The sequence below is a fragment of the Heterocephalus glaber genome, unplaced genomic scaffold (genome assembly GCF_053883595.1).
Source record: "Heterocephalus glaber isolate CG9 unplaced genomic scaffold, H.glaber_assembly_v1.0 deba00000347, whole genome shotgun sequence".
Taxonomy (NCBI): Eukaryota; Metazoa; Chordata; class Mammalia; order Rodentia; family Bathyergidae; genus Heterocephalus; species Heterocephalus glaber.
The window spans coordinates 35,381,860-35,670,217 of NW_028258143.1; the positions used below are offsets into that span (position 1 = coordinate 35,381,860).

A 288,358-nucleotide genomic window follows, 5' to 3' on the forward strand; every position below is an offset into this window, starting at 1 on the left:
TGTGTAACTTGGCACAATTCACTTAACCTCTCTGTTTCGCTATAACAATTAGATGAATTATCCATACATGCTTGCTAGCACTGAGAGAAAATGAGAATCTGCAAACTAAATTAGGTTTTAAAATATGTCATACACATTAAAATATTATTTTAATATGTATCATATATAGCAATATTTGTTAGCACTTCAATTAAATGATAAGCTTGATTATTTAAAAGTTTTACAAGAAATTCAGATATTAAACCAGGAATTTTCCCCTAATTATTAATGACAGTAAATAGTTAGAAGTGAGAGAAGAACTGGAAAATAAATTTTATTTTGAAATTTGATGCAACATTTCTACTTACAAATATTTTATTTTCTTAGAATAACAATTCTTAATTTCTTGGATTTTTCTTCACCAAAGGGCTGGGGAGACAAATTTTCCTGTCTGTGAACTCCATGGAAGAATAAAGATATTTGATTTGCTAAGATGCTATATATTTAACTATGTTTTGATAAATTCAGCTGCATAGTTTGGAGCACATTTTCTCAGTATTAATAACCAAAGAATTTAGCCTAGATAACTTCTATATGTCATCCCAGAATTAGCACGTCATGAATTATTACCACTCAAACTATTCTAACAACCTTGTCAATTATTTTTAAATATAAAAAATACTCATATATTGGCTTAAAAATAAGAAATACTGAAGAACTACCCACCAGGTTATTTTCTTTTCTGTTTTTTTTTATTAAATTATTTTATTGGTACATTGTAGGTATACAACACAATTACATTTCTCATTGGGAATTATACCTTTACATAATGCATCTTGGTTCTTATTTTTTCCCCATTCCTAGCCCTCCCTTCATGCCCTCCACCCTTCCCTATTTACAAAGACTTTATTTCCATTTCTTCCATTTCTCATCATTTTTCCTTTCCCTTCTTTCCTTTCCCCTGCCCCTCTCACTACCCCTACCCCTTTGGACCTTTTCTTCCTAATTTACATTTTTTATTATTCATTCTAATCATTGGTACATTTTAGGTATACGATATAATGACATTCATCATTGGAAATTTGCACCTTTACATAGTCTCTCTTGGTTCTTATTTTTCACCCTTGCCCAGCCCTCCATTCAACCCCTCCATTACTCCCAATTTAAAAAGATTTTTGTTCCTATTTTTCCATTTTCTCATATTAATCCCAATCCCTTCTATCCTTTCCTCTAGCCCTCCCACTTCCTTCCCCTTTGCCCCTTTTCTTCCTATTTCAAACTACCTATTGTACATTTAGTTCTTATTTACACTTTTAGTTTCTAACACCAGAGAAACTATTCAGAATTTATTCATGTGTGTCCTATTTATTTCACTTAAGAGTATCACTTCAATGTGCATCCACTTAGCTATAAATGTCTCTAATTTCTCATTTTTTATGGCTGAGTAGTACTCCATTTGATGAAAAAACCACATTTTCTTTACCCAGTCTCCAGTTGATGGGCATTTGGGCTGTTTCCAAGTTTTAGCTATTACAAACTATGCTGCTATGAACATGGGTGCACATATATCACTGTGGTATGATTCTTTTAATTCTATGGGGAAGATCCCCAGCAGTGGAATAGCAGGGTCAAATGGGACTTCCAGTCCTAGTTCTTTGAGGTATCTCCATACTGATTTCCACAGTGGTTGCACCAGTCTACACTCCCACCAGCACTGGAGCAGGGTTTCTCTTTCCCCACAGCCCCCTCAACATTTGTTATTGGTTGATTTCGTGATAGCAGCCATTCTTTCTGGAGTGAAGTGGAAGCTTAGCGTTGTTTGTTTTCATTTGCATCTCTTGAATGACCAGTGATGTTGAACATTTTGTCATGTATTTATTTGCTATTTCTACTTCTTTGTCTGAGAAATGTCTATTCATTTCAGATGCCCAATTTTGGACTGGGTCTTTAAATTTGGGAGGTCTGATCTTTTTAAGTTCTTTATAGATTCGAGATAGTAGACCTTTGAGGAAGAGCAGGTGAAGATTTTTTCCCACATTGTGGGTTGTCTCTTCACAGTGCTGGCGGTTTCTCTTGCTGTGCAGAAGCCTTTTAATAAGAAGAGATCCCACTTGTTGATTGTTTGTGCTAGTTCATGGGCAACTGAGGGTTTGTTCATAAAATCTTTTCCTACACTGATGTCTTCAAGGGTTCTACCTAACCTCTGTTCCTACTAGTTTAGAGTGTCTATTTTAATATTTAGATCTTTAATCCATTTTGATTTTAGTTTAGTGCATGGTGAGAGATACAGGTCTAGTTTTAATCTTGGGCAAGTTGAAGCCCAATTTTTCCAGCAGCATTTACTAAAGAGGCTATCTTTCCTCCAGTGAGGGTGTTTGGCTCTTTTATCGAAGATGAGATGGCTGAGTGTGTCTGGCTTGTTTCTGCATCTCATAATCTGTTCCACTGGTCCTCAAGTCTCTTTCTTTGCCTGTACCATGCTGTTTTTATCACAGTAGCTTTGTAGTAGAGTTGCAGGTTGGGGATTGTGATACCCCCTGCCATGTCTCTGTTACCTAGAATTGTTTTTGCTATTCTGGGTCTCTTCTTGTTCCAAATGAATATTTGGATTGTTTTCTCAAGGTCTATGAAGTATGCTGCTGGGATCTCAATTGAAATTGCATTAAACCTATATAGCAGTTTTGGAAGTATGGCCATTTTCACTATATTAATCGTTCCTACCCAGGAACAGGGGATGTCTGTCCATTTTCTGATATCATCTTCAATCTCTCTTTTCAGAGTGCCATAGTTTTCAGAGAAGAGGTCTTTTATTTCTTTCATTAGGTTGATTCCTAGGTATTTAAGTTTTTTGGATGTTATTGTGAAAGGAATTATTTGCCCTATTTCTCTCTGTGAGTCTGTCATTGGTATAGAGGAAAGCTATTAATTTTGGGGTGTTGACCTTGGAACCAGCTACTTGACTGAATTTGGTTATTAAGTCTAGAAGACTTTTGGTGGAGTTCTTAGGGTCTTCTATATAGTGTATCCTGTCATCTGCAAATAATGACAATTTGACTTCTTCATTACCTATCTTCATTCCTTTTATTTCTTTCTCTTGTCTAATTGCTGTGGCTAAGGTTTCCAGAACTATATTGAACAAGAGTGGTGATAGTGGACATCCTTGTCTTGTTCCTGATTTGAGTGTGAAGGATTTCAGTTTTTGACCATTTAGTATGATATTGGCTGTTGGTTTTTCATAGATGGCTTCTATCAGTTTGAGGTAGAGACCATCTATTCTAATTCTTTGTAGAGTTTTTATCATAAATGCATGTTGGATTTTGTCAAATGTTTCTTTCTGCATCTATGGAGAGAATCATATGGTTTTTGTCCTTGGCTGTGTTGATACAGTGTATTACATTCATTGATTTGTGTATATTGAACCATCCCTGCATCCTTGGGATGAATCCCACTTGATCAGGGTGTATGATCTTCTTGATGATCTTCTGCATTCTGTTTGCCATTATCTTATTAAGGATTTTTGCATCTATGTTCATTAGTGAGATTGGCCTATAGTTCTCTTTTTCAGTTGGATCTTTCACTGGTTTGGGTATCAAGGTGATGCTTGCTTCCAGGAATGAATTTGGGAGTATTGTTTCCCTTTCAATTTCATTGAAGTGTTTAAGCAGTAGTGGCAGCAGTTCCTCTCTAAATGTCTTGTAGAATTCAGCAGTGAAGCCATCAGGGCCCAGGCTTTTCTTAGGTGATAAGTTTTTAATTACATTTTCAATTTCATTGGTTGATATTGGGTTGTTCAGAATTTTTAGGTCTTCTTCAACTTTGGTAATTCATATGTATCTAGGAATCTGTCTATTTCTTCTGTGTTGTCCAACTTATTGGTGTATAGGTTCTGGAAGTAGGTATTGATGATCCTCTGGATTTCTGCTGGGTCTGTTGTAATTTCACCATTTCCATTCCTAATTGCATGGATTTGGGCCTTTTTTTTCCTTTTTCTGACAAGGTTGGCTAAAGGTTTGTCAATTTTGTTGATTCTTTCAAAGAACCAACTCTTGGCTTCATTGATTTTTTGTATCATTCTCTTAGTCTCCATTGCATTGATTTCTCCTCTTATCTTTATAATTTCCTCCCTTGTATGAGCTTTGGGGTTGTCCTGCTCTTCTTTTTCTAGAAGCTTGAGGATCAGCATCAGGTTGTTTAACTGGGCTCGTTCTGTTTTTCTAATATGCATATTCACTGCTATGAATTTCCCTCGTAAGACTGCTTTCATTGTGTCCCATAGATTCCGATATGTTGCACTGTCATTGTCATTTGATTGAAGGAACTGTCTGATTTCTTCTTTAATTTCCTCTGTGACACATTGGTTAGTCAGAAGTGTGTTGTTCAATTTCCACGTGTTTATGAAATTTTTCCAGTTTCTTTTGCTATGGATCTCCAATTTCATTGCACTATGGTCTGATAATATACAGGGCATAACTTCCATTCCTTTGCACTTACTTAAACATGTTCTATGTGTGAGTATGTGGTCTATTTTGGAGAATGACCCATGTGCAGCTGAGAAGAATGTGTATTCTGATTTTGTGGGGTGGAAGACTCTGTAAACCTCTGTTAAGTTCATTTGTTCAAGAGTTTGATTGAGTTCTAGCATTTCATTACTTATTTTTAGTCTAGTTGATCTACCTATTTGTGACAGTGGGATGTTGAGGTCCCCCACTACAATTGTATTAGTGCATATATGACTTTTCATGTCCATTAGTATTTGTTTTATATAGTTGCGTGCACTAGTGTTTGGTGCATAGATATTTATGATTGTCATCTCTTCCTCTTGCATTCTTCCCTTCACAAGGATGTAGTGTCCTTCTTCATCTCTCTTAATCAGTGTTGGTTTGAAATCTACTTGATCTGCAAAGAGGATAGCTACTCCTGCTTTTTTTCTGGTTCCTGTCACATGGAGTATTGTTTTCCACCCTGTAACTTTCAGTCTAAGAGTTTCCTTTTGAATTAAGTGTGTTTCTTGTATGCAGTATATTGTTGGATTTTGCTTCTCGACCCATTCTTCCAGTCTACTTCTTTTGATTGGTGAATTGAGACCATTAACATTGACGGTTATAACTGAAATGTATTGACTTGTCATTGCCATGACTTTTTCTTTTTTTGGGGTTCTCCCCCTTTACATTTAATTTCTTGTCATGCCAGATGGGTTCATTCTGCTTTGCTTCCTGGGGTTGTGATCCTCAATGTCTGTTCCTAGGATATTGTGTAAAATTCTTTGGAGTTCTTGTTTGGTATTCATGAAGTTCCCTAGGTGCTCTTTGTCATGAAAGTATCTTATGTCTCCATCAATTTTGAAAGATAGTTTTGCAGGGTCCATCAATCTGGGCTGGAGGCTGTTTTCTTTTAGGGCTTGGAATATGTCACTCCAAGCTCTTCTTGCCTTGATGGTTTGTGTTGAGAAGTCTGCTGTGATTCTATTGGTCTTTCCTTTGTATGTGATTTGTTTCTTTTCTCTGACTGCTTGGAGAACTTTGTTCTTCTGTTGTGTTTCTGGAATCTTAACAATTATATGCCTATGTGTAGATTTTTTTTTATCAAGGCTATTTGGAGTCCTATATACCTCACTTATCTGTATGTCAAGCTCTTTTCCCCTGCTTTGGAACTTTTCTGCCATTATTTTTGTGAAGAGTTTTTTCATGTCATCTCCACTCTCTCCTGTTTCTTCATTGAGCCCAATCAGTCTTTTGTTATTCTTCTTTGCATCATCTAGCAGCTGATGGATTGATTTCTCATGTTCCCTTATAATTTTGAAGCAATTTTTCTTTTCCTGGTCACTAATTGCAATCTTGTCTTCTATATGTGAAATTCTGTCCTCACATTGGCTCATTCTGCTTTGTAGACTTTCAATGGAGTTTTTCATGTCCTGGAAATCTATTTGCATCTGTTTTATGGATTCCATTTGTTTCTTATGTTGGGATTCCATCATGTTCCTCAGCTCCTCTCTAGATTTATTAATCATGTCTTGCACTAGGGACAGAATTTCTCCTGCTATCTGAGAAATTATTTCTGATTTCATTTTTTCCAGATCCCATTTTGTTGCCAGTTCAGTGGGTCCAGGTGGTTGAGTATCAGAGTGTTCCATCTCATTTCCCTTTGGGGTTGCTGTAGGTGATCTGGCAGTCTGGTTTTGAGACTTATTTATGTGTTTTCTCATTTCGACTGGTGTGCGGGGCTATTAGCACCTGCACGGATTACTTCCTCTGAGCTGGGTGAGGTGGGACAGGGGCCAGAAGCAGCGGTAGAGCTGGTGACCCAAAAGCCCTTTCCTGTGGGTTGGGAGCAACGGGAGGGATGGTGACCGGGAAGCCCTATCCTCTGGACCAGGAGCAGTGGGACGACGGCTCAGAAGTCCTTACCTCTGGGCCAGGAACAGTGTTGATCTGGTGGTCTGGTGTCCTCTGCATCTTTGCAGTGTGGAACCAGGTGGCTACCTGTCTACAGCGGGGTGATTCGGTGTCTTCTGCGTGACTCAGGACCTCGGTAGGGCATGCACAGACCTGCTTGTCTGCAGTGGGCTGATTCGGCATCTTCTGTGTGACTCAGGACCTACCAGGTTATTTTCAATATGATACAAGAGTCTACAGTCTCTTCAGGCTCTAGAAGAATAAAGCAACTTGTAAAACATCTCTTAGTTACAAACTTGACCAATTTATTCTGAAATGGAATAGTTTGAGTGAATACCGGCCATAATGAGTTTGATCTCATTACAGATTACAGAAATATTTGCTGGAGAAAGCTTGGATCTAGGATCACAGATCGAGGACTTGGGTAATTGTTTAATTTATCTTATATAACACTTTTCTGTCATTTTTGTCATGAATTTATCAATTTCATTTAGCACTAAAACCTTGTCCTTGGACCAACCAACATTTAGCTATATCACACTGAAATTCAAATATGTGTTTGTTGCCTTCTGAATTAGAAGTAACTGCTTAATTTGTATTTCCTCTACCATTAAGTCTCCTTCAAGTTAATGATTCCTAGGTGTACTCCTTTCCATTTACCTTAGGATTTTTTATGATCAGCTGCATTCATCTGTCCAGACACTACTGCCGTTCTTCACCATAAGTGCATTCTCAATAAGTTGCTTGTGGCCAGTCAGTCATGAACCATTTATAATTTAAGCCATTTATAATTTAAGCTTTACCTACATACCAAAGATTTGACTGTTTTTCATGTGCTCCTTTATCTGCTTTTACTTGCAAACTAACCATCATTTGGTCCACCAGAAGTAATCATCCACCATCTGTCAATCTGAGACTCACTTGTCTTTGAAACTAAAGCCTGGTGTTTATATATTGCAGGTGTTATGAGCACCTCTCAGCTGACACCTTTCTATTCCATCTCCATTCATTTTTTTCTATTGTTAACAAGCATCCTTTATGATGTTTTCTATGCTTTGTGACTTGTCTTCTACGTAGGTATTTTCAGCATGAGTACATTTTTGAAAGAAAAGTGGTATCATCACATTCACCTTGTCATTTTTAGGTACAGTATATCTGAAAGCAATGGGAACTCTGCCAGAATGAAAAGTACAGCCATAATTCATCATAAAATATTTTTCCAGCTTTATTATAGGAAAAAATGGGATATGTTAATTAGATGCAATAATTATGATTACATAGATTAATTAATTGTCAAAGAAAGTTTCTACCTTGACAAGGAATGTTCTTTTTCCTATCAATAATCTTATTATATTGCATTCAAATAATTTCTTAGAAGCAAAACAAAACAAAATAAAACCCTCAACATGAAATAAACTATTTACTCTGTGTGCTAATATGCATGTAGGTAGAAATAAATGTCAAATTAAATGGAATGATGTGAATCGTTTAGTCTGTGTTTGACTAGCTAAAAAGGGATATTATCTGAAAGGATCTTATTCATAAAGGAATGAGGGGCTCAAATATGAAATACACTGGACTTGTTGATAATATACTTGTATCTGAAATGGGGTAGATACTTTGTTTAGTCTTAAAACTTACTCTAAGAATAGAACTTTGTGTTCTCAAATAAGAGCAATTGATAGTGAGATAACTTCACTCCTTTGCCTTAACCACACAAGTGAGTTAATAAAAACTTTCTCTGAAATACTTTCTATACCATTATTTTCATATAAAATACTTCTCTATTTTTCATTTTCAAGACCACTACCAAGTTCCCAGAAAGAACTGTGAAAGACTTAATGAGACATTTATCTGGTCTATGTATTTTATATTTAGCTGGTAATATAATGAGGCCAAGGTACTGGAATGAAACATCCCTAACATTTCACATAATTTTCCACTTCCTCTCCACCATTTTTGGTATTTCGGCAAAGTATTTTAACTTTTTGCTGTTTTGAACTTTACCAGCACTATAAATAATCATTATGTCAGATGCAGCATCCTGTTAAACCTTATCCCAAAGCACATAATTCCATTTATCTTTGAGTGTATTAAGTCTTATAAACAAAGCAATATGTTTTAAATTTAATTTTTCTATAATGCCACATGAGTTACTTTTACTGACTCTGATACTGTTTCTTCACGCACATTTTAAAGCTGCATTACAAAAGGCAGGGTTTTTCTACGTTTCTTTAAGTCTTTTATAATTTTACATGGATATGTTACAAACTTTCTTTTTCTCTCTCAAATATATGACCTGCTGATAAACATATAAGAATGAAAGACATTTCCATTTCATATTTAATATTCTCCAAACATAGGAAAACATTTATTAAATGTGGTAACAACTGAAAAATCAGTGTTAAGAAAGAAGCACACAAAATTCTCAGGTATAATTTTCTTATTAAAATATATTTTAGAATTACTTTGAGAGGCAAATTAAGATATTGTAGAAAAATACATTCTCTCAAAAATATTTCTTACCTAAGATACATACCATATTCCATTTTCCTTCTTATTTCATATGACAAGCCAGTCTATAACCAAAGATTGACATATGAGTCATGGTGTAATTGGAAGAAATTTTTTCTCTCCTCTATACTTTGTCAAAATAATGTAGGGAATAGTTATGAAATTTCTATGTAAAATGTAAAATACAATGAAAATAAAATTTTCATTGGTTTATTTTCAAGAAGCAGCTTAACTTAGTAAATTATTTAAGAATCAAGTACAAAATTGAGTCTTAGTCAATCTGGGACAGATTAACTGTTTTCTGTCTGTCTCTTAATAAAATGAGGGCTGATATTAATACTGTAACTACTTTGCCTTCCTTGAATGATGGCCTGGAGTTTAGATATGATATAGTAAATGTAGTAATATAGTGAAAGCTATAAATCACTGAGTAGAGAAAGGGAATCATTATTTTGCTTTTATTTCTTACAAAGTGATATATATTATCAACTGAATTCTTTGGAATTCAGAATTAAGATAACTTACATATAGGAAGATTGGCATCAAAATAAGTTTCCATGTAATATTTTTTATTTACTTTTAAAAACTTCTATAGATTCACAATAAAATTTCAAAATCGGTATTGATATATTTTCTATGAGCAAGGGAAATACATGAGAGTATTGCATTTATAATGTTCATAGGATACACAAAGGAGATTAAGTAAAGTACGATAGAAGAAATTGCAATCATATCTCCTATCAAAATTTTATGGTTCCTAGATTGAAACACCCTCTTGTTTTCTGATTCAGCATAGAAATCTAATGTTTTCCTTCCCTTGGATGATTCTGAGATACAACTGAGCGCATAGAATACATTAGAATACATTTGCAATTTAATTCAAGGATTCCCTCTTATGTTTGGAGGCAAATGTCCAAAGCACTGGGGAAGAAAACACTAAGAAATTAAAATAGGAAAGCTAAAATTTTCATTAAATAGTACAGACTAAGGCAGTAGTTTGAATACTCATTTATCTGATGATTTTACTTATTTCGTATAAGTTATGCTATAAGAAGACTTAAAAAGTAGAAGCTATTAGAAGTTCGGTCTATAGTTAAGTACAGAGAAAAATCATTATTATGTCAGGAACAAAATTTTACTCTTAGAAGAAAAGAGACTAGTCCCAAGGCAACCAAGAGAGGGAATTTTGCACTGTGTTCATGAAACCCTCAGCAGAAGCCTCCAGGGAAAAGAGAAAACTCCACAGAGGTTGCCAACATTGTGTTCGCCCAAAATGACAGAGGACACAGATTGTGGACAAAAAAAAAAAAAATGTCTAAAATGTGCTCAGGTAAATTCTTCTCTGCCAAAATGAAATTCAAGTATGAAGAATCAATTTCCCAATGGACAATGCTGCAAATTGATTTTTAGGACCCCTTCTAAATGTACATAAATAGAAAAGTCCATGTTGGTAGTTGAAGATGGATTTTTCCAATTGTATGGGGAACTTCTCTATGAATAGAATCACATCAATGGAAACTGTCGGTGAATAAACTGCATAGGAATATTCTAGGTAGACATTAAAAGGTCACATAAAACCGTACTAAATTTTTTCTGACATGCTCATAGGAAATTGTGAATATGTAAGATAGCATGAAGTTATAAAGTATTGAATAACTTCCCAAGTTGATTATAACTATTATTGTTACATCAGTTTATTCCCCAAGGTCAAGCTTTCAAAGTGAAACAATTGGGTTATTAAGATAAACAAATTTGAAAGTTTTTGCAATAAATTAACCACTACTTGGTTCTACTGACCGGTAATTTATTCAAAATATTTAACCAATTAATAATAGTAAAATTTTGTGTAAAGTACAATAACTTAGAGAGCCCTAATTTCAATTTTTCTGTCTTTTTACTTTTTAGTACTTCTTTAATTTCTCCTTCTGGCTCACAATTGTGAAATGGTCAAAAGGCAGAGATGATGAGGACAGCAAAGAAATGGAAGCCACAGGGTGTAGAGAATCCACAAACAGGCTAATTGGTCCCTGGATAATTACTGACTCTTCAGCAGCCATACAATTGAGATTCCCAGGAAAATGAAAATACTGTATTCATATCTGTCCAAATTTCATTTTCAAGAATAGAAATACTAATCAGATGGGTTTAAATATTTGATCAAAGTCTCCAATCCATACCAACTTTCTAAATATTTGAACATTTTCTGCCTAACCATGAAGTTATATTTTCATTCACTTGTAATTGAATGAAATTCTGAAACTGGACTAGAAACCATCTACTTTCAGACTCTCATTTTTTTGCATTCTGTACATTGTGGTTCTGACTCAGTTGTGTCAGTGACAAGCTGTGTGATTCTGTTCAATTATTTCATTATCATTAGGCAAAAGGGTTTTCATTTCCTAAATAATAAGTATAACATGAAAAATCTATGCAATCACAGAAACAAAGCCTACCTGATTCATGAAAGGTATTGTGCTTGGTCATGGAAGAAACACAAGTAATGACTTAATAACAGCCTTTGTCTTAAGAACTAACATTCTATTAAACGAAAAATGTTATGGAAACAAATAAATATAAGGAGCAATCCTAGTCTCTACTTAAAAATGTTAAGACAAAATACTCTGTTAAGAAATAAATATTTCAAATTATCAATTATTCATTTTAATCATTTTCATCCTTATTTACACTTTCAGTTTCTCACACTAGAGAAACTATTCCATATTTACACATGTGTGTCCTATTTATTTCACTTAAGAGTATGACCTCAATATGCATCCATTTAGCTATAAATGTCTCTAGTGTCTCATTCTTTATGGCTGAGTAGTACTCCATTTTATAAAAAAACCACATCTTCTTTATCCAGTTTCCAGTAAATGGGCACTTGGGCTGTTCCCAAGCTTTAGCTGTTACAAATTGTGCTGCTATGAACATGGGTGCACATGTATCACTGTGGTATGATTCTTTTAATTCTTTGGGGAAGATCCCCAGCAGGGGAATAGCTGGGTCAAATGGGACCTGTAGTTCTAGTACTCTGAGGTGTCTCCACACTGATTTCCATAGTGGTTGCACCAGTCTGCATTCCCACCAACAATGGAGAATGGTTCCTTTCTTGCCATACCCCTGCCAGCATTTGTTCTTGGTTAATTTCTTGATAGCAGCCATTCTTTCTAGGGTTAGGTGGAATCTCAGTGTTGTTTTCATCTGCATCTCTCAAATGACCAGTGATGTAGAACATTTTTTCATATATTTATTTGCTGCTTTTACTTCTTTGTCTGAGAAATGTCTGTTCATTTCAGATGCCTATTTTTTCATTGGGTCTTTGAATTTTGGGGGTCTGATTTTTTTCAATTCTTTATATATTTTAGATAGTAGTCCTTTGTCTGAGGTACAGCTGCCAAAATTTTTTTCCCACATTGTAGATTGTCTCTTACCTCTGTTGGTGGTTTCTCTTACAATGAAGCAGCTTTTTAATAAGATGAGATCCCACTTATTGATTCTTTGTGCTAGTTCCTGTGCTGCTGAGGTTTTCTTCATAAAGTCTTTTCCTATGCCAATGTCATTGAGAATTCTACCTAACATCTTCCAGCAAGTTTAGTGTTTCTCTTAATATTTAAATCTTTAATCCACTTTGATCTTAGTTTAGTGCAAAGGTGTAGGGGTGGTGGGAGGGAAAGGGGAAAGGAAAGAAGGAAAAGGTAAAATTATGAGAAAAGAAAAAAAATGGAAATGAAATCTATGTAAATAGGGAAGGGTGGAGGGGGTGAAACGTGCACAGGTAAAGGGGAAAAAAATAAGAATCAAGATACATCATTATAGGTGCAAGCACCCAATGATAAATGTAAACATATTGTATATCTAAAATCTAAAATGTACCAATAAAAGAATTTAAAAAGGAGATAAATTACCTTTGGAAGAATTGTGCAGAGAATGAAAGAATGCTGTATTTAAAAAATTGCATTTGATTTGGACCTTTATACATTGTAAACATTCTGTAACCCTGGAATTTCATGTAATGGGAAATTGCAAAGAATGGACAGGAATGTACAAAAGGAAGCATAGGCAGTTTTTAGGAAGTGTGCATAGTTGAAGTATTTAGTATATGTCAATGAGATCTTGGACACAGGTTAAAAAGGCAAGATGGTGTTCTGAAAATAAGGAGATTTAATACTGAACATTTTAGAGGAGAGTGGTAATAATTTGGAACTATTTAGACTATCGCTACATGTTTTGGGGGTTTTTTACATGTTTTTTTCATAAAGGAAAGAGACTCTAGGTAGGTGGGGTCAGCAAGAAGGCTGCTCAAGTAGTCTTTTCTGAAAAACAAACTAAAACTGAACTAAGATGGTGGTAATGGAAATTGTACAAAAGAAATTAATGTAAAATATACTGCAACTATAAAAGACACACAATTTGAAGTACAACTAGACATGTTTCTGAGATAGAGGGAGAATATAAAGAAAACTAATATTTCAAGTATATTGTGTGAAGAATGATGATTCCAAGGAATTCATCCTATTGATGGCAATGTGGATATTAAAAACTGCTAAATATTAGCATATATCTTTTTTAGTAAAAAAATCTCAACTTTGTATGATGATTAATATTTGCTAGTGTTGGGCTGAGGATATGGTGCAGTGGTAGAGTGCTTGTCTAGCACGCACAAGTCCCTGTGTTTGATCCCTGAAATCAACAAAAAATGCTGCTTCTTGTTTTTTGATCACTGAGAAATACCTCTCAAAGTTACCTGTAGCCATAGTAAAAAATATATTTGTTTTGTAATGACGGAATAAATAACTATATTACTTCACATTCCACTTGAATTTCCAGAATACTAATCCAACATTTAGTGCCTTTTAATTAAAAACAAATTTTGGCAAGCTTAGTCCTTGAAAATACATGTTTAGTGCATCTGTACAACCTGAGGTAGAAGCTGAGGGGTTAAGACATGGCGAGGCTCTGAGTGCAGAGGGTCTAGTAGAGTAACATACACTCAAAGCTGTGGTTTAATATCAACTGGATGACATAGGTTCTCAGGTCTTGATATTTCCAGGAAATAGAAAGGCTAGTACAAGTTTAGAAGTAATTAAGATATCTAAGGATTTGTGTAAAAAGTTACCTTGTCTAAAAAGACCACTTTGAGAAACTATGTTATATTTTCCTAGATAAGCATGCTCAGTATATGCCTTCAGGTTTTATGCACATCAGAAATGGTTTTGTGTTTCAAATCTATTAAACAGAGATAAAGGAAGAACTATGTTTTTACCTTATATATATGTTTTAATAGGAAGAGAGAAAATATAATTTTTATTGTATTTCTTCCTGATTTCATAGGAAAATATTTGCCTCATTATCTTTCATTTACAATTTTTCAACATTGAATTCCCACCTAAAAATTCTGCCTTTGAAAGTGTCTACAACTTCATATTTGAAGGAATAAAATTTGCTTAAGAGATTGTTAACTGTGTGAGCATTAACTTGACTGTAAAGAGGAGTAAGTATATACAATACAATTACTTTCCAAGAAGATTGAGGAATAAAAGAATCCATATGTCCTCCCAGTTCCATTATTTGCCTATCAGCATATATGACTCCAGCATTTTGTGCTCAACATTCATTACTCTCCTCAAACCAAAATTTGAGCTTCTCTGAGCTTATGGCTCTGTCTCCTTTTTCCCTCAGTCGTGTACATGTGAGACACATTCCAATTCAACATCTTTGATAAGTTATACTAGCCAAGATATTTTGAGCAAGTTCTATGAGTCAGACATTGTTGATAATATTAAAATATTCATGTTTTCTTATGCACAACAGAGTGAATTAGATAATAAAAGAAAATATTGTAATGTGTAGTTCAAAAACCAGAACGAGGAATTTGGAAATTTTCACCATGAAAAGATGGTAAATGTTTGAGGAAATAAAAATATTTCACCAGATTTAATCATTATGTAATGTATCCATGTATGAAATATTACATTATACTCTGTTAATATGTACATTTCATATTTTATGAATTATTTAAAAAATAAATAAATGTTAGGGAAAAAGTTCATTTAATTCTCAGAATAACCCATAATAATAAGTCTGACCATTTTTGATGTTTGACTGCTGACAGCTCTCTTCACTTCCCCAATCACCTTCTCTCCTGCCCCACAAGAGGTCAAGCCAATAAGAAAACCAGAGCTCTCTTACCATGATTCACACCTAAGAAAGGGGTGGAGTTCGTGTTTAAACTCTGTCTTCTTTTATAACCTATATCTTCACTGCTACACAAATCTACTTCTCTAAATTCTTTCAGTGGAAAATATTCTCAACTGAACATCAAACCATGGTGTTACATCTAAACAAATTCAAATACATTTTGATAATAAAATAAGTAATGTGACCTTAAAGGTTTTGTAGTGATATTATTTGAGGAAATTATTTTTGTGTTGATACCTGTATTTTATAATTAACATTCTTTTAGGTATGAAATATTTGTGGGTAATTTACCTTTCAGTAATGAAATAGAAATAAAGATACTTGAGAGACATGAGTGACTTTCACATATAATCATTAGCTGTCAATTTAAATTAATGCACTTATTCATTAGTGTCAATTACCTTTAAGGATACAACTGCCAGTGTGTAAATTTATTTTTAAAATCTGATAATTTAAGTCATCTGAGCCAAAAAATTTTAATGACGTAGGCCTCTAGCCTAGAAGATTTTTTCGTGCTTTCTGTTTTAGCTGCTCATCTTCAACTGTCAACACAATCCAATCTTTATGAGCACTGTTAGAATTGACATTGGAATCTGCAGCAGTATTTGTCTTAATCCAATATTTGTCTCATTCCCGGTTCTTACTCTCAGTATTTACCTTATTCCCGAGTGTTTTAATTTTTGTATTTGTTATATGCCTTTTCTTCTCCCAAAGACTCATCTTATCAGGTTTCCTCTCATTGCATCTGTAAATGAAGGTGCAGCGCATGCATGTGTAATGTAGGACATTGCAAAGTTCCAAATAATGACTAGATGAGCTCGCAGGTGAATCTGAATTACCTAGTCATTGCTCTCAGCTTTCATGGTTTAAGTAGCAGTGATGAATAGTCATTTGGTATTGTCTTGGCTAGATCTGAGGCCTGCAAAATAGTGTGAGTATTTATAGTTGGTTCTTGTGGCTTCTACCTCAGTCTCCTTTCTCCCTTCTTTCCTTAGCTGTTCTTTCTTTCCTCCCAAATACAATGAATATAAGCATGATGCCTTTTATATGAGATATTTAAACTATGTTAATATAGACCAAGAGAAGGGAAAATATTTCAACTCACACTTTGCACAGTCAGAATCAAATTATGAATGGCAAGATAAAAGAAAGTCTTTGTATTGTGTTATATAATACAATAAAAGCAACAACATTGAATCTATTCTAAAAATGAAATGGCATAGACATTTGACATGATTTATATTAAAGAACATAGAAATTTCAGTAAATATGATTTAATAAATGCTGAAACAATAAAATTTCATAAATTTGTTCTTACTTTGCAAATTGAATTTAATTTTCTTGTTAAAATAATTGAAAACCATTTTTAATTTGAGAAATAAATGTACCTGGTGTGTGGGTGCATGTGCATATATAGACAACTTTTCAGCATAATGGAATGATATGACTGCATAGCAAAAAGAAATAATGAAGTAAGAGAGAAAGCACTGAATTACTAGAGGCATTTGACTTTCTGATAGCCTAGAAAATGTACACAGGAATAAAGAGAGTGTAATCTTTGAATCTTTACTGAAGAACCAATCTTTCTTCCATTTAAGGTACGAAGGCATGGTTTATAATGTATATGTGTAGTTAAAATTCTCTTGCTGAAAAGATAAAATGATTAAAAATATTTTACATTTAAGTCAATGAAAACCTCAATGAGTACAGAAAACTAAGTTTAAATGGTATTGCTGATATAACTTTCAAAAAAGACAAAAGAGATATATTCACCTTGTACCAATGATAAAATGGTTATTTGAATTAAATCTAGAAGACCACAGTTAAGCTAGAATTGTCCTGTTGAAATCCCATGTTGAATTATTCCGATTTTAAAAAGGTGCTCTACAGGATTTTATGTCCCTTAACATGATCTTTCTACTCAAACTTCCAATGTTTCTTCCCCAATTATCATTTTCATATTGTATATTTCAATGAAAACATTGAATGAAATAAAGATAACACTTATTAGCATATCCCTCTTAGCCTTTTAGTTCAAGAAGTCCTGCTTTTATAGTTTCTTAAGCATCTGCATTTGTTAGGCTGCACCTTCTTGCACTTATCCAAGCACTAAATAAAAGATGAGGGACAAACACTAAATAATCTCTGGAAAATAGTGTAGGTTAATACAAAGAGATTGTACTAATCAGCTTTCCTGTCACGGAGACATAATACCTAACACACAACTGAAAAGAGGAGAGATTTAATTTGGCTCATGGTTTCAGAGAATTTATGAGTAGCTGGCTTCAAGGCAGACACTTCATGGCGGAAAAAGTCATGACAAAACAAAGCTGCTTAGTTCATGGAGGCCAGGAAACAGAGGAGGGGAGCAGCACCAGAAACCATATAGAGAACCCAACGTCTGGCCTCATGACCCATTCTAGACACACTCAGAAATGTGCATTACTAATCCCTTGGGCAGTTTCTAAGCCTATAAAGTTGACACTATTAAACTTAAGTACTACACAGACCTACTAAACATTTCTAGGTTTGGAGAATGAGGAAAAGTGCTGAATGATATACTAAAAGGTCAAATAGTTAGAAGATGAAGGATCTGCAATGTACAAGGCAGATTCAAGACTCTCTGTCACACTTCTGATTTTCTTGGAGATCAAGAGACCAGCAATTGTTAGTACTTATGAAAATTCTGTGTCTCTTTGAGTACACTTCTGAGTCCAACAAGTGGCACTTAAACCAGTAAGTTAAGAAGCATTATTATTGAAGTACTCACCAAATTTTTAGATTGTGTTTTGTATCAGCTGAAAAACATTTTAGAATATACTATATAAATATATTTATCATCCATTGTAATTTTAAGCCCATATTTATATTAACAGATATACAAAAATAAAATGCATAAAGAAGTAGAAAAACTATACATGACCACTTATTATCTAGTGGTTTGTCTTCCTGTCAGTGTCTTTCCACCCCAAGAATATGTACATTGGACTTTCAAGAACATTCATTTGGAATGAGTCTCAGGAAAGAATATACTAAATGACAAATCCATCTCCTTGGTCTGAGGATATAGAGATGCAAGGCAGCCTTGCAGTTCTTTATTTTTTAGATATTTTTGTTTTAAAACCAAAAACCATATATTTTAGTTTTGTAGATTATTTTAATATTGCACCAAAATTAATTATTAAAAATCTATTTTACAAGGATAGACGTTTAGCTCAGTGGTACAACACTTGCCTAGCAGTACCAGACCCTGGTTTCAATGCAGTACTGCAAATCAATCAATCAATCCAGATCATTATTGTTTAAAAAAATCTATTTTGTATTAAATGCTTACTAATTTTCTATTTGTTTGAGACTGGCAACTGTTTCTTAAAGTAAGCCTCTATAAAAGAGAATATGTTAAAAATTAACATAAAATTTTTATTTTCCTGTAAAACTTAAAAAATGTTTAAATTTTTTTATAATCTCCTTCAGGACTACTCCTATTCTTTCATTTTAAAATGCTCTTTTCTCGGTACCAAAAATCAATATAAACAACTGGAATTTTTTTTATATGGATATGAATACATTGTATTTACACATTATTCACGTAACTTATTGTGTTTTACATATTTGGAAGAATAATAAAATGATGGGGAGATATAATGCATTAGAATATCAAATGCTTTCAAAATATACTTTTTGGTCTGTTAGTGCCACATTGCTCATGAAGGTAAGGAACTTTTCCCACCTTTCTTTCCCTTAGAAGAAATATATTTTTGACTGATAAAATACTAGGTGATGAACGGGTCTGCTATAAAGTGCTCTGCATCCTTAACTACTACATGAGAAGGATCTCAGCCTAAAATTGCTACATTACATGTCACTATTTAGAATGGATATTTTCTGCTTGAAATAGAATTTTTCTTGAATTGGCTAAAAAAGTCATACACTTTACGTTGCCTTCTGCAGTACCATCTGGAAAGGGAATTAAAAATCTGGAAATATAGTCTGTGGTGGAATCCATTGCACTGCACTGCTGGTGGACAGCACAGACCAGCTGCATTTTCACAGATGTGCAGAATCTTTTGCTACTCGCCTATCATGCTGCCATGAAATCTAGTGAGATGAGGTACCAAGTTTACTTATAAAACCAAAGATGAAAAAATCTGAATTCTTTAACACAAGTTTTTGTTCCGGTCTTTCATAGGATATTACACATTTACAGTGGATTGCTGAAATATATTAACATTAATGGAGATGTTGACGCGTGGATATGTTAAAAAATGTTTATGGCATTTATAAAAATTCTCTAGCATTCCATCCAACAAGGTGACAGCTAAAATGTGGAATTAAGATTTAAAATTAAAAGTAATGAATGAACCAAAAGTTATATTTTAAAAGGGTAGATATATTAGAAGAAAGTTAATCTATTTAACACAATTATTGCAAGCTCTTTCAACCAGAGAGCCTGATATTAAATAATTTTTGAACCTGTTATCTTTGCTTCTTTTTAATAATATGAAGTTTTAAAACTGATTTTATCTCTTTATAATACTTTATCACTTGTTATAGGATAGTTTCTTTGACATATACTTAAATATAAGCAATTTGGGCTAACAATGTGCAAAAAAAATGCCAAATTAAACTCACAAAATAAGTATCACATGACTCAGTCATCTCCTTTTTAACAGTAATATAACCTACTAATTTTCTTTTATTAGAAAACTTTTCTACAATGAGTAGTATTTAAAATAGAATTTTTGTTTGCATTTCTATTTTATAATTGGGTTATTTGATTCTCATGAAGCAAAGATATCCAAGTTTTATAGTTATACTTAATTCAAAATGTAAGGTCCTAAAAACTTGAAATAAGCTAATTTAACAGAATTTGAAGGTTTTTAAATCATGCTTTTATCACAATGACTATTTTTTATAAATCGATCACATAGTAAAACTAGACATGTAAACATCTGCAAGCAAAAATATAGCATTATTTAAAACTCAAATTTAAAAAATCTTTGTTCAAATAATCATACATTTATTGTAGAATATCAGAATGTTTATAATCAAGTAGAAAATCTTGAAAATTAAAATAATATTACCACTCAAAAGAAATTATATTATTTTTAAATAACGTCTTTTCTTCAGGATCTTTTTCTTCATGTCTTCTAATTAAAAATGCATAATTTTATTATGTTCTTATTTTTCATGTTTCAAAAATTTATTTATAAATGTAATTTTACCTAATTTTTTATGTGACTTGAGATTGAAGACAGGGCCTCATGCATGCTATATCAGTACTCTACCACTGATGTACCCCCCTCCCAGCTACATCTATGAACATGACACATAACATTTCATTACACAAATTTTCAGAATTTAAATATATTTATTTATTGGGCTACAATGAGTTGTGTTTAATATAGAAAGGTTGTCTTCAGCTTGGGAATATATTTATCAAGTTTTTCTCTATTTCAAGTTGGTAATATCACACAGGTAGTGTAACTGATTGTGTAAATAAATATTCTTCACAAGAAAATTATATTATACTAATAGGGTGGATTTACACTATTCTCACATCTAACTCAATTTCAAATACAGCACCTGATTTTAAATATATTTTTTGAATCTGTGATCTCTGTTTCTTTTTTTAATAATGCCATGAGATACTTTTTAAACTGATTTTCTCTTTTTGTAATATTCTATCATTTTTTATAGAATAGATTCTTTGAAATATGCTTAAACATGAGCAGTTCTTGCTAACAAAACATGAAAACAAAATTAGGATTTTGTTAACATATTAATCCAAACGCTAAACTTTTCTAATGCTAAAGTTAATACAAAAGTAACATTTTGACAATGAAATAAATGCTTTTAGATGTTTTGTTTGTGGAGTAGTAAGCATAAAATGATTATACTTCTGCCAGAATTCTTAATTGGGAGTAAAATCAATTAACTAGAAAATTTAAGGAGTAGTATGCAGCAAGAGTTTTTTTTTTCCATAAATTCTTTTATTGGTACCTTTTAGGTATACAATATGGTTACTTTTATCATTGGGTTCTTGTACCTGTACATGATGTACCTTTGTTCTTATTGTTTTCCCCATTACCAGTGCGCCCTTCACCCCCTCCACCCTTTCTTATTTACTTAGTTTTTGTTTCCAATGTTTTTCTTTTCTCATAATTTTTTCTTTCCCTTCTTTCCTTTCCCCTTCCCCTCCCACCACCCCTACAACTTCCTTTTCCTATTTCAAATTATCAATTATTCATTTTAATCCTTATTTACACTTTCAGTTTCTCACATTAGAGAAACTATTCAGTATTTACACATGGGTGTCCTATTTATTTCACTTAAAAGTATGGCCTTGATATGCATCCATTTAGCTACGAATGTCTCTAGTTTCTCATTCTTTATGGCTGAGTGGTACTCCATTTTATAAAAAAACCCACATCTTCTTTATCCAGTTTCCAGTTCATGGGGATTTGGGCTGTTTCCAAGCTTTAGCTATTACAAATTGTGCCGCTATAAGCATGGGTACACATATATCACTGTGATATGATTCCTTTAATTTTGGGGGGAAGATACCTAGCAGGGGAATAGCTGGGTTAAATGGAACCTCTAGCCCTAGTACTTTGAGGCATCTCCATACTGATTTCCACAGTGGTTGCACCAGTCTTCACTCCCATCAACAATGGAGAATGGCTCCTTTCTCCCCACACCCCCGCCAGTATTTGTTATTGGTTGATTTCTTGATAGCAGCCATTCTTTCTGGGGTGAGGTGGAATTGCAGTGTTGTTTTCATTTGCATCTCTCGAATGACCAGTGATGTTGGACATTTTTTGATATGTTTCTTTGCTGCTTTTACTTCTTTGTCTGAGAAATGTCAGTTCATTTCAGATGCCCATTTTTGAATTGGGTCTTTGAATTTGGGTCTGATTTTTTTCAATTCTTTATATTTTCTAGATAGTAGTCCTTTGTCTGAGGTACAGCTGCTAATTTTTTTTTCCCACATTGTAGGTTGTCTCTTAGCTCTGTTGGTGATTTCTGTTAGCAGCAAGAGTTTCTGACTTGAGAAAAAGACCAAATGGAACTACCAAAGAAATCAGGGGTGAGCTTGTATGTATACCACCACACCTCTCCTGACAAACATGCTAATTTTCTTCCAGTCTACACTGACTTCCAAGACTGGAACCCAGTCTCCCTCTAGCATATCTATTACTGCTGAGCCTGGAAACTGAATGTCTACCACTCTCAGGTCAACTGAGGTGGTCTCTGCTTCTTCATATCACTAGGGCACCCTCTGAAATCTGAAAGGGGAAACAAAGAAATGATACTTCAATAATCCAGGATTTCCTGGACTCCTGCTATGAAAGAAATCTTGTTAAAAATAAATCCACACATTAAAAAAATCTATAAGCACTTGAAATGGCAGTACACCATCAAAACATACCATCTGGTCAATTAGTGCATTCAAGAACTCTATTATGGAATATACAAAAGACCATGCAATGACATGTTAGAAATTTAATTGATATAAAATAGTAAAAAGGAAGACCCACATTTTAAAAAGGTACACTTTTTTTTTAAAAGAGAACTAATAGATATTGTATATATTGGAAAGTCTTATAATAGAAATTTAAATCTCAATGGATAAAAAAGTGTTCTTTACTTAATATACATAGAATTAACAAATTTAAAGATAGAATACAGAGAATACTAGTTTAATATCCATATATAAAAGAGATAAAAATAGAGTTCAAAAAGACATAGAATAAACATTTCCAATATAGATACCTAAATGGATTTTCAATAAAACCAAGAATATAAAAAGTAGATCAAGTTAGATAACAACTAGAGAAAGCCAGTAGCATTGATGAAGCAATTAATTTTCAGATTTTGAAAGCATGAGTATTGTTTATTATGAACCTAGATATCCATAACTACATTCATTTTTATAAAACTGCAGAATATTGCATGGAATTAGAAAGATATTTAAAGTTACCAGGAAAAAATGAAAATTACTTCTAAAGATAACAATCATAAGAAAAACTTTCCTTCCATATTTAAGGCTTTTTTTCCCCATTTTTTCCTTTTTGTTGCATGCAGTCTATCACTGAGCTGAAAGTATCATTACACAACTAAAGATATCTTACAAATCTTCATTACTTTCAAAGTACTGAGACAATATAATTATTAGTCACGATACTCATGAAGATATTTCATGCTACTCAAGTAGATATTTCAGACAAAAATTATTGAAAATATATTTCACCAAAAAACATTAAATTCACTTCTAAAGAATATTTTTCAGGAAAAAAATATGGCTCAAGAAGGAAGAAAAGGATCCAGTAGGTGATTCACCTGGAGACCCTAAGCACACTGCTAGAAGCCGCAATGGTTTTGTTGGTCCTGGCCCTTCCAGGCTGCACACTATTCCTCAGGCAGGCACAGCAGCCCTGAATGGAGCCCACAGTGGACTAGGTTCTGAGCTTATTGCACTGCCCAGGGAGGAACATTAAGAGTTGGATGTTAATTCTCGGTCTCCTTGGGGAGGAGATTTGGCCTCAGAAGGAAAGGTTGAGATTTAGGTGTTAACTTTAAAAGAGATACCTACATATCTAGCTGTAATCTGCACTGGGAAGCATAAAAAATCCACCAGAGAAGTGAGATGAAGAAGTTCAAACAGCAACTAAATATATGAAAAAATGTTCAATATAACTGATCATTTGTGAAATGAAAATCAAAACAACACTGAGATTCTACCTCACTCCAGAAAGAATGGCCATCATCAAGAAATTAACCAATAACAAATGCTGGTAACACTGTTGGGGAAAAAGAAACCCTTCTCCATTGTTGGTGGGAGTATAAATTGATACAACATCTATGAAAATCAGTACGGGGATTCCCCAAAGAACTAAAACTAGAGGTTCTGTTTGACCCAGTCCTTCCCCTAAAGAGTTAAAAGCATCATATCACAGTGATATATACACATCTATGCTTATAGTAGCACATTTTGTAGTGCTAAATCTTGGAAACAGTCCATATGCCCATCAACAGATGAATGGATAAAAAAATATCATGTTTACATACAATGGAATACTACTCTGCCATAAAGAAGAATATATTTGAGTTATTTGTAGGTAAATGCATGCACCTCAAGACCATAATATTAAGGGAAATAAGACATACAAATTTAAATATTGTATTGTTTCTCTTGTGTGAGAATTCCTAAGGATAAATAAGGAGCATAGTTGAGGATAGATAGTGGGAAATAGAAAGAACATGTTCAAATAGGAAAGGAAACAAGAAAGGAGGAGGGGGAAAGGAAGGAAAGGAAAAGGGATTTAAAAAGAGAATGGAAGGAAAAAAATGGAATCAAACTTTCTGTAAATGGAAAGGGGAAGAAAGGCTGAAGGGAGAAGAGGGAAATTGGAAAAAAGAAAATTAAAGGTGTATTACATACAGGTACAAATTCCCTATGATGAATATGATCATTATGAATGCCAAATATGTACTGATAAAAAATACATTAATGAAAAAATATTTTAAAAATCCACATGGCTTTCTTCACTGTTCTTCAAGCTCATTGTTGCTAAAATTCTCTTACCAGTGCCAGAATCGAATTGCTTGGTGGAATGAAAGCATTTTTTCAGTTGGTGGAAGCTCAGACTTCCACCTTGGAACAAGAAAGAATATGTACTAGGGAATATTCTTGAAAATAAGCCTCTTTTGGTCACTTTATCACTCTGTAGTAAAAATTTTTGTTTAAAGTGATATCTGAGAAGCATTTTAAAAAGGATGGAAGAAATAAGGGAAGAATTAATGGTGGAAGAGGGGAATTGTCAATTACAAAGGGATGTCTTTTATCATGATTTATTTCAGTGTGGACTGATACCCAGTATTAGTGGTGGCAAACCTATGGCAGACATGATGCAACTGGCTGATAGCTATCATTGAAAGTGCTCGAAGGTTTGCCATCACTGCCCTGTATTTTTTACCTCTTGCTCCTTCTTCATTGTCCTTTCTCTTGTTGAAAGAGTGAGTTACATGTTTGGTGAATTGTGCAAATATTGATAATCATGTTTGATCTATTATCTTCTATTTCCATTGGTACTTACCTGCTCACAAAATAGTTGCAGGTTGCTCTTTTTTTTTCTCATGGTATAAGTAGCACAATTTTTTTTTTAATGTGGAATGTTGCGCTTTTTATGTGGAAGGAAGCACTGATTGTCTTTGACGGATGGGGAAATTCAATTTGGGAGGAGGCTAGAAAGCCTATTTGGTTTTCACAGTAAATTATGTTCCTCACAATAGCATCATTGGTAAAATATTTTTGTATCCTCTGACATTTCTTAATTGGTTTTGAATTGGTTATTTACAAATGGGATATGATCAACACTTGGTATAAAGATTAACAACATTGATAAATTGACCCAATGTGACAACTAGGAAACAAAATACTTGTTCATTAAACTATATAGTACTAAGGTAAGGTTTAGAATTTTTATTTTATTAGTATATATTTGCAGTACATAATGATTACATTCATTGTGAAGAGTTGGTACACAGTACATAACACATCTTATTTTTTCCCCTTCCTCTCTCCTCCTTTCTACTCCCTCCATCTCTAAGTCCCCTTCTCTTATGCAAAAGATTTATCTCCCTATTTTTAATTATCTCTTATTTTGCTCTACAATTTATTTATAGTTTTGATTTTCATATAAGATAGATTAAGAGCGTGGTGTGTAAAATTTTGACCTGGTTGTATTAACTGCAACTTTTGATGGCCCTAAAGCCAATATTTCTTCTAAGTTAAAGCTGTAAGTAAAGACACTAGGACTCAGGAGTGCTTGCTTGAGTTACAGTTGTAAAAAATGGGTGGTGGACCTGCCAACATTAGCAATATGGGACTAGCTTCCCATGTCCTTAACAATTAGAAACAGCTGAAGCAATGGTTCAATGATACAGAAACAAAATTTGACATGTATGCTTTTTAGATGTTAGAGTGTATTTAACTGCTTTTATTGGCTTTTTCAACTATTCAATGAGCAGGGAGATTAAGGATCTAAAATGAAAAGATAGATTAGTACCATGTTCATTAAATACCCTCACTGAATGTGTAGCTTTCGACTGTAATTGTCAGGCAGTGCCAGGTGAATTATCAAAATTTCTCTCTTAAATGTTTTTTTAGGGGCCGGGGATTTCGCTCAGTGGTTTCCGCTGCCTGCTGCGCAAGCGCAAGGGCCTAAGAGTTTCTTTAAAATCACAAGTGGAACCAAGAGGAAAAAAAAAAAACCGAAAGAGATTAACCTTGGATAGTTTAACTTAGTATGTTAGGAGAGATGTTACGAAGTAGAATAAATATGCAGATTTATAAAATTATAAACATGGAAAATAACCATTGTAACTAAAAGCATATTAATAAATACAGAGACAAATACCAAGAAAGATAATGCTATTGACAAAAATTGAATATTGAGATGAATAAGTTACTTCTTTTTTTCTTCTTCCTTTCCTCCTTCCTTTCTTCCTTCCCTCCTCCCTCCTGTCTTCTTTTCTTCCCTCCTTCTTTCTCTTGTTCCTCTCCATTGCCCATATACAACCTTGTTAACCAATATTACAGTTTTTGTTTATTTATGGTTCCCTATTATATTTTATCCATCTTTTCACTCTGATTCATTTTGAATCTCCTTTTTTTTTTTTTCTTTTTTACTACCGGAGATCGAACTCCGGCCCTTGCACTTGCGCAGCAGGCGGTGAAACCACTGAGCGAAATCCCCGGCCCTTGAATCTCCTTTTTGCCAATATATATCTTTGATATTCAGCAAAGATGAATTTATCATTTTTTTAGTGACTCTGAACATCGGGTTTATATATATGCTCTCCAGTTCTATTTATGTTGCTGGAAAAGACAGGAATTCATTCATTTTGTGGCTATTTTTTATTCTTTTGTGTAAATATACATTTTATTCATTTGCTTAAAGATATAAGAATTGATTTCATGTTTTGGCAGTTGTGAATACTGCAATAGACACAGGTGTGCATTCTTTTAATTATGATGATAGATTGCTTTTATTATTGAAGCAGTATAATGGCATTCATTTGATCATATGTACATTTAGAAAATATAAGCTAAAGTTTAAATATATGGCATAGTATACAATTACTATTTTAAAAAATATCTTCACCATATGCTTATTTTTAAAGGAATAGTTTAATATTTCAGAAGATTCACGTTTTTTCTAGAAGTATCTTTATATAATAATCTTAAAGTTCCCACTAGTGAAAGTATATTATCTTCAATTCAGTTCTACCATTCAAGTAGAACCTCAAGGGAATAATAAGTGGTCATTTAAAAAGGGCTCTCATATATAAAATATTACATTATTTTAATCATCTCTGTAAAAATATTTATTTCCTATTGGGAATTAAAATTACAAATAACATTTTCCCTTCCTTTTATCTCGCTTATCTGATTTACGTCCATTGCATGTATATGGATAATATTCTTAAAGATTATCCTACTGTTAAAATACTTTTCTATCTTTACTTTTTAAATATTCTATTATCTTCATCTACATCATTCAGTCATATATTTATTAAATATATCTGAACTAACAAATATATGATTTTGATTTTACTTTTTACTTTTTATTTTATTATATATGTTTGCAGTACATGATTACATTCTTCATGAAGAGTTGATTTATGTACATAAAATATGTTAACTTTTTTCACCTTTTTCTCCTTTCCTTTCCTCCTTCCTCCATCTCTTAGTCCACTTCCCTCTTGCAAAAGAACTATCTTTTGAAGTCCAATTATCAATTTTTATCTTGATTTTTATTTATAATGGATAAAGAAATGTGGTATTTATACACAGTGGAGTACTCTGCCATAAAGAAGGATAAACTTGAGTCACTTGTAGGAAAATGGATGCACCTTGAGATCATAACCTTAAGTGAAATAAATCAGACACACAAGCTTAAATGTAAAGTGGTTTCTTTCATATAACATAGAATTTATAAGCATTTGAGCTCTTGTCTGAAAGTATATTTTTTATCTTTAAAGTCCAACAGATTAATAAAAATAGATTTTTGTGTTGACTACTCAGGGTGTATTTTCTCTAGTATATGTATATTCAGTTTTTAGAAATTTTAGTATTTTTTTTGAAATAATCACCTTTCATATATGATTTATTCCATTGCATTCCATTGTTTTCTTCTTCAAGTACCTTAACTATACACACAGTGAATGTTCTTGGCATATATTCTCTCCTCTGTCATTAAATACATATTTACCTCTTAATTTATTCTTTTGGGTTTTTTTTGGTACCGGGGACTGAACTCAGGACCTTGTGCTTGCGAAGCAGGAAGCAGAACCACTGAGCTAAATCACTGGACCTAGTACTCCATTTTATAAAAAAAATTTCTTGTCAATGAATTGGACCAGTGTCAATATCACCCTTCTATTGACAACCAATATATCATTTTAATTTGGTTTTAGTAGCTACATTCAATAATATATGTATCAAGGCAGAATACAGCAATAAAATAAAAACCTGCAGTTTCCATTATAAACAAAAAAGAATCATCTACTTTTTTATTGGTTTATTTGAGACTTAAATGAGTCTTCAAATTTGTATGGCTTTTATTTTTTAGGAAATACAACTTTGATAGTTGAAGAAATTACCAACTTTTCTGTCTCTATTATTCAAGGAAGAAGAAAGAAAGAAAGAAAAAAAGAAAGAAAGAAAGAAGGAAAGAAGGAAGGAAGGAAAGAAAGAAAGAAAGAAAGAAAGAAAGAAAGAAAGAAAGAAAGAAAGAAAGAAAGAGAAAAGAAAAGAAAGACAGGGCAAAGCAGAAGATAATGTTAAAGTCCTATTTTAGGCCTAATAAAAATATTCCAGTTTAATTTTAAACCATCAGATGCTTTGGTTGTGGGTAAAAATAAAATGAACAATTACATAGTAAATATAAAACTAATTAAAATATTACAGAATTGAAAGTGGTAAAGTATTTTATTTTATCATATACTATGTCAGTATTTCACACTTAGCCATAAGTTTTTCGGTTTCGTTCAAAAGTTGTTAAAGACTAGCATACTAAGCTGTTTGTTATTTGCATTGGAATTTTAAAATAACTCTCAACTAATGTCACCGACATTACTGTGATATCTGGACAAAATACTCACCATACAAAGTCCACATGGCAGTTTTAATATCTCTCCCAGGCAGTGCACACAATTTTGTACAGTCAGACCATCAGTCTCTCCATAAATAACACAATGATAATCCATGCAGAAGAAAATGGAAGTTGAAGTTAAAATAAATACTCCTCATCTACTATTCTTCCAGTGTGGTACCATTTAAGTTCTGCACAGACAGTAATGCCTATCATTGACATTTTAGAAGGGAACTGAAAACATTGTATACCATTTTCTGATGTAAGAAATTACGGTATCCAAACAATGCTTCAATCTGAGAGGGAAAGACTGGAGACTTCAACAGAAAATAAAGCTCACCATAAAACATGCTGTTACACTACTGTTACAGGAAACATGCACAAGTTTGATAACAAAGAATAAAGCTTATGCTCATAGGATCTTCAGAGTTTTGTAGCCTGTTACTGTGGCCACAAAATGGAAAAAATTCACCAACAAAATACAAGCTAGTGATAGTGTAATGGTAAAACTAAATATGTAGTAATTGCTAAGAAAAAGCCAATGGACGTATCCTTCATGTCATATGCAATAACAACTCTTAATACAGTATATTGTTATTTAAATAATAGAAACAACAATCTTCTGTTTATTATTTATATCCTTAGAAAACCTTAAAAATCTGCCTAAAACTCCCCACAAGGTATTTGAGAAATATTTTGAGGGTATGGGGATAATTAAAGACTATGAATAGAAAAGCAGAAATTGTATCTACCATTGATAATGCCATTGCACACGTTATAAACTCTTCAGAAATTGGATTTATACTTAAATTGTAAATATTTGCATGTCTGTGTGTGTGTGTGTGTGTATGAAGCTATCTTTAAAGTCAGTGCATCTATACTTTGAGGCTTATCAGATTTTCTATCCAATAGAGTCATTGAAAAGTACATTTTTGTAATTCAATTTGTTACCCCTGGCCAAAAGAATGTGACACTTAAAGAGTGATGACATAAATTAATTGGGTTCTCCACATCACCAAGCACAAAGACATTTCTTTTATATCTATGGGAGCAATGTGAGATTCCTGGCAATTGATAGTATTTTATTCATCATACCTTTTTTTGCAACAAGTTTCCACAGAAAACAAATAAGCCTGAGTCCTTTGGACATAACATTATACTACACTGTACTTCATTTTTCATAGTGAATTCCTAAAGTGTTTAAATGAAGAAAATTGTTGAATTTATCATGGATCAAAAATGATAGGGCAATTATATCTCACTCAAAAGGCTAATTCAGTAAAGATTAAAATTCTTAACTTTGTTCTTTGAATGGGAATTCTGTCCAGTTCTTTGAATAATTATTTTCAGTGTGTATTTTTTGCTTGACATAAAATGCTGCACTCCATTTTTATCTTCAGAAGAACAATATCTGAGAAACTTCAGTAGAAGTGTCTAAGTTTTTGAATGAATAGTTCAAATTGTTTGCAATTATTAACAAAGAAGTAATATTTTCTATTTATTTATGATAACAATTTTTAAAGAAGTCAAATCCCTCTAAGCTGACAGGCTGCTGAGCTATAACTGGCAGAGTGAGTACAGAGAGACTCAATGTGAAAAGTGGAAGATAATGTGCTCACACACTAATGGGCACTGAACTAGACACAGGCTCATTTTTCACATCATGTCATCTGTAAGGTTTGAATAAAAAGTAATGGCCAGAATGAGCCTGGCTCTATCTCAGACATTATCATTTGCCTCCTCAGTTTTATTTGTGTTGACTTGTACAGTCTAAAAAGATGACAGTCTCTGGGCCTCTGGATCACTCACAGTGATAATACACAGCACATTACACTGTTGGTGACAGGTTCTGTTCTCTTGGATGGCATATGAAAGGAACGCATCTCTTTCCGTCATTTCAAATGCTATAAACTGACAGAATAAAGAATCTTGCAGAGGGGACATCACAAACCCTGTCTGTTATGATTTTATGAGATAAACTGGAGTTTCTAGGGTATCTTGTTCAGGAAATTAGTGTCAGTCAAACTTTAGTGTTTTTTTTTTCAGGAGATAAATAGACTCTGGAAAAGTAGCTTTGCTTTATTTCATACAGTGAAACCACCAAAACCATATGTCCAATCCTGAGAAAAACTATGGCTGTTCTGTCCTTAAAAAGATAGCTCCAGATTACCTGGTTAAAATGCAATATACTGTCCACATCCTCAGTAAGAAATAAGTGTTCACATATCAACTAGATCTTTAAAAATACCACTAATATGATTCTATAAAAGAATAAATCAGTACTTTAAAATATTTTGGAAGGCTCATTTTTTGTTGAATTGCTAACTTAATGTCCTATTGAACTATAAACATGCCAAAACTATAATTTTTTTTCTTGGTACATTTATTCAGGGTTTTATCTTCTTTCTCTGTTTTAGTAGGTATTACAGGATTGATTTATAATTTCACTGAAGACACTACAAAAAATCACTAAGATAGATAATGATATGCAGAATTTTATTAATTTTTCTTAAACTGAGTAACATATGGATTCCCTAATCTTAACGTTTTTTTAAAACATTATAGTGTCATAAAAATTTACAGGTACTTGAATCATAATCTGCCAATTGTCATAGCTTTTTCCCATGTAATTTCAAGTCTTTCTATTATAATAAATGTTCCTCGCATGACTTAAGCTTAAGTGATTAAGTTAGACTTGCTCGTTGTACTTTTTGTCTATTTCCATGTTTGAAACATTTTTACTATCAAGATGAATAGAAATAACATACAAAGAATGACATATAAAGAATGTTTAAGACATACATATATAAATGGTACTTTTTTCAGATCTTTATTACAAACTCTTCAAACATTTATTTGATTCTAGAAGCTGACCACATAGTTGTATTTTAAAATAGATAGGTCTGATAGTTTGCTTTGACTTGATATTAAAGTATAATAAATGCTTTAAAAATCAAAGACTGCAAGTATAATGTAATAATGCATAATGTGATTAAAGAAAATGACAATAAAGAAGAAATAATGAATTTCATGTTTCTTGTACTTTGGTGGATGTTTTATCAGTCATTAATACCTACGGTGCATACTGTTTTAAAATATAAATCTAGACATTTAAAATTATAAAGCATTATGAAGACAATAGTTATAAAAAACAGATATTTCTTTCAAATTATTCACCTAAAACATGCAAAAATTATGGTTCATTATCCCGCAGGTGAAGTTCTAGCATTTTCTGTGACTTGGAAGATTGACTTGAAATTCCCTTACTTGCTAGTCCACTCAATTATCTGGCAGCCCAAGAGAACGTAGATATTTGTACAGATTTGGTCTCACTTTCCATTAGGAATTTTCAGTCACATAATCTCATATTGAGATCTAGGCACCTGCCACACATTTGACACATCCAATACTAGCAGCATACTTGGACTGTTAAATCGCTTCACAGAGGACCTGGAAAAATAAAAGTGGAGGGATTAAAAGGGCCACTTATTACTAATTTGTAGTGGAATCATTTTAAAGAGTTGCTCAATCTTTTCCCCCAGTTGAATATTTTTTATATGGTCCAGCATCAATATGTAAATTACTCTCAAGGGGGAGATCTTCACTTGATCTCTTTTACAAGGTAACTTTAAGTCATGGACATTGTCTATATTCAACTTGGTATGCTGAATTATGTACCTTAATATTTTTATGGACTCTGTCCACCTCTGAGTTCTTACATTATTCACTTCTGGTTATGAATTTGAATAAATACTCTGATTTGATTTGTTCTCTTCTTTTCCTTCTCTCAGAGGAATGCTTCGGAGTGAATATGCCCTGAGAGCCGGCAAATGGAGGATGCTTGAGGAATTATCTTTAGTAGAATTAGTCCTCCTATTGTGAGGTTTGTTGATATTTGGCTCCAGGTGCATCTCAGTCTTGGAAGTATATATTTAATAAATGGTGTTTGGAATCTGATATATTATTTTAATATAATCAGTTCTGTTAATCTAGAAAACAGTATTAGTTTAAATAATAATAGTGGTAATATTAATAAACAGTACACCACTTCATTCCCTGAATACCTACTTGTCTGATAAATCTTACTCATGAATGGAAAATAAAAATGAGTTAAATTTTAAAGAAATAAATCTCAGTAATAACATGTATAGGGCAGAAAGAACTCTTTCAAGTGAATATCATTCTGTTATACATGCAAGAATAATAGAATTAAAGAGCTTCAAAAATACTTCCTCATTTGATCGCAGAAATGTAAATAAAGTAAAATCCTTTTTTAAAAAAACATTTCAAAGTATCTCTCTCTACACAAGAAAAAAAGAATGAGCTGTGCTCCTAAGAGAATTCTGCAAATCCACAGTATTTTGAATGAACTAGTATCATGGCTAACCACATGGTAGCACAGGGACATGGAAGATAGTCGCTTGCTGGGGCTTAGTTTAGAAGTCATTTTCGCTCTTGGAAATGGGAATTGCTGCCCTATCCCATTAGGCTTCCACCTCATGTCCTTAGACTTACTTCTGCCTTTCTTTGTTCAGGTCTTATCCTTAGTGTCAATGTTGAACTAGCCTCCCAGAACAAGTAAGTCTTTTCCTTGTAGTTTGCCCATAAAGTCATCAGGTTACGGGTGCATCAGCTCTGTTCCTGATAAATAGCAGTGTTATCTGGTCCATTTCTTTTGTGTGCCTCTCAGTTAGATAGCAGGGTTAGGACATATGAAATCTTGTATTCTCCATGTCTTTTATTTGGAAAGCTTTGAGAGCTTAACATTTCTCTGTTTCTTGTTGTGCAGACCAAATCATTCCCTTCTGAATCTGTTTACTAGTGGCCTCTTGCCTCTTATAGCAAATCCAAACTTCCTCTTGTCATCTTCAAGGAACCCATCTCTATCTTGCCTTTCTGTCCTTATATTCACATGCATTTACTCCCGTCACTGTCACTTTTCTCTCTGACCAAGTTTAACCATATAAACAGAGCGAAATCATTGTAACAGTTAAATAGGAAGTCAAATGGAGATGGAAAAGAATGGAGCCTAAAACTCTCCATTCTAAAGAATTAATTAATTTTACTAAGGCTTTGTTTTCTTCTTACAATATAAAACCAACCATGCTTATATTGAAACATATATGTAGTAAAGAAATTGACTTTACTTCTAGACACTTTTTATTTAAAATGAGATGTGATCTTAAAAGGACCATTGAAGTGATATGTTCCCCATCCCTTATGTTTCTTCCCATTTACTAATGGATGATTAATTTCTTTTCATGAAACACAGTACTTTAAAATAATCTAATCCTTGCATAAAACTCCTCAAACATTTTTCTCTTGGAAATCTCATTCTTTTTTTAGGAGTCCTAGTTGAAGAAAACTTTCCTTTAATTTGAAGTGAAAATTTATCCTTAGTAATGTTGGGATGCTGGATCTTCTTGCCTCTTGATTCATAGAAATCATGTCTAAACAATTTTTAAGTATAGTTCTTCAAATATCTTAAAATAGACATTGCTTCTTGCTCGAGTTTTCTAGATCAAATAATCCCAGTTATTTAAATGTTAAAGCATTACATGAAATGTTGGGTCTTTTCATGGTCCTACTTTGTGAACTATGTCCCTGTTTAAAGTTCCTCTTAAAATATGGTGCCGGCAAGCGAATACAGTGGTCATAGAATGCTGATTATGAGGTTAAACTAGAACTCCAGTGTGATTTTTGCATGAGCTTTCCATATGCTGGAGATACCTATACTCTGAGACATGCTTTCTGTTGTAGATTGAATAAATGTCTCCCACAAGCCATGTGTTAAAGACTAGACAGCCCAGCCCATGGTGCTATTGGGTGGCAATGGAATCTTTAATAGGTGGAATGTTCGAGGTCATAGAGGCAGAGCCTTGAAGGTTTCTAGGATACTGGTCTCTATCTTTTTCTTCTTTGCTTCCCAGCTGCCATAAAGTGAATAGATATTAGCCCTGCAAGTTTCCGCCACGGTCCTCTGTCACAGTCATAAGGTTATGGGGGGTATTGGGCAGGGAATGAAACTCCCAAAACTTTAAACCAATATAAACCATTTGTCTTTATAAATTTATCTAGTTTGGATGTTGTTACAGTAACAGAAAGCTGATGAATATACTCTTTATGAAAGTAAATTTAGATTTTTCATAACCAATAGTGAGATAACTTTATGTAAATCACAACCACAGTTTAACCTTAGAGGTTCATCTATTTCTTTTTATATGTCCAATTTTTTAAATATATTGGTAATAAGCAAACATTTCTACATCACTTTCAATCTCATACCATTTATAAATATGATTGGCATGCTAAATATTTATAAAAATAAAGCAGTCTAGCAAAAGTTTAAGACATCATTTTATAAGCTGTGGTAATTCATCCATTAGAATATATACCATTAATTTAAAGGACATAAAATACCAAGTCATAATTTTAACTATGTTTATAGAGTAACTTTGCTTTGTGCTTGTGATATTATAATAATAGTATGCTTATGCATGGTAGCAAATAGTTATTTTCTTGTATAGTTTTAAACTTTAAAGATACTGTGAAAGCTGAAGAAATTTAAACATTATCTGATTTCTCTTTCCAAAGAAGTTACAAGGTTTTCTAAAGAACTTCATTGAAATAGACAACATTCCTAAAACTTTTTAAAATAACCCTTGTTTTACAGAGTATTTAATGCAATAAGTCTGAAAAAAATAACCAAAGTTGTCTTGTAAGAGGAGAATGTATTATTAGCTTAATTACTGTTTTAAAAATTAGGACTTACAGATGCATAATATACCAGAGTTTATAACAGTAATTTGTAATGTTGTCATATTTTAAGTGTATCATTCTCATCACTAACAACTCTTTTGGAAAATATCTATATGTGTATCACCATGCTGAGTGCTATCTATACCATTTTGAATTGCATCATTCTTTTGCTATGATACAAGTATTAAAACTCAGATGATAAGATGTAGCTCCAGATAAACAAACCCAGAAGTCCCTTTGAGTGTTCACCTGTGGCTCTTATTAAGTCACTTTATCTCATGTCAAGATTCTTTAACTATAAAGTAAGCTAATGATATGACACCTCTTTCAAGGGAATTTTTTTGAGTTAATGAACATGCAGTGAGCAATTTAAGGATCAAACACACTGGGCAAAAGACTAAATTTTTATTATAGTGGATACTCACAGCCTTATGTAATCTGCCAGTCTAAACCATGTGCTGCTTTGGCACATGCCTTACTGAAAATAGCAGACCAGTTTGTGAGATGGCACAAACTCAACATAACAGATGGGCATGCAACGAAATAACTAGCACAGAGACCTTGTTTCAACATCAAATATGTTTCCTTAGGGCCAGATTCTTGAGCAAAATTGTTTCAGGGATCCTGCTGTAGCTAAGTTAGGGTGGATATTTCTTATACATTCTGACTTTTTATGTTTCTTTTGAGAAATTATTTAGTTATCTACCCATTTCAGATATTCAGTATTCATATTAGAAAGTCACAATAGTTCAGACACTTTACTTTGGAATATTGAACACCACCAAAGAATGAGGTAGGAATTTTGTCTTACGAGGAGTAACAGTTAACTGGCTTCTCAAACAAATAGTTTTACTACACAGTCTATCACAATAAAGTTCACTCAAAGTTTTTTAAAGAACAGATGCTAAATGAGCTTTTTGCTAACTCAATATATTTTAGATACTATTGAGTATATTTTCAGTATATCCTGTGAAAAGTAATGTATTCTGGAAAATTAAGAATACAGACTCTGATATAAATGGGAGTCTCAAATATTTCAGCTTTTGCCAAACATCTTATTATTACAATTATAATGAGAGAAACTTATGCTAAATATATGTCTAAAAGTAGAAATGTATACCTTATAATTAGTATAGACATTAAGAGAATAAATAAATCATTAAAATGATTTATATAATACCTAAACTGATTTTTTGCCATTAGGTTGAATATAGCATGCATTATGCATTTATATTTCACTTCAATTCTTGGATATATCATGAATCCATCACCATTAGGAATTATTTTGAGAATTAAGTTAAGAATGAAAACTATTGTAATACTTGCATATGATAAAAAGGCAATAAACAATGAAAAGTATAGACTTTTTCCCTACTGGAAACACTAGCGTCTTTGAATATGTCACTATTTAATAGTTTCATATATTCTTTCAGAAATATCTGAGACATATGTGTATCTTCAAATTTGTATTTTTACATGTTTATATATTTTAAACAATACAGTACTACAAATTTGTATATGATGCATACATATCTATGTTATTTTAAATAGCTTTTATTAATTATCATATAAAATGAGCAAAATTTATATACAAAGTTCCTTATTAGTGGTCATTTTAATATATGGTACAGTTATTACTGATCTTTTTCTCAAATTTCTTGGGTATTGTCATGGATTTATTTCCAGAGATGAATTCTAATGTTATTTTTAAAGTGTCTCCAGAAGTAAAAATGCTTATAGAATTTAAACTGGTATTGAATAGAACTTATGAATTTAAATTAGGGAGAATTTTGACAATATAGCTTCTTATCAAAGAACATGATTTTCTCATTTTTCAATGAAGATTGCTAATGTCTCTCAACTGCATATTTGTCCAATAACAGAGCATAGATTTATCATGTTTTTCCTAAAGCTATAGTAAATTGCTGTCCAGGCATATTTCTCATTAAGATTATTATTTGTGTTAAAATACATGACAATAGAATTTTTTCTTTCATATATTTTAACTGCCATTTTTTTTATATATGAAAGAGACTTTCTTGAATTAGCTACCTATTCACATTATTAAATTCCTTTATTTTTAATTGCAGGTAATTCTCTTGAATTTTCTTGCTTATGTACTTAATCCACCTGTGAAAAAGTAAATTTTCATTTTTCTTTCAATTTTTTACCACTTATTTTTTTTTCTCTAGTTGTACTGGTTGGATATTGCAAAATATTTCTCAATAATAATGGTAGAGTAAGAATCTGTTTAATTTCTGTTACTTAAATGATAACATGTTCAGTGTGTAACTGCTAAGCTAGATGTTTGTTTTCAATTTGTAATAGATCTCTCCTGCGTTATTATGTCAAAATTATCTATTTCATAAAACATCAGGGGTTTTTACATAAATTTATATTAATTATTAAATGAAAGATAGAGCTTTAAATTATTTTAAACAGAGATTAAATATGAAATATGAGAGAGGTAAATAAAAAGACTAGTCAAAATAAATAGCCTCTGTATGACTATGAACTGTTTCAAAAAGAAAAAAAAGAAGAGTAAAGCAATTAGTAACACTCAAAGAGTTAATGGTTAAAATTTTTGTAGCATTATTAATTCATAAATTCTGAGCCATAAGATGCAAAATAAAAACTGAACAAATCATTAAAATTATTGTTAAGAAGTTCACTAAAAATGGTGGAGAAAGTTTTCAGCACAACTAGAAAGATTCAATAGAATTGCACGTGATAGAATGACACTTAAACTTATGGATATGAAGGAGAATTTGCCAGGGAAAATTATCTTTTAATTGCTGAGAGGAAAAATTTGTCACCCCTAAATTTTCTGTTCAAAAGAGAAATGAGGTGTACAAATCAGATAGGAAAAGTAAATTATCTATATATGCAGATAATATGATCTTATATACAGATAAGCCTAAAAATTGTATTAAAAATCTGTTAAAAGTATAAATCAACTCAGTCATTACATAATACAAAAATCAACATTGGAAAACCACTAGCTCATCTCTTCACTAAAGAATCTATTTAACAAATCAAGAAAAAAATCATATTTACAATGGCACAAAAATATTTAGGAATCAATGTAAATAAATGAGATATCTGTACATGAAAAGTTATAAAATACTGAAGAAAGAAGTGAAAGAATACACAAGTATCTGTTACTATATTAAAGGAATTAATAATGTTAATACATCTATAATATACAAAGTAATGTACAAATTCAGTTCAATCCCTGTAAAAATTCCAGTGACAATTTTTTCAGAACAGAAAGCACAATGGATAAGTCATGAACAACTACAGAAAATGCTGAATAACAAAAGCAATTTTTTTTCCAGTGCCAGCGTAAGACATTTTTATGTTAAACAAGTGCTCAGTTACATACTCAGCTACCTCCCAATCCTATCAGAGCATATGTGGGCAAAACAAAAAACAAACAAAGAAACAAACAAAACAAATTGGCATCATTTTACCTTATCTCAGAATCTTTCTGTGGTATAAGAGGTCACAGCAAAGTGGATACTGCCAGAAAAGCAGACACAAAGACCAATGGAATAAAACAGAGAGACCAGAAACAAATGCAGGCATTTATAGTCAACTGATCTTCAACAAAAGTGCTAATAACAAACAACAGGGAGTACTGTCTCTTTGATAAATGGTAATATGAAAACTATAGGCACATGAGAAAGAATACAATTGGAACTCAACCCATCCTGTATACACAAATCAACTCAAGATCAATGAAACACTAAAGATCCTTTGAAACTGTAAAACTACTGGACTAAAACATGAAGGAAAAGTTTCTCAAGAATGATATTGGCAGACTTTTTAGATATAATCCAAAATCACTGTCAACAAAAGGATAAGCAAGCAAAAAGGATTGCATCAAGCCAAAATGTTTCTGACATACAAATGGCCAACAAGTGAATGAAAAAATATGCAAAATCACTAATTACCAGAGAAATGAAAATTAAAAGCACAATGAGACATAACCTCATACATACCATAATGGCTATTATCAAAAAGACCAAAGATGACAAGTACTGCAAAGTATGAGAAAAGGGAATCCTTGTACAGTGTTGGTAGCAATGTAAATTAGTACAACCCTTATGGAAAAATAGTATGTTGGTTCCTCAATAAATATGAAATACAATTACTATGTAGTCCAGCAATCCCACTACTGGGTGGATATTCAAATAAATGAAATCTGTATGCCACAAAGACATCTTACACACCCATGTTCATTGCAGCACTATTTACAATAGCCAAGAGATGGAAAAATCTCCGATGAATGAATAAAGAAAATATGACAAATATATGTAGAATGCAATACTATTCAATGATTAAAAAGAGTGAAATGCTGTCATTTCTGACATGAATGGAACTAAAGATCATTATAATAAATGAAGTAAACCAGACACAGAAAGGCAGGTACTATGTGACCTCACTCACCTGTGGAATATGAGCAAGTCGAAGGTGAGAATAGAAATGAGACTGTAAGAGCCGGGAAGAGTAAGGAGGAAGGAGTGATGGAACAAAGTTTATTGGTGGGTTTTAGAATATTATATGTAGGATAAAGAAATTCAGGTAGGCTGTTGTAAATAGGGTAACAAAAGATAAAAATGATACTTGATACATTTCAAAAGTAGAAGGAAAGATTTCAAAAGTTTTACCATAAATAAATGCTAAGTGTTTGAGGAAATAAAAATGTCTAACCTGATTTAAACATTATACATCATATAAGTATATTGCAACATCATGTTACCCCATAAGTAGGTATAATTTGGCGTTACAAATATTAAATTTTTATGTTTTTAATATCAGCAAAAATAAAGTTAATTAGGGTTGGGTGTACAGCATATGAGCAGAGTACCTGTTCAGCATGAGTGAGGCCTTGCACTTGGTTTCCAGGACCATAAAAATTAAAAAATACCAAAAATTAATTTTAAAAACTTGGGAAAAATCTTTTTTTTTGACCATAACTTACAATATGATTTTACACTACTTCAAGCCAGACTATTCAAGATTGATTCAGCATTAACACTTACATACTCAAACACTAAAAGATAAAGTAAAAAGAAAATAATTGTACAATTTCAGGAAAAAGAAAAAATATATTAAATAGAATATACTTTCTATGACACTAGAAATAGAGGAATATATTTTCCTTGATAAAGATTATCACATTCTTCAATGTGAATGGAATGATTTTTAACAAATCTGTATATTAGACAATAATATCATCTACCATACTTCTATTAAATATTCCCATAGACATTTTACACTGTTAAGTAAGCAAAATAAAAAATCTGGAAATTAAATAAGAAACGAGACAATGCTTTTAGGCAACAACTGTCTATCTTGAAATTTATAAAAATATAAAATTTATAAATATAAACATAAATTTATAAATACATAAATGTATATATAATAAAAGTAACATAAATAGAACTACATCCTTATGCCCATAAAACATTACTATATATTTTTAAAAATTAAAATTTAACAGTAAAAAATAATTTTAGGAAAGTAACAAAAGTCATAAGATATCCAATTTTAATTTTACCATTGACAGATGGGATAAAATTTAAACACAGACAAAAAGATTTAAGAGTAGAGATATATACACCAATTTGTGAATGAAAAGTCAGTATTACACAATGCAAATTCTTCTATAATTTCAATTTCAAATAAATTCATAAAAGTTCATATGATAAATGTCAAGAAGCTTTGCATATAATATATGGATGTAATAAAGAACATGAGTAGGCATAGTATATTTGAAAAAGAAGGATAAGTTTAAGGGACTGTTCTATAATTTAGAAGAGTCAATATAATATTAATACAAATCTGGTAATTCTCCACTAGTAAAAGTATAGACAAGCCAATAGTTCAGACCCACCTGTATATGGTGATTGATATATGAAAACTGAGGCTTAAAAAAATAGTTGCAAAGATAAATTAGTACAAAATAATTGTTCTGCCAGAACAATTGTTTAGTTCTCCCACAAATAAGGCAAGAAAAACTATTTCATCTAAAATGCTCTCAGAAAGGAAATTCTATAAAAAAGAGCCATCTGAGATTTAAAATATAACTACAAAATCAAAAATGAAAAATGATATACAAAATATGAATTTTGATGTGTCAACTTGTCTTGAGTAAGATAAAAAAAACTGGGTGTATCTGTCCATGATTCATATGTAGGCCATAAAATGAGGTAGGAAGATCCACTCTAGATATGCAGATGACAATTTTGGTTTCATCTGCCTCTGATTCTATAGCCATTGGTACTCTTTCTCCTCTGATCCCTATGTGAAATAAATAATTATCTATCAAAACCATCTTTCAAAGGATCGGTATTTTGAAAGTTGAAAGTTGCATAAGAATATGACAGAAAACACCCAACTACAGCAAGTGGCAAAGGTTTTAATAGAATATTCACGTGAGTTGAAAACCAACTAGGCAGTTGACATAAATTATTTAACTTGACTATTTATCAAGAAAATGCAAATTAAACACATTGTATTTCATTTAATACCAGAAAGATTAACAAAATATGAAAGAATTAGGAAAGAGGAGATATGAGTTCTCTCATACAATTCTTGAGAACAAATAAAAGGGAAGAAATGAAAGAAAGGAGGGCAGAAAGGGAAACAGAAAGATAGAGAAAGGAAGGAAGGAAGGAAGGAAGGAAGGAAGGGAAAAGAAGAGGAAAGACAAAAATAACACAACACTGGAAACAGTGATTGATGGGTATTGCCTATCACTCACTGCAAGATTTGGTGGTCTGTCCTCGCTAAAGAATGCATCGCACATCACAGTGATTGAATTATATCCTGTTCTACATTTTATTTTTATTTGTGTTTGGAAAATGAATAATGATTGTCTTACTAGTTGCTCACACTAGTTGCTCCTTATTCAGCTTGACCAATATTATGAACTTTTACCATACTGAAAACAAGGCATAACAATTACAGTAAGGCTTTAAATTCATAATTATTGAATAATTTTGGTAGTGAATGTCTGTTATTTAGATATAAGATTTGGTTGATCCACCAGGCCTTTAAAAATGAAAATATTCTTTATAAACTATATGACACAAAATGAAGATAAAATGATATCAATGTCTCTAAGCTTTTTCCTCATTTCTTTTTAATGCAAGTCCCATTTTTAAGAATCATTTTTAGTATGTATTTTCAACACATGATGTTTATATTACTTTTGTGGAGTTTGTAACATGTGCACAACACATGCACATGTTAATTCCTCTTTACATCCACTTTTGCTCCCCTAAATTTTCTTACTTCCAATTTTTAAAAATTCTTTAATTGGTGCATTTTAGGTATACAATACTTTTACATTTATCATTGGATGCTTGTACCTGTGCATGATGTATCTTAGTTCTTATTTTTTTTCCCATTACCTGTGTGCCCTTCACCCCCTCCACCCTTCCTTATTTACATAGATTTTGTTTCCATTTTTTTTTCTTTTCTCATAATTTTTCCTTCCCTTCTTTCCTTTCCCCTTCCTCTCCCAACACCCCTACACCTTTGGACCTTTTCCTATTTCAAATTATCAATTATTCATTTTAATCATTTTCATCCTTATTTACACTTTCAGTTTCTCACACTAGAGATACTATTTGGTATTTACACATGTGTGTCCTATTTATTTCACCTAAGAGTATGGCCTCAATATGCATCTATTTAGCTATAAATGTCTCTAGTGTCTCATTCTTTATGGCTGAGTGGTACTCCATTTTATAAAAAAAAAAAAAAACCACATCTTCTATATCCAGTTTCCAGTTGATGGGCACTTGGGCTATTTCCAAGCTTTAGCTATTACAAACTGTGCCGCTATAAACATGGGTGCACATATATCACTGTGGTATGATTCTTTTAATTCTTTGGGGAAGATCCCCAGCAGGGGAATATCTGGGTCAAATGGGACCTCTAGTCCTAGTTCTTTGAGGTATCTCCACACTGATTTCCACAATGGTTGCACCAGTCTGCACTCCCACCAACAATGGAGAAGGGTTCCTTTCTCTACACACCCCTGCCAGCATTTGTTATCGGTTGATTTCTTGATAGAAGCCATTCTTTCTGGGGTGAAGTGGAATCTCAGCATTGTTTTCATCTACATCTCTTGAATAACCAGTGATGTTGAACAGTTTTTCAAATATTTGTTTGCTGTTTCTAATTCTTTGTCTGAGAAATGTCAGTTCATTTCCGATGCCCATTTTTGAACTGGGTCTTTGAATTTGGGGGGTCTGATTTTTTTCAATTCTTTATATATTCCAGATAGTAGACCTTCATCTGAGCTACAGCTGCTAAATATTTTTTCCCACATTGTAGGTTGTCTCTTAGCTCTGTTGGTGGTTTCTCTTGCAGTGAAGAAGCTTTTTAATAAGATGAGATCCCAGTTGTTGATTCTTTGTGCTAGCTCCCGTGCTACTGAGGTTTTCTTCATAAAGTCTTTTCCTATGCCAATGTCTTCAAGAGTTCTACCTAACTTATCTTCCAGAAAGTTTAGTGTTTCTGTTTTAATATTTAGGTCTTTAATCCACTTTGATCTTAGTTTAATGCATTGTGATAAGTATGGGTCTAGTTTTAATCTTTGTCAGGTTGAAATTCAGTTTTTCAAACACCATTTATTAAATAGACTATCTTTACTCCAATGAGGGTGGTTGACTCCTTTGTAAAAGATGAGGTGGGTGAGTATGTCTGGAATTGTTTCTGCATCTTCTAATCTATTCCACTGATCCTTGGGTTTATTTCTTTGCCAGTACCATGCTGATTTTATCACAGTAGATTTTTAGGATAGTTTCAAGTTGGGGATTGTGATACCTCCAACCATGTCTCTGTTGCCTAGAATTGCTTTTGTTATTCTAGGTCTCTTCTGGTTCCAAATGAATTTTTGGATTGTTTTCTCTAGTTCTGTGAAGTATAATGTTGGAATTTCAATTGGCATTGCATTAAATCTATATAGTAGTTTTGGAAGTATGGCCATTTTGACTCTATTGGTTCTTCCTACCCAGGAACAAGGGATGTCTTTCCATTTTCTTATATCCTCCTCAATCCCCTTTCTCAAAGTGCTGTACTTTTCAGTGTAGAGGTCTTTTGATTCCTTTGTTAGGTTGATTCCTAGATATTTCTATTTTTTGGATGTTATTGTAAAAGGAATTGTTTCCCGAATTTCTCTCTCAATAGTTCTGATATTTATGTATAAGAAGACTATTGTTCTCTGAGGGTTGACTTATATCCAGCTACTCTACTGAATTTGTCAATTAGGTCTAGAAGACCTTTGACTACGTTTTTGGGTCTTCTACTTAAAGTATCATATCATCAACAAATAATGACAGTTTAACTTCTTCCTTTCTTTTATTTATTCCTTTTATTTCTTTCTCTTTTCTAATTACTGAGGCTAATGTTTCCATAACAACATTGAAAGGAATGGTGATAGTAGGCATCTTTGTCTTGTTCCTGATTTTAGCATGAAAGTTTTCAGTTTTTGACCATTTAGTATGATGTTGGCTGTTGGATTTTCATAAATAGCCTCAATCAGGTTGAGATAAAGACGTTCTATTCTAATTTTCTGTAGAGTTTTTATTATGAATGAATGGGTGTTGGATTTTGTCAAATGCCTTTTCGGCATCTACTGAGATGATCATATGGTTTTTGTTCTTGACTCTGTTAATATAGTGTATTACATTTATTGATTTACAAATGTTGAACCATCCTTGCATCCATGTCATAAATCTGACTTGGCAGGGTGTACGATCTTCTTGATAACCCTCTGTATTCTGTTTGCCAGTATCTTGTTAAGGATTTTTGCATCTATGTTCAGTAGGGAGATTGGTCAGTAGTTCTGTTTTGGGGTTGGGTCTTTCCCTGGTTTTGGAATCAAAGTAACACTTGCTTTTCAGAATGAATTTGGAAGCCTTGCTTCCCTTTCAATTTCCTTAATGAGTTTAAAGAGTAATGGCAATAGTTCTTGTTTAAATGTCTTGTAGAATTCAGCAGTGAAGCCATCATGACCTGGCTTTTTTTGTTGGCAAAATTTTTATTGTGTTTTCAATTTCACTCATTGTAATTGGGGTGTTTAGAATTTCTATATCTTCTTCATTTAACTTTGACAGTTCATATGTATCTAGGAATCTGTCCATTTCTTCTGTGTTTTCCATTTTATTAGAGTACAGGCTCTGGAGGTAGGTATTGATGATCCTCCAGATTTCTGCTGGGTCTGTTGTGACTTCACTTTTTTTGTGCTTAATTGCATAGATTTGAGCCTTTTCTTTCCTTTTTCTATAAGGTTGGCTAAAGGTGTATCGATTTTATTTATTCTTTTGAAAAACCAACTCTTTGATTCATTGATTTTTTTTGTATCATTCTCTTAGTCTCCATTACATTGATTTCTGCTCAGATCTTTATAATTTCCTCTCTTGTACGAGCTTTGGATTTATTATGCTCTTTTTCTCGGAGCTTGAGGTTCTGCATTAGGGCATTTATTTGAGTTATCTGTTTTCCTAATATGGGCATTCACTGCTGTGAATTTCCCTCTTAGAACTGCTTTCATTGTGTCCCATAGATTCTTGTATGTTGTATTGCCATTATCATTTACTTGTAGAAACTCTCTAATTTCTTCTTTAATTTTCTCTGTGACTCATTGGTTGTTCAGGAGGGTGTTATTCAATTTCCATGTGTTTGTGTGTCTTTTGTGCTTTCTTATGTTATTGGCCTCCAATTTTATTGCACTATGGTCTGATAATATACAGGGGTAACTTCAATTCTTTTACATTTACTTAGACATGTCCTATGAGATAGCATGTGTTCTATTTTGGAGAATGACCCATGTGCAGATGAGGAGAATGTGTATTCTGATTTGTGGAGTGGAACACACTGTAAACATCTATTAAGTCCATGTGTTCAATAGTCTGGTTCAGTTCTAGAATTTCTTTGTTAATTTTTTGTCTAGATGATCTGTCTATTTGTGACAGTGGGGTATTGATATATTGTATATACTACAATTGTATTAGTGCTTATTTGGTTTTTCATGTCCATTAATATTTGTTTTGTACAGTTGGGGACATTCATATTTGGTGCATATATATTTAGGGTTGTCATCTCTTTCTCTTGGATTGTTCCCTTCACAAGGATGTAGTGACCATCTTTTTCTCTCTTAACTAGTTTTGGTTTGAAATCTACATTGTCTGCAAATAAGATTGCTATGCCTGCTTTTTTCTGGGTTCCTGTCACATGGAGAAGAGTTTTCCATCCTTTTACTTTCAGTCTATGAAAATTTCCTTTTGAGTAAGGTGTGTTTCTTGTACACAGCATATTCCTGGATTTAGCTTCTTAATCCATTCTGCCAGTATACTTCTTTTGATCGGTGAATTGAGGCCATTAACATTGATAGTTATAATTGATAGATACTGACTCAACCTTGTCATGATGTTTTACTGTTGTTGGCTCTTTTATTTCTTATTGTTTCCACCTTTCCCTTTAGTGTCTTACCTTGTCTGGTGACTTCCCTCTGTTGGGCCTCATGGAGTTCTGACCTTCATTGTCTTTTTCTAGGACATTGCTTAGAATTGTTTGGAGTCCTGGTTTGGTGTTCATGAAATTTCTCAGGTGTTCTTTTTTGTGGAAGTATCTAATTTCTCCATCAGTTTTGAAAGATAATTTTGTCAGATACAACATTCTAGGTTGGAAGCTATTTTCTTTTGGGACTTGAAATACTTCACTCCAGGCTCTCCTTGATTTGAGGGTTTGTGTTGAGAAGTCTGCCATGATTCTGATGGCCTTTCCTTTGTATGTGATTTGTTTCTTTTCTCTAACTGCCTGTAGGATTTTGTTCTTCTGTTGGGTTTCTGGGATCTTGACTATTATATGTCTAGATGTAGATTTTTTTTTGATCATGGCTAGTTGGAGTTCTATATGCCTCACTTATCTGTATGTCCAATTCTACAGCTTTGTCTGGGACTTTTTCTACTATTACTTCTGTGAACAGTTTTTTTATGTCAATTGTACTTTCTCCTGTTTTTTTGTGAACTCTTATCACTCTTATGTTGTTCTTCTTTGCATCTTCTAGCAGCTGCTGGATTGATTTCTCATGGTCCCTTACTATTTTTAAGAAATCTCTGTTTTCATGGTCCTTCACTGCAATTTCTTCTATATCTCATATTCTATCTTCAGATTTCCTTAGTCTGTTCTTCATGCTTCCAGTGGATTTTTTAATCTCCTGGATATCTGTTTGAATCTGTTTCATGGATTCCATTCTTTCTTATGTTGGGCAATCATGGTTTCCATTTCTTTCTTATGCTGGGCATTCATAGCTTCCAGCATGTTTCTGAGCTCAACTATTTTTTATCTGTTTCTGTTCTAGGGCCTCTAATCATATCTTTCACTCTGCTCCCCATCTCTGTAGTTATCTGGGAGATTAATTCTGCTTTGAATTTTTCTATAGCCTCATTCATCTGTTTTGTTACTTCATGTGCTATCAGTTCAGGGTGTCCAGGTGGTTGATTATCAGACATTTCCACTTCATTCCCCCCAGAATTTGCCTTTTGTGGGGTGGAAGTCTGAGTTTGTGCCTTGCTTAAATGTCTTCTCATTTTTGTTTTTTGGTACTGTCCTTGGTTTAGTTCCTAGGGTGATACTTTGAAGTTGCTTATTGTAAGTATCATTGTTGATGTATTTAGAACCCTTATGGAATAATTGCTTCTCAGAGGTGTCTACCAGATATAGTTGGTCTTTAGGTTTGAATCTCTAATGACTCTGAGGCTGTCTCATTTTCATTATACCAGGAAGGAGAACTGATTAGATCAATCACAACACCTTAGCCCAAATGATACAATGAGCAACACAATAGCATCAAGTGCCCCTTAGAAAATGACAATTTGTAGTAGTTATTAATCTATCACCTTTAACTGTGTGAATTAAATCAAAATCAAGGACCAAACCAACATATGTTTACAATGAATAAACTCTTCAATATAGCAACTTTACCCTTTGGAATAGGGAGTTAGAAGGAGTTGGACAGGGAGGGATAGGTAGGTAGAAGCATAGGGGAAGGTTAGCAGTGAGGCCAGAGGACACAGATGAGAGAAGGAAAGAGATGAAAAGAAAAATAAAGAAGAAATATGAATTAGGGCAAGAACAGGAACACAAAGGGAGATGAAGAACAATGTGGGATAGCAAGGGAGTGAAGGAGAGAGAGAGAAAGAAAAGAAAGAAAAAAAATAAAAATTTTAAGAGTAGAAAAAGAAGGAAAAGAATTAAAAATAAGAGCAAAAAATAGTGGTAATTTTGAAAATAACAAAGATAAAAATGAAAGAACTCCTTCAGGGTATGTCTCTTCTGTCTCAATAGACAACATAGGCAGCAGTGTGCAATTATAAGTCAATGAGTCTCAGTAAGCCAGTCACAGACCCATGAGATTCAGGCACATTTCTGGCTGTAAGTCCCAAGTTAAGCTCCCTGTCCTCTTGCAGGGTTGAACTGTGCAAGGTTCTATTGCAGGTTCCAGCTGCCTTTCCCCTGAAGATAGTCCAGGTTCTGATGGGAGGTGATGATCCCTCTAACTTACCAAGTACGGTGGTCTCGGGTGCCTCTACTGCAGAGAGTCTCTTCACTTTTCCAGTGGGCTTCAGTTGTCATCAGTGAGCCTGAGAGAGGCCCCCTCTCTCTCTTGTTCACATCTGCAGCTCAGGACAATGGCCTTTATGTCCCCCTGTGCCTCTGTAGTGTGGAACCATGTAGCTGCACAGCCAAGAGGCTGGAGGCGGCGGCGGGGGTTGGGGGCGCCTCTGTTGTAGTTGCCAGCAGGGCTCCACGGGAGGCTGATGGGTGTGCCCAGAGGTCCTTACCAGCTCTTGGTCACAAACAGGTATAGCCAGCCTGATAGAGCTATGCTGTCAGTCCTGCCCGCTCTGCCCTTGCTGCTCCATGGGCAGCTAGTGGGTGTCTCTTACTTCCATTTTTAAAAGATTGTCTTGTTAAAAAAGGATATTATTATTTTTTTATGTAAATCTTGATGAATTCAGATAAAACAAAATGCATCTATATTAAATATACAATTTAATAAAACTTTGAAAAATATAATACTTTCACTTGTATAATCACAAAATGGCAAAACGAAGATACAAAACATTTTCCTCACCCCAAAATTTTCTTCATTTCTGTGTAGCAATCTCTTTCTTACCTCCACTATCCCCTCCAATCCAGATATCTAATTTGCCTTATTTAATGGTAATTCGTCTTTTTCAGAGTTTGATATACAAAGTATGATTGGATAATATAGCGAATGTTTAAGTAAAAAGAACTTATTACAGGAAAAGACACGTTGCCATTAATTGTGTTCAAAATAGTCCCCTTAACTTCCTTGCTTTGAACACATATCCCATCATTCGTGCCATTGCTGAAGCTGTTCTGGAAGTGCCCTTTCACGAGAGTCCTTAGTTCCCCTGATCTGGCCACCTCAATGTCCTGAATTAACTTAAAATATGTACTGTTCATAGTCATTTTCTTTTTGAAGAAGAGCCATGCTTTCAGGGTGCCAGATCCAGTAAAGGAAGTGAATGAGGACATACCATAATGTTTTTGCAAGCTCACCTTTATGGTGGATGGTACTCAGCAGTGGCATTTCTGTAGTTTTTATCATACCTCTTAAAGACACTCATAAAAGTAGACTTCCAGAACTGCTTCAGAATGTGAGAGGAGCAATGGGATAAGGGTGTTTGAAATGAGGAGGATTAATTTTAAGGATATTAAAGGAAATGCATCTTTTAAAAAATTTAAACCCTCATCATGTGTTTCAATCATATCATAAACAATCTCATAGTATGTATTTTTTTGTAACAGGGTTCATTTGCATAGCATAATGCATTTGCCAGTCATCCACATTACTTTTTAAGTGAAGTTGTACTTCATATACAGTTACACCATAATTTTTATATCTGGTCATTTTTACATTACTATTTGATTTGTTTTTAGGTTTTTACTATTATAAATAAAACAACTATCACAATTCCTGTAAAAATTTTTAAGGTGAACTTTTCAAAATTTTAAATTTTCTATTTAGTTTTTACATAAAAAATGAACTAAAGTAAATACAACAATACCATCTTTCTTCACTTCATCCCAACATCTAACTATGGGTTAACCATCTAACTATGGTTAATTATGGTTAATTTGAGGAAATAAATGCTATCATATAGCATGCAGTATTCTGAGACTGTTTTCTTATACTCAAAATATTATCTGAGATTCATCCAAGTTGTTATAAATATATCAGTAATTTTCTTCTTGTGTATTAAAATTTCACTCTGCTTTAATTATAATGTTTCCATACATTCAAAAATATCTTAGCAAACTCTTCATTTGATGAATTTGTATGATTTACAGAAAAATATAAAGATAGTACTCAGGATTCTCAAATTTCCCACACCCAGTTTTCTTCACTATTACCATTCATGGCTTCTTAGGCTCTTCTTGGTTGTGCCAATTTCACAGATTGTCTTTGTTTTCGATAATTTTGATGGTTTTGAAGATAACTTGCTGGGCATTGTATAGAGCATTTCCAATTCAAGATTTGTCTGATATTTGTCACAGGCTTACACTAAGATTATGGGTTTTGGAGATAAGGCAGCAGAAATCTACTTGTAGCATTTTTACCGTATCACATTCAGGGTACATAGCATCAATGTGACTTATTACTGTTGATATTTGTCTTGATTGCATGTCTGATTTATTCGATTTTATTGATTACTAGTATTCTATTATGGATACAACAGTTTGTTTATTCATCCACTGAGAGATATTTATTTAGGCATTTACAGTTTTGAAGATTATAAACAGTGGTGGTATAAATCTTTCCGTACAGATTTCAGTGAAAACCTAAGTTTTCTCTACTCTAAGGAAAATACTCAGCGATGGGCATGTTGTCTCACAGGGTAAGAATAGATTTAACTTCGTGATAACATGTCAAACTGTGGCATTTCTACCAGTGATGAGTCAGTTTCTGTTTTCTATTATCACCAAAACTTCTTAGTGTTTTCTTCAAAACTTTGTAGCCATTTTACTCTGTGTGTAGTGTTAACTCATCATGGTTTTAATTTGCATTTTAAATTTTGTAAGTGATATAAAAATTTTGACACCAACTTATCCTCGGTATATTCCCTTTATTGAAGTGACTAAGTGATCTATATATTCTTAAAGTTGATTGTTTATTCTCTTATTGTTGAGTTTTCACAGTTGATTTTCTGAATGAGTTCTTTGTTCTACCTGTGGTTGGCAAATATTTTCTTCCAGTATAGCTTGTTCTAGCTTGTTAGCAGCATGTCCTTCACAGCACAGGAAAACATTAATCTTGGGAGTGACCCATTTGTTGACTTTTATCTTTTATGGATCATTTTTTGGTGTCAGTGTGGAGGAACTTTTTAGCAAGTCTTAGGTTTCTGAGATATTCTCCTTTGACAACTACAAATTTAATTTTGTTCTTTACATTTAAATATATTATACTTAGCAATGAAGAATGAAATTATATAATTTATAGGAAAATGAATGGAACTGGCAAAGATCATGTTAAGCAAAATAAGGAAGACTCAGAAAGACAAATATTCAGCTTCTCTCATACATGGTAACTACAAAGTAAAAAAAAAAAAAAAAAAAAAAAAAATTGCCTGAAAGTAGGAAGGGGAAAGGATCCCAGGGAGAAGAGAGTGGGAAGGGAAGCCAAGAGAGAATAGAAGGGGGCCAGGAATTTAGCTTAGTGCCACCGCACCTGCCTTGGAAATGCAAGGTCCTGGTATCAAAGAAAGAGAGAGAGAGAGAGAGAGAGAGAGAGAGAGAGTAGAAAGAAGGATAGATATGATCAAAACACAATATACACATGTATAGAAATGTCACTGTGGAATGTATTAATTGGTATAGTTAATGTAAATTAATAAAAATGGCAAAGCTGAAAGAAAATACATGAAGCCAAAAATTAAATATGCTGATATATGTTAATTTTTTTCTCAGCCATCAGATACATATGCAGTTCCAAATTAATTTTTTTTAACCTATGAACATCAAATTGTCCCAGCAGTATTTGTTGAAGAGTCTCTTTTCTCCACTGAATTGCTTCAGTATCATTGTCAAATGTGAATTGTCCATATTTGTAAGGGCTCACCGCTGGGCTTTCTATTTTGCTCCACTAATTTACATGTCTTTCTTCTGACAGTCTCACACAGTATTAATTATTGTAGCTATATTATAAAAACCTCTAAAATCAGGTGAAATAATTCCTTCCTCTTTATTATGTTTTCAAAATTCTTTTCTCTGTAGCTATTTTAGTTCCCTTTTGTGTCATGTGAATTTTAGTGTAATTTTTTCTATACCTAAATCATGTCTGATTGTTTTTTTTTTTAATTCATTAAGTTTACTGGTATATTTTAGGTACACCATACAATGAGGTTCATCATTGGGAATTTGTACCTTTATATAATGTATCTTGGTTCTTATTCTTTTCCCCATTCCCCTGCCCTTCCTTCCACCCCACCCAATTTACAAAGACTTTGTTTCTGTTTCTTCCTTTTCTCATATTTATTCCTTCCCTTCCCCTAGCCCTCCCACTTTCTCTTCTCCTTTGGGCCTTATCTTCCTATTTCACATAATCTAGTCTTTATTTTGATCCTTATTTACACTTTCAGTTTCTCACACCAGAGAAATTGTTCGGTATTTACATGTGTTTTATTTATTTCACTTAAGAGTATGGCCTCAGTGTGCATCCATTTAGCTCTAAATGTCTCCAATTTCTCATCCTTTATGGCTGAGAAAAATATACTCCATTTTATTAAAAAAAAAAAAACACATCCAGTCACCATGATGGGCAATTGGGCTATTTCCAAGTTTTAGCTATTACAAACTGTGCCACTATGAACATGGGTGCACATAAATCTCTGTCACATGATTCTTTTGGCTGAGATTTTCATAGGAATTATGTTAAAAAAATTATGTGAAGATGCAGATTATTGACATTTCTACTTAGCTAAGTTGTACAATTCATGAACACTGTATGTCTTTCCATTCATTTAGATTTTTATTTCTTTTCTGAACATTTAGTTTTCAGTGTGTATATCCTGTAAAAGTTTTGTTATACTTATAGCTAAGTATTTCATGAGATTTCAGCTAGGATAAATGTTAATTTTTTCATTACTAATAGAAATGCACTGGGGATTTTTTTGGTGATTGATCTTGTATCATGTGTTCTTGCTAAATATTTTTCTTTTCTCTATAATTTCTTGGCGTATGTCTTATAATTTTCTACGTAATAATGTTTCTTAAATGAGCACATCTTTATTTCTTCCTTTTCAATCTGTATATTTATTCTGTATATATATATTTTTTCTTGTTCAACGAAATTGGCTAGCTCTTCTGAAACAACATCGTGTGGAAGTGATAAGTCACATCTTCCCTTTTTCCCTATTTTAGAGGGAAAGCATTCCGTCTCTCTGAAGTATGTTCTTAGCTGTAGTTTTTCTTTTTCTTTTTCTAGATTCCTTTATCACTTTGAGAATGTTCCCTTTTCAATTTGTTAAGGGATTCATTATGAATTAAAATTCATTTCTGTCGAATGCCTTTTTGCATCAATGAATATGATTATGTGAATTATAATAGACTAAACTTATTAATTTTGACTATTGAATTTCTAGAATAAGCTTCGCTGGGTCATGAAGTATTATTTTATTTTTTAATCAATGGATTTAGTTTGCTAATACTCTGTTGAAGATGTTTGTATCTAATTACAAACATAAAGTTATGCAGTTTTTTAATTGGTAATATCCTTTGATTTTGATTGTTGTTTTATAAAATTAAATTAGAATTATTCTCTTGAATTTTCTACAAGATATTTCAAAAATTTGTATATTCATTTCTAAGTATTATATTTTATTAGAGAAATGCTGAAGCTTGGGAATTTCCTCGTTGGAATATTTTTAGCTACAAATTCATTCTATTCATTAGTACAGGACAATTTGGAGTAAATTTTATCTAGGAAGAATTTAGCTGTTTGTGCTTTTCAATGAGTTGTTTTATGTTTTCTAAGCTTTGATATTATATATATTGAGTTGTTCATAGTATTTCTTATTGTTTTAATATCTCCAGGTGATTTCTTTTCTATAGGAGAAATAGGAATGCAAATTCCTGGACTAGATGTGTATATATCTAAGTTTATAAGAAACTACCAAATAATTTTTTCAAAATACACATGCCATTTACCTTCTCACCATTCTTTTTAAATTTCTAGCTATTTTAGTTCTTTTCAACACTTGATAGTCGCTAGTTTTAACTTTAGCTCCTTTATTTCCAAATTGTCTTTACAAGGGCCAGGATTTTAGCTCAGTGGCACAGTGCCTGCTTTGAAAGCCCAAGGTCGTGAGTTCGATCCCTGGTAACAACAACAACAAAAAAATCTTTATAAGCTTCCATTGCATCAAGCAATCTAAATTTTACATCTTTTATAGCATTTGGGGTTGTCTACTAAAACAAAACCTTTTTACAAGTGATATACATTAGTATATCATGTTTTTGTTTGTTTGTTTGTTTGGTTTTGGTACGGGGGATTGAACTCGGGGCCTTGTGCTTGCGTAGCAGGCGGCGAAACCACTGAGCTAAATCCCTGGCCCAGTATATCATGTTTTCCATCTAAAATTTTGGTGAATATTAATTTTGAGAATCTTTGCACTTGGTTTTTGTTCATTTAAAATTCTTTGTTTTGAAATGTATACTGAAACCCTTTATTCATCTTTGAGTTGTAAGTGTTCTTTATATATTCCAGGTTTTTATTAATGCAGTTATTGCAAATAGTTTCTATTAATAACCTATTAATTTTAAAGACAATGTCTCTAATAGAATTAGTATATTTAATTTTAACAATTTATAATATTTCATTTTTGCTTATATCTTTAGTGCCCTAAGAAGTCACTACCTATGCATTTGTCTGTGAAATTACTCTCTGCCTCTGAACACACTCCACTATAGTCAAGGGTTTTATTACACTTTTATATTGTTAATCTTTTAGTCTCAAATACTCTGGTCAATACTTATGTCACTATAATCTGAAATATTCCAAATTGTTCAAGGAAATTATTTAATATTACCAGTATTTATTAATAGTTAACATTTTGTTAATTGATAAGTGTGCTCATCAGTGTTTCTTGAAATCCAGCTTTTCATGTTGGAAATTTTTGTTTGGCTCAAGTGCCTTGTTTACTAATTTGAATAACAACTTAACTTTTCTTATTTTATGCCTCAAAATCTCTGGTCCTAGTATGGTTATAAAGCAGTAAAAAGGACTGTGTATTTAAGCTAAATTTCTCTTTTGGTAAGAAATTTCAACCCAATTTTATTCTTATTTTATTGAATATAATTAATAAAACTGTTTTGAAACAATTATCTGAATATTTCTTAATGAAATATTTAAAAATAAGGATTTTTTTTTAATTTAAGAGAAAGCCTCAGGAAGTTGTCACTTTTTTCTTATTCCAGTGTTCTTATTTCAGATCTAGTCTTAGATTCATATTAGAAAGTCTTAAAATACCCTCCAACTTTCAGCTTACATTTTATATCTCTTTATATTTTTCAGAGTGATATTTTGAGCTTAGTGTATACATTGATTCTGCTCTTCAGAATGTATACTAAGATAAAATTTTTATTTCAGCAGGAATTTTTCCCTTTATTTTTGGTGGTACTTGTGATTGAACCAGAGAATTTTATTGAGTTACATTTCCAGTCATTATTTATTTGTCTATTTATTTGTTTAAAGGATCATGCTAAATTGTTAAGCTGCTCAGATGGGGATTGATTTGTGATTGTCCTGCCTCAGCCTCCCACAGTGCTGAGATTAGAGGCATGTGCCACCACACTTGGCTTCTAACTTTATTTTTATAACTGCTTGTACTTATTTCATATGCATGTCATTCAACTACTGAATAAACATAATTTTCAGTTTGCTCTATTACTTGTATTTCCTTGGTTGCTAATGTAACTTAATATCAAGGTGTTATACAACATCAGATGTTTGGTGACATGTGCTGGTTTTACATCACATAAAAATTCCTTGCTTCATGTCAGTTGTGCAGACTCAACAGAGGATGTTGCAGTGGAAGACCGGTAGCCTTCTCTTAGCCCCCGAGATGGTGTTCCTGTGTCCTATCATTGGCTATAGACAGTTTCAGCCACGGAGGCCATCAGACCCATACTTTACCATCTTCCTAGTAAGGCTGCAAAGTGTCTCAGATGCTTACCACAGCATTGGCATTAGTTTTGTTTTTACTATTTTCTTTCAAATTATATATCCAAGAATAAGTCTATAGAAATGTCCCTTTTTGGTTTTAATAATTATAATATTTTGTTCTAAATTTTCTACAGTATTACAGCTTCTCCCTTGAAGACAGAAAATTTATATATTTATATATTTATATATTGAATTTATATAAAGTTGTAATCTCCCTCATTTTCTAAAGATTACTCTTTTCATGTCAATACCTTGTTGGCAAATGTATTAAAATAGGATTTAAAATGTGTTATAAATATTTTATGTGGCTATTTCTCATAGTAGACTGTGAATAAGTTGAGGTTTGTAGATTACATAACATTCATTCTGCCCTTCTTATTTACTAATAAAGCTCCACTTTAATTTGGAGTGGATGTGTGCCAACTAAGAATGTTTCCTCTTTCATTTGCTACTAGCAGACATTTGATACAGTCTGACTGAGACTTCAACACCATTTATTTGTACAAGTTTCTAGGAATTTCTCTGATTGGAGGCTGACCCAGCTGGCACGTGTGTTCTTCTGTTTCTTGTCCCTGTCCTTCCTGCATGGAATGCGAGGTGAAGGTCTGAACTCCACCTCCTCGCAGCATTCCCATCCAGTTAAGAGGCGGAATCGTTCATTCTCATTACCATGATATAAGATCTTCCGATCTTCTATTATGATGTGTCATGCCAATTGTTATCCCCCATCGGAAGCAAGATAAGATGTCTATGCATCCTTAGAAGATGATTTACACAACCCTAATCCAGGACCAATAATTCTCTATCTTAATTGACTTAATCTAAGCAACACATATTCCTGAACCTGGAACCAGTATCTTCCTAATAATATTGCTGCCCTCTGAGAGGGAAGCAGTAAAGTAGTTGTTAAGGAGTTCTCTATAATATGGACTCAACAGTCCATATTTTTCACTCGCTCAACATACACACAAGTGGTGAATCAGTTCATGAACTGGATTCGTTCCAAGATTCCGGGGAAGAGGCCCGGCTGTGGTCATCTTCCTCATCCAGCACAGATTTTGCGGACAGAAGCAAAATTTTGCCAAAAACCTCTGTTTGTGTTGAACAGAAGTATTCATGAACCGAGGTATTACTATGTCCCTTTTCTTAGTTATACATTTGAAATTTTTATTAAGCATAAAAATCCCACTCTATAGGAAGGTAATTTAAGCTTCCCTTCATTTAAGATCCCCTCACTCTTTAAGAACACTCTCAGCCATTACTATTCCCACAATAATTTCCTGGCCTACTCTTTCCCCATCTCAGGTTTTCTGCCTTTTTCTCTACTTTGAATGTACCTTTTGCCTATTTTAATAAATGTACTTGTCTCACCCGATGACAACTATCATATGATTTATCTAATTATCTTAACATAAAGACCTATTTTATTGGTGCTAGACCATGTCTTACTTAGTTTTGTATACATAATCATTTAGTCAATATTTGGAAATTCAAGGTGGGTGTGGTGCCACATTCCTGTAATCCCAGAACTGTGGAGGTTGAGGCAAGAGGATTGTCATGAGTTCAAGGCCAGCTTGAACTACATAATGAGACCCTGCCTGTCTCAAACAAACAACAAACAATCAATATTTGGGAATTCAGTAATTGAATTGATTCCATCAGGCCTATTTTAGTTCATGTTTTCTTGGAGGCTTGTATTGGAATACCAGAAAAGGGAGCAGGAACATCATATAGCTATTTAAATAAAAATGTTAAAAAGCTTTAATGATTAAAGTATCTCTGCAAATATGCTAATTGTTCTAACCTTTTAATGGCTCCACAATAACAAAAACTTTAAAATGTAAATATATTTTGAAAAATAATAATGGACTTCTTTTAGGTTGAAATAAAAATTCCATTATGAAAATAACTCATTGCTTGATGGTGCACATGCACTTCTCTCTTCTGTCTCTTTCTCACACACATGCACACACATGGAGAACATGCACACACATTCATTGAAATGTCAGTGTTTATTTCTTCAGCATGATCAGTTAAGTTGTGATAATGTTACACAAATATGATTATAAGATAAAATAGCAACATAGTTTGCCCAATTGTACTTTAAGTATTTTATTTTTTACCATTTCTCTTTTTAAAAAATAGTCCAAATAATTATTTTACTGCAAGAATAAAAATGAACAAAAATAATAACAATGTGGTAATATAGTATTCTTATAATATTTGAATGAAAAATAGACAAACACACCCCAAAATCAAAATCTTATTTTTCTGACAAAGCAAGCATTTTATTTTGTAACTAGAAATCAAACATGTAAATATATGTGCAAACCATAAGTTCAGAAAGATATGAGCATAACCAACTAACTTCTATTTAGCAAAAGTAGCAAATGTAGTCCACACAGACGTGGCACAGAGCCAGGTGATTTTTAAACAGCAACAATAGCTATAAATATATTTTTAAAATTCTGTCTATACATTCTTTCTGTATAGCCATAAATAATGTCCAGGTTAAATGAAAATGTTCCCAATTGAAGTGTACTATTACCCAGTCTATCCTTTATCAGCTTCACATGTGCAGTTCCCAGGTAAACATGCATCATACACTGGGAAATTTTGATTTCAAATCTTGACAGCACATTTCCAAAGGTATAACATCTTAATCAAATTTAAAAATAAAACATCCCAGTGCTGAGCTTAGTTGTAAACCTAAAATTATATAACATACATGTTTTTATGCTTTGTCAATTACATTTGAAATAGGGGACTGTTTGTTTCAGCCCTTCTAAAAATGAGACGAGGATGAGAAAACAACCTATTTCCTTATTAGGATCAGGAGTCAAAGGACTCAGCCAGGAGCCGCAGGCTTCAAGAGCACAGAAGATTAAGACATATATTGGATTCATGATGGAGGGCAGAAAGTTCATTTTCAAAATAAAACAGAATTTTATTCATATTCCTTTTAAAATTCAGATTGCCATTTGCCAGCTGACCTGTGACACGGCAGCAGTGTATTACATTTTCAATGAGCAGTCTGTCTAGAGCTGCTAGGGGGAGAGACTGCTTCTTGGTTTCTAGGTTTGTATTTTTTAAAGTAAGATATTGTTGTCAGAATTTTAGATGGTGCAAACAGGGGCAAGGTAACATATTTATTTTTAATAAGGAGGAGATGTAGAATCGTACAGTCATCAGCATTATGCATGGAATAATCGTGTTTAAAAAATGCACACAACAGCTCAGGTAAAATGTGTACATGGGACAGTCAAAGATGAGAATGCCAGCATCTCAATGAGAAATAAGGGCAGGCCAAAAAATACATCTTTATTTAAAAAAATAAATACACACGAATGCCTTTTAAAACAAGTTTTGGTAGAGTGCAAGTCAAGCCAAGGTTTTCTATAGTCAGGGACTAGATTTATCCAGCTCACCATCTGTCAAAATTATATTATAGAAGACACATATGCATAGATACAAGACCACTGATTTTCATATATATTAAAACCTGAAACTACTGCAGGATATGAAAACCTACAAACTGTTAAGCCAAAAGGCTTACATCTAGAACTTTTTCCCTTCACATTGTTTTAATTCTATTCTCTTTCTGACCTGATTTTTAAAAAGTGGACATATTGTCATTGGAAACACATACAAATTAGAGATGATTTAAGAAAAATCAAAATAGAAACTAAAAAATATAAGCATACAAAAAGGGATGTGTCTTTCCTTTAGTTTTGGACTTGCTTTTTTATGTGAACATATCCAGTTAAAATGTAGAAAGGTAGACTTAAATGAAGACAAGGACAGCTTTTAATATCAAGTAAACAATGATGATGTTTGTAAATCCAGAAAACTAGCAATAATGATGATACAGGTGACCAGCTGAGTTGACTTGAGCCAAGAAAATGCAGAGTGTATTTCACCCTTGGAAATACCTTTGTGATAAAAGTTATTCCGATGCTATTTTTCTTAACCTCTCAAATGAGAAACAAAGGGAGATAAACAGCACTTTTGCCTATGTGATTTGGTACTATACTTTCAAAGTGGAAACAGAGGTGTACAGAACCTTTAACCTCATATTTACTGTGGACAAAGCATATTTATATATTGTTCCCACATAATAGTCAAAATCATATATTTGCTATATAGGAAGCCCCGACTTTAATCCATTTGTTAGATTTAACTAAATGATTGGTTCATAAGTACAGCTCTTATGCTTTCTTTTGTCCAAGTAAATATAACTGTGAAATCATGTCCTGTCATTCTATCACTAATATCACACAATTTACATATTGTACAAATTATTCTTTTTGTAATTATTATTTAAGGTTTTTATTTAATAATTTTATTTTTAAAATGACAGGAGAATAAATCAAATGACAATGGATTTCACTTTAGGAACAGCTGTTCTGCAAGCAGATAATTTCTATTATAATTTAAAATTCATGGCAAGAAAGGAAAAGAAAACTGGATTTTCTTTGTAGACTTTTCCCAAATGTGTTTGTGTATTTATCATTGTAGTTTAATTTCTGTAAGATCTCTGAATTTTGATCCGCAAGGTATCAAAACCCATCCAACTTCTTAATGGATAAGGCACAAGTAAAAGTTCATATCATTCATTTTTGTATTTTTCATATTTAAATTAAATAAGCACATCTAATTGTCATTAAATACTAAATAATCTGTGATTTTTAAGTATCTGGCATTTTTGCTGCATCCAATAGAGAATATGGAAAAATTATTTTGCTATATGCTTTCTTCTGTTTTAATTATTAAAACAGTATAGTGTATACAACTACTATAATATTCAAAACAAAAGAAAAGCTTTTCACCAAAAGAAAGAAAAGGGAGAGAGGCAGAAAAAAAGATAGGAAGAAAGAAATAAAGAATCTTTAAACAAATACGTAAATTTCAAATGCAATACAAGTAATTTGAGATAATTTGATTTACATGTGCCATATGTCAAATCATACACTCCCCTTCCCCCAAACACATGCCCCACACACTATCCAAAGCCTGCAAACCCTGATATTCCGAGTTTATCTGTGACAAAACTTTAGTCCGGTCTGCCTAGAACCTAGTGCTATAGAACAGATTTCATTACATAGCATTGTAAATGACTGCCAAAATTGATGAAATTAGTGTCTTTTGAGTTATAATGTGCTTGGCATATGTCACTGGGAATGTTTTCCAGTAGCTCACACAAGCATTAAATAAAATTTCAAATTTTTTCCTATTGACTCACAATAAATTGATTTATTTACAATTTTTAAAAGTTTCATGCCAAAGGCTTAACCAGTTGTACTCTAAACACAAAATAGGCATGAACTTTAGCAACACAATGAGATTGAGATTGCTTCTTCACTGAGCTAATTCTCCCAGAATCCACTGTTCATCTCATCACTCCTTATGAAATACAGAATCCTTAATTGGTCTGTGCTTCTCCAACATGTTTTTAATGAAAACGCAGCACATAACTCTTAGTTTGTTGGCTGCCAGAGCCCAATTTACAAAAGTGGGAGTGCGAGATAAGAAAAGAGTACATCTGCAGAGCAGGCTGCGCAATGAATCACACGGTGCCAGAGTTGAGTAGAATATAATTGAGTCCAACATCTCTGAGCACTTTCACCATAATTAATGATAATCTGTAACAGAGGAATCTGAGATTCCAGTTCAGAGAACTGTTTAATTAGGCCAAGTAATGAAAGCAGGAGCAGTACAAGAATATGGCCTGTCTCATGATTAATGATTCATGCTACTGAACACAAAAGTGCCGCACCGTTAACTCTAACGGATGCTGCATCTCTCTGGCATTTACAAAATAGTGAAATGCATGCATTTTTGTATTTTAAAGATGTAACTGGCAGTATCCTTTTCTGAGCTATTTACATGATAAATATGGTTCCGAAGGTAACTGTCTTCACAGATTCTTTGCTCTGGGGTAGTTTAAGATAAATATGGTATCTGCCTCCACATCAGTATTAAGGCAACTGCCATTCTAGCACAGGATAATTAACACTTTCACTTTCTCTTCCTAAGTTACTAAAACACTGTTTTCAACCTTACTTTTTTGTTTTAAGAAAGTGTGTATTATACAAATCATATTTCTTAATGTTTAGGTGATATTCATTCATTTGTAAAATGATAAAAATATTTGATTAAGAATCATATGTAAGTTCTAGAAAAAATAAAGCATGATTCACAGCTATTATTTTGGGAGGTCAGGGTACAAAATGTCTTTTCAGGGGACAGCAATTTAACATTCGGATTGCTCTGCAAGAATGGGATAAGACAAAAGAGAAAATGGTTTGCCTGAGGCCTTAACTTACAAGCCAGTGTACATAGATTTTATGCTATTACTTACTCAGCAGTTCAATAAAATAAGGAATAGTACTTATCAGAGAGCTATATGCTAGGTCTATGATAAGACGATCTCCATTACAAAATGTTATTCTTACATCTGATTTACTCTGTGTGCAAGAAAACTGGATCTCATTCTGTACCTACGAAAGAAGCTTCTGTGATTCAGCACCAATCTGATTTCATATTAATTCAAAAGACAAATTTATCCATTACATGGCTTAAAAAAAGGACCAAGAAGTCCATCATCATACTCACCCTGCCTTCCAACGCACTGGGACACATAGTGAAATCACAAAACTGCAGCTCTTGTTTGAAGTTCAGATAACTCCTGCTGGCCAAATAGAATATATGATCTCACTGGCAATATAACTTCTGGTTTGTCAATAGAACTAGATCCAACTCACCCCAGAGCAACTGACAGAGATGTGAAATTTCAATGCTTATCTTCAAGTAGTCCAAAATAAAATTTTTCACATCTTTCACATAACCTAAAAAGTAGTTTAATGTCCAGGGATATTTTGTAGAAAATTATTAATGACAAGATGAGCTAAATGGAACAATTTAATAAAAAATTAATAAATTATAATTTGTTCTAAAATTTTAAATATAAAAAAATGTGTGATTAAATCCTGCTACATATACTAAAATATTTAGTTTTTACAAGATTTTGTAAGAGTAAGCATATTTCTTTACTTACCTCTGTAATTATGGTATATTTATACATAGAATGATATACATTACTGTATAGTCATAGATGACATTTGCATCATATACAAGAGATGACAATATTCTTGAAAACTGAAATCAAAGAACTTCAATGGAACTTCTATTTATTCTTTAGCTACTCTGTTTTTTTATATACTATCATATAATTTAATACAAACTATTACCTAGTGGTTCAACCTATAATTTTTATACTTTATGATGGCATGAAAGTGATTGACACACAGTAGAAACCATACTTTGAATTTTGATCTTTTCCTAGGCTAGCAGCATCCAGTATTACGTCTCTTGCAATGCTGGGCAGTGGCAGCGCTGCAGCTTCTAGTCAGCCATGCGATCATGACAGTAAACCACCAACACTCCTCAGCATACTGTGTTGCCAGAGCTTTCTGGATATTGTGTTTTGTGTTTTCACATCTCATCATGTCTACAAAATGCCCATCTGTGCATGTACATGAGACATTCAACACTTTATTATAGAATAGGCTTTGTGTTAGATGATTTTGTCCAACTGTATGCTAATGCAAGTGTTCTGAACACTTTTAAAAGGCAGCACTGAGTTGTGATGTCTGCCAGATTAGGTATCTATTGATAGAATAGGTATATTAATACACTTTGATTTGTGATATTTTCAATCTGTGATGGATTTTTTAGGATGTAACCTCACAGTAAGTCAAGGAGCACCTGCACATTTAAATAATTACAAATAATATTTGTTTAGCTGTGTGAATTGTGGAAAATAGAAAGAGGGAAAATAAACTTTATAATGTGTGAGATTATGAAAAGAAGAAGCAGCATTCACAATTGTTTTTATAATGCACAAAAATAGTTAACTTTAAAACAATATTCTACATATTAGGCATTGAGCTACACAATATGATACATTAATTTACTTATAATATAATTATATGTTAATGAAATTGAAAAAGAAAATCAACAGAGAATATCTATCAAACAAAAAGCTGGTTCAGGGCCAGGGATTTAGCTCAGTGGTTCTGCCTCCTGCCTTGCAAGAGCAAGGTCCAGAGTTTGATTCCCAATACCAAATAAAAATACCCAAAACCAAAAAGCTGGTTCATTGAAACTATCACTAAAATTGTTAAAGTTAAATCAGCTTGAGGGAGAAGAGACAAAGGAAGAAAAGATGAGAGGAATAGGGAGATAAGTGTTGTCAAACCTGCTACTATCAAGAATATAAAGAGAAAACAAATCTGACAGTTAAAAAAGAATAACATGGAGTTAAACATTAACAAATTTAATCTTATGAATTCAGCAACTTCAATGAAATGGGTAAAATGCTTAAACCTCACTCTAAAAGAAATACATAGGCTGAATTGTCAAATATGCATATGTGGACTTGGATTTGTTGGTAAAACCTTCAAGAAAGGAAACTTCAGGTGACTATAGCTTCATTAGTGATTTCTACCAAACATTTACATAAAACATAATTTCAATTACACTCATTTTCTTGTAGAAAACAGAAGTGAATACTTTCTACTCATTTTATAAGGCCAGCATTATTTCAATGTCAAAATCTAGCAAAAGATAAGAAGAAATAAAATTGAAGAAAAATGTTCTTTAAAATACATGTATGTAGCCAGGCGTGGTGGCTCATGACTATTATCCCAGCACTTGAGAGGCTGAGGCAGGGAGATCACTGCAAATTCAAGGTCAGCCTCAGCTACATAGTGAGTTCAGGGCCAACCTGAACTGCATAGTAGTAAGATTTTGTCTCAAAAGAAAAAAAAACCTCTTCAACAAAATATTAGGAAATGGAATCCAGTATATACAAAAAGATGAAAATATCATAATGAAGAAAGATTCATCCTAGGAATCCAAGATGGTTTCAACATTCAAATACCAGTCAAGTTATATCACATTTCCACAATTATACCAAAAAATAACCAGAGAAACAAATATAGAAGGAAACACTTGACGTGATTTAACGTCGGTTTTTTATTAATAAAAATATCCTTCAACTAAAAATAGAAGGGAAGTTCCTCAAGTAGATAACCTCCATAATAATTGCAACTTACATTATATTTGATAGTTAAAGACTCCTTTTCTTTCCTAAGTGCTGCAAAGGGTGGCAAAGGTGATTTTTCTCACTGTTCCTGATCTATGTCATAGAAAAGAGCCTAACACTGCAATAGCTAAGAAAATTAAAATTAAATTAATACATATGATAAAGGAAGAAATGAATCTGATTCATCATCATGTTTTTATGATTTTCTACCTAAAAATTTTAGAGAAATTATAGAAAACAAATATAATTAATAGATGATTAAACAAAGTCACAGGTTACAATGTAATTAATTGTATTTCTGTATATAAGAAATAAGAAAATTTGAAATTCAAGTGAAATTGAAGAATACTACATTTAAAAACACCAAAATTATGAAATACTTAGCTATAAATTTAAGAAAACATATGCAAATCTGTGTGCTCAAAATTATGAAATGTTTGTTAAGAAAATATGGGACCAAGTGAGGGGAAACACACTGTCTTTATGAGTTAGAAGTGTCAATATTAATGAGAGGTTAATTGTCCCCAAACTGATAGCAGTATGTTTTGTTTTCTCCTATTAGATTAAACACTTTTTGAAGGTAGGAGTAATGTCTAATTTAAGCTAATAGCCTTTTATATTAGGTATTTAGTAAAGCTTTGAATTAATTTAGGAATCTAGAAACATGATCAGTGCTAGGAATTCATTTATGCTATATGATCACTCAATAATGTATCAAAACAGTCTCATAATTACATACCCAATTTTTATGAGTTTCATTTACTTTTTTTACCATTAAGTTTATTGGTACATTTTAGGTATACAATACAGTTACATTCATCATTGGGAACTTGTACCTTTACATGATGTCTCTTGGCTCTTATTTTTTCCCTATTCCCCTACCCTCACTTCTATCCCTGCACTCTTCCCTATTTACAAAGACTATGTTACCATTTTTTCCTTTTCTCATATTTTTTCCTTTCCCTTCCTTCCTTTCCCCTACCCCTCCCACTTTCCCTATCTCTTTTTACCTTTTCTTCCTATTTCACATTATCAATTATACATTTTGATCCTTATTTACACTTTTAGTTTCTCACATCAGAGAAAATATTTGGTATTTACTCGTGTGTGTTCTATTTATTTCACTTAAGAGTATGGCCTCAATATGCATCCATTTAACTCTAAATGTCTTTAGTTTCTCATTCTTTATGGCTGAGTAGTATTCCATTTTATTTTTAAAAATACACATCTTCTTTATGCAGTCTCCAGTTGATAACCAATTGGGCTGTTTCCAAGTTTTAGCTATTACAAACTGTGCTACTATAAACATGGATGTGCATATATCACTCTGGTATAATTCTTTTAATTCTTTTGGGAGGATACCCAGCAGAAGAATAGCTGGGTCAAATGGGACCTCTAGTCCTAGTTTTTTGAGGTATCTACATATTGATTTCCATAGTGGTTACACCAATAGGCACAACCATCAACAATGGAGGAGGGTTCCCTTCTACCTACAACCCCAACAGCATTTGTTATTGGTAGATTTCTTGATAGCAGCCATTCTTCCTGGGGTGAGGTGGAATCTCAGTGTTGTTTTCATCTGGATCTCTCAAATAACCAGTGATGTTGGACATTTTTTCATATGTTTCTTTTTTTTAATTAAATTCTTTTATTGGTATATTGTAGGTATACAACACAATTACATTTCTCATTGGGAATTGTACCTTTACATAATGCATCTTGGTTCTTATTTTTTTTCCCCCCTTCCTAGCCCTCCCTTCACCTCCTCCACCCTTGCCTATTTACAAAGACTTTATTTCCATTTTTTCCATTTCTCATCATTTTTTCTTTCCATTCTTTCCTTTCCCCTGCCCCTCCCACTACCCCTACCCCTATGGAGCTTTTCTTTCTATTTTGCATTATCGATTATTCATGCTAATCATTTTAGGGATACAATATAATGACATTCATCATTGCAAATTTCCACCTTTACATAGTCTCTCTTGGTTCTTATTTTTCACCCTTGCCTAGCCCTCCCTTCAATCCCTCCATTCCTCCATATTTACAAAGATTTTGTTGCTATTTTTCCCTTTTCTCATATTAATCCCATTCCCTTCTATCCTTTCCCCTAGCCCTCCCACTTCCTTCCCCTTTGCCCCTTTTCTTCCTATTTCACATTACCTATTACACATTTTAGTCCTTATTTACACTTTCAGTTTCTCACACCAGAGAAACTATTCAGTATTTATACAAGTGTGTCCTATTTATTTCACTTAAGAGTATCACCTCAATGTGCATCCACTTAGCTATAAATGTCTCTAATTTCTCATTTTTAATGGCTGAGTAGTACTCTATTTTATAAAAAAAACCCTACATTTTCTTTATTCAGGCTCCAGTTGATGGGCATTTGGGCTGTTTCCAAGTTTTAGCTATTACAAACTGTGCTGCTATGATCATGGGTGCACATATATCACTCTGGTATGATTCTTTTAATTCTCTGGGGAGGATCCCCAGCAGTGGAATAGTGGGGTCAAATAGGACTTCCAGTCCTAGTTCTTTGAGGTATCTCCATACTGATTTCCACAGTGGTTGCACCTGTCTACACTCCTACCAGCACTGGAGCAGGGTTCCTCTTTCCCCACAGTCCAACCAGGATTTGTTATTGGTTGATTTTATGATAGCAGCCATTCTTTCTGGAGTGAAGTGGAATCTGAGCGTTGTTTTCATTTGCATCTCTCGAATGACCAGTGATGTTGAACATTTTTTCATGTATTTATTAGCTATTTCTACTTCTTTGCCTGAGAAATGTCTGTTCATTTCGATGTCCATTTTTGGATTGGGTCTTTAAATTTTGGAGGTCTGATCATTTTAAGTTCTTTATAGATTCGAGATAGCAGACCTTTGTCTGAGGAAGAGCAGGTGAAGATTTTTTCCCGCATTGTGGGTTGTCTCTTCACACTGCTGGTGTTTTCTCTTATTGTGCAGAAACCTTTTAATAAGAAGAGATCCCACTTGTTGATTGTTTGTGCTAGTTCACGGGCAACTGAGGTTTTGCTCACAAAATCTTTTCCTACACTGATGTGGTCAAGGGTTCTACCTAACCTCTGTTCCAACTGGTTCAGAGTTTCTATTGTGATATTTAGATCTTTAATCCATTTTGATTTTTCATGGTGAGAGATATAGGTCTAGTTTTAATCTTTGGCAAGTTGAAGCCCAATTTTTCCAGCACCATTTATTAAAGAGGCTATCTATCCTCCAGTGAGGGTGTTTGGCTCCTTTATAGAAGATGAGATGGCTGAGTGTGTCTGGCATTGTTTCTGCATCTTCTAATCTGTTCCACTGGTCCTCAGGTCTGTTTCTTTGCTAGTACCATGCTGTTTTTATCACAGTAGCTTTGTAGTAGAGTTGCAGGTTGGGGATTGTGACACTCTCTGCCATGTCTCTGTTACCTAGAATTGCTTTTGCTATTCTGGATCTCTTCTTGTTCCAAATGAATATTTGGATTGTTTTCTCAAGGTCCATGAAATATGCTGCTGGGATCTCAATTGGAATTGCATTAAATCTATATAGGAGTTTTGGAAGTATGGTCATTTTCACTAAATTGATCATTCCTACCCAGGAGCAGGAGATGTCTGTCCATTTTCTGGTATCATCTTCAATCTTGCTTTTCAAATTGCCATAGTTTTCAGAGAATATGTCTTTGATTTCTTTCGTTAGGTTGATGCCTAGGTATTTCAGGTTTTTGGATGCTATTGTGAAAGGAATTATTTGCCCTATTTCTCTCTCAGTGAGTCTGTCATTTGTGTAGAGGAAAGCTGTTGATTTTTGTGTATTGACCTTGTAACTAGCTACTTGACTGAATTTGGCTATTAAGTCTAGAAGACTTTTGGTGGAGTTCTTGGGGTCTTCTATATAGAGTATCATGTCATCTGCAAATAATGACAATTTGACTTCTTCATTACCTATCTTCATTCCTTTTATTTCTTTCTCTTGTCTAATTGCTGTGGCTAAGGTTTCCAGAACTATATTGAACAAGAGTGGTGATAGTGGACATCCTTGTCTTGTTCCTGATTTTAGTGTGAAGGATTTCAGTTTTTGACCATTTAGTATGATATTGGCTGTTGGTTTTTCATAGATGGCTTCTATCAGTTTGAGGTAGAGACCATCTATTCTAATTCTTTGTAGAGTTTTTATCATAAATGCATGTTGGATTTTGTCAAATGTTTCTTTCTGCATCTATGGAGAGAATCATATGGTTTTTGTCCTTGGCTGTATTGATATAGTGTATTACATTGATTGATTTGCATATATTGAACCATCCCTGCATCCCTGGGATGAATCCCACTTGATCAGGGTGTATGATCTTCTTGATGATCTTCTGCATTCTGTTTGCCAGTATCTTATTAAGGATTTTTACATCTATGTTCATTAGTGAGATTGGCCTATAGTTCTCCTTTTAGGTTGGGTCTTTCTCTGCTTTGGGGATCAAGGTGATGCTTGCTTCCAGGAATGAATTTGGGAGTATTGCTTCCCTTTCAATTTCATTGAAGAGTTTAAACAGTAGTGGCAGCAGTTCCTCTCGAAATGTCTTGTAGAATTCAGCAGTGAAGCCATCAGGGCCCGGGCTTTTCTTCATTGATAAGTTTTAAATTACATTTTCAACTTCATTGGTTGATATTGGGTGTTTCACAATTTTTAGATCTTCTTGAACTTTGGTAATTCATATGTATCTAGGAATCTGTCCATTTCTTCTGTGTTGTCCATCTTATTGGTGTATAGATTCTAGAAGTAGGTATTGATGATCCTCTGGATTTCTGCTGGGTCTGTTGTGATTTCATCCTTTTCATTCCTAATTGCATGGATTTGGGCCTTTTCTTTCATTTTTCTGATATGGTTGGCTAAGGGCTTGTCAATTTTGTTGATTCTTTGGAAGAACCAACTCTTGGCTTCATTGATTTTTAGTATCATTCTCTTAGTCTCCGTTGCATTGATTTCTCCTCTGATCTTTATAATTTCCTCCCTTGTATGAGTTCTGGGTTTGTCCTGTTCTTCTTTTTCTAGAAGCCTGAGGTGCGGCATCAGGTTGTTTAATTGCACTCATTCTGTTTTCCTAATATGCGTATTCACTGCTATGAATTTCCCTCAAAAGGAAATGCTTTCATTGTGTCCCATAGATTCCAATATGTCGTATTGTCATTGTCATTTAATTGAAGGAATTGTCTGATTTCTTCTTTAATTTCCTCTGTGACTCATTGGTTATTCAGAAGTGTGTTGTTCAATTTCCATGTGTTTATGAAATTTTTTGTTTCTTTTGCTATAGATCTCTAATTTTACCACACTATGGTCTGATAATACACAGGAGATAACTTCAATTCCTTTGTGATAACTTAAAAATGTTCTATTGTGAGTAGGTGGTCTATTTTTGAGAATGACCCATGTGCAGCTGAGAAGAATGTGTATTCTGATTTTGTGGGGTGGAAGACTCTGTAAACATCTGTTAAGTTCATTTGTTCAAGAGTTCGATTGAGTTCTAGTATTTCATTACTTATTTTTTGTGTAGTTGATCTATCTATTTGTGACAGTGGGGTATTGAGGTCCCCCACTACAATTGTTTTAGTGCATATATCACTTTTCATGTCCGTTAGTATTTGTTTTACGTAGTTGGGCACACTAGTGTTTGGTGCATAGATATTTATGATTGTCATCTCTTCCTCTTGGATTCTTCCCTTCACAAGGATGTAGTGTCCTTCTTCATCTCAATCAGTGTTGATTTGAAATCTACTTGATCTGCAAAGAGGATAGGTACTCCTGCTTTTTTTCAGGATCCTGTTGCATAGAGCATTGATTTCCACCCTTTAACTTTCAGTCTATGAGTTTCCTTTTGAATTAAGTATGTTTCTTGTATGCAGCATATTGTTCGATTTTGCTTCTTGACCCATTCTGCCAGTCTATTTCTTTTGATTGGTGAATTGAGACCATTAACATTGATGGTTATAACTGAAACATATTGACTTGTCATTGCCATGACTTTTTCTTTTTGTTGGGTTCTCCCCCTTTACATTTAATTTCTTGTCATGTCAGATGGGTTCATTCTGCTTTGCTTCCTGGGGTTGTGACCCTCAATGTCTTTTCCTAGGATATTGTGTAACATTCTTTGGAGTGCTGGTTTGGTATTCACGAAGTTCCTAAGGTGCTCTTTGTCCTGAAATTATCTTATTTCTCCATCAATTTTGAATGATAGTTTTGCAGGGTCCATCAATCTGGGTTGGAGGCTGTTTTCTTTTAGGGCTTGGAATATGTCACTCCAAGCTCTTCTTGCCTTGATGGTTTGTGTTGAGAAGTCTGCTGTGATTCTGATGGGCTTTCCTTTGTCTGTGATTTCTTTCTTTTCTCTAACTACATGTAGAACTTTGTTCTTCTGTTGTGTTTCTGGAATCTTAACAATTATATGCCTATGTGTAGATTTTTTTTTTTGATCAAGGTTATTTGGAGTCCTATATGCCTCACTTATCTGTATGTCAAGGTCTATTCCCCTGCTTGGGAAGTTTTCTGCCATTATTTCTGTGAAGAGATTTTTTATGTCTTCTGCACTCTCTCCTGTTTCTTCATTGAGTCCAATCAGTCTTATGTTATTCTTCTTTGCATCATCTAGCAGCTGCTGGATTGATTTCTCATGTTCCCTTCTAATTTTGAAGCAATTTTTCTTTTCCTGGTCACTAATTGCAATCTTGTCTTCTGTATCTGAAATTCTGTCCTCACATTGGCTCATTCTGCTGTGTAGACTTTCAATGGAGTTTTTCATGTCCTGGAAATCTGTTTGCATCTGTTTTATGGATTCCATTTGTTTCCTATGTTGGGATTCCATCATGTTCCTGAGCTCCTCTCTAGATTTATTAATCATGTCTTGCACTAGGGGCACAATTTCTCCTGTTATCTGAGAAATTATTGCTGATTTCATTTTCTCCAGATCCCTTTTTGTTGCCAGTTCAGTGGGTCCAGGTGGTTGAGTATCAGAATGTTCCATCTCATTTCCCTTTGGGGTTGCTGTAGGTGATCTGGAAATCTGGTTTTGAGACTTATTTATGTGTTTTCTCATTTTGACTGGGCAGGGAGGCTATTGGTGCCTGCACGGATTACCTCCTCTGAGCTGAGAGAGGTGGGACAGAGGCCAGGGGCAGTGGTAGGGATGGTTGCCCCAAAGCCCTTTCCTCTGGGCTGGGAGCATCGGGACGGATGTTGGCCGGGAAACCCCTTCTTCTGGACCAGGAGCAGTGGGACCATGGCTCAGAAGCTCCTACCTCTGGGCCGGGAGCAGTGGGACTCAGTGCAGTGGTCTGGTGGTCTGGTGTCCTCTGCGTCTTTGTAGTGTGGAACCAGGTGGCTGTACAGAGGAGTGCGGTGGGGGTCCAGTAGATTGTTGCCAGGGCGCAGGCTGATTCAACGTGTTCCATGCAACTCGGGACCTCGATATGGTGTCTGTAGACCTGCTTGTCTGCAGCTGGATTATTCGGCTTGTTCTGCTTGACTCAGGACCTCAGTAGGGCATGCTCAGACCTGCCTGTTTGCAGTGGGCTGATTTGGCGTGTTTGGCGCAATTCGAGAGCTCCTTCATATGTTTCCTTGCTGCTTTTACTTCTGTGTCTGAGAAATGTCTGTTCATTTTAGATGCCCATTTTTGAATTGGGTCTTTATATTTGGGGGAGTCTAATTTTTTCAAGTTCTTTATTCATTAATGTTATGGAATTATAAATGTGAAAGAACATATGGCAGTTAAGGTTAGCAATTTTTCTTTACATTTTATGAATAAAAAAAAGCAAAGTAGCATGATGAATTAAAGTATGGGGCATAAATAGTAAATGAATGTAGAATGTAATTAGTATTTCTAAGATTTTAGCTTTTTTTATCAATGTGTAACATAATTCGCATCTGTAGAGCAACAGCAATGTTCAAGTCAAGTTGATATAATGATTTCTACATTTAAAAAATTCTATATATTCTTTATTCTATTTTTAAATAAAAGAGAATGCATAAATAATATGAATAGTAACATGTGGCATAAAGAGAAGAAAACTAAGGCAAGTTAAGACTGAACTTACGTAAGTTTATTGTTTTACTGCTACAAGGAAAGATTTCTTTTCTTTTAGAAAATCTACGAATGTTAGAAATGATCTTATTGGACCCCTAAACACCTGATTTACAATTTATTTCCAAAATCCATGAACACATCAAACATTCTCATCTTGCAGATAAGCTCATGGGTCTTCTGACTGGATTTGATTCACAGTAAGGCAATCACAAAATGTGACAGAAATTAGTTGGGAGAAGTACCCAAGAAATTAATCTTGCAGAATCTTGTAGACTATGTTATAAACCTCAAATATTGTACATTCCACAGTTCCAATCACCTTTATTGCTGATATTTTGGTCTAGACCATCATGGAATCTTGAGTGAATTTTTTCAGTAGCTTCCTAATTAATATCTATAAATGTGCTCTTGGACCTCTCTATTTGATTCACTATCCACATTCAAACACACACACACACACACACACACACACACACACACACAGAGTAATCCTTTAGAAGGGTGGGGATTTAGCCCAGTGGTTCCAATGCTTGCCTCGCAAGTGCAAGGTCCAGAGTTCAATCCCTGGTACCAAAAATAAATAAATTAAAAAAATAAAAACAAGGGTGAAATCTTGTTATTCTCTTGCCCAAAACATCTAACGACTTCCCTGGGTGTCAGGGAAAAAAATCTACAATCTTTCCAATAGTGCACAAAATCTGACAGGACTCATCATTGTTTACTTCTCATTCCATCTCCTGCCACACACTCCCCCACTTTCTGTCTTCAAAATCACAACTGCTTTCATGTCTTGGGGCTTTTGTGCATACATTTCTTTTAGTTTATGATTATTTTCCTTGAACTGCATGGCTCCTGTTCATACATCCTTCATGCTTTTCCTCAAATTATACCAATCCTTCCTTTATTATACTCTAAAAAACAACAACCTCACCCCCTACTACAGCACTCTGGTCACTTTACCCTCCTTTTTTCTTCATAACATAAATTAATCTAACAAATTACTTTTTCTTAAGCATTCCTATCTTAGCTCAGACTTCTACACCAACCTACCATACACTGGGTAGCTAAACTACAGATATTTATTTCTTATAGTGCTGGAGGCTGGGAATTGCAAGGTCCAGGTCCTGAATGATTAGGTTTCAAGAGGGGTCTCACTTTTCAGTTTGAAGACAGAAACTATCCTACTACATTCTCACCTCAAATGATGGAAAAAACCAACTCTGGCATATATTTCTTTACTCATAAAGGAAATAATTCCACCAGGAAGAGCTCTTCCTCATTGTCCCATCTAAATCTAATTATCTTCTGAAAGGTTTGCCTGTTTGAGGCTTCAATGTGTGAATTTGGGAGAGACACAATTCAGTCCATAGCAAATTCATTTACTCAAGAAGTGGTTTTTGAACTGTGACTATCTACAAGTTTATGTGTAAGCACTTTGAATAATTTATAATTAAGAATAGAAATTAAGAATAATCCTCAACTTTTAGTATAATGCCTAAGAATGTACTCTAAATTTAGCACTATTGTATGAATATCTTAAGAGGAAAAATGGAATTAACTGAAATTCTAAGATAAAAAGAAAAACTTACTTCCCTTGGTCAGGTTAATTCCTAGGCATTTCATTTTTCTTAATGCTATTTTTAAAGGTGTTGTTTCCCTAATTTTTCTCTCAGTGGGTTTATTAGTTTACAGGAATGCTATTGATTTTTGAGTGCTGGCTTTGTATACTATTTGTATACTATTGAATCTGGTTATTAATTATAGGTGTCATTTGGTGGAGATTATGGGATCTTCTATGTAGAGTATCATGTTATAAGCTTAAAATAATGATAATTTAACTTCTTCCCTTCTTATTCATATTCCTTTTATTTCTTTTTCTTGTCTCATTGCTCTGGCTAGTTTTTTGAGAACTATATTGAACAGAAGTGATTAGAGTGGGCATTCTTGTTTCATTCCTGGTTTTAGAGGGAAAGCTTTCAGCTTCTCTCCATTTATTATAAAGGTGGCTGTTAGTTTGTCATAATTTTTTTTTTTCGGATTGAGGTAAAGATCTCTTATTCCAATTTTCTTTACGGGTTTTTAAAAATCATGAATAGATGTTGGATTTTGCCAATTTTTTTGTGTGTCTATTGAGATGATCATGTGCATTTTGTCCTTGCTTCTGTTAATGTGGCCATATTACATTTCTTGATTTACTTATGTGAACTATCCCTGTACCTCTGGAATGAATTATTCTTGGTCATATTGTATAATCTTTTTTTGATGACTATACTCTTAAATAAAATAAATTGGACACACAAGTTTAAATATTACATTGTTTCTTCTGTATAAAAGTTTAAAGTAAGGAGAGAAATAGAGGATGGATATTAGGAAGTAGGAAGAACTTTTTCAAATGAGAAGGGGAATAAAGGGGGAGAGAGAAGGAAGGGAGAAAAGGATTTTTAAAAAGAACTGAAGCAAAAATAATGGAAATATAGCTTTTGCAAATGGTGAGGGAAGAATGGTTGGCAAGAGGGGAGGGGAAAGGAACAAAAAATAATTAAGATATGTTATGTATATGAACAAATTTCCCATGATAAATTTGATCATTATATAATGCAAACATCTACTAATAAATAAAAGCAAAACCTAAGTTAAAAGTTCACATTTTCTTCTCATGACAATTATTATTTTTCTAATTATTCAAAGTAACATACCTCAGGACTTCTTTTGGAAAAAAGCAGTGAAGTAGAATATTATGAAGTATATTATGGCTATGTTGTGAGAGGTGGCATCACACAGAAGGAAGAGGACTACTCTAGTTCATAGTTTACTCTGGGAGATTTAACAGCGGAAAATTCTAATTAAAAGATCAGAATAAAATCCACAGTGTTTTACCTCTATTCAAACACAAGAGATGAATACAAGATTTTCCTTTTTTGTCACATAAACATCGGGTAATTTTCAAATGCAATGATATAATTCATATACTCATATATGTTTCAAACTTGGCAAAGAAGAATTCTAAAAATGACCTTCACTCTAGAGGCAGGAATTTATTTCTTTCAATTTTATGTGAAATATGTTGAATCTCTTTTCTATATATAAAACTACATCTTTTATAATCTCCTTTTCCACATATTGATTCACTTTCTGTAGTGATCCACATTAATCATTCACTGACTGATATTTCATTTATAATTTAGTCAAATTGTATTCAAATAATAGTTTTCTTTTTTTAGTAGTACAATAATAATTGCATTTTAGTTTGGAAAGGGCTGCATATTTTGTTGTGTTATCTCCTCACAATAGTGGCAGGCTTAGTCTGTAAACTATTGCAAGAACCTAATCCTATTTTAATTACTTGATATGATATACCTCAAAGGAGTAGACCAAAAACTATAAACATATGGATATACATGCATAAATGGATGATTTTATTAATATATAGTTCCTCATTAAAATGTCTTCTTTCTCTAAGACATGAATGTAATTATTTATTAAATTTTTGGAATTTCTTTTCATTGTGAAAAACATTTATTTTATATTTTATGATTACTTTCATCAATCTCTTGATTTTATTTTATTATCTACACTTAAATCTCTTAATTCTATTAATTGTTTATTTACTGTAGTGTGCCAGGATAAAAATTGTAACACCTGTAAATAATGATAATAAAATTCTCTTTTTCCACATAATAGCTCCTTTTTACTCTTTTCATGTATTGGTGACATATTAGCTAGGAAATGTAGAAATATAAAGGTTATGAAATTCAATAGAAATTTCATTTTCATTTTATCATGAGAAGCAATGTTGTGCCTATTTTAATCTATGGCTAAAAATAAAAGTATGTTTGCCATGAACTTAACTACTTATAACTTTATAGAATAGTAGCATTTTTTATGAATTAAAATAAATTTGAGATATTTCTGATCACTTTCTTAGCACATGTTTGGAATCATTAAGATTTCTTTTCTTATTAAACTATACATGTCAAGAAATATTAGTAGATTTTTCAATATTAGATTATATTTATTCTTAGAAAATATATTTGGTGAGTTCATCATTTTATCAAAAATGATCAAATGTATCTAGACTTATTTTTGGCTATACTTGTGATCAAACTTCAGGATTTTTGCTAGGTAAGCATGTTACCACTGAGGTATATCTCCAGCAGTGACTGAAAGTTTTTTATGTTATATTTATGATTTTTGACTCTGTGGATTATAGAATGCCATAGTTTAAGCCTTAAAGTGAGAAATTTGAATTCATATCTTATTTCACTCTTATGTTAGCCTTGTAACCTTGGTCAACTTGTCCAAGTCTACTAAGCATGAGTATATTTTGTGTAACACAATATTCTTTCCTTTCATCTGGTTGAAAGTTTTCTATGTTATAAGGTATGTGAAGTATTTAATACAGACATTAGGTTCAATGATACATTATCATAAATGTGACTTGTCAGTAGTTCCTTCTACTTTTTTGGTAGTATTTTTTATATCAAGTTTATGAAAGCATCTTTAAATAACTTATTTTAAATAGGCTGTAAAGTATGATTGAACTGATACATAAAGTCCTTAAAATTCTGCCATAAATAATCTGTGATATCATCTAAAGCTGGAATAATTTTGGAATATAATTATTATTTCAGTTCAAATTCTCTCTGTACTCAATCTTGTTTCCCATCTTACCTTTCTCAGGTATTGATCACTAAGAAATATATGTTTACTCTTGTTTGTGTTAGCATTCACTTCCAGAAAATCTAGTGTACAAAAAAAGCGTTATGGCTGGGGATTTAGTTCAGTGGTTCCGCCACCTTCCTCGCAAGCACAAGGTCCCGAGCTCAATCCCTGGCACCAAAAAAAAAAAAAAAAAAAAAAAAATAGGGTTATCCATGATTATGAAAAGATGAGAGCTTTCACTTTTTATTTATGACTTTTTGATGCATTTCATATTGAGCCTAATTTCCCCTTTTCCTTTTCCTTTTAAATATAATCTTACAAGATAACTACATTATCAGGTTCTACTATCATTATGCAAAAGTTTGGAAGTCATAAACAAAATTTAAATAGCAAATAAAAATCCAGCTATGTTATTTAAATGATCAATTCCATTTATTATTTTCAAATTCTAATAATTTCATCTAAGACAATTTATGTATTTGTCTCCAACTTAGTTTGATAATTTGCATTTTTAACTCCATTAGTTCCATAGAGATTGCAATATTTATTAGCAGCATGTGGTTGTAAATTATTAGTTTGAAATCAGTTCATCTATATAGTTTTAATATTTTTACATGTCTAAATCAAATGCTTGTTAACATTTTTAAGATGATATTCATTCATGTACAGTACGGCAGCACTTTTAATATTTTTGTAAGTTTATAATTATTATTGCTTATTTTTTTTGATGTGATGGTTTAGGTTTTCCATGAGTTATTCCTTCTCTGCATATTTTTAGACAAATTTGTGCTCTAGCTTTATGGAGGAGATACTTGATTATTTTTATATATATTCTTTAAATACAATAAAATTTTTGGCTATGAATCTGACATGATGCATAATTTTGGAAGAACAAGAAAAGATTTTCAAAAGCAACATACTCATCATAGTTACTTTGTAAAAAGCCATTAGTTGGGATTTTTGCTTTTTTGTTGGAAGTGTAAAGTGGAATTGATCATTTTAATTACACAGTTGGATTTTTATTTTTGCCTAAAATTTTGTTTATAACTTCCAAAATTTTGCTTAATGATAATAAAATGTTATTATACAATTATAAGATTATATGTAAAAAGAAAAATGGGAAAAGATGTTTGTTGTAAAATGAATCAAAACATTATGATTAAATGTGGAAACAATCTCATCTTTTCATAATCATAGATAATCCCTTTTTATAGGCTAGATTTTCTGGTTGTAGATGCTAACACAAACTTTAGCAAGCACAGAGAGCCAGAATGGAGTAAAGAGCAGTGAAGGACTGACATAACTTCGACATCTGATGGAAACCTCTGGAGCACATGTGATGGATCATACTTGTCCCGTGGTGGGCCAAAGTAGGTGTCCGTGTGGCCTCCAATCCTAGGAAGCTGTAGCCCTTATGAAAGGCCACTCTGTTGCTCAGCTAGATCCTACAGGAGACCACTACTACAGGCTACTTGCCAACAGCTGCTAAAACAAGCCTTCCCTCAAAGGAGATATGGGAGGTATATTTCACTATGCACCAGACCTATTTTTGAAAAATGATCTTAAAATATTTCATTAAAATATGTTACATCCATTTAAAATCTTATCTTATTGCCACTTAAATAATATTTTCAGTACATGTGTATATGTAAGAAATTTCTAATCCTTAATATGTATTTTAAGTGCTTTATTAACATGAAAAATTTTAATTTTACTGTTTTAATATTAATTTATCTATTAGTTGGCATTATTAAATTATCTAAATATTTTTGAAAAGATATAGGATGTACTTTTTGGCCACTAGCCAATTAATTATGTCTATAATATTCCCACATGAGTAGCAATTCTTCACAAAATAAACTTTACATTTTCTGACATTTAATGTTGCAGAAGCATATTTATTTCTGCTTGAAACGCTGAAACATTGCAAGAAGTTACTTATCTTTTTGTTTTAAAAAAGTTTCATGATCTCCCTATGGTCATCAATTATTTTTGCTTTTACTATGATAATAAGAGAAATCAGCAGAGAAGGATCATGATCAAATTTGCAGTTTTATAAATATCATCTCTTTGATATCAAAATTATATAATGAGGAACATGAATAGATGCAAGGGATATGAGTATATAATAACTCAAGAAGACAAATATCATGAAGGAGAAGTTACAATCAGTTTTAATCTTACTGAATTTGAGGAGCTAAAATGATCAAAGTATTGATACATAAACGGCTGCTAGGTTCAGAATTCCTGAAATGCTCTAAATGAGAAGACATGCATTGGTTAATAATAGGGATATGTTCCAAGAAATGCATCAAGTGATTTCATCTTTCTGTGACCATCATAGAGAGTATTTACACAAACCTAGGTATTCGAGCCTACCACACAATTGAGTATATGGCATAGTTTATTTTTCCTGACTACGAACCTGTGCAGCATGTGACTTTACTGAATACTACAGGAGACTTTAACACAATAGCATTTATGTATCAAAACATATCTAAAGGTACAGTAAAGCTTTGCTATGAAAGATAAAGTATGCTACATCTATGTAGGGCACTTACTATGAATGAGATTGCAGGGGAAGCTACTCAGGGGGAACCAATGTGGGAGAGATGAGTGAATGAAAGGTCCTAGGCCATACTGAACAACTTTAGAATTTAAAACTGTACAATTCAACTGCACTACATTTATCAGAGTATATTTTTCTTTCTTCATTAATATATTAATCTGAGCTAGTTGTAACTTTTATAGCTATAAACATTTAAATTTTTGACTGATTTGTAATGAGTCTGTTTAAAATAAAAATACATTCAAATACAAAATCATTCTCTTTCTCTGAATCTTTATTCAATAAGCTGTTTCTAAGTATAAGATACTCCATTTTTTATGTTTAAACTGCTTAGTTGAAAAGTGACACACAAACATACCTAGCCTAAACCTACGTGGTGCCAGGATCATGAGTTTAACTTTGTTCCACCTCCACACCTTGTCCCACTGGAAGGTTTCAGGATAATAGAGTTCACACGGTTGCCTCTCCTACCATAATGCCTTCCTCTGGAATATCTCCTGAGGGATTTGCTGGGACTCTTCTTGTGGGCATGTTACTCTTTCCAGAAATATATTTATGGTTGTTTGCTTGGCTTATACATTTTTCATTATAAATTTGTTTTTAAGCAGATAAAACACCATTAGCATTCCTCTCTATTAATGAAGACTCTTCAGTTTTGGGGTTCATGTTTTCAAACTTTTGAAACAACAAGGCACTAATTAAGGTCAGCAAATGCTTTTACTAAATGATTCATTGAAAATCTTTTGAATATTCTTTTTTCTTCTCTTGTAGCTTTCTCTTTTACAGCTATGCTTTCCTGTCGTACTTCCATCAACTCCTCAGCAGTCAATAGCTCCAGAAATATCTCTAGGAGCTCCTCACTGGAATCTTCATCTACACCCGGGTTATAATTGCTTGACATCCCAACCACGATTTTGTTGATATTTTTCAACTTCTTTATCCTTGGCAAATTCCTTGAAATCATAAATCAAGCTCTAGAGTGATTTCTTCCAAGATGTCATTTATACTCCTTGATGACCTCACTCCAAGGTCAAGTGATGTTCACAGTACAGTCACAACTGTCCTGTCCTAACATCCAGATCCATCAGCATCTTCTTCAGTTGTAAGAGTAGCCTGGGCAAAGGCCCTCACCACCTAATAGGATTTAAAATCTACAACTCCTTGATTCATTGATTAGATCAAAGAGATAGTTTTCACAAGGAAGAACAACCAGATTAATACTGAGATGGAGAATATGCTAGAGCACTATTATCAGGGAGCAAAGGCTTAAAAGATTTCTAACCTTTCATTTAGTATTTTCCCATTTTGATGACACAGCAACTCAGGAAGGCATGCATTAAGGAGAAGATACTTATTCATGATTTATTATTGCTCCTATACTACATTGGCAATGTATACTGACTTGCTTGAAGGCTACACAGCGCTCACTGTGCCAGACCCAAATCATTTCAAGTGTCTTTATGTCTGATATAAATTTCTAAGTAGCTTCTTCCACTTTGGTTTTGTTCTTCAAGATCACAACAATGGTGGAATGGGATATACCTGACTGGTAATCAATAACCATCACTGATTTTCTGTCTTCATTGCCTTTAATCACCTGTAGATTTGTTTCTAGGTCCATCATTCAACATAGGTTTTATATATGTAGGATACATGATAAGCAAAACAACAACAGCTTATTTAAATGCAGAAAAAATGATCCAATCAAGAGATGTAGTAAATATGAGATATAGCTTACTGTTTTATAGTAAACTTTAAAAAAAAAAGAATTAAAATTCTGAAATAAAGATAAAAATATAGTATAGTAAATATGTAAGACAGTAACAAATTAATTTTTGTCACTACTTAGTATTATATACTATACATAATTATATATCCTACACTTCCACAACTGTCAGCAAGGTAGGTTTGGTTTTTACCAGACAGCATGACCTAAATTTCATTATGATGTTGCAATAGCTGTGATGTCACCAAATAATAGAAAATTTTCAGGTCTATTATAATCTTATAGGTCAATCATTATATATGTACTCTGTCACTGACCAAAATTTCATTATGTGTGCATTGCTGTAGTTATATTTGTAATTCAAGATATACGTCATTTCATACAAATTAAGTAGTATAAGAACAAAGAGGGCTAGGAGAGAACCTTAAACATAATAACAAAGAAGAATAATGTAGTGTAGAAAGTTGTGCCAGCAAAGGACAATAAGAAGAAATTGTTAAAGATATTGGAAGACTGTTGTCTCTGTAAATTACAAAGAGAGGCCCCTTTTAAGCCTGTCTTATATAAGAAGACTTACATAAAGGAGTTATATAAGAAGATAACTCATTTGTGAAACTCCTACCCCTCAAGCTGATGGTGTGAGTATAGTGGGACCTTTTTGGAGCCCTGGTGAATGGTATTAATATCCCTATAGAGGAAGCTCCAAAACTTGCTTTGTCTTTTCTGCAATGTGAACACACAGCAAGAATAAGCCATTTATTACCCAGGAGATTGTACCACACTAGAAACTGAATTTGCAAGTGCTTTGATATTGGATTTTTAAACTATCAGAAATGTGAGAAATAAATTTGTCTACTACTAAGTTTATAATACTTTGTTATAATAGCCTAACTTGATCAAGACAAACACATTGAAGGGTTGTGTACTGAGATACTGATAATTGAGGAAAGTGTAATTTAGGGTGTATAAAGAGAAAATAATCTTATTAATTGAGGTAATAAACTAAAAATTTAATGATTGGGATCTAAATTGGCTCATATCTTAAAAACCATTAAAAAACTTGATATTGAGTACAGTCTCTGATTCATATAAGTGTGACTTGAAACTTTCATTCAATGTATAATTCATTTTTTTAAAATACCACTTAACTCTGAAACTTTACCTCTAAGGATTGTTTAAATTGATCCACATGAATTTTGGTAGTCTGTATTTTTATGTTTTTTTGTGATTTTTCATCTTTGACCATCAGGTTATTTAGTAAATAATGCATTATATAATGTTCACATATTTATCATTCATTTAAAAAATTATGGAGTTTATTGGTACATTTAGGTATACCTTATGATCACATTCATCATTGATAATTTGTGCCTGTACCTGATATACCCTGATTGTCATTTTTTCCCATTCCCCTGGCCTCTCTTCAAACCCTCCACCCCACCCACCCCCAATACTTAAGCTTTGCTTCTAAATAGGACACACGTGTAAATACTAAATCATTTCTGTGCTCTGAGAAGTGGAAGGTGTAAATGAGGACCGAATTGTGTAATAGATATTGTGAAATAGGAAGAAATGTTTAAAGCAAAAGGGCAATGGGGAAGGGGGGGAGGAATGAAGGGAAAGAAAAAAATTGAAAGTAAGAAGGATATACCTATTATACATTTATAATTACTGCATTGTGGATTTTGGAAGATATGAATGACTTGCCTATAAGTAACACATTTAAAATGACAAAAATTATTTTTAAAAGAATATAAAAATTCACAATAAAAGCACGAGTTTATTTAAAATCATCATTAGCTCAGTTTGTTTGGACACTTTATTTCTTTAACTCTTAACATTTAGGCTTAGCATTAGAAAATAAGGAAGGCTAAAAGAGTAAAAAAAAAATTTAAAACTACAAATAAACCACATTGAATGTTAAAAGTAACAAATTCGGAAATCAGCTAGAAAAACCCAGTAAATATGTGTATGAAGACACTCAGAGTAATATTAAATAATGACAAGATCTTGACCCAAGTTCCTAGAATTTGGCAGAAAAGAGCTGACTTTTTTTTTTTTTTTGGTGGCTAAAACAACAGAAATTTATTTTATTACAGTTCTGGAAGTCTGAGATCAAGATAGTGGCATGGCTTGTTTTTTTTTGCCACTTCTCTCCTTGGCTTACATACCATCCCTTCTCTGTGTTTTCACATGGCCTTCTTTCAGTATGCACATGTGTGATGTGTCTTTCTCTTTTTATAAGAACACTAGCCCATGGGTTTAGAGCACACCCATATGATCTCAATTAGCCTTAATTGCCTCATAAAAGGCTCTCTCTTAGAATACAATTCACATGCTAATATAAGGAGTTAGGACTTCAAAAGTATGAATTAGGAGGAGAATCTCTTCATAAGGAAGAGATTTTTTTTTTTTTCATTAAGTTTATTGGTACATTTTAGGTATAAAATACAGCTACATTCATCATTGGGATCTTGTACCTTTACAAGATGTGTCTTGGTTGTTATTTTTTCCCTATTTCCCTGCCCTCCCTTCACCCCTTCCACTGTTCCCTATTTACAAAGACTTCATTTCCATTTTTTTCCTTTTCTCATATTTTTTCTTTTCCCTTCTTCTCTTTCCCCTACCCCTCCCACTTCCCCTACCCCTTTAGACCTTTTTTTCCTATTTCACATTATCAATTATACATTTTGATCATTATTTACACTTCTAGTTTTTCACACCAGGAAAACTATTTGGTATTTACACATATATGTCCTATTTATTTCACTTGAGATTATGGCCTCAATGTGCATCCACTTAGCTATAAATGTCTTTAGCGTCTCATTCTTTATGGCTGAGTAGTACTCCATTTTATTAAAAATAACACATTTTCTTTATCCAATCTCCAGTTGATGGGCATTTGTGCTGTTTCCAAGTTTTAGCTATTACTAACTGTGCCTCTATAAACATGGGTGAGCATATATCACTGTGGTATGATTCTTTTAATTCTCTTGGGAAGATACCCAGAAGGGAATAGCTGGGTCAAATGGGACTTCCAATCATAGCTGTTTGAGGTATCTCCATATTGATTTCCACAGTGGTTATACCAGTTTGCACTCCCATCAACAATGAAGAGGGGTTCCTTTCTTCCCACAACCCTGCCAGCACTTGTTATTTGTTGATTTCATGGTAGCAGCCATACTTTCTGGGGTGAGGTGGAATCTCAGTGTTGTTTTCACCTGCATCTCTTGAATGACCAGTGATGTTGAACATTTTTTCATATGTTCTTTGCTGCTTTTACTTCTTTCTCTCAGAAACGTCTGTTCACTTCAGATGCCCATTTTTGAATTGGGTCTTTATATTTGGGGGGTCTGATTTTTTTGAGTTCATGTATTCTAATTAGTAGTCCTTTGTCTGAGGAACAGCTGGTAAAAATTTTTTCCAACATTTCAGGCTGTCTCTTAACTCTGTTGGTGGTTTCTCTTGCAGTGCAGCTTTTTAATAAGATGAGATCCCAGTTGTTGATTTTTTGTGCTAGTTCCTGTGCTACTGAGGATTTGTTCATAAAGTCCTTTCCTATGTCAGTGTCTTCAAAAGTTCTACCTAACTTGTCTTCGAGCAAGTTTAGTGTTTCTGTTTTAATATTTAGAACTTTAATCCACTTAGATTTTAGTTTAGTGCATGGTGAAAGATAGGGGTCTAGTTTTAATCTTTGACATGTTGAAATCCAGTTTTTCCAGCACTATGTTTTAAAGAGGTTATCTTTCCTCCAATGAGAGTGGTTGGCTCTTTTGTCAAAAATGAGGTGGCTGAGTATGTCTGGAGTTATTTCTGTATCTTCTAGTCTATTCCACTCATCCTTGGGTCTGTTTCTTTGCCAGTACCATGCTGTTTTTATGACAGTGGCTTTGTACTGTAATTTCAACTTGGAGAGTGTGATATCCCCTGCCCTGTTTCTGATGCCTAGAGTTGCTTTTGCTATTCTAGGTTTCTTCTGGTTCCAAATAAATTTTTGGATTGTTTTCTCTAGATCTGTGAAATACACTATTGGGATTTCAATCGGGATTGCATTGAATCTGTATAGCAGCTTTGGAAGTATGGCTATTTTCACTATATCGGTTCTTTCTACCAAAGAACAAGGGATGTCTTTCCATTTTCTTATATCCTCTTCAATCTCTTTTTAAAAAGTGCTGTAGTTCTCAATGTAGAGGTCTTTTGCTTCTTTTCTTAAATTGATTCCTAGATATTTCATTTTTTGGATGCTACTGTAAAAGGAATTGTTTCCCGAATTTCTCTCTGTGAGACTGTTATTTGTGTACAAGAAGGCTACTGATTTTTGAGTGTTTACCTTGTATCAGCTACACTACTATATCTGTCAATTAAGTCTAGAAGTCTTTTGGTGGAGTTTTATGGATCTTCAATGTAGACTCTCATATCATTAGCAAATAATGATAGTTTAACTTCTTTCTTTCCTATCTTTATTCCTTTTATTTCTTTCTCTTGTCTAATTTCTGTGGCTAATGTTTCCAAACCTATATTGAACAGGAGTGGTGATAGTGGACATCCTTGTCTTCTTCCTGATTTTAGCATGAAGGTTTTCAGTTTTCAACCATTCAGTATGATGTTGGCTGTTGGTTTTTCATAGATAGCCTTTATCAAGTTGAGATAAAGACCCTCTATTCCAATTTTCTGCAGAGTTTTTATAGTGAATGGGTGTTAAATTTTATTGAATGCTTTTTCTGCATCTATGATGCAGAATATGGTTTCTGATCTTTGACTCTGTTAATATAGTGTATTAGATTTATTGATTTTCGAATGTTGAAGCATCCTTACATCCCTGGGATAAATCTGACTTGGTCAGGGTGTATGATCTTGATGACCCTCTGTATTCTGTTTGCCATTATCTTGTTGAGGATTTTTGCATCTATGTTCATTAGGGAGATTGGTCTGTAGTTCTCTTTTGAGTTGTTTCTTTCCCTGGTTTTGGAATCAAAGTAACAGTTGCTTCCAGGAATAAATTTGGAAGTATTGCCTCTCTTTCAATTTAACTGAAAAGTTTAAAGAGTAGTGGCCATAGTTCTTCTCTAAATGTGTTGTAGAATTCAGCTGTGAAGCCATCAGGACCTGGGCTTTTCTTTGTTGGTAAATTTTTAATTTCATTTTCAATTTCACTGATTATAATTAGGATTTTTAGAATTTTTATATCTTCTTCGTTCAACTTGGGTAATTCATATGTATCTAGAAATCTGTCCATTTCTTCTGTTTTTCCATTTTATTAGAGTACAGGTTCTCTATGTAGGTATTGACGGTCCTCTGGAATTCTGCTGGATCTGTTGTGACTTCACCTTTTTCATTCCTAATTGCATGGATTTGAGCCTTTTCTTTCCTTTTTCACAAGGTTCCTAAGAGTTTATCGATTTTATTTATTCTTTCAAAACACCAACTGTTTGATTTGTTTATTCTTTGTATCATCCTCTTAGTCTCCATTGCATTGAATTCTGCTTTGATCTTTACAATTTCCTCCCATGTATGAGCTTTGGGTTTGTCTTGCTCTTCTTTTTCTAGGAGCTTAAGATTCAGCATCAGGTTGTTTATTTGAATTCACTTTGTTTTCCTAGTGTGGGCATTCACTGCTATGAATTTCCCTTGTAGAACTGCTTTCATTGTGTCCCATAGATTTCTGTATGTTGTACTGGCAGTATCATTTATTTGCAAAAGCTGTCTAATTTCTTCTTTAATTTCCTCTGTGACCCATTGGTTGTTCAGGAGAGTGTTATTCAATTTGCATGTGCTTATGAAATTCTTGCAGTTTCTTATGCTATTCATGTCCAGTTTAATTGAAATATGGTCTGATAATATACACGGGATAACTTCAATTTCTTTGCATGTACTTAAACATGTTCTATGAACTAGTATGTGGTCTATTTTAGAGAATGGGCTGTGTATAGCTGAAAAGAATGTGTATTCTTATTTTGTGGGGTGGAACACTCTGTAGATGTCTAATAAGTCCATTTGTTCAAAAACTTGGCTCACTTCTAGTATTTTGTTGTTGATATTTTGTCTAGATGAGTTTATTTGTGACAGTGGGGTATTGAGGTCCCCTACTACAATTATATTAGTGCTTATTTGGTTTTTCATGTCTCTTAACATTTGTTTTGTATAGTTGGGGGCATTAGTATTTGGTGCATATATATTTATGGTTGTCATCTCTTCCTCGTGGATTATTCCCTTTACAAGGATGTAGTGACCTTCTTTGATTTTCTTAATTAGTTTTGGTTTGAAATTTACTTTGTTTGTAAATAAGATAGCTACCCCTGCTTTCTTCTGGGTTCCTGTTGCATGGAAAACTGTTTTCCATCCTTTTACTTTCAGTATATGAGGGTTTTTTTCAAATAGTTGAGTTTCTTATGTACAGCATATTGTTGGATTTTGCTTCTTAATCCATTCTGGCAGTCTGTTTCTTTTGATTGGTGAGTTGAGGCCATTAATATTGATGGTTATAACTGATAGGTATTGACTTTTCATTGTCATGTTATTTTCCTGTTTTTGGATCTTTATTTTTTCTCCCTCTCCTTTGAATTTCTTGCTTTGCCAGTTGGATTTGCTCTGTTGGGCCTCATGGAGTTGTGACCTTCATTGTCTTTTTCTAGGATATTTTTTAGAATTGTTTGGAGTGCTGGTTTGGTATTCATGAAGTTTCTTAGGTGTTCTTTGTCATGGAAGTATCTTATTTCCCCATCAATTCTGAAAGATAGTTTTGCAGGATACATCAGTCTAGGTTGGAGGTTGCTTTCTTTTAGGGCTTGAAATACTTCACCCCAGGCTCTCCTTGATTTGATGGTTTGTGTTGAAAAGTCTACTGTGATTCTGATGGGCTTTCCTTTGCATGTGATTTGTTTCTTTTCTCTAACTACTTGTAGTATTTTATTTTTCGGTTGGGTTTCTGGGATCTTGATTATTATATGTCTAGGTGTAGATTTTTTTTTTTTTATCATGGCTAGTTGGAGTCCTATATGCCTCACTTATCTGTAAGTCAAATTGTTTTTCTCTGTTTAGGAAGTTTTCTGTCATTAATTCTGTGAACAGTTTTTTTTTAATGTCATTTGTACTTTCTCCTGCTTTTTCATGGACTCCTGTCACTCTTATGTTATTCTTTTTTGAGTCATCTAGGAGCTCTGGGATTGATTTCTCATCGTCCCTTACTATTTTTAAGAGATGTCTCTTATCATGGTCACTGACCGCCATCCTCTCTTCCATATCTGATATTCTGTCTTCAGATTGCCTCAGTCTGCTGTGTATACTTTCAATAGAGGTTTTAATCTCCTGGATATCTGTTTGAATCTGTTTCATGGATTCCATTTCTTTCCTATGTTGGGTGTTCTTGATTTCCATTTCTTTCCTATGCTGGGCATTAATGACTTCCATCATGGTCCTGAACTCATCTATTTTTTTTAATCTGTTTCTATTCTAGAGTCTCTAATCATGTCTTTCATTTTGCTCACCATCTCTGTAGTTAACTGGGAAATTATTTCTGTTTTGACTTTTTCTAGAGCCTCATTCATCTGTTTTTGTACTTCCTGTGTTATCAGTTCAGGGTGTCCAGGTCATTGATTATCAGACTTTTCCACCTCATTTCCCCCAGAGTTTGCCCTTGGTGAGCTGGAAGTCTGCAATTGTGCCTTGCTTAAATGTCTTCTCATTTCTATTTTTGTTGTTGGTACTGTCCTTGGTTTAGTTCCTGGGTTGATATTGCTTATTGTAGGTATCTTTGTTGCTTGTATTTAGAACCATTATGTAATGATTGCTTCTCAGATATGTCTTCCAGATATATCTGGTCTTGAAGTTTTGAGTCTCTAATGACTCTGGGGCAATCTCATTTTCATTATACCTTAAGGATAACTGATCAGATAGAGCACAACACCTTAGCCCAAGTGATACAATCAGTGATAACAATAGTATAAAGTACAGCTTAAAAAGTGACAACTTGTGGTAGTTACTAATCTATCACCTTTAACTGTATGAATTAAATCAAAATTGAGTACCAGCCCAAAATATGTTTATAGTGAATAAACTCTTCAATATAGCAACTTTACCCTTTGGAATGGGGACTTAGAAGAAGCTGGGGAGGGAGGGATAGATATGTAGAAGGATAGGGAAAGGTTAGAAGTGAGGCCAGAGGACACAGAAAGATCATCCAAACTCTAAGGAACTGTTGAAGACAAGAGGAAAAGACAGACTGAAAGAACAAAGACAAGCACAGAACAATCTATCAGCAATAGGGAAGCTAGAAACTGTATTCTCTTTCCTTTGAAACTAATGACAATTGAGAGAAGGAAAAAGAGAAGAAAAGGAAAAGAAAGAAGAAATCCAAATTAGGGCAGGAACAGGAACAAAAACAGGGATGAAGAACAATGTGGCAGAGTGAGAAAGTGATAGAGAAAGAAAAGAAAAAAAAGAAAAAAAATTGAAAAGACTAGAAGAAAAATATCTAAAATTAAAAATTAAAAATAAGAGAAAAAAATTGAAGGGCCTTCTTTGGGGTATGTCTGCTGTCACAATAGAAAATGTGGGCAGCAGTATGCAGATCCAAGTCAATTCATCTTAGCAATCCAGGAGCAGACCCCTGAGATTCAGGCTGATTTCTGGCTGCAAGGCCCAAGTTGAGCTCCCTGACCTCCTGTGTGCTTGAATTCTGCAAGGTTCTACTGCAGGTTCCAGCTGCCCTTCCCCTGAAGATAGTCCAGGTTCTGATGGGAGGTGGTGATCCCTCCAACTTAGCAATTACGGTGGTCTGGTGTGCCTTTATTGTAGAACTTCCCTTCACTTTTCCAGTGGGCTTCAACATTCATCAAGGAGCCTGAGAGAGGCCCTCCTTCTCTTGTTCATTACTGCTCTATCCTCTGGAGCCTAGGACAATGGCCTTTATGACCCTCTGTGCCTCTGTAGTGTGGATCCAGGTACCAGGAGGCCAGGGGTGGGGGGGGGTGAGGGGCGTGCACTGGGGTGGTGCTGCAGGCACCTTACTGGTGTGCCCCTGGCTGGGAGCCCACAAGGGGGTGGTGAAGCCTGAAGACTCTGAGCATTTTTTTTCAAGTGTGGAGGGAAACTATTCAGACCCCAAGGCCACTGCACTTGTCCAGGTGGTGCCCTTCCAGAGGAGTGGCTGGCAGAGAGCTTTACTTGACCTTGTCCTTGGAGCACAGGTTGTTGGTGTGGCCACACTTCTCATGGCAATTGAAGGCACAGGGGTGCACATGGGCATAGCACTTGAGGTAGATCATCTTGTTGCAGTTGTACTTCTGGGAAAGCTGGCACAGGGACAACTCGATGATCCCACCTTGCAGGTGAAGCACCAGGTGCAGGTTGGACTCTTTCTGGATGTTGAAGTCAGAGAAGGTGCTGCAGTCCTCCGTCTTTTTGTTAGCAAATATCAGATGTTGCTGGTCAGAGGGGATGCCGTCCTTGTCTTGGATTTTGGCTTTAACATTCTCAATGGTGTTACTGGGCTTCACCTCAAGGGTGATGGTCTTGCCCGTCAGGGTCTTCACGAAGATCTACATCTCTACATCTGCCACTCAGCTGTCTTACCGAAGAGAAAGAGGGCAATGGAACTGGAAACCATCAGTTCACCACTGAGAGCACCTGTGCCAGGAAAGATCTGACTTTTAAATTAAACATTTATTCCAGAGCTATGACACACAATAAAAACAAATTGACAGTGTTTTGGAAGAAATCATATTACATTTTCCAGATTTTTAAATAATTTTGCTTCTACACAAGGCAATAGACTAAAGATACCAAATAATCATTTTTGTTAAAAAACAAAGTTGTATATTGCATATGTGTTGAGCTAATGCTTTTTTTAAGATGTTGATTTTCTTAAATTTGCTTTTAAAAGTGAAATCTAAGTTTGAATGGCAAATAAATATTCATCACTTCTCAGGTCAAATACAACCCAACTGGACCTACTGGTTAGAGATGATTTGAAATTAATAATTCAGGAAAGGCCTGAAGATATCAATGGGTAGTTGGGGAGATTCACTTTTAAATTATGATACAGTGTAAAAATATGTGCAAATCATAAATGAACAGAGCTGTGGGAATTTTCACAAAATAAAGGTATTTGGGAAGCCAGTTACCCAATTAATAAATAGAACAATATCAGCATCCAGGAGCCTGTTAAAATCAGTGCTGCTTATATAAAATATCTATATTTGTTGATTCCCATTTGCACGGTATTTTTAATTTTATTAGTACATGTTTGCAGTACATGCCATTTACAATCAAAATGGGGGGTGGTTACAAGTACACACTACAACTTCTTTTTTCAATCCTGTTCACATTTTCCCCCTCTTCTCCCTCTTCTATTTCTCCTATCCTGATTTTCATTCTTGTTGATATTATTAATCTTAGATCATGTTGTGGCATATAATGTTTGTGTTCATTGAGGTTATTAGGTTCTTCACTCTACAAATTGATTCTTTTGCTATACAGAAGCTTTGTAGTCTTATATAATCCCATTTATTGATTCTTGCTATCATTTTGGGGAAAATAAACTTTAAAAACTATTGGTGTTGTATTGAGGGCTTGGCTGAAAGAATGATGTTTAAAAGGTAAGATAGGCTTGTAGGGCAAAAGCATATAGGACCTGAAATCTACAGTTAAAAACTAAGAAGGGATCCATGGGGCAAAAGCATGTAGGTGCTGAACTGAAAGTCCCCAAAACAGCAGGAGTTCATATTGGGGAAGAATGCTAGGTTTGGCCTTGTCCTTTCCACTGTCTGACAAACTGCTTAAATTAACCTAAAAAATGTCACATAACAGACTTCCTTTTTACTTGACAGCCAAGCTGTTTTTCTTCTTGTGTGTCCTTGGAATAAAAGCCAGAGAGTTATCAGTTCAAGACCACTCCCTGGAGACACCCTCACACTGAGTGCTCTTGTTAGGAGAGTTACTCTGGGCTTTTTGGTGTTCTGTCCATGTCTCATCTCCAAGTAATTTTTTCATCCTCTTGCCACCACAGTCATACACTGCTATAAGTGGTTTCTCTTTTGAGATTCAACCATGAAACAACCTATACCCTTGACTTAGGAACTCAATTTGTTTCCTTGTTGTTACTCAAGTTGACTGTAAGTCAAGACTATTTTTCCCATAAGAAATAATGGAAATACCCATAATGCTATCTGAATCTCCCAAAACATCCCTTAACTAAACTTTTCATAATAAAAAAGGATTGTATAATGTGCATAATTTACCAGAAACACTAATATTTTTCCTAGTGCATTCACCAAAAATTTAAAAAATATGCGTAGTTTACCATAATCAACAACTTCATACTGTACTCACCATTCAAATTGACACCTTTGTCTTGAAGGAAGGGAGGTTAAAATGGAAGGTGGTTATTGTTTGGAAAGAGAGTCCCCTTCCATAAGAACATCGGAAATTGGGCTCTCTGGTGTCCTTTCTCTCCTTGGGAGAGTCTGTAGCACACTAGTACCCACTTCTGCACAGTAGGTCTCAACCTTTTCAGAACTAAAATCTGGTCTAAGGTTGTCTGTTGTGTCTTCTTTAATACTGTTCTGAAGTATGACATAACATTGTCATTAAGTAGGTGAATTCAATGATTGGCTTTTCCTCTGGGTGGGTCTTTATGAATGTTTATAGGTCTGTCCATTTTTTCGGGATTTCCTTTACTTCAGAAGAACTTTGCTGCATTGATTGTTGATACTCTCTCTCCTCTACAGAAAGTTCCTTATCTGCCATTCTCTGTTGCTCAGCAAGAAGTTGCTGAAGTTCCCCTGTAGACAATTCCTCTGAGTGTTCTTCCAACATTTCCTCAACATCACCCTTGTCTACCTGCAAAAGTCTTTGAACTCTGCTATAGTGACAGTGTGTGTCATCAACCATAAGGTCATTTGAAGGCTCAAGCTCCTCTACACAGCCTTCAAATTCTCTCTTACGTATAATTTTAGGCCACATTTTCTTCCAGGCAGATCTCAATGCCCTTATAAAGACACTGGCCCAGGATTTCTCAATTAATCCCACACAGGAAAGGATGTTTCAGTCTTCCTTCCAGAAGTCTCTAAGAGTTAAATATGTATCTGAGACCATGTGGAAACACTTCAGGGTCAGTTCTTTGGTGTATACCTTCTGGTTTTTGTTTTTGTATTTTTTTGTACTGGGAATTAAACTCATAACTTTGCATTTGTGAGGCAGGTGCAGTGTCACTGAGCTAAATGTCCAGCCCTGGAGTATTGCTTTTTAAAGTTAGCTATAACCTGCTGTTCCACAGGCTGCAGTAGAGGAGATGTATTAGGTGGGAGGAACTCAACTGAGAGCCATGGGAATTTTTCAGCCAATTCTTCCAAATCTTGTGGGTGAGCAGCACTGTGGATGATGAGGAGAACCTTGAGTGGCAAACCTTTGTCCTATAGATATTTTGTAACAGAAGGACAGAAAGCCTCCCTGATCCACTCAAGAAAAAGTATGCTTGTTACTCAGGCTTTTGTTTTAAGTCTCCACATGACCCCTAGCCTATTCTTCATGACTTTATGTTTTCTGAACACTCCAGGGGTCTCAGAGTGATAAACCAAGAGAAGATTTGTCTTGGAGTTACCACTCACATTAGCACATAGCAGCTTCCATTCAGGTTGTAACTCAAAACTTAGGGCATAAGTTAAAACTAAAATTCTGGTCATAACCCAAGTTGTTCACATGTGAGGCTGGTTGTAACTCAAGGTTCCACAGTATCTGCAGATCAGTGTGGAGGACCAACCTTCCAAAGCCTTGAAAAGGAACAAGAATATCCTACTTCTCATCCCAGTCATGGGACATAGGCAGCCATGGAATTGCCTGGCATGTCTACAGCAAGGTTTGGTTTATCAGCCCCGAGAGCTTTTAACTGTCCAATTACTAAGTGAATGGAGCCAGTGTGCTTGCTTTTCTTTTTGCTCTTTTACTTTTACTTCTTCTGCTTTGCATACAGTATGGGTGAAACTTTATCCAAGAAGGAAAAATCAATGTAAACTTTTTACAGTGTCTTTTAAATATATCTCAATGTAAAGTTTCTGAGCCCCAACTCATTAAACTCCTAATAGTTATTCACCAAAAATGCCCTTGGTTTCTGCTGGAGGGTAACTTGGAGATGGAGGACTAGGCATAGGTGGGTCAAAAACTGAGACAGTCATTTGATCCCATGAAAGTTGCACACCTTCCTAATGGCATCTTTGCAGGATTCCCATTGGAGGAGGCTTCATTTAAAAAAACCACTTCCTCTTCTCAGTTTCTTCTGAAATCCCCTTCCTGACTCCTCCACCTCCAGAAAATCCTTAACCCTCAGAACTTGAGTTCTCTATGGAGAAATGCTTAAAAGAAGCTTGGGAGAAAGATGGAGAAATGCATGCTTGTCTTGTTCCTAGAGGAAGTCAGGGGCCTCCACATGATAGCTTCTCTTATGTGGTATTGAAAGAATTTAGAAAAAGCATTTCTGACAGTGGACTGCAGAAACCATTTACAAAAATAATTGTAGAGGCAATAGGACATGTTTATGAGATGACACCGTGGAACTTGAGGGTCCTCATGAAAACAGTGCTTACTACTGCACTCCTCTGAATCATGGCTAATCAAAAAAATTTTACAGGCTTTATTGAATCAAGGGCAGATATAACTACTTTTGCAAATAAAAACTGGCCTCTTTCCTGGCAGACAACTTCTTCCATGAGTATTTCGGGATTTGGTTGTTCTAAAACCCTGCACCAATCAAGTTCCCTTTAACCTGCATCAGCCTGGAGAAGGACCACCATACATCCCTTTGCTCTTGATCTACTGGCCACTCTCTTCGGCAGAGATTTGCTTTTGTAGTGAGATGTTTACATTATCACTTCCAAGCCAAATTTATCATGACAGCTACTGCCATCCTCCAGCCACTCAAGCTTCAGTGGGTCCCAGTACTGCTGGTTTGGGTGGAGAAGTAGCCTCCAAAAGGGTGAGGTACTTAAACAGCCCCACCTATTGGTGGAAGAGCAACTGCGTGCTCACCTTACTGAGCCCTCTTGTAGTACCTGAAACACTCCTATGTTCTGCATACCAAATAAATAAATAAATAAATGGGGGCTACTATATAACCTCCATCAGATAAATGTCCTCATAGTCTCTATAGGTCCCCTACAACCCCAAATTCCTAATCCTGCTTTTATCCCTGAAACTTACCATCTTTTTTTTTTTGTTTTTAATTTTTCTTTTGGTACTGGGGATTGAACTCGGGTCCTTGTGCTTGTGCAGCAGGCAGTGAAACCACTGAGCTAAATCTCCGGCCCCCCATCTTATAATTATAGATTTTAAAGATTGTTTCTTTAATGTCTCACTCGATGAGAAAGAGAAATTTGACTTTTCCCTTCCTGGCATTAGTTATGAGTCCCCCTTACATAGATATCAATGGAAGGATCTTCCCCAGAGTACGGCAAATAGCCCCAAGTGTCAGGCAAGCTTTCATGAATCATTCTTTAAAACTTTCATAATCTGATGCCCTTATTTATCAGTACATGACTGATATTCTGCTTGCTTTCCCTGATTCAATCATTCTCTCTAAACTCTACACTCACTTCATTTCTTATACTGGGCTGTTGGCCTGCAAATTGCTCCCCCAAAATTCCAAAAATCTATACCCTGGGAATATTTAAGGTATATCATTGCACACACAAAACAAACAAACAAACAAATAAACAAAAAACTATCCAACCCTAATGCTTATCTCCTAATAGTCTCTCTAAACTTACTCGAAATATATTACAACTGCTGGGGCACCTTAACTGGCTTCACGCATCAATGGGAATCCTCACTTATAGTTTGAAAACTCTTTTTGACATTCTCAAGGGATTCCTGGCCCCCTTTCTTCTCGAATCCTCTCCCCTCAAGCAAAGATAGAGTTAAAACAAATTGAAGCCTGGTTATGTACTAGACATCTCACTCAGATAGGCTTACAGAAACCTATATATCTCATTATCCTCAATATGCCACATAGCCCAGTGAGTCTCTTAGGTCAATTCCTTCCCTCTTTGCAAGTTGTGGAATGGATTTTTCAAACTCACCATACTAAAAAGAAGCTTTGTACTCAGTTTAAACAGAGAATCATGTTAATAGAACAGTGATGACACCATTGCCAAATGCTCATGGGTAGAGACCCTGACATACTTAATCTAGGCTTTAGAAAGACTGACTTCCAGACCACTGTTATACATTCTGAATCCATGCACATTGCCATGGCTGAGTTCATGAGAACACTTGAATTTTTCCCTTCCTCCCAATAAAGATCTCCCTGGCCTACAACTATTACCTTTCATTGTCCTCAATCCTCTCACCTACTTTCATTCCCCAGGCATTTACTGTGTATCTGGATGGATCTGGAAAATCTGGAAAAGGTGTTTTCACAAGAAGGGAGGAAAATTCTTGGAAACATTTGTTTTACTATCCAACATTCCTTCACTCAGAAAGCCAACTTGCCACTGCCATAGCCACACTACATTTCCCTGGTCAACCCTTCAGTATTGCTGTTGATTTGGTCTTTGTCTTGGGTACTCTTCCAGTGATTAAAACTGCCTTTATTCATAATGGAAATGATAAGGCCTTGTTTCATATCTTGAGATAGCTGCAAAAACTTCAGGATGAAGCTGTCACTGTTTGTCAGTTTTCACAAGGAACTAAAGCTCTTATTTGTTCCTTTCACATTAAACACAAACAAGCTAGAGAAATCATTTGCACATGTCCAGACTGTCAGAAACAATGAAAATCTACTCTTCAGGCAGAAGTCAATTCTCATGGTTTAAAAGAGAATACAATTTGGCTAATTGACATGACTCATTATGAATGTTTTGGCAAACTTTCACATATCTATGTTTCTGTTAGCCATGTTCTGGTTAAATATATGCCTCTTTAGAATCCAGTGAAACTATAAAACATGTTTAAACATCATTACCTATACTTATAATTCTCTTTGAGTTTCTAACTATGGCATGTTAAACATGTTACTGGTATACTTCACAATCCCATGGGACAAGCCATTGTGGAATGGACCAGTGGGCATCTCAAAATTTGATTATTAAAGCAAAAAAAAAAAAAAGGGAGAATACAGTAGAAAACTTCTGCCACAGGAACAATTATATAAAGCACTATTTAAATTTATAAAATTATGATTCAGATGCCTTCGTAGCAGTGGAAAAACACTTTTTTTTCCACAAAGGAAAGACTGAGACCATTGATTCTTTTTCAATAGCCTTTATTAGGTCCACAATTGTTGAGCCCCATTGAATTGCTCATGTGAGGAAGGCAGTATGCATCTGTTTTGTCACACACAGGCCCTCTGAATTCTTCTGAGGGCTGTGTGTCCTTACTATGTGGCACCAGGCAGGAAGGAATTCTCTCCTGAGCTCCTGAAGCTGGCAATAAAACTTCCCCAAGAAATGAACAGCAAGAGGAAAAGGATGGACCTTTGCACTCTTATGACACATTCTTCAGTGCCCACCTGGGAAGACATTAAGAAACTTACTAATAGAGGCAAGTAAACTCTCTAAATCACAGGTTGGATGGCTTGGAGAGCACCAGAAGGCTCTCTGGACACCCAGTCAACTTAGTTGTGATGCAGGATATTACTCAGTGTGCATTACATCTATCCCATGTGACAGCTCAGATTCCTGGGACGAGGTCCAACACATGTTCCATGGTGCTTTTCACATGGATCGCATAGGAGAGATTACTATTCTCCAGGGCTGATTGCAGGCCCTGGTCTCAAACTTCAAATGGAAGTTCCCAGTATCACCTTAGACAACCTTAATAATAATGTCTACTGTCTCAACTGGCTCTTTAGCCTCAATTTTCATGTCTGGGTACTTATTTCTGTAGGAATAATATTTTTGTTGTGTTTTCTTGAAGTCTTAAAATTCCTCTACAGGCTGTTTTAATGAATATTTTCTGCCAAGGCCATGATTATCTTCCTGTACCAAGCCCAATACCTGTCTACAATATACTCTTCTTCTCCTCCCCAATCTCTAGATCTTAAAATGAGAAAGGGGGATATGTGGAGGTCTTGGCCAGAAGAAGGAATAGCTAAGTTATAAAATGACCTATGGGGCAAATGCAGTAGGGTCTGGAATGTATGGTTAAAGATTAAGAAATGATCTATGGGGCAAAAGCATGTAGGCCCTAGAGTGAATAATTAAAGATTAAGGGAGGATCTATGGGCTACAAGCATGTAGTCTCTGAACTGAAAGTCCTGAAAACAGCAGGAGTTCAGCTTAGGAAAACATGTTAGGTTTGGCCATTGTCCTTTCCACTGTCTACTAAATTGCTTAGATTATCCTAAAATATGTCATTAACACACTTTCTTGTTCCTTGACACCCAAGCTGTTTTTCTGCTTGTATTCCCTTGAAATAAAAGCCAGAGTTCTCAGTTTAGGGCTGCTCCCTGGAGACACTCTCACAAGGTGTGCTTTTGTAGGGACAGTTCCTCTGGGTCTCTTGGTGTTTGGACCAAGTGTCATCTCCAAGTAATCTTTTCATTCTCTATACTCTCAGTTGCACACTGTGACAGCGGGGATGTAGTTTGGTACAGCTAATGTGAAAATCAGCAGGGAGGTTCATCAGCAAACTGAAAAATAACTATCACACCTCTCAGCTATATCTGAAATATATATCCAAAGGAGTTAAAGTAAGCATACTATAGGGATACTTGCACACTCATGTTTATTGCAGCAGAATTCACAGTAGCTAAGATATGTAACCAGTTTAGGTTACATACTAGATGAATTGATAATGAAAATCTCAATGGAATATTATTCATCCATTAAGAAGAATAAAACTATGTCATTTGTAGAGAAATATTTATACTAGTAGGGCTCATAATATTAACTGAAATAAATATCTCATGTTCTTCTTTATATGTGGACTTTGAAAAAATTGACATGAAAATTGAAGACTATTATTAAACAAGAGAAAGTGAATAAAGGTAGGGGAAATTGTGTAAAGGAGGGTATTAAGGGGTGATATAATCAAGACATATTCCATGGAAAATACCACTTTGGAATCCTATATGATGTAAAATTAGTAGGCACTAATAAAATATATTTTTTAAAAAAATATTTTTTCAGACCAGGACTTTTAGGAAGTGATAGTTCACCATTTTTTCTCTGTACTTCTAGTCTCTGTTTTGTGCCACGACATGTTCATAGTTTCCTTTATATATTTAAATGTGATTTTTTTTCATTCTTTCAACAAATTTAAAGTAGCTTAATTCATGTCTTTGTCTAGTAAGTCCAACATATGGGCTTCCTCAGGGATATTTTGAATTACTGTTTATTTTTTTCCTAATAACATTTTTATTAAAAGCTATATCTGTCTAGAATTCTAGCTATCAGATACTTCTTCCCCCTCAAGGTTTGTTTGATACTGTTAGTTTAGTTATATTTCTGACAATGGCTTTATTCTTTCTTATGTGTGGCTATGGAAGTCATTACTCAACTAGTCAATTAATGATTGGAACTTTCCTTTAATTTCTGGAAACAGTATGTTTCCAGTCTTTGTTAAAAGACATGTTTGTATTGTGGGGCTTCCCTTCAGACATTAGGCAGGCAGCTGAATTTCTCCTTCAGGCTTCTCTTTCTCCTTACACTGAGCTTCAGGTCAGTTAGAGGTGGGAGCACAGCATATGTGCAAAGGTGTAGGTTCATCGTACATGCGTGTGACACTCTATATTTCCAGGAATGTGTCAGATCTTTTGAAGTCCCATATGGAGTTCCTGCTTACCAGGTTTTCTTTTTAAGCTTTTGGTTAACCTATTGTTTGGCCCAGATATTACTCATTGCCTTCTCCACCATGGGAGTAAATAATTGCCACTGTTTGTTATTCCAAGGGGAAAGACTATTCCTACTATCAAACTCTGAATCAGTACAAATAAAGACAAGAGTGGTGAGGGAAATCTTCCAGAAAACCACCAGATGTATCACATAATGGCAATTGTTTTGGATTAGAGCTTGAAGGGAGCTCCAATCCTATTATTCTCCTTCCATCAGTTGTCAGACTGCTGATTTTGGCTAAAACCATAGACTTTTGGATTCTCTAGGTACTTTGGAGATAGGGTAGGGATGGGTATAAGCAGGGTCAAAACATCACAAAGATTACATTTATTACTGTGATTCTGCCATTTTTCTTGAATAGATGCACTCTTTTAATTGTTGTAAGCCTTTGCTTATTTTACAGAGTTTTACAAAAGCTTGTTATTGCCAATATTCTCATTGCTTTCTATGGAGGAGAGGGTTTTCAGAGCTCCTTATCCTGGAAATCCTTTGTATGCCTGGTTCCTACCACTTCTGACACTAATGCATATATATATATATATATATATATATATATATAATTAATTATAGATGTTTACATATATTAGCTAGTGATAAGTAATTCACCAAGAACAGGAGCTATAGGCCCCTACAGAAAAGGAGAGAAGCAGCAAAGCATAATCTGTAAAAGCATCAGGTTTTATGAGCATTTGTAATAGTGGAGTTGGACAGTTAGAGTTTAGCCAATGTTAAATACAATGTTAACTATAATAGTGGTTGACTTTTCATATGTTATGTGATTTATCACATAACAATAACTTCAGAGTTATTCTTTGTATTATGGCGTAGTGCTACGTTTTTATAGTGTCAAAAATAATGAGAAAATGGAAAAGTCATTTGAAACTAAGGTATTTTCTTTTTTCATAGTTGTTTTTTTTTTTTTTTTGTACTGGGGATTGAACTCAGGACCTTGTGGTTGTGAGGCAGGGATGATGCCACTGAGCTAAATCCATAGCCCAAGATATTTGCCTTTTTAAGTTATCTAGAGAGTGGAAACGGGAGAATCCACATGAGTAAACTTTAGTTTTATTTACAAATTCATGAGAAATATTTTTATTTTGTGAGTAAACTTATTCTCTTACTCCTAAAAACATTGCATTTAGTATATTTTTAATGCAATAACATTTAACCTAGTAACTATATAAAGGAATTGTACTAATAAAAATATGTTGTGTCAAGTTCTGATACTATACTCATCAATATTTGCTCCCAAAGTTACACACTTTTTGTGAAAATTAGTGCATGAAAATGTCTCTTAGCTAGTCATTTTCTGGCTCTTCTAAGGTTTTAGGAAGCAAACAGTCCCATAAGCAACTCCAAATTAGAGATGTCTAACACAAACTTACTGCTTAATAAGGAAGTAGATGACTAATGACTTCTGAGAATCCCCTGGATGAGTGCACTTCACTTTTCCTGTTTTCTAAGATCGAAGTTGTGAAGGAGCTCCGTTATGTAATTGTCAACATATTTTTAAGTCTGAACTATTTGTTTTTCACTCATTTCCCTCCATCCATGTTTATATTATTCAGTGAGATGCCTTCTAATTACTATAGTCAGTACTATCAATCTGGTATATTGTTTCTGCTAAGAAATACAGACTGCATTGAAAAACTCATGTTGGACAAATATAAAATATATCTTTTTTGACTATATTTTGTGATACCTTTCTCCTGTCCTCCAACTCTTTCCCTTCCTTTATTTTTTCTCCATGTTTTCTCCCTATCCTCCATATATCACCATTCTCTATTTTCACTGTTTCCTTAAAGGATCAAACTATCTCTCAGATAGTTTGTTTTTGTTTTTTTCTCTATCTTATTATCACAAGGTGCTAAAACAAGGCACAAGGCAAGAATGCCTGTAAAACTTCAGAAATTGGTCTTTAGAGGATTTCTCCCTTGGTCTCACATTGGAAATGACTGAGGGAAGCATGTCATTTTCTCTTCTCTATCCACTTTAGATCTTGGTCAACCTTAAAGGCCCACAGAGCTTAAGTTTAAAACCTCAAAATCTCCATCCAATTAGTATTTCTGTGAAGCAGCTTTGTCAAGTGCCTCAAAGTCCCTTTATGATGATCTTAGAATTATCTAGAAATCCAAAAGATTCTGATGCTGTGGTTTTTCAGGAAGTGATGAATAGTGTCTATAGGTGTACTGATGTGTGTGTACAGAAGGAAGAGAGGGTTAGCTATTTTGAGGAAGAGCAAAAGCTGAGATTACCGGAACTCTGTTTCTCTCAAGTGGCTAGAGGGACAGTTGTTCTCAACAGGACTCACAAAATAGATTACAGAATAAGAGCACAGCTTTGAAAATTATTGCAAAGGTTCATACAAATCCCATAGTGAACCATGTGCCTGAACCACTCTTACTTCAATATTTAGGATGGAAGATGCTGCTAATTTTTCAGAGAAATGAAACATATCTAACTATATTTAGGTAGCACAAATGCTCAAATAGGTGAGTCACGTGAAACACGCCAAATCAGCCCGATGCAGACAAGCAGCCACCTATTTCCAGACTACAAAGACTCAGAGGACACCAGACCACCAGACCACTGTACTGAGTCCCGCTGCTCCTGGCCCAGAGGTAGGGGCTTCTGAGCAGCCATCCCACTGCTCCTGGTCCAGAGGAAGGGCCCTCCCAGCCAACATCCCTCCTGCTGCTCCCAGCTCAGAGGAAAGGGCTTTTGGGCCACCATTCCTACCACTGCTCCCAGCCCCTGTCCCATCTCTCCCAGCTCAGAGGAGGTAATCCGTGCAGGGGCCAACAGACCCCCTGCCCAGTCAAAATGAGTAAACACATAAATAAGTCTCAAAACCAGATTTCCAGATCACCTACAGCAACCCCAAAGGGAAATGAGATGGAACACTCTGATACTCAACCACCTGGACCCACTGAACTGGCAACAAAAGAGGATCTGGAAAAAATGAACTCAGAAATAATTTCTCAAATAACAGGAGAAATTGTGCTCCTAGTGCAAGACATGATTAATAAATCTAGAGAGGAGCTGAGGAAAATGAGGGAATCCCAACATAGGAAACAAATGGAATCCATAAAACAGATGCAAATAGATTTCCAGGAGATGAAAAACTCCATTGAAAGTCTACACAGCAGAATGAGCCAGTGTGAGGACAGAATTTCAGATATAGAAGGCAAGATTGCAATTAGTGACCAGGAAAAGAAAAATTGCTTCAAAATTGTAAGGGAACATGAGAAATCAATCCAGAAGCTGCTAGATGATGCAAAGAAGAATAACATAAGACTGATTGGAGTCAGTGAAGAAACAGGAGAGAGTGCAGAAGACATAAAAAATCTCTTCACAGAAATAATGGCAGAAAACTTCCCAAGCAGGGAAAAAGAGCTTGACAAACAGATAAGTGAGGCATATAGGACTCCAAATAGCCTTGATAAAAAAATCTACACATAGACATATAATTGTTAAGATTCCAGAAACACAACAGAAGAACAAAGTTCTACAAGCAGTTAGAGAAAAGAAAGAAATCACATACAAAGGAAAGCCCATCAGAATCACAGCAGACTTCTCAACACATCAAGGCAAGAAGAGCTTGGAATGACATATTGCAAGCCCTAAAAGAAAACAGCCTCCAACCCAGATTGATGTACCTTGCAAAACTATTATTCAAAATTGATGGAGAAATAAGATACTTTCAGGACAAAGAGCACCTTAGGAACTTCGTGAATACCAAACCAGCACTCCAAAGAATTTTACACAATATCATAGGAACAGACATTGAGGATTACAACCCCAGGAAGCAAAGGAGATTGAACCCATCTGGAATGACAACAAATTAGATGCAAAGGGGGAGAACCCAACAAAAAGAAAAAGTCCTGGCAATGACAAGTCAATACATTTCAGTTATAAACATCAATGTTAATGGTCTCAATTCACCAATCAAAAGAAATAGACTGGCAGAATGGGTCAAGAAGCAAAATCCAACAATATGCTGCATACAAGAAACACAATTAATTCAAAAGGAAACTCTTAGACTGAAAGTTAAAGGGTGGAAAACAATAGTCAATGCAGCAAGAACCCCCCCCCCGAAAAAGCACGAGTAGCTATCTTCTTTGCAGATCAAGTAGATTTCAAGCCAATACTGATTAAGAGAGATGAAGAAGGACACTACATCCTTGTAAAGGGAAGAATCCAAGAGAAAGAGTTGACAATCATAAATATCTATGCACCAAACACTGGTGCGCCCAACTATGTAAAACAGATACTAACAGACATGAAATGTTATATATGCACTAATACAATTGTAGTGGGGGACCTCAACACCTCACTGTAACAAATAGATAGATCAACTAGACAAAAAATAAGTAATGAAATACTAGAACTCAATCGAACTCTTGAACAAATGAACTTAACATATGTTTACAGAGTCTTCCACCCCACAAAATCAGAATACACATTCTTCTTAGCTGCACAAGGGTCATTCTCATAAAGAGACCACATACTCACACATAGAACATATTTAAGTAAGTGCAAAGGAATTGAAGTTATCCTCTGTATATTATCAGACCATAGTGTGTTGAAATTGGAGATCCATAGCAAAAGAAACTCAAAAAATTTCATAAACATGTGGAAATTGAACAACACACTTCTGAATAACCAATGGGTCACAGAGGAAATTAAAGAAGAAATCAGACAGTTCCTTCAATTAAATGACAATGACAATACAACATATCAGAATCTGTGGGACACAATGAAAGCAGTCTTACGAGGGAAATTCATAGCAGTGAATGCGCATGTTAGGAAAATAGAACGAGCCCAATTAAACAACCTGATGCTGAACCTCAAGCTTTCTAGAAAAAGAAGAGCAGGACAACCCCAGAGCTCACACAAGGGAGGAAATTATAAAGATCAGAGAAGAAATCAATGCAATGGAGACTAAGAGAATGTTACAAAAAAATCAATGAAGCCAAGTGTTGGTTCTTTGAAAGAATAAACAGAATTGACAAACACTTAGGCAACTTTATCAGAAAAAGGAAAGAAAAGGCCCAAATCCATGCAATTAGGAATGGAAATGGTGAAATTACAATAGACCCAGCAGAAATCCAGAGGATCACCAATACCTACCTCCAGAATCCATACACCAATAAGATGGACAACACAGAAGAAATGGACAGCTTCCTAGATACATATGAATTACCAAAGTTGAGCAAAGAAGACCTAAAAATTCTGAACAACCCAATATCAATCAATGTAATTGAAATGGTGAAAAATAACTTATCAATTAAGAAAAGCCTGGGCCCTGATGGTTTCACTGCTGAATTCTACAAGACGTTTAGAGAGGAACTACTACCACTACTGTTTAAACTCTTCAATGAAATTGAAAGGGAAACAATACTCCCAAAGTCATTCCTGGAAGCAAGCATCACCTTGATCCCCAAAGCAGAGAAAGACTCAACCGAAAAGGAGAACTATAGGTCAATCTCACTAATGAACATAGATTCAAAAATCCTTAATAAGATACTGGCAAACAGAATGCAGAAGATCATCAAGAAGATCATACACCCTGATCAAGTGGGATTCATCCCAGGGATGCAGGGATTTAAAACTTTGCTACTTTTCTCAGCATTGAGACACGATACCCACAACTTGAAAGAGCAAATGTTAATGTTGGGTCACAGTTTGTAGAGATTTCATTCCACAGTCATGTGACTCCAAGGCAGTGTGGCATGGCAGAAGGCATAGCAGAGGAGAAGCAGCTCATGGCATGGCACTGGGAAGCAGAGAGAGACCGAGGGCAAGGTGGGGGGAGAAGAGGGGTCAGGAGGGGAGGAGTGAGGAGGAAGGGAAGGGAAGGGAAGGGAAGGGAAGGGAAGGGAAGGGAAGGGAAGGGAAGAGACACAGAGAATAAAAGTGACCACATCTGCAGTGACCTGCCTCATCTGATCAGGCTCCACCTCCCAACATCACATTTAACTATGAACTCATCAGTGGACTAATCCACTGTTTATTATCACACCTCTATGATCCAATCACCTCTCAAAAGCCCTACCCAGGAACACATGAGGCTTTGGGGGGACATCTAGATATAAATTATAGTAATTCTCTTCTCAATTCTATTTTAATTCTTTATGTATTGAATTATAGCATTAGGGTCAATGCTGATTTTTTTCTATGAAATGTAAAATTTGTATAATTTTTCCTCATCATGCATGAAGAAGACAAGGAGGAACATGAGGAAGATGAGAAGAGGAAGAGGAGAAAAAAAGAGAAGAACAATAATTGAAGTTGGAATTACAATATAATTTAGAAGTGTTGATAAGGCTAATGCTGAATTATTTAGAAGATATTATACAAAGCTTAATTTAATGACTAGATAAAATATGTTACTGTTTTATTTATTTCTTGAGTTTGAATAACAGATATTCTCTCATACCATTTTAATATTCTTTCAATTATCTATCTGATCTGTTGCAATACACACTTTAGTCTACATATCATCCAAATAATCATCAAATCTCTTTATTGTTCTTTGAATCAGTGTAGATACAATTGCCCTTAAAAATAAAATATAAAATTATGGGGTAAAAATCTCTACCCAGATAAAAGTCTCATTGAATGTTAATTACTATTGAACATCAGATCTTTATATCCTAATTTTTTACATAGTATGTCTTGTAATAGTTATATAGCCTAAACAGAAGAGTATGGGATGGAGAGTCAGTTTGATTTGGTTAAAATTACTTAAGATGAACTATTGAGTTTATTATACCTTTATTGAGTTTAGTATACCTTTATTCTTATACTTTGATAGAAAAATATTTTTTGTCATATTTTAATCTCTTTGCCTCAATTAAAAAATTTTAAAAGCAGATGAGAAAAGTACACAAATCAGATGTTGGCCAGTGTTCAACAAAGTAGAGTGGTTAGGTGGAAAACTCTGAGTGCAAGCAATAGGTAGGTATATTGTAGTGGAGAAAAAGCATATACTTACCGTCTTTCTACTTTTTATTTTACCATTGTAGTTGTTTTGATATAGTCTCACTGTGTCACTAAAGGCTTCCTGTGTTGAAAGACTGGTCTTCTGTGTAGTGATGCTTCAGAAGTGGTTGGAACCTTTAAAATATGGGGTCTAGTGGGAGGTGACTGGTCATTGATATTGCTGTTTGGAGAATTAAGATTTCAAAGGCTAAAAAAGCCTCTTTTCTTTATATGTTACTCAGTATCAGATATTTCATTAGATTAACATAAAAGGCCTAATTGGACTAATACTATCAGGTAGCGGAAATTCTAAAAATTGGCAATAAGAGTCCTTGAAATACTTATTTCTGCCAAAGTGGAGAACTGTATTCCATATACCTGTATTCCATATACCTTCCCCACTCATCTTTCTTACATCAGCGATCTTGAGGAAGATTCCATTATTATTGTTTATGAAATATTTAGCATACTGTTTTAAAAATGTATTTTTGCTTGGAATTCTGCATATCATAAAAATTTATGTAAAAAGCATTAAAAAATCCAAAGATCTGTTATGAAAATCTCTAGAAAGGCAAAGATTTTCTGATGAGCAATGGTGGAGAGGTTCTTTTTGTACACAGTCTTACCAAGGAATTTCACTCATAAATGTCACCAAGAACTAGAGGATCAGATAAGGACACAGCCCCTTGCCAAGTCAGAACTTTGCAACTATAACTACTTGTGCCTCATAACTACCCTAAAATGCTGTCTCAGATCTGACACATACCCTATATATCATCCCTGGGACGAGTAATTACAGAATCCCGTTCAAGATAAGAGGCTTCAGATTTTTGTGTTTCGACATAATAACTTCTTTTTGTCTTTCTAGAACCATGAGCTAGCAAAGCCTTGGACCAGTACACATAGAAATGGGGCAAATGTGTGATTTTTCCAGATTTCCTTTTTGAACCCACCAAGACAATTAACCATCTTTTGGGCTAATAGTCTGCAAATTAAGGGTGCACTCATTTAATGACTTATGAAGGTAAAGAGGATAAATGAATGTGAAGATTATCTCAGCAATATTCTTTGGCAATAAGATCCTCTCTAGGTTGAATAAATAGTAAGACTGCAAAGGAAGGGGCATCTTTGAGTCTGATCAAAAGAAAACAGTCCCCCAAAACAATTAAACTTGTATATGAGACTCTGAATAAAGACTAGAAATGGTTGCAAGGCAGAGAAAATATAGAACCAACTTTTCATTTCATGTTGCTAATACATAATCTTAATATTAATAGTATGATTCTATGACTTCCTTCACATTCTAGGTCTTTTCTTGGTAGAGTTAAGGACACTGCCAACTATATCTTAAGGTACATAAACTAGGAACACTCTGGAACACAAGTAAAGCAGAGAAAACAAGTTTCAATAGTTTAAGTGAGAATAAGAAAAGTATAAAAACTTAACTTGTGCCCTAGAACTAAAATAAGGCTAAGGAAAAATTTAGCCTTCATCAAGCAGTGATTTCCACATAATCTTTTGACTAGGAAAAACCATGTAGCCCAGAAAATTCAAATAAAAATTTCTTTTTATATATGAGTTCTTTTTATATTCAAGTTTCTAAGTTGTAATCACTCATATTATATAATAATGTGTCAATTGCTCCAGCTCAAACTGTCCAGTAAAACAGGGAAAATGCAGCAAAAAGTTGATGACATAGGAGTATAATGCAAATGATTTTCTTACATAGAAAAAAATTTCAATTTATATTCATGATTCTGTAGACTTCTTTATGGTCTTTACATATAGAGTCTCTTATTTATCTCTCTTATTTTGTTCTCATTGTTATTTTTGAAATATATTCTTATCTTAGGTCAGAGTTTTGGAGCACTGATTTCACAATTATATTTTCCATTCATGGATGGTTGAAAATAAATGCTGATGTAATTTTATATGCTCAATTTTTATTTATGTAAGGTAAAAGGAAATCAATCAATAAACATACTTTTAATATTTCCTCTGGTTTTCCATCTACTCTCTTGGACTATTTCTTTTTTTGTTTTTTTACAAAATAGAACAAGTATTTGAAAAAAAATGCATCATTTATTTTTTAGCCTTTTACCTGTAATTATTATGCTTGCTGAATAGTTTAAAGGTAAAAATCAAAAATAAAATATAACTGAATTATGTTCAATTTTGCCTTGAAAGGTAGATGATATACCAAAAAACAAAATTCAGTGATGAAACATGAAAACAAAATTTTATATTAAGCATGGATTAACAGATAAGAACAGACTATGTATTTTAATATTTTTCTGATTAGAATTATTTTATATGAATGTGAGAAAACTTAATTTATAAGAACTTTATATTATTCATGATTTTTCTCTTAAAACTAACAAATATGCTCTAAAATATTAAAAATAAAAGAAATTGTGTCAATGTTAGATTATAGGCTACTACATCTTCAGTCAAGCTCCAATTTTCATAGTAATAAATATGAGAATATTATCAAGAATTCCTTTTGAGATTACTTGATAACATCAATTATTATCTTCCATTCTTTTCTTTATTTTTCAGAGCTGGGGATTGAACCCCTGAGCTTATACAGGCTAGTCAACTGTGCTATCACTCAACTACACCCCTAGCCCACTCATTTTTAAACTTTAGACAAATTCTGCGGTTTTTAGCTCCATAAAGGTTTGATATTTTTCTATAAACAAGTTCACTTTTGCAATCATAAAACTCTTGCCTGGATTGTCAGTTCATGGTATTGCACCCGTCTTTCCTACCTCCAGTAAATCCTCCTTTTAATTAATTCTACCTATTTATGATATATTTATGTACTAAAATAAGAACTTGTTCAGGTCGGTGTCATATACCTGGAATCCTTGCACTCTGGGAGGCTGAGGCAAGAAAATCACAAGTTTGAGTACAAACTTGGCAATTTATCAACTTAAAGAGTCCCTGCCCCCCAAATTAAACAAAAATGAAGAAGATTCACAATGCAGATCAGTGCAAAGGCCCTGGTTTCAATTCCTAATATTGCTTAAAAAAAAGGAAAGGAGAAAGAGAGAAACAAAGAAAGAAAGAGAAGAGAGAGAGAGAGAAAGAAAGAAAGAAAGACCTGGTATTATCACTGCACATTATTTAATATTATATATTTATTACCCATTTATTTTTTTAAAAAAACTTGGTAATGTGTTTTGTTTTGTTTTTTTCGTACCAGGGATCAAACTCGGGTCCTTGTGCTTGTGCAGCAGGCGGCAAAACCACTGAGCTAAATCACCAGCCCAAAACTTGGTAATGTTACTCTACAAATTATTTAACATGAACACTTAAGTGGAAATGTTTATGTAATTTTATCATTTATGAGAATTACTGCAACTTATGCAAATCTTGAAAATCCATAATTCCTAGAAGTAAAAATACTGATAGCTAATATATCCTTGGATATAAAAATGCCAAATAGTTTACATATAATATATATATACACACACATGTATATATGTATATATATACAAGATATATAGAGAGACCGATAGATAAGCACATACATTAGGTGCTGATAACTATTATTCCTTGCGAATTTGGATTTATTGGCTAAGCAAAATCAATAGCTAATTTTGATTAATAACTCCCACTAATATGAGGTTTTTATTCTATGTTCTGATAACCCAAATGGTCAGCAAATATATGAAAAAAGGTTCAATGTCTCTGACTGTTAGAGAAATGCAAATTAAAACAACACTAAGATTCCATCTCACTCTGGAAAGAATGGCAATCATTAAGAGATCAAACAATAACAAAGGCTGGTGTGGCTGTGGTAAAAGAGAAACCCTCTTTCATTGTTAGTGGGAGTATAAACTAGTGTAACCATTATGGAAATCAGTATGGAGATTTCTGGAAGAACTGAAATTAGAAATTCCATATGAACCATCTATCGCTCTTCTACTTTTCTTTCTCTAAAGAGCTGGAGATATCATACTGCAGCAATATGCATACTAATGTTTATAGTGGCACAGTTTGTAATAACTACATACTGGAAGCAATCTGGAAGCAACAGCAGTCAATTGGATAAAGAAAATGTGGTATCTCTATATAATGGAATATTATCCAGTTATAAAGAAAGACAAATTTGCAACACTTGTAGAAAAATAGATACTCTCGGAAAATATAATCTTGAGTGAAATAGACCAGACACACAAGCTATGGTATCTTTCATTTGAGAGAGGCAAAGTACAAACAAAGAGAATAATAAAAGATGCATAGAAAAAGACAAGTATATGGATCTCTTGCAATAGTAACCAGCAGAAACAAGGGAAAGGGGCAAGGAAGATGGGCAGGGGGCATAATTAGAATAAAGACAGGCCATGAGCAGGAAATAGCCTCAATGAATGTAAACATTATATGCCATAACTTGAGCTAAGATTAATAAGATCAACAAGAATGAAAATTAAGATAGGAAAAACAGAGAAGGAGGTAGGAATGAGGGAGGGAAGGAAAGGGAATTGATAAAAAAGAAACAGGCTGCAGTAAGTACATGTATCCACTCCCCAAGATGACTGTAAACTGGATGTACTGCACACATGTACTAATACACTTTTTTTTTTTTTTTTTTTGGTACCGGGGATCAAACTCAGGTCCTTGCGTTTGCACAGCAGGCAGCGAAACCACTGAGCTAAATCCCCGGCCCCTGCACTAATAAAATTTTTAAAAGTTAAAAATCAAGAAAGTTTCTTTTACCATGTATTCTCGCTGGCATTTATTGTTTTTATATTCCATTTCAACTTGGGGGTGATGAAATATCACTATAGTTTTAATTTACCTTTCTCTAATGGCTAAAGATGTTGGACATTTTTCAGTGCATTTCTTGACCATTTTCATTTGTATTGAGAAGATTCTGTTTAATTTATTTGTCAATTAAAAGATTGAGATATTTGAATTTTTTTATTTTTTTGAGTCCTTTATGCATTCTAGATATTAATCCTGTGTTGGAAGATTAATTGGCAAAGTTTTTCAACCATTTGTAGGCTGTCTCTTTACTCTGGTAATTATTTTCTTTGCAGTGAAGAAGGTTGTTAAGCTGATGTAGCCCAATTTTTTATTCTTGTTATTATTTCAACTGTTACCGGAGTCCTACTCAGAAAGTCTTTGGCTGTGCCTTTGAATTGCAGCATTTTCCCTGTTTTCTTCTAGCAATTTCAAAGTTTCAGGTCTTGTACCTATATCTTTTAATCTATTTTTGAATTGATTTTAGATTGATCCCTAAAGAGATAGGGATCTAGTTTCAGTCTTCTACATATGTATATTGTTTCCCCACCACAGTTAATTAAGGAGTCTCACAATGTTTCCGAATCCTTTGTCCAGAATCAGCTATGGTTGTGCGTGTTTGTTTCTGTGTACTCTTGTCTATTGTTTCAGTCTATGCATCTGGGGTTTTTTTGCTTAAATTCTTTTATTGGTATCTTTTAGGTATACAATACGTTTACATTTATCACTGGGTGCTTGTACCTGTACGTGATGTGTCTTGGTTCTTATTTTTTCCCCATTACCTGTGCGCCCTTCACCCTTCCATCCTTCCCTACTTACATACTTCGTTTCCATTTTTTTTCTTTTCCCATAATTTTTCCTTTACATTCTTTTCTTTCCCCACCTCCTCCCACCACCCCTACCCCTTTGCTAAATGGATGCATATTGAGGCCATATTTTTAAGTGAAATAAATAAGACAAACATGTGTAAATACCAAATAGTTTCTCTAGTGTGAGGAACTGTGTAAATAAAGATTAAAAGGATTAATAACTAATAATTGATACTTTGAAATATGCATCTGTTTTTGTCCCAGTGTCTTATTGCTTTTGTTACTACGGCCTTATAGTATAATTTAAAACTGAATATTGTGATGCTTCCAAGCTTGGTATTTTTCTTCCAGATTATTTTGCCAATTATTTTTTATTTCCATATGAGTTTAAGCATTATTATACTTCTTCTTCTTCTTCTTTTTCGGTACTGGGGATTGAACTCAGGACCTTATGTTTGCAGGGCAGCTGTGACGCCACTGAGCTAAATCCCCAGCCCTATTTTACTTCATTTTAAAAAGAATATTATTGACTGCAGGGTGTAGTGGTGCACTCCTGTAATCTAGAACTCGGGAGGCTGAGGCAGGAAGATCACTGTGAGTTCAAGGCCAGCCTGGGCTATATAGTGAGTTCAGGGCCAGCCTGAATTACAAAGGGAGACACTGCCTCAAAAAACGAAAAAAAAATGGGCTGGGGATGTAGCTCAGTGGTTTCACCGCCTGCCTCGCAAGTGCAAGGTCCCGAGTTTGATCCCCGGTACCAAAAAAAGCAAAAGAAAGAAAGAAAGAAAGAAAGAAAGAAAGAAAGAAAGAAAGAAAGAAAGAAAGAAAGAAAGAAAGAAAGAAAGAAAGAAAGAAAGGAAGGAAGGAAGGAAGGAGGAGGAGGAGGTGATGATCATTGGAACTTTGGTAAGGATTCTATGGAAACTGTAAGTCGCTTTTAATAATAAGACCATTTTAATATTAATTCTCTGATCTAAAAATATGGAAGATATTTCATCAACCTTTGTCTTTTTAAATTTCTTTCTTCAGCGTTCTGTAATTTTTATTGTAAAGATCTTTCATCTCCTCAGTTCATTGTTTCCTCAGAACTTTTATCATGAATGGATGTTAAATTTTCTCACAAGTTTTTTCTGCACCAATTGAGACAATCATGTAATTGTATTCATGTGATGTATTAAATTTATTGATTTGTGGTAAACCAACTTTGCATGCCTACACTGAAACCAACTTGATCATGGTGTATGATCTTTTCAATGTGTTGTTGAATTCTGTTTGCAATAATTCTATTAAGATCTTTGGATCTATGTTGATAGAGGGTCTTTTTCTATAGTTTTTTCAATGCTGTTGTTTTGTCCTGGCCTTGTTTTAGTATTAGAAAGGAACAGTAATTGAAAATAAATTTACCATAGGAGGTGTGACAGAGTTGATCTAGCAATAGTAAGAATCAGTTAATTTGAAGAGAGGCCAGTTGAAATGATCCAGTCTGGGAAAAATTAAATTAAATTAAGAAAAATGAACTGAGCTAGAGACATGTGGGAAACTATCGAGGGTATCAATGTATCCACAGTGGAAATTATAGAATAATAGAGGCACAAATACAGAAATAATATTTAAAGAAATAATGGAGGAATACTTTCAAATTTGAAGACAAATATTAATCTTTATATATAAGAATAGAAACAAAAACTGTGTAAGAAAACCCAAAGACAACTACATCAAGGCCCATAATCCAACTATTTCAAGACTAAGCAATGAATCCCAAGGGCAGCAAAATAGAAGCAATTCATCTTGTGCAAAGTAAACTTAATACGAATAATGCCTCATTTTTCATCAGAAATCATGAAGCTGAGAAGAAAATTATTTAAAGAACTCAAACTAAAAGAAAACCTAAACCAATAATATTATATTTGGCTAAACTGCCCCTCAAAAATGAATGAGGAATTAAAACATTCAGAGATAAATAAATCCTGAAAAAGTGTATTACATGTTGACCTGTCCCACAGAAAATAATAAAGGGAAATCTTCTGGGTAAAATGAAAATAAAACAATTTAAAGCAGCACAAAGTAATAAAGACCACTTATAATTGTAATCTTAGAGGTAAATATTAAATATTAATATAATCTTTGAACATTGTATATACCAAGAATAATCAAGTAGTATCTGTGGGCATACAATCTACAATTTATAATTTGTAGGTGAATAAAAGCACAAATTTGGGGAGAACTAAATAGAAGCAAATATTATATAGACAATTTTAATAAATCTGGTATTTATACAAAAACCAGATTGCTATAACTAAATATGTTAATTTTAACTCCAACAAGACTAATAAAAATATAAATGACAAATAGTATGGTTGAAAAGCAAGAGAAAGAAGATGATACATCAGAAAATATAAATTATCATAACAGAAAAAGTGATTTTCAAATAAAGAAACCAAAGTAACATAAAACATTTGAAAGCAAAGTGGCATATAAATTATTCATCATTAATTACTTTAAATGTAAATTAAAATATCAACTCAAAGCCAGAAAATTTGTAAAATTGGTTGAAGAAAATCTTCCCAAAACTACAACCTGTCTACCAAAAGATACAATTTAGATCAAGGTCAGAAACAATATGAAAGAAGAATAGGAAAAGTTATCATGCAATACTAGACAACAGTCAGCAGAAATAGTGATTCTACTCTCTCAGACAAATAAACAAAATGACAGAGTACCTCAATTTATGTAACATAAAGTGACAGAATCGACGAATTATATGACTCATTAACAGTAGGCGTTTTCAATGTCTCATTTTCAATAATGGGTTAAACAATTAGAAAAAAGAACAACAGGAAGTAGAAAACTTCAATTACACTATAAGCAATTATAGCTGATGTACATGTATCCAACAGCAGAATACATATATTTCTCAGTTGTACAAAAAAGATTTTGCAGTATAGGTCTTATTTAAAATGTCACCAAAGAAGTCAAATGAAGTACAGGTTCTGAAATTGCATGAAGTATGTTTTATGACAGTGTAATTAAATAGAAATAAAACAAAAGAAAATTATAGACATTCACAAGCATGTGGAACTTAACATGCCCCTAAATAATAAATGGGTAAAAAATGAAGAAGATACTTTTTAAAATTCAGAAATGAAAATTAGATATATTTATCAAAATTGTGAAAATGAAAATATTTTAAAAGATTAACGTGAAAAATTACACAATGAAAAATCATATAACCTAAGCAATAAGAGAAATTCTTTGAAAGATGTAATTGCTAGGCTCAATCAAGAAGTATATAATCTGAATAAAATTAATAATTAAAGGTATGATATTAATAGTAAAATCCTCGTATAGATAGAATCAAGGTCTAAACAGCTGAACTTTATGAATTCTTTCTGGAACTTCATATTTGTGTAATTTGGAGGAAGAAAGGAAGGAAGAAGGAAAGGGAGGGGGAAGGGAAGCAAAGTGAAGCAAAGAAAAGAGAAGAGAGAGGGAAGGGTGCAGGGAAAGGAGGGAATATAGGAGAGAGAGAGAGAGAGAGAGAGAGAGAGAGAGAGAGAGAGAGAGAGGAAACAACAGAGACTTTGGAAACAACAGAGACTTTCTATTGGTAACTGATATGGTCTCGGGTATCAATCTTCAGGAATACACCCAAATACATAAACAAAAATAAAACTCTTCCAGTAAAGATACAAGATTCAAGATCACACAAAAATCAATTTTGTCACAAGCAATGAACCACTTTAAAATGAAATTAAGAAATCAATGCTACTTACAATAGAATAAAGAATAAAATTCTTAAAAATGAAAATAATAGAATACAAGACTTTTACACTGAAAACTGCAAAACATTGTTGAGGAAACTTGAATAAACAAATTAAACCAGTATTATTCTCTGTATGTGAATTGGAAAACTTAAAAATGTTAAGATAGCAATACTCTCTAAATCAATATACATATTCAATGCAATCTCTACCAGATGCTGAGCTGGTTTCAATGCAGAAACATAGGAGTTATTCATAAAATATAAATTGGACATATCATAGACTAAGCAAAAAAAATGCTGAAAAGAAGAACAAAATTGGAGAACTCAGTTTTAAAATTTAATAAAAAGATACAGAAACTAAAACAATGTATAAGAACTAACATATAGATAACTGAAACTGAATTGATAATCCAGGATGAAATCTATTATTTTGACCAAGTATTTCAAGAGGAGTAAGAATAATCTTTTCAAATGATTCTGACACAACTTGAAATCTAAATAAGAAAGCTCTATGAGTATCTCATGCCATGTTAAAAAAAATCAAAATTGATAAAAGATCTAAATGTAAAAGATAAAGAAAGAAAATTCTTAGAAAAATACGTACAAATTTTAGTGACCTTCATTAGACAATGGTTTCTTAAGTATGGTTCCAAAAATACAGCACCTGAAGAAAATAAACTGAAGCTTATCACAATTAAAACTCCTGTCCTTCAAAAGATATTATCAAGAATTTGAAGGGGTGGGAATTTAGCTCAGTGGCACCACTCCTGCCTTGCAAGTGCAAGGTTCTGAGTTTGACCCCAGGAACAAAAAGAAAAAAAAACAAAAACCAAAAAAAAGAATTTGATAATAAAGCCCACAAAGAAAAAAATCTTTACAAATAATATTCTCTAACTTTGTATTCCAAGTTTATAAAGAACTCTGACAACTCATCATAAAAGTACAAATAACTCAAATGAAAAATAAGCAAAAAATATGAATAAATACTTCTAGAAAGATATAGAAATGAACAATAATACAGTGAAAAATGGTCAACATAGACTTTAAGTTGATTAAATTCAAAACCAAAATTATATTCAACTTCACATACAATAAGAAATCAAAAATGAAAAAGTTTAACACTAAGGACAGAGGCCAGGATGTAGAGTTATCAAAGTTGTTAGAAATGGAAAATAAAACACACTTTAGAAAATAATTTATCAGCTCCTTAAAAAATTAAACAATCCAATATGACACGGTGATTCAACTTGTAGGTGTGTACCCAGGATATATGAAAATGTATATACACATAAAAACTTGCACTTGCAAGTTCAAAACAGTGTGATTTATAAAAGCTGAAATGTGGAAATAACTCCAAAGTCCATCTATTACTTAATTAATAACAAAATACTGCAATATGTGTATTAGTTTATGAAGCTGATTGGCAACAGAGAAAATACGGACTAAATATTTTAGTAAGTTGTGCTGACAAAAAGAACATTCATTTTGTGTAAGGTGAGACTGTAGTTTGCAGGGATCTTGATCGTCTTTCTCTCCCACAAGATATCGATGAAATGTCCATTACTTTGATGATATTATGCTGATTGGACCAAGTGAGCAGGTGGTAGTAACAACCCTGCATTTGCTAGTAAAATATTTGAGAGCCAGAGGATAGGAAATAAATTCAACTAGAATTCAAGGTTCTCCTACCTCAGTGAAATTTCTAAGTCTCCAGTGGTGTGGGGCATGTAGAGATATCCTATATAACCAGAAAGATAAGTTGTTACATCTATCTTTCCCTACAACAACAAAAAAAAGACACAATGCCTAGTGGTCCTGTTTGGACTTTAGACATCTAGGGTCTGGTTTATGGATGGTTCTTCATGTTATGCAAGCACCACCCACAAATGGACAATTGCAGCATCATAGTCCCTTTCCAGGAGGACATTTTCAAAGGACAATGGTGAAAAGAAGTCTTTATAGTGGGCAGAACTTTAGGCAGTGCACTTGGTAGTACATTTTGCCTGGAAGGAAAAATGGCCAAATGTAAGATTGTATACTGATTCATGGACTCTAGCCAATGTTCTGGATGAATGGTCAGAAATTTGGAAGGAACATGACTAGAAAATTGGTGACAAAGATATTTGGGGAAGACATATCCAGATAAAGCTCTTCATGTGGAGAAAGGATGTAAACATATTTGTATCCCATATATCACCAAAAAGTGACCTCAACAGAAGACTTTAACAATCAAGTGGATAAAATGACTCCAGATAGCAGTCAGGCTGAGGCAAGATAAGGCACTTGCTGAAGGCCAAGTGAATACAGAATGGATAATAGAAGAGGGTAGTCCAAAATACAGCTATGGCCCCATGATCAGTTACAGAAGTGAGGATTAGAATAGTTCTTATGCATTGTTAAAATTATGTTCAAGTTATGAAATGTTAGGAGTAAGCACTGTTCAAAAATAGGTGCCAGGGATTTAGCAAGCACAGGATCCTGAGTTTGAGCTCCAGTACAGGGGAAAAAAAAATTCTTTCTGTTCTGAGGAAGGAATCAGTGCGTTTTTGTTTGTATGCAGTATAGTTATAAAACATTAGGCTTAATTATGACCTTGTCTTTGTATTTGGAGAACTTGTCTTTGTATTTAAAGAAATGTGTCTGTTTGTCAAATTGAGAAGGGGTGGATTGTGATAGTTAACTGCTTGTGTCAATTTGAATAAGAAATGCCCAGTTAAATTGGATCAGCATAGTTCTGGTGTGGCTGAGGGGATTTAGTGAAGATTTGCTGGGAGATACTGGGTGTGAGTGACAGCAACCAATGGGCTTGTCACCTAAATAGTATAAAAAGCTAAAGAAGGCTTGCTTCTGTTCCTTCAGAGGAGTTCTAGTCTTCACCTTCACATTGGACATTGTCTCCTGGCTTCCAACACAGACTCTTCAACCTTCCATCAGAGACTCTTTGGCCTCCTGATATGTACTTGTCTGGGACACTACAGTGAGCTCCAGAACTTCAACTGGATCCTTTGGATCTCCAGCACACAGATGGAACTTTTGCCCTCTTCCACACCTGACTCTGTGGGTGGCCATTTTAAGCCAAACTTGTAAATACTTACATATTTGTATATCTTGCATTAAATGTTTCTCTAGTGAGCACTGACTGATACACCAGGATATATGGAAATGTATATACACTCAAAAACTTGTACATTGATGTCCAAAGCAGAGTTTCATGAAAAGTGGAAATAATTCCAAAGTTTATCTACTAGTTAAAGAGGAGCAAAATACTGCAAAATATGTATTAGTTTATGAAGCTGATTGGGGGCAAGAAAATATTGAGTAAATATTTTAATAGACTTTAATGACAAAAAGAATATTCAATTTGTGCTAAATGAGACTGTGACTTTTAAGATTTGAAAGAAATATGGGCTTACAAATTGGTACAGGTAGAAAACTGGAACAGGGAATAGGGAAATGTAATCACTATAAATAAATTGGGACAGACTTCCGTGTGGACAACTTAGCTATGAATATTAAAATTCCTAAAACCATTATATCCTCTTATATTTTGACATCCGAAGTGGACATGTTGAGAAAAAATGTATGAACAAAGATAAATTATAGCACTAGGTATGTTATATTAGCCTATAATAAAAAGTACTGTTCCATAACCTTATAGAATATTGTTATATAAATATGACATTATAATCAACTAATATTCGGTAATTATAACTATCTCTTTAGAAGTTATATAGCTATAGTTAATTTTATATGTAGCTATTATATATATGTGTGTGTTTATGTAAATAATTGTGTATATGTGTCAAAAATAAATGGAGTAGTCATTTGCACAGTGAGATTGCATCTTGTTAGAAGACGATATATGTGTATATAAATATTCACATATACAAAGAAAAAGTCAGAAAAGAAAATATCAAAATATATATAACTAATATTGGATCATAAAATATTTTCTTTCTTTTTTTTTTTTTTTTGGTACCAGGGATCGAACTCTGGTCCTTGTGCTTGTGAGGCAGGCGGCAGAACCACTGAGCTAAATCCTCGGCCTAATATTTTCATTTTTCTTCCTGTTGCTCACCAGTATATTTTAAATTTTGTAAAGTGGACATAAATTAGTTCTAATTAAAGATTTAATAGAAATAAAAGTGGCAGGAAATATTTTTATAAAGGCAACTGAAATAAAATATTTCATAATTTCTTAAAAGATACACATAAAATTCAGGTATATAAATGTGAGTAATATAGCAACAATCTTATTTTGTCTGAGAATAATTTCTTTTTTGTACTGGGGGTCAAACTTGGGACCTTGCGCTTGTGAGGCAGGTGGTAGAACCACTGAGCTAATGAGCTAAATCCTCGGCTGAAAATCACATTCTTTTTTTTTCTTTTTTTTTTTGTGGTACTGGGGATTGAACTCAGGACCTTGCACTTGCAAGGCAGGCACAATGCCACTGAACTAAATCCTTGGCCTGAGAATAATTTGTTAGGAGCTCCATCCTTGTCAACAATAAGCAATATATTTCTATATATTGAAATTTATATTCTCAAGCAAGACTGCACAGTTTAATTTAGGAAAACAAAGAAATCAAAGTCAGATGAAAAATACATAATTTGCTATAAAAGGTTATTTTTGCTTTAAATGATAATTTTTCTTTCATTTCCATTAATCTTTTTCTTCTGTTCTTTGCAAAAGAGGCCAGAATGGGGCTGGGGATGTAGCTAATGGAACCTTGCCTGTCTCACAAGTGAAGGTCCTGAGTTCAATACCTGCATCAAAAAAAAAAAAAAAAAAAAAAAGAGGCCAGATTAGGAGTTGTGTTGCTCAAAATGATATAAAATATTTTTTATTACATTCAAATCAGTATGTCTTGAAACAAAGTGGCCCTCCTTTCTTCAGGCCTTAAGTGACATGTTAGTGAATTTGGATTAGGGTCAGGGGCTGCAGGGAATTGTGAAAGAACAACCACAAATATAAAAACTAAAGATAGATATAGATAGATATAGATGTATATAAATTCTTTCCTATCTTGCTCATTGTTTTCAAAGACACCATGTTTATTCTTGGTTTCAAACCTTTGTGAACTACTCCACTCTCAAGCAAACCTCCTCTCAGAATTTTCCTGAGAAATAGAACCAAGAGGAGATAGATATGGAAGCACAGAGATTTCTTGTGAGTTATTGACTCATCCAATTATGGAGAATCAGAGGTCCCAAGCTGTGAATTGGCAAGCTGGAGACTCAATGCCAATGTTGTAGCTCTGTTTTAAGCCTGAAGAGCTCGAAACCAAGATAGCTGATAGCAAGACCCAAGATGGACTAGTGTTTCTATTTCAATCAAAATACAGAAAAAGACCTATGTACCACCTTTGGCACATAGGCAGGAATTTTTGCCTCTTGCTTGTAAAAGGGTCAATGATTTTATTTATGTAAGTCTTTGCCTGACTGGATTTTGGCTACTTACATTAGACAAGATGGCCTCCATCATCACAGATATATTCAGAAAAACATTTGACCAATTATGAATGAGACCATACCACAGCCTAGTTAAGTTGACACGTAAAATTAACCATCATATCTGCTGATTCCCATCCTTCTCTTGAAATATTCATATCTTTCAAAGACATGAATTCATTTCTACATACATATATTCCATCAGCACTTCCTCTGTGACATCTCGGTCTGAACTCTAAGGATCCAGTGCTAAGGAAGATGCAGTTGTCCCTTTCTGAAATGCTGATGGAAATGATTTTAACAAGCAATAATTGCAGAAGACATAAACAAAAACAGGGTCAACATGTTCCAAGTGACAGTGACAAATACTAGATATATTTATAAGGAATAGAAGTTTGACCAAATGTGTTAAAATATAGTATACCAATAGAAGTAGAGAGATTAAAACAAGAGATTTGGGTTACATTGTGGAAGATCATAGTAATTAAGTTGCTCTTTATTTTTGCTGTCATTATTATTAGCATTATTATTATTGATGGAGTGCTATTGATAGCTTTCATCAGCATAGACTAAACAATATGTTGTAAATATCAATGAGTTATTATTTGTAGAAGTATTTAACAGAGGGAATATTGGACGAACAAAGACTAACAAGTGGACTACAGAAATAGACTGCTTCAGAAGTGACATGTGCTTTCAAAAGCCTCAGTAATGGGTAAGAATGGATACTACTTGGGTAAAATTAGTAAGTTGTGGCAATCAATATATTCTAAATGATTGGAGTGATAGAGAGGGAACATTCTATTATGATACTTAAATTACCAAAAGATAACTCTTGTTATAGAACAAAGAAAACAACATGTGTTTTGGTGGGATATAATACTTATACTGAACCATATTAAGTTAGTTGTGCTAGTAGCATGTCCAGGTATACATGAAATCTAATATGAAAGTGGTTGAATATTTTATGACTTTGGTAATCTGTTCCTGTGCAGTTATAAGTTGCAGTTTTTTGCACCAATAATATTTCTTATTTCCCTTGTCAAACTGCCTATCTTTACTTCATGTTTCTGCTCTCTGCTTTCAAGAGAAAAACTCAGGAGATACAGACAGACTAGCCCATGTCAAGCATCCTGGTAATTTACCAACCAAAAATAGTTACTTTTCAGTATAGAATGACTATATACACAGCTGCTGTATTTACAGTGCTGATTTGTCAAGCTGGAATTTAGAAAACTAGAAGTTATCAATGAGGAAAAGATTTGATGTTAGAGGCTGTTATAGGTGTTTCTCAATGCCCATTGTACTATATTATGAAGGTGAACATATTTGATTTTCCTAGATGTGATCCTTGTCATTATAAGCTTGACCCTAATTTATACAAAATTATACATATTTTATGATGCTTTGATAAAAGCTCAATTCATATTTTGGTAATAAATTAACATATTCTTTATCTCAGAGGGTTAACAGTGTTTTCTTCTTTCTATCTTTCATATATATCAGTTTCTTAAGTCTCAGTCTTACATGTGGAAATACAAAATTGAAAATGAAAACTTCATATACAGCATTAATTCAATATTGTAAAAATTATATATATGCATATATAAGGAAATATATCCAAAGAAATATTAAAATTGGTTACCTCTGAGTGGTAAGATTAAGTGTAATTTGAAATTTATTCTTTATCCTTTGTTATATTGTTCAAATTATCCATAATGAGCATGTACTACTGTTATAATCTGAGAAACAAATTTAGTGAAAGTAAAAGGTTATTCATTACATAATACATTTGTGGAATAGAATTCACCTGGCCTTGAAGTCATACAAAATTCTCACCCCAAAGATAGCCCTGACAGAAGTGTATCAGTGCCAACACAGCAACCCCAGACTTTCGTGTAGATTGGAGCCATTGTACAGTCACATTACCCTCCCAATGACCTGCTCAGTCTCTCGTGGCAACTATTGAATTCTGACTGCGGTCATTCCTGTTCATTCTCTTGCCTACTAGCGTAAGTCACTTGGTTGGGCACAGCTTAATTCTTGACTATGGATTTCGTGAACTCCTCTTATAAAATGGTACAATTACTGCAGGTCATGAACATCAAATGCCACTAACACTTCCAGCTGTGACCATGGAATAGCCTCCCAACAGAAGTACAGCAACATGGCAATAATAACATCCCAGCTGTAGCCACAATCACCGAAATCACTGACAGTGTCAATAATGTATAAAACCCCATAGAAACTCAACTATACTTGCCAAAAGGCATTCATCAATTTCACTGCCTTTTATCTACCATTTAAAATGGTCTCGTTTTAGTGTTAGGGTTTTAAAATAAATGACGAGGGTAAATAGGCCCTGGCTGAATTGCTCACTATCTGCTTTGAATTGCTTCTCTAAATGTTGGGGACGTGAGGTTCAACCTTAACCACTCAAGTACATTCTGTAACCACTATATGTTAGGTGATGAGATGTGAACAAAAAGAGTAGAGTGTCCACAGAGGTGAAATTCACTAAGCCTCTTTTCCAGTTTAACTTCATTTGAAATGTTGCAAAGGACATGGTGTGAATACATTGCTCAGCTTTTAGGAAGAACTAAGAGAGTAAAAATGTGGAAAGGCTAGAGAAAAAAAAACAACCCATCTATTTAACTGATGACAGGAAGAATGAATTAACTATCACCACACCTCTATTGTAGTGTTTTTTTGTATTTGGTCAAATATATTGTAAAAAAGACAGAACAGTTGGTTGGAATGTTTGAGCAAACCTAAATGACTATTACTGAATATAGGAAAAATTGCAACAGAAATCAGAATGAGGATATTTTGGAGCATGAAAATTATTGAGTATCATATTTTTGTAATACACTAATTACCATTATTATTATAACCTGAACTTATATATTTATTTTATCATTTTTCCAAATGTACTAGCAAAAGTAATTCCTCACCACAATTCTGATGTTTTATTGTATGCATGCATTACATAGACAGATCACAGACAGGTTAGAATTATATGCCCAATATCACATGACTAGTAAAGCAAAATGAGCATGAGAATATTGAAATTGTATCCTATCTCTTTTTGACTATGTGTCTCTTGTTGTAGAGTGATACATGTCTAACTTCAGAAAACTTGCACTTTGCAATCTCAGATTTTAGGATATGAATGCTTTCAAATGATTCTCCTCTGGAGAGAAGAGTGAAACTTTAGCCTAAGTAGGAAAAATCTAAGTAAAGATCCAGGATAAGACCCTTCCAGAGTGGCAGCAAATAAAAAATAAAGAAAATATACAAAGAAAACACAGTGAATCCATGGGAAATGTGGCCAATTTTTAGCCATTCATTCATTAACTTGTTCTTTCAATAAAAATGTGCTGAGCAATTTAATTTCTAATCAGTGGGTCAATGCTGAGAATTTAGTGGGGAATGAGAATGCTGACAGACTTAGCTTTATAATTAAAAGATGAGATAGAAATTTTAATAATGTATACATGAAAAAATTAGACACATTTCAAAATTTGACAAATGCCACAAAGAATACTGGATTCTCTGATAAAGAATATAGAAAGTATTATTTTAACAGAGTAGTCAAACAATGGACTTATGAGAAGATAGCATTTAAGCCAAAATGAAAGATATTTACCTGAATTGTAAATGTAGTCTTTTCAAGACAGAAAATAAATTTCAATGGGGAATTCTTCTACCTCTTTAATTCTGAACAAAAACAAAACAACAATAGGAAAAACTATCCATTGCCAATAAATGGGACTAAAACTGTGCTTCAACTGAGAGCTTAATACTTTAATTTTATACGAGAAATAGTTTTTCATGCATCCCAGCACCATGTTTTAAATGTGGTACTTCCAGTGGACTGTGTCTTGGGACCTGTCAGTTTGAATATACAATAAAAAAAGAGGATTGTGATTCATTCCCTTGTGCAATTTGTCACTGAATTGCTAAAGACAAAAACGTAAAGTTATTTATTACTCTATAGTTCACAACTCTTCTATATACATGAAAAACCTAATATTTGTAGTGATTTAATCATAAAAGTCTTTATTATAATGTTTTAAAGATAGCATATTCTAGAATTGCCTTGCCCCCAATCTAAAGCTAATATGAGGTAGATTAATTTTATTTTTGGCCTTCCATATTTTCATGTGGTTTTCATATAACAAAGTCTATCATACTACCCAACATTGGCCACTGGCTAACACATGTGGCAGATTCTCAATGTTGCAATAAGCTAGAGAATTATATTTTATTGGAATTGTATAACAATGAAAAAGCTGTCTTTCAAATTCGCAATTTTCCACCCTGGATATTTTCACATAAGGAATGAATGGTCACCCATCAGAGAATAAAGATTACATTCTTCATGCTCTAAAATTCTTACTATAAGTTTTCAACCTAAGATGAGTCTATTTGAAATTCTGACACAGGTTAGGAAAAGAAACAATGAGTTTAAGCAAATATTTGGGCCAACTTTTGAAGACCACATTGATGTAATTTTTTATCTATACTGTAAAATAAGCAAAAATAGTATAACAGTTTTACAGTATGTACAAGTTTTAATTAATAAAAATACAGTATGACTATATAAATTTCATTTTTTGGAGTAACCTGGATGTATATTTGTTTCTGAGATAAGATATGCCAGCAGTCAAGAGCAAAGAAACACAGTCTGTTGGAAAGCAAAAAGACTGACAGTGGGAGGCTTTCATCATTAGCTTTACCATTCACCAGCTCTGCAATACTGTGCATTTCCTTAACCTCTCTAGGCCTCACTTTCTGCACTTAGACAGGAACTGACGAACTTCTAAATTTATTACAGCTATATGATTCTTGAAGGAGTATAGAAGCCTTTAATGATAAGTGAAGAAAATAACTACTATAAAAATTCCATTTTATCTTTGATTTTATATTTTTTTGGTTGTCACATGGTATACTAGATACATAAATGGGTTCTGTAAACATGTCATTTGGATTTGAATTCTTGCTCCCTCACAAATGGGTTGGATTAATTTCTTGGTTTCTCTAAACCTCATTTTCCTGATCTGTACTCTAGAGATAGTGATCAGTACTGAATGCATACACTGTCATGGGAATTAAATGAGTCTCCACATATAAAAATGCTTAAGTAACCGATTTTGACACACATAGTAAATATCCAATAAATATTAGCTATTTTGTCATCTTCTTTAGTATTTAATTTACATTACCTTTGACATCACTTTGGAATAAGAACAATATAGAAATGGAGTCATAAGGATATGCCTTATTGGAAGCATTGTCCTACATAAATGACTGGGCATAAGTGATGATAGTTTATGTAAGGGACTTTAAGGATACTTTTCAAAGTAAGCAATTCAACAGAAAGAATTTTAAAAGTTGGTTGTCTGTGCTTTACTTCATAATTACCTTTATGTAAATATAAAATTTTGAGCTTTTTTCTTTGATCTAGATAATAAATTTCCTTAATTTTGAAAATATACCCCAAAATGAGCTTAAATCTATAGAATAAACTATATATGAAATATAGCACAAAATGTATTGCCAGAAATAAAAGTACTGCATATTTATCTAAATTTGAGTCAATTATTACTTCAAGTTTAATAATTGCTAATGTAAAAGAAAATTATTCCAAAACCCACAATGACTTTGAAATGGACTTTAAATTGTTTTCCACAGTCACATGCCATATTCCCCACAAACACCACATGATTAAATCCTCTAAATAATCCAGCACTTTGAGGTACCTAAAATAGATGCTTAAAAGTGGCAACTTTGTCCAAACACCTTAAATATGTCTTCTTTTATTCTTGCTTCCTTTTCTAACCTGAATCTGGCTGCCAGTGCACATGAAAAAAATTACAAAAGCTTCTCAGTCACTGCGACTCGGGTTCCTTTTGCACTACAGCATTTGTCATTGCCAAAACAGCAGAGTTTAATTAAGTGTTGTGAGCAGCCTAGTGAGAAACACACTTTAAATTAAACCTCTGTACATGCAGCTATTGGTTCTTTACCTCCTGAACAATCAGCAGGGTGTTAGGCATAAATTCTGTCTCTCGAGGGAAACGCAGCTCCACGCACCTCTAGAAATTCATAAATGATCTTGGTTTCTCAGAACCATATCTTATTAAAGCACATTTAATTATTTCTAAGTTTTAAACACCGATAGATGAAGGCGATAATTAATGTGCCTACCACTAAACATTTTATTTACTCTTGATATATTAATGGTATTATCAAGAAAATATGCTACAGTTTCAGGTTTAACAAAATTACATGGCAAATTATCTTTTGATGCATCAAGCAATTGTTAATATAATGGAATAAATTATTTTAACACCTCAGTAGTAATGGATGGGTAAAAGAATATAAGCATTTTAATTTTCAGAATGTTTTTGCAATTATGCATTACAAGGAACACTTAAATCAATGATGCAAGTGTTGGGAGTTTAGAAAAAAAAAGAGCAATTTAGAAGGGCGACTGGTAGTTTCCTTACATGCAAGGGAGATGGTACCAGTGTAACTGGCCTTCTCATAACAGCTAAGTTGTGGCACAATACTCATGTGAAAAGTATTGCTTTTTAAAATTAACCTTTGCTATGTTGAGTTTCACTTAAACTTTCAAATTTAAATTTTTGCTTAAAGTAAAGGGTGATTATTGTGCACATTTTAAATCCCCGTGGCCAAATACTGGCTCATGAAACAATCGTGATGATTTTTTCTCAACTGAGCAGCATCTATCAGAGCAAGTGAATAGTCAAGATAGATGACCGCATCCATAAAAATATTTTTGACTGGTTCAACAACACCACGGGGCAATTTCACACTCTGAAGGACATTCTCAGTGTAGGCCTGCTCTACAAAGATGCAGAAAAGATGAAAAGATAATCTATTATTCACTATAATTAGGCCAAAAATATTTATCTGTTCTACTACTATGTCACATATAAATTATTTTTCATACTTGGAACATTTCAATAAAGTTGGTTCTGGTAAAAATTTTCCATTAATTTGGAATTTTTGTCAGCAACTCTTGAAGAAAAGAAAATGGAAAGAAAGGGAAATATTATCTTTCATGAAATTATTCTTAACTACATTTTCACATAGATTTTTTTTCCTGAAATCTATGTCATACTGTTATATTTCTGTTTTCATTCTGTGTTTTAAAAGTGGGTAAAGTAGATTTCAATTATTATATTTAAATATGCTGAAGGAATGAATACACAGAAGTACTTACCTCAAAGTAGGTTGAAATCTAAAACATTGTAGGATCACACTATTAGTTTGTCTTGTAGAATGTCAGTTGATTTAATTTAATGTATCGAGTAATTTGCACTTGCTCATTTAAATGATTGGGTTTGTATATTTTAATTTACCTTTTTGACAAATACTTAAAAGAGAATATATAAAAATGTAATGATTTTCTGAATGTATGCTGGATGTTATGGGACTGGTGCACTGCCAACTACACTAATACAGTATATGTCCTGGGTGTTAACATAACTGATACATGGTTCACAATAGCACCAAAAAAGCTCAATACATTGACAAACTAATCTTTCTATTTATGTACCACTTCTTTGTAGTCCTCCTGACTATAATCCATGTGGCCACTTCAAATGACGATTTATATTTTCTTCTCCTGTCATTCTTTTCTATTCCTTTTCTGCACCTTTCAGATTCTCCTTTTTTTTCCAGGAAGCCCACTTTTTTTCCTCAAATTAATTTTATTGGTACAATTTAAAATATACGTAATGATCACATTCATCATAAGGATTTTGCACCTGTACATGATATATCTTGATTCCTCTTTTTCTCCAAATCCCCTCCCCCCCTCTTCAACCACCCTCCCCTCCTTATTTACAAAGCTTTGCTTTCATTTTGTACTTCTCAGGAACTCTATCTTATATATTTGGGAGCAGCAGTGAAAAGTCATTTGGCCAAAATATACAAAAAACGGAGTTGGAATATGAATTAAACTTGCTAAATAAAAACAGAATTAATTTAGGAAAGCTGTAGTTCAATTATTCTAATGGGTAATAAATTGCACTAAAAATATTTCCCTTTCACATTCCTAAATTATTTCACTTGCTGGATTTATGCTACTGGTTGGCTCACCAATGAAGGTTTAACTTGTTTTAATAAGCATCCTCTTTAAAAATGAAAATACTGCTGGGTGTGGTGGAACATGCCCTTAAGCTTAGCACTTGGGAGGCTGAGGTAGGAGGATCATTGAGAGTTTGAGGCCAGCCTGAACTACATAGTGAGACCCTGTTTCACAAAACCAGAAAAAAATTGAATAAATAAATAAAAATAAATATATCTGGGAGGGTTTATTGACTCTACTTTTAATATGAATTGAGTCAGTCTGCTTTCTATTAACCTGTTATCTTGTTTGTACTGAAATTAGAAGTTTGGGTGAAGAAAAAGACATAGCCATCAACTCTAAAGTCTATAATGAATGATTTGAAGAATAATTTATAAAGGAGGGGAAAGGTTATTCCTAGCATATTTTCCTAGCACTGGGCCTCAGAAGCTAGATTTTCTGGGTTCAAGTTCTATCTCTACCACATGCTCATTATATAAAAGTAGAAAAGTTAATTATCTGAAATTTTTAAGTAAAATTGAACATTAAGTGAATTAATAAGTATAAAATCTTGGGCACATAAAAAGCTTTAAAAATGATAAGTAATTCTATTCTATCTTGTTGGTGAGAAAATTACCAGGTAATCATTCATTTACACACTTAGGTCAGATGAATTGATTATCGAAATTTTTTAAAATAATAATTTGAGTCAACCTCCAGCCTGGCTCTCAACACAAAATGATCAACATTCCAAGGAGAAGTCTCCACCTAAATTCACTCAGCAATCTCTTCTGCATTCAGCCTCATGCCTGAGTTGATCATCTCTCCCTCTCGACTACTGTATTAACTCCATCTCTTGCCTTTTTTTTCCTTTTTATAATAATGTTCCTCTCGGTTCAAGAGTTTAATGCTGACAATAGAGTTAGAGGAAGCAGAAAAAGAAGCATAAAAATTTGATGGGTTTAGAAATGAAAGATTTTATAAGATTAGAGAAATTCAGAGCTTAAAAGGGAAAATGTGGTCCAAGCCCTGAAACTTCAGCATTTCTGCCTTAAAGAAAACACAAGATTCAGGGTACAATGACCACACAAGTTACTGTAGGGCATGCTTGAGATTCAACCTAGATTTTGAAAAATGTTCAATGATTCAAAACAACCACCAAACTAGTTTATGTTAGCATATAACCAATCTGCTTTTCAGAAATGCCCCAGTTGAGAGGACAATGCCTCACATTTTAATACGGAAAATATTTTAAAGTAACAGCATAAAACAAAAAGAACAAAAAACAAATAAAGGAGTATACAAAGAAATCAATTATTAACTACTTATAAGCTGTTCTTTCTAACTAGAAATCAGTCTAATAATCAGAACCTATTCTTTAGTATGCACCATTATTTTTCTATAGTTTTTACTATTATTTTATAAGATTCTATAACAAAGATCATGCTGAGATAGAAATTTTCTTTTTGCTGTACAATTTATTATTTTATTATGTTTTAAGAAAAAAATTCAAGACCAGAAAATCGTTAATCAATATAAAAGTTAAGAAAAGGAGAGTCTAAAATGCTGGTCACTACTTACTATTACTACATGATCTCCATCCCCTGAAAACCAAAGTGATCAATCCACACATATCTTTGTATTTGAAATCCTATGTAATCAATATATACATTCAAAATATTTTAACAAAAATTAAATGTTAACACATTTTTCACTCTACACCCTGTTATATAAACTCAATATCTCACGTCCACCGTGTACATGATTGCATATAACTTGCATTCATTTACACAGCTCTAGAAAATTTATTCAAATATTTCTATATTTAAAAATGATTTGTTTGAAATCACTGAAAAAAACAAAAACAAAAATAGATCTTTTATTTTATTCTGTATAAAAATATCTAAAGGCATATAAAACTATTGGAGTTCCATTTTTTATTAGTGCTTACTAAATGTACTAAATACTGTACTTCATTGTGGTATTTTCCTACATCCATGTGAGGTATTTGGATCATAGCTATTTCTCTATTTCCCTCTCCCTTCCTTGATCCTTCTCCACTTCTCCAATAATTACCCTTCCACTTTCATGTAGTTTTTCTTATTTTTTTCTTCTGGATTCCACATATGAGAGATAGATAACATGCAGTACTTGTCTATCTGAGTCTAGTTTATTTTACTTATCATGATGATTTTAAGGTCATGATCATATTTCACAATGATCTAATAGAGGTAAGATAGAATGATTGCATTGATGGCTCCAATTCTTTACTTTTACTTTAATCCACTTGGCTCAAGAATTTTCCTCTGGAAAGTACATTATACTGTCTTATTTTTTATGGCTTATTTGTTTAATTGGATAAAGTAGATGTGACAGGGTGCCCTTTCTGAAGCTACTCCTAAAGAAGTTGTGGATGCTTTCATTGGTCCTCATTTGTCCATTTGTATATCTACTTTGTCATGAGAATGTGCCTAGGCTGGCCTACCGGATGATGAGGAAGATACTGCTAAGGAGGATTGTACTAGTCTCTGCAGCTGTCAGCCTACCACTTATATCTGAATATAGGAGCAAATCCATCCTACATCAATAGGGTCATCTGGACACTTTCATTTACTATTGTTGCCACCATCTTTTTTGATTGTTTGTTATACACCATTATTATGGCAATGGATAAATGATACAATGCCTAGAGAATAATTTACTGTTCTCAGGCAAGTAGTGAAGGAATGTGAATAGTAACCCACCAGGTAGATCAGAGGAAGAGCCATGCATTTCAAATAGTCTATATAATAAGTTGAGAGTCATGACAGCACCATATTGTTTTAAATAATGTACATCATGTCTTCATGCATTGAGAAGGTGGAAGGCCTAGATTTATACTAGTGTGAAAAATTATAGAAACTGGATTTTTCACTCAGCCATGGGGTGTAATGAAAAATCTTAAGAATGTAAACAATGATCAGATTTTCAATTTAGAAAACTGAAAATTGTTATTAAAATAAATGAAATTTAAAGTAGGCAGGATTAGCACGGGAGCTAGCAAAAAGAATCAACAACTGGGATCTCATCATATTAAAAAGCTTCAGCACTGCAAGAGAAACTACCAACAGAGCTAAGAAACAACCTACAATGTGGGAAGAAATTTTTAACAGCTGTATCTCAGACAAAGGTCTACTATCGAGAATATATAAAGAACTGGAAAAAATCAGACCCCCAAAATTCAAAGACCCAATGAAAAAATGGGCATCCGAAATGAACAGACATTTCTCAGACAAAGAAGTAAAAACAGCAAATAAATACAGGAAAAAATGTTCAACATCACTGGTCATTTGAGAGATGCAGATGAAAATAACACAGAGATTCCACCTCACCACACAAAGAATGGTTGCTATCAAGAAATCAACCAATAATAAATCCTGGCGGGAGTATGGAGAGAAAGGAACCCTTCTCCATTGTTGGTAGGAGTGTAGACTGGTGCAACCACTGTGGAAATCAGTATGGAGATACCTCAAAGAACTAGGACTACAGGTCCCATTTGACCCAACTATTCCCCTATTGGGAATCTTCCCCAAAGAATTAAAAGAATCATACCACAGAGATATATGTTCATCTATGTTTATAGTGGCACAGTTTGTAATAGCTAAAGCTTGGAAACAGCCCAAGTGCCCATCGACTGGAAACTGGATAAAGAAAATGTGGGTTTTTTTTTTTAATAAAATGGAGTACTACTCAGCCATAAAGAATGAGAAACCAGAGACATTTATAGCTAAATGGATGCATATTGAGGCCATACTTTTAAGTGAAATAAATAGGACACACATGTGTAAATACTGAATAGTGTCTCTAGTGTGAGAAACTGAAAGTGTAAACAAAGATGAAAATTATTAAAATGAATAATTGATAATTTGAAATAGGAAAAGGTCCAAGGGTTTGGGGATGGTGGGAGGAGAAGGGGAAAGGGAAGAAGGGAAAGGAAAAATTATAAGAAAGAAAAAAAAATGGAATCAAAGTCTGTGTAAATAGGGAAGGGTGGAGGGGGTGAAGGGTGCACAGGTAATGGGAGAAAAAATAAGAACTAAGGTACATCATTTTCAGGTACAAATACCCAATGATAAATGTAAATGTATTGTATATCTAAAATGTACAAATAAATAAATAAATAAAGAAGGCAGGAAGAAATTTATCAGTATCTACAACACTGTTGCATACATAGGAAGGGGATGAAGTAAAGAAGTAACAATAGACAGAGAGCTCTACATTGGTACAAGATGTATTAAGAACAAAAAAACTGAAATTTTTATCTGTCAGATAAAAAGTGAGAAAAGTATGAAGAAAAACTTCCTGGTATAATGATAGAAAAAATGGAGAAGGTTGAGCTTTAGAGAAGGGATCTTCTGAATTCTTGAAGTCTAAGGGAACAAACTGGTGTGTCTGGTTTCCAAATACAATGAAAAGTGTGGGCACTTTCAAGTTTACATATCCATTAAGTTTGTAAATCTGGAAAAGGCCAAGGGCACCTGTGATTTGGACATAGATGAGACAGTATATAATTTATACATGTAATAATAGAAATCATTAATTTTGTTGAGATTACTGGAGGAATGGGAGCATAATGGAAATGGTAGTTCAATAAACAAAATAATAGAGAGTTTTCTCCCACAACTTTCAAATACCTGCCCAATTTGTTCATAATAAGCTATCAGGAGACAAAAAGGAGTGAATATTAATAAATGTTTTATCCACCAATAGTAAAAATTGTACTCTGATAACTTCATTATCCTTACATGTCTCCATAATCTCTTTAATGTTGAGAGTATAATTCAAACTTACTCAAATCCAGTGCTTAATCATTTGTCTTCAGCAATCACTGTCAGTTCTTGTTAGGATGGGGCCTGTAACTGTGAAGTAAAGTTACTTGAAAACCACACAAAGCTTCCAATGTACCAATTTCCTTCTATGTAAGTTCTTAAATATTTGGTTAAAAGCTCCTCTTCTTTTACTGAATCCCAAACTTCTCCCTTAGAGCATCTCCTTACTTAGATATAATTATCTCATAGTGTCAAAATGTCTATAACATTTAAAATATTTGAAAACACATTTTCATGCTTCATCATATTTTCCTTCCATGACCTGCACACTGAAGTACTAGCTCAGTATTTTCTAAAACACCAAAAACCTGGTGTTCTCAAGACCACTGGAGGGCTCACCAGGGAAAAGGGTACACAGCAAAAATATAAAGTTTCTATCTATGTACATTAGTAGAAAAATCAGAGGAAGCAACCTAACTGTACAAAATTTGCTTATACTTTCCTAAAGATACTTTTATTTTGTGTGTGAATACTGGGTTTCTAGTAGGTCAGTGGATCTCAATAGAAAGAGACTGTTTAGAAAATCTATGTAGTTGTCATATTGATGGGAAGACAATATTGACATTTGTAATTGAGGACCAGGGACACAGAATAGTCTGTAAAGTTTTGTGTTGCTCAGGGATTTTGCAAATATATACAGAAATAATAAAGATAAAAATTACCTATAATTGGGGATAGTTTGAAGGGACTAGGTCAATGCATATGAGATATTTAGAGAGGTATAACCATTCACTATGATAATGTAATAGAAAATGTTGTATATTTGAGAAACCCACAAAGTTTACATAACATTTTATAGCAAAAAGAGTAGATCTTACTAGGTGAAAATTGTATAAAAAACAGTAGGACGCATAGGAATTCCAGAGAAGCATATAGATAATGAATATAACTGGAGTATAACTGTGTGAAAAATTTCAAGGCAAGGGGTTGGAGAAAAGATCATGACCTAAATAACTTTGGGAATGAATAAAGTTGGGATGGCTAAAGGAAAAAGAAATTGCACGTGTGCATTTTAGTGTAGTCAATATAGGTGTTTCCCACAGTGGTGTATGTTATCAATTCTGATGCTGTTTACATGTATACCAAAAATGAATAAGGAAGTAAATGTATACCAGGTGCTGAGAGCCAGATTTCCCACTATTGTGGAATGTGCCGTAAATAAAGCAATGAAGCCAGAATGATCCACATGGTACACGGTAAGGGATTAGCACCAGAGACATCGACATCACTCTGACCTCATCTTTGGATTAATCTGGAAGCACAGTAATATAAGGGGGATAGTGGTTAGTATAAACAATAAATTTCTTGTTTGGTCATTTGGGAGATCCTAGAAGTAATGCCACACCAGTAGCAATGAGCACATCTCATGGTCTCATGTTGGTTTCTCCTGGCATTTATAGCATAAAAAGAACCAAGGATCCTTAGTGAAAATGTTGACTCTCAGACTGAGCATAAAATATTCAGGATGAGGCTAGAGCAGCTTTTAGTCTCAGAAAGTCAGGAAATGTCCCCAAATAATAAACAGAATGAAGCCAAACTTTACATTGGTGATAGCGTAGCAAAGAGACAGGGTCTCAATGGTCAATGTTTGAAGAATTCAACCAAAATAAAGTAGCACTAGATTACAATCCAAACTATACAGTTAACATACAAGAGTCATACTGATACATATAAATGCCTGGAGAGTTATGTAAATGAAAGAGAAAAGATAAATATCACATGAAGAAGGAAATCATGTAATTTATGTAAATACTCTACCATTAAAGAGAGGGAACATTAATCTGTCCTCTTTAAGTATACTGCATTTTCAGTGACTTCCTTTCGAAGAATACAATGTGGAAAGAGTATAGGGTGAGGGGAAAGAGGATGAATATGTTTATGGTGAAGAAATATAACAAATTCTCTCTTGGCCAATTGATTAAGGTCAATATCATCAGTGGTAAATTATGCTGATAGTATGCAACTTTTGATATGATATATTGTCTCTTCTCAAAAATCTGGAACCTTAACCAAATTATGAGGAAATTCCTGCAAAGAAGCACCCTACAAAATTGATAAAACAAAAACTTTCATGTCATCCAAAATAAAGGAGACCTGAGAAATTCACAGCAGGGAAGAACTTCAGAATATCAGAGTAAATGTGATGTGCTATGATGGAAGAGAAAAATACACAATAAAAATAAGAAAATCCAAATAAATTAGTCTTTAATAATAATGTACCAATATTGGTATATTAATTAAAATAAATATATCCACTGGTGTAAGATATTTCTCTTGTGGAAAATGAATAAAACTATTTATGAAAACTTTTTGTACTTTCTTTTCAATTTTTCTGTAATTCTAAAGCTTTTCGGAAAAATAAAGTCAATTGAAAATACCCAATTTTCGTTACCTCAAACTTCACAATTTTAAATTTAAAACTAGTTTTTTGAAGTTTGAATAATTTCTGATTTATTAATAATGATGGGTACTAAGTACATCCACGAAAGGTTTTGCTGATTTTTTGGAACTTTATCTGAGGTGGTACACCATCTTGTTGAATCACCAATAACTGCTTGTGTTTGATTAGCTAGTGCAAATCACTTGTATCTGCCTATGTTTGATCAGTCAAATTCATGATGATTCTTCACTGTGTACAAAGATTTGAGGATTTCATTACATTGCCCAATGCCTAAGAATACACATATCGAAATGACTATATCTGGCCGGGGATTTAGCTCAGTGGTTTCGCCGCCAGCTGCACAAGCGCGAGGACCCGAGTTCGATCCCCAGTACCAAAAAAAAAGAAATGAAATGAATATATTGAAATGAATATATTTAAATATTATTTAAATGAATTAAATTTATTCAAAATAAATTACTTTGTTTCTCAATATAAAAATTAGTGTATGTGTTGAGGCTACATTCAAGTGAAATAAATAGGACAAACGTGCAAATACTGAATTGTTTCTCTGCTGTGAGAAATTGAAAGTGTAAATAAGGATCAAAATGTGTAATAGATAATGTTAATTAGGAAGGAAAGGTCCAGAGGGGAAGGGAAAGTGGGAAAGTAGGGGCAAGGAAAGAAAGGAAAGGAATAAATATGAGAAAGAGAAAAAATAGACACAAAATTTTTGTAAATAGGGAGGGAAAAAGGGGATAAAGGGATAAAGGGAGGGCAGGGGAATGGGGCAAAAATAAGGACCAAGATATACTATATAAAAGTACAAATAATTAATAATAATTAATGTTAGCATATCTTATACCTAAAATGTACCAATAAAATTAATGAATTAAAAAAGAATTAGTGTATGATATTGATATTTTAAGTACTATATGTTTTGTAGAGAAAATAATATGTGAATTTTATTTGAAACATTTAAGTGAAGTTCTACATTTCAGCTTACTGAGGCATATGCTTAGTAAGAGCAGTGTATAGAATTATTTACTTTCTTAAATTATCAAATTATTTATTTTCAAGAACTCCTCAACATATTTGAACCTGCATTGTATACACGCTTTAGATACCACATGCTATATAGTGGTAGACAATTTTAAATTATTTTAACTAACATGAAAGTCAAGCTAAGCAGGAAGTAGGTTAAGTAACGCCAATTTCAGAAAACAAATATATGATGATGACAGTTTGAATGTGCAAAACAGTCAAATTTGATGTGGCAATCACAGTACAGTATTGTGTTGGCTTATACCATGTTGCTCCTCTTTGGAGGAGATTCATTCTCATCTCCAAACCTTGGAGACAATTTTAAAAGAAGTTTATAATTAGGAAGAACTCTGTGAGATCATCTGGCACAGTGCTTCTTAGTAGGACTATGTATATGAATCCTCTAGAGATGATGGAAAAATTCAGAAGTGGATTTATTTATTCAGAATGGCAGTGCTGCTCAAGTTTCTGCATTTTAAAAAAACTTCTAGGAGACTTCACACCTGCTCAGGCTACAGATCTGTTCATCACACTTGGGGGTGCAAGACCTTTATTTTGTGTGAAATGGGTAGAAGTCTGATGTCAGAGGAGGGAGTTTAGCAGGTTATGCTCATCGTGAGGAAAAATGTCCATTTTATTGGGATCCTGCAGAATCAACGTTGTCAACAATTCATAGAACAAAAGCAAAAGGCTAATATGACAACAGTTTGCAGATCAAGAAGCCAGGACATTTAAGCAAAGGGCTAAATTCAAAATGTCATTTTCTGAGAATAATAAATAGGAAGTGAACAAAGAGACCAACAAGAGAATTTGTACAATAATGTTTCCAAAGAGGAAAGAAAATGTACAAATTGAGGTAGAAACATTAAGACTGGTAAAATCAGATTTGAACCCCATAGCAGGTGACTATGTCCTCAGTACATGTGAAAAGCAATGAAGCTGATAGGGCGCCTACTTGTACATCTGAATGAAACAGACTGCGAGTCCTGAAGGGGTGTCATTGGCAGTGCTGTGTGCAGTTTTGATGTTCATACGCAGAACCACACAGAGGATATGGAAGTGACTGAGAAGAGAATACTCATGGATGGCTCTCACTGAGGAGAAGATGAAGCAGAAAATGTGCTTAAAACCAACCAAGTAAATTGCCAAAAAACATCTAATTTTGTTGGTTTTGCTTTTCCCTCTCCTGAAAACTTCTACCAAGTTGTCCCTTTAAGACTTCCATTAGAACACCACTTTCCGTAATACTCAGTTGGCTCATTCTTCATTTGATGGTATATTATACCTTCAGAGAGGTCTTCTTTAGCTGTCATACCTCAAAGTAGTCTTCTCTTACTCTTTTTCTACTATACTTTATCATTCTTGGTCTAGTGCCTTGTATATATGAGAGTGAGTGTGTGTAGACATCCATACTTGGTTACTTACTTTTTGTTGGCTGTTGTTCATACTTGAATATAAGCTTCATGAAAGCAGGGACACTGTCTGTCTGTTTCACATATCTGCCTTTAAGAAGAGGCTGGTATAGAGAAGTTGCTCAAAAAACTTTGTTCTACTAATAAATGAGTGAAAGTATGTGTGTTTTAATATTCAGCAAGCCATATTACAAATTAATGAGCATATACCTTATTGAAATAACATGCCAAATGGTTATCAGTTTACCAAGAACAAGTTAAAATTTCATATGACATTTGTTTACCTATTTCAAAATAATTATCTGATTCATATTATTTCCATCTATTACCCAAAACAAATTCTTTGGCTCCAGAAAAATGGTTGTAGATGACAATGTTCTAAGAGAAGTCAAATTATAGACAACACGTACATATATTTTTGAAAACCCTTTTTTGAACAAGTGTCTCATATTAGCTTCTCCTGAGCTTAAGAGCTGTACCCTAAATGTAATGCTGAGCTCAGACTTCCTGCTGGGAGCACAGCAAGTGCCCTCTTTGAGAGTGAGGAGGCTGAGAATCACACACCAACAGGAATGAGTGCTTTGAAATTAACTGGTGTTTGGAAATTGACCTGGGAGGTAATAATCTTCTATATCTAACTTGTGATTTATTCTAATTTTAAATTTTTAACACATAGTCTCTGAAACATAGATGACTTCTGCAGTTGTGTAATGCTAGGCCTGCCAACCAAAGATTTTCTAGATTTCTTCCTCAGAAGGGAAATAATTTTGCAGGTTATCCATACAAAGTCCTATAGCATATTCTATATTTTAGAATTTACTAATTATGAAAGAGAAATAATTAATTAATTCTCAAATTGTATCATTAAACCCAGAAAGGAGATGTATGATTTGATTATAATCTTAAACAAATGTAGGCTATTGCAAATATGATTAATAATAAAGATTTTTTAAATGAAAGGTGGAATCTAAAAAATCTAAAATAAAATTTTACTATTTAAAAATATTGAAGTCTATTGCTGCTTATACTCAATCTGGATGGCCATAGCTTTTCAAGATAATACCATGTATTCTCTTATTGTTTGGCAACTTGTTTTCTGAATCTGCCTTCATGCTTGCATCTTTTGGATGGAATAATTCCATCAAGCTCTGAGCTCCAAAATATGAATTTGATCTCTCACACAGGAATGAGTGGATCTTGAGCAGTATGTTGTTAGCCTTTTCCACAGAAATGAAATTCTGTCAATGACTCTAGCTTAGGTTCTTAAAAGGAGACATCACATGTTTGGTCTTCAAAAGGAAGTGATGGGTGAAGAAAAGAAACATAATGTCCAATAACTCTGTTTCCAAAAAAGACAGGTACTGTATTTTCAGAAAATAACCTGTTTCTGTTGCTCCAAATTGCAACCAGGCTTGAGTAGATGAAATAGCTCTATAAATATTATTGTCAAAATCTGTATATTTAGAATCAAGTGATATGTTTTATCAAACTTTTTGTTGATTAGTGTCAGGGTTAGCCAAGATATGTTTTTAAGATAGATTTTTTTCAAATGAGAAGAAATATTTAAATGTTATATTTTTTCACTGGATGATTCTAACTAGCTCTAGTATATCCCAGAATATGGCTTCCATAAGGATCACTATCAAGACAATAAATAATTCTATTAAATAAAAAAGATGAGTTTTCTTTTGCCAAGTAATGAAACAAAACCAATCTGTTTTAAAATCTTATTAATTAAGTTGAGGTAAGAGTAAATTTATTTTCATTAAGTCAAAATAAATGTTTGTAACACAGTCAGTGGAATAAAATTTTCGTGATTCAAATGACTTATTTGATAACACAGACAGAGATGTTTAGGATTCTGTTTTCCAACCACAATTTGTATACCCTTTGTTTAAATTTTTGTATTTAGAATGAGCTATTGAAATACAAGTTAATATTTTGAGTTAAAACTGCTATTATTATGATTACTATGATTATGTTGCTATTTTTCGAAATATTTCTCAAATCCTCAGAATAATCACCAGCTGTTTCAGTTATCTATTGTCATGTAACAAACCACATCAAACATTAGTTAGAACAATAACCATCTATTTCTTCATGAGTTGCATGTTGGGCAGGCTCAGCTGGGTAGACCATTGTTCCTGCTTTTGTCTGGTGGTGTTCAAATGGAAGTCATCCCCTGAGGGTTTCATCAGGACTGTGTGTTTCAGCATGGTCTCATTCATGAGTCTTGGTAAACCTGGGTTGTCAGGTAAAATATGTAGAATCTCCTGCCCAAAACACCAATACCAGGATAGCCTAGATTTCATACAAAGTGACAGCAGTGCTCTAAGATCACAAGCACAGAATTTTGGAGGCCGAGGCTCAGAAGTCACATACAGTTGCCTCCTCCTAATTCCATTGGTCATCGCAAGGCCAGCCCAGAGGCAAAGAGTGAAGAAATAGATTTACTTATTCATGAGAAGACAAAAACAAAATTGTGACCATTTAAAATCTTTCTAATTTCCATTTCTTTTAATAAAAATGTTCAAATACTTTGTTTTGGAAATTTTAAACCCAATAAAAATGAGACAGAATACTATTATTTACTTTTTGTGTAGCTTCTCGTGTTTCACATTCCTTCAACATTAAGAAAAGATGGTGCTCGAGGAGAGTACATGTTGAGTGGAGAATATTTGGGAGAAAGTCAAACTTAAAGATAGTACCTGAATTATAATTAATTAGTTGTATTCTAATCATTTTTGGAGAGGATTAATGAAAAAAATTAATTTTGCAAGGTGCCCATCATATCAAAATGGATTTTAAAGTATCTGGCAATATATTTTACTACTTCATGACATGTTTTAATATGATAAAATGGAAATCTGATTTTAAAGTGCATATGGAAGACCTTGATAAATAATGAATTTTATTGCACCCAAATCTTCTATTAGATGACTCATACAGTTGATATCTGATTTATATTTTGAGAAACACTCATTTAAGAAATATGCCCTCCAAAAAACACTCTCCAGAATTAAAAGTAATATAAAAATGAGTTAAAATGATTGATAGATGATTTGTTGTTTAAAAGATTTCTCTGGTAGTTGAATCTATTTCTATTATGGAAAAGAGAGAGATAAATTTAATATGATTTGTGCATTCCATAGATATTGAGATAAAAGATATTCAAAGTTCTTTCTAGCTTTAAGAAGATGCAATTTAAGGAAGTGACTAAATGAACTGTCTTGTTTCTGAAATATACTATTAACATTTGAATATCCTTAATTAAGTGTTTTTTGAAGGTGAATGCTAAATACATATTTGTAGATTGCAGTTGTATATAACAAGAAACTGAAATTGACTCAAGTTGTGAAAACTCAATTTCTCCTATCATATGGGGCACTAAAAACCAGAAATTTGTCATTTTAAAATTTACGTTATTTGCTGATATTAAGTTATTAGGGAATTTAATGAAATGAAATCTTTAGTTTTGAAGATATAAATTACCTGACCCCCAAAATAACCAAGTTCGAGCAGATGTTATATCCATAAATCCTCCCAATGAGCATAAGAATCAAAACAGCCCTAGTTCAGACCATGTTTGTGACATACCATATGGGCTGTGGCAACTAAGTCCAGAAGTACAAGTGAGGGGATTAAAAAAAATAGAAGTTTTGAATTGGAAATCTTGTAACTTTGATGGTTTTTATATCCTTTGGGCTCCCTGAGCATTATTAAAACATGTTAACTATCCCAGCCTCTGTGTCTATAGTTAAAAAACAAATAGTGGTATTTCTTCTCATTTTTTATTACATTATAATTAATAATTACCCCAACTGAATGCATTGCCGTTCTTATTGTTTTTGGAAATTAAAATGAAATACCATCATTACTCAGAAGTTGTCAACAGTCATCTTTTCTAGTACTGATTTATCTATATAGTGTATATGTAAGTTGATTTTCAAAAAGACTTAATTTTCTATGAAACAGAAACATGAGGTCTCCGTAACTAAAACAGCGAGTGCTTTCATGCACACTAATATATTTAAATGCAGACTTAAATAGGTCATCAGCTCCAGATCTTGCATTTTCATGTTACACATTGAGGATGGCAGTCAAGCTCTTGGAAGACTTGGGGTTAAAAAATACACATAGCCATTTTCATGAACCTTAAACAAACTTGCAGTGGCATTTTTCTTTCAGTTGAGTGACATTTTTCTTTATGTTTCGCCAGTTATATCTGAGTGATCAGACAGCCACTGCACGTGGTACCCCCACCAGGATTATTATCTAGACCAAAGGCCCCAAGCTCATTGTAGTAGGCATGTAATTCTTTACAATGTATGCCACGTTAACTGTGTTGGGTTATCTATTCAACAGCTGACTGAGCTGGGCTCTCAAGCTCTTCTCAACAACCATGTAAGAAGCGATGACAATTGTACTACTTCATAACAGCTGCATGGAACTCTGACACACACTTCACAGCAACCAGTCATCTATATAAACCAATTTCAGGAGCAAAATTGCATGGTGCCTCCACTCTGTTAGAAACACAATGATATCCACTCAGAGCTGATAAATGCACAACATTTCTCTGGAGCTTAAAAGAATAAGTTCCTTGCATCTAAGATTTCTTTCCCACAAATTAAGCCCTTTCTTGTCTTAGCCACTAATTTAGAACTTTACAAAGAACAAGACAACTTAGATTTTGAATATCTGTAAAATAAAGAAACTTCAGTATTAACATTTTGGTCTCCAACTTAATGCTCTTTCATTTTTTCTTTTTTTTGAGTATGTGTGCCAGACTTTCTTAACTGATGATCTGAAGCAGAAAGCAAAAGGAAGAAGTAATTAAGGTTTAAAATACTTAACAATGCCATTGCAATTTGCCAATTAATTACAGTATCTTTTCATAGGATTATACACAATCCACTCCTTATTATTGAGTAAAACATCTACAAGCAACCAGAAAACCATTGTTAAAATGTAAATGTTAACTATTCCATTTTTGGTGACTAATGAAGCTTTGGAGGATCTGTTAATAATTTCAACAGTTTCAAGTAAGATAAAGAGATCATTAATATTTTTAAATACATGCTTGCATTACTAACAGATTTCTGAGTGGGAGTTGAAAGGACATGGGAAAAATTATGGATGTTTCTAGGAAAATGACACAACCACATTTTTCATGTTGGAAAGAGTGACATAAGTATTTTAGGTATTGAAAACTATGTATACATATGTATTTTCATTTTCTTTATGCTAACAGTTTTCCCGGAAATTAAAGGAATAGGATAGTTGAACTAAAAGAATAACAAATATATTTCACAGGATACATGTTAATAAATCATAATTTTTCAGTAAGCTAGAACTTCATTATAGACAGTTCAGCTTGTTTCTAGTGTTTCAAAGAATTGGAGGGACCTTGTTATTTCACTATTTAATTATGTGATCATGTGATGTAACACTTTTTTGTTGCCATTGACAGTATGTTAATGTATACTTTAAGCCAATTTATAACCTCAGTATTGCTTAATGATACTTTTAAATTATGACAATATTTAGGTGACATGTATTAATTCTAGAAATAGTGTTCCACATAAAGTTTTATTTAAAGGACTTTACTGTTTTAAAATATGTAAAGAAAATTTTCCAATACATAAGATTTAACAAGACTAAGTACTTTTTACAATATATCTAAGTTTTGATTGTGTATTAAATATTATTTTTCATCTTGAATCTTTCTGACTACTACGGTCATCTTCAATAAGAAAATATGAAGGTATCTGGAGCTTAACTGACTCTCCTAGGATGATACAGATAAATAATAGAACAAAGAGAAACAACCTGGCTACGGACAGTAACTCAGAGTTCTAGCCAATATACCATGCTGTCTGTAAGGGATTGTTAATGATGAAAAACTGAAATGTATAAATTTACTCAATATTCAAGTTGAAAAAATAGAACAAACAGTTATTTAGACTTCCCAGTAGCCAGTTTGTTTTCTACCATGACAAACATCACTTTCCCCAAGAACTAAAAATAATTATTTGGAAGGATTACAATTTCATAAAATCCAAGAACAGACAGATAGCTATATCTTTCAAGGAATTCAACCCAAGAATTATGAAATCAGGAAAGGCAGTTACCTACCCTGCCTTCTATCTTTCTGTGGAGATGGGAAAATTTTGCACTATTGTGTACATTTTCTACCACATTAACATTCAGGATATCTAGGGTGGGAGTGGAGAAGTGCAAATGGGGACAAGGTAAGTGAAGGTTTACATCAATAATCAGTCAGAGAGACACACCAACCAATAAGGATTTGCAAAAAGCAAAAGGTAAAGACCAATGACTTGACATTCAAAAGAGCATTTAATGCTTTACATAGATGAATAAGTTATTTGTAAACCCTCTTATCCCCTAGGAAAATGGGATGAACATTTTTTTCCAGTGGCAACCTGATTTTCCCCATTACACCCTCCTCAAAGTGCAATGTAGTCAAAAAGAGTAGCATCTACAGAAGTAGACTGGTATGGTAGTGTGGTAATTATAAAAGGGTAGGTTTCTCTTTACTCTTAATAAAAGTAGTAGTGTTGTGGGTTTTTTTTTTTTTGTTTTTTTTTTGAGAAGATTGAGAATGAAGGGAGTTTGCCTATAGATAAACTGAGAAAATACTGAGAAATTCCGAGAAAAGATTGAGAGAAATATAGTTGGTGAGTGAAAGATTTGGGGAACAAAGCTATACAAAAAGAATGGAAAATGGCATTATTGGTGGCAAAGGCTAGCATTTAGCCCAGGTGGCAAAGATCTGTAGGATGGTCTAATTTACCATCTTTGACAATTTCTGTGTAAGCTGAATCTCAGAAATAATCAAAGACTTGATGAAATAAGTAAACAATTTAGCATTCAAACAGAACATTGTTTAGATAATACTCTGTTATTGAATAGAGCATCCCACAATCTTCCCTATATACACATACATACAGAGCTAAACTGGATTATGAAATTGTTGGCTTGAGAACCATCTGGGAGATTAGTAAAGCACCCAACAGTGTATTTGCGTGAGCCATGCAGGCATGACTTTGGCCATATATTTGGTCACTGGCTCCCTCCTCTCTGATGCTGTTTTCTTGCTTTGATTCCCAGCCACCATTAAGTGAGCAGTTTTGTACCATCATGCCCTACTGGCAAGATACTTATCCTTTGGAGCCAATCGTGGACCTAAACTTCTGAAACTGTGAGCCAAATTAAACCTCTCCTTCTTCAAGATGTATGTATTGAGGACTTTGGCCTAGGGATGGGAAAACTGATCAATGAAGAAAATTGGTACTAGAGAAGTGGGGTTGTTGCTGTGCCTATAGTTGACCATGTGATTCAGAAATCATTGAAACTGATTTGTGGGAGGAATTTGGAAAGTTTTGGAGATGTAGGCTAGAGAAGTTCTAGAATGCTACAAGCAGAGTTTGATAGGTGATTCTGGTTGGAGCGCAGAACATAATTCTGACAAAAATTCACAAAATAAAGTATATCCCAAAATCTAAGGATTTAGATGGGTACTCTATTGGGAATTGGACTAGAGGCCATTACATTTTGGCAAAGAACCTGTCAATATCTTACTATTTCCTGAGAGTCTGCAGAAGGCTAAATTTAAAGGCTATATAGATTAACGGATCTGACAAAGGAAATTTAAAAGTAGCCCAAAATTCAATCTGTGGTATGGGTAGTTCTGGCTGTTTTTAGCCAAAATCATAGTAAGAATCAAAACCAAATTGCAAAGCAGAAAGATTTCAAAAAATTAAATTTTATCTAGAAAGGAACCATGCATAAAGTTGGGGCTAAGGGAAATGTGATTAGTGCCACTGAAAGAGGTTAGTGCCACTGAAAAAGAAACCAAGTACTTTGAAAAGGAACTGTAAGAATAATACCTTGAGGATATCTCAGGATCAGCAAGACCCCCAGTATTGCAGGCTCAAAGGTGCAAAAGTGCAAACCTTTCCTTTGAGAAGTGAGACCCTGAGCCCTGTACTGGAGACACCCTCTGCTCAGCTAACCAGGCAATCAGAGGCACCAGAACTCATGGCCTGAGGGGACTGGATACTGCTTGAACTGGCACACACTTTGGCATTACACACATGATGCTGGTTTTACTGGCGTGAAGAATGCAAGAGTTGTAGGCCAGGAAGGATTCCACCTATATATCAAAGAAAGGTGTGGGACGTCAAGATGTGTGCCCCTCCCTGAGTGGTGACTGTGTGAATCTGTGAGAATAAAGTCAAACTTGCAGTAAAGACACCAGGAAGTCAAAAATGCAGGAACATGGAATGTCACCGAGGAAATCTGCAGGAGCCTAAGAGCAAAGCTAGCTCAGGAGAGATGTCGTGTAGGCTACAACCAGCAAGAAAATAAAGCCAATGCCACCGAACACTTTGGAACTCATATCTCACCACCATGTTCCTCAGAAGTGATTTTTCTCATTCTCCAATCCTAGAAGTGCTTTAGTAAATCTGTCATAGTTAAGCTTAATTATGTCAACTTGATTGGCTTAAGAGCTACCTACCTGATTAGAAAAGCACACTTCTGGCTGTGTCTGTGTGAGTCATGGAGGTGTGACCTTGGGTAATATACTCTGGCCTCTTCCTCTCTGGTTTTGCTGTCTTCCTCTCCTTTCCAGCCACCATGAAGTGATCTGCTTTGTTCCACCACATCCTTCTGTGATGTTCCAATCATGGAGCTAGCTAACCTTACATTAAAACCTCTGGAACTGTGAGGCAAATTAAACATCTATTTTAAATCATGGATATTGGTCATTTTCCCCCACTAATGGAAAAGCTGACTAATATATATATATAGGTGTATATATATATATATATATATATAGGTGTATATATATATATAGGTGTATATATATATAATACATAAATATACATACATGTATACACATACATCTGTACATATATACATAATTTTCTCTAGACTTTTAAAATCACTATTTTCATTTTTTTAAACTCTTAATTTTTGTCTAAAATATCATTACATTTTATTTTTTTAAGAAATGAAAATTTCTTTTGAAATGCTTTCACTATTTATTCATTTCATCATTTTTTTCTCTACTTTCCAGATTGCTACCAGCTCTAGATTACCTTCAGTTTTAAATCACATCTTTCCTAGCTTTTTCTTAACTTCTGTTTTGTATTTTTATTTTACAAAAATAAGACAAATACTTTATTAAAGTGTTTATTTATTTAACTCATAGCATCATTTTTATTTGCAGTTTGTGTCTCCTTTGCATCTCTGCATCACTGATTTCTAGTGTGTTTTTTTTCACCTACCATTTTCCTTTGTTGCTTTTCTCATAATTTTCCTGGTAACAACTTTAATTTCTATAATTTCCTTCTGATTATTGGCCTAAAGATCTGTGTTGCTTTTTCTGTTACCCGTCTTTTAAGAAGTTTTTCCAGGAGAGGCTGTTTGCAGGAGGTTTGTATAGAGAAGGAGGCAAAGGCATGTTACACAATAGCTGAGGTCTACTTTGGAGCATTGGCTTTCTACTTTTACTTTCCCACAGCTTTACAGAAGCATAGTGCAATCGTAACCTTTTCCCCAATGCAGGTTTTCTTTCTCTTCCCCTGCTTTGTTGCCATTCATAATGCTTCTGAATGTATTGTTCTCTGTAAAATTCATTCCTGACAGCCCTGCTGCCTTTGCATGCCACAGTAGTGCTGGCTACCACTGCCAACACACTCCTCCCTTCTGGGATTTTTAGCTGCAGTTTGTAGAATTTCCCCATTGGTGTGAACCACTCTTTTTGGATAACTCTGCTCAGTCACTTTGTGATTTACAATCATTCTTCTTCCGAAAGCATCCTTTTTATATTTAACCATACTTCTTCATAAATTTTAGTCTGAGGTAATAATAATCTAGTTTTGTTGAGAAAGAATATGTTTCTATGCTTTGATTTTATGGTTATATTGCAATTATTCTTTTTAAAAGAGGCAATTTTATTTCTATTTTAGAAGTCCCCTTCTCTTTAATTTTGTAATGTTCTGCTGTTTTTTCCTTTGTTTACATATTTAGCTTTATAATTAGAATTTATTCTAAGAATTTGTGTATCCTGAGACTAATAGTGAATAGACTATACTGGAGGAGATGGGTTGACATGGGATTAAAATTACTGTAGATAATTTACCTGCTAGAGAAAAAAATAATGATGAAAGAAATGTTTCTTTTAGCCCTATAATTAATAATTAAATACATAATATTTACGCCACCTAAATAATGTAAGAAATCCATTACTATTATCTGATTTAGATTATTTATAAGAAACTATTTTAGCTCAGTAGAAAATAAACTTTTGCATATTATGAAGAATTCAAATTCTAATTTTGCAGATATTCTTTAACTCTTTCTTAATCCTAACATATCTCAAAAGGAATATTTACGTGTCTGGGAGAAAAACAACTTCAATTATTTGTTAGAATGGTGAAGTGAAGAAAATCTGCAAAATATTCCTTGTATCTGTGATAAGAGATGCTCAGTGTTATATATTCTAGATTTATTTGGTGGTTAAAAGAGTTTATCTTTGATGTATAACTTTTGTTATCTCTTAGTTATTGATTTTGTACATGACTTTGGAATTCTGGCATGCATTTATGTTATTTAGAATAAGAACTTTTTTTTGTAATAGACTATGTGATAGTTACATATTTCATTTACTCTTAGACATAAAGCAAAAGACAACTTCATTTCATCAAAGAGTTTGAGATATTTTCTAAGCTCCCTAAAAACTCTAAATAGATACATCTCCATGATTCTGAGTAAATCCAATTATTTCCACTAAAAAAGAATATTCCAATTTGGGTTAGAACCATATGGTTCAGATATTAGAGTTTTGGCCCATATATATCTCATAATCCATTCGTCTCCTACCAATGTGTGCTAATTTACATTTCAAAACAGGGTGATATTTTAAAATCCTAAGATATTGCAAAAATAGGGCACAACTGAACCAAACTCTTTCTAAATTAAAAAAAAAGATGGATAATTAAAATGAGCAACACTATGAAGTTTGGATGCAACCAAAGTAATATGATTTTCCTTTCTTAGACCAATATATTCTTTCACACCAAATCATTACCATGTATTGAAATGTTAGAAACCATAAGTCTGCCCAGAAAAGAGCTGCAGAGGCACACAAGCTTCAGCCAGAGGCCCACCATTCCATCAGTAAGTACATGCAGATCCTGAGGCCCAAACCAGAGTGGCTGCAGGTGGATAACAGCCTGGGCTCCACCCCTACTGAGAGGCTCCTGCACACATGCCAAGCCAAAAGCCTGCCCAGAAAAGAACTGCACAGGTGCACAAGTAATACCCAGAGGCTCATCCTGATACCACTGATAAGTGTATAAAGAAGCTAGCCAAAGCCTGTGCAGATAACAGGAACTGGGGTGCACAGACCCCAGGCAAAGTCCCTCCCAGACAACAGCTGAATAGGGGCCCCAGGGAGAGGCATGCCTAGATACCATACCAAGTGTGCACAGGCCCCAGCCAGAAGCCTGCCCAGATAACAAATCAGCTCAGGGATCCAGAAGGCCTGCACTCTGAACACAGGAATTGGTGTACTGGTGAGCAGCAAATAAAAGGCTGCTTGGTGGCTTGCTGAGAATTCAAGACCATTGGGTGAGAAAAAAGTCACCTCAACAAAGGCATAGCAGGCTGCTTCTGCTGAAATGAGAAGACATGTAAATAAATCTCAAAAACAGACTTCCAGATCACCTAAGGCAACCCCAAAGATCAATGAGATGGAATAATCTGATGCTTAACCACCTGGACTCCCTGAACTGCCAACAAAAGAGGACCTGGAAGAAATGAAATCAGAAGTAATTTCTCAGATAACAGAGATTGTGCCCATTAGTACAAGACATGATTAATAAATCTACACCAGACACATATAAAAAATAAAGGAGCTGAGGAACATGATTGAATCCCAACATAGGAAACAAAGGAAATCCATAAAACAGATGCAAACAGATATCCAGGAGATTAAGAACTTCCATTGAAAGTTTATGCAGCAGATAGAGCCAATACGAGGAAAGAATTTCAGATGTAGAAGATAGGATCGCAATTAGTGCCCAGGAAAAGAAAAATTTCTTAAAAATAGTAAGGGACCACAAGAAATAAATCCAACAGCTGCTAGACGATGCAAAGAAGAACATAAGACTGTTTAGAGTCAATGAAGAAACAGGAGAGAGTGCAGATGACATTAAAAACTATTCACAGAAGTAATGGCAAAAACCTTCCCAAATAGGGGAAAAGAACTTGACATTGAGATAAGTGAGGCATATAGGACTCCAACTAGCCTTGATCAAAAAAAAAAAATCTACACATAGGCATATAATAGTTAAGATTCCAGAAACCCAACAGAAGAACAAAATTCTACAAGCAGTGAGAGAAAAGAAACAAATCACACACAAAGGAAAGCCCATCAGAATCACAGCAGACTTCTCAACACAATCCAACAAGGCAAGAAGAACTTGGAGTAACTTACTTCAAGCCCCAAAGGAAAACAACCTCCAACCCAGATTGATGTATCCGGCAAAACTATCTTTAAAAAATTGATGGAGAAATAAGGTACTTTCATGACAAAGAGCACCTTGGGAGCTTCATGAATATCAAACCAGCACTCCAAAAAATTTTAAACAATATCCTAATAAAAGACAACCAGGATCACAAGCCCAGGAACCCTGAAGAATGAATCCATCAGACATGACAAGAAATTAAAGGGAAAGGGAGAAAATCCAACAAAAAGAAAATGTCATGACAATAAATCAATGCGTATCAGTTATAACCATCAACGTTAATGGTCTCAATTCACCAATCAAAAGAAATAGACTGGCAGAATGGGTCAAGAAGCAAGATCCTACAATATGCTGCATACAAGAAACACACTTAATTCAAAAAGAAACACATAGACTGAAAGTTAAAGGGTGGAAAACAATACTCTATGTGACAGGAACCTCCCAAAAAGCAGGAGTAGCTATTCTCTTTGCAGATCAAGTGGATTTCAAACCAACATTGATTAAGAGAGACAAAGAAGGACACTACATCCTTGTAAACAGAACAATCCTAGAAGAAGAGACGACAATCATAAACATATATGCACCAAACACTAGTGTGCCAAATATATAAAACAAATACATGAAAAATTATATAAGCACTAATACAATAGTAGTGGGGGACCTCAATATACTACTGTCACAAAGAGATAGATCAACTAGACAAAAAATAAACAACAAAATACTAGAACTCAATCAAGCTCTTGAACAAATGAACTTAACAGATGTTTACAGAGTGTTACAACTCTCAAAATCAGAATACACATTATTTTCAACTGCACATGGTTTGTCCTCTGAAATATACCTCATACTCACCATAGAACATGTTTAAGTAAGTGCAAAGGAGTTCAACCTATCCCTTGTATATTATCAGACCATAGTGGAATGAAACTGGAGATCAATAGCAAAAGAAACTGCAAGAATTTCATAAACACATGGAAATTGAACAGCACACTTCTGAACCACCAATGGGTCACAGTTCCTACAATTAAATGACAATGCCAGTACAACATATCAGAATCTATGGAACACAATGAAAGTAGTCTTATGAGAGAAATTCATAGCAGTGAATACTCACATTATGAAAACAGAGTGAGGTTAATTACATAAGCTGATGCTGAACCTCAAGTTTCTAGAAAAAGAATAGCAGGACAAATCCAAAGCTCATACAAAGGAGGAAATTATAAAATCAGGACAGAAATCAATACAATGGAGGCTAAGAGAACAATACAAAAAATCAATGAAGCCAAGAGTTGGTTCTTTGAAAGAATAAACAAAATTGACAAACTCTTAACCAACCTCATCAAAAAAAAAGGAAAGGAAAGGCCCAAATCCATGAAAGTTGGAATGAAACGTGTGAAATCACAATAGACCCAGCAGAAATCCAGAGGATCATCAATACCGGCTTTGAGAACCTATACGCCAATAAGATGGAAAACACAGAAGTAATGAACAGATTCCTAGATACATATGAATACCAAAGTTGAACGAAGAAGACCTAAAAATTCTAAACGAGCCAATATCAACCAATGAAATTGAAAATGTAATTAAAAACTTACCAAATATGGAAAACTCGGGTCTTGATGACATCACTGCTGAATTCTACAAGACATTTAGAGAGGAATTACTGCCCCTACTGTTTAAACTCTTCAATGAAATTGAAAGGGAGGCAATACTCCCAAATTCATTCCTGGAAGCAAGCATCACCTTGATCCCCAAAGCAGAGAAAGACCCAAGTGAAAAGGAGAACTATAGGTCAATCTCACTAATGAACATCAATGTAAAAATACTTAATATGATACTAGCAAATAGAATGTAGATGATCAACAGGAGGATTATACAAGCTGACCAAATAGGATTCATCCCAGGGATGCAGGGATGGTTCAACATACGCAAATCAATCAATGTAATACACTATATCAATAGAACCAAGGACAAAAACTATACGATCATCTCAATAGATGCCGAAAAAGCATTTTAAAAAATCCAACATGCATTTATGATAAAAACTCGACAAAATATTGGAATGGATGGAATCTACCTCAATCTGATAAAAGCCATCTATGAAAAACCAACAGCCAATATCACACTAAATGGTCAAAAACTGAAATCCTTTACACTAAAATCTGGAACAAGACAAGGATGTCCACTATCACCACTCCTGTTCAGTATAGTCTTGGAAACACTAGCCACAGCAATTAGACAAGAGAAAGAAATAAAAGGAATAAAGATAGGAAAGGAAGAAGTGAAACTGTCATTATTTACAGATGACATGATACTCAATACAGAAGACCCTAAGACCTCCACCAAAATATTTCTAGACTTAACCAAATTCAGTAAAGTAGCTAGATACAAGGTCAACACACAAAAGTGAATAGACTTTATGTACACAAAAACACATACTCACTGAGAGAAATGGAACAATAAATTCCTTTCAAAATTACATCCAAAAAATTGAAATACCTAGGAGTCAACCTAAAGAAAGAAAACAAAGACCTCTCTACCCTGAAAACTACAATATGCTGAAAAAAGAGATAGAAGATGATACCAGAAAATTTAATGGCATCCCTTGCTCCTGAGTAAAAAGAATCAACATAGTGAAAATGGCCATATTTCCAAATCTGCTATATAGATTTAATGCAACCCCAAATGAAATCCCAGCAGCATACTTCACATACCTGGAGAAAACAATCCAAAAATTCATGTGGAACAAGATGAGACCTAGAATACCAAAAGCAATTTTAAGCAATAAAAACAAAGTAGAGAATATAACAATCTCCAACTTGAAACTATACTAAAAAGCTATTGTGATAAAAACTGCATGGTATTTGCAAAGAAATAGACTGAGGACCAGTGGAACAGACTAGAAGATGCAGAAACAATGCCAGACACACTCAGCCATCTCCTATAAAGGAGTCAAACACTTTCACTGGAGAAAAGATAGCCTCTTTAATGAATGGTGCTGGACAAATTTGGTTTCAACTTGCCAAAGATTTGTTTTTTTTTTTTTTTTGGTACCGGGATCAAACTTGGGTCCTTGCTCTTGCGAGGCAGCTGGCAGAACCCTGAGCTAAATCCCCAGCCCCAACTTGCCAAAGATTAAAACTAGACCTATATCTCTCACCATACACTAAACTGAAATTGAAATGGATTAAAGATCTAAATATTAAAACAGAAACACTGAACTGGCTGGAATAGAGGTTAGGTAGAACTTTTGAAGACATTGGTGTAGGCAAAAGTTTTATGAACAAAACCTCAGTTGCCCATGAACTAGAACAAACAATCAACAAGTGGGATCTCTTCTTACTAAAAAGCTTCTGCACAGCAAGAGAAACCACCAACAGTGTGAAGAGACGACTGACAAAGCTCTACTATCTAAAATATATAAAGAACTTAAAAAAACTCAGACCTCACAAATTGAAAGGCCCAATCCAAAATTGGGCATCTGAAATGAACAGAAATTTCACATACAAAGAAGTAGAAATAACAAATAAACATATGAAAAAATGTTCAACATTACAGGTTATTCGAGAGATCCAAATGAAAACAACACTGAGATTCCACCTCACTCCAGAAAGAATGGCTGCTATCACTCAATCAACCAATAACAAATGCTGGCAGGGCGGTGGGGAAAGAGGAACCCTGCTCCACTGCTGGTGGGAGTGTAGACTGGTGCAACCACTGTGGAAATCAGTATGAAGTTACCTCAAAGAAGTAGGACTGTAAGTCCCATTTGACTCTGCTATTCCACTGCTGGGGATCTTCCTCAAAGAATTAAAAGAATCATACCACAGTGATATATGTGTACCCATGTTCACAGCAACACAATTAGTGATAGCTAAAACTGGGAAACAACCCTATTGCCCATCAAGCAGAGACTGGATAAAGAAAATGTGTTTTTAAAAAAATAAAATGGAGTACTACTCAGCCATAAAGAATGAGAAACTAGAGACATTTATAGCTAAATGGATGCACATTGAGACAATACTCTTGAGTGAAATAAATAGGACACACGTGTAAATACAGAATAGTTTCTCTAGTGTGAGAAACTGGGGTAAATAAGGACTAAAAGGTATAACAAATAATGTGAAATAGGAAGAAAAGGTGCAAGGGGGAAGGCGAAGTGGGAAGGATAGGGGAAAAGAAAGAAATGGAATATGAGAAAAAGAAAAATGGAAACTAAGTCTTTGTAGATAGGGAGAGGTTGAAGGGAGAGCAAGGGAATGGGGAAAAAATAAGAACTAAGATCATGTAAAGGTGCAAATTTCCAATGATGCATATCATTATATTGTATACCTTAAATGTACCAAAAGTTAATTTAAGAAAAGGAACTTTAATTGTGATGTTCTCTAGTATTCCCATGCTATACAAGCATTTTTTTGGCTACAGTATTAATAGAATTCTTGCTTTAGCATGTTTTAATGAACGCATTGACTCTTTTGATAAAGGATCTTGGATGACAATTTATTTTGATATAGATAGAATACATACCTTCAAAGGAAATTTTTTAACAAAAATATTCTAAGAACTGTAACATTTATTGTAATGTTTGAACATGGACCATGACACTTGGACTGTCCACTCATATTGTATCTAAGTATCAGCCAGAATAAACACTGGTTGTGTTATAGAGCAGGCTAATCTAAAAAGCCACATGTGTTCCAATGACATAGTACAAGGAGACAAAGCCTTCACTATGAATCCTTTCTTTTTATTTAGATTGCTCCCTGAACCTACTTTTATCCCTTCTAGTTAATTTAAATCAGTTCTGCCTGCCAGCCTGTACCTGCCAAATAAAACATCCCAATGAAATGTCTAGTGTACAAGGCAGAAAGGTTTGGTCTGATCTTGGCAGACTTTTGTTCTGTGCCATTTCTTTAACCATACTACCTAATTAAAGTCTATAAAACCTTTACTAAGACAAGGTAGGTCAAATACATGAAAAGAGGAAGAAAAGAGAGTCAGTCCATTATCATAACCAAATTGGTTTTCAGTGACACAGAACCTCATCAACCTGCCCTTTTTGTCACTGTTGTGTGTACCCAGGCCTCTGGTATCTGGTACCATCAGGTCATCTACGGGTTAACTTGAGCTTGAATGCGTTCCTTTCCAAGGTTCAAGTGTACATTGAATTTAGCATGCCTTCCAAAGGCTATTCACTATAACAGATTTAGTTAATGAACACAAACTCTTAGAGAAAGAATCAAGGAAAAAGTAAATAACATGTCTCTGACACATGACTATATTACCCTATAGGAACATTTTGAACATGGGTAATAAAATTATGCTTAATAAAGGATCTAGTACATTATTAAAGGGGCAAAAAAAATTCTGGTTCTACTAGGTTTTCCATATATTTTGCTTATAAAGGAATTACTATGTTCTGTTCACTTTTGAACAACTGGTCATAGGTGAAAAGCTCTTGAGTGAAAATGATCCACCTGTCTTTTATGCTTACATATTACTAAAACTCTTTAATTAGGTTTAGCCTTTTGTAAATATACAGGAAGACTGTGTGTCCAAAATTCTGATGATATTTCTGAAAATACAACCTGAACACAATTTTTTTTTATCATACCACATCAAATTCATTTTTCTCTAAATATTTGAGATGTTGCTTTCTAGTATTGCAGTGAATAAAGAAAAATATAATTTCTTCTTATAAGGTGTAGGAAGAAGTCAAGTTGCTGAAACACTTATGTATAACCAGCATTTTTTCAATGTTAACAAATATTTTTTGAGGGCAGGGGATTTAGCTCAGTGGTTCCAGCGCCTGCCTCGCAAGGACAAATTCGATCCCTGAACAAGTCCCGAGTTCGATCCCCAGTACCCCCAAAATATAAATATATATATATATTTTTTTTTGAAGAGGTGATTAAAAGTAACGGTTGGCACAGCCATTGCTTTATTTTACAGGTTGTGCTTTCTAATTCTAATGATTTCTTGAGCTGCTGTGCTAATTTTAACTCTATGAGCATCACAAATTTATCTAATTTCTACCTGGTATAGCAGTTGTAGATATAGCCTCAACTTTGGGGAATATTTGAACTATGCCCATCTTCAGACAGAACCAAATAAAGGGACATAAATCTAAGCAAGTGTTTCATTTCTGTATCTGGAGATAATGCAATCTCTACCAATTTTTCCCATTTGTTTTAGCAAGTTAATAATGTTGTCAATATCCAGAACACTAGAAAAATGCATAATAACAAATGTAATAACTAATGAATAAATTTTATGATTTTATTGTAAATAAAGATTCATTGAAGACCTGTAAAACATAATAGACTTCTTTGGTACTTAATTGTTTTCCCATCAAAACTGCTAGTACTTTGTACAACACTATTAGACTTAGAATAAGAGCTACTTTTTTATGAAAAGTACTGAAGTTTTCTCATAAGGAAACAGAGAAGATGTTAACAAAAATAGTGTAGAAACTTTAGTAAATGACATTTTATTACAAAAAGATGTAAACTTTTTTCTTCTTGAATATGTCCCAACCTTACTATGTGAACTAAAGATTTAGAAAGATTTTACTGAACAGTTGAGAGAAATGTATTCAAGGAGAAATGGTGCATTTTTGCAAGTACCATCTTTTACCTAAGTGGTTGCAAATGTCTTTTACTATTGAAGACAAATAGATGTCCTTGAATCTCCCCCTCTTAAATTTTCCTTACATAAATGAATATCACTTTGACTACTTCTTCCTATTTCCAAAATCATAGCCCACTTTTGTCTCAGTGTAACAGGAATTCCCATGACTGTACAACTTTATTGATATGTGCACTTTGCTTGCATTCCAGTAGTTCCCTAGGCCAATAGGCAACATCTATCTTTCTGCAAAAAGGACTCAACTCAAATGTCACCACCTATGAGGATGATGTCTCTCAAACAGAATATTTTACTATTGCTTCACTTAGATTCCAATTGTGAGATTTCATCTCACTTTCTCACCTTTTAGTTGTATAGTTGTGTATATTCTATCTCACAACCATTTACATTACAAGCATTCCCAAATCATGTTACATGATTTACTTACCCTATGTCCTGAATCCCTAGACCTATACCTTACATAAATGTCTAACTCATTCAGTTTCTTAAATGCCTCAAAAATCTCCCAGAGAATATAAAAATCACTTATCATGATCATGAAAACACCATAACTCAGACAAGAAGAAACAATGATGTTAAGCCACTAGGCAGAATTTCTGGAGGAAAAGATAAAGACTATGTTACATCTACCCACATCTTTAAATGCCCCATTCTATTGCAAGGTTTTCCAACCAATCAAGCACTCAATGAAAATAGTACTAAACTGTAGCTCAAAGAACCCATACAATGTGCCTGGCTCTGTCATTTCACAGTTATGTCATGTGCTGCAATTACAGGGACTTTCATCTATAAAATAAGGATTTTACCTAGGGTATTATTGATGCAATCTAAAAAGATGATAGTTACAAATATATATGGCAAACCATAAAAGAAAGTGGTCTTCAAAACCAAACCTACACAGTCTTGTATTCAAGTGTTCACTATTAGCAAGTAAAAGAGAATGTTTCTATAATCACAAATACATATATATGTATATATTCTATTATATAGATAAGTATTACATATTATACATACTATTATATATTATATATAGGTGTACTAATACTATTATAGTACTATTAATGTACATACTATGTACATACATACTATTATAGTACTGCTAATGTACATATATACTAAGTATGTACATACATACTATTATAGTATGTACTACATGTATATATTATTATGTATATAATAGTGTCTACCTTGCAAAGAAGTTAGGTGCATATATATAAACTTCATGTTTCATGACATTAGCTCTAACAATGAATATACCAGGAACACTAAAATAAAAATATTAACATTAATGTTTTAAATATTTCTTCTATCTTAGCAGTTGATGTAAGTCTTCTAAATTCTTATCAATGACTCAACTAAAACATTTCACTGTCCTTTTTAAAAAGACAGTGTCTAGGGTATCTTTATTTTAGCACCTAGAAATATACCACCTTGTCCAAAGAATTGGTTCCTTTTAGAAACCACACATAATGGGGCGGGAGGTGTCACTGCATGTAATGCCTTCGAACTGTAATGGAAGTGAGCATTTCATATTTTAATTTGGTCAGGTGAGTTGTACCCCACCAAGTGTACTTTATAACTACTTAATAATTCCTAGTCATTTGAATGTAAATAGGCTTGTCAAGAGAATTTGGATAAATTTTTTATTTTTATTTTTAAGCAAGCATGTTTGGCAGGCAGGTTTGCCCAAGATCATCCAGCTTTAATTTTAAATTTCAAAAGCCTCACATTTAATCCCTTGAGCTGGCCTGTACCTTGCACCATCTGTTCCCATGGTTTTGTTATAACAGCGAGCACCTGCGGAGTTTTGCAACATTTCAAGCTGATTGTGGACAAAAATCAAAATAATTATAATTTTCATAAAGTAAAGACTTTCATTCAGACACTACAATCCCATCTAACATGGATTTTGGAAAACCAATCTTGCTCATAATGTGTTTCATATGGATAATGGTAATTTATTTCTATTTTGTTTTTGTGGAAGATCAATCTTTTAAAACATATGTATAATCACTGTGGAATTCTCACACTCCAGTCACATCCAGAAAACTCAGATAATCATAGTCAATTCTTCTATCTTAGATCAGAGCTTCTTGCTGTGTTTTGACTAAACAAAGCCATTAGCTAACAGCAAAGATGAAGTTAGTCTTCTTTCTAGTTGTTCAGACTTTCTGTTGTTTTTTATCTCCTTGCGCTAATAGAAATAAGATATTCCAAGATTTTTTTCATCAACTATTTGTCTGCAGTACTCATGTGTGTATTACTCACTACAGACAGAAAGAGGAAAGTAAAATGAGTGCTTATGTTTTGCCTATATCTTTGTAATAGAGAAGTAATCCATGTAAACTTTGGATTATGCATTAGAAAGCCTGAAATTTTGGCAGATTGTTTTCTAGTACCTACATATCTCACCAGTAGTTTAACCATCTACCGGTCATTAGAGAATTACTTTCAGTAAGAAGAAAGATCATTTAAGATGGATATCAATGTACTGACATTTTGTTTCTTATCTTGGTATTTTGAAGAAATTTTAATGAGTTGCCAACCATGCCCAACATTTAATTTTCTATTTTAAAAGTATTTTCTTTTATTCACATTGCATGTTCAAGATTCTTTACAATCTTAATTTCAGTTTAGATATATTTCATTGACTATGAGCAAAGTAAGATAAAGTTGATCTACTTTTTCTAGATGTTCAAAAGAAAGTGACAATTCTATAGTATATTATCTTATTAAGATGTGGCATGGTAGAGTATTGTAAGAAAAGTAAGCATTGTACTTCTATAATATTAGAGTATACAACTTTAGGGGCACTCCTAAAAAATGTAAAACACATATGAGCAGATACCTCTTGGCTGTACCACCTTTGGTTTTGTGGTAGAACAGGATAGTCTCTAAAAGTGAGATGCCATTTCACCAAGAACAGCAGGAATGAGTGTGGAGTGAGGCGTATAGCGTCAGAATCCTGTAGAGATTATCATGTTCATTGTATTTTAGGGATAACCTCAATGTCTGAGGGAATGAAAGTATCAGAAGCAAGTTGATGTGTTCAGAGGATGTGCAGAAAAACCACTGCTTAGCAGATTAAGAAAGAATGAGGGGCAGCAGACTTGTAGCTGAGTGTATGAGAGACAAGTATGGCAACACACAGAAATATTTACAGAAGATGTATTTTATACAGGGCTGGATATGCAATGTCAGTCAGAGCTAATGACTTACAAATTTTGAATACTAATTTAATACCCATTCATTTGCTCTCAAGGCTTGTAAGGCTTGAAGAAATTATGTATCACTGTAACATGAGAAATTTTAAACTTTAATTAGAGGTTTGAATTTAATTTGGAAAGCTTTCATTGACCATTTTACTTCAATTACTCTGCTTGTAACCTAATAATCTGAGCAATGTCTTTGATTCATTGTTTTTTAGGACATTAGTAGACCATGAAGTATTCTTTTAAGTTCATGTTTCTTGCACTTTTCATATGAAAAACGGAAAGGTATTGTTAATATTAGGGCTTCATTCTCATTAAGGAATAAAAAATAAATATTATTAGTTTGAACAATACTAATTTTTAGATATATGCTAATAATTATGTCATATGCAAATGTCATTTTTCAAACATTGGCAAATGAATAGAAAGTTGGCACAAGAACACAGGTCTTCTGAATTACATAGCCAGAATATTAGAAATATTAGTAAATTGGGAGTAAATAGACTTGAGTTCTTGTTCTACCTTTCTATTTGGCAGCTGACAGACCTTAAGGGGTAAAGACTAGCAGAGTCACTTAAACTCTTCAGATTTCCTTATCTTTTGAAACTATATTACAGTATCCTATTCTTGATGTGCCATCTACTACCTTCATGGCCTCCAATTTATGCTGGTCAGTGACTGTATAATATTACTTCATATACTTGTTATAAGTTTCTCAATTTAAATGTATTTGACTGGCACATGTCTCATTTATTTCTTTGGATTGTTTGCATGAATATATGGATGACTTTTGCTTCATTTTGGCTTTTTAAAAAATCACTGATTAGTTTTTATCCTATTAGAGCAAAGTGTTTTCCTCATGGATTATAAAGCATTGTTCTTCTTTTTGTTCTGCTAATACTAGTGATATTTCTTCACTATTTGATACTCAAGCAGTTGTCTTGGATATCTGAAGTCTTTATGAGTTTTACTGCAATATCCACTCATGGAAAAAGTAATAGAAAGTTGGAGGTTGTGGATGAATGCACAACCATTCCCAAATTTTCCCTAAAAATAATGACAACTATAATTTTACCCTCATTATGACTCAATTTCATTCAGTGAAATGATTATTGGAACCATCATGAGAACTGACCAGGTTAACAAGGCAAGCCCAGTGCACATTGCTGGGAGTTGGAGTCCAGCTGTCTTATTTACTCCACATCTCCTATTTATCTTGCAGTACCATGAATCTGGGCATTGTTTGCTGTTGATTTTTTTTTTTTTTTTTTTTTTTTTTTGTACCAGGGACTGAACTTGGGACCTTACACTTGTAAGGCAGGCGTAGTGCCACTGAGCTAAATCTCTGGCCCTGATGTTGATTTTTATATACCAATCAGTCTAGTATATCAACCAGTAAAGGGTAATATGAGCACACAGGTAAAATAAGTCATGTTTTTATTTAATGAACAAATGTTTAGTTAGGCAAAACCTAAGGATATGTCATACTGAAGGATGGTTATCCATACAGAAAGCCATGGAAGTTTGAATAGGAGAGCTAGAGATGAGTTAATTCTAATTTAAAGAGCTGTTTTCACAAAATATATTTTATCAGTTATGATAAAATACAGCTGTACAATTATATAAGTTTTTCATCTTAAAAGAAATGAAACCTGATTGTTAAGCTTCCATAGGTCTCAAAGCATATCCTTGTTATTAAATCTTACATGGCCTAGCTTCCTCTTGAATAGTCCCATGTCTTTGGCCTTCCATTAAGTGGCCATCCACATGAAACAGGCACTTACTTCTTTAAAGTTTTATGAAATAAAAATTGTAATTGAACCTTAATTTTAAATACTTTTTGTTAAATCTCTTAGCTAGGAGTTTTTGTAAGGATACACTGAAATGTATTTAAAATTCTGATTTTCATTTTGAAAACATAAAATAAAATTTCTCAGTAAAAGATAAAACATGCTTATTTGAATCAAAGCAGACTTTTCTTTGATAAATATTTTTTAAAAATCTTACACTTATTTTACTTTTCACTTAATCTTTGAGATTATGCTTAGGTACAAGTGAGAAGAGAAATAACAATATGAAAAGAAATAATCTATGAATTATTTAAAGTTCCAAGTCATTCAGTTTATAAGCATATAATATTAATAACAAATTGAGTTTTTATTTTGTACATGTATCAATGTACAAGTTAAGAAATCCATGTTAACTATATGGAACCTTAAATTATCAATTTCTCTAACTCTAAACTTTGAATGTTGTTAATATGTCAGGTCTGGAGAAAAAGATGTATTTAATATCATACTCTGTTACAATGACCTAGAGAAATTCTACAAGCTCTCTGGCTCTCTCTTTCTTCATCTGTATAATGAGTGATAATCCATATATGCTTTATAAGATTAATTAAGCTAACATAAGTAAAATGATTTGAATGTACCTAGGACATTCTGAGATCTTAGTCAATGCAATTATTTTGCATTTAATAACTAAAATCCTTAGCATCTTCTTTCAAACATGTAACTATCACTATTTTTGCTTCTTTGCTTCATTTTATGCATAAAGATAAATTGAGTTGATACAAATGGGAATTAACATCATAGGGATAAGTTCTCTATATCCTTACAGACCTTAATAAATTTAAAATTTTCTCTTCAAAAAAAGGTAAAAAAAAAAAGAATTGTCATGTTCTTTAACCCTTATGTTGTGCCACTGTTCTAGACTCTTTTTTTAATCTTTCTTAGTGACACCTCACCACCACAACAACATACAAGATTTCAAACAACTAAAGTTCCCAAAAAGGAACATTCAACTGGATGACAGGAAATTATGTTACCCTTTATAGCAAGGAATTTTCTTTGCAAACATAAACCAAAGCATGTTACTTCCCCATTCAACATCTTCCAATGGTTTTCCATTGCATTTAGAAAAGCATCCAAAGACCTCACCACCTAAACGCTAAGGTTGTCCTGGTCCTTACCTTTCTCCCTGGCCTCATTTGTTATCAGCCTTCTCCTCACCACTTCTACCATTTGAAATGTCATCTTGGTTTCTGCCAAAGCAGGAACCTAGGAATTGTTCATGAGGAATCAACTGGCCCCAGATCTCAGGAGGAATGGTGTCTGTTCATCATTTTTCTGAGTTTCATTTCCCCCGCACAGGAAGGATTTCCCTCCACCCAGTGTAAACAAGGCCCTTAAATTCTGTGGTTTCCAGTCTTTCTTTAACAGACAGCCTTACCTTTTAAAAAATTTTGTTATTTTTCTTGACAAAATATGTTTCATATGAATACGAGGAAGGTGTCTGTATTTTGTAGTGACCAATAAATATTTATTAAGTGTATAAATGATTAGAAGCCCTGTACATTTAATCATAGCATTACTGATCATGTGAAAGTGTTTATCTATCAGTTTGACTTTGTTTATATATGCTACCATAGAAATTTTTATCAAATACTTGAAATTCAAACAAGTTTTAAATTCTTTCATTCCCCTTAAAATTATTACTTCAAGAGATAGAATTCAGTAATAAAATCAACAAGTAATACAAATACAAAAATTAGGATCCTTAAAGTAAAAAGTTAATTTTCAAACATACAATTCCATTATGCCTACAATTTATCTCCTAAAATATTTATTTTATTATTGGTTGAATATATATAGGATATTTAAATTTTAAGAAAATAGGTGTTCATAATGTTAAATTTGAAGCATTTGTAATCTGTGAGGGAACTTGCACAAAAAACATCTTTTGGATTATTATCGATCACAATTTTAAAGTTAAACTATTTTAAAACTCTGCTTATTTAAGGGATACAAATCTTTTTGATTGATATTTTGAATTTTTATAATTAATCTATAGGCAATTTTTGTTAATAGAATTTGCATTATAAAAAAGGCATAATTATTCATTTTAATGACTGGTGCTACTCAAAATTACTAACTACTATAAATGTATCCTACAAAATAAAGAACTAATAAGGATCATCATTTACATTTAAATAAATAAACTGCAATTTCTAATCAATTTAGAAAACATCAAATACATTATTTCTCATAGACTATATTCCCAATAGTAAGCATTACAATTTTAAAGAAATTATTTTACTTTCATTTTTCATAGGTGCTAGTTTAACAATTTGTGTATAAGAAACTTGGAAATGAATTATATATTTGATTACTATGGAGACATTAAATATGATATTCATTTTCAAAAGAATAAAATTTATATAAATTCAATTTTTCTCAATAGAGTGTGACTGCTTTTTATATTGAAATCTTATGATGACTTAATATCAAGTATGATTTTAGGCTAAAATGTGCTACAAATGCTTCTGCTTTATCAGAATTTCCTTTTAGGATTTATTGAGAGAGAGATAATTGGAATGTGGGAAAAAAATAATAAAACTGATGCTTTGCTGTTTTGGGGCTATAAATACTCTACTTTAGTTGGTTATAATGCTACCAAATCTACAGTACTTAATTTATCTAACCTTCTGATACTGAACGAACAAAGGTAAAAATAACAGGCTAGTTATAAACTAGTACTATGGTGATGACATTGTGAATTATTTAAAAAGGGCATATTCAATGTGACCATAGAGCCATCAATCATAATAGACATTGATGAGAAAAAGAGGTTTCAGTCACTTCCTATCAGCAAGGAGAACAATTCTATCTCACAGGTAGCTATGAAGTGCTGGGTGACCTGATGTCACTTGCATTGTTGCTCTACCCTTTGAACGGAGCGAGTAGATTCTCTCAATATTAGAATCGAATGAGTAAATAAATTCGCAGTTCACTGCCACTCTCTTCCGAGTGCACACTTCAATTTGTCTAACAATAGAGAGGACAGAAAAGCAGAAATCTCTTAAAGCGTGGATGAATTTTTTATGGAATGTTCAAATCCAGCTGCAAAGGATGAGGTTTTAAATGGTATCAGACACTCTTTTACAGGGAGCCCCAAGAGACGAAATCTTTTGGAAATGTTTTGTGTTGAGTCCATTCCTTTCCACGTACACATCCATAGCTTTTCTTCCTCTGAAGCTCTGCTTTTACTAAATTGTTTCACTTTTGAGTTCATGTTGATCTTTGAGATACCAAATAAAACACTTTCTTGATCTTGAATATAGAGAATATAGTAGAATTTTAATTTCAATGCATTGGAATAGTTTTTAAAGCGCATGAATGTGATATTGGTGTATTCAATACAGCTTCATTCAATAGGAAAATTAGAATTGCAGGAGAAAAAAGAGATTAATTTTTAAGGAATTTTAAAACTAACAAGTAACTCCTTATTCTGTTTAAATATTCAGAATAATTTCATTTACTACACTCCTTCACCTCAGTTTTCTATTACTGCATGTATTAATTTGTATTATCTAAAATTTTGAGTATCAATTCCCATACATCATAGAAACTTACAGAATCCTCTAGCATTTACAAACTACAAATATAGACATTTCCATATTTTTTTTAATATGGTAAGATCCACTATCTCAGTGTAGCACATTCACATTTTATGACATAAGCCTAAGAATGGTATATATTTTTTCTTTGCAGAAATTCTATTAAAAATAAGTGGATGAAGATAAATAGGCTTTCTTCTGTACCTCTATCTTTCCTCCTCTTCCTCTATCCACACTATATTCAAATAGATGTGTGAAATGTGTTTTTCTTGTAATCTGCATCTATGGAATGGTTACTTGAAGCATGTATACTACTCATTTTTATTCACATTTGCAATGTAATGTATTCTGGAAGTACATTCATCTTCACATAACCTCTGAAACTGCTTTAAAAATGTGCACCATGCTTAATTGTTAATAACAGGTAAATCAAAGGTAAAAGATAACATTAATTTTCTGGCTCAGTTTTATTTTACTGTTACTGTTTTGAGAAAATATAACAAAACCCCATTAGTGTTTAAGGTAAGCCCATGAAACAACATAATATAATGCAAGAAAGACATTTAATAGTGTAGAGGAATGTTAAATTACTAATTAACTCCAAGTTACTGTATAAGAAAGCATAGTAATTTACAGGATTATTGCAATATGCAGCTTGGATTGCCACGAGGGTCAGCTAGGGAGCATTTCTTTCTATTTCCCCTCCATAGTGCAGTGGTTACTGTAAAAATCTTTTCACATTAAAACCCACTGTCCTACCCACAGTTCATTGTTGCTAATTAGCAGCAGTTGAGATTTCACTAGCAGTCATTTTTTTCTGTGTTAAGCTGCCAAATGTTACCAACTGCTCAAGATTCTCCATGCACAAAGTGTCCAGCTGCCCGGCTTGCACCACTCTGCTATGTCTTTCAGCTGTTTCCTGTCAACTTTAACACCTATGCAAAAAAACACACCACTAATCAAATTATCTCTACTGGCTTTTGTTATCAGAGGGAAGATTATCAAAAGTGTTCTGGATACTTTTTGCTCTCATCTACTGCTGGAAAAATCACCTCTCTCTCTCTCTCTCTCTCTCTCTCTCTCTCTCTCTCTCTCACACACACACACACACACACACACACACACACACACCCCTTTTCATCTAAGTGTCCATTTTAGACCAATGGATCTCTAATACTTAAATCTCTCCAATATCTGTTATGTCAAAGTCAAATGTTTTCACATTCTATTTAAACTTTTATTTAAGCAATAAGGTTCTGGAAAGTCATCTTCTAGATTTACCTAAATATATAAGAAGAATGCCATAACTTTGATTAATAATTGATTAAATAAACCATTCCTACATCAAAGACAGGAAGAAGAGCTGTTCGTTGAAAGGCAGGACTATCAAATAGGACTTTGTTGTCTTCAGCACTGCTTTAGAACTACAGCATTACAAAGTAAGAACATTAATTTTTGAGGCCTAAAATAATCACATAAAATAAAATTGGCTCCTTTTCTCCTTAATTAAACACTCATAGTGTTAAAACACTATAAATTTAGAAATAATCACATGGCTAATCATTTCCTGTCTGTTTCATTGGCTTTATGACTAATTTATATTTAACCTTCTTGGGAACCTAACACCAGAATGTACTTTTTAAAAAAATTCAAAGCAACTGTCACTGCTGTCTAATATCTGGGCAAAGGGGAAAACAACTTTAAGATGTTTTAAAGTTGAAAAATGATGTATAATGAATTTTTAGTTTATAAGTTTTAGTAACAAAATTAACACTATTTTCCTACAATTACAGAACAGTTCATAAGTACATAACTCATTTGTTCTGATTTTCTATGTATTATATTTGATGTGTTGAAATAATTATGTGTATAATTATATCTTTCTATATATCAGTATTAGTATTACAAGGTACTTAATTAGGAAAGACTTGAAAGGGGACAAATTTGGCCTGTATATCTATTTGATGTGATGTTTCAAGCTCTTAATTGAAATATTATACTACTACTGAATTTATTCCTACTTCATTTGTACTTTAAAAAAGCAAAAGGATTGTAAAATTTACCTATGACATGCATATAAAGTTCATTCTCTGACAGGAATGAATTCAATCAGGCTATGATCAAAACTACAGTCCCGGGGTAGCACAGAATGAGTGTCAACTACATTTTGCTCTTAAATTTCACAAAAATTCCCTCTAGGAATTTCAATCATTACCAAAAATAATAGGAAGAAGACATAGAAAAGTACGGAACCTTGAATCTCAGAACTATAATTTTTCTATTTAAGAATAACTATTATTTTAACATTTTCTTTAAAACAATAAAATAAAAATTTAATCAATATTCGAGCCAACTCAATATTCAATATTCAATATACTTACCTGAGAGCTATATAAATATTTTTGCTACTATAGTATAACTCTTCCAAGAACTATTCAAAGTGTATTCAGACAAATTTTTAAAGAAATACTTAAATAGGATGATCACTATGATCACTAATCAGTTGGTTTGTCTTTTCCCTCTTCCCTTTACCTTATATGTAACTGTGCTTGGAGAGAGACAGTTGGTAGAGAGGACAGATAGGTTGCTTTTTAATTCATATCAACATAGATAATTTTATAAGTGCTGATAATAAAGTATACAAAAAGAAATTGCTTAAAGTCATCGAAGGCCACTGAATGATTCTACTTGTCCAATTGTTTCAATCTTCATTAGCAAATAGAGGCCTCCAGACAACGAAGCACAGCCTTGCACAAACTGGTTAACTTTATTGAACTGTGATAATTCAGTCCACAAAAGGGATATGTGCTATTGTAGCTCTATGTGTTCTCTTTATAATTAGAAAGACAGGGATGTCTTGTAAGTTTCTGCCAGGTTGCACACCTTGATAGAGTAAGGCCAGAGTCTAGGAGTCGGTGGTAGCCAGACTTGCTCTGATTTCTTCTGTATCAAATCTTTCATAGGAAAGAGTTACACAGAATGAACTTAAGCTGCAATATAGCTCTTTTAGGATGACAGAATCTTATCTTTCCAAAATGTACCTAAATTTTCATAGGATGTAAGATTATTTGATCCTTTGGAAAATTATCCTTTGAAAGTAGGTTGAGTTAGGAGGGAGATGTGTTTGATATTGATGTCTTATAGAATCAATGAAATTTTAGAGTAGATTCCTGTTAATAACATCATCTTTTTTAACATACATGTCTTGTGAGTTTGATTCTGTTAAACACTCATGTATTAGAAATAATTTTCTCTGGGGCACTATTAAAATGTGACATATCATTATTTTATGGTCTTTGAAGGGGAATAGAAAATAATTAAAAATGGCTACTCAAAACTAAATATGTATGGCATGAGGAGCCTAGAGGCGGCTGATAATCTCTAGTTGGATTATGAGAAATGAGTTGTGAATATATAGTCTCTAGGGGAAAAATGCCACTAAATAAGCTTTTGAATGTAGTTCTAGACTCTTACTTTCTCAAATCAACTTTGTGTAATTTTGTATCTACTGCAATACTTTTTTGTACAGAACCAGTCACCAAGTAGTTACTAACGGCCAAAACAGGAGAAATGGTCCTGATTCAATGTAAAAAGAAATAAATAATAATTCTACATAGCCTTTAAAAAGTGCTGAATGATGATGATGTTGATGATGTCCATAAAGTGTGAAACACTAACTAGGTGCTCAGTATTTATTCATTGTACTAATAGTATAGATTTGGTGTTCTGTGCCATACATTAGCCTTCATGCCTGGAAAAAAAAAGCTATTAACATATCATGCAACATTTCTTCCTTAAGTTTAAATTATTTTGGAAGGAAAGATTAACAAGTGAGATACATAATCCTATTAAGGTAAATATTTTAATGCCCAGTTCATGAACAAGGAAACAGAGGCAGAAAGTTTCAATCATTTGTTTCTACTCCAATAGTTGGTACATGGCACAGTTGGGATCCAACCTATACATAGCTATACCTGGTACAATTGAAAATTTCTGTGAATGTTTAAATTGTTTGAAATATTATTAAAATAAAAGACACCATTCCATTAATTCCCCTTAAAAGACTTGCTTCAAACACACTTATTCCATCATTCTTGCCACTTTCACAAATGTCTTTACTTGTACTGTCATGGTTGCCTCAATACATGGAGTCAAATCAAAACATTTACTTTTCATGGTCATTTTGACTTTGGAGAAGATCCAGAAATTGCACTGTCATTTTCTGGTGAATCAGGTGGACATTACACAGTGTAATGGTTTTATGAACTTGCCTTTCTGTTAGACAGCACTTGGCAGTAACAGTCACATTTTTTAACACAACTCATAAAGACACTCACAAAAGAGGATCTCCAGAATGGCTTCAGAGAGACGTAAGAATGATGAGATAAATGTGTTTGAAGCAAGGAGTATTTTGGGAGGCCTTAACGGTGATGTGTGTTTCACTGTAATAACTTTTTAAAAATTTAAACACACATCATAAGTTTTGATCATGATTCTTTCTACTGCATTATACTTTCTCTCTGAAAATATCTCCCCCAGAAAAAGAGAAAAATATGGCTTTATGTTGGAATTAAATTATGGATTCATGATCAGGGAAATCTCTTAAGGAAACATAGTATTTAGGGAGAATTCACTCTGGGCACAATCAAAAGCATAAGGACAAATAGGTATTGTTTGTACTTAGAAAAAATACCTTGGCAAAAGGGAAAACAGAAATATATAAAGAGAAGTTAAAGTCCTTGTTGGAAGAACGTGATGTGACAGGGTCTCAACTATGACTGTAGTACATAGACACATTGAATTTCTTGAAAACAAGGAGAAGTCTGATAGTTGTACTATGAAAAGATAAATCAGGTCATTGTGAATACTACAAAGAAGAGTGGAGAAGTGTCAGGGTGTCTAATAAAATAACTATACAATAGTATGAGATTGAGTTAATATAATTGTATTGGAATAAAATAATTCAGAAAAACTACAAATAGCATATCTAAAAAAAATCCTAACAGTTGAAAGTGGGAAGAGAAACTGAAAGGGAATAAAAAATGAGTTGATCTCAAAGCTGGAGGAGAGTGAAGCTACTTGTAGAAACTAGGTTGGAAATGAAATCAACTTATGGAAAGAGACACTAGGGTTTAGAAACTGTTATGGTTTAGATCTAGAAGGCTCCAGAAACATCATGCCTTAGAAATGTGCCTTTTGGAATGTAATGGAATGACAGAGTACTACAGCTGACTTGCTTCTTTCTCTCTCTCTCTCTTTTTTTTTTTTTTTTTTTTGGTACCAGGGATCAAACTCAGGACCTTGTGCTTGCGAAGCAAGTGGCAGCACCACTGAGCTAAATCCCTGGCCCTACAGCCAACTTGCTATTAGGAGGTAGGGCCTGGTGGGAGCCTGGCCACTGAGATCATGACTTGGAAATGTGCATTTCCTCCCCTGGCTCCTCCCTTCTCTCTCTCTGCTGTCTGGCTGCCATGACATGAGCCTCTTTCCTCTGCTAGACCCTTCCACCTTGCCCTTCCTGTCTTGAGGCCAGCAAAGTATGGATTGAATCATCTATAAAACGTGAACCAAAATTAACTTTTCCTCTTTTAAGTTGTGAATGTCAGGTATTTTGTAACAATGACAAGAAAATGACTAAGACAGAGCCTAGTGACCTACTGTCTATCTTTATCCAGGACGTCTGTTTTATTTTGTTTTTCCTTGGCCACTTCAAAATTCTTTCCAATAAAGAGGCTCTTTCATGGTTCTAATTCCCTGCACATGGTTCTAATTCCAAGCACAGTGAATTCCTCTGATTATTTATGCTTTATCTATCTTTTTAAATAATTAAGTTTATTGGTACATTTTAGACATACATAATGATAACGTTCATCATAGGGAATTTGTGTCTATCTTTTTATCTTTAGCCAGAAAGTCAATTTTAGTCAAACCTGTCCTTCTTGAATCACTTATTTGAATATTCAAATCTTACCAAGGATGGCAGTAGTCGTGATTTACTATGTGTAGTCTTAGTGCACAATAAGACAAATAGTGCACAAATAAGACAGATAATTTAGAGTAAGAAAATACACATTACAATCTCAAAACCAAAAAACATAAAATGTATTCCCTTTTCAAATTGTGTGCACATGGCAATATTTTTCATAGTTTTACCCACTGTGGATAAAATTTTGCATTTTGCATTTGAGAAGAAGGAGTTCATTTAGGATGGAGTAGAATGGGAAAGATGAAAGCTGAGAATAACTTGCTGTCTCTTCCTATCAGGCCTTTGAAGGAAATCAGGGGGATGGGTATGAGATGCTGCCACACCATAGTGCTTTTATACAGGAGGTAGAGAAGGCCTTAAAGGAAAGACTTCTAGTAAAAACCCTTCTGTTTCCTGTGCAAACCTTATAGTTAGTGTAAGGTGAGAGTGTGGAGTTGAAGTGTGATTAAATCCTATTCCATGAAAAGTTGTAAACGAATTGTGCAGTCTCTCAAATAACTATAAAGATATCTCTCTTTCATAGTGTATTGCAAATAATTTGATATGCTTTTCCAAGCCTGTATAATATGAATTAAAAAAATAATTTAGTACCACTTTAAGTAAATGCTACTAAGTACAATTCAACTTTTAATAGTTTATAGTTTCAAATTATCTGTTACTGTTCTGAACTGTTATTCAGTTCTTTGTTCGACTATTCAGAGGGAATTTCTAATTTCTTTTTGGGACATACTATTTTTATCTTTGATTCCTACTATTAACTCAAAAGCCTGCTAAACTGCTTCAAGTCTTACTGTTACCCCCAAATTAAATTTAAATAGTCTTTGTGGCAGATTTAATACTCTGAGAAATCTTTGATTTTGGATTCAAGATCTTCTAGCTGACTGGATTGGATGAGAGGAATTTTTTATTAAGGTCAACTGATTATAGACATTAATGATAGCTACAAAATAGTTTCACACCAATATCTAAATCATGAGGTACTATATACTAGAAAACTAGATACACAAAATAAATCACTGATAGACTTACCAAACTGCTTTTATGATAAAGAATAATTTCTTTTCTTTTCTTTTTTTTTGGTACCAGGGAATGAACCCAGGACCTTGTGTTTGTGAGGCAGGCAGTGGCACCACTGAGCTAAATCCCCAGCTGTCAAAGAATAATTTCTTTAAAAAATATATATGGAGTGACTTTTATGTGCCAGGTACTAACTAGTATACATAGGAATTTATAAAGAAGGACAAGATAAAAATCTTCATCTTTAAGACACTCGCAGTATTCTTACAAGAAAAGTGGAGCTGCCATTATCCACACTCAGACCTATGGTCAACCCATTTAGTTAACACACACCCTTAATCCATATTTACACACCCTAATCCAACCACCTTTGAAAAGCCCCATGTATGAACACATGAGGTTTTGGAGGAACATTTAGATACAAGCCATAACATTGATGAAGAGTAGAAATGTGACATCAGCAAGCAGAAGAGAACAAAATGTTGTCTACATACATGCTGACCATTAAAACTCATGTCACTCTTTCAGTAGTGCAGGCTGACTCTGGGTACATACATACACCTAAAATACCATTAACATGTTATGTTTTCTGCTTTTGAACTGAATAAGCATTCTATACCAGAATGTTTCTGCTAGAGAAGACTTTGGAGTAGAATAAACTAAATGTTACAAAATATATCATAAAGTAAACTAAGTATATTTCTTATTAATTTTTTGCTAGAGATTTTTGAACAAACAATAAAAGAAAAATATAACAAATTATTATCATCTTTAATGTTAGAAAGGTGTGCCACTTGCACTGACCTTAAATCTAAAACCGATAATGCACTTAAAGATATGAAATCTGTGTTAATCACTCTAATCACTGAAGTAATGAAAGGAGATACCTACAGGAAGGATTGCAACTGCAAATGCTGCAGCCATACCTATGTTTTGCTGAATTTTCAGTACTATTGTAGTTTTGATTGGTTTCTGTGGCTGTTCATCTTCTTTGTTGTCCAATGAAGCCTCATTATTCATAGAGGAACACATACAAGCTGTGTTTATTTCCTTTGAAATTTCTAAACTTTCAATTTGAATCATCTGATCAAACATCGGTATAAAATGGTCTCTGATTTCTTCCGCTGATTCATCACCAAATTTATAATCACACAACATTACAGGAGATCCAGGAATAGGGACAAAAATTCAGGGAGGGAGCATGTGGAACTCTTTTTCAGAATCTTTTTTTTTTCTGGACTTTTCATTCAAAAGTAGATTCTCAAATACTATTTCACAGCGATCAGCAACTGTGTTCAATATATTTCTCTTCGCTGCCTGCACAGCATCTTTAACTTTTGGTTTATTGCTATGAATGTAAGTTCTGCGTTTCACATCACCCCTAAGGTTTACAGAAGCGCTGCAGATCTGGACTGCGGCTGTGGATCTGATGTCTGAATTCAGGAGCAACTGTGTTAGCACTCGAACATCAAAAGAATGGCGAGGTGCTTCAGTATTTACTCTAGATTTTTTCCGTTCCTCTAATAGGTGACAATCTTTATCCTTAACTTGTCCATTAATAAAATAAACACCAATTTCAATTTGCTTGGCCCAGTGTGTAAGTCCTTCCTTTGTATTTTTCTCCAGAGTATAGCTGGTAGAAGCCTCAGAAAGTGGGATGTGAATATTAATATGAACAGTACACACAAGAGAAAGCCATGAAGTAGACAGTTTATTTTGATACTTCCAGTCTGCTGGTCTTGCTGAACTCTTTGGATCATGAACATCATAAGTTTGACAAGGGATTTTTGTGTTTTGTTTTGTTTGTAGAACAATAAATGTGAAGTATCACTCTTTCTGAAACTTTCTCCTCTGTGAAATTCCACAGTCTTTTTCTGTTTTTAGACTTGTCCACAGCATATGTTAGTCCATGCAGGGCATTTTGAAAGTCATTTGCCAGTTCTACAGTTGTGATAATAAATACTCCAAGAACTAAAAGCCCTTCTGGTAGCATTCTGGATACCTGTTGGGCATGTTCTGAAGCCCATTCTTCATGCAAATTATCCAACTTAGGTTTAAGATTTTTGATTTATATTTTAGAATTTTTGATGTTCTCATTTTGTTCCTCTTGCAGATTGATATTTGAAAGATACTGGTCAATGGTCTCATCTACAATGTAGGTTCGTCCCATTATTGAGAGTTAATTCAGTCTTCTATTCTACAGAATGTGAATGCATCAGATAAATCTATCAAACTGTCAGGGAATACGTGTGCATTCCCTTATACATTCTTTCTATAGAAGAGTAAAATAGAACCTCTGAGATGAAAGTGACCTGGGAGAGGAATATTGAAACCTCTTGGACCACCCAAGCATAGAACCCATGCCTCCTGAACCCATGCCTCGCCTACTCTAGAACTCTTCCAAGTTCCAGGACTGATCACTTCCAGTGTAAAAGACTTGCACTAATAAATTCTTAAATTGCTAAGGGGAGGAAGGTAAACTCACAAAACAATGTAAAAAGTGATAGGACCCAGTTGAAGATCAGCCTAAAATAAAGATATACATATTTGATTCTATGAATATTTTTTTCTCTGAATGTGCATGCTTACAAAATTATTTTTAAAATATTCAATTTAATTTCTAAAAATGTAATAATAACAGTACCATACAAACCAGTAGTTTCACTACTGCATATATTTCCAAAACAAATGAAAACATTTGTTAAATGCTAGTACATCTCCTTGCCATATTCAATGCAGCATTAGTCCCATACCTAAGATAAAGAGGCACCCGAAGTGTATATAGACAGACAACTGGTTCTATATACAAAGTAGAATAATACTCAGTCTTAAAAAAGAAAAAGAAAGCAATTCTGTCATTTGAACCACCATGAATGAGTTTGGAAGATATTGCTAATATAAATTGACATGAGCCAGGCTCTAAAATGAAAAATAATATGTAATCTCACTTATATGTAGAACCTGAAAAAGTAGAACTCATAAAAATAGTACAGTGATGAGTACTAGAGGCTGAAGGACAAGAGAAAAAACAAATTCAAAAAAAAAATTAAATATCTTGGTGATTATAGTCTACAGTATATCATATAGCTGAAATTTGCTTAGGGAATAGTTTTTAAGTGTTATTTTAAAAGTCTGTGAAGTAATAGACATGTTAATTAGCTTGATTTAGCCACTCCATACTATATCTGTATCAACACCTTGTTGCATACCATAAATACATAAAATTATTAGTTGTTAATGAAGTGTATGTATATTCAAATTTAAGTGAAAATTCATCCTTAAAAGTAAGTTCATAATTTAAAACATTACTTTTTTAAAATATAAAAATCTGTTTGGATTTCCTAATTCAAAATATCTCTCATCACTGAGGATTATGTATGAAATATTGTTCTAATCCTTCTTTAATTAAATCTAAAATATCTATGACTTTAACTAGTGTTATTTATCTGAATTATCCATAAAGATCAATAATCATATACAAACAATATAAATAAATGATTTATATATGTATATATATAGAGAGAGAGAGAGAGAGAGAGATGGCCTAATTTCGAGTCTTACCTTTGAAAAATCACAAATTGACTTTCTTTTCTTACGTATAAAATGGAATCTCAGAGCATTCAGTTAATACACCTTCAATTGTGGTAAGAATTAATATATAGAAGAACTTTGCAATTTGTCAAGTTTTTCAGGTGTGTGTGTGTGTGAGTGTGTGTATGCTTGCCTGTGTACATGTACATGTGCTTATGATTCTGTATTTGTCATAATTTCTATTTTCATTACTGTCAGAATCCAGTGGCATGAAGAGAAAGACAAGTTCATTAAAAAAGAAAAGAATGCAGAAAAAAAGAAATGAAAAAAGCATGCTTTCTTCAACAAAAATAGATTTAAAGTGATAGATGACTACACTTATCAAAACGACAAACTGCTTCTCACCATCAGGTAAATTGATATCTTTGGAGTTACAAGTGGAATAAATACTTAAACAATTGTGGATAAATAGCTTTGTACTCTAATAGGTGAATAACCTTTAAAATTCAAACCTTTTAAATTAGAAGAAATCTACGTTTCCTTCATTTCTGTGATCTGTGTTTTGCTCTTTACAAAATAAAATAATTAATATCGTGAGGAATAAAATTACAAATCTGCAGGAGAGCAGGACTAGGAGCCAGGGGACCCAGGTTCTATTTCTTGTATGACCTTAAGCAAATCACTTAATTCTCCTGGGCTTCACCCTTCTCACTTTCAACAGGAAGGGGGTCTAAGGTCCTTCCAGCTTTAACATTTAGTGACACTATGATTCAAATTCAGTTTCTCTCTCACAGTGTTTGACACTTTGTGGACACATTGTCAGAACACTTCACACATCTTCTAAAAGCCACAACAGAGAATTATTGGGTCATTAATGAAAATTCTAAGTAAAAATTTAAAATGTCTTTCTCTGTGTATTTGTTACAGCAATTATGTTTATACTACTGGATTCAGCAATGAAGATAGGTAGGTAGGTAGGTAGATAGACAGATAGATAGATAGATAGATAGATGATATATAGGGATGTTATAGACTTACTTCTAAGAGAAAATCCACTGTGTAAGGTTCATATGAACAATAAAGCTTTGTGATACAGGTATGTGTAACAAAAATTCATCCATATTTAGTTTCTGCTTATTTCTATTCAGCTAATGATACAAAGAAAAACATATTTGATTCTATTTCTGCTTATCACATAAAAATTAATAAAAAGTCTATATTTTTGAGTGCTTATATATGTATCACATATGTATATAGAAATAGAAGAATTTTGAATTAGCAAAATATGTACACAATATAATGTTTTACTTTATATACTTCTGTATCATCTTGCTTTTTCATGGTGAGTGTGTAACTACCTAATTAAAAACTACAAAAGCATGAAAGAAGTTAAATACTTCTAGCTGTACGTAAAGTAGTGCACATTTCTTTTGCAGCTGTTTCTTCTTCCTTTCCTGACTGGTGCGTGTGTGTGTGTGCGTGTGTGTGCATGTGTTTGTGTATAAATTGTGTCTAGTGTCTCTTGAGCACTGTGTTATGTTTCATTATGATACGCCATTCTGAGTGGACTGTTTTCACTACCAGATTCTCATGGCACTGTGCTGCTGATGGCCTGGGCAGTGATGGTGAACCTTTTAGAGCTTCCAGTGGTACAAAACCCTGCTGTGGTACATGTGCCATCGGTTCACCACCTCACTGGCCTATTGTTTTTACTTCTTGTTTTGGAAACAGGAGAGTAGCTCATGCTGTTGTTGGCAGTTATAATCACAGTTTACCCACCTCAGGTAACCCTGAAGATATTCTCTAGATCATTCAGCGTCCCTTTCTTTCTCCATTCTGAGCAGAATCAATATATTCCTTTGCCTTTTCCAGCCACAATCTATATTCTATTCATATGCTTTATTCATCTTAACACGTGACAATATTTCTGAGTATGTGTGTATTATGTGTCTATTGTGAATCATGGTGCTTTCCAAGTTGATGCAGAAGACTAGCTTTTATATTCCTTCTACAATCTTTACTCGAAAACCTGACACAGCTTTGGAATTATCATTTTTTGAATACAGCTACTATTATACCAATGTGGAATAAAATCAGAATATTGGCTTCTTAATTGTGTGTATTTCTTGAATGTGGAACACAAGCTGGTGAGGAGGCATTTATAGAATATGGTAGAATCCCTGTGCAAGACATTTAGTTCTTACACTTGATCTGGGCACAACTGAATTTAAACCTTCAGAGTGGTAGCAGTCTGCCATTTTCTTAAAATTATCTCAAGAAAGAGATTGCTTTATCCCCACAGATGAATTACTGTAGTGCACTTTTGTAAAGATAGGAAGATGTATTATTTTTCAGCTCTCCAAATCATAGAAAATGAGTTTAAATTTATTAATTGATTTTATCCATTTACTTTGGAAAAGTAAATAAAGTGAAGTAGAATAAATGAGCCATATAGTTCCAGCCTGCTGAATATTTTAATCCAAACTGGAATTAATGAGGTGATTAAGGAAAAACTGGTGAAAGGAGAAAAACAGATGCCTTAAATACTTAATAGTTAATCTGGATGAATACTGTTTGTTGTAAATACTTTTTATTCTTTTGAAGAAAAGTGAGAGTTTTGTTCCAGTGTACACTCCCCCTGAGCACTGCCACCTAGTAGGAGCTCTTTGAGTGACAGTCTTGGGCCCTGAGAGGACCTTCCCTTGACACCTTTCTCAGCAGGCCTCCCTGCCAGTGGGCCTGTGGGGTTGATCCCATCCCTTGCCTCACTGTTGCCATGCTGTGCTGGCGTGAAGAAAAATAAGCCAGGAAAGCAGAGACACATCTATATGAAGTACCAGGCTAAAGTGAAGTGGCACAGATGTCTTTGTCACACAATGCAATTTTCCTTTCTTCATAGCAAGTCTAATACAGTTAATGCAGACAATTATTCCCACAGTAGCGTGAGTCAATTAGGTCTAGAGATTCAGATCTACACGATGTGTAAATAATTCCAAGGACAGGCAGAAGACTAGAACAGTGACCTGCTCTTTCACAGTCAAAAATATCTTTCACATTCAAAAACTCCCATATTGACGTTAAATGGATTATGGCAGCTGCATAAAAAAAATACTATTGTTATTAATAGCATTAATTGCTAATTCTATCTTAAAAGACAAATAAAACTAAAATAGCACAAACTTTTGCCAAATAGTTGTGTCAATGGTGTGTTTTATTAGTTATTCAGAATCATTTCAAGTCTTTCTTTATGCCTCCAGTATCTCCTTGGAATAAAACATTTGCTGGCTACTGTGGACCTGATGTAGCTGTTCTAGTCAGAAGGTCAAACTTGGCTCTGCTGCCAGAGCCAAGTTCAGAGAAAATGTATGAAAAAACATTAAAAGTAAAATCGTACAGTGAGCTATAAATACTCATAAATACACAGAAATTTATAGTTCATTATGCTCCTGTTTTGTCCTCTGTGCCAAAGTCAAAAAGCACACATAACTTGGTTTTAAAAGAAATTTACTGTACATTAGGAAGCAAATCACCTGGTGGTCGAAAACATCGCCAGGTCTCAGCAGGTCAAATAGGTGCTGATTGCGGATTTCAACTAGGTTCATCCTACGCAGCTTTAAGAGAAACATTGGATTTTGAATGCAGGGTGTGTGTGTGTGTGTGTGTGTGTGTGTGTGTGTGTGTGTGTGTGTGTTTCTGTCTCTACTTTTAAAATACTCTCTAAGGTCATAATTGTCAGAGCTATTTCACCATTCAAAAAATGATACCAAAATTGTCAGAAAATTTCCCAGGTTTTCCGATTTCATAAAGTATGTAAAATATCCATTAAAAAAGGAACTAGCTTATCTATAACAATGGGGCAAAGTGTAAATACTTTATGGGAATCTCAGAATCATCAGCTGAAGTCAATTTCTTAAAAATTTTAACCTAAAACGTACTTCAAATGCTGTTACTCTTCGTACAGACCAGCTTATGAATTTATTTAATCCATTCTATTTAATGAATGCGTTCTCTGTCTTTCAGCAAGCTTGCTATCATGAAATTAAAAGTGTTTAAAACTCTTAATTGGATGATAACTTTGAGGAAATATCATATTGATGTCTCATAGATACGGCATGTCTCAGGAAGAGCTTCACCTCTCAATGTGTGGTTTGAAGGCTAACAATATTACCAAGCTTGGAAACTTGTGAAAAATGAAGAAATTTGAAGCTCCCTTCCAGAACTACCAAATAAGAATCTATCTTTTTACATGATTTTCCAGTAACTCTTTTGCACACTGAAGTTTGAGAAGCATGTTTATAAAACAATAGTTTGACTAGCAAGGATATAGAATACCAAATGTTTTCTTAGCAAAAAAGCAAAATGATGCTTAACATTCAGCTAATTGAATTGGACCAATCTAATTTATGATCACAAAGGAAGAAAGTTCATGCTATTCCAAATTATTTTGCAGGGCACTGACTAAAATGTTTCAAAAATGGCACTCTTTTCAAAAATGATATTTTAAAGGATTTAATCACTGATCTAAATATAATCTAATGTATTTTCAAGAAAGTTGAGCTTTGTTTTAATTATATAAATTAAATTCAGACAGAAATAATCAGTACATGACACATCCCACTAAGTAAATATTTTTCAAATTTCCTCTGTAGTGCTATTTAATCTCACAAATTTATCTAGTAGTTTTGTTCTGTTTCTTAGTGTTTCTTTATCAATGCAATATAGTAATATTACAAAATAAAACATATAAAACATTCTACATCATTTCTTGAAGAACTGTGGCCCATGAATATGAAGAACCTATCTTTCTTCAGTGGAAATTGCACCTTTCTAGATCAGATCAGAAATCCATTGTTCTGGCACTGGGAAAGGTTGCCTAGAAGGCTACCTGAAATGATACTTGATTTAAAGAAAGATTTACTCTGTTCCAGCCATATCAAACAAACTCAAATATGAGCTTAACCTAGACACAGAGTTTGTTTTCCTGCCACTCATGAATATGCCACTTGAAAGCTTAAATATCTCTTTCAGAAACCTTAATTTTAAGAACAAAAGTTTCAACTTAGGAATATCTTATTTTTCTGTCAAAGCCACTTCATCTTTTAAGAAGTATATTTTATCCGCACTTTGAAAATCAATGTTTGAAAATTTTTTTCAGATAAATGTATGCTGAAAATTATGTGTATAATTTCAATGATTTCACTGGCCTTGAAATATCTATTCCAGGAATCCAGTAGTAGTACCCTATCCTAGCCACATGTGTTTCACCAAATTCTGTACAATATTCTCAATCCTTTTTATGCAGTGAAATATTAACTTGTAAAATATCATTAGCAGGAGCATATTGCTTCTCCTTTGATACGTATGTTTATGTTCAAAATTGTTCTTTTTCAGAAAATGCAAATACTCAGAAATAGTTTAGTCTTTAAAGTTAAGCATTCTGGAAAAATATTATGGGTTATTTTATTAAAACTATTTTCCAAATATTAACTAGTAACACATGAGTTACATTTCTTTGATTTCTCAAATTTTGGATTGGATATATTAATGCAAAAGTTTGATCCTTTTCATAAAGAGTAACTGAAACAAATGTAAGTAATGGCAGCAGAGGATGGAAAAAAATCAATGATCAAAAAGTGCAGTAGACTGATATTGGCTAAAGAGTGCAATAAATGTGTTTTATTCATGAATTTATTACTATCAAGGTGGTAGGGAATTTTGTCAACATTTACCATGTGACCAAATGTTGGGACTCCAACTCACACAACTGAAATGTAGATATTGAGGTTAAAAACTGAAACAATTATATAGTAACCAAAATGATGAAGGGATTTAAAACTCTATCAAAAAAAACATAAAAAACTGCCTTCAAGTATTTTAAAAATCACCAGTGTAATAGAGATGAAAATCCTACTTCATAGTTCTAGAGGGTCTAGAAAGATAAATTCATGGAGAAAATTTAATATAATAAATATAAATATAATAAAAACTTCAGAGAAAGTAATTTCTCATCAGTGAATTTATTCAAGACAAAGCTAGGAGAGAGAGCTGAATAAGAGAGCATGAATCACCACCACCTGTCAACTCATACAAGACTTTGTTTGCCAGACCTACAATTTTACTGGTGATCTATGTCAAACAATACTTTAGTAAGCTACTCCCATATTTTTTCCCAATGACATTAATTGGATAATGTCATAGACCTCTGGTTGCTATTCCATCTCATTTGCTTTGGTATTAATTTGTACACTCCTTTTCTCTAATGGTTAAAGTCATAATCTAGCCTTTCTCGCTCAGTGATCCCATTATTTCCATAAAAACACAGAACCCTATTCCACTGTGGTCCACTTCTATGTTATTCTCTGTGTGCAGAGGATAAGCATGACTTACATTTGCAAGGATGCTAGTAATGTTCTCTTGCGGTTATTTAATAAATGCTGAAGGAAAGTTTACCTGGGCCACACATAACAGATCCACCCCAGCCTTCCCTTCTTCCTCACCCCACAACATTTCAAGGATATGCCACAAATTATATGATAGTTGATTTGTGTCCTTGTTAAGCTGAAATTAAATGACAGATAAACATTTTGTGTATTTATAATATACAACAAGATGTTTGGAAATATGTATACTTTGTGGAATTGTTTAATCAAGGTAATGAACATGTGTTTATTTGTTTCTTTTCTGTGCCTGGTGAAAACACCTAAAATCTATTACTAAGTTTTAAATTCACACTATATTGCTTTTATTAACTATAATCATCATATTGTATAATAGTTTTGATGAGATTTTTTTCTGTCTAATGTAAATTTTGTATTCTTTGACCAACAACTTAATCCTCCTACCACCTCAGCCCCTAGTAACTGCCATTCTACTCTCTACTTTTATGAGTTTAACTTTTTTAGGTTCTACATAAAGTAAGGTTGTGGAATATTTATCTTTCTGTTTTGGCTTATTTCACTTATCAAATGTCTTCCAAACTCATAAATGTTGTCACAAATGATAGGATTTTTTCTTCTTCAAGGCCAATTAATATTCCATGGTATATATGCACTACATTATCTTTATCTATTTATCTTTTGATAGATATTTAAGTTGCTTCCATTTCTTAACCATTGTGATTTATACTGCAGTAAACATGGGAGTACAAATTTCTCTTTAACATTTCATTTCCCCTAGAAATACCCCAGTAGTGGAATTGACAGTTCTATTTTTAATTTTTGAAGGAAATTTCATACTATTTTCCATGACTTCTGCACTAATTTACATTACAACCAGCAGTGCACAAGAATTTGTTTTTCTACTCATCCTCACCAAAACTTAACTTTATCTCTTGAAAATAGCTATTCTGTCAAGAGTCTGTAATATCTCATCGTGGTTTCAATTCACATTTCTCTGATCATTAGTGATGTTGAATATTTTTTATATATGTGTTTGCTGTTTGTGCATTTTTTATAGAAATGTCTATTAAAATCTTTCATCCTTTTTTCCCAAATTGAGTTACTTATTTTCTTGATGCAAAGTTGAGCTTGTTAGATATTTTAGATATTGCTATTATTGATATGATGTCTAAATTTATTTTCCTATTCCATAGGTTGTCTTTTCATGCTGTTGATTCTTTCCTTTGTTGTGCAGAGCTTTTTTACTTGATTTAATCATATTGGTCTCTCTTTTTGTTTTTGATGCTCACATTTTATGGATCATATAAAAAGTAACCAGCCAGACCAATTCCATGGTGCTTTTCACTTATGCTTTCTTGTAATAGTTTTAAATTTTCAGGGTTTACAATTAAGTCTTTAATCTAGCTTGAGTTGATATTTGTATATTAATTGACATAAATGTCTAATACTCAGTTTTCCCAATATAATTTTTTGAAAAGAGAGTCCTTTCTCAATTCTGTGTTCTTGGGAACTTTGTCAAAGTAACTGATACATACCAAAGTGCTGCCATTCTGTGCCTCTAAGTTAAACTTTCCCTCAAGCAATTGTCTTATATCAGCATCTATAGTTTTTTATAAGAGTATAACAGTTACAATCAAGTCCTTGTGTTGATTTTACCAACTCACCTTTTACTTTGAGAAATCAAAGATAAAAAGCTTTCCATAGAAGCTTTCTAATTTGGGCTTTCCTTTGTGAACACACCCAAAGATACTTAAAAATACATAGCTAATATATGCAATGAATAAATAAAATAGTTTGAAGTACAACAAATACTACCTAAATTAGTATCCACAAAAGTGGAAATACATATGTATAATTTTTTTAAATGTACAGGAACTATATGATTAAAACTTGTGAAGAAAGAAATTAGTTAATAACTAAATAAATGGATATATTACAACTTCATAGATAGGAATATAAAATATTATGAAAATGTTCTCCTGAATTAAAAGTGAAATTTTAGCAATTATTTTGTGAGTATGTATAAATTAATTCTAAATTTTACTTGGATAGGCATATGATCCAGAAAAATCCATTACATTATTGAAGGAGATAAAGAAAATCAGAGAACTTTTATTACCCGACCTTAAGGCTTACTAAAAAGCTACAGAAATCAAGAAAGTATAGCTTTAGTGCAAAAATAGACAAATAAAACAGAATAAAAAGCTGAGAATTAGATTCACATAAGTATGGTCAATTAATCTGTGACTAAGCAGGAAGTGTAACAAAATGTAGAAAGAGTATCTTCCACAAATGGTGCTAAAATAACTGTACCTCTACATGCAAAAAAAGTACTTACATACAGAGGTGCATACCTTCCACCAAAATCTAAATATAAAATCTTGCGTAACAAGAGAAAATCTTAATACCCCTCTACATGGCAATGACTTTTTAAATACAGTCCCAGAGGCATGATTTATGAAAGAAAAAAAATAAGCCGGACTTCATTAAATTATAAAATGTTTGTTCCAAGAAAAACTCTGCCAAGAGCGTAAAAAGACTAGATAGATTGGGGGAAAATATTTTGAAAAGATATATCTGATCAAATATTTAGCCAAAATGGATGAAGATACCTATAGATAATAAGAAAATTAGCAACTCAATTTAAAACTAGGCAAAAGACCTAAACAGGCATTTCACAAAAGAAGATATACAGAAGGCAAATGAGAATATAAAGGATGGCAACTTCACAAATCATTAGTTAATTATAGATTAAAAGAAAAATATCACTACACACCCTTTAGTATAGATCTAATCCAAACCAATAACAATAGCAAATGCCAGAGATAATATAGAACACGAGAAACTTTTGAACAAGAACCAAATCAAATTCAATAATTATGTTCAAACTTGACCTATACGTGATTCAGTAGGTGTGTCCTTTGGAACTCATATTGCCAAAAAGAGTTGCAAAGCTGTGTGCATTCAGAAACCTACCTATAGAAATTTATAGCAGCTTAATGTATATTTATCAAAATCTGGAAGCTACTGAGATGTTCTTTATTTTCTTTGTAATGGGCATCGAACTTGGGTCCTTGTGCTTGCGAGGCAATTGGCAGAACCACCGAGCTAAATCCCTGGCCCTGAAGTGTTCTTTAGTAGGTGTATATATAGACAAACTTTGGTTCAACTAAATAATGTTATATCCCATTTAGTGTTATAAGGAAATAAAATATCAAGCCATAAAAAGACATAAAAGAACCTTAAATATATATTACTAAGTGAAAGAAATCAATCTGAAAGGGCACTTACTTTATGATTACAAATCTTGTAGCATTTTGTATAAGACAAACTATGCAGAAAGTTAGGAAATCAGTCATTTCTAGGAGTTAGAAGGTGGAAGAAATTAATTAGCAGATAAATTAGTAATTAATTTTTTGTTAGTATATATTTTCAGAACATCTTTACATTCATCTTAGCGAGTAGGTACATGTACTTAAGCCATCTTCATTCTTTTTATTCACCTCCCCCACTTCTTCCTTCCCTTCATCTATAGGTCACCTTCCCCTATTTTTTCCTTTATCTAAGTTAATGTTTGCAATATATAATAATTATATTCATTGTGGGTAGGTGGTACATGTATATAACACATCTTAATTCTTTTTATGTCCTCTTTCCTTCACCCCCCCATCTATCTTGGTCCTCTTCCCATTCGCAAAACATCTATCTTCCTGTTTCTTTTTATCTGTCTTTTATTTTGTTCTTTTTTCTTTTGACTTCTCATTTCAGAAAAACCATATGCTATTTAATCTTCTGTGACTGATTTATTTTACTTAATGTTATGGTTTCAGGATACATCCATTTCCTGCAAATGACTCAAGTTAAAAAATTTTAAGGCACTGAAACTACTCGACATGATACTGTAGTGACAGAAATATGTTAGGATACATTTGTCAATATCTGTAGACAGCCCTTTAATGACATTGAACCCAAGGTAAACTACATACATTGAGTGAATGATGTATCACTACATGTCCATAAATTGTAATAAATGTATCACTTTGGTGCTGTGTAGTATATTAATATTAGGGAAGACTATATGCATGAGGAGGAAAGGAGAAATTGGAACTTTGTAATTTCTGCTCAGTCTTACTGTGAAGTTGTCTACAAAATAATTTTGTTTAAAAAAATCATCCCACTTCATAGTCTTTGCAACTAAATGCCATTGTCTCATATAATTCTGGCAAAGAAAGTATTCTCAAAATATATCGCTTATCAAATATGTCAGCAAATCAAGTCACAGGGTCTAATTTTGAGGGTCTCTATTTTGAGGCTAGATAAGAATTGCTCTATCAGTCAAAATCCCAGCAAGGAACACACAATGTATTCAAAGTAGTGGTGTTGTTTTAAGTATTTGGAATATTTACACTATTACGGTTAGGGTTAAGAGGACCATCAGAAGACAACATATCATATGGACACACAAATACAGTAAGTTACAGTATTAGCACATATAATCTCAAAGGAGCAAGTGGTATCTTCTGCTATAAGAATATTATGAGACCTATAACTATGGAGGAGAGTTGCTTAACTGTTTTTGTGGCCATAGGCAGAGGAATATAACCATTAGTGAACTGCAGCTTTATGTAAGAAGAGCAGGTAATACATCTCCCTGTTTCATTTTATTCATCTTGTTTTCTCCTTCTAACAACTCCCAAATTCAAGAGCAAGGGATTCTGCATAGTTTAGTAGAAAGTTTCTCCTCCAGTGTTTTTTGTCCCCATAAATGAATGAAGCATCTTCGGGTCTTTCCCTCATAAACTTATGCCTAATCCAGTGCTGGTTATCATGGATTTTAACCCCCTAAATATACTTTATTTATTCCATTTCCAATGGCATTTTTATAGCCCAATGTTTTTTCTCATCTGGGTTAATTCATAAACCTCCTAATTTATCCACCCTTCCTAATTTATTCTCTTTAAAGTATGTTCTGAACAATATTCAAAATCTAGTTGATTTCTAAACTTAAAAATTCAAGCATGTGTTACTAGATGATACATCTTTTCAGGATAAAATAAAATGAGTAAAATTGTTTTGTAACCATTTTTAATCTGGTACTTGCTTTCAACTCTGGCTTCATTTTTCACCAGTTTCTCTCATATTGGCTTTAAACATACACACTTTCTTTAAAAAGTGTTAAAGCATCTGCTTCTCCATCTTTGGGTCTTTGTACATGTTGTTCCTTTTGCTTTGAATAATCTCCTTTTTTTTTAACCTAAGCTCATCTATTCAATTTCTACGTATTCTTCAGATTTCAATATCAATAGCATAGTTTTCTCTTACTCTGAAATAAAACAAGTTCGATGGTTATAAACTATCATAGCTCCCTGTAATCTTCCTTCCACATATATTTATTAATTTGAAATTATTAACTATTTGAGTAAATATTTACATTACTACATGTAATGGTTTAGCTCTAAACTGTCTCCCAAACCCTTATGTGTGAAAATTTTGAAAGGTGACTGGATTCTCAGGACAGTATAGCTGACTTGGCGTTGGTAGGTAGGGTCTGGTCCTTAGAGGGAGTCACTGTGAGCTTAGCCCAGAAGGGTCTGTCTCCTTTCCTGGGTCCTCCTTTCACTAGCTTTGCTTCCTGTCATCCATGCACTAAACACCTCTCCTCTGCCTTGACCTTCTGACATACTGTTTCTTCTTTGGAGCCTTGAAGACCCTGAACTGAAACTTGAGCTAAAATAAACCTCGTTTTCCTTAAATGGTGGACTGTGGATTATTTTGTTCCAGTAATGCCAGAACTAACTAAGACATGATGTTATTAAAGCCATATACCATTTAGCAATTTTTATATTTCAAGCTAAAGAAAAATAGAGACAAGGGTGTAATATGCTAATTCATGGAATTTAAATGTCTAAGATTAGTGCTATAGACAATCTTTGACCAAGGGCTCAAGTGATATAAATCACTTTCATAGTTCTGGTCACCTTATCAGAAGAGAGTCACTCCTTTAACAATATAATTTCCCAGCAATGTTTTGGTCTACATCATCTTTTTTTCAGATCCAGTGGTAAAGTAAGAACCCATTTTTGGCAAGTTGGGAAGAGAAAGCAATAATAGTAAATGCAATATAATTTATTGCTCCTGAAGCTCTAGCCAAAATCTTCTTACATTAGCTTAGACTCTGTTGAGTACACATATTCAAACAAATCACCTGTAGTATATACAGATATTTATTCTGCACATTTCTATGGCTCTATAAGAAATTTCCACAAACAGTAACGTAAAATAATAATTAGCTTTATTTATTATTTTACTGATTTGAAGAGGAACATAAATCTGAAATCTATTTTACTGCACCAAAATCAAGGTGATTTCAGACTTATACTTCCTTGAGAAGCTCTATGCAGATTAAGGCTTTTCTAGCTTGCACAGCTGCATTCCTTACCTTCTTTGAGTCTGTACAAAGTATTTTTTATCAGCCTAAATTCTGGTATTTTGTTTCACCAAATGTAAAATAATACAAATTATCTCTCCTGTTTTATAGACATCATGAGCAAAACTGGAAAATATTAAATGTCTGCAGAAAAAGAATAGAAAATTCAGGTAATTGTGTCACTCTAGGGAAGACAAAATAACAATTAAAAGAAAGTTTAAATTATTAGAACTTTTCAAGAAAACATATATTTTGTCATCAACTAAGTATATAACTGACTTAATTTTCTTTCTTTAATAAACAAACTATTGTAAAACCAAGATGTTTCAAATGGTCCAATTAATGAGAACCTAGAATTTTAATGTTCAGAAGCTTAGAGGACTCTTGTAACAATCTAATTATCCTTTAAAATTAACCTGTTAAACAATCTTAATAATCATACATACTATCTCCCAATCATCACTGGGGAAATGTTTTTCCATTTCATATGCAGTAACATTGTGCATGCAACGGGGATTTAGCTCAATGGCACCACGACTGCCTCACAAGTGCAAGGTCCTGAGTTTGATCCCTGGTACCCCCCCAAAAAAAAAACCCACACAAAATATTGTGCATGGCAAATTTCATACAACTCTGTATTATGTCATTTTTATAATCATTTACTCAATTAATGAAAACTTACAATCATTTTCCAAAAATTTCTGTACTTTGGTGTTATATGACCTTTTTTTCAATCTCATTTTAACAACTCAGCATTTAACAGGAGGAAATATTTTGATTTTCTGGGCTTGTAAGTGTACTATTTGAATTTGTAACATTATGACATTTTCAGTTTGTCTTCCATGCTTCTTTTTATCAAGCCTCTACTCAGACATTCAGATTCGGTATAGATCCCTGCCTTGGTGTGATATAGCGTATGTCATGGGGTTATATTCATGGTTTATTACATGTTCAAATTTTTATTTCCTTTGGAAATGTAACCTGTTGTACTGCAGGTCCAGTTTTTAGGCTGATAATACCTATCTTTACTTTCATATTCTTATATAGTTACAATAGCGAAATTACCCACCAACAACTTAAGATATGTGAAAGAAAACCAAAACAACAAAGTAGAACTAGAAAGAAAAATCTTCAAAATTTTAAAGTCAATAGTCTTATTATTAACATATATATTAACTCTGCTAAAATGAATAGACGATATATACAGATTAAACAATAAATAATTATTAAATTATAATTAGAATATAGTAAGATATTCAACATAATGTAGAAGAAATATAAATTTTAAATAGGTAAGTAAAAAGTCTACCATTTTTATTTGATTAAAAATACAAGGAAAAATTCATAATTTTATTTCAAAACCTATGCATAAAAATTGCCTTATCCATTGAAAAGGCATAGAAAAAATGAACCACAACCGCAGTGAACAAGAGAATCCCAACAGGTCACATTACGGCTTCTAAATATTTTTCTTATAAAATGAACCAAAAAATACTGTAAAAATGGATTATTTTCAGAACTGGGTCAGGAAAAGTACATGAACCTGAAACAATTTGGAATGGAAACAAGTGAGCAAGCCTAATGGGGTCATATAAACAGAAATAGGAATCAAAGCATTTTGTTTTGAAATATGATGAGAAGTTGGTAATCAAAATGAGTAATGGCTAAAGTTAGTTTAAAACATAAAGCACATAAATCAAATTCATAGTGATATTTATAAGAATTATTACTTGTAAATAGAGATTGCTAGCTCATCAACTCATCACTTAAAAACATTAAATTAAGGGGAAAAGTTCATTATATTTATCTTTCTATAAAAAAACTCTAAACAGATAGTTATTGAAATGAAGTTCATTTTATCAATGAATCAGAATCAATAAATAGAGACTCAATGATATATAAATAACTGTTGTCAGTCAAAAGAAATAATGGATATTGTCAATGGTAATGAAATTTGAAACTATAAACATAATTTATTGGTGGTGTAAAGATTGGACTCATACTACTACAATCTACAGATCAAAATTCTTCTTAGGATTTGTAAAGAAAGTATTAAAAAGTTACACAAGCAATGAGCATGATGTAACAAAGTCAACTGTCCTGCTTCAACTATTATGAATATATAAATAACGTTTTTTATTTATGCTGTCATTTAATTTTCTCTCAATGCCAGTTTAATTCTAGAGAAATGTCAGACTTATTTCTTTATTGTATATTTAAGTCTTTTTCCTAATTAAAAACCATTCTTTTTGCAATATTCATAATATTATCAGAATTAAAATAATGAGAATACACCTAAAGTCATGAAAATCAAAGTTCACATTTTTTCTGATTAAAAGTGGTTTTTTAAAAATTTGTTTAAATTTTCATTCAAATAAGTTTCACACAGTACAGTTTGCTGATATGTCTCATGTTTCTTTTCAGATGCTATGTTTTTAGGTCGGACTTTCCTTTTTTCCTATGTTATACTTTTCCATAGTCTGAATATTTTGTGCTGAATCACACTCATGGTGTTAACATGTATTTTGATTCCGAGTCTGATTTAGAAGCTTGGTAAGTTTTAGGTTTTAGCTTTTGCTCAGGACTATTTTATTGATATTGCATGTATTCATTAAAAATTAAAATAGTCCCTGGATGTTTGCCTTTTGTGAGGTCATCAGTTAATGATAATCATAAACTAGGTCCATTAACTCCTTCAACATAACAAAAATTCATATTTTATTTCTAACAGTCCTCTTCATTGCTAAAATACTTCCGTAAAGCCAAATTTCCAGTCACTGTACTGAGGTACAAACTATATATGATTTTAGTAGAAATGTTTACTTTATTCCTTAAACAGTTTTCCCTAAATATTTGTCTAATGATGTCTAAAATTGAAGAAGTGCATCGTATATAATTATATACTCATGTATTTAAGCATATCTGATATGTTGTAATTCATTGCACTTAAACTCTTTATTGATATTCATATCATCTCATTTTTGACCCATGTTAATTCATTTACATTGAATTCCTGAATTTCATCAATATGAACCTGAAGTTTTTAAAAATACATGCCTTATTTTCCAGTAACAAGCATTTCCACTTTCATGGTGGATTTTTCCTGCTCTAGGTCTAGAACTTAGACTTTGCCTTTTCTATAAGACCTGCTGTCATTTTAATAAGGAGTATGCTTTAGATATTGCAATCTGGGTGCTGAGAAGATTTGCTGGTACAAGGCTAAACATTTCCCAGCCTTTTGAGTGGAGAGAAAGTGTGTGTGTGTGTGTGTGAGTGTGTGTGTGTTTAACACGTAATACAGTGCTACCTTGGTTCACAAACTTAATTCATTATGGGATTCTGTGAAAGATGGTCACATTTGTGTTTGTGGAGGAAAGATGACCATGGTCATGTTTGTCACCTCACACACAGTTACAAACAAAAACAAAATTTTGCCAAACGCTTTTTTGCGAACAGAGGTGCCAGTGTAAATGGTTTGGATTTACTGAATTTCAATTCAAATGAAAGATTTTAACTTTAATGTCATTTAAAAATATTTTCCTTTAATCACAATAAAAATCCTGGTTGCCAAAGATAAAATATAATTATAATTTTGGTTTATCCCACAATATGGACAAAACTGTCTCAACTGTCTCAGGGTAACTTTATTATGGAACACTGTTCAGAAATTTCGGTAGACATTTTTACTGTACCACACTAAGATTATATAGGCAAATTAGTTTATTTAACTTTATAATACATAAAAGATTTACACTGTTTCAAACTTAAGTAAGCAATTAATCAAATATCTGAAAAGAATATCAACCACTGTTAGAATAAACTGAATAGATATTAATAAATTAATAGAATGTTCCATCTATTCTATTTCTTTCCTTCCACTCTACATAATATATAAGCATTTTATGTCTCATATTTTGTCTTTTTTCATGTAACTAATTCTACTATATAATATGTGTGCATATATACAGTGCACATTTACTTCAAATTTTAGCAAGCTATACATATATAATACATATACTACACTACATGGTATGTATGTGTATATTTGCTGTACACCCACTATACTGTATATTTCTTTAATTTTTTTCATATAACATCATATTCTGGAAATCATACTCTACTTCTTTATTTTGCTGGATAGTGTACCTAGGCTTATTTGACTAATCTCCTACATAAACATAAGCATTATTTTTTTATTTTTTTGCTGTAAAAAGTAAATGTATTTTCAAATTTCTGTCATTTTTTGATAAATTTTAACAAAATAAAAAGAGCAGAAAATAAACATATATCTATAAGGTAAATATCCATGATTTATAATTGTCAAGGAGAAAAAAAAGGAATAATAGTTATATATCTAAAAAGATATGAGTCTTACTTGACCAGGTACAACACATTAAATCCATTTAGATCCTCATTTAAAAACTAGTTGAAAAAAATGGAGGTCATCTAGAAATGGAGAAATTTAAACAAGGATAGATTATGAGATGATATTAAGAAAAATTTTTAATTTTATTTGGTTTTTATAAAGCATTAACTGCTAGAGTTTCACATTGGCATGTGTAATTTGAAATTATATCTTTGGATATTGTTTAAAACTCTGCATATGAAAATAATTTGACATATTAAATTGTGTTGTTAATGAATCCTTGATTACTTGTAGGTAAAATAATAGGTTATTTGGGATGAGCTTTAAAGTATTATCACAAAAATGAGGAAGTACACAAACAACCAGCAAAATATTTATAATGGTTTTAGTTGGGTTTCAAAAATTCATTATAATAGTCTTCAGAGAAAATGTAAACCATGATGATTTGGGGTTATATAAAATGTTTATAATCTCATAGATCCCATGAGTCTCTAGCTCACTAAATATTTGACATTGGGCAATATTTGCTCCAAATTTCATTACTAATTTCAAAGCAGGTCCTTAAAAAATGTTACTCCTTTATCTTTGGTTGGTCACAGTGAAAATACTAACAAAAGTGCATTTGATTTTTTTTTAAAACTAGCAGATTACTTCATAATCCATACATTTCACTGAGTAAGTTATGATTCATTTGTCTTGTCACTTAAACAGCTGCAAACATAGTCACAGAAGAGGGAAAAAGACAAGATCTGGTTCCAAACACCAATGGTGTGTTTTGCAACATAACTTTGAGTGCCATACTATGAAAATTAGGTTCACCATGTACTCACCAATTATTGGTCACATTTCCTTCTGAAATGTTTGTTTCTCATTGTTTGTCTTGCTTTTCCAGGTAATTCAGAGATACTTAAAACTATAGCAGTGTGCAGAGCTACTTTTTTAGGTACTTATCTATTTCAAATGAATTTACATTTCTTCTCTGGTAATTCTTCTAATGAAAAATGAGTAATACATTCAGTTAACTGGTAATGGAAATTAATTAGTCAACATACCAGTGAATAAATCAATTCTTATTACCTCTGCTACAGAATATATGCATTTTTGTTTCCATCTTAACAATAGTAAGGCCTGATAATTTTTTCTTGTTTTGATCACATAGACCTGAATTTATTTTCCTCCACTACATAATATACAGAGGCTGCCAAAATAAATTCCATGCTCTATCATTTCAGCCCAAACATTGTTAAACAAACTTTTCAAAAATTGGACATGTTGCTTCCACCAAATATGTCAATAAATTGAAATATCAGTTTCAACGGACATATGTTTTCTATTTCCACAAATAATTATGGGGGAGTTCACAATTAATATAGTTTTTATTTAAATTTAAATATTAGCAGTTTGTCATAAAATCAAATAAGAAATAGAAGAATTTTCCAATATAGCAAGAGTACTCTCATTTATTATTATAATTATTTATTTTTAAAAATAACACTTTTATACAGTTACATTTTTTTCCATTTCATCCTTTTGCCTTAAAAGTGAGAGAATAGAGATCTATTAAATGTTTTAAAAATTTTAATACTATAACATTTGATTTGTTCTCTGCTATTTAGAGTTCAAGTTGAACTTTAATATTAATAATGTATTTCAGTAATAGTTTTTAGACAGGTTCCTGAATGATACTATTGTCATGTATTTTAACTTCTTGAAATAGTGCATATGTAGTTAGATGTTTATTTGTAATAACAATCATTTACTATAAACAAACAGTACTATATTTGAACATACTACAACTTGTCCATGTATATATTTGGGCACATATTTACTAATAACAATGACCACTTTCTGGAAGTAGGCACTAGTATATTTGAACATACTACAATTTTAGATTTTCTTTCCACATTTTTAAATACAATGGAAATATTTGCATACTCATGTAAAAGAAGTTAACCATATTTGGTAGGATCACTTAAGATAGCTCCATTAGAATACAAATGATTTGAAGACAGTAATGATTCATATTCTTTTTACAACTATGGACTTCGAAATACATAATTATTCTTACTTCACACTTTGTTTAACATTGTAAACAGTAAGCCTGTTATAACTTGGGGTCTCAGCTGCACGTTGCAACTTGGAGTAGACCATTGAGCTGTCCTCTTAAATATTATGACATGGAGAAAATCACGTTGTGCTTTAACCTATCAACAAAGGAGCAAAGCAATTACAGAGCTAAACAGAGTCCAGGAAGACCCAATAAAGAAAAATCCAAGAAAATTTGGTGAAAATTCTTAAGGGGCCTTGCAATGTTTAATTTAGGCCTGAGGCATGATTAATATTCTGATTCTAATTCAAAAGAGTGAACCACAAAGGTACATCTTTTGGGTATTTTTAATAAGCATAGTACAACACTGTGTGAATTAACAGCTGGTCTGACTGGTATTTTACTTCTTCTTTGCTTACTCAAGTGAGGCAGTTAATATCAGTATAATCATCAAACTAACACTAGTCCAGCAGAGGGACAGATTTTTTTTTTTAGTGTTGTGATGTAGAATACAAATTTTAAAATAAAAAAAATTCACAGCTGTATTAATATTACTCAAACCACTGTTTTAAATCCAATGCATAATATAGAAGTGCTTTTTTAAGAAAATAAAATTAAACATTTTAAAATATTTTCCACTAGAAAAATATTGTGGTATATTTATGTCACAATTTATTTGAAAGAATAATCAAAATGTCAAACACAAAAATATTGACATTGGATGTTTATGAGAAATATTGTGAGTTATAATGAAAAAAGTAAAAAGCATTATTTTCATTAATATTGTTGTTACAAACATTAAATAATTTCAAAAGTATTTCTTCATAAAGCTATTTTAATGGCCATGTATATTTTATATAAATCCAAAACAAAGTCCACATTTCTTAGTTAATGAAGAAAATTATTTAGATCATGTAGCATTAATTTTTATAATTTTGCTTGCTTGCAAACAAGATTCCAGTTGGATCTGTTATCTTATCTGTTGGCTTGTGATCAATATTCAGAATAAACATTAGCTGTTAGCATTGGTTTAAAAGTAATTTTTTAAATTTTTGTGACTTTAAATTTGAATGCATTTTCAAATGAAGTGTATGTGAAGAAAAATTTGGAACATAATTTTTTTAGTTTTTACTCAGGAATTTCATAGTAATGACAAGTTTTGGATAGCAATACTCATTTTAAACATCATGTTTAAATCTAGGATTTCTAATCATTGTGGTCAAATATTATCATCTCCAGTTTATTAAATGAAGCAAAAATTCACACATACTTTAAATCTCTCTTAATGACCTTAAATTAGCTTACAAAATTGTTTGCCTTTGCTGTTTGACACTTCATTCATGGAAAAAAGAATATAGCACTCTTATCAAATATTATTAAACTTTAACTGACATACCACTACTGTGTTTCTAAGCAAAATAATAACGGCAAATATTCATTTTATAATAGCCAAATACTGTGCACATATCCTAAATTATAAATCAACTATTTTATGGCTTGTTTTTTCTATAAATTCTACAACCAACCATTTAATAAATTTTAAAAGTAGCAGCTTTAGGTACCACTACCTTTCAAAAATAACCCATTGAGTTTCAATATTAGACATCACATAAATTTGTCTTCAATACATAGAGATACGAAAGGTGTCCCAGTGTTATCTATATTAAGAAACATTGATGATGTTTTCAAAGGTTACAAACTTTTAAATACAAAGACTTTATCTATGAAGTGTCAGTTGCATTATTGTTATAATGACGTATCCATTTTCTTCTGAAGTCATCTCCAATGGGAGAAAACATCCATGCACCATCCTCTCCAAAGAACAAAAATAAACACATGGCAATGTTCAAACTGGTTTCTGTTCCATCATAATGGAAACTGAATACGTATCAGTGATTTTCCCAATTAATAGCAAGTGCAGAAAGGGACACTAGTTATTCTGTCCTGAACAAAATCATTTGAATGGAATTTTTAACAATCCACACAAACAAAGAAAAATATACCTTCAAGAGAATTTAATCCCAAAGTCATTGATTTACAATTCTCATTGGTAAATGTTCAAGTCAAAAGTTACCCAGGTTTATAACCCCTGCTTGTCAAATATAAGCTTCTTAACTTGACTGATTAAGGGAGTGAATTAAATTACCAACTACTGCAAAAGACATTTGTGACTGACTGTTGAGAAAGTCCTGACATCACATATGGTTTTACTGAAAATAGACAATTTGATTATTGAAGACATGTTCAAGTAAGACAGAATGTGAAGTTTAGAAGAGAAAGAAGAAAAAGGCACGAATGGTAAATGCTAAAACCAGTTTTCTTTTCCCTCAAAAATATTCCAATCAAGAGAATCACACAAGTGGTTAAAGTTCTTATAATTATGAGAAGTCTCTATACACTACATATGTAGAATAAATAAGAAAATTAAGATTTTAGTATTGCTTTATTGACTCCCTTAGAAGTTCCTCATAATTTTAGAACTCAGGTTCCCTATCTGTAAAGCATTGAGGTTGGGTTAGAGCTATATAATTTCCCTTACGTTTTCTGGCTCTAAATCCTATAAATGCAATTTTCCTCAAATAATAGTAACCATTGAAATAGAAGCTGAATTCTCTTTGCTGGATACATATTTCAAAAACTTTTTTCAGTATTATAAAAAATGAAAGAGGTTTAGGTGCAAGGGAACAAAAGGTTATATATTTTTATATGTAGAGTCTCTGGGAAAGATTTTTAGACATGGAAAATCATTTATATATTGTGACTTATGAAGCACATTTATATTTTATTAGTTATTTTAATACTAAGTATCTAGACACAGTAGTTTATTGCACAGTTACGTACAAACCTTACTTAAAATTTTGAGTACATTTTTATTCCTAAAGCAATATGTCCTGTTTTACTAGTAAGAACAGATAATCCTGTGAAGGAAAATTTGCAGGGACACTCAGGAAAACACATTTCTTCTATTTCATAGATCATATTTCTGTTGGCAAAAAAATAGCTGGAATATACTCATATAATTTTAGATATAGAAGTTTTCATAGATCATATTTAGAAATGTGTACTGTCTTTATAAAACTGCCTTATTTCAATACAGGACACTCTGTAGTCCATGACTACCTATACTTCCTGAGGCCAAAACCACCAGGATATCTGGAATATACTAAGATGATTAGTAAATAAATAAAATTTAAACATCAGTAAATAAAAATGAACATTAATTGTACAATATTGGCTTCATCTTTATATAAAAATCAGTTTTGCTTCTATTTGGACTAAAAATTTTAGTAATTTGATCTAAATTAATTTATATAGTAAAGTAATTTAAATTCAGCAAATTTTTGTGTGACAGAATAATTGTAAAGTCTTATGTAATATCATAAAAAAGAGAAAAATATTAAAACAAATTTTATTTCCATCCATTATACTCTTAATAAGATATATTTGAAAACTACTTCATTTATTATTATTAATTAATCTATATAACTTTACATAAATCAGATGTTTCCTAGGCTAACAGCAAGACTTTTGTCAACTTTCAGCCTGATGGAAAGGGGTATACCTATGGTTGGAGAGTAACTAAGTGGCAGGTGCCAGACAAAGGACTCTGATGAAGGAAGATGTCATGCAGGGCCATGAAGAGACAATATAGAATTTAGAATTATGGGCTTATTTAGGCTTTCAGTCCTCAGGGAAAAAGAGGTTTGGAAATGCAATAATCTAAATAAATGGCATGAATTTGGGTGTTTGTATTTGTTAAAATCTTACTGAATAAATAAATGATAAATAAGCATTCATAATGCAACCAAGTTAGGTGCTGAGGAGGCAGAAATTCATAAAACACCATCCTTGCCCTCCAAGAATGAAAAAGACATCGTCTTTACCCTTTAGAAACTCACAGTTAATTGGGAAGATAGAAAAGGGAGTGTTATGTTGGAGATAAGCACAAAATGCTCTGGTGGCCAGGCAGGAAAGGAATGAACTATCTAAAGGAGTTGCCATTTCAGTAGAGCCTTACAAAAAGGCATAGGATTTTCCAGGAAAAGGAGATAGAAGAGCCCAGGGGTGGGCATGACAGTGCCTGGTACATGTGGGAACAATGATCAGCCAGTGTAGGATGTTGAGACCTTAACATCTGGAGTAGAGTAGTTACTGCAACTGATGTTGGAATGACAAATATTGGCTGTCACTGACACCTGCAAATGAGGTGGTGTGCAATTTTTATCCTAGAGAGCAGTAATCTCAATCCTGTAACCCCAAAACTGACTTTAATGACAAATATTAATTTTACATACATGGAATATTATTTTTAAAGTTATCTCACTTTGTTATCTAGAAATAAAATATATAACTAAATTTTCAACATACTTTAAGAAAACTAGAAAAGTTTAATAAAAAGAAGAAATAAAAGGAAAATATTTAATATAAATTTAAAGATACAAATGCCCTTGCAAGATTAATTTAGACCAAATAAAGTATTTAGATGTTTGCCCCAATCTACAGAATCATTATAATTACAATGCCCATAAATACAGCCTGGTACAGAGATATTGCACTGACCACTCAAATACCCACTGAAATGGTTGCTACAGATGATGGGGTTTTCCAAATTGGTGAAAAGTTTTCTTTGAATTTTCCTCAATTTGTATAGTATATGCATTACTGGAATTTATTTGTTTGCCGTGGTACTGGGGATTAAACCGAGGGGCTTTATGCTGCATTAAATTCCCAGCCCTTTTCTAGATTATAATTTAATTCAATTTAATTTTTGATACAGGGTCTTCCTAATTCATTAAATTGCCCAGGCTTGGCTCTAACTTCAAATCATAATCTTCCTGCCTCAGCCTATTAGATTACTGGGATTATAGGCATGTGCTTGCACATTTAGCTCTGAAAAGTTTTTTGAAATCTTTGACTTTTTTGAAATTTATTGATGTATGAAATAAAATTCAGTGGTATTTTTTAGTTTAGTTTTTTCACCTAGTTGCTTATACAGAGATCCTTTTTAAAGTGGTACAGCATGGAGGAAAAATAATTTCATTAATTGGGACTGTAATAGGAAGGACCTGCTATGAACATTCCTGTATATCTTTTAAAAAATCATGTCTCTTTTGCAGAAAAAAAATAGTATTTTTATTACCCCTGTATACGTTTTTAGATGGTTCTTCCTTGTGGGATATTCTACCTATCTCTTATCTGTTTCTCTTTGATAAACTTCTAACTGAGCTATTATTTTTCCTGTTGCTCTCATGAAGCTATCAGTCTCTTCTTAACTGCTTTCCATCAAAATCTCCATTATTTTTGACAATATTCTTTGGCTTAGCATTCTTCATATTCTGTTCCGAATAAAGTCAATCTCATTAGTGGGAGTTGTGGGGCTATTTACTTTTGGGTCTCCTGCATTTTATCATCATTGCGAACTAGATGTTGGGAAGAAGAGGGGCTTCCTTTCAGGGCCACTGACATGGAGTACTCATCTTACTGCTCAGGAAGAAACACATAGGAGCTGAGAATAAAGTTTTTTTCTTAATTTTGAAAACTCCTAATTTTTCCATGCCCAAACATAGACTCCTTTCTCTTTTACAGTTCAAGTAGTTTTTTGAGATCCTTCAAGTTTAGAGATAGAGATAAATATTGAAGCAGAAAGAAGTAAAAATGCATCAAGAATAAATTTGGCTCTTAAACAATTTCAGATAATAAAAAAGTGATAAATCAGGTTCATGAATTGTGTATGTGATATTGTTAAAGACATCAATTTGCCCAAGTTGATTTTTAAGTTCAATGCAAGTCTCAGTTTAAAAAAACCCAGATGACGGTTTTGTAGGCTTTTAAGATAGTTTTAAAATTACATAAACCTGCAAATAACCTTGACAAATTTAGAAATAAAGAGAAAAATTTAAAAATAAAACAACTTTGGAAAGACTATAAAGGTACAGTAATCATGACAGTGTATTATTATTAGCATATATGCATGTCATCAATGGAAAAGAATATTTTTCTGTTTGAGGTATAGCTAGCAAAATTTTTTCCCATATTGTAGGTTGTCTCTTCACTCTATTGATGGATTGTTTGTTGTACAGAAGCATTTAAGTCTAATATCATCAGAGTGTTGATTCTTGCTGCTACTCCTTGTGTGATTGAGGTTCTGTTTAGGAAATCCTTTTCTACATCTGTCTTCAAGTGTTTTGCCTATTTTATCTTCCAGAAGGTTCAGTGTTTCTGTTTTAATGTTTAGATCTTTGATCCACTTTGATTTTAATTTAGTATATGGTGAGAGATAAGAGTACAATTTCAACCTTCTGCAAACAGATAACCAGTTTTCCCAGCACCACTTGTTGTCTTACAACATATGCTTTTGGCCCGTTTGTCAAAGATCAAATAGTTGAATACGTGTTGAGAGGTTTCTTTACTTAATTCTGTTCCTCTGATCAAAGTGCCTGTTTTTGTTTCAATACCATGCTATTTTTTTTTTCATCACTATTGCTTTGTAGTATAGCTTGAAGTCAGCCATTGCTATTTCTCCTGCTTTACGGTTATTGACCCAAATTGCTTTTGCTATTCTGGGTCTCTTGTGGTTCCATATAAATTTCAGGATTGTTTTCTCTATATCTATTAAGTATGCTGTTGGTATTTTGATTGGGACTGCATTGAATCTATATAACAGTTTTGGAAGTATGGCCATTTTGATAATATCTGTTCTGCCTATCCAGGAACAGGGAACAACTTTACATTTTCTGGTGCCCTCTTCAATCTCCTTCTAAAGCAGTTTTGGAAGTCCTTTTTCATGAGTGTCTTTACAAGATGTGATGAATTTTCCTAGTGAGTCCCACACAATAGGAAGATAGACTCATAAAAACATTATAGTGTGTCCTCATTCACCTTATGCACTAGATTTAACGCTGTAGAACTTCTGGATATTTTCCAAAGTCAAAATGACCATGAAAGGTTTTAATCAATTTAGTATAATGAGGGAGCCACTAGAGAAAAACTAACGACACCCATGAAAGAGAACTTCTAGAATCACTTCAGAAAGTGGCAGAATGATAGGCTATATTCAGAGTAAGGGGAAGTATTTTGAGAAGAATTAATTGTTATGTATTTTTACTGTAATTTTTTAAATTCAAACATTCATTGAATTTTTATTACATCTCACATAACCAATTGCATGTACACAAAGTTTAAGATAAAAATTTAGAATAGCACTGGTCTTCTGAACTATGTCTGTATATTTCTTTCAAGGCACTGTGAATTTTAAGATAAAACATCATGATTACCATATAATTTAAAAATATTGAAAATATGAAAGATAACTAATGGAGTTTTAAAATAGTCTCTACCATATGCAACATATTTTAAAATCCCAGATTCAACTTGTAAACCAAACATTTTATGCATTAAGTAGCCCAGAGAAACCACAATTTTTAACTGTATTAGAAAAAAATGTGGATGGTGTTTGTATGAACCAGGTAATAGTCAACTGACTGGAATTGAAGTTTGGGGTCCATAAATATGACTGGGGCTGAAATTTTCAACCTATCTAAGCTTAAGCTGGTAAATAAAAATAACAATGATTCCAGATCTCTTCATTAATATAAGGAGTGGTGAGATAGCATATAAAAATTATTTACTACAATGGCACATATAAAGCAGTTGATATACTGTCTCAATGGTAACAGGAACACATAATTTGAAGAATAATAGTCTTGCCGGGGATTTAGCTCAGTGATTTTGCCACCTGCAGTGCAAGAGAAGGACCTGAGTTCGATCCCCGGTATAAAATAATAATAATAATAATAATAATAATAATAATAATAATAATGGTCTTGTTTAAATCTTAAAGATAATATTAAAAGATGCTGTTTCCATAATTTCAGTATTCTTTCTAAGTTGTTGCTTTTCATTATTAGCTTTATATTCAATAGCAACAAAGAATTCTATTTTTATTCTGCATTATAGTGTTTGATATTGCACACATTTTCCCCTTACATTATTGTCAAATAAGAGAATTCTGATTACGCACTGTACATACAAAGCTTCCTTGTGTAATATTAAGATAGATCATTTGCCAAAAGAATAACCTCACTGAGAGGCCAAAGAAATGGGGCAACAAAGAAGTCTTTATATAACAATTGCTTTACAAGCATTCTGCCCCTTGAGGCGTGATTTCGATTTCCTCATTGGTTTATATCTCTACATCTCTCACGCACATCCACGTCCCTCACAGATCAACTTCCATAGCACTCAGAACTCTTTAGGAATCTTATCTTTTCCCAAAAAATAACTATAACTGTAATTTGACTCCTGTTTATTTTCAACATACAGTGAAGAGGAGCTACATATTTAACACCCTAGCAGTTAAACATAATGGTAACAAGTAAATGAAAAATAGAACAGAAAATTTAAGTGTACAACACTCTTTTTGTTAAACTAAAGTTGCATAAAGTGGAAATTTGAGCAAATCTAATTCTAAATAAAAGAATAGTCACTATTTAAAATGCTGATTAGAAAAAAGAAACTTGGAAATTATTCCATCAAAGCTTAACCTGTAAGGTTTTAATTATATTCAGGATTTGAGCTTGGAAGGATAAAAAGTGCCTCTTTTAAATTAGTTTCAAGATTTAAATCTAGTTCAACATTTGATTAGTGCTTTCATAGATCTTAATTCCTTTTTCATCTCCTTTCCCTCTTTTTACCACCCTCTCCTTCCACCTCTTGGTCCCCCTCTCTTTTGCAGACGATCTACCTCCCTTGACGCACGGAAGCTGACAAATGAGGATTAAGGGTCATAATGACAATAGACCAGGAAAAAAGAAGAATATATGAGGTGTTTATTAGACAAAAACCAACAACTTTGCACTGGAAATAGAGGAATGAGTTAGAATCAAGGCAAGTTGTGAGTTTTCAGACTTTCCCAGTAATTGTCAAATAAGAAAAAGAGAAAAGAAATTTTGGTGCTGACATATGTGTGTGGCAGTGAGTGAACTAAGGAGACAATCAGTGCAGTCTGAGGCATCTATGGGCATTCAGTAGCAATAGGTATTTATGGGTATAAATCTGGAAATCCTAGAATGAATAGGCCTACAGATAAATATTTAATGTAATGCCTAAAATATGACTTGAAATCATAAGCATAGATGAAATTTTCAAAGAAGAATGCAGACTTTTTCTCCATTAGGTCCAAACCACAATTTTTCTGTACTATATAGCTAATATAATTGAAAACTGGCTCTAATAAAAGTGAGCATTGATACCATTAATAATATTACCATCAAGCAATTTATTTCATTCCTGGATCTATATAAAGCATCACATTTCTGACTTAACTCTATCACTTCAATTCAATATGCCTTAATGTGGTTCATCATTTTGCTTTGAATGTTATAGAGCACATTTATAGCAGAATCAAAATAATTCTTTTATTTTTGTCTTTAATCCAGAATAACTTTTCATGGTTGGCAATTTATTTTATCCAAATTCCTTTCCTTGGGAAAAGTGTGTAAAAATTGATATTGGTCAAATGATATGTGGGATGAAAGTAGTTTCATGATTCATGGGAACTATTAAACTATGCAAAATTATCATTCTGGTACAATGAATTTCTTATGAAAGCCTTCTTAAAGAAATAGGAAAATGGATCATTCGGTGGAGTTTCCATTTCAAAAAAAGTACTAAGAAGTACATGGAACAATCGAATAATAGTTTCTAAATAATGGGCACATAGCTGTTATTATGCAAACAATTTTTCCACTATTGGCTATATAATAACTAGTTGTCTTTTAATTCTAATAATATAGGACCTAACTCTAGCCTTATTCAAATTTGATTTGTTTTTAAAGTTTATCATCAATTTGAACAATCAGAATGGGAATATCATGTGCATTTTTTTCATGGCTTTTATTCTTAAAAAGGTGTTTTATATAGATTATCTTATTAAAATATAAACTACATAACTATTTCTCATGTACTTTCATGCTTATATCTATACATCATCAAATAAGCAAAGTTGTTTTAAATTATGCTTTCATTCACTTTTCAGTAAATTAACTCTTCTGATCTCACAAATATGTACCCATTTAAAATTGTCTCTCATTTTATCAAATATTTAGAGAGAAGTTTTAAAAATAAACTAAGCTAATATTTTATAAAGTACTAAAACAGCATAACAAACCTTCATCACCCAATGCAGGATATAAAGGATTCATTGATGTGATCTTTCCTGCTAACAAGGGTAGCTGATTAAGGACTGATTGAGACTTGGCAAGTGATATATTCTCATTAAATTTCCCTGAATGCCAAATTAGTTCAGGAGTAGCCAATGCTACACTGGTGCTTTAGTTACGTCTGTTCCTAATTCTAACTAATGCTGTTCTCCCCCATCTTTCTGAGAACCTCAACCCACTGTAACTAGACTTTCTCCTAAGCCCAGAATGATAGTCTGGATAGTCTGTCTCTGTCTCTGTCTCTGTCTCTGTCTCTATCTGTCTCTCTCTCTGTCTCTGTCTGCATTTTTTCCTCTTCTCCTTTTTACTCTTCTCTTTTTCTCTCTTTATGTCACTCCATCTCTGTCTCTATATATCTCTTTCTGCATTTGAATAATGAACTATTTAAAAAGTGCTGCAAAAGTAATCTAAAAAAATAGAGAAAAACTTATTACTGATTTCATAACTCAAAAAGCATAGCGTTAATGAAAAAAGGTGAAAGTGAAATCAAACAAGAAAGATTTTAAATATTAAAATATTGAATTCTCAAAACACTTTATTTTAATCATTAATGCACTGATTGCTTATGTATTTGATAAACAACAAAATAATTAATAAATGACTTTAAATATTTTATTTATAAATCCTGAATTTGTTATCTAACTGATAAGCAAGTGAAAGAATCAAAGAGGTAAGCAAGCAAGATGAAATCCCTAAAAAAATTAATTCTATGTGCATATTATTTGATATTATAGTTATTAAACTTGACTATGCAGGCAGCAAACTGTTATCAAATTAGTATTATTTTCCCTGAGTATATTATCATATTGAGGTAATTATCATGCATCATAATAATTAAATACTGTTGAAATATAGTTTTTAAAAGGTAATACATAGCTAATGAGTTTTAGTGTCCTTTTATCACAAGTTCTCCTAGTAGGTACAACTGCTTCCCATAAGCATTCTTACTTAAAAAATATATACTGCTGTTACTTTAATATTGTGTAATTACATAACTATTATTACCTTATAGCTTTTCCAAAGGGCAAAAAAGAGAGGAAAAGAACAGCAATCAAACAAAGATCGTGAGTAGTTTTTTTTATAGGAAATTTGATTTTTAATCATTCATTAATGTAACACCAGATAACTTAGCAAGAAAAATATTGAGAAATCAATAAGTATATGTCAAGTGAATAAAATGAACAAAAAATTTTAAATGAGCTCCCTGCTTCAAAGCGCCAATATTATACTAATTGTTCAAAAATAAAATTACAATTGTATGAAACTTGTAAAATAACACACCAACTATTTATTCCTTCAGTGACTAATTCTCAGTTGAAAACAATCATTCAGTGCTAAAGTCCCTATGAGGCTATTCTTTAGTTTTATAAAACTAATCTTATACATCATTTTTTCAGATTATATTAATCTGTCACCATAGCCATAAAAAAAATTAAACAAAGATATCAAAGACAGATTACTATTAAACTTTCTCATTCCATGTATTGTGCAACATAAGCATAGTCAGATGTTTAGTTCTTTCTGCACAATTCCAAATATTATATAGTTGAGCTTATTTTTTCTGATCAATTCTCTAATTAAATATGTATTTACTGTATTATAAAAGAATAGAATATAAAATATGATAAAATACAGTGAGAGTTTAAATTAAAAGAAAATATATAACAAGAAAAGATACATTACTATTAATCATCGTCAAAATATTCCCTTTGCTTTGAACACACTTATCCCATTATGTTTTCCATTTTCTGAACCAGTTTTGGAAGTCCTCTTTCATAAGTGTTTTTAGTTGTACTGTTGTGGCTGCCTTGATGTTCTGAATCAGTTCAAAATGTTTACCTTTTCTCATCATCTTGATTTTGAAGAAGAGCCAGAAGCTATACCATGTCAGATCTGGTAAATAAGGTGGATAAAGACATACCATAATGTGTATGAGCCTATCTTTCCTTTAGATGGTAGATCCTTTAGATGGAAGCATTATCCACCATGTTTTCTACCAAACCTGGTAAAGACATTCACAACAAGGACTTCTAGTATTGCTTCGGAAAGTGGCAAGAATGATGGGATGAATGTGTTTGAAATGAAGATGAATATTAATGACAATTTAAATGTAATAATTTTTAACTTAAATATCCATTGTATGTATGGATCACTTCTTGAATTTAAAAAATACACAGAAACTCAAGTGAAGAAATGCAAGACTCCATGAATCTAAATGTTCACCTAAAAAACAAACAAACAAAAAAATCCCTAGTGGTTGGCCGTATTTGATGACTTTAAGATTTTTTGCAGTCAACATAAATAGGCAATACTTGGTACCTACACAGTTTATAATATTCATAAGACTGTTTTTTGTGCTTGCAACCACTATGCTCTTTGGTAGTAAGTTCATACTGGAATCTTTCATCAAAGATCTCATAAAGGGTATACTGTATGATGTAATGAATAATATTCCAAGTAATATGAAATAAACAATAAAGTTTTATAAGGATATTTTGAAAACAACAAAATAAATCAATCACAAGAACCAATATTTTAATATACTTCTTGATCAAGATAACTTCAATGCATACTTTAAAGAAAAGTTTCTTGTGTTGATACTGTCCTAATCAATTGAAGAGCAGTCTAAAATGCCTGGTTATTTGTTCAAAATAAAATACAATCTATTGACTTTACATCTGAGAGTATTTCTTTGAAATGGTGAGATAGGAATCACCTCAATGCTAAACTTCATGGGTATTATTATCCATAATCTCAACTGTCACATTTTTCAGTGAGCTATCTTCATTGGTCTTATTGACACCTGGAACACTGGCTTATACACATTATATGCCAAAGCTCTATCCAAATCTTATTAGCAGAAAATTTACTATTGTCGAGTTTTTTAAAGAGTATGTAAACTGTTCTTGTAACACATTACTGGTTGGAGTCCTTGGAGTGAAATGTTATGATTGTAGGCATTTCTTTTTCTTTGACTGTCCATACGTCAACTTGTCTTTTCTTTCTAGCACCAACCTTTCTCTGTGTTCCTAAGAGGTGTTTATTCAACCACGCTGTATGAGTTAGTATCACATCAGGGCTAACTTGCATCTAATGAGGGAGCCTCAACACTGGGAATCTACTCAAAATTTTGGTCATAGAAGCTTTGAGGAATGTATGAGACTGTGAGTGTGATATCTAGGGAGGATTCAGTTTGATTCAAGCACTATATAAGGATATAATTATAATAAAACCCTTATATTAGAAACTATTTCTGTATGACACTAAAGATAGATGTTGTTCAGAATTCTTTACTCTTATCTAATAAGGTATCTTTTAACATCATTTATAAATAATGAGATACTCATTACTCAGGATTTTATTGCATGAAATCATGTTTCTAGTGATTCTTTTGAACAACATTTTAATAAAGGGCTTTGTAGTTTCATTATGAGCTTTTCCTTGGTTACATTGAACCCAGATATGTTTAAGATACGGCAACACTTTACTAAAGCATAGAGAGCAAATAGTATGATTTCTGTTCTGTAGCTTGTCATTTGTATTCTTCATTACTGAACCTCAGTTAAGAAAAAAAAGCAATTTTTATATTCCATGTTTTCCCATTCAGCAGAGATACATCTACTTCATAAATTTGCTTAAAAGGCCAACTATTGCTATCTATCTTTCCATAATTCAGATGCATGTTATATACTAAATGACAATAACATACTTATTCAGAATTAGGAAAGAGTAAATACAGAACACTTTGGTCAACACTTTTGGTGTCAAAATTAAATAAATTTTAAATTGATCTCAGTAATACACAATAACAAAAAGCAAATTGTAAAAAAACTGAATGGTGCTGAATAATTCATGGTACATTAACAAGAATGAGTTAAACAAAAGAATATACAAAAACCCCTAAATGGCATAAGTATTATTAATAGAAAGATGATTATCTCCACAAAAAATTATTTTTTCAAAACAATCTCCCTATTTTTTTTGGACACAGCATTTAGTGAGTTAACACAAACTCACCTTTTCAACAAGGACAGTTAGATATATTTTGACAGCACTAAGCAATGGGCTAGCACTCCCCAGTAAAAAATATTGCTCGCCTCGCCTTTCTTTCCAATAAATTATGTTTAAAATGATCACACTGTGTCATATTATTTGTAATGCTATTAAAAATAATATCCAAAGTACTTAAACTAATTATACCTATTTTGTAAGATTAATTATCATTAATAATTTAACATATTTTATCATTTAAGTCAGTATCCGTTCTGATCTTTAACTTTAGAGAGCGCACTGTATATGTACCACATAATTAGGGCTTATGTATCACATAATTAAGGCTAAATACTAAGAAATCAGACTAATGAGACCAAATCAAACTGAATTATTTAAGCTTTTTTATTTAATTTTAGAGGTAGAATATTTAGTAATTAAACACTAGCTTCATTTTCTTCAACTTGCATATGTCTTCTTTGTTTTAAGCTCCTTGCTATAAAAGCTTCAAAAATGTTCTCTTGGGAAATGAAAGGAAAGAATCTCTTGTTTTACACAAATAGGGAGAAATTAATGAATAGTGGGTAGTTTTAATTTTTTTTTTCTCTCTCCCTCCATTTTTGTCAAGGCTGGCTTCAAACTTGTGATGATCCTGCCTCAGCCTCCTGAAGTTATTTTTTATTGTGTTTTCCTTAATGCCGAGAGCACTCACTTTTAGATTGCTATGAAAACGTGTTGAAATATCAACTGGTTTTGAATGATCATTTTTATTTTCATATAATTAAATAGATAATAGGGCTCTTCTGATGAGAACCAACTCTCGATAAGCGAGTTGTTTTTGATAGTCAGTTGTGAAATTTTGCTAGGTTGACCTATTAGCTGATGTTTGACATGTGCCACATGGTTGTCATGTGTGTTTTCCTACTGGAAGAGAAGGCGGATTGCAAGCAGAGACTTTATCTCTAGTCTGCTGGGGTTGTTCTCCGTCAGCAATCCAATCTCGCCTGAGATCTCTGTGCCTCATTACTGCTATTCTCCACTTACCCTGTGAGAGCAAGGTATTGAGGAAATTAAAAAGTAACTTCTCTTCCCAGAGGAATTACTAACCTTCTATGGTGTGAGACATGTACGAGCTTTAGCATGTGCTGAGCAGCAAAACTGAAAATATTGGAAAGAGTAAAGAAGTATCGTTTGTCCTTAATGTCAAGAATGACTCAAATCCAAATTGACATACTTTTTTGACCCTCTTTATTACTGAGGAAATTTGTAAGTAATTTCTCCAACCATATTTTTGACATGTACTCACTGTTTCCACTGGTCTCTGAACATTACCTGGAATTGTTTTTCTTTCAAGCTGTGGAATGAAAATAAGGCTTTCACTACCACAATATTCATCTTGAGTAGCACAACATGACATACACAATTTCAACAAATAGACAAATATAATAACACTTTACAAATGAATCTCTTCTTTGTTCCAAAGTAGATTTTGAATAAATTAGGGACAGAAGAGATTTTAAACCCAAGTCAAGGAAATAGAGTTCTTCATTCATCACAGAAACAGAGTAATGACATAATTTCCCACAATGCCCCTTGATTGAGTCAACATATTTCATTCATTTTACTATACAGCCTTTCAGTGTTTTAGATCTGTTGCATCACCTGTCAATCCATGCTTCATTATCTTTCTCTTCAGTGTCATTCAGGGTTGACTTCCTCTCTTTTAGTTATTCCTGTCCAAACAGGAATCATGTATGTCATTTCCATCTCCAAGAGAACCCAAAACATGGTTTCTATAAGTGTATATTTCAGGAATCATAGTGAGCTCAATTTTCCCTAGTTAAGGAAAAAAACCTCAAAACTGTGAAAAGTGAACCTTTTGCCATGTCACATTTCCTGGGAAATTCTGAGTTAATGAATAGCGTTTGTCCCACCTTACAACTTCAGTGTTCCAACAGAGCCCTTTATTCAATCAGCCATCTTCTTTGCAGTACTTTTCAAGAGAAGAAAGAGTAGAACAGTATGAATTTCTGAAAATGTGTCTATTAATCAGTCTCCTGAAGTAATTTAATGAACTTACAAGCCTATCTGGCACATAAGACAAGTTTCCAAATTGAGCATTTAAGTTTCAGAGTTTCCTAGTCGATTCCATCTGCTATCTATGGGACAAAGGCTGCTGTGACAGTCCCACAAGAAGTAGCTGAGCTACTATAAACCCATGTGCATTTTTCTACTAACATCATCAAAGGTTATCAATAAGTTCTATCTCTTCTGCTACATTCATATTCATGTAAAGAAATAGAAAATAAATAAACATTTAAGTATCTACTATGAGCCACCAACTATTATACTTCAACTCTGACTTCAGCTCTGTTTTACTAGTTTCATCATCCTAAACATACTAAAAAGGGAGGCGAGTGCATGGGAAGTTGTTCTTGAACAAAACTTCATGAGTCAGTAATAGAATCTGAATATTGTATTAACTCAGATTCTTGAGGAATTCAAAGGCATATTTTTCCCTCCGCAATACTGTATTCAATGCAGAGATTTTATATTAAGAAGTTATAAAGTTTATCCTCCAGAGATGCAAAATTTTGACACATGTCAATTCAATAAATTGAACATGTGCAAACATATTTTTGAGTTATCCCCAACACCTACACTCATTCTCTCAAATCTCTTCTGCATCATACTCAAATAAAAAGATGATAATAGTACAAAAATCTTCAGTATTATCACCACTGCTAATTCAAACTACACTTCTAGTTACCAATGAAACTTTTGTGGGACTACCACAGTATTCCCTGTGGTCCCATTATCTCACACTTCCCTAAATAGCAGCATATTGAGCATGGAGTATGCACTGGTTCAGTGAGAGAGTGGTATAGGAGTCAGAGCTCTGAAAGCCTTCACTTTCAGTGTTCTAATTCTTAACTTTTTAAGTATAATTATTGTCTATGAATGGCCAAGATGGCTTATTTGGTCTTTCACTGCAGTAGGCTTTGTTATGAGTAGGTTATTTCTAAACAAAAAGAAATAGCATACTCTCACTTAACCCTCAATAAAATACTAATACATTCTTTATGCATTTTTTTATTTATTGAGAGAGACAAAGGGGATCTGTATCATTCATCAGATATTCAAAAGGTTAGACTGCTTATTGCTTGAGCAATGAATTATTTCGAGTTTCATAATACCATCAGTCCCAAATATATAGGACATACAGAAACCATATGAAAATAGGGGCATTCTGCATGTGTTTGCTCACTTGGTACAGTAGGTGCAGTGCTTATTCACCTAACGTCCCTCACATAGTGCTATGCAAACATTTCACTGAATTGATTTTTTTAAAACAGGCACTCTTCCAACATTGAAGCTCCATAGGAAAATGGAAATGCCAGTGCAAAATTCTATTTTTCATTTAATTCTCCTCTAATCCAAGTTTGAACTGGAAACATACCACACATGCACGCATACACAGAAACACACCAGAATAGTATCATGCAAATGAAATTCACACAATGACTGTTGCCTTATAGCATCATTTGCAGATCAGGCACAAAGATTAATTTAGGACTCATAAATGGAAAAATTTTCAGAGAAACTTGAGTTTAAATTATGCCAATCTGTTACTGTTCCAAAATAAACGCATCAGGTGGCATTTAAATGCAGGTGGTTAACAGCTTTATCAGCGTAGGTATTTAAGCTATTAGGAATATAATTAGAAAAATTAAATTAAACACATTTAATATAGATTTTAATTCTAGTGGCACTATCCTTAGTATTATGCTATTTCTATTGTAAATTATAAAATGTACCTAAATTGTACATATTTGTTTCTGAGTGATAGCTGAATGTAGATAATTAAGTTGTTAACCATGAACTTCAGTGGTCAACATGGTTATATATCTTTGTCTTATGCCTGTTCCTCCTTCTTGTTTTCACAAATCTCAGGGGAGGCAGATGAATGGCACTTGACTCTACCAGCTACACAGTCGACTGATTAGACATAGCCCTGTACCACAGGTACACTCAATTACATGCCTTTTGGAGAGTCAAGCATTCCCTGAAGCTAAAAGTGTTGAATCTGTTGATTTCACACATTTTATACCAGGAGAAAACTGTGATCAAATATATTTAAACCTTCAATTTTATTTCATAACATTCTTCATCCTTCTGCTTTACATACCTAGAAGGAGTTTAGTGAAATAAAAAGAACAAATTAATTTGCTTCCAAATAATTAAGTCATTAAGAACTGGACAATGACTTCATTCTTAGTAATCAAGTCATCTGTGCTGGGGAAAATGTGACATTAGATTTAAGGCACAACTTAATGTCCATCATGAAATAAGCCCATATTTAATTTTTAAGATGTCAAATAGAATAAATTCAAGAAAGGAGTAATGTCAAAGCAATTATACTTTTTATTATCCTTATAATTGCAACACATTCAGTAAGCACTGTTCTTAATATTGCTTGTATAAAAATAAATACTCAATACTGAAGGTAAGCCTATAAGCATTAAGTGCTTGCAGGAAATATACATTATACAATAGCGCTTTCTGTGGATCAAAATTCAATACATGCTTATATGTGAAATCTTTCTTAGTATAAAGAGCTAAATATCCCTTTATTCTTTCATTTTGTTGCTAAATGAACAAGACCTAAGGAATATTCAGCTACCTAATTTTATGGGTAACATAGGCAGGTAAACATACTTATTTAAATGCTATGTTACGTAATGTGACAAGAGCAAAATTGCTTCCTTCTTAAACTAAATTTGCTTTCTACAATTAAAAATTCAGTTGAATTTTGATCCAAAAATCTTCATTATGGTTTTAGTCAAATCTTCAAGAAGCTCTTGAATACACTGGAATTTTCAATTTAAAATAACTTTAGAAATGGTAGAAAGTCTTTCAACATAAGAAGCCCAAAGGAATCAGTAAATCCTAGAAAACAAGTTACTTCCTGACCAACACAATTGGCAAGTTTTTGCTTCCTGAAGTTTATCATAAGCTAACCATGAAACATTTTATACCTATTTTGGCTTTAATGAAAGTATTTGTAATTTCTGAACAAGTTCAGGAAAGTACTTCTTTCAAGCAGGGAAACTGCTTAAATTAAGCTAATTAAGTTAATGAATAATTACGATAATTCCTTCATCGCCAATTCAATCTCTTCATGTCTTCAACATAAGTCACAAATGATGGTGTAAGGATTCCTAAATACAATCACAAATTATACTTTTATTTAATATTCTACATCACAATCAAGACTAATCTTTATCTTGTTTTTCTCTTACTGTATAGCTTAAATATGAATGGTTCACCTCTCACATATTGAGTATCTCACTAATTAAGAAATGTCAATATCATAAATTAAAAAGTATTCTAGAATAGAGAAGATATTTAGATATAAATAATAAATACATTTTAAAATCACTCATTTGAAATATAATATAATAGGTTCACTCGACAGCACTTCTCTTTCATCTTATGCTCTGAAAAACAGTATTTAATCTTATTCTTTAGTTAGCCTAGGAGGTACATATAACTATATTTTTGAAGTTAAGTAACTGAAGATCCAGAGTGTTAAGGACTTAGCCAACACCACACAGCTGAACACAGTGTTTAGATTTGTCTGCTTCAAAGGAACTATTAAATCCTTTTGGAACTTGGCTTATTTTTGAAAGGTAATTTTGGTATGTTTTCTCTAAATGTGTAGTGTACATTTCTATAATCTGCATGTTTTCAAGGAGTCAGTCAACTGGTATGGAAAAATTGAGAAAATACTATAGCAAGGAAGATTAAACTGATTCAGTCAAGTGGTAATTTATATCTTTGTCTTTTAGACCTCTGAACACATTGTCAATAGTTTTCCAAGACTATCTTTTAATTTAGATGTAAAATCATAAAAATAGAATTTAGGGTTTGCTACTGACGTCTATGATCATAGACACAATTCCTATCAGTCAGTCGTCTAATTTCAACTAACCTCTGTCTTCCTCACCACTAAGGGGCAATACAGTAGCACACACATCACTATAATTAGTGTGCAGCAGCAATTTTCATTAGACCAATGCTCTCCAATAAGATTTTCCCAAGGGCTGCATTCAGTAATATGTAATATTTAGGAGGGCCACACATATATTAGCATATAATTTCCACAAGATTTGCATATGCATTTAAAGATTGCATCATATTTCTCTGGAGATTTCCAGTAAAAATGCATTTAGTTAAACTTTGAAGGTTATGATTTCTATTTCTCTGCACTGTCCCACCACATCTGACCCAGATGGTTTATGACAGAATAGCTCAGCAGAAAACTAGGAAAAGCCAGTGCGGAAGGTAATAGTCCATAGAGATGGTCAAAGGTCAATAGAAATCTTTTGGGGTGCAATAATGATGAGTGCTTAGAGTATATTGCATTAGACAATTTGTCTCTTTTATAAGGATAAAGGAATAAATGCACACTAGGTGGACCCTCTAAGCAATGCCTTTCCAGTTACTGCTGATATCTTGTTGACTTTTTTTTTTTCCAAACCTCATTACAAGCTAAATGGCAAATTATCTGTTATCACTTTGGAAATCTCAGTTACCTCTTAATTCTAATAGTGTAGTCACATAAAAAGTTTAACTGAGTTTTCTTCTAAGCCTAATTACTCTCTGTTTTGAGCACTAATTTTAAGATGAAAACTCCCTATTTCGTTTTAGCTTTTATGTATGTGAAGCAATCCCTCGCAATTGGAGAGCCAACTCTTTCTCACTTAAAGAGCTTCTTGATGTATTATCATTGGCTAGATAGAGAAGTTTCAAGAAAGTACATAGGACTTGAATGAGAAAAAATGGAAAAAATGGGTATAGACACACATACAAACACATGAAGATATGCATTTACTCACACATCTTTTTCAAACCTATGAGTTCTGATATTTATGGAAGATAATCTCCCTTTCTTCCTATCTCTTTCTGTCATCTATTCAAAATATATTTATCTGGGAAAAGGAGCTTTCTGTTGATTAAATATATATACAGACGGACAGACCTAAAGGGATTATCAAAATTGTAATAGTTATAATTTGAAGGCATATAATTATTAAGAAGTAGTGTAGTTCTTTTCATAAATTTCAACAGTATTTCCTTTATCTTTTTCTACCTCCAATGGTCAGAATTATTGGAAAATAAAAGCAGAATTATTGTTATCTATTCTCAAGTCCTTCAAATATCTAGGGCCAGACCAGGAATCAAGGAATGTTTTCAACCAAGGTCACACAGCTTTTAGCTTATGGTGCTGGGATTTGAAGCCATGTCTACATAGCTCCTTATTATACCTTTACAGTCTTTGTATAATCTCATCTATGCCTACAGTGAATAGACTTCAGCTTCTGTTTTGTGAATCAAAGAAACATAAGTTTTAGTACTTTTTCTTGCAGTTCCACCATAATATCGAACTCACATGTTGGCTAAATACACAGCTGACATCAACAATGACTAAATAGAGAGGAGGTAAAGAAATACATTTTCCCTTATCTTTGCTGTTACAATCAGTTCTTTCCCCAAAAATTCTAGTATGACTCCACACCATCAGAAACATCTATCTTTGATATATACCATTGTATCTCTAGAGAATGATCAGAATTAAATAAACATTCTCTGTATTTTTTGTGAATGTATAAATGAAATGTGCGATTATTAACATAGAAAGTAGTTTATGATTGATTAAATTAAAATGTAGATTACAAGAAGTTATGATTGTTTCTGTTTTTGTGTTTTTTAGCATGATCCCAGGGGAGAGAGAAGAATGGAAGAATAAACAAGAAGTTTATGTTTACTTGCATTTTGGAATTAAATTTTTTCTTCAAGTTTATGTTACATTTGAAAAATGTGTATTTTTAGAATAAATGTATTTTTATATTTGATTGACTTTGTTTTATTTTAAAAATAGTCCCTTTTATGATATCTTTGTAGGATTATCTGGAACGCAGTTTGAAAAAATCACAATACAGATAATGACTTGGGTTCCAATTTGAAATGTGGGCTCATTTACTCAACACCAGTATCTCTTTATTTTATTTATTTTTCATTGCTATCTTTATAAGTCGGTTCCTTCCTATGAACCAAAACTACTTCGTTTTTTGTTTTGTTTTGTTTTGTTGGTACCAGGGATCGAACTCGGGCCCCTGCGCCTGTGAGGCAGGCGGCAGAAACACTGAGCTAAATCCCCAGCCGGAACTGAAACTATTTTAAAGACCCAAAAATGAATTTTACCTGCTCATTTTCTCTCTACACCAAATCTAATAATATGTCTGTGTACCTAAATGATATTTATAATTTGATAAGTTAATTTTTGAAAACCATTGCCACAAAATTATTTAGTAGTGTTAATGGGTATATAATATAAACATCCTCTTTGGAAATAAAACTAAAATGAAAGGGAAATTGGTAGCCTAATTTGAAAACGAACTCTATTGCCATTGGTCATGCTGCTTCATAAACATAAATCATTGATCACAAAGAAAACCAGACGGAAGCGCGGTCAATCATGTCTGTTGGGGAAATGAAACCTCAAGTAACAAGTTTATGTCTCATTCTCCCTCTGATCAAAAATAAATCACCAATTTGGGACTCACGAAAGTAGTAATTTTACTAAATCCAAAAGCTTTCAAAGAGTAGGAAAAAAATTATAACGTGACTAAAATACGTAAGTAAACTTGAAATCAGGAAGAAGTTATAAGACTGAGACAGCCTTGCCAAATCCAAAGAGTGTCTATATTTTCACTTTGAGTTGAGGAAACCATTGATATTTTTATAAAGAATTCATAGTTGCACTCATCAGATAGAAAATTGGATTCAATAATATTTTATATCACAGGTAACCCCTACTTTTTTGCAAATTTTTTTTCTGTTTAATTTTTTTATTCATATATGTTTGCAGTACATAATGATTACATTCATCATGGAGGGTTTGTACATATACATAACATGTCTTAATTCTTTTTGTTTACATCTACATTGTTTTATTTCACTCAAAATTATCCTTTCCAGAATAATCCATAAACTGGGGTTTTCCATTCAGTTTTCTTTCAAAGTATTCCCTAAGCTGCATAATTTGATAAGATCATGTGTTCCTAGGCTGATGCACAGTAGCAATTTAACCTTCCAGGTAAGCAATTGTGATAATGCCTGAACCCAGAGGAATATCTCCAATTATAGACCTTTCAGGCACTAAGGCAGAGAGTATATTCTAAGCCAGTTGGATCTATAAATACTTTGGGTTATACTTATTGAATGGATGTTTTTTGGTAGCAAGAGCTCAATTTGCAGTCTTCATGATTCATTCTATATTTATTTTATTCCTTGGGGTTTAGCATCTTTGGAGTTAAAGAAATACGTAATCATAGTAATAAGTCTAAAATTGTCCTTTAGCTGCAGAACTAGTTTAATATTCTACATTCTTGAAATTATAGAGTAATATAAAAGTGAATATAAGATCACTTAAGTTGGTACCACTGCATAACTCTATAAACAAGGACAAAGCATATCATCATTATTCTTATTCAATCATGATTTATGTAGCATTTGTTACTGTATTTATTGTACAAAGAATATATAAAGTACTACATATTTCAATATAGTAAAAAATAAACATCAGTTGCTTATAGCACAATTTTGAAAAATGGATTTCACAATAAATCCATTTCAAAAAAATGAATATTAAAATAATAACTTCAAAATCCCATTTCTACTTTTGGCAGACTGTTTCAAATACCTACAAGCTTAAGTAATTCATACAAATGTTTTCTCCTTTATTAATATTGAGCACCTGAGAAAAATCATATAAAGCTTTCAGAATTCAGATTTTCACTAGATAAATAGCAAAATGAAATGATTATTGTTCATAATACTAGTTGGTCTCCTTAGGTACCTACCTATGACTCCAGGTATGTAAATCCACCATGTTTAACTGAGTACATCAGCACTGCAGATTGAATTACCCACAACTCAGGGATAGAAATAATTATATTAGAGCTCATTTTAGACAGTGTAGTTCTCTATTAGTAATTGTATTGGGCTATTGAGACACGATCATTAGAGGCATAAAATGGTCATTTTGTATATTAGTAGTAAAAGAAAAAATTGTAAACCTTTAAAGAGAATTCATAAAATATGTACTTTTGACTCACAGTTAAAACATTGATTAAGTCACATATCACAAAAGAGGGCACTAAAAAGTAGGAGGCCTCATCAAGAAGGCTGACTACCAACAACCACCTAAACTTTTTACTAGCATCAAGTCATCAATAAAGTATCATGCACAGAATTTCAAAACACAGATTTCACTAAGTGTACATAGAAAATTGAAACACTCTCCATCAAATGCCTGAATGTTTCATCTGAAGAAAAACCTGCCTGCAAAAGAACAACCCTGAAATGGAAGAGACAGAGAATGATGCCCCACTTCTGTGACTTAATCCTTTTCTGGGAAACATCAGAGATATTTTTCAATCAATCTGTTACTTTATATTACATAATAAATACCCTTATTATAATTATACTAAGAACTACTTATCTAATTGGACAACCACTTTTTTAGAGGAGACTGCTGGAATAGGACCCAGGGCCCTGTGGTTGCTGGACAAGCCCTCTACCACTGAGCCATACCCCTGGCCCACAGTTGAGGAATGACTGTCTTATTTCATTGTGACTGGCTCTAAACCTTGCTTCACATTGCATTTTATTATACATGTATAAACATATATAGATGTTTCATGTTTATTAACTGATTTACTACAACAAAGTGTTAGCAATACTGTGAGCTCATTTAAAGGCGAGAAAATTTAAACACAAAAAGTATAGGTATTTGCCCAATCACATGGGTAGAAAATAATAGTTCTGAGACTCAAATGCAGATATTATGGTTGCATTTTAAGCATTATGTGTGTACATTTATCACTACATTACACTCTGAAGAGTGTAAAAAATTTTATCACCTCTTACATTTATGAAAGTTTAAGAATTTAAATATTTAATATTTTCTCTCATTTTCAAAAGAAAATTGAGACCTGAAAAGAATAGATTTTAAAAATTTTTATTGAGTTTATTGGTACATTTAGGTATATTTTATTATCACATTCATCAATGAGAATTTGTACCTATACATAATACATCTTGATTCTTATTTTTTCCCATTCTCCTGACCTCCTTTCAATCCCTCCACCCCCCATATACATAAGGTTTGTTTCCAATTTTCCTTCTTACTTTCAAATTTTTTCTTTCTCTTCTTTCCTTTCCCCTGCCCTCCTCCCTACTTCCCCTTCCCCCTTAAACATTTTCTTCCTATTTCACAATATCTATTATACATTTTGATCCTTATTTACACTTTCAATTCCTCATACCAAATAAATGATTTAGTAATTACACATTTGTGTCCTATTGACTTCACTTATGAGTATGGCTTCAAGAATGCATCCATTTAGCTATAAATGTCTCAAGTTTATCTTTTTTATGGCAGAGTAGTACTCAATTTTTTTTTTTTTTAAACCCACATCTTCTTTATCCACTCACCACTTAATGGGCTTTTGGGCTATTTTCAAGATTTAGCTATTTCAAACTGTGCTGCTATGAACATGGATGTGCATATGTCACTGTGGTATGATGCTTTTAATTCTTTAGAGAAGATACCCACCAGGGGAATAGCAGGGTCAACTGGGACTACTAATCCTACTTTTTGAGGAATCTTCACACTAATTTCCATAGTGGTTGCACCAGTCTACATTCCCACGAACAGTGAAGAAGGGTTCCTTTCTCCCACCAGCCCCATCAGCATTTGTTATCGGTTGATTATTTGACAACAGTCATTCTTTTTGTAGCGAGATGGAATCTCAGTGTTATTTTCATCTGCATCTCTTGAACATTTTTTCATATGTTTATTTGCTGCTTCTACTTCTTGAAGATATTTTCATATGTCTATCTGCTGCTTCTACTTCTTCATCTGAGAAATGTCTGTTCATTTCAGATGCCCATTTTTGAATTGGGTCTTTAAATTTGAGGGGTCTGATTTTTTAAAGTTTTTTATATATTCTAGATAGTAGTCCTTTGTCCTTTTACCAGGAACAGCTGGTAAAAATATTTTCCACATTGTAGATTGTCTCTTACCAATGTTGGTGGTTTCTCTTGCAGTGCAGAAGCTTTTAAATAAGACTAGATCCCAGTTGTTGATACTTTATGTTAGTTCCTATGCTACTGAGGTTTTTGTTCATAAAGTCTTTTCCTACACCAATGTCTTCAAGAGTTCCACCTAACCTATGTTCCAGAAGGTTTAGTGTTTCTGTTTTAATATTTAGATATTTAATCCACTTTGATTTTTAAACTGTGCATGGTGAAAGATAGGGGTCTAGCTTTAATCTTTGGCAGGTTGAAATCCAGTTTTTCCAGCACTATTTTTTAAAGAGGTTATCTTTCCTCCAGTGAGGGTGTTTGGTTTCTTTGTCAAAGATGAAGTGGCTTAGCATGTCTGGAGTTGTTTCTGTTTCCTCTAATATGTTCCATTGATCCTCAGGTCTGTTTTTTTGCCAGTACTATGCTGTTTTTCATCACAGTGGCTTTGTAGTATAGTTTCAAGTTGGGGATTATGATATCCCCTACCTTGTCTTTGTTGCCTGGAATTGCTTTTGCTATACTATGTCTTTTCTGGTTCCAAATGAATTTTTGGATTGTTTTTCTCTAGTTCTGTGAAATATACTGTTGGGATTTCAATTGGGATTGATTGGATCTATACAGCAGTTTTGGAAGAATGAGAAAAGGCCATATGTTAATGTCTTTAAAGATCAATCCCACAACTCCCCCAACCTTAAACGAGGACCATGCTGAAGTGAATTGATGGAATTACCACTTCCTTTGTTAAGCAAAAAATATTCAATATTTATTATTTTATTTATTTTGTTTAATAAAAATTTTCTCCGTGTACATTGAATGAGTTAAATGTGAGCTCTACAAAACTTCAATGCCATTAAAATTTTTTAAAAGTCCAAGTTACTTATATTACATATGCTTTAAACAAATTGTTTCTTCAGACTGAGGACTTAAGCACAAGTACTACATCCACAAACTGTAGAAACATATATCTTGACCCACAATCAGACTTATACAGAATTTACATCTCATAAATAGTGTCTCTTCAATCACTCAAACAGAAAACCAAAGTAAGAATGAAAATAGCTACCAACTCATGGAAAATTTATTTCAAGAGCTGAGGGCTCTTTGACAAAGATTAAATTCTTAGAGTGAGTTCCAGAGTGCTCTACTATAGAAACATACAGGACATATGTCATGTTATTTCAAAAACTTAAAAAAGAGCTTCATAACCCATAAGTTGATTTTTCTGATTCCTGCTCTCTTCCGGATCAGATATAAAATCAATTAGCTATTATTCAATTTTTATTATTATTACAGTTCTTAATAATAAGCAGTAAGTCAAAGTTTCACCTATACTATTCACTAGTTTTCTTAATGTTACAAGAGAGGAAACTGAGGCTCAGAGAAATTGAGGAAGCTGGTTATGACATAACCGTTCAAATGGTGAATGGTGAAGTCTGTATTCAAACTCTCAATTGTTGTCTTCGTAATAAAAGATTTTTTTAAAAGTATAGTAACCCATCAGTATTTGTGGGAGACCAGTCCCAGAATCCCTAGTATATACTGCAATTTCAAGTCTTTTATATAAAATGAAGTGGTACTTCATATGTCCCATGTATTCTCCCATAAACTTTAAGTCATCTCTAGATTACTTGTTATAACCAAAGAATGTCAACACCTTACATATAGCTCTTATACTGTATGGTTTAGAAACAGTAACAAAATCCTGTCAGCACTTGTTTAGTACAAAGAAAAAATTTTCCCATGTTTTTGACCCTGCAGTTGTTTGAATTCACAGATGTGTAATCCATAGTTATAGAGTGCAACTGTACTAGTTGCTTATTCTGATACTATGCTTATTCTGATACTATGCCCAGCAAAGATGGCTTTCTTTCCACAATATGAATTCTTTTTCAATTTTTCTGCTATGAATTCCTTGCCTTGCTGATCAGCCCACATTTCTAGGGCCCTAAGCCATGTCTATCTTCTACAGCCACCTTCTCAGAAAGGTGGACATTTGTGATGTCCCCTCGAGATACTAGCCAAGACCTGTAAAATTCTGTCCTGAGTTCAAGATTGCTGTTCGCATGGATTAACCCTCTCTAAGTCTATTCTCAAAAGCCAGGGAAGTGAGGAATATTTGGAAGAATAGGTTCAGGGGAACAAATTTTTAACCATGTTACAAATATAGATAAGGAAATAAAAATTCTTGGTATTTGAATAGTGCTTTATATGTACAAAGAATATTCTTTTTAAGAACTTGTCTTTACAACTAGTATCATCATTTGATAGGTAAGGAAACTGTGTCAGGGATAATTCATGGCTTCAGATTGTCTGCTTTATAGAAGCAGGAATTCCAAGTCATTCTTAGTCACTACTACCCACTGTGAAATTTTAAATCATAAATGCATTTTTTCAAAAGCTATTTGATTTTAGTTTATTTCTAGATATTCTTGGTGTTACTTTCTATCAGGCTAAATTCATCATGTTGTCATTTTGAGAAACGATACCTCAAAGACAAGTTGGTTACTTGCCCACTGACTACCACTTATGGAAGAACATTTCAAATGGAAAAATACTTCTATTTGCCTTTTTGTTTTTGAGCATAGGTGAAACTCAGAGTGCATTTGCCATTCCAGAGGAAACATTTAGAGTCAAGTTGTACTGCATTGAACAAAGCTGGTCTTGTGCTCTCTTCTTCATCACTACAGAGGGCAGCAACAGACAGCAGAGCTCACAGCATTACAGAGGAAATAGTAAAAGTTCCTAGTAAACAACAGGATTAAAGACAAAGTCGTGCTTTAATCACTCCAAATTTTCCTTTGTCTTTATGCTGTTTAAAATTAATTGCACCCATAAACTTTCATATAAATTAGAAGACAAATGGATATGAAAATACCAGGAAAGACTGGATTTTTTCAAAAGTTGAGTCTATGACATTTTATAATTATGCCAAAATCAGTCATTAAGCAATAAACATAGATTATGTGTCATGCAATATTTTGACAAGAGAAATTTAGTCTATTTTTTTCTTGCTGTTTTTCATTTAGTGTTTCCTTTAAAAAAATCTTTGACAGGTGAAAGTATTTTATACAAAATGCTTATTATTATAGAACAAACATCTGAAAAATGTATGCAAACTTATTTTCAGTAGGTAAGAACTTTAGAAGTTATGTGTTATGACAGGAAGATTTACCTCCAATGTGGCCTCAGGACAGAAATGATTGTGAATATCAATGTGTAAAGATAAGGCTTGTGCCTGTCTCTTACGTTTGTTTCCTAGGCCTCAGGCTGATTGTACATGCAAAGGAGGGCAGCAGAGGTCTTATGATCAAAAGAGAAGAAATGACTGACAACACAGAGCTGGTTCAAAGGAACTAATGGAATAATTAGTCCCAAAAAGACCAAAAAGACTGAAGAATTCATGATGTCATAAAAAGCAGAGCTACTTAAATTGGATTAGAAAATAAAAATGACATGAACATTGTAAATATTCACAGATCACATCATTGACGTGTAATGTGCCGTTAAATGATGTCAAATTAAAGGGGAAATTACATGTGTTAGAACTAGGGTGAATAAAAAGAAGACATTTAAAGATACACGGTCCTTCAAGTGAAAATTCTTAACATATATTACATAGATGATCATCACAGACAGTGAAACTGGGTGAATGTAAAATGAAATATAGGGAGAAGAACACTGGCTAAAAACAACTCATTCTAAAATATTATAAATGGTAGTTAACTAGATTTCAGAGGAGTCATTTTGGGAATTTGTTTCATATAATGCAAATTCAAATATGATTATAGTAAACAACTACCATTTATTCCTTAAAATATCTCTTAACTTTTACGTTAAGTATTGAATTAGCACTTAAATTTGTCAGAAAACAAACAAAAATACTCTAGATCTATCAAAATTTGCCTTTGGACAGTTTTCTTTATGTAACTGGACTTGTTGTTTGGATCATTTGAGGAAGATTTTGGATTTTTAAGAAAATTTTGTAAGCGATAAAATGAGACAAAAAAGGAAGACCATATGAGGCGGGTACAATGCATGTCCTTTCCTGGGTCACACTTGTTTCACTTCGTGATACTCATGTTATTGGTGCAAAACTAACCTGATTTAACACACACATACTTCCAAAATTCATACTGATATTTCAGTAGCTTTGGGACAATATAAAAATACTTACTCACCTTTTAACTGACTGCTATGCTTTGCATCTGTCTGTATTTACTGGCAATGAATTTAGTTCTGCCTAGGTCTTTGGACATATTAAGTAGACATCAAGTATGGTTCTTGTATTGGAGCTTATTATTAATAACATTAAACATCTTGTACTTAGTGGTAGTACCTCTGATTGAAACAAGGAGAAAACTCCAGACACAATACCCTTCCCAATTGATTAATATGTAAAATGTACTCTAAGGCCAGTGGGGCTTTTCTCCATTCTTGAAGATTCCACAGGATTCATTGAGGTATATCTTAAAAAGGCAAATGTGTTATGAAACAAATGTAATCCAGGATGCAATGAAATACTCAAAGCCGTGCTTTATCCATAGACATACTCTCTAGCTTTACATGAGCTTTTTAAAGCATGTTATGAACCACATTAATTTGGCTCCTTAGACTCCCCACACATAAATACACTCACAAAATGGGGCTTGGCAAGCAATGGTTTGTGAAATGTTGTAGAATATGTCTCCCTCCCTCATTTATGGTTTGAGAAAAGTCTACAAAATATAAAGCTCTTACCTCAAAAGGGAAGGTAGACTATTTGGAGCAGTTGTGGCAGTGTGTTGTTAGCTTGGCACAAGCTAATTAATTCACAGAGAGAACAAAACAAGATTAGCTGCTTAAATATTGCAAATAAGTATATAAATTTCATAGATTTTTTTTTTGGTCTAGACCATAAATCATAGGTTTCTTACTTCTTTAGACTTTACTATATGAAACAGTAAAGAATAAGAAGATTTTCTGGGCTAGAGATGGAGCTCTGTGGTAAGGTGCTTGCCCAACATGATCAAGACCCTGGGGGGGTTGATCTCCAGCAGGGAAAAGACAAAACAAGACAAGACAAAACATATTTTTGGATGATTTTCTTGTAAGAAGGAGAGAGATCTATAAAAGAGGTTATACATTATTCACTTTAAATATTCATGCTTTTATTCTCGTAATAATGAAAAATAGGATTAGTGATTAACAAAAATGTTAAATGTTAGCCATAAAATAAGCAGATTGTAAAAATAAGATATTGAGTTCTTTTGGCTGGCATTAAAGTTGATCTCTATGAGGATTATCAAAATTTATTTGATAACAACTAAATACAACAATGAATTTCACACACAAAAAAACCCAAATTGGCCTAATGGAATAAAGTTTTGGCCCTGCCACTAAAAGGTAGTAGTACTTCATGGAATTCCTGTAGTATTCATGGTATAGAAACTGGGATCTACATAACTAAAAATTTGTATCTTTATCATCAGCTATCTGTCTGATGTTGAGCAAGTCACTTAGCTCTCTGTGCTACAAGTTTCCAGATGTAAACTTAATACAGTAAAGATAATAATATCATAAAGATTTGCCCTGGGAACTAAAGTAATTATATATTCAATACAGTTGAAGCAATTCTAAGAAAATAGCATGTGCTATATTAGTTCAATGTGAGAATGTCAATCCCCAACTAAAAGTATTTGAAATGTTTTCAGTTACAGATCTGAGAAATAAAAATTTTTTTGCTGTGTGGAATTTTAGAATCTTAATTTTGGACTGTATATATATCTAAAAAGTTTATGGATTAGAAAGTGTAGAACATATATAGAGAAAAAGATGAAAATGAGAGATAAGTCAATGATTGAAATAGCTATAACAAATTATTTAGAACTAATCACAGATATTTAAATATGTATTGTTTCCAATACTGTAAAGAAGAAGAACATTCAGAATAGGTTTGCATTTCTGAAACTAATAGCAAGTCATTACCCTAATATTATTTTTTTAGAACCACATTAAAATTTGGGGGCATATTTATTTGATTTTTTTTCAGGTTTAAGATTAAAGAATTAGATTTGCCTTTGACTCCCCATCTGCTGTGGGGAAAGGTAAAAGAGGGAAGAGAAACTCTCTACTAAGGTGAATTTTTGCAAAGTGTTTGGGACATTTAAGATAACCAGTATAAACTCTACCCTTGTAGACTTCTGGAGAATTAATAAATCTGTTCTGAAGATTCTTGCTGCAAGTATGGCAGGTGGGAAGGGTATATATGGCCTAAGGTAAAACCTTTGACAAGACAAAGAATATTTGGAGTCTGAATTGGCTTGAGCTATAACAGGTAATTATAAATTTCCTTTTTCAGTCTATAAACTTGTCAGAACCCAATGCAATTCTTTCTATTGCAATTTTCATTAATGTTTAGACTAATGCATAAAATGGACTGAATATTAGGTATAAACTATTTTTTGACTAACCATTAGACAGCTGGGTAGTTTTACAAATATTTGTAAGCCAGTTCCAATGCATTCATGGCTAACATTATAAAAACTATTTTATACATAATCATATTTACATTTTGAGAAGGCTATTTTCTGAATTACATTAATCTCAATAAAACACAATTCTGTAATCTATTAGAATAGTTCCACCTTTTATCAAATATGTCAGTAGCTGATAGATCTAACAAAGAGAAAGCACATTTGGATAAAAACATTATCATATTATTTAAATAAATTATTTTTTCTAGACATAGTATAAAGAGTGTAACTTAATGAATAATACTTTCTATTTAATTAGTGTAGGTTCTCATGGTGGAAAAAATGATCACAAACAATTTGAACATACTCTACAACATTGGGAAAGTGCAGATAAAACCAGATTATCAATAATGTTTAAAAAACACTTTTCTAATTTTTTTTCGAGTCTCCTGGAAAAATGCAATGAGGACTAAAATAATCACTAATGTTCTACAATATTGCAACCCCATGCCTGGGAAAACTTTACTCATAAGAGATAAATATCCAATCAACTTAATCACAATATCAATAAAAACCTAAATAATATTAAAAATATTTGAATATTTTTCTTGAGGCATTTTATTAATCTTATTGCTAATTATTTTCTCTGTGTTATATTTATAACACCGTATCTACAGAAACCTAGTATTGGATCATCTAAATTGATGAAATAAAGAGTTCTATCAAAACAAAAGGATTTTTGTATAAATATACATGAATGAAAAGTAAGTCAAGCAGTAGATCTTTACAGAAATACAGAAATTCATATTATTTTTTCAGGTAAGAGCCATCTCTAAATATATGTATGTATAGTTTTCTAGAGGAAATAATACATTTTTCATTCACTTATGATGAAAGAATTTAGGGATTCTAGAAATTACTCAGCAGAAGAATGTGTTTAGTTTGGAAGATCGAAAACAGAAAAATATAGCTTTTGACAAGGACTCATAGGGAGGGATTTGGTTTATTTGATTAGCCTCAGGGCTACAGAATAGAAAGTTTCAAGTTTATCACAAAGAAAAAATTGAAGATGGCACAGTATAGCTGTAGAAATGTTGATCTGAACTTCACTACAAGATTTTATTAGTTTCTGGACACCTTTTATGAACATCTAGAAATAAAAGAACAGATACAAAATTGTAACCCCCATTCTAAGAGTGTATTTTGGAAATATAAACATAAAAATATTCTACTAAGCCCCACTAGGCTCTCACTATTTCTCAGGATTCTTTTAAATTTTTTCTGTAACTTCACTAACTTTCCTGATTGGAACTCTATGAAACAATCTATTCTATCAAGAAGAGAAGAGTCCTAGCCTCAGCCCGCTTGTGTGGTGACAATTTCTTCAGCCACTATTCATGAGATAGGGAGTTGTCTGCTCTGTGTACTCCTTCATATTTGGACAATGCAACCATTTTCCTCATCTTTGGTCCCTTTCTTTACTGAGCTTATCCTTTACTTCCTTAGGATTTTCAAATCCCTACTCTAAAAATACTTAGATATTTCCTTCTCAAGATATAACCTTTTCTCAAATTGTCTCTTTTTCGTCAAATATGTACAGTTGTTATCAAGCATCTCTGCTGCTCCTGTCACCATCTGTCCATTTGTACCCCCCTGAAAAGTGGATTTCTTCCTACTCCTGTGCCAAAACTCTTCTTATGAAGGTTTGCAGGCATTCAGCAAAAAGTTTAAATTAAAACGTGTTATCATTTTGTTACTTATCACTTAACTCCAAGGGTACTCTCAGTTTCCTAATTCTGTCAGTAGCACCACTGTTTTTCCCAGTCCCTCAGAGTTGCCTTAGATGCCTAATTCTTTCTGTTCATTCTTCCTTGTCGAGGTCTCATGATCAACCCAAGCTTAAGACCAGTAGATTTCATCTCCTTTCATTTTAGACTGAGGTTGGTGTCCTGAGATAAGCACCTACACTTCAGGAGAAAGCTGTAAGAATTAGGATGGGATAGCCATTGGATTTAAATCCAATACTGTGTGCAGGTTTTGAAACATGACTATAATTAGAAGGAACTAAAGACTAAGGACAAAATCTTTGTTCTAAAGGAAGTTTGTCTTATCAGGGGAAACATAGAAAGGACGAGTAGAAATCAGACCTTACATTTTGCTCTGTTCCATGCAGGATTTCTAGGAGAAATAGAGTGGACTCTAAAGGGATGGCCTTATGTACTTGTTTATGTGGCACCTTCCTGAAGCAACCCCTGTATGTAATGCCCTCACCTCTAGTGTTGGTGTCCAGCCCCAGATTTCTCTCTATAAGAGCATTGTTGACTATGTTGTCTAGCTGTTAATGCAAATGATATGGGATTGGATTTTAAATTCAACTTTAGCTTGAAAAATTTAGTAATGCAAAAAATTATTTCATAATATTAGAAAGGCTAGTGTTTTGAAGATAATGGAGGATTTTTAATTGTATTTTTTTAGAAAAATGTCAATTAAATTTCTAGGATGTATTGAGTCAATTTTTAGATGAAGCAAACTACTAAAATATGTCAAAAGCATCATACATATATGTTTGTATGTATATATACATATATTAAACATTTTACTAAAAATCTGGATATTTTGAGCAGTAGTTTGATTTATGTCATTCCTAGTCAGTTTACCTACTTTATGTTATCACTAATGTAGACAGTTCTACAATTTTAGCAATGATTAAATTCAAAGTTGACTCAGCATTTAGTACTTACAAACATAAAATAAATTAAGATATTTAGTACTGAGTATATTTGGCTCTATTTCCCTTTTTGTATACAAATTTCCGAAGATGCATCTTCTCAATATTATACTATTATTGACTATTCAAAACAGGAATATAATCCATTTTTGTAAACAGAATAATATAAATAAATCAGAACTAGAATATATTATTTTACAATATGGTTGGCTGTAATCTCATTGTTTTATCTAATTCCATGTTTAAGTTATGCCTTAAATATGTTTGAAATAATAAAAAGGCATGTTTGGAACAATAAAAATGCATTGCTTTAAAACAAATATTTATCTAAAGTATAAACATGAAGCATATTTTAAGGTAGTATCACTTTCTAAAATTTTGGTACATCTTTAGACTCTAAATAAAGAAAAGTTTATTTACAGAACAAAGAAGAGCAAAAAATAGACATACTTTGTCCTTAAGAAAATAAACTCATATAAAATTAATTCCATTTGGTATGATTTCTCTTTGTAAATATAGAAAATTGAGAGCATTTGATACTCATCCCCTGGATTGTCTAGTATTACATGTGCACATACAACCAAAGAGTTAAGACAACTCTTTAAAAAGGAATATATTCTTCCAACTTCCAATTACTTCCAATTAAGGTCTGTTTATGGAATAAAACAGAGCAAAGACTGAGCAATAACCTGGAAATCTAATTTACTCCAATACAATTAATTTGCACAATTTGAGAATAGAAGGTTGTTCATTTTTCTAACTACAAGGGTTATTATCTAGATTTCTCATTTAAGGTCTTTACATCATGTTACAGAAACCTAGTGAGAAATAGACTGGGATTCTTTCTGAAGGATTTAATACTGGTTCTGAGTTCAGACTGTCCTCTGCTCTCTCTAATCTTACCTTTCCTTCTAGCAGAAGTAAATTTTCTGTTTCTCCCTCCTTGACTACTCTAATTGATCCTTCACAAAACTTCCAAGCTTTCCTTCCTGGAAGAAAAAGGAAAAAAGAAAAGAAAAATAGGTAAGGAAAAAGAGAAAATAGGACATATGTTGTCCATGTGCTCAGAACTTCCAACAGTGGAAGCTTCCATTGTCCCATGACAGCCTCGCTGGAGAGTATCTTTCCAGAAGGCAAATGCAAACATTTTCACATCTTCACATTTTCACATCAGTATTTTTTTCTTCTTTTATTTCTCATTTACCCAAAAATGCCTCCCGCAACCTCTCTACTTTCTCTTATTTAATTAAGTTTGGTCAAAGGAGACTTCTTTTACAAGTTTTCCTTATACCTCTAATAGAATTTGTTCTCCCTTCAAATATGTCTTTACATAACTAGATTATCAGCTCCTTCAGAGTAGAGATCACATCATGGCTGAAAATAATAAATGCTTCACCAGTTTGCTTGACATCAGCCTTATCTCAAATAGAACTTTCTCCAGAAAGCATATCCTGATCCTCTACTAAATAGTACTTGTTCCCTTAAGTGCTTGGCATTAATTTTTATGCACCAATATTCTCTTATAATAGTAAGTTAATATAAAAAAATTACTTCCAATGTATATCACAGAATACTTGCTAGCTAGATGATCATACTGCCTGCCACGTCCTCGAGACCCAATTGCGTGTCACAAGTGCTCAGATATGTGCTAAACAGATTTTATATTTTTCTAAAATCTTCATATATATGTATCAATACTTACAACCTTTATTCTTTATTTCATATAGTCAAATTCAGCATCAAATTTACATTATATGATTTCTCTTTGGGATTCTAAGGCTCCCAAATACAATAAAAGTTTGAAAGAAGGTATATTTAGATGTGTTTATAAAATGCATTTATTTTCCTGTTTTTATTTTTAAATGTGAAATGTTAAATTATATATTACTCATAATTTTAAAAACAAATATTTTGAAATAGGATATACAGTCTTTACCACATGATTCTTCTCAGTTCATTTGGGGCTCACAAAATGTCTCCCCTAATCTTGGCATATTAATTAAGTAGTTAGATAACAGGAAACATAGCTAATTTCTGACAGAGAAAGACAAGTTTTACCTCCTATAAACAATCAAAATGTTTCTCCACACTCAATATAATGCATTCTCATTATTAAAGAACTAAATCTTTCTTGAATACTTTTGAAGGAAATAATAATGAACTAATTCTGTTTTACTCAGAGAACTAATGTAATATGTTATTGTAACCTGACTTGTATCCTACTTGTAAAATATTGGAAATTATTATTTTAAATTATGATGTTAGATTAGATTTCATGCAGCTTAATATTTGTAATGTAATATAATTGCTAAATGCAAATGAGACACTGTACAGCTTTTCCATAGAGTTGTTCATGAAAGCCAAGAATTTTACATATTACAGTGAAGTGCATGTTATTATAAAACAAATTATAATGAAGGTTAATTTAGTATGAAGAAAAGATGTTATAGCTTTATAATGGGTGACAGTGTAGTATGGTAGGTATATGGCATATTTACCATCCAATGAAAGACTCAACTATCAAGAACAATAATTATGACGGGAGTGATTGCACTGTACTTTTAAAGATGTCCTCTGGTTCCCATTACTTCATTTTAGTTCCACTTGAAAATTCTTTCACCTTCCCAATACTGACCAATGTTCTTTGCCATATACAATCTGGCACTCATCTAATAACATCTCAAGGAGAAGTGGAGAAGGTAATTTCTTTTTAAATTTTTATTTTGTATTAGTACATATTTGTAGTACATAATGATTACATTCATCATGGGGAGTTGGTACATGTACATAACACATCTTAATTCTCTTTTCTTTCCATTCACTTCTCCTCCCCTTCTTCCCCCACCTTCCTTTTCTTGGCCTCCTTCCAATTTGCAAAAGATCTTGCTATTTCTTATAATCTATCTTTTATTGTGCTCTTTCATTTACTTATATTTTGGATTTCTCATATAAGAGAAATCATGCAATATTTAAAATTGTGTCTCTAATTTATTTCACTTATCATTATGTTAAGAAGGTAAATTCTGCCTCTCAATTTTAGAATGAAAGTTTATATTTCATTCATCTGTTAACTAGTATTAATTACTAGTTACTTTTTACATGTGAATGTCTTGTCTTCAACTGTATTCTATGTCTATGAGGACAGTACTCATAACTCACACTTTCATTTTCTAACCCAGAATCTTAGAACAGAGTGGGTGTGGAATAAGCCAAAATCGGTCTCTAACAAGGTATAGGAGGTAGAAAATTAATTTCATATTCTTACAGATAATTTTTCTCCTCTAAAAGAAAATAAGTCACATAAAATGATCTATAGAGACTCCTAAAAATAATATCTGTGGAATATGGTCTCATAATTGTTTAGAAAAGTAATATGAACTTAACGAATTCAGTAAAAATTTGATAGAAACCAAGACATTATGGGGAAAGATATATAAATATACAAATAATGGAATCATGAGCAATGTCACTACTCAGGATTGCAATATTCTGGGAACCCTGAAACCATCCTTCTAGCTGGTGAAGAGAATCATATAATTGTCATCCAATCACATTGGATTATCTACCTAATAACTCTCCTCTTCATACAGATTTATGGGGTGAGGGTGGTTGGGAGAAGAAGAACATGAAACCAAAGCAATTAGTACTACAAGTACCAAAATTGCTTGCAAATTATAAAACAAAATTTCTCAAGGATATATTTCTTACTCTTTGTAATCTCAGTGTTCATTAAATAAGGCACTATTGTGAAAATTGAACCAAAAAAAGAGCAGAGGTACCAATAGGTTTGTTGCAGTGCAGAAGAAACCAGCTCAAAAGCAATTCATTATTAATGCCTGAATATTCTTGCTAAACAGTTCTGATTATTTCACAAGAAAGAGGTCAAGGTAGTGGAGAAAGGGATTTAATCAAATAAACTCTCAATCTCTCTCCAAATAGCATTTTCATCCAGCTGCATGTAAATTCATCAGATGACTAGCCTCCAAAAGCACAGTCAAGGTTAATCTGCTATGACTGTTAAAACTTCTATGATATGCCTATTGAATAAAGATTTAAAATGGGATGAACCTTGCAAGTTGCCCCAAATTAGACGGTTTTTACTCATAAAAATACATGAAACTTCCACTGCTAAAAACAAACAAGCAAGCCAAATTTCTTCTACCTTACAGTTTGTTATTACTCTCTTAAAAAGAAATCTTTGTGATGCTCTGTAGCTTTCATTTATTGAGATTTTTAAGAGTACCTGCCCTCAGGTTCCAGGAATGCAAGTGTGTCTACCCTCTTTGGGACTTGCTTAAAAACCTTCACATCTCAAAAATCAAGTAATAGAAAATGTTATATAAGTTTTACTATATTTTTAAAATCATACAGATTCATTTTTATATATTTGAAAGATGATGAGATTCGCCATATTTTTATCTATAGTTAATATTTCTGGTAAACATTACTAAGTGTACAAATTTGGTGACTTATTGCAAAGGCAAGTGTTATTTGAATTTCCATTTACAAAATGAAAAATGAATGAAGAGATCAGTAGAAAGGTGTATTTGTAGTCATTTTCATAAACAGGAAAATGCACTGCCCAGAAAATATTTTACTAATTTACCTTCACTATAGTTTACATGACACTTTATAATTGTCCAAAAAATATTGTAAAAATTAGAATCATATTTCAAAATATAGCAATTGGTTTCAGAATGTTTTACTTTGAAGATAAAGAATGTGAAATCCATTGTCTTAAAACAATACAGTTATGCTATACAGATCTGTTTCTAGCAACTAAAAAAGATAAAAGCAGAAACAATCTTTGATAAAAAAGTACAATTTCCCTTCAGTAATAATTTCAGTGGATTTTAAAATGATAGAAATGTCACAGTTGTGAGAGCTACACACAGTGTGTATATAAGTTCTTAAAAGCATCTCCAATGTCTTCACTATTTGAATGCTCACTATGTGGACTTTTTTTCAAATTTATAATTTCAAAATCCATATGAGAACACACAACACCCAAATAATGATTAATTCCATCTATTACTACTTCAATAATCCTGAAAATATCTTCCTTTCTTATCAAGAAATCTTTATAAGATTTCTTTTATATTGCATATTTTATTTATATAAGAAATCATACAGCAGTTAATACATTTTCTTCAGAAAATTAACATGTTTTTGAATCTGCTGGCATTCTTTGCCCTCTTAGCTTTCAGCACCTTTCTTGAATCTTAAACATCATTTTACAGGAGGACAATTTCTCAAAAGCAAAATATGACTGTCTAATTAAGGGCTGTGTGATTGGCTAGTTCGCAGTCTGTGACAGCTATGACAAACACACATATTGGCACAGCCCTAACCTCACTTCACAGTTTGCAACACAAAGATGGTCTTTTCAGAAATGTGGAGAACACTCTTATACAAAGCTTCACCTTGTCTAGTGATATTCCATTTAATTTTTTATTAACTGCCTGAACATATGCCATTCTAGAAGAGGGTAATAGTTACAAAATGTCAGCAGAAACATTTAAACTGCTAAAATGTAAATGATTTTATAAATTTGTAATGAAAGGTAATTGTCATGTGCGAAAAGTAACAGAAAAACAGATATGTGTAAATGTAAAACTGGTAAAAAATACATCTTATTTGGCTGTAGGTAGGAAAACTTAAGTATATTTTAATGAGTACTGTAAGTAGTATTTAAATAAAATTAGATTCATAAGCAGAAAATGTGAATTCTATAATATTTTATTTTCTAACATTAGAAAAGTTCATAATAATGACAAGAACTCATAGAACTTTAATGTGCTAAATTCACTAAACAGCAGGACATTAAGATGCTTCACCTCATTTAAAAAAATAAATCAAAGAAGGATACTATAAATGGTCTCTGGTATCAGCACAATAGATTTTAAAGCACAATATTCAAATATGATTAGTTTGTTTCTTTAGTTTCCACTATGATGAAAAACAATTTAGTGATTAATCCCTTTAGCAACGCAGTGCTAGGTCAGTGCTTTCAGATATGTCAAGAAGAAGACTCCAGCAAGGAATCTAGTATTTTCCTCAGCCACCACACAGCGACCACCTTCCAGTTAGGTTTGCGGGCAACCATCTTTAAATGCTTGAGCTGTTCTGCGTGGCCATGACAAGATTTGCAATTCTCTACGTTTATTTACACACCGTCACCCCAACTAGACATCACATGGAAGTGGCATGGTCACAGCTGACCCCAGGGTAGTCTCTGTCTCTGTCGATCCAATTTCATCGTGCTCTGCAATTGAACTGCAGTCATACTGGAGAGGATGCATGCACAGTATTCCGTGCCACAATAAAATTAGCAGAAGCTTGTCAGGGGGCATTTTCCTGTTTTACAGTGACAGACCCCGGACAAATAGGTCTGCTTTCCAGAAATTGGTAGGGGTCTAGCTCTCTTGAAATGTATATGAGCCCAGCATGTTTATGTCACAGTTCTCTGTATGGTTAGCCTGTTATGTCTGTTATGTGATAGTTTGAGAACAATGTTAAGCCTTTGTGATGTATTTTCGGGTTCCTCTTCACCGTTTTTTAGGGGCTTTAATTGCATATGAATGGACTATTTATTTTTGGTTTGTTGAAAGAGCTTCTGTTTAGCAGTAGTGATTGATAGAAATTTATTCTCCAGAGGAAAAAAAAGGCAGCACAAATCTATTGTATTTTGAAAGTGAAAGTTTAGGATCTTTTGCAATTTGATATAAGTAGATAAATTAACCATCACGTCTCTTTCTTGAACCCTCTTTGTCTGTGTAAAAATTAGTTATATCACAAATAAAATCTATATAAGAAACTACATTTAAACAGCAATTGTAGAAGAATTTTAAAACTCCTTTGAGATAAAATATTAAAAGAATAATACAATTAATAGATACATTTTACCAGTTGTGGGTAAAACAGTTTAAAATGTAGTATATTTTCTAATCTACCCTAAAGTGATTTTATTAGATATTCTGTGCAGTTCTTACATCAAACGTTCTCAGAAGCCCCAGGATCATTTTATATTCACTAGAAGACAGAAAGAAATCCAAAACCTAGTTAAATAAATTGTTCATTTATTCCTTCCCTTTTATGCACCAAGATCTACATGTGGTCATTAATTATAAAGAGACTATTATAGCACCATATTTTCATTCAATGCGATGTCCTGGTATATATCAAAGAAGTCCCATAATTAAAACAGAAGGGCCACAATGACAATTAAAATTACAATGTATATGGGGAAAGAAAGTACAGTTCTGCAATTTTTCACCCTGTCACTGTCAGCTATGTGGAATATTCTGATCACGTCTCTTGCAAAGCAGCCTAAATTCTTCTTCACCAATGCAACCTCAAAAGCATTATCAGCACCTAAGCAAAAGCCTATGCAAGTATAATTTAATATGAAGCCACAGTTTGCAAGTAATAGCGTATAAAGTGATATTTAAGTGGTGTTTTAAGCACACTTCTGATGGCTACAGCCGCTTTTCCCTGGTAAATGCGTTTTCCTTTGAGTAGTGATTATGAGTCCTGGGTGAAGAGGTCCTGTGTGCAGGTCTGTCTGTAAGCCTTACTTCCAGCTGCCAATCTTTACTTCACAGTGAAGAAAAAGCCACATAGCACCTTGTTCTTACTCTTGTATGCTGTCATCCCCTGAGCCTGATAACACAAAATCATTTCCACATAACACTTTCCTGCTTCTGCCTCTTAAACCTTGAGACCTGCACATTGTGCATGCACTTGCACCCTTGGCAACAGCTCCCGGGAAGCCCCTTCCTTTAAGCCATCAGTCTGCTAGCTGACTATTTTTAACACTTATCTTGGTAAATATCTGCATTAATGGAGTACAAAGCGTTTTGGTAGCAATATGTATTTGCTACAATTTATTGTCTATAAAAGTCACGAACAGTGAATTATTGCTCTCAAAATTGTGTTTTTCTTTACAATAATTTTAAACTGAGCGCTCATATATGAAGCATGCAATGGAGACTGAGAAGGTTTTGTATAATAAAATTGTGACATGGTCATTTTTTCTAGTTTTGCATTACGGAGACACACTCATGCATGGTGCTTTTTAAATTCTTATTATGTGTGAGGTCAGGGGGTCGAATGTCAGAAAGTACTGTTAATTTCACGGGGTTAGGGGAAAGTAAATTCAGAGGGAATACAGATCACTTAGCACAGAAAACCAGCTCCTTTGAAGTTTGGTTTTACATTTGTTAACCATATCCTTCAGCTGACGAACCATTGAGACCACGGTGACATTCTGGTCCCAGATATAATGGCTTGACATGCTGCAGTGAGAGTGATTCCGTCGCCCTGCTTCCCGCGCAGCCTCAGCCTTCCTCTGAATCAGTGAAGCACTAAAACTCCACACAACTGGAACTGAACAAAGCATGTTGCCATTTTGGCTGTGATGTTTAAATTATAGAGAAAGCAGTCAGGATGTCTTAAAGTTCAATCTGACAAGAAATGTAAAATATATTTCTGTCTTCATTCTGTAGGAAGGTAGTATCTCACACCGCTCAGTATCGCTACCCAGAGTCCTCTTAAAGCGATTCATAATAGAACCTCAAAGACCAAATTCTTGCATTTCAGGATTTTTCCCCAAACAAACAAACAAACAAAATCACCTTGGCATTGCCAAACTTTCTGGTAAAAACAGTATCCTGCAAAACATTGCTTTATGCAGCTAGTGGTATCTGGGATATAGTTCCTTTATTTTACTTTGTGCTGTGACATGCTGGCGCAGGTACAGGAGACGTGGTACAACTCACTATCAACAATGACAAGATAAACAGTGGCCCATTTTATGTTGATGATAGCTGAATAATAATAAAAATGTGTTTTACTGTGAGGATTGAGACCATGTTAAACTCTGCTAAACATGCAATTTTATTTAAATATAGTTCCCTGGGCCAGAATAGACAGATGCTGATAGGTTTGGTTGGATTGTTTCATTTTTATTAAACAACAACAACAAAAAAACAACAACAAGGTTTTTCTGATTCAAAACTCCAACTGGGCTCAGCTGCCCCCTTATAATTAAATTTTAATGACTTAGACTGGGTGTTTGTGTTTTGGCAGCATGCTCAATAGTGTTAGCATTTAAATGGTTACAACTAGACTTTCTGGGGAGCGCATGGAAGGGGAAGTTGTTCCAAGAATGTTCCTGTTTACTGGGATGCTTGTGCGATTTAGTGGGACAGCTAACCCCAGGGCAACTAGTTACAGTAACTTTTTAAAAAATAATTTAAAATGAAATATAATGCATTCCAAATTACAGGGGCCTGAGGGCTAATGTTTTTCATTTTGGAAGTTCCCGCAGCCAAAAGTTCTAGTTCTATGTGTTTTCCTATGCCAAAGTGTCCACAGGTAAATAGAAACAATATGTAGGACTGCTCATAAAATTATGCTTTCTCACAAAATAGCAAGAACAGTCTAGGATACACATTTTAATCAACAATTTTTTTTTTAAAGAATCAGTTTTTAGCTTTTCAGTGATATATTTTGCTGGTGCCTTTTATAATTAAAACTTTTTCTTTCACATCCCCTTTCCAGCAAGCAGCCTGTTGCCTGAAGTTTTAATCCTTCATTACGAGTTAAAACAAAATCACCAATTAGGCACATGAACACGTCTGTATTAATCTCATTAAGGTGATGGGACCAAATAAATTGGAACTATTTTTGTGCTTTAACTGTGTTCCTATGGCTTTATCAGGCCCTGTGGTCATATACAAAGATCTCACAGCTTAGTCATTTAGAGTCATTCGGTTGTGGACTGAATGTGGCATTACCATCTATGGCTGAAAATTGCTTTCAGCTTTTAAACTGCACTGACTAGTCTGTAGTTAATCTTAGATCATTCACTCGCAAAATTAAATGAGCCAGAACGATGGTCTTTTTTTTTTTATAAAATAATACATCACAAAACACTTATTTGCCCTGCCCAAAAGAGAGATCAAATTCATTTAAAATCCCATAAACCAGAGTTGTGAATTTTTAATTTTATTTAGTAGCAAAGAAATAGAGGGTAAGCTATCTTTCTACAGTACCTCATTGCTATAAATTTACATATGGAACATGGTTTGATGCTTAACCAACCTTTAATCTACCTTTGATGTACACTTCTTCCACATAGTCATGTGACACTCTTATTAATGCAAATGTAAAAAAGACTGTTTTGGATCGCTGATGTAATTAGCCATAAACCATTGTTTTAAAAAAGTGCATAGCTGAATCACTGGAGTTGCCTATAAAGTTCATAGTCATCATCACAAAAGAATAATGGTAAGAAACTAAGTTTAAATTTTTTTATTCCATTCATTTCTATATTTTCTGCCCAAGTAACTGTTTCTTTTTATTTTTTTATTTTTCTGGTACCGGGGATTGAACTCGGGTCCTTGCACTTGCTCAGCAGGCAGCAAAACCGCTGAGCTAAATCCCCGGCCTTGCCCAAGTAACTGTTGAAGATCATTTTACACACTAGTGATTGTCAACTAGAATTTGATGTCTACAAAATTAGTCTTGTTGGAGTAAAACATTTTAATTTCCCAAGGATTTTTATCTAATTTTGATAAAACATAGAAAGAAAATGCTAAATGAGGCAAGAGGAAATACAAAATTTCTTATCTTGGTTATATGATTATCCTTTATCATAACTCCTTAGAACATATTGCTTTTGAAATGAAACCACAGGGTGTTTTGATCTTTTGTTGTGTTTTCCCTCCCTCCCCATTGCCTTACCCCTTGATACAACCTAAGTTTCTATTTTGCCTTTGTAGTCACTAATTTTAGGCTTCAAAAAACTTGAGCCACCACAAATGAGGTGAGGTCACCCCATAATACCATATGGAGGCAAAAAAAAGTTTGGATGTTTGAGTGGCTGACCCAGTGAGTCCCATGGTAGATGACAGGACGCTAAGGTCAGATATTGGAAAATAAGGTTCATGCTACTCTGTCAGTGGGACCCAAGCAAGCTACTTGCTTGACAGAGAGGGCCATGTGTGGTCTGGATCTCAAGTAAAAGGAAGTCAGCCACCCAGAGCAAGAATTACCCTGTCGGCCATCCAAAAATGATTCTGACATCAGCATAGGGAGACAGCTGGGAAATAGTAAAAAAAATATAATGATAATAATGATAATCCACAAATTAAGATGGCACTTTCTTCACAATTAGTCAAGGAAAGTGCACAGGTTCATCTCAATATTATGAAAGTTTTTTCATTAAGAATATAATTGCTAAAGCCATGTTGGTGACATCACTTTATTTTTACCATATGTGACAAGTATATGTGACTTGACTCCAGTTATACAATTCTAGAAGCTAACCATTCATCATTTTAAAATATAATGCTATAGGCATAAAGTACAAAGTGTTATATGCATAAGTATAATAGAAAATGTATCCTTATATGAATGTTAGCTTTTAGTTTAGACAAAAGAAAAATTGACCAAAATTAACAAAAGAATTCACTTGTTATATAATTATTTTTCATTTATAGGGATGTCTTTCTATTACATTTGTAAAAATGTAGAAGAAAAAGGAATCTGTGATAAAAGTATTATACCCATTTGTGCTGAATCTGTCATCCTTCTCATAAAATTTTTTTGAAAGTCCTTGACCTGATTCTGACTATAACAGTACTTCATAAATCTCATATTTCTGCCTTAAATCGCACTGTTTATGTTTTCTAATAAATTTTAATAGTTTAAAGGGACCTAAATTCAAGATTTGTGCCTTTTCGAAGGCATGGATGAAGCAAAAGCTACATGTATATTCTTGAATATCATTCAACTATAAGGTTATCATTCTAAACAGTGCACAATATTAAATAGTTTTGCTAACTCAAGAAAAAAATCTGCATATTGTTGTTTATTCTGTAAAATATTCCTTTTTTTAATAGCCTGAACCAAATAATTTCTCATTTTTACAGGCTTCACTTCACTTTTCTCACAGTGAATAAATTGCAACTTATTTCCATGAAATTCACAGATGACACAGATCTTTATTTTGCATAAAGGCATAAAGAAGTGTCTAATATCTTCAATATTCATCTGCTAAGTGGACATTTGCATTGGGTTAGAACGGAAAAAGAGCCCCAACCCTCCCGCAGTGACAGCTGTACAAAGGGATGACATCTGACAGCTGTGACAGTGCTGAAGGGAAACTCAGATGACTTGCAGCATCCATGATCCAATTACAGCACACATCCCTCTGACAGACCCAGCAGCTTGACTCCAGCGTGTGGAAGGACAGTATTGATCTCTTGTCAGAAACCAGTTGCCTGCCTGCAATTGTGCGCGGCTGAACTTTGAAAAGCTATAGTACCCTCTTAAATGATAGGGGCAGTCAGGTTATAGTATTCAGGTACAAAGAGAGGTGCAAAGGGTATCTGCTAAATGCTCTAAACTTGAACAAATCATAACAATATGACAGTCCAATCATACTCAAGGAGCCCAGCTGATCTAGCTGGCTACTGTCTGCGCTAATGGAAAGACAGCTCTTTGTGTTTAGTGGGATGATCTTACTTGATGAAAAGGCCACTGCAATTAGTGCATGCTGGTTGGCTGTGCGGGGTGACAGCAGCGTGGATGGTATAATGGCAGCTGCCAATAACCCTAACTTCAAGAAAGCAGACAATTAGGCCTTTGATCCTAACACTGTTAGTCCTTCTTCTCCAGACCTCTGCTTCGCTTTTACTGTAAACCTCACAAGGGCAATGTGGTACAACTTCCCCAAACAGAACAAGTTGGCCAAGAGGTCAATTACCTGTCTCCTCTTTCCTTCTACTTCTGCCTTCTTTAAGAGAAGAGAGAGAGATTGAAAGAGACACAAATAAATATTTCCTTTCAATTACACTTAAAAGGAAGCAAATATATGAGAATAAATAGTTTAGGGTACAAAACTTTCAGGTGGAATTTTAAAAAATAACGTGCTAAAAAAAATATACTGAAGTTGAAAATAGAGATATCCAAAGCCAAATGACCTAATTTTGCGTGACATGCATAGACCTGAATGTTGAAATGTTGTTAAAAGCCTAGGATAAAGCATATCTCCAGTTTATCAACTCAGAATAAAAGTTAGATGAACTATTCTGAAGACTTACAGCATACACAAAACTTAAAATGCAAGTTATCTCAGCACTTTTAGTGAACAGGTAAAGCAATTAGATGGAGTAACATAAGTTAAATACTGGAGCATACATAAAAACATACACACATGTGTGCACACACACATACACACTCACACACATTATAGCGCTACAGACAAATCAATAATCAGACAAATGAGGCCTATATGAGCCTTAGGTGCTTTATAATGTAATGAGTATAATGGCAAAACTGGAAAGCTGACATTATATAAAACATAAATATGTTTCAAGTAAGCAAAGAGTTAAAGAATAGGCTGACATTAAAAAGTAAAAGGGTATTAAGGCATGGTGGCACATGCCTGTATTTCCAGCATTCTGGGAGGCTGAAGAAGGAGGATTGCACATTTGAGCTCAGACTGGACAATTTGGTGACTTAGTGAGACTCTGTTTCAAAAAAAAAAAAGTAAAATTAAATTAAATTTAAAAAGCCTGAGGATGTAGCTCAGTGCCATGGCCCTGGATTCAATCTTCAGTACAGCAGTAAATAAAATAAAATAAATAAGACAGGGTTATAGAAACCAAGGTTTTGGAAACTAACAGAGAACTAGAGATTAAAAGCATAAAATATAAACTTGGGAGTGCTTTGAGTAGAGAGAGATAGATACAAAAGACAGAAAAAGATGCAGAGCTGGTGAGCTTCAGAAACACAAATCATTAGTATGTACAAAACATGCTACTCTTAACTCATATGCAATAACTGTTAACTAAACATCACAGAGAATCACTCAAATATAAGTTGGATAATAAAAAAATTACTGAGGTTGTGGAGATATGAGTCCTCATTTTGAAGGATGTGAAAATTATAACAGTCTCCCATGAGATTAATTCAGAAATATCTATCCAAAAATCTGTATTTCTTTATACAAAGAAATTCTTCACTTCACAACAATTTACATGCACTAACACTCAGCATACCATTGTGTATACTGAGAGAGAAGGCCAAATATTCAATAAGAGAGAATTTGTTCACTATATCACACCACATATACCACAGAACAATATATAGTCAATAAAAATAATAAAGTGAATTTATATAAACTTGTATAAAATAATCTCTAAAATATAAGCTTATTATTTATGTCATTTATACAGAAAATATATATATATGCTACTGTTAGCCTCTACAATTACAAGAGGTGCTCAAAGTGGCTTTATTAGCTTCCATGTATTTATTAGTACAGCGTACTGCTGAAGGGTGTATACAAATTTTTGGCAGGCTCTGTGTGTGTGTGTGTGTGTGTGTGTGTGTGTATGTGTATATATACATATATATATACTTTACATATATTAGCATTTGTAAAAATACAATAAGAAGTGCTAAGTACCATGTTAAATAAAGGTGTAAGTGCTTTAGGATGAATAGATGAGACTTGGGCGCAAAAAGCCAAGGAACAATTCCCAGAGGAGATGACACAAGATTTAAGTCTTTGGTCAGGCAAGTGCAGACAATTCATATAGCACAGGATTTGAAGCAAAGAAAACAGCACAAACCAAGAAGAGACAGCAGCACATTTAGGTAGTTTACCATGATCAACCTTTAGAAAGAATACAGATTAGTAGTTAAGAGAGACTTCTGGAGAGGAAAGCATACATTTCAAGAAGTAAAAAAGTAATTCATGCCAATAAAACCTACATATTTTCTAAATTAATGCATTAATATGATAGTATAAAGACAGAGTATCCAGTTGTGCTAAAAAACATAAGAATCCACCATAAAAACAAACATATTCTTGGGGTTTAACCCAAACCTGTCAGATTGAACTATATATATAGTGAGTACATTAGAAGATCCTTATCATCCACTGAGTTTAGAAAACATTAATGAAAGTTAACCTTAATGTTATTATCTACCCTATCAAACTGGGAAAAAAAGGAAGCCAAATAAAAAACTCCATCTTTGAATTTATTTCTATAGTGACAAATATTAAAGGAAATATATGACACAGTCTTCATTCTACCAAGATTATATTATGATATAATTGTGTTTGAAAAATCAGTTTTAAAATAATATTGTTTGAAATCATCTTGCAGAAAGCCCATAATTTTTATTCATCTGATTTTTCACTACAATTTATTACCAATCAAAATAATATAAATTCAAAAATCTTTTAAACTGAAATGATTCTATTATGAAACTCAGAGAAGGAAAATATGAAAACTGTTTGGAATTAGCATTTATATTTTCATTTATTTTCAATCTTTATTTCCTTAAGCCTTTGAATTATAGTGATTCATGTTAAGATATTAAATATCATTAATGTTGGTTTTATTTTATGCACTAAATATGTAAATAACTTCACCAATAACAATGGACTATATTTTAATAACTTCTCTTTCCTGAAATCTGGGAATACAGATCTTTAAGGCAAAGGAAAAGAAAATATTTTTCCAGCTTCATTTCACCCTTCAAGGTGGTGAGACTGTTGGTTTGAGCATAATGTTTCTATGGTCTAATTCTAGGCATTGATCTCCTTGTGGATCATTTAACTTTGTTCTGCTCCATTTCAAAAACTGTGCCTTTAAACTTGTCCATCTCTCAAATACCTGTCACTGGTCATAAGGAAAATGAAGAAAGAGCGTGGATAGTTTCATAGAAAAACATACAACTATTCAATTTAATTAAATTCAAGTCCGTTCAATTCAACAAAAGTTTAAGCAATACATATTCTATGCCAGGATTGCAAAGCCATGACCCATGAACTGGAGCTTAAAGACATTACCATTTATTATCAGAGATAGCTATATAAAAAATAGCAATACAGTTTACAGGGGTAAACATAATAAAGAAATATAGTCAAAACATAGATGATCTGGTGGTAAATAAGACAGAAAATGTTAATAAATTGAGATTATTCTAATGATAAATAGAAGTTCATCAGACTTAAAGGGTGGTGGGAGACATTAACTTTGAGCTGAAAGACTGGCAATGTCCACGAGTGTGTGGAAATGTGCATGGCAGAAAAATGAAACATTTTAACATTGATGAGATGTATGTTTTGAGGAAGGTTAAAGACATTCAGTTTTACCAAGACTTTTCTCAATTTCTGCAGTAACTTACCCTATTGTGCTCATGTTCCCAGTGAGCATCTTTCTGGAATCCCTCATCTACTCCTGTCCTCTCAGGTTTCTAGGGGAAAAAAATATGCAGAGCAGCCATCCACACCTAAAGGGTACTTACTACTCACAATTGTGAAGTTTTTCTAAATACACTGTATTGGATTGGAGCACAAAACTAATCTTAAATTTTAAGAGTCTCCAATACAAAAAATAACAATAAAGGGGTAAAAGAGCACAAAATTCAGAAAAAATTTAAGTTTTTCTTTTTAATCCTCCTGCAAGTCTTTGAAAAACATTTCTTAGCCAACCACTCCTTACAACTTTTCCCTTATGGCCAGTCTTGCTTCCTGCTTAGCTTTTTTATCAAGTCAGTCTCTGAAAAAGCGGGATTATGATACACATGAATGTACAAAGACCACGTAAAAACCCTCAACTAAGTGGCACTGAAAGTACCTCTACCGTTAAAGTAATTTATTCTTAACAATGTATATCCCACTTGAAAAGCACTTGCAGAGATTAGAATTAGTCGATATTCCCAGCTTCTATTGCTCCTCTTAATCTGGTTGACTTTCCACCAGATAACTGAAGAATTAGCTGTCATCACAGAGACAATGTCAGGATTGTTTGACCACAGTCTGATGCAAGCTTTGGTGCACTCTCTTGAAATTCCTCCTGAATTATGAGTAGACATCCTAATAAGTGGCTCTTCAGTACAGTTTCTCATCTACAAATTATGGGAAAATCCTATAGGATGGCTTCTCATCCACAATCCTACTTTGATTAGAGTGTACATCTACTTTATTGAATTTCTAAGCTACAGCTGTGTAGTAATGTTTTTTGATTTTATTTTATTGGTACATTTTAGGTATACAATATAATAACATTCATCACTGGAAATTTGCACCTTTACATAATCTCTCTTGGTTCTTTTTTTCCCCCTTCCCCTGCCCTCCCTTCAACCCCTCCATTCCTCCCTATTTACAAAGACTTTGTTTCCATTTTTTCATTTTCTCATATTAATTTCATTCCCTTCTTTCCTTTCCCCTACCCTCCCACTTCCCCTTGTGCTTTGCCCCTTTTCTTCCTACTTCACATTATCTATTATAACTTTTAGTCCTTATTCACACTTTCAGTTTCTCACACTAGAGAAACTATTTGGTATTTATAAATGTGTGTCCTATTTATTTCAGTTAAGAGTATTGCCACAATGTGCATTCATTAAGCTATAAATGTCCCTAATTTCTCATTTTTTATGGCCGAGTAGTATTCCATTTGAATTATAAAACACATTTTCTTTATCCAGTCTCCAATTGATAGCCAATTAGGCTGCTTCCAAGTTTCATCTATTACAAACTGTGCTGCTATGAACATGGATGCATGTATATCACTGTGCTATGATTCTTTTAATTGTTTGGAGAAGACACCCAGGAGGGAAATAGCTGAGTCAAATGAGACTTACAGTCCTACTTCTTTGAGGTATCTCCATATTGATTTCCACAGTGGTTGCATCAGTCTACACTCCCACCAGCAGTGGAGTAGGGTTCCTCTTTCCCCATAGCCCCACCAGCATTTCTTATTGGTCGATTTCATGATTGCAGCCATTCTTTCTGGAGTGAGGTGGAATCTCAGTGTTGTTTTTCATTTGCATCTCTCAAATGAGCAGTGATGTTGAGGATTTTTTCATATGTTTATTTGCTATTTCTACTTCTTTGTATGTGAAATATCTGTTCATTTCAGATGCCCATTTTTGGATTGGGTCTTTCAATTTGGGAGGTCTGATTTTTTTTTTAAGTTCTTTGTAGAATCTAGATAGTAGAACTTTGTCTGAAGTACAGCTAGCGAACATTTTTTCCCACATTGTGGGTTGTCTCTTCACACGGTTGGTGATTTCTCTTGCTATGCAGAAGCTTTTTAGTAAGAAGAGATCTGACTTGTGAACTTGTGCTAATTCACAGACAATTGAGATTTTTTTTTCATAAAATCTTTTCCTACAACAATATCTTCAAGAGTTCTTCCTAACCACTCTTCCAGCTGGTTTACTTTCTGATTTAATATTTAGATCTTTAATCCATTTCGATTTTAGTCTGGTGCCTGGTGAGAGATATAGGTCTAGTTTTAATCTTTGGCAAGCTGATATCCACTTTTCCGAATACCATTTATTAAAATGGGTATCTATCCTCCAGTGAGGGTGTTTCGCTCCTTTGTCCAAGACAAGGTGGCTGAGGGTGGCTGCAGTTGTTTCTTCATCTTCTAATCTGTCCCATGGGTCCTCAACTCTGTTTCTCTGTTTCATCTACCATGCTGTTTTTATCACAGTAGCTTTGTAGTATAGTTTCAAGTTGGGGATTGTGATATCTCCTACCTTCTCTTTATTGCCTAGTAATGTTTTTGCTATTCTAGGTCTCTTCCTGTTCCAAATGAATTTTTGAATTGTTTTCTCCAGGTCTGTGAAGTATGGTGCTGGGATTTCAATTGGGATTGCATTGAATCTATATAGCAGTTTTGGAAGTATGGCCATTTTCTCTATGTTGATTCTTCTTACCTGGGAGCAAGGGATGTCTTTCCATTTTCTGATATCCTCTTCAATCTCTTTTTTCAGAGTGCAATAGTTTTCAGAGTAAAGGTCATTGATTTCTTTTGTTAGGTTGATTCCTAGGTATTTAAATTTTTTGGATGGTATGGTGAAAGGAATTGATGGCCTCATTTCTCTCACAGTGAGGCTGTTTTTTGTGTACAGAAAAGCTATTGATTTCTGTGTATTGACTTTCTACCCAGCTACTTTGCTGAATTTGGTTATTAAGTCTAGAAGACTTTTGGTGGAATTCTTAGGGTCTTCTATACAGAGTATCATGTCATCTGCAAATAATGACAATTTGACCTCTTCATTTCCTATCATTATTCATTTTATTTCTTTCTCTTGTCTAATTGCTGTGGCTAATGTTTCCAAGACTATAGTGAACAGGATTGGTGATAGTGGACATCATTCTCTTGTTCCTGATTTTAATGTGAAGGATTTCAGTTTTTGACCATTTAGTATGATATTGGCTGTTGGCTTTTCATAGATGGCTTTTATCAAATTGAGGTAAGAGTCCATCTATTCCAATTTTTGTCAAGATTTTTTCATAAATGCATGTTGGATTTTGTCAAATGCTTTTTCTGAATCTATTGAAATGATCATATGGTTTTTGTCCTTGACTCCATTGATATAGTGTATTACATTGATTGATTTGTGTATGTTGAAACATCCCTGCATTCCTGGGATAACTCCCACTTGGTCAGGGTGTATGATCTTCTTGATCATCTTCTGCATTCTATTTGTCAGTAGGATTTTTGCACCTATGTTCATTAGTGAGATTGGCCTATAGTTCACTTTTTCTGTTGAGTCTTTCTCTGCTTTGAGGATCAAGGTGATGCTTGCTTCCAGGAATGAATTTGGGAGTATTGCTTCTCTTTCAATTTCGTTGAAGAGTTTAAACAGTAGTGGCAGCAGTTCCTCTCTAAATGTCTTGTAGAATTCAGCAGTGAAGCCATCAGGACCTGGGCTTTCTTTAGTTGATACGTTTTAAATTACCTTTTCAATTTCATTGATTGATATTGGGTCGTTTAGAATGTTCAGGTCATCTTCGTTCACCTTTGGTAATTCACATGTATCTAGGAATCTGTCCATTTCTTCTGTGTTTTCCATCTTTTTGATATATAGGTTCTCAAAGTAGGTATTGATGATGCTCTGAATTTCTGCTGGGTTCATTTTAATTTCACCCTTTTCATTCCTAATTTCATGGATTTGGGCCTTTCCTTTTTTTGGTAAGTTTGGCTAAGGGGTTTTCAATATTGTTTTTCTTTCAAAGAACCAACTCTTGACTTCATTGATTTTTTTGTATTGTTCTGTTAGTCTCCATTGTATTGATTTCTGCCCTGATCTTTATAATTTCCTCCCTTCTATGGGCTTTGGTTTTATTCTGCTCTTTTTTTTTTTTATAGAAGCTTGAGGTTCAGCATCAGTTTGTGAAACTGAGCTCACTCTGTTTTCCTAATGTGAGTTTTCACTAATATGAATTTCCCTCATAAGACTGCTTTCATTGTGTCCCATAGATTCCAATATGTTGTATTGGCATTGTAATTTAATTGAAGGAACTAACTGATTCCTTCTTTAATTTCCTCTGTCACTCATTGGTTATTCAGAAGTGTGTTGTGCAGTTTCCATGTGTTCATGAAATTCTTGCAGTTTCTTTTGCTATTGATCTCTAATTTCATTCCCCTATGGTCTGACAATATACATCGGATAACTTCAAAATCTTTGCATCTACTTAAACATTCTATGAATAAGTATGTGATCTATTTTGAAGAACGACACGTGTGCATCTGAAAACAATGTGTATTTTTATTTTGTGGGTTGGAATACTCTGTAAACATGTTAAGTTCATTTGTTCAAGAGTTTGATTGAGTTCTAGTATTTCATTACTTACTTTTTGTCTAGTTGATCTATCTATTTGTGACAGTGGGGTATTGAGATCCCCCACTACAATTGTATTAGTGCTTATATGATTTTTCTTGTCCGTTAGTATTTGTTTTATATAGTTGGGTGCACTAGCATTTGGTGCATAGATATTTAAGATTGCCATCTCTGCCTCTTGGATTGTTCCCTTTACAAGGGTGCAGTGTCCTTCTTTGTCTCTTTAATCAGTGTTGGTTTGAAATCCACTTGATCTGCAAAGAGGAGAGCTACTGCTGCTTTTTTTTTCAGGTTCTTCTCATATGGAGTATTGTTTTCCACCCTTTAACTTTCAGTCTATGAATTTCTTTTTGAATTAAGTGTGTTTCTTGTATGCACCATATTGTTGAATTTTGCTTCTTGACCCATTCTGCCAGTCTGTTTCTTTTGATTGGTGAATTGAGACCATTAACATTGAGGGTTATAACTGGTAACGTATTGACTTATCATTGTCATGACTTTTTCTTTTTGTTGGATTCTCCCCCTTTGGATTTAATTTCTTGTTGTGCCCATTGGATTCATTCTGCTGTGCTTTCTGGGGTTGTGATCCTCATTTTCTTTTCCTAGGATATTGTCTAAAATTGTTTGGAATGTTGGTTTGGTATTCATAAAGTTCTTCAGGTGCTCTTTGTCCTGAAAGTATCTTATTTCTCCATCAATTTTGAAAGATAGTTTTGCAGGGTACATCAATCTGGGTTGGAGGCTGTTTTCCTTTAGGGCTTAGAATACATCACTCCAAGCTCTTCTTGCCTTGAGAGTTTGCATTGAGAAGTCTGCTGTGATTCTAATGGGCTTTCCTTTGTATGCAATTTCTTTCTTTTCTCTAACTGCTTGTAGAATTTTGTTCTGTTGGATTTCTGAAATCTTAACTATTATATGCCTATGTGTAGGTTTTTTTTTTTTTTTTTTTGATCAAGGCTAGTCAGAGTTCTATATGCCTCACTTATCTATATGTCAAGTTCTTTTCCCCTGCTTGGGAAGTTTTCTGCCATCCCTTCTGAGAACAGGTTTTTTAATGTCATCTGCACTCTCTGCTGTTTCTTCATTGACTCTGATCATTCTGATGTTATTCTTCTTTGCATCATCTAGCAGCTGCTGGATTGATTTCTCGTGGTCCCTTATAATTTTAAAGCAATTTTTCTTTTCCTGGTCACTAATTGCAATCTTATCTTATATATCTGAAATTCTGTCCTCACATTGGCTCAGACTGCTGCGTAAACTTTCAGTGGAGTTTTTAAATCTCCTGGAAATCTGTTTGTATCTGTTTTATGGATTCCATTTGTTTCCTATGTTGGGATTGCATCATGTTCCTCAGCTCCTCTCTGTATTTATTAATCATGTCTTGTACTATGGACACAATCTCTCCTGTTATGTGAGAAATTATTTCTGATTTCTTTTTTCCCAGATTCTCTTTCGTTGCCTGTTCAGGGAGTCCAGGTGTTTGAGTATTAGAGTGTTTCATCTCATTTCCCTTTGGGGTTGCTTTAGGTGATCTGGAAGTTTTCTTTTGAGGCTTGTTTACGTGTCTTTTCATTTCAACTGGTGGGGCATGGTGGGTGTTGCTGGTGCCCATGTGGCTTACCTCCTCTGTGCTCAGAGCAGTGGCACATCGACCCAGAAGCCTTTTTCTCTGTGCTGGGAGCAGTGGCACATCGACCCGGAAGCCTCCTCCTCTGTGCTGGGAGCATTGGTACATCAGCCTGGAAGCCTCCTCCTCTGTGCTACAGATTTCAGAATCAGGGAGAAACTTGAAAAAGCATCAGTGATCAAGTTGGAAGCAGTGAGCTGAGATTTAGAAGCTACCTCTGTTAATCATGAAAAAAGAAAAGTCTAACACTCATGGCTTCATTTGTAGTTATTAAATTTTGTAATTTCATTTTGTATTATAATCTCTTCCTTGGATGAGGCTATGGAAAACATGGCAAATAAACCTAGCAGGGATCATCACATAAGTGTATGGATTACTTGTTCAAGTGACAAACTTAAAGGTTAGTTATACTGTCCATCAGATATATTGTTCTTCCTTGAGAAAGGAATTATGTTGATACATCTAACATTAATTTTCAACTACAATGTATAACATATCTTGTATAGAGCAAGCATACTAACTTTCTAAATATCATTTAACTAACACCTATTGAACATTTGTGACAGCCATTGTGCCAAGTGTTTTATCTGCACAATCTATTTTAGTCCTAATGCCAACACTTCTATTAGTTCAGATTTCCATATGAGATAACATTAGGATTTGGAGAAGTTATGTAACTCTCCCATACTTAGTACGTAGGTAGAGTGAGGCAGAGTCATAGCTGAGTTGGACATAGTCCAAATTCAGTGTCCTCATTTTTACATACAAGCTATTCTGCCTCCCTCACTATTTAACCATTTAAATATGAATCATTTTAAATTGCACTTTAAAAATCTTTTAAAGGGCCGGGGATCTAACTCAGTGGTTTTGCTGCCTGCCTCACAAGCGGAAGGACCCGAGTTTGATTCCTGGTACCAAAAAAAAAAAAAGAGAGAGAAAAGGGTTATTTTGGGCTGGGGATTTAGCTCAGTGGTTTTGCCACCTGCTGCACAAGCACAAGGACCTGAGTTCAATCCCTGGTACCAAAAAAAAAAAATCTTTTAAAATTGAATTCTTGACACAATTCATCTTTTAAGCATGTCACACTTACCAGTATTTAGGGCATATATACAACTATCCCTGTGAAATCTTAGGAAACTTTGACCAAAATTGTCTCCAGTAATGCATATATGTTGGATCAAGGTTCAATACAAAATATTGACTTAGGTTACCACCTGTATATTACAAAGATTATGTAACTTGTTGTGTGTTATTACTTAATTTCAGATTTTCAAGTATAAGTGTATGAAGAAAGTTTTCCTTACTATGTCCTCTGTATGGAAGGACAAAGTTAGAAATACCTGTATTTCTGATATCCACTTTCTTTTTCTTGTTCCCAATTTGATTAGCCTTACATTATGTAATCATCTTCTTTCAAAATGATGGGGCATTTGTCATCAATAGAGTCCCATGAAAATCATGGAGAGAAAAAAAGAAAAACCTGGCAAATGAAAATATCTTTAGAGTTCATTTGATTCCTGATTTTGTAACATTTACTAAAACTAGAACTTAAATTATTTCATGATTAGTGTGCAGACAAATGCTCATTTTATTCATTTTAAGTAAAATATTATTTTAAAGAATTTTCTTGACTGTCTAAAAAATTTTTAAGAAAATTATAGAAAATTCCATATAGAATTTTTGTCCGTTAAGCAGACTAAAACATTGACCCCTGAAAAATCTCTTGGCAGAATAAGAATTCTAGAAATTAGTGTGAGATATATTCAGGATGAAATATTGTATGATGGATATAAAACAGAGTAGTTGTTAAAACTCTCGAACATTAGAAAATAAAGCAAATGTCAATGAAGAATTGTGAAATCAGATTTACATAAAAGTAATTCTTCTTTACAATTTATTATGGATTTTGTAATATTTTATCAATGTGATTTTTATAAATATATAAATATCAGAAAGGGACACAGATAAGGTGATTTTATTATTGTCTATCTCTGCTTTATAGTTAATGCATAAAATCATACTAATTTAAATGAATATAATAAATATCTTAGTTCTCTGAAAACTATCAGAATTAGTTTTACATATTTTTATTCATTTGTTTCAATTTATGAACTGCAACCCATGGCCTCTGAGTCCATGTGCATGATAAAATGATCAGAAAACAAATTATAAATAGTAATCAGTGACCTCTTTCTTAGCTACTGAACTTTACCAGTGGCCTGACCCAAGATCCCAGGCCTGCAGGCCAATCAACTTGTACTCTGTCAGTTCATAAGGTAAAGAAATTTCTAAATACAATCCCTTACAAGAAGAACTGCCACCCCCTCCCAGTTTGACAAAGCTGAGTGAGATCCACTGATTGCTGCCTGTTGTAGTCATATAGCAAAATTTAACTGTGAAATATAGAAGTAAAATGTACAACAGTGATCTTACAGAAAATAGTTCATGAATTTAATTCATTTTCTAAATTAATTACCATCAATAAATAGATTAGAATAATTCAAATTTTCTACCCTGAAAAGTAATCCATTTCAAGACAGACAGTATAATTTGAATAAAAGACTGAATCTTGACAGAATTAGTGACAATTTGGCTGAAACCTATAAATTCTTAATTTTTTATTTTATATATTTCAATATATGGACTGGAATTACAAGAAAAGACAAAATAATTACTTAAAACTTTGAAATGCAGTTAAATACTAGCTTTTACTTGTAATCTTTAATTATTAAACTTATTTTTCCTTCAATATGGCCCAGATCTTTATAACAGTTTAATGTTATTTTTAAAAATATGACAGATGTGTTTGGCTAAGACCTCAACTTCAACAAATATTGAGGAAGGAGATCATATGAGAGAAGCACTATGAGGAGAAAGGGCAAGAAAATTAGAAAAAAAAATTTAAAGCACTTCTTGAGAACTATTCAAATACAAAATAGAAACTCCTAAATTTGACATTTATTAAATTCAGAACTTTTTTAATGGTAAGTATTATTAATTTTATTAATACATTTAAGGTATACAATATAATGACATTCATCACTGGAAATTTGCACCTTTGCATAATCCATCTTGGTTCTTATTTTTTCCCCATTCCTCTGCCCTCCCTTCAACCCCTCCACCCCTCCCTATCTACAAAGACTGTTTCCATTTTTTTCCTTTTCTCATATTAATTCCATTCCTTTCTTTTTCCATACCCCTCCCACTTCCCCTTTCCCCTTGCACATTTTCTTCCTATTTCACATTATCTATTATACCTTTTAGTCCTTATTTACACTTTCAGTTTCTCACACTAGAGAAACTATTCGGTATTTACACACATGTGTCCTATTTATTTCACTTAACAGTATCTCTTCAATGTGCATACATTTAGCTATAAATATCTCTAGTTTCTTGTTCTTTATGGCTGAGTAATACTCCATTTTATATATTAAAAAAACATTTTCTTTATCCAGTCTCCACTTGATGGGCAAATGGGCTGCTTCCAAGTTTTGGCTATTAAAAATTGTGCTGCTATGAACACGGGTGCACATATATCACTGTGTTATGATTCTTTTAATTCTTTGGGGAAGATACCCAGAAGCGGAATAGCTGACTCAAATGGGACTTCCAGTCCTAGTTCTTTAAGGTATCTCCATACAGATTTCCACAGTGGTTGCACCAGTCTACACTCCCACCAGCAGTGGAGTGGGGTTCCTCTTTCTCCATAGCCCCACCAGCATTTGTTATTGGTTGATTTCATGATAGCAGCCCTTCTTTCTGGAGTGAGGTGGAATCTCACTGTTGTTTTCATTTGCATCTCTCAAATGACCAGTAATGTTGAACATTTTTTCATATGTTTATTTGCCATTTCTACTTCTTTGTCTGAGAAATGTCTGTTCATTTCAGATGACCATTTTTGGATTAGGCCTTTCAATTTGGGAGGTATGATTTTTTTCAGTTCTTTATAAATTCTGGATAGTAGTCCTTTGTCTGAGGGACAGCTGGTGAAAATTTTTTCCCACATTGTGGGTTGTCTCTTCATATGGTTGGTGGTTTCTCTTGCTGTACAGAAGCTTTTCATTAAGGAGAGATCCCACTTTAAACTCGGAATTTTTTAAAATAGGCAATGAACAATAATCTATTTTAAAATAAATATTAAAAGTTGATAATGTGGAATGATCTACTGTATCTGTAGTATAGTATTTGTTAATATTGTACTAAATTTTTCAGAAATACTTGACTTTGAAGTGGCATCACACTCAGGAAACAAAGTAGTACACAATTCTAATTGCTAATACAATTCAAATATTTTATTAACATTAAGTTTTAATTAACACTTCTGGGAGTGTTACATAACATTCATTCTCTAACTGGTTTCATTATCTAATGAAGGATAGTTAAATTACTATTAATCTTTTTAGTCAAGAGCATGATGGTTTCATCTGAAATATACCATAGTTTTATGAATGTTTAATAATGTTTATATGTTTAAGTTTCATATGCATAATATACTGTTTCTTTTCCTAAAATAAATTATTATTTGATTTTTAAAAACATTAAAGCACGAATGATATAGAATAAAATCTGAGGCATTCTGAACTTCATTGACTTTGATCTCATTGCTTATAACAACATAATGAATCACAAATTAATAAATTGCCAATATATCGTAATCATATTTACAAAATGCAAAAGAAAGATATACTTATTTCAAAAGTAGTAATTCAGAAAACAGGGGAAAAAAAGCCTGCTTGAGGAATTCACTATGACCTCAAGATGAGGAAACTAATACTTTTTAAAAAATACTATGCCTCATAAATTTTACTTAAACTACAAAAAATATTGGATAATTTTACTCTATGGTAAAATCTAATAGTTTATATTAAACAATTTTTTAAATGCTGCAGCAAGAGAATTGTAGCACTCCTGCTTCAGTATAGACTTTTCTTCTCTAAACTTGGATGTAATTGTCATGGCAGCATTAAAATTTCTCTCAAGAATCATCATTCAGCCCTAAGTGCCATTAGGAAGATTATGGATTTAAATCTTAGCAAATGGGAAAATTTTAAACCTTTGAAAAGGATGCCATTTTAATGAACTTAATTCTTTTTGTTTATTTTATTTATTTATTTATTTTTTTGGTACCGGGGATCGAACTTGGGTCCTTCCACTTGCGAGGCAGGTGGTGGAACCACTGAGCTAGATCCCTGGCCCAATGAACTTAATTCTTAAGAAATTAATTAATAGCATTGGAAATTTGCACCTTTACATAGTCTCTCTTGGTTCTTGTTTTTCACCCTTGCCCAGCCCTCCCTTCAACCCCTCCAGTCCTCCCTATTTACAAAAATTTTGTTCCTATTTTTCCATTTTCTCATATTAATCCCATTCCCTTCTAACCTTTCCCTTAGCCCTCACACTTCCTTCCACTTTGGCCCTTTTCTTCCTATTTCACATGACCTATTATACATTTAGTCCTTATTTACACTTTCAGTTTCTCACATCAGAGAAACTATTTGGTATTTACACATGTGTGTCCTATTTATTTCACTTGAGAGTATTGCCTCAATGTGCATCCACTTAGCTATAAATGTCTCTAATTTCTCATTTTTTATGGCTGAGTAGTACTAAAGAACCATTTATTCAAAGGCTATTTTTATCTTGTCATTGGTGATCACTTTCAAATCTGATCAGAGGGCTATCCCTGAGCATTACTCACTTAGTACCAACATAACATATTGCTGTTTAAAAAATCACATAGATTGTTTTCTCATTATCTAATATCTTTATTATAACAGGATAAAAATCATAACAATATTGAATCTAAATTTAACGACATTGTTAATAAATCTATCAAGTTAGATTTTAAAAATTCCTCAGACTTAAAATACTGCTTCTTGTTCAATTAATTCTTTATCTTAAAACTTCTCTAATGGCATAAAATCAAGATGATTAGACATTAATTTAAGAAATGGTTTAGTTGCACTAAGTCTGGTAAAGTGAAGGAATTATAAATTTCTACAAAATCTGATACAGCACAACACAAAGGATACAAAGCAAAATTTCATATAGAGCAAATGTCTACACCTACATTGGCCCTCATTACTCCTTAAGGGGAAAAGATAAATGATTGCTTTATCAATAATATTCAAGCTGATAATATATATTCTCAGTTTGACAACTGCTGCTAATTATTATTCAGTTATTACTAATTTGCTTGTCTTAATCAAGACCTAGAATGAACAGAACACTGCCAGAATTTTACCTGAGCATACAAAAATAATTGTATTAGTAAGAATGTAGTCAACACTACACGGGATAAAATTTTTAATTATCATCAAGGTGTTACCTACTCTTTGAAAATTGTATCAGTTATCTGTTGTTGTCCAAAGAGACACCTCATAATTTAGAGACTTAAACCAAAACTGGTTTAATAGTTCTTAAAAATCTACAGTTAGCTGGATAGTTCTTCTATGAGACTTGCTTTCCCTTTAGTGATAGAATATTCAAGATAACTCCACTAAGTAATTCGAAAATTAGTTCTGACTCAGTTTTTCTCTCCCAGAATAGAATAGTTGGTAGTCTTCGGCTCTCCCCTAGCGAGAATAGATTTGATACAAAGTGATGATAAAGTAGCAGCATTTCAAAAGGGTGAAAACAGAAGCTATAAGAATTCTAGAGAGGGTCCGGGGATTTAGCTCAGTGGTTTGGCCTCCTGCTGTGCAAGCGCAAGAACCAGAGTTCAATCCCCTGTACCAAAAAAAGAAAGAATTCTACAGAACTAATGCACACAATATTATTCTTCTAATATCAAGTTGTTCAAAGGCTAAAACAGATCTAAGGAATCAGAAGAGTCCAAATCTTTTGATAGAAAGTGAACCAGAGACGTGAATAAAGTCTCCTTACATAATAGATTTCTTTTCAAGTCTTGGTTGAATGATAGAGAAAAAAAATGTATGGTTTGGAAGAAGGAAAAACTTTTTGCTTGCTTCCTCATTCATTATCACACCTTTTTTTTTTTCAATGAAAATTTAAATATGGCATAGGTTCAAAAATTCCTTCATGTCCTCCTTGAATGGAAACAAAGGAAAATAGAAAAACAGTAAATTTTTTAGAAAATTAATAAAAGCAAGCAAAGAAAACTATGCAAAGAGTGACTACATTGATAAAAATGTTTACATATTTCTTTGTAGTGTGTGAAAGTTCTTTCAAATATTAAATTATTCAATCTGCTTTTTACAATATTCTGTAAGAGAAAAGGAAAAGGTTTTATTATCTCTAAATATACTGTTTAAATATTTAAATGAATGTTTTTAGAATACATTCCTGATCAGTGGTAGGGGCAGATCTAGAATTTAGATTTCCTAAGTAAAATGATTTTTCTTTTGTTTAACACTCAGTAAAGTTCATCTTGCATCTTATTAAATTTTAATTTATTAAAAATTAAAATATACATCCTTAGAATATTATCTAGAATTTTATATTGCTTATAAAATGCTTTAGATTTTAAAAATGTTTCTGTGATATGAGGACAGAGAGTTTGATTTTTGTTTGCTTAATCATCAGAATTAAGTATCATGGTACATTTTTTATTTAGGGTTATAACAGTTGAAAAATTATACTAATTCAGAGTAACATAGATCTACAGTCAAAACAATCCAGTGGTTTTACTTAATCCATTGTTTAAATATTACATTTTACAGGTTAAAAAATAATATATCCTTGCCAAATTGTCAATTCAAAACAAATGTAAATGTTTAAAAAGACTTCATTTTTTAAAGATTTTTATGAATTTATATAAATATATATATCCTAATATTCTGAAAGAAATGTCTTAATTAAAATATCCATCACAGAATATCTTCTCACTTATTACACAAAATGAGAAAGTTACATTTCAAAACCAGAAACATGGTTTTTTCCTTTATCTTTTAATTAGTATACTAATTAATTAGTGTACTATAATTCTAAAACTCTGATTTGTCTCTCAATATTAAAATTTTACACAGGAAAAATTTGTCAAAGAATATGAAAGTATGTTGTCTTTTAAAAATGTTTTCATTGATCCACAAAAACATAAAAGTTGTACATATTAATGGGATACCATTCAATGTTCCATAATATAGATTTTTTAAGATTTAAATCAGACTAAACATATTTATCTTCCTAAACATTTATCATTTTTGGTGGAAAATATCAAAATCCTTTCCTCTGGCAAGGAACTGAGTTTGATCCCCAGTACCAAAAAAAAAAAAAAAAAAAAAAAAAAAATCCTTTCCTCTGCCTTGTTGGCATTCATAATACAATTGTTATCTATAGTCATCATAGTATACAATAGGACCGCAGAGCTATTTGCTCCCATCTAATTATAACAGTACCCATTGGTCAACCTTTCCCAAGCTCTCACACACCAGAACAGTCTCCAGCCTGTGGCATCCACCATTCTACTCTCAACTCTTATGAGATCAACTTGTTTAGATACCACATATGAATAAGATGATATGATACTTGTCTTTCTGTACCACTTATTTTACTTAATATAATGATTTATAGTTCCATCCATTTTATTACAAATGAAAGGATTTCATTTTTTATAGCTAATAGTGTTAAACTCTATATATGAGCCACATTTTCTTCATCCATTGTTTAGTTGATTAGATCAAGTTTATTAGTCAATTTAGATCTATCACCCATTTTAAAGTTGTACTTTTCCACTATTGAGTTGTGGAGTTTCTTATATATTCTAGATAACAACCATTTGTCACACTTATGCTTTGCAAATAGTTTTTCCCATTTTGTAAGTTGCCTCTTTATTGTTTCTTGAATTTCTTTAATCAACATTTTATAATTTTTATGCAGAGATCTTTCACATCTTGGTTAAATTTATCACTAGGTATTTTATTTTTCTGTAACTATTTTAAGAGAGATTGTTTTCTTGATTTCTCTTTTATATATTTTACTATTGCCATATTTCAATGCTACTGATGTTTTTAAATGTTCATTTTGCATCCTGAAACTTAGCTGAATTCATTAACTAGTTCTGTTTTTTTTTAGTGGGGATGGTTGGTGTTTTCCAAATATAAGTTCATGTCATTTACAGTCACAGCTTTCCTTTTTCTTTTCCAGTTTGTATTCCCTTTTTTTCTTTCTGTTGCCAAAATTATCTGGCTATGATTTCCAGCACCATGCTGAATAAAAGTAGTGAAAGTGGATGTTCATGTCTTGTTAGAGGTTTGAGAGAGAAAAGTTCAATTCAGTATAATGTTAGCCATTAAAAATGTCCTTTCTTTTGTTGAAGTGTGGTCCTTGCATGCCTAATTTGTTGTATTTTAATCATTAAGGGATGTTGAATTTTACTGAGTGCCTTTTCTGCATCAATTGGTATGGCCACATAGTTTTTAATCCCCCTTTTTTTATATGCTATGTGACATGACATTTATTGATTTGCATATTGAACCATCCTTGCCTTCCCTGGAATTACTCCCAGTTGTTAATAGTGAATAACTCCTTAAGTGTGCTGTTGAAATCAGTACACTAATATTTAGTTGAGGATTTTTTTTCGATATTCATCAAGGACACTCACCTATTTCTTTTTCTGTTGTGTTCTTGTGAAATTTGAGTATAGTAGCTATGGTAACTTAATAGAATGTGTTTGGAAGATTTCTTCTCTATTTTTTTAAAAGCTTAAGATCACTGGTATTATTTCTCCTTTAAATGTTTAGAAGAATTCAGCACTGAGGCCATCTGCTCTTGGGCTTTTCTTGGATGAGAAGTTTTTATAACTGATTGAATCTTATTACTTATTATTGTATTCAGATTTTCAGTTTCTTCATGGCTAGGGCTCAATGAGGTGTTTGTGTCTTAGAATTTGTCTATTTCTTCTAGATTATAAAATTCATTAAATATAGTTGTTCTTAATGATAAATAACAATCTATTATATTTCTGTATTATCAGTAATAATATTTTTCTTTTCAGTTTTTTACGTTATTTATTTGAATCTTCTTTTTCTTTGTTACCCTAGCTAAGGGTGTGATATTTAATTTATCGTTTCAAAGAAGAAGCTTTTTGTTTGACTGATTTTTCACATGATTTTTAGCTTCCATTTCAATTCTTTCTACTTTGGTCTATTATTTCATTCCTTTTACTAAATTTGGGCTTTGTTTGTTTGAATTTCTAGTATGTTGAGATGCAATGATAGGTTGTTTATCTGAGATTTTTTTGCTCTTTTATTAGTACACGTTTGTGATACATAATAAGTACATTTATTATGGGGTGTTGGTATGTGTACATAGAACATTTTATAGCTTTTTTCTTCCTATTTATTTCCCCTCCTTCTCCATTCCTTCCACTCCTTATAACTCTTCCCATCTACAAAAGGTTTATTTACTTCTTTCCTGTTTTATATCTTTTATTGTGCTCTTTAAAGTACTTATACTTTGGGTTTCTCATATAAGCAAAGCCATGCAATATTTACTCTTCATTTATTGATCTTTTGTATTATTTTTTAGTCTCAATTTCATTAATTCCCACTCTGATCATTATACTTTCTCTCCTTCTATTAATTTCAAATTTGAATTAATTTTGTTTTTCTAGTATCTTCAGGTGCATCATTAGGCTGCTTTCACTCAATTCTTTTAAATGTTTATACACAGTCATAAACTTCCCCTTTAAAATTGCTTTCTTGTATTAACAACTGGGATCTAATCATGTGAAAAAGCTTCTGCACTGCAAGAGAAACTACCAACAGAGCTAAGAGAAAACCTACAATGTAGGAAGAAATTTTTAGCAACTGTACCTCATACAGAGGTCTACTATTGAGAATATATAAAGAATTGAAAAAAATCAGACCCCCCAAATTCAAAGACCCAATTAAAAAATGGGCATCTGAAGTGAAAAGACATTTTGCAGACAAAGAAGTAAAAGCATCAAATAAATATATGAAAAAATGTTCAACATTACTTGTCATTCAAGAGATGCTGATGAAAACAACACTGAGATTCCACCTCACCCCTCAAAGAATGGCTGCTATCAAGAAATCAACCAATAACAAATGATGGCTGGGATGTGGAAAGAAAGGAACCCTTCTCCATTGTTGGAGGAAGTGCAGACTGGTGCAACCACTGTGGAAATCAGTATGGAAACACCTCAAAGAACTAGGACTACAGGTCCCATTTGACCCAGCTATTCCCCTACTGGGTATCTTCCCCAAAGAATTGAAAGAATCATGCCACAGACCAACCTATGTTTATAGTGGCACAGTTTGTAATAGCTAAAGCTTGGAAACAGCCCAAGTGCCCATCAACTGGAAATTGGATAAAGATGTGGTTTTTTTGATAAAGTGGAGTACTATTCAGCCACAAAGAATGAGAAACTAGAGACATTTATAGCTAAATGGATGCATATTGAGGCCATACTCTTAAGTGAAATAAATAGGACACACATGTGTAAATACTGAATAGTTTCTCTAGTGTGAAAAACTGAAAGTGTAAATAAGGATGAAAAGGATCAAAAGGAATAATTGATAATTTGAAATAGGAAAAGGTCCAAAGTGTAGGAGTGGATGGAGGGGAAGGGGAAAGGGAAGAAGGGAAAGGAAAAATTACAAGAAAAGAAAAAACAAATGGAAACAAAATCTGTGTAAATAGGGAAGGATGGAGGGGCTGAAGGGTGCACAGGTAATGGGGGAAAAAATAAGTACTAGGACACATCATGTTCAGGTACAAGCACCCAATGATAAACATAAATGTATTGTATACCTAAAATGTACCAATAAATATATGAATAAAAAAATTGCTTTCTTGTGTTATACATAAGTTTTAGCATGTTGTAATACCATTATCATTTGATTCAAGAAACTCTTATTTCTTTCCAGATATCTTCTGTGATCTATTGATTTTCTATAAAATATTGCTTAATCTCCACATGTATATGTACTTTCCATTGTTTCTTTCTCTACTAATTGCTAGCTTCATTCCTCAATGATCTGACAGTATGCAGAAGATTATTTCAATTATTTTGTGTATACTTAAGCATGCTTTGTAGCTTAACATAAGGTCTATTTTGCAAAATATTTTGCAATCAGGCTGAGAAATATGTGTATCCTATTCTTATTAGATGAAATGCTGCATAGATATCTATCAAGTTCATTTGTTTAATGGTATGATTTAGCTCTGATGTTTGTTTAGTAATTTTTTGTCTGATTGACCTTTCTAATTGGGAGAATAGGGTGTTGAAATGCCCAGCTATGATAGTATCTATCATTTTATGTGAAGTACTGTTTGTTTTTTGAAGTTGGGTATATGGACCATCGATGCAAAGATATTTTCAATTCTTATGTCTTTTGGTTGAATTATTCCCTTTATCGTGCATATCAGCCATCTTTATCTCATCTGATCAGTTGTGGCTTGAAATCTGTTTTATCTGAAAATAAGACAACTACTTCTGCTTGCTTGTGGGCTCCAGTTACATAGTGTATCCATTCCATCCTTTCACTCTTAGTCTATGAGACTCCTTTTGGATGAGGTGTTTCTCTTGTAGGTAATATACAGTTGCATTTTATTTTGTGATTCAATCTGCCATTCTGTGTCTTTTGTTTGGGGAGTTAAACCATCAGCATTGAAAATTACTTTAAAGTATTTATTTAGTTTTCTAGTGCTAATTACTTTCTTCTTTTTTCCTTTTATTTAAGTACTCTCCCAGTTAAATGTAAACTTTTCTTTGGGCTCTATGGTGTCTGCCTCTCACGTATTTTCTCCAATGTTGGTCATGTATGTCTTTAAGGTTTCTTTGTCATAGAAAGGCTTTACTTGTTTGTGAATTTTAAAGGCTAATTTTTCAGGATATTAAAATTTGGATTTACAATTATTTTCTTTTATGGGGGCACAAAAGAGTTTGTTCCAAATTCTCTTGATCTTTAAGATTTGTATTGAGAAAGGCACTGGAATTATGATAGGATTGCTTTTATAAGTAACTTGCTGTTTTTCTGTACCAACTTTTAGTACTTTACCCTTTTTTAGAGTTTTTGAAATTTTCATTATGATGTATCATGGAAAAATTCTTTCCTGGTTGTGACTATCTGGGTTTCTACATGTATTCTGATATTGAATTATTTTTACAAATACGGAAAGCTTTGCGCTATGATTTCCATGAATAATTTTTATGTCTTTTGAGTCTTCTATTTCTATAATTTTTATATTGATACTTTTTAGTCATCTAGCAGTTATTGGATCCAGCTTGTATGTTGCATTGTCATTTTTAGATCTCATTAAGTTTATGCTCTACTTCCAACCTGTCTTTAGTTTATTATATTGTTTCTTCATATAAGCCAAATCTTTGATATAGGCTTGGTATTGAACTTTTCATAGATTATATTTCTGCTTGATTCTTTTTATTATTTGTGATTCTTTATCAAACTAGTAATTCATATCTTGTAATGCCTTTTTTAACAAGTCTGTTTCTTCTTTAAGCCTTTTGAATATTTTATTAGTAAAATCCTTTATCTTTTTAATAGAATTCCCATTTGTCTCTCTAAATATGTTATGAATTTCCTTACATGTTTCTTCTTTGAGTTCTTCAAAAATGTTGACCATTTGTTTTTGAGCTTGTACCTGTAATTCTTCACTTCGATATCTGAGATCAGTTTATGGGGATTAAAGGTTTGAGGATGTTTCTCCTTGTTCTGCTTTCTCATATTTCTACTGCTTTGTGCTGCTGGTTGAAGATCACTTAGGGTAGAAACACTCTGTCAGTGCTGCAGAAACATCTTTAGCTAGAATTAGTCTCACTCTGATGTGTCCTTGTGCTTAGTTATATTTTGTTATTTGGACCCTCTTCAGCCTACTCACCATAACTTTTCAGGGTCTTCTTAGTGTCCATTTTTGTTCTGAGGGCTTGATCTCAAGCACCACATTGAGGTGAAAATGAACTGTAGCAATGTTGATGAAACAAAGATAAACAAGATATTGGCATATAGCAAAAAACAGTTAATGGCAATATCTGTAACACCTCTAGCAAGAGCAAAGATGCCAGCAATAATAATAGAATCAAAGCCAAACTGGATCTTGATACACCATCAGAGCCAATAAAACATACAGCTATGTCATTATTAGCCATACAAAAGATATCTGCAATAGTGATATACACAAAAAAACAAACCAAATATTGACATTTAATAAATATCTCCTCAGTGGGACAGCTCTACTACCATTAACAATATAAAAGAATTTGACAATAATAGCTAAATATCCAAAAATTTATTAAGCTAATAGTAATAGAAGGGGGGAAGGGGAAAGATGAAAAAAGTAAAATTTGAAAAGAAAGAAAGGATGAGAAAGAGTAAAGTTAGACAAATAACTAAAGGATTAAAGAAACATAAAAGAATTAGGTAAAAGTCTAAAAAGCTAAGGTAAAAAAGAAAAGAAAGGAAAAAAAAAGAAAAGGAAAGGAAAAATAGATTATCAAGTCCCAAACCTCAAGGTACAAACAAATAAAAAGAGAAATGAATCTGAAAATTTTTTTGTCTGTTTGGATGAGTGTTTTCTTTCCCCAGCCAGCAGTACTAGAGATATGACGGTAGGAAAAGAGAGTCATTACTAGGTCCTATGTTGTCTTCATGGCCACTTTTTATGTATATATTGAGACTTGCCTTGCATTTCCCCCTGGGCATTGTTAATCAGTGGTGTGGTATCTGTCTTCAAGCTGTATTCCAGTGAATCTGAGTATTTATGCCTCAAATCATTGCTATCTCAACCTAGTTTTATGGCCCGTGGGTTTATGAGGTGTCTTTTTAATCCAGAGGTCCCTCTGTCCATATATTTTAACCAGTAATGGCAAACTTATAGTATGCATGCTTCAGTTGGCTGTTTGTATAATTGAAAGCTCTGTAAGGTTCACCATCGCTGCCCTAGGCTCTGGCAACTGTTCAAGCTGAGGCATATCCCTGATCACATTGGCAGATGGGAAAAGCAAACAAAGAACTGAGCTCTGTGATGGAAGTAGATAGAAAGGAGTAGGGCCAAACAGTCTGCTGGACTTAATGGCTGCATTTTCAGAGCCAGCCCCATGCACAAACCACAAGTGACCCTCTTGGCTTCTCTTCACAGTTGGTGGGACCACCATGTCCTTCCTGCCCTGAGCTTGCCACTGCTTAAACTTCTCAGGAGGTCTATGACTAGTCTGCCCCCTCTCCACAACTGTTGATGCCACTGCCCAAAAAATCACTATGATAGAATGACCCCACAATTGCTAAAGTGTAGTTGTTCTGTGACTTCTGATTCCTAGAGTACCTTAGCCTTACCAAGTATCCCCTTCCCAAAATGGTTCCCAATTAATCACTCTCATACATAGCAGATACTGTCTCCCAGTTACTTTTCTCTTTGCTGAGACAAAATACCCAACACCCAAAGTTAAAAGAGGAAAAGCTTATTTTGGCTCACAGCTTGTAGAGGTTTCATTTCATAATTGGATGGCTATAAGGCAGGGTGGCATGGCAGAGGAGAATCACAGAGGAGAAACAGTTCATGGTGAGCAGAAGGCCACAAAGCAGCAGCATAGTGAAGAAGCAACCATAGCAGAAGCCTGTCTCTCACTTTTCTCCCTTCCAGGTTAACCACACTTTGGTTGGTGCCACTCACACTCAGGGTAGGCCTTCTTATTATCCACATCCAGACCTATGACAAACCAATCAGTGGACTAATTTAGTAATTAGACATTCTTAAATCCAGCATCACACACTTAATCACAGCATCATGCACCCTTGATCCAGCCACCTTGAAAAGCCACAGAAACATGCAAATGAAAAGAATGAATGAAAAATAGAAGAAAACTCACCAGTTATTTTCTTTCTCCATGTTTTGAATTCTTGATATTCTATTCTGTATCTTTCTATATTGCCTACTGCTTAACATATTAGTGTAGTTGTTATTATTTTTCATAGTCTGTTTTTAGTCTTCACACCAAGATACAAATAGTTTATGCCATGCAGTTTCAATATTAGTGCATACTGAATTTATTTGCATAATTATTATCACCAGTAAATTTTATACTTTCTTAATTTTCTTCTTGCTCAGCATCTTCGATACTTTCAGTTTAAACAATTTCATTTCCTTAGCATTTCTTGTAAAATATGTCTCATGGAGATATATTCTCTCAGCTTTTGTTTGTCTGGGAAAGTATGGCTCCTTGATTTCTAATGGATAACTTTTCTGGGTACAGTACTCATAACAGAAAATTTATTTTTCCTTCTGTAATGTGAAAGTCTTATGCCAACCTCTCCTGACCTGTGAAGTTTTTGCTAACAAGTACACTGTCTGGTGAGTTGGAGTAACCTCGTGCAGTGTTTCTTTTCTCTTTCAGTCAGTCTTGGGAATATTCTGTGTATTATTCATTTGTAAGAATTTGATGGTAAAAATTCTTCAGGTAGGATTAATTAAGTAAAATTTCATTCGTGACCTTTGACTTTCCTATACCTTGATACCTGTATTCCTTTCTATGTTTGAGAGGTTTACTTTTCTTTTATTATTTCTTTGAATAAGCTTTCTACTTCCTTCACATTCTCAAGTCCTTAAGCCCCAATAACTTAAATATATGCTACTTTAGTGCTACTTAAAAATTTCTATAAGTTTCATCATTCCTCTTCATTCTTTTCCCTTTTTCCCTTCCAATGGTATATGTCAAGTATGTTGCTTTTGAGTTCACTGTTACTTCTGTTTGACTTATACTGCTATTGATGTCTTTGATCACATTTTTGTTTCACTGCAATGTTTGTTATTCATGAAATTAGAAAATATTTTGAAGTGAATGAAAAAAATGCACCATAACAAAATATGTAGCCATGAAGCTGAGAAGAGTATGAACAGGGAAATTAAAAGCATTAAATGCTTTTAAAATGCCTAGAAGTCAACATTTTGGATTTCTACCTTAAGGAAATAGAAAAACAACCAAATTATACTCTAAGCACAAAACAAGAGATCACATGAAGTGCTACTATTAAAAATGAAAGAGGAATAACTTCACTACAGATGCTAAAAGTCATTAAAATGGAAATGTGTGAAGATTACAAACAATACTTTGTCCATAAATTTGGCAATTTGGATTAAAGAGGCCAATTTTTAGAAGATGTAAACAACTAACACTCATTCAAAAAGAAATATATATATATATATATATATATAATCCTCTATATACTTGTACAAATGAATCACTCTTCCAACGACATCAACAAATTTCAGTGGCAGATGGTTTCTTTGACAAATTCTATCAAACAAAAAAGTACCAATTATTTGCAATTTCAGTACATAAAGAATTCAAAAAAATTTTTATAAATCAGTATTATTCTGGACAAAAACTATACAGAAAAAATTCCTACAAGCTAATATTAGTAAAGCACATAGATACAAATTTCTTCATAAAATATTAACAAATTAAACCCAAATATTACCAATGGTCTTCAACTTACAATTTGTTTTACTTCATGGTAGTGAGTAAGCAATACATTCAATGGAAACTATATATTGATTTTAAATGTTAGCATATCCTTAAGCTGTGGCTGACAGCCATCCAATCATAATGGTAAATAATGGATACTTTACATTTTACTGTGTGGCTTAAGATATGATTTTGGGTAGGTTAGGAGTATTAAATGCACTTTCAACTTATAATGCATTTAACTTAACTTACACTTGACTTATCAATATCTAGTCCCATAGTAACATACCAAAACTTACAGATACAAACAAAAATATATTCAAATTTGATATTACTATATGTAAATGAAATGGATGTCAACTCAAACCTCATACACATAAATTACCTCAAAAAATGAAGTAAATATAAAACATAAAAGAGAAAAATCACCTCAAAGAAAACTTTAGTGAAAAGCTTTTTGTTCATGAGTATTATAAAGTACTCATATATTAAGATAACAGAACCACTATTCATAAAATGTAAAAAATGATAAATTACATTTCATAAAGTTTTTTTAATTCTCTCTATGATCAATTAATAGAATAAAAATCAATTTATTAAAAAAATATTTCTAGTCACATATATGATGAAGGGTCTCTAAGACATATAAATGCTTCTGAGGATTCAATAATATTCAATTCATTAGAAATGAGAAACATATCTGAACAGACACTTCACTAAAGAAAATATCTGGATTGCAAATAAATAGGTGAAAATATTTAACATCAGCATTCATTGTTTTTACACATTTTAATAGAAATTAAGCAGCCATTTCTAACATTTACATGCAAAACTATGGAACTAAAAGTGACCAAAACATTACTGACAGAAATAAAGTGACAGACTTCTACTATCTAATTGGAAGCTTAACATAAATCTCCAAAAGTCAACAGTTCTAGGGCAGGAGTTGTAACTTAGTTGTAAAATGCTTCTGTAGCATGTTTGAGGTCTTGGATTTTATCCTTAACACACACACACACACACACACACACACACACTCCTAAATCCCTTGGTAGAGTTTAGCAACAACATATTTACAGCTACTGATTTCTAAGAAAATTGTTGAAAGAATCCCTCATAGAAATAAGATTTTCTTGAACAAAAGATGGTTGAAATACAATATATCCATATAGAAGCAAAAAATAAATCTCAATTTCTAAGACAATACCTAAAAATGTACTCGAGGTGGTATAAATTTAGCATACACAAACAAATAAAAACAAAATGTATAAATGCATAGGAAAATACTTTCACTACAAAGAAGTAAAAGAAATGCAGAATACACAAATAAGAGCTATTTTAAAAATGGACGTTAGAACTTAACAATAGATAAGCTTTTCCACATCTGAGACTGATAGAAGAAAAAATTGTGTTAAGCACATCTGATGAAATATTGAGGAATGACTAATAGACTGTCACAAAATATATTAAAGAATAGTGAGTACATACAAATAATTGCATTATTAGTGTATCAGTAAATGAAAAAACAATATAATTCTATTTTGTACCAATTATAATGGATAATATTTTGTAAAATGACAAGATTAAATGTGAGGATATAGAACAACTGGAATTTTCAAACAAGCCTGATGGTTGTGTAAATTGAAACACTGTTATGAGTAACAGTGTTTTAGGAATTTCTTATAAAATTGAACATATACCTATTGTACAATTCTACTCAAATTATTCTACCCTTAAAAATTAATGAAAATATTCACAAAAGGTTTTGCATAAGAATGGTTGCAGATTGTTGGTGGAAATGCAAATTACTACAACCACTATTGAAATCCATATAGAGATTTCACACACACACACACACAAATTAAAATAGAAATTCCATTTGAACCAGCTATCCTCCCCCTAGGTATCCTCCCAAAAGACTTAAAAATAATAATATTATTAGGTTACATGCATTTCCCATGTTTATAGCAGCACAATTTATACCAGTTAGATTTTAGAAACAGAATATATGCCCATTGCAACAGTTCATGACTATGGCATGGCACAAAGGATGAGCGATTACTCAGAGTCAATGCCCAATTCAAACTTCAAGAAGGCCAACAGGGACTGCCCTTAACTGAGACTTTTGAGCATGAGACTCTCATAAACTGAAGCTTCTGTGGCTTTTTAAGGATAGAACCAGAAAGCAAGGATAAAGGATAAAAGAAAGACATTTGTGCAAGAATTCATGCAGGGGACAGAGGAAGGACAAGAGAAGTTTAGGGTTGTCTGTTACAGGATCGACCTAAGGGCTAATCTAAATGATAAATCAAAGTATGAGGAGAAGAGGGCCAGAGATTTCATTCCATAAGTTAATGTGTTTTGATCCTACTTGGATTTGTGGGGCTGGAGGCTATCTTTTAATCTCTAACCATGAAGTCTAAGAAGTCTTTGGCATGTGGCTCCAAAAGTCACCTATCTGTACATATCCATCTCATACATACTTCTGGCTGACATCTCCACAGTCCATCAACAGATGAAAAAATAAAGAAAATTGATATTTATAAACAATGACTTACTACTCTGCCATAAAGAAAAATGAACCTGAGGCATTCACAGGCAAATGAATGCAACTTGAGAACACTGTTATGTGAAAAAAGTCAGAAACACAAGCTTAAATATTTCATGGTCTCTCTATTAAGGAGAAACTTGAGAGGGAGAGAGAGAGGGAGAGAGAGAGGGAGAGGCAGACAGACAGAGAGAAAATACAAGATAGATATATAGAGGTCTGTCCGTCCACTCAAGGCCCAGAGGAAGAGGCTTCTAAGCCACTGTCCAACCACTCCCAGCTCAGCGGAGGTGAGCCGCATGGGTGCCAACAACACCCCCCCACACACACACACCCAGGTCAAAATGAGAAGACACTTAAATAAGCCTCAAAACCAGAATTCCAGATCACCTACAGCAACCTCAAAGGGAAATGAGATGGAACACTCTGATACTCAACCACCTGGACCCACTCAACTGGCAACAAAAGAGGATTTGGAAAAAATGAAATCAGAAATAATTTCTCAGATAACATCAGAGATTGTGCTCATAGTGCAAGACATGATGAATAAATCTAGAGAGGAGCTGAGGAACATGATGGAATCACAACGTAGGAAACAAATGGAATCCATAAAGGAGATGCAAATAGATATTCAGGAGATCAAACACTCCATTGAAAGTCTACACAGTGGAATGAGCCAATGTGAGGACAGAATTTCACATACAGAAGACAAGACTGCAAGTAGTGACCAGGAGAAGAAAAATTGCTTTAAAAGTGTAAGGGACCATGAGAAATCAATCCAGCAGCTGCTAGACGATGCAAAGAAGAATAACATAAGACTGATTGGAGTCAAAGAAGAAATGGGAGAGAGTGCAGATGACATAAAAAACTGTGCACAGAAGTAATGGCAGAAAATTTCCCAAAGCAGGGGAAAAGAACTTGACATACAGATAAGTGAGGCATATAGGACTTCAAATAGCCTTGATCAAAAAAAAAAAAAATCTACACATAGGCATAAAATTGTTAAGATTCCAGAAACACAACAGAAGAACAAAGTTCTAAATGCAGTTAGAGAAAAGAAACAAATCACATACAAAGTAAAGCCCATCAGAATCACAGCAGACTTCTCAATCCAAACCCTCAATGCAAGAAGAGGTTGGAGTGATATATTCTAAACCCTAAAGGAAAACAGCCTCCAACCCAGATTGATGTACCCTACAAAATTGTCTTTCAAAATTGATGGAGAAATAAGATACTTTCATGACAAAGAGCAGCTTAGGAACTTCATGAATACCAAACCAGCACTCCAAAAAATTTTACACTATATCCTAGGAAAAGACATTGAGGATCACAACCCTAGGAAGCAAAGCAGAATGAATCCAATGGGCACAACAAGAAATTAAGTGCAAAGGGGGAGAATTCAACAAAAAGAAAAAGTCATGACAAGGATAGGTCAATATGTATCAGTTATAGCCATTAATGTTAATGGTCTCAGTTCACCAATCAGAAGAAATAGACTGGCAGAATGGGTCAAGAAGTGAGAACCAACAATATGGTGCATACAAGAAACACATTTAATTCAAAATGAAACTCATAGACTGAAAGTTAAAGGATAGAGAACAATACTCCATGTGACAAGAACCCCCCAAAAAGCAGGAGTAGTCATCCTCTTTTGAGATCAAGTATATTTCAAACCAACACTGATTAAGAGAGACAAAGAAGGACACTATATCCTTTTACAGGGAACAATCCAACAGCAAGAGATAACAAACATAAATATCTATGCACCAAACACTAGTATGCTCAACTATATAAAACAAATACTAATAGACATGAAAAGTCATATATGCACTAATACAATTGTAGTGGGGGACCTCAATACCCCACTGTCACAAATAGATAGATCAAACAGACAAAAAATAAGTAATGAAATATTAGAACTCAATTGAACTCTTGAAGAAATGACTTTAACAGATATTTACAGAGTATTCCACCCCAAAAAATCAGAATATACATTTTTCTCAGATGGACATGGGTTATTCTCCAAAATAGACCATATACTTTGCATAGAACATGTTTAAGTAAGTGCAAAGGAATTGAAGTTATCCCTTGTATACTATTAGACTACAGTGTCATGAAATTGGAGATCAATAGCAAAAGAAATTGGAAAAATTTCATAGAAACATGGCAATCGAACAAAACACTTCTGAATAACCAATGGGTCACAGTGGAAATTAAGGAAGAAATCAGACAGTTCCTTCAATTAAATGACAATGACAATACAACATATCGGAATCTATGGGACACAATGAAAGCTGTCTTACGAGGGAAATTCATAGCAGTGAATACACAAATTAGAAAAATAGAATGAGCCCCATTCAACAACCTGATGCTGAACCTCAAGCTTCTAGATAAATAAGAGCAGGACAACTCCAAAGCTCATACAAGGGAGGAAATTTAAAAGAGCAGAGCAGAAATCAATGCAATGGAGACTAAGAGAATGATACAAAAAAATCAATGAAGCCAAGAGTTGGTTCTTTGAAAGAATCAACAAAATTGACAAACTCTTAGCCAACCTTATCAGAAAAAGGAAAGAAAAGGCCAAAATCCATGCAATTAGGAATGAAAAGGGAGAAATTACAACAAATCAGGCAAAAATCCAGAAGATCGTCAATACCTACTTCTAGAACCTATACGCCAATAAGATGGAAAACACAGAAGAAATGGACAGATTCCTAGATACATAGGAATTACCAAAGTTGATCGAAGAAGACATAAAAATTCTAAACAACCCAATATCAAGCAATGAAAATGAAAACATAATTATAAACTTATCAACTAAGAAAAGCCCAGGTCCTGATGGCTTCACTGCTGAATTCTATAAGACATTTAGAGAAGAACTGCTGCCAGTACTGTGTAAACTCTTCAATGAAATTGAAAGAGAAGCAATACTCCCAAATTCATTCCTGGAAGCAAGCACCACCTTGATCCTCAAAGCAGAGAAAGACCCAACCAAAAAAAAAAAAACAAACTATAGGCTAGTCCCACTAATGAGCATAGATGCAAAAATCCTTAATATGACATGGGCAAATAGAATTCAGAAGATCATTAAGATCATACACCCTGATCAAATGGGATTCATGCCGGGGATGGAGGGATGGTTCAACATAAGCAAATCAATCAATGTAATACACTACCTTAATAGAGCCAAGGACAAAACACATATGATTATCTCCATAGATGCTGAAAAAGCATTTGACAAAATCCATCATGCATTTATGAAAAAAACCCTATAAAAAATGGAATATATAGTCTCTACTTCAAACTGATAAAAGCCATCTATGAAAAGCCAACAGCCAGTATCATACTAAATGGTCAAAAACTAAAATCCTTCACACTAAAATCAGGAACAAGACAAGGATGTCCAATATCACCACTCTTTTCCAATATAAGCTTGGAAACATTAGCCATGGCAATTAGACAAGAGAAAAAAATAAAAGGAATAAAGATAGGAAATGAAGAAGTCAAATTGTCATTATTTGCAGATTACATGATACTCCATATAGAAGACACCAAAAACTCCACCAAAGTATTCTAGTCTTAATAACCAAATTTAGTAAAGTAGCTACATACAAGGTCAACACCCAAAAATCAATAGCTTTCTTCTACACCAATGACAGACTCACTGAGAGAGAAATAGGGTAAATAATTCCTTTCACAATAGCATCCAAAAAACTGAAATACCTAGGAATCTACCTAACAAAAGAAATCAAAGACCTTTTCTCTGAAAACTATAGCACTCTGAAAAGAGAGACTGAAGATGATATCAGGAAATGGACAGACATGCCCTGCTCCTGGGTAGGAATGATCAATGTAGTGAAAATGGCCATACTTCCAAAACTGCTGCATAGATTCAATGCAATTCCAATTGAGATCCCAGCAGCATACTTCATGGACCTTGAGAAAGCAATCCAAAAATTCATTCGGAACAAGAAGAGACCCAGAATAGCAAAAGCAATTCTAGGTAACAGAGACATGGCAGGGGGTATCACAATAGCCAACTTGAAACTATACTACAAAGCTACTGTGATAAAAACAGCATGGGACTGGCAAAGAAACAGACCTGAGGGCCAGTCGAACAGATTAGAAGATGCAGAAACAACTCCAATCACCCTCAGCCATCTCATCTTTGATAAAGGAGCCAAACACCCTTACTGGAGGAAAGATAGTCTCTTATAAATGATGCTGGAAAATTTGGGTTTCAACTTGCCAAAGATAAAAACTAGACCTATATCTTTTGCCATGCACTAAACTAAAATCAAAATGGATTAAAGATCTAAATCTTAAAATAGAAACTATGAACTGGCTGGAACAGAGGTTAGGTACAACTCTTGAAGACATCAGTGTAGGAAAAGATTTATGAACAAAACCTCAGTTGCCCATGAACTAGCACAAACAATCAACAAGTGGGATCTCTTCTTATTAAAAAGCTTCTGCACAGCAATAGAAACCACCAGCAGTGTGAAGAGACAACTCACAATTTGGGAAAAAATCTTCACCTACTGTTCTTCAGACAGAGGTCTACTATCTCGAATCTATAAAGAACTTAATGAGATGAGACCTCTCAAATTTAAAGACCTAATCTGAAAATGGGCATCTTAAATGAACAAACATTTCTCAGGCAAAGAAGTAGAAATTCCCAATTAATACATGAACAACTGTTTAACATCACTTGTCATTCAAGAGATGCAAATGAAAACAACACTGAGATTCCACCTCACTACAGAAAGAATGGCTGCTATCATGAAATCAACCAATAACAAATACTGGTGGGGCTGTGGGGAAAGAGGAACCCTGCTCCACTGCTGGTGGGAGTGTAGACTGGTGCAAGCACTGTAGAAATCAGTATGGAGATATCTCAAAGAAGTAGGACTGAAAGTCCCATTTGACCCAGCTATTCCCCTGCTGGGGATCTTCTCCAAAGAATTAAAAGAATTATACCACAGTGATATATGTGCACCCATGTTCATAGCAGCACAATGTGTAATAGCTAAAACTTGGAAACAGCCCAAATGCCCATCGACTGGCGACTGGATAAAGAAAATGTTTTTTTTTTTAATAAAATGGAGTACTACTCAGCCATAAAAAGTGAGAAATTAGAGACATTTATAGCTAAATGGATGCACATTGAGGCGATACTCTTAAGGGAAATAAATAGGACACACATGTATAAATACCAAATAATTTTTCTAGTGTGAGAAGCTGAATGTGTAAATAAGGACTAAAAAGTGTAATAGATAATGTGAAATAGGAAAAAAAAGGGCAAAGGGGAAGGGGAAGTGGAAGGAGTAGAGGAAAGAAAAGAAGAGAATGGAATTAATATGAGAAATTGAAAAATGGGAACAAAGTCTTTGTTAATTATGAGGGATGGAGGGATTGAAAGGAGGGCAGGGGAGGGTAAAGAATAAGAACCAAGAGAGATTATGTAAAGGTGCAAATTTCCAATGATGAATGTCATTATATTGTGTGCCTAAGATGTACCAATGATTAGAATGAATAATTGATAATGCGAAATAGGAAGAAAAGGTCCAAAGGGGTAGGGGTAGTGGGAGGGGCAGGGGAAAGGAAAGAAGGGAAAGGAAAAATGATGAGAAATGGAAAAAATGGAAACAAAGTCTTTGTAAATAGGGAAGGGTAGAGGGGATGAAAGGAGGGATAGGAATGGGGAAAACATAAGAACCAAGATTCATAATGTAAACGTGAAAGTTCCCAATGAGAAATGTAAATGTGTTGTGTACCTAAAATGTACCAATAAAAGAATTTTTAAAATAGATAAATAGAAAGTAGAAACAAGTTCAAGTGATTGTCCAAATTATCTTTTCCATTGTTTCAAAACTATTTTAAAATATATGCTAATTTGTTTCATTTACACTACTAGCTTCTTTTTGTTCACTGAAAAAAATGTTCTGTCCTTGTATTTGTTTGTTTCTTGTTCTTTTTAAAAATTTTTTAATCTGTGTCTTGTACTCTGAGTAACATTTTGGCCACTCTTCTAAGATCATGATGCATACTGTACTATTAGTGTTATTCTCTATAATTACTTTGTTATAAGATTTTAAGTTTTTCATAAAAGAGGAGTGTTTCTTATATTTTATTTATTAATATGTAATGTGTAACATTAAAATAAGTTTTAAAATAATAATTGTAGAAGCTTTGTTTATAATAACAAAAAACTAGACACAATCGGAATCTGCAATAAAATTTTGGGAATTCCAGTTGTGATATATTCATAGTTGACATCATATAAAAACAGAACAGTTTGAAGTGGCTGATGACCTAAAGGGATTATGAAAATGCTACCTGAAGTAATAAACATGGTCTCTCTATGGGCCTTACACGAATTTTTGCTTTTGGCAAATGTAATTGAACTAAAGGCTTACGAATTATGCAGTTCATATTTTTAAAATGATGCCTAAACAATATAACAGAAAACAAATTCCTTGCATGTAGTAACATGAAATAGCAACTTTGAAACTATTTTGTTTATATCATAAGCTTGAGAAAATGAGTGAAAATATTAAAAATGAGAACCTAGTTTCTCACATTTGAAATATCATTATGAAGCTATGGCTTTAAGAAAGGAAGAAACAGACAAACTTGACAATGATGTATGTCATATTCCCTTTCTCTGTCTCTAAGAGATTGCAGAAGCAATGTCACAGGTTCATTGAGATGTCTGGTACCCTCATCTTGACTTCTAAATTCTGTTTTCTAAAATGGAAAAAAAGTCTTTGTAAATAGGTAGGGACAGAGGGGTTGAAGGGAGGGCAGGGGAATGGGTAAAAAATAACAACCAAGAGAGATTATGTAAAGGTGCAAATTTCCAATGATGAATGTCATTATATTGTACATCTAAAATGTACCAACAAAATTAATTCAAAGTAAATAAAAGAAAATAAATTCTGTTTTCTAATAAAAGTTATCAAAAGCTTTGGTATAAATCAAAAGGACAAGTGAGTCAGATTTAAAGGGACCCAACTGAATAGGCCTGATATAGGTTAAGGATCAAAAAAAATAAGATTGATTGAATCCATACCATTGCATAAAGTAAAATTCCATTAGCCACTCTACTATAATCTATTTATAGTCGCTTAAGAATTCCTAGTATTTTTAACAGGACGTGTTTATTCCTTTATACTGGCTAAAATTGAATTTCCTTTTTAAATTTAAATTTACTTTGGACTGATATATAGAAACAAAAATTGTATATATTTATGGTGTATCATGTGCTTTTTTTTGTATATCCTTTTATTGGTACATTTTAGGTATACAATATAATGACATTCATCATTGAAGATGTCCACCTTTACATACTCTCTTGGTTCTTATTTTTTCCCCCTTCCTCTGACCTCCCTTCAACCCCTCCATCCCTCCCTATTTACAAAGACTTTGTTTCTTTTTTTTCATTTTCTCATATTAATTCCATTCCCTTCTTTCCTTTCCCCTATCCCTCCCACTTCCCCTTCCCCTTTGCCCCTTTTCTTCCTATTTCACATTAAGGTAATCATGTGTATCTATTCAAACATTTATTATTTCTTTGTGGTGAAAACTTTCAAAATTTTTTCTTCTTTATTTTGAAATATACAGGACATAATTATATGTAATACCCTAGAGATTTTTGTTCCTATGTAACTACAACTTAATACCTCTTGATTGACTTTTCATCCCCATCCTTCTGTCCCTAGACTTTGGTACCTACCATCTTACTCTCAACTTCTATAAGACAAACATTTTTGGATTCTCTGTATGAATGAGCTCGTGTAGTACTTGTCTTTTTGGGCCTGACTTACTTCACATCACATGATGACCTTCAGAACTACATATGTTGTTGCAAATGATAGCATCTCATTCTTTGTATTGCTGAAGAATATTGCATTGTGGACATATGCGATATTTTTTCTACCCATTCATTGGTTGATGGACACTTTATTGATACCATTTTTTGGACTATTGCAAATAATCCTGCAATTAACTTGAAAATACAGATGTGTCCTTGATGTACTTATTTTGTTTCCTTTGGTTATGAAAGAGATGGCTGAATCATATGGTAATTCTATTATGGATGTTTCTCAAGAACCTCTATACTGTTTTCCATACTGGCTATATGAAAATAGAATTTCTTACAATTGAGTTGGATTGCTAAAATATGTACCACTGTGGTTTACACATAGTGCACACTTAAATATCTGTGATACATAAGATTTAAATATAATAAAAAATCAAATAGTACTACTCTCATTCAATAGTTTCATTTTCAATTCAATATGTTTATATGAGTTTTTCAATAAAGAGTGAAACAATGTATTCAATCTATATGTTTGACACTTTGATTAGCAGATTACATAATCAACCACAAAAAAATGCTTCCCCAAACAGCATCTTTCTTTTTCTGATGCTTTCAATGATAGAGTTCCCAAATAGTTGACAAGGGATGCCCACACACAGAAAATAAGACACATTGTTAGAAATGGGACAACAGGGAACTTACTAGAATATTAATACACATGAATTACAATAAATTAAACTAAATGAAGATCTGTCACCAATGGCATCGTGCCTACAGATTGCATGTGAATGATTCTGTATGAACTGCCAGCTATGACCTATTCACTCAGAATCAAACAAGGAAGGAGTAATCATTATTTACCCAGACTTCCAGATCACCTAGAGCAAACCCAAAGGGAAATGAGATGGAACACTATGATACTCAACCACCTGGACCCACTGAACTGGCAACAAAAGGAGATCTGGAAAAAATGAAATCAGAAATAATTTCTAAGATAACAGGAGAAATTGTGCCCCTAGTGAAAGACATGATTAATAAAACTAGAGAGGAGCTCAGGAACATGATGGAATCCCAACATAAAAAACAAATGGAATCCAGAAAATAGATGCAAATAGATTTCCAGGACATGAAAAACTCCATTGAAAGTCTACACAGCAGAATGAGCCAATGTGAGGACAGAATTTCAGATATAGAAGATAAGATTGCAATTAGTGACCAGGAATAGAAAAATGGCTTCAAAATTATAAGAGAACATGAGAAATCAATCCAGCAGCTGCTAGATGATGCAAAGAAGAACAACATAAGACTGATTGGACTCAATGAAGAAACAGGAGAGAGTGGAGATGACATAAAAAATCTCTTCACAAAAATTATGGCAGAAAACTTCCCAAGCAGGGGAAAAGAACTTGACATACAGATAAGTGAGGCATATAGGATTCCAAATAGCCTTGATCAAAAAAAATCTACACATAGGCATATAATTGTTAAGATTCCAGAAACTCAACAGAAGAACAAAGTTCTACAAGCAGTCAGAGAAAAGAAACAAATCACATACAAAGGAAAGCCCATCAGAGTCACAGCAGACTTCTCAACACAAACCATCAAGGCAAGAAGAGTTTGGAGTGACATATTCCAAGTCCTAAAAGAAAACAGCCTCCAATCCAGATTGATGTACCCTCCAAAACTATCTTTGAAAATGGATGGTGGAATAAGATACTTTCATGATGAAGAGCACCTTAGGAAATTCGTGAATACCAAACCAGCACTCCAAAAAATTTTACACAATATCCTGGGAACAGACATTCAGAATCACAACCTCACGAAGCAAAGCAGAATGAACCCATCTGGCATGACAAGACATTAAATGTAAAGGGGTAGAACCCAACAAAAAAAAGAGTCATGGCAATGACAAGTCAATACGTTTCATTTATAACCATCAACATTAATGGTCTCAATTCACCAATCAAGAGAAATAGACTGGCAGAATGGGTCAAGAAGCAAAATCCAACAATATACTGCATACAAGAAACACACTTAATTCAAAAGGAAACTCATAGACTGAAAGTTAAAGGGTGGAAAACAATACTCTATGCAACAGGAACCCGAAAAAAAGCAGAAGTAGCTATCCTCTTTGCAGATCAAGTAGATTTCAAACCAACACTGATTAAGGGAGACAAAGAAGGACACTACATCCTTGTAAAGGGGACAATCCAAGAGGAAGAGATGACAATCATAAATATCTATGCACCAAACACTGGTGCACCCTACTATATAAAACAAATACTAATGGACATGAAAAGTCATATATGCACTAATACAATTGTAGTGGGGAACCTCAACACCCCAGTGTCACAAATAGATCAACTAGACTAAAAATAAGTAATGAAATACTAGAACTCAATCAAACTCTTGAACAAATGAACTTAACAGATATTTACAGAGTCTTCCACATCAGAAAAACAGAAAACATATTCTTCCCAGCTGCACATGGGTCCTTCTCAAAAATTGACCACATACTCACACATAGAACATGTTTAAGTAAGTGCAAAGGAACTGAAGTTATCCCCTGTATATTATCAGACCATAGTGTGATGAAATTGGAAATCCATAGAAAAGAAACTCAAAAAATTTCATAAACACATGGAAATTGAACAACACACTTCTGAGTAATCAATGGGTCACAGAGGAAATATAAGAAGAAATCAGACAGTTCCTTCAATTAAATGATGACAATACAACATATCGGAATCTATGGGACACAATGAAAGCTGTCTTATGAGGGAAATTCATAGCAGTGAATACACATATTAGGAAAACAGAACAAGCCCAATTAAACAACCTGATGCTGAACCTCAAGCTTCTAGAAAAAGAAGAGCAGGACAACCCCAAAGCTCATACAAGGGAGGAAATTATAAAGATCAGAGGAGAAATCAATGCAATGGAGACTAAGAGAACAATACAAAATATCAATGAAGCCAAGAGTTGGTTCTTTGAAAGAATCAACAAAATTGACAAACCTTTGGCCAACCTTATCAGAAAAAGGAAAGAAAAGGCCCAAATCCATGCAATTAGGAATGAAAAGGGTGAAATTACAACAGACCCAGCAGAAATACAGAGGATTAACAATACCTACTTCCACAACCTATACACCAATAAGATGGACAACACAGAAGAAATGGACAGATTCCTAGATACATATGAATTACCAAAGTTAAATGAAGAAAACCTAAAAACTCTGAACAACCCAATATCAACCAATGAAATCAAAAATGTAATTAAAAACTATCAACTAAGAAGAGCCCAGGCCCTGATGTCTTCACTGCTAAATTCTATAAGACA

At 33.3% G+C, this 288,358-nt stretch overlaps 2 pseudogenes; both read right to left on the reverse strand.

Moving 5' to 3' along the window:
- Positions 1–92,570: 92,570 nt before the first annotated feature.
- On the reverse strand, positions 92,571–92,954 carry LOC101718486 (ubiquitin-ribosomal protein eL40 fusion protein pseudogene; annotated as a pseudogene).
- An 84,534-nt stretch (positions 92,955–177,488) lies between these two features.
- Positions 177,489–178,812, reverse strand: LOC101718730 (protein odr-4 homolog pseudogene; annotated as a pseudogene).
- Positions 178,813–288,358: the final 109,546 nt, after the last annotated feature.